Consider the following 288358-nt stretch of genomic DNA (forward strand, 5'->3'; position numbering starts at 1 on the left):
AATAATCGACATGATAAACTCTGAACTTTCCTTACCTTCAACACACTTATGTCATCTGAACCTATTCTACCTTATTTCATTGCCACCGAGTTAAATCAAGCTTGTTTCAACTTTTATACACACAGGGAAAAGTTAATACCTTAGAATTCGAGGCAGAATCAAATATATGTACCATCTGGTCACCATCACCTTTGGTTAGGCTTGTAAATGTAGGCATATAGCCTAAAAGCCGACCACTAAAATAAAATATAAAAACAAAAACATCGCAGTCAGTTTATATGCAACGTTTTTTCGCTCCCAGAGGCACTTTGTACATTTCATTTCACAGGATTGCTTCCTCGACGTCATATCGCCTAGCCTCGCCTCACCACAACAAAATAAAATATCAAATTTTATTTGTCGAAAAACACGCATCCCGATTGGACCATTGTGTTGTCAATGCTTTCATGATGTTGAATCCACTATAATATTATACAATGTACAATGAACATTGCCCAGAGGTTTTCCTTCAGTATTGCTTTTAATAACAATTTTACCACCCCCTAATGGATCATAATGGTTAAAAAAGATTCCGGCCCGTTGAGCATACCCGACTCATATACCACATATGTGTATGTACATATTTATATGTAATGACTTGGCCCCGAGGTGTTTATGTCGAACGTTGCACACCCAACCCAATCTTACCCGGTTTATTAGCATAAAAGAAGAATCTTTGTTGTTAACCATCATCCTGTAGGAGGGATAGGGAGCAAAATGGCAATGACAACCGCACTCAATGATGGCAACATAAAATAATGTAGTTATGGTCAACTGGAGCCTCGAACAACATTTGAAATCAGAGAAGTCCTATAAAGGGAATAAAAGTTTACAGGTTAAATCCCGGAAATAGATTACGACTTACGACGCTAATAATAATTGTAAAAGCTTAATGCAAAACCAAATGGCTTACCCTCGTGGATTTGGGTTTAGGTTTTCAAAGGAATAAGGAAATAGTGAGTAACAAAATTAAGTTTGACACTTTGCTGAAGAATGCCTTGTGAAGAATTTTAAAATGCAATTATTTTTAATATTGTTTTACTGGCATAAGAGAAATGCCACTAGAAAAGTCTTCGGAATACATTTACATAAAAAGGCATGGATTCATAAATCTGTGTAGCCAGAATCGTCGGCAAGTTGTTGGACTATCTGTCAAAAGAGTGGTTTTATCCGGCTCCCCATCCTTGGAGTTATACTTACTTATACTATCTGTCCCTCTAGGTTGGGGGTTGTGCCGTCGGGGTGACTTCCTGGCCACGTAAAAGCCTCATAGTTGCGAAGCACCAACAAGTCTCGGATACGGACGGATTAACTGTTGATAACCAACGCAAACGAATTAAGGACAACGAACTTCGAATATGCACGTGGAATGTTAACTCCCTTAACAGACCATGTGCGGCCGAAGAATTAGCAGAGGCCCTAGACTGCTATAAAGCAGACATCACCGCCATCCAGGAAATACGATGGGACAGGCGGGGCAAAAAGAGGATGAAAAGCTGCGATATTTACTATGGTGACTGCTACCTCGAAAACCAACAGCGCTTATTTAGATGCGGCTTCGACATTGGAGCCAGACTTGGGCAAGAAGTCTTGAGCTATAGGTGCATCAATAAGCGCCTTATGACCATACGCATCAAGGCTAAATTCGGCAACATTCCACTGATATGCGCGCACGCCCCCACAAAAGAGAAAGACGACAACACCAAAGATGTGTTCTTCGAGCTCGTACACAAAACATATGGGCAGTGTCCTAGCTACGATATTTAAATTGTCCTGGGCGATTTTAATGCTAAGCTAGGAAGGGAAGATATCTTTGGTGGAATAATCGGGAAGATCAGCCTGAACGACAACATTTCCGACAACGAATTCAGGTTCATAGATTTTGCTGCGGGGCGATACGTCATGGTAGTCAGTACACGTTTTCCACACCTCAATATCCACAGAAAACTTGGACTTTTCCAGATCAATCTACCGTCAACCTGATTGACCATATTGCCATCGACGCCAGACACGCTTCCAGCATCATGGATGTACGAACTTTCCGAGAAGCTAACATCGACTACCTCATTGTAGCTAAGGTAGCACTTCGGGTTTCCAGACGCAAGGTAAAACAGGGAGGTGCTGGGAGAAGGTACAATGTCGAACGGCTACAATCGCCAGAGATCGCCAAATCCTTGTCCGACCGAGTTACAAGTAACCTCTCTCGAAATTCTCTGCCGCCAACACAATGTATCGAAAACCCATGGCAACATTGCCAAGATGCTATTTCAAACAGCCACCAACAAGGAACCCCTGGTTTGATGAGGAATGTCGGCAGGCAAATGCAGCCAAACAACAGGCACGCAAAGCGGCGCTGCATAAAAGGACGAGAGCTGCTCATGAGCTCTATGAGCGGAAGAGGCGATAGGAACGCCGAATTCTCAGAAGGAAAAAGAGAGGGCATGAAAAGCTAGCGGTCGAAGATGTTAAGAGCTTTTAAAGCAGGAATGAAGTTCCAAAGTTGTATGAACAGGTGAAACAAAATTCACAGGTACATAAACCTAGAACCTGCAAAGACGAAAGTAGAAACATCATAGTGGAACCCCAGTCAATGCTGAGGATATGGAAGGACCACTTCTGTAGACTGTATAACAGCCACGAAGAATCGAATTACGCTGTCAGGCATGATGATTTATTCAACATAGGCGACGAAAGCCAACAATCCAACATAGACGAAGTAAAGATTGCCATATCTAGCCTGAAGTCTTATAAAGCCGCTGGACTTGAATGCCGAGCTCTTTAAAGCAGCTGGAGATAAGTTGTTTAGGAGCATGCACCAACTTATCTGTAAGATATGGTCGGAAGAAAGCACGACCGGTGAATGGAACCTTAGCATTGTTTGCACGATCCTGAAAAAAGGAGACCCTCTTAACTGCACCAACTATAGAGGAATCAGTCTACTTAACATCGCCTATAAAATCTTCTCTGCCGTAATATGCGAACGTCTAAAGCCCTTCGTCAACAACCTGATAGGTCCTTATTAGTATGGTTTTAGACCAGGAAAGTCTACAGTCGATCAAATATTCACATTACGGCAGATCCTGGAAAAAACCCATCATCTTTTCATCAATTTCAAGGCCGCATATGACAGCATCTACAGGGACAAGCTGTCTAGTTTTGGTATCCTTGCCAAACTCGTCCGTTTGTGCAGGATGGTCATGGAGAATTCACGCTGCTCCGTTCGATGTCAAAAAAAGTTTAAGACAAGGTGATGCGCTGTCATGCGATTTTTTTAACATCGTTCTTGAAAGAATAGTGCAGAGCTCACACGTCAACACTATAGGCACTATCTTTCAAAAGTCTGCCAAATACTGGTATATGCTGATGACATTGACATAATCGGAAGAACTCAGCGTGATGTCAATGGGGCTTTTGTGAGTATTGAGACAGAGGCGGCAAAAATGGGTTTAAGGTTAATGAGGGCAAAACAAAGTACATGCTGTCGTCAAGAAAGAACATACAACACCGACGTCTTGGTCAAAACGTCACCATCGACAGACGTAACTTTGAGCTTGTCAAGAACTTCGTCTACCCAGGCTCCGCTGTAAACGCAGAAAACAACACCAGCGCTGAGATCAAACGCAGAATAACTCTTGCTAACCGCTGTTTCTTTGGACTAAGAAAGCAATTGAGTGGTAAAGTCTTCTCTCAAAGGACCAAAGTGTTGCTTATCATCCTCGTTCTGCTATACGGTGCAGAAGCATGGACTATGAAAAAAGCGGATGAAAGCACCGTGGGTCGGTTCGACAGAAAAGTTCTTCGTGTGATCTACGGTCCCGTTTGCATCGAAGGGGAGTGGAGGAGAAGATGGAATGACGAGCTGTACCTGCTGTACAGCGATGAAGACTTAGCCAGAAGGGTAAAAGTCCAACGACTAAGATGGCTGAGTCACGTAGAGTGCATGGAAACCAATGCTCCGACCAGGAAAGTCTTCGAATCCACTCCACAGGACAGCGCAGTAGAGGAAAATGACCTCACCCAACTTGGAGCGCGAAACTGGAGACATCTAGCTAGGGACCGAGCTAGATGAAGAAGTTTGTTGGGTGAGGCCCTAGTTCACACCTGACTGTAGCGCCACCTTAAGTAAAGTAAGTAAATAAAAGGCCTTGCACATGAGAGCGAACAACGAATGAACGAATAGACGAAGAAATTTTAAACAAAAACACATTTAAATTTAAAAAAAAAAACAATTGACAATTATGTTAGGATAAAAAATTTGCATTTTGTTCTCTAAAACATGAAAGTTTGGTATCAACGAATCGCAGGGTGGTTGCTACGAACTGTCAAACTCTATTCGCGTTCCACATACCATCCACACTGCAACGAATAAATTGTTCGCTAGCTACATGACCTCAATATTATACCACTCTTGTTTTGTTTTTGTGTGAAAGACATGGCTGAGGAAAATATGGAGAAAAGGGTGATTCAATCCGTCGCTGTCTGTGAATAGAAATAAAGCCCATGGTAAAGAAAAGTCAAAATATGCGAATATCCACAGTTCGCAGTTCGTAGCTCATGTTCGTATTCGTTCGATTATGAACTGTAAATCCAATATTGTTTTTATAGAAGTTTCGTAAATTGGACAAAAGTTTAAAATTGCACGTCATTTGGTAAAGCCTTTCAATGGACTTGTAATGTTTAAGGCTGTCAAAAAACTAACGAGCGAACGGCTCGCTGACTCTATAATTTTTTGAAAGTTAGAAATCCACTTAACCGAATCGGATTGAAAAAGTCAGAGCCAAGTGACACGTTAGTGTCAGACCAACTTAAGTATGATTGTTGTTCTATTATGGTTGAATTAGATTAGATGTTTTTTTTTTAAGTTCACAAGCATTTGACAGTACGTAAATTGACTATAGTGAATATAGTGACAACATAGTGCTCAGATGTGTTCCAAAAAAGTATGCACTACACATCGGTGTCATGTCAGCGACAATGTGTCATTCAGCAAACACGCAAACATGACACTTACACCTGCCCGCAACTTATAACTGGCATTAAATGAATGTAATACAAAAAATAAAACAGATGATGACCATTTGCTGTTTTCGTCAAATGTTCACAAACATTATCCAGAAAATTATCCCAGATGTAATCTTACACCATATTCAAAGGAAAAACATTTAAAACAAGAAAAGTTTTTCAAAATTTCGTTATGTTGACAATGTTTTTGATCATCAAATAAGATGTCACATCATATGGGTATGAATTCAATTATAGCCATGTTTGTAAATACTCAACGAAAACAACGAAACTTTTATCTGTCAAAGTCATTTTGTCTGGAAGTCATACATCTAAAAAACTTTTTATACATGCATACATTTATTGTACATTGTACATACTTACACACATTCATACTTATGAACGTGTGCATAATTGAATGATTTACAAAATTTCTCATGCCTAATTGAATCCTGCAATAAATCAGAAATTATATTCACATCAAAAATATAATCGTTCAATCAAGTAGAAATTTTCCTATTAAGGTACTTCTCTAGCAGACATTTTCCACGATGAAATGAACAACTTCTTAAATGTATCAGAATTTGTTTTTTTTTTTTAAAAGGAGGATGAAGATGTAATCGTGACTTAGAATATAAATTGAATTTTTCTAACGATAACTTGAAATTATTAAAGTAGAAGAGCTTCGTATTTTCATTTATGTGTAGATACTCAAATTGAAGCAACATTCTTAATTTGATTGATTGCACTTTTATATATTTTTGCTAAGAGTCAAAACCAAACCTTACAATATTTTGAGTATATTAAAAAAATAATTATAAAATGTATATGGTTATCCTAAAAAGTTTCAATGTGGCCAGATGTGTTTTGTATACTATAAGTCATTGTCATTAGCCATTCAAAGCAATAAGGTTTGGTGTTTGATTTATGCTACCAAATAATGCATGCGAAACGAAAGTTTTAATTATGCCAAAACAGGACCATGGGACATGCCATATATTTCCCTTACATTATTATGGGATATATGAACATACCTTTAGCGGTATATTTAAAGTCCACAGCAAACTTGGCGTAGTTGCTTAGCAAGCGTTAATAATTAGCTTCATAATTCGGAAGTGTTCTGCATGGGGAAGGACTAACCTTGCCTGTACACAATACACATTATGTGTGCTTCAACCTATAGGGCTTTTGTTCGAAAAAGGATATGAGATAACTAATTAGGAAATATTTATTCAGTTTTTGGGGAAGTTATTTAAAGTTTTTAGTTTAGAATTAAAATTGCCGACTCATATTTTGGTCATATTGGAAATAATTAAATGCAAATTATGTTCTATTATGGCCATAAAGTAATCGGTCATTTGTAGGTTATGTTAATGCATTATCGACCTGAGGGATGATGCGTCCCTGCCGAGCTAATAATTAAAGTTCGCATTCTAATTCGCAGTTGATTTAAATAACTCAGACTTTTATGGAACCGAAACCCGCAAAATCAATTAATGAAGTCTCTTTTCCAAATTCAACAACATTGAGAAAAAAAAAGTTCAATATGTTATTAATCAAGTTTTTATTTCTGTCAGATTGACAGAACAGGAAAATTAAATATAAGCAGAATTCACTATTCATTGGCTGCGTTCAATCTAGTGTTGGATCTTGTTGAACGATTTAGATAGCTTTATTTAGATAGCTTTTTTATAATAAACACACACTCAAGGGGATATTAAACGGTGATTTCTTAAGAGCTTGAGAACTTTTTTTTTAAAAAAAACCCATAAAATTTGCAAAATTTCATCGATTCTTTATTTGAAACGTTAGATTGGTCCATGACATTTACTTTTTGAAGATAATTTCATTTAAATGTTGACCGCGGCTGCGTCTTAGGTGGTCCATTCGGAAAGTCCAATTTCGGGTAACTTTTTCGAGCATTTCGGCCCTAATAGCCCGAATTTCTTCGGAAATATTGTCTTCCAAAGCTGGAATAGTTGCTGGCTTATTTGTGTAGACTTTAGACTTGACGTAGCCCCACAAAAAATAGTCTAAAGGCGTCAAGTCGCATGATCTTGGTGGCCAACTTATCGGTCCATTCCTTGAGATGAATTGTTCTCCGAAGTTTTCCCTCAAAATGGCCATAGAATCGCGAGCTGTGTGGCATGTAGCGCCATCTTGTTGAAACCACATGTCAACCAAGTTCAGTTCTTCCATTTTTGGCAACAAAAAGTTTGTTAGCATTGAACGATAGCGATCGCCATTCACCGTAACGTTGCGTCCAACAGCATCTTTGAAAAAATACGGTCCAATGATTCCACCAGCGTACAAACCACACCAAACAGTGCATTTTTCGGGATGCATGGGCAGTTCTTGAACGGCTTCTGGTTGCTCTTCACTCCAAATGCGGCAATTTTGCTTATTTACGTAGCCATTCAACCAGAAATGAGCCTCATCGCTGAACAAAATTTGTCGATAAAAAAGCGGATTTTCTGCCAACTTTTCTAGGGCCCATTCACTGAAAATTCGACGTTGTGGCAGATCGTTCGGCTTGAGTTCTTGCACGAGCTGTATTTTATACGGTTTTACACCAAGATCTTTGCGTAAAATCTTCCATGTGGTCGAATAACACAAACCCAATTGCTGCGAACGGCGACAAATCGACATTTCACGGTCTTCAGCAACACTCTCAGAAACAGACGCAATATTCTCTTCTGTACGCACTGTACACATTCGTGTGGTTGGTTTAATGTCTAATAAAGTAAACTGAGTGCGAAACTTGGTCACAATCGCATTAATTGTTTGCTCACTTGGTCGATTATGTAGACCATAAATCAGACGTAAAGCGCGAAACACATTTCGAACCGAACACTGATTTTGGTAATAAAATTCAATGATTTGCAAGCGTTGCTCGTTAGTAAGTCTATTCATGATGAAATGTCAAAGCATACTGAGCATCTTTCTCTTTGACACCATGTCTGAAATCCCGCGTGATCTGTCAAATACTAGTGCATGAAAATCCTAACCTCAAAAAAATCACCCTTTACTACCCTTATTATGCAGAGGCACAGTGTGAGCACTAGGAAGAGGAGAGAGAGTTTAAAAGGAGATGTCGTTGCACATTGGTTTTGAATTCATGAATATTGCAATGACTAGGAAAGACAGAGTGTGGTAAAGCATTTCACATTCGCGTAGTACGGCTAAAGAACGAATATCTGTATTTGACAGTACGGCCGAAGTTGAGCATTCCTAGAAGCGCGTGTATTACAGTTGAACTGTTTAAGGGGAGGAATGCAACTGGCTATTTCACTAGACCATAAGCCGTTAAAATAACGGTAAAAAAGGTCAGACAAGAGACCTTACGGCGATGTTCAAGCGAAGTAAATGAACTTATGATGATATTATCATCTATCAATTTAAATGCTCTACGTTCAATACTATCCAAGAGGCTTAAGTAAGTTGCAGGAGCACCAGCCCAGAGATGGGAGTTATACTCACGCTTTGGACGTATGTAAGTCTAGTAGATAATAGCCAGATCAGAAGGGGTGAAATATTTCTTGCATCGCCATTTTTGGCGACATAGCGTATGTGATAATTCCACAAAAGGTGGTTGGTGACAAACATACCGAGAACATCGAGATGCTCAGTCTCATTGATGCAAGTGCCATCCATGGAAACGATAATGTCAAAGGGGGTATATCTCGCTTTAACGATACAACACAGCATTGGGTTTTCGAAGCACTGAATTCCACGCGATTTTTTAATCCCCATTGAACAATGCTGTTTAGATCGGATTTTAATGAGCTTATTATATTTTGTCGTTGCAGTTTCACATCCGAAGAAGAGGGATGTGAGTCTGAAAACGAATATGAAAAGCTAAGAATACTATCGTCAGCGAAACAATGTATTGCATTAGATGTTGCAGACAGGAGATCATTAATAAAAATGAGAAAGAGTGTTGGAGATAAAACAAAGCCCTGGGGCACACCAGCATTTATTTTATGGTTTTCAGACTTGAATCCATCCAATACTACTTGTATTGAATTGAAAATTTAATTACTAATCCAATGAAGCAGGGATTAATGAAAACCATAAGCACGCGTTTTCGATAAGAGAGCCTGATGCCAAACCCTATCAAATGCTTTTGAAATATCAAGTGCAATAATCTTACTTTCTCCAAAACGATGTGAAGACTTGCTCCACTGTTCGGTGAGGTGAACCATGATATCACTAGTGGACCTATTGTTCCAAAAGCCGTATTAACGGTCATTAAGAAGCTTACTATCTTCAAGATATTTCTTGACCTCATAATTAATCAGCGTTTCCATGACCTTGGAAAGAAGGGACGTAAGTGCAATCGGTCGGTAGTTAGAGGGTGAGGAATAGTCTGGACAAATGCCGTTTTCCATCCGCTCGGACCGAGACCTGAGGAGTAGGACAGATGAAAAAGCTTACGCAGTGGTTTTGCCAGCGTTGAAGAACACCTATTCAGAACAATAGCGGGGATACCATCCGGACCACCGGATTTATGAGTGTTTAGATCTCTTAGGACTCTTGCCACAGTACGAGTGCAAAAAAAGATTGGTCCCATCATCACTTACTCGCTCAAGTACAGGCGGAGTCATGACACTCACTGGCAGCGTAGAATTGGCGGCGAACTGCCTAGCAAAGAGATTAGCTTTCTCTAAAGAGCTAACAAAAGGAGAGTTATTGACAACGAGTGTAGGAACCGAAGAAGAGGAAGAATTCCTCATGTTTTTTACAAATGACCAAAAATTTTTACTGCCTTTGGGACATTGCAGTATTTTTTGCCGTAATGTTTGGTCATGTAAAAATTTGGTCCGTTGTTCAAACTTTTTCCAGCTTTCCTCAGTATGGTTGGCTTTATAGCAACGGAAACTTACCTCTTTGGCCTTAATAACCTCTTTACAGCTCGCATCGAGCCATGCGTTTTCCTTGGGTCTGATACTTTTAACCCTGTTCGGTATAAAAGTTCTCATTCCCAGGAAATTTAAACTTGTGATCATATCAGCGCTAACGTCGACGTCACTATCGAGTAAACATAGTGACCAGTTAAAGATCCTGAAGTAATTATTGAGACCGTCCCAGTGGGCTTTCTCGTATTGCCAAACGGTTCTCCTAGAAGCTCTTTCTTTAACTGAACAGTTTTGACACGAGAAATTTGCTGATATAACACAATTGTCAGATGTGCCTAGAGGAGATATCAGGGTCAGAGGTAAGAAACAAGTCAAGAGTGTTTTCTGCGCGACCTTCAACGTCCGATATTCGTTGACTAGCTGAGTTAGGTGGTTTAACTCTACGAAGATTTCTGCACACACTCCATCGGGTGTTGTCTAGCCTGAATGAATTGTGTACATTGAAATCGCCCTTAACAACGATTTCAGTGCGAGGATAGGACGAAACAATTCTTTGGATGGAATTAGACAAAGCATCAAATTCACGAGAAGTTGATACTCTGTCTAAATTTGGGCTTCGTCAAAAAATAGAAACAACTTTCAGCTGTTTCCAACCCTAAAAAAAGGGAATAGAGTGGTTCTTTTTTGGGGTTTTGAATAATTTGAGAGAATAACTTACCTTTCCTTTCAGCGACCTTATTCGCTTGTAGCCACACAAGCTGTCCGCCCCTGTCTGCTTTTAAACATAAAAACAAAAAGTTAGATTTATTTATTTCCACAGGATTAATATATATTTATGTTCCTGTATTTTCTACCTCTGGAAGTTTAAAAAAATAGATCATAATTACCTTCTAAAATTCGGAGGCAAATACCTTCTTCATCGTCTATTATGTACAGAACATCCTCAATAACAACTTCAACTAACATTTTATATCTTTGCTGAAACCAATTTGCAAGTTTCTTGAAATTCTTGGATACCTTTGGATTCCTTTTTTGACCTTTCAGCTGTTATTTTACACGTAAAACACTAACAAAAAGGTATTTAGATCCCCTTTCTGTCTGAGGTTGAACGCAGCCATTATCAATTTTATAGGCTTTTCACACCAAGTCCAAAACCCCGTTTGCGCGAAATTATGGGTTTTGGCCGAAAACCCACATCGAAAACTCAATTTTTCCAATACATTTTTGGTAAACCACAAGTTTTCGTAAACTATCTCTTGAAAACTTGTAGCAATTCAAAGTTGAACTAAACAAACAAACCTTTCGAAACATTCAGCGCTCAAATTAAAGTAAACAGAACAGCTGATGGCTGATGTCAAAACCAAATAGTAAGTAATATTATTTATACAATTTCCTTACAAAATAAGAATTATTTCTTTTAGTTTTTTATTTACAGAATATGTAAGAGAAAAAAAGGAAACTTTTGGGGGAGCAACAGAAAAAATTGTGGAAAAATTGCCAACGTCGAGAATAAAAGCCCCGGTGACTATTCGCGGCACTGGCGGTTCTTTTATGATTCTCCAAAGTTTCAAACGATCTTTGTTAGGCGAGGAACCGCATTTCACACTGACGGACGTGACGACCCTAAGGACGAGGAAGACTAGCTCATAGTTCAGTGGGCTACGGTCCCTTGATGAACAGCGATGCCAACATAAAGAAGATCCGCAGTGCTTTGGACAAGCCAGGCGAGTTCTTAAAGGAAGAAGTTAAAGAGACAACAAAACAAATTTAAATGTCAAATGAAAGCGTTAAATGTTCGGTGTTAACGATTTTCGGGTTTTCGAAAACTTTTTACCGAAAACCCAGTTTTGGGTTTGGTGTGAAAAGCCTATTATTCTTTTGACATCTTTTTGAATCATAAGTATTCTATTTTCAAAATTTTGACAGCAGAATTGAGAAATATTGTTTATATTTCTGATATCTTAGAAATATAAACTGGCCATTTATAGTTTGACATTGACGTCTCATTTTTGTTTTGACAGAATGATGTATTTATCATAAACGTCAAATAAACGGTAGATCAACATCCAGAAAATGGATATTCGTGCATAACTCAAATACGGTAGCTCTAAGTGCTTTTGCAGACATACGGAAAGTTCGGTCAGATTTTTGACATTAATAAATAACTTTTAATAATATCATGTAGATTGGACCTTGGTTTAAGTCAAATTTGAATAAAGTCAAGATGACAAAATTTAATTTTATGCCGTTTTCTGTATGTTTTCGTTGAAACATAAATTTGATTTGAAAAAATTGCTAAGAAGGTTTTCGTTTGCATTCCACTCCATTTGTTTGTTTTTTTTTTAAAGTGAAATAAAAGCATAAACATAAATGTCACTTCAAATCGAATTTAATTCGATTGTTCAACTCATTTGATAAAGGGTGGTTGCAAAATTAGTTTGATCGAAATTTGACAAATTGGGATCATACGTTTCACTTTCACACGAACAAACATCACCTCATAAACTAAATTTATCACAAAAATTCCCTAAAAATGTCCCTTCGTCCATAAAAGTAATCAGGTGTTTTTGTTTATGATCTTAACTGTTTGAAATAGTCCTTTAAAATTAAATTTGCTTTAGGTTTGACAAGCATACGTTCATATTGGCTGCGTTCAATCTCGAGTTGGATAGGCTATCATGGATACGTTGATTTTCAGAGACTTTATTGGCAAAATATAAAAACTACTTTCAGGTGTTTTCAAAAAGAAAACAAAAAATTTAGATTTCGAGATCCAAAATTATTGAAAAACCAAATTTTCAGTGGACAATTCGAATAATTGACCAGATTTTTACTTACAATTATAGAAATTTCAAATCAATTTTCGGGTTTCTTCAAATTCAACCATATTTTAAATCAGGTGTTATGTCAGACTAATTCTTGGATTAGACGCTGCCATTCTCAAATTTGCTTGTCATATGTGACAATCCGTTTAATGAAACGTTCACATGTTCAAATTCGGATACTTGAAATAGACTTTGTCAACTTTTTTTTTTCAACTCGGGCTTTCGATCCTGCACATAAACTTCAGATTCCTTTTTCCGGTGGATTTGGATGGGACTATTTTTTAAATAATTTTTCTACTCGTTCCACAATTTTTTAAATAATGAAATGTGAAAATAATTTCAAGTCAAGCCACTACACCTACATTGTATGAACGTTGCGTTGATTACAATTACCGATCACTCCCACCTGTCAGTCTTTCAACTTCAGTATAATTATTGAACCTTTGACCACCTGCATGAGGCAGGTCAATTTAACTGTCTGAAATGCGGTGCTTGTAAATGTTGTTTGCAATTCATCGTCATTGTGAAAAATCACCCCGTATCCGCACCCGCACCCGCAACCTCACCATCATCATGTTTGCCTTATCTTAATATATATCAGCAAAATAGTCAATTCATTGGCGTGAAGCTGCAGAAAAACGATATCAAATTAGCATATAACCAAGTCAATGTTGTCATTGTATCGATTGACATAAAATTCCAATCGAGCTATGTAATCTGCGATGTACTCGTACCATTATGTAGGTTGGGATTTGTGAAGTTTTTGTTTTTTGTTTTGTTATTATCTCTCTCTCTCTTTCTTCCTTTCTTTCTCTGTTAAGTTGGTTTCTGAAAGTTCGTAAAATGGGACATTAACATGAAAATGACAACATAAAAGGGATGTATAACTGTAATTTGTATCGAATTTAAGTTTGGCATTTCGATTGTGATTTAAAGAAAGGAAACGAATATTCAATGACATAATAAAGAAAAGATGGGATTTAAAAGGAATTGTAAAGTGAATAAATTTGCAATAAGTAACACAAAAAACAATTAAATAGTAAGGATTCCTGGATGTGTTCCAACATAATCGTAATTTAATTGTATACAAAAGATAGAACGTTCGCTCTGACAATTTTTGTTTGATTTTTCAATAACAGAAGTGTTTGGAATGCAGACATTTTCTTTTTGGTCAATATTCATCCTTTAAAATGACATTCAAGTCGTGCAACTTGTATCCAAAATTCAAAAGTGTCTTAAATGCCCAACATGAAAGTAAACAACATTTAAGTTTGGCGGAAGCAGCCTTATCACAATTGTGTTTATCAAGTCTTAAGAGTTTTAACCCGCTCCGCGGGGAATAAATATTGTCAATTTGTCAGTCACATACCTAAAGCTAAGTTACACACGATTGGATCTTCCAATATTAGCCGAACTGTCAAAAGTCTTCCATACCATCTAATTAGGTGACAACAATTTAGTAGACTCATTGAAAGACAATTTTTTTGACAGATGACATATAATATGAATAATTATTTTATAAGTGTAAACAACAGGTCAAGCAAAACATTGAAAAATATGAAATAAAAATAAAGGTAAATGTATTGTTTGCGTTTTGACAAGGTTGAAATTGAAGGATGTGCTGAGGATTGACAATTTGGCTTGACATTCCTTGATAGCATCGCCAAAGTTTTGCCAAACCGTATCTTTAGGTAGTTTATACTCCGCACAACCTGAATCTTGATCTCCTATGGATAAATTGTTAATTTTATTATTTCTTTTCATTCCTGCTAGAAAACTTAAGACCAATTAAAAATTGGATTACGTTGTTAGCAAGAACATTATCCCAATTAGTATACAATCGTCAAGTTATTCAAAAACAGCACTCAAAATTGAGTATTAAGACGAGTTCCAACGATTACAAGAAGTCGAGCATTTTTTTTTTGATAAATAGCTGCTAATTGGGTTCCTGTCACTTTTGACAGATAAAATTGAAAGTTTACATATGGTTAATAGAAAATTGAAAATTGGTTCAAAATGTTTATGAAAAATCTTACTTGCTTACCTACTTACTTAAGGTGGCGCTACAGTCCTGTGTGAACTAGGGCCTCACCCAACAAACTTCTCCATCTAGCTCGGTCCTAGCTAGATGTCTCCAGTTTCGCGCTATAAGTTAGGTGAGGTCACTTTCCACTTGTGCCCGCCACCTGATCCGCGGTCTTCCTCAACTGCGCTGTTCTGTGGGTGTGTATTCGAAGACTTTCCGGACCGGAGCATTGGATTCCATGCGCTCTACGTGACCTAGCCATCTTAGTAGTTGGACTTTTACCCTTCTGGCTAAGTCTACGTCGCTGAAAAGCCCGTACAGTTCGTCGTTCCATCTTCTCCTCCACTTCCCTTCGATGCATACGGGAACGTAGATCACACGATCTACTTTTTCCGCTTTTGTCATAGTCAATGCTTCTTCACCGTATAGCAGGACGGGAATGATAAGGGTCTTATATAGTGACACTTTGGTCCCTCGAGAGAGGAATTTACTACTCAATTGTCCAAAGAAACAGCGGTTAGCAAGAGTTATTCTGCGTTTGATCTTAGCGCTGGTGTTGTTTACAGCGTTTACAGCGGAACCTAGGTAGACGAAGTCCTTGACTACCTCAAAGTTACGTCTGTCGATTGTGACGTTTTGACCAAGACGTCGGTATTGTATGTCCTTTCTAGAGGACAGCATGTACTTTGTTTTGCCCTTATTAACCGTTAAACCCGCCTCTACCTCAATACTCACAAAAGTCCCATTGTCATCACGCTGAGTTCTTCCGATTATGTCAATGTCATCAGCATATGCTAGTAGGTGGACAGATTTTTGAAAGATAGTGCCTCTAGTGTTGACGTGTGAGCTCTGCACTATTCTTTCAAGCACGATGTAAAAAAAATTCAAATAACAGCGCATCACCTTGTCTAAAACCTTTTTTGACATCGAAAGGTTCTGATAAGTTGTTTCCAAGCTTTATGGAGCAGCGTGAATTCTAAATGGTCATCCTGCACAAACGGACGAGTTTGGCAGGGATGCCAAAACTAGACAGTGTATGCTGTCATATGCGGCCTTTAAATCGGTGAAAAGATGATGGGAGTCGATTTGGTGTTCTTGGGTTTTTTCAAGGATCTGCCGTAATGTGAATATTTGATCAACTGTGGACTTTCCTGGTCTAAAACCACACTGATAAGAACCTATCAGGTTGTTGACGATGGGCTTTAGACGTTCACATAAACGGCAGGCGATGTTAAGTAAACTGATAACTCTATAGTTGGTTTAGTTTAGAGGGTCTCCTTACATCCTACCTGACAGCCTAATTCGGTTCGTCGTCGTCGCCGTTATACAGTCTGCAGAAGTGGTCCTTCCATATCTTCAGCATTGACTGTGGTTCCACTATGATGTTTCCACTTTCGTCTTTGCAGCCTTCGGTTCTAGGTTTATGTACCTGTGAATTTCGTTTCACCTGTTCAAAAAACTTTCGAACTTCATTCTTGCTTTTAAACCTCTCAACATCTTCAACCGCACGCTTCTCATATCCGCTCTTTTTCCTTCTGCGCCACTTTGCGTGCCTGTTGTTTGGCTGCATTTGCCTGCCGACATTCCTCATCAAACCAGGACCAGGGGTTCCTTGTTGATGGCTGCTTGAAACCCAGCACATCAGAGGTGACTTCTCTGATTACATCTTGGAAATGTTCCCACTGGTTTTCGATACATTGTGTTGGGGGCAGAGAACTTCGAGAGAGGTTACTTGTAACTCGGTCGGAAAAGGATTTGTCGATCGTAGCCGTTCGACGTTGTACCTTCTCCCAGCACCTCCCTGTTTTTCCTTGGGTCTGGAAATCCGAAGTCCTACCTTGGCTACAACGAGGTAGTGGTCCGAGTCGATGTTAGCTCCTCGGAAAGTTCGTTTACCATGATGCTGGAAGCTTGTCTGGCATCGAGGTTGACGGTAGATTTATCTGGATAGGTCCAAGTTCTTTTGTGGATGTTGAGGTGTGGAAAACGCGTACTGACTATTATGACGTATCGCCCTGCAGCTAAATCTATAAGCCTGAATTCGTTGTCGGAAGTGTTGTCGTGCAGGCTGTTCTTCCCGATTATTCCATCAAAGATGTCTTCCCTTCCTAGCTTGGCATTAAAATCGCCAAGAACAATTTTAATATCGTAGCTAAGACACTGCTCATATGTTTTGTCTATAAGAGCTCGAAGAACATATGTTTGGTGTTGTCGTCTTTCTCTTCTGTGGGGGTGTGTGCGTATATCAGGCGAACGTTGCCGAATATAGCCTTGATGCGTATGGTAATGAGGTGCTAATTGATGCACCCATAGCTCAAGACTTCTTGCCTAAGTCTGGATCCAATGACGAAGCCGCATCCAAATAAGCGCTGTTGGTTTACGAGGTAGCAGTCAACATATTAAATATCGCAGTTTTTCATCCTCTTTTTGCAGGGCCCATCTCATCGTATTTCCTGGATGGCGGTGATGTCTGCTTTATAGCGGTCTAGGGCCTCCGCTAATTCTTCGGCCACACTTGGTCTTTTAAGGGAGCTAACATTCCACGTGCATATCCTAAGTTCGTTGTCTTTAATTCGTTTGCGTTGATTATCAATAGTAAATCCGTCCGTATCCGAGGCTTGTTGGTGCATCGCAACTATGAAAGCTTTTACGTGGCCAGGAAGTCACCCCGACATCACAACTCCCAACCTGAAGGGGCAAGTCCCTAAGTATAACTCTAAGGATGGGGAGCCGGATAAAACCGCTCCTTATAGGCCTGGGGTCCGAATAAGTCGAAGAAGCCCTAGACGCCACCGTTTATTCCATCCCGGGAATTCCTCCGCTGCAGTCTGGATAACGAGAGGTGCCTTAGTGGAAACACCTTCCCATCCTCTCTCAATTGCTGCCCCCAACAACTTTCCACTGGGGTGAGAACCCAATCTCCAGTTTACGTACTAGGCACCCGATGTTCACCATACGGAGAGGTGAAAGTAGGAGTTGATAGACAGAGGTGGGTTTTGAGAAAAATCTGTGGACGCTTGTGTCCTCTTGAATGCACATGTCTTCCATTGAACATCTATGAAAAATCTGTAGTATACTTAAAGCTTAATAGTTTTATTGAACTTAAAATATTCGGAGAATAAATCGAGATTCTTTGTCTGTTCACAAAATGTATTTGACAGCAATTGTGGAGGCAGCGCCATCTCCTATTTTGATTTCACTTAATTACACGTGTCTAACTTGTCAAGAACTAGATTTGCAAATAAAAGTTTTTTGACATATAACTACTACAACACTGCCACTGAGGTATATATCGGGATCAAACCTCTAAATAATGAGCCCTACAACTTATTTTATGAAGGCTGTATAACTCATTTTAACTTAATCAATGCCGTTTGCATATTTTCATACAAGAATTTATTATATTCAAGATTAAAAAGTTCCGTTGAAATTATTGACAGTTTAAAACTTCAGTCATTGCAGAAGATTCACGTGCAATAAAATTAAAAACAAACCTTAAATACAAACAAATAAAGACATACAACCGTTTTATTTTTTTACAAATACACATGACATCAGAACAATTCAACGTGCTTTTTATTTCATTCATTCATCATCAGAGTAACCCCTTTTGAATAAATTCCACCATCATCGTCGAATGATAAATATAATTTTGCATCGTTATGTCTAAAGGCAGGATATACTACATATATGTACCTCCGACTTGACTATATGGTATGCTTAATGCTTATCTTCTTTCATATGAAACCAACTAGTAGCATGTGTGTTGTCGTTATGTGTATCAAAGGAGGAAACCCTAAGAACAACACAATTCGATGCTGCTCAGGCATCCATTTTTCCCGTCATTAATTAATGCAACCCACTGTCGTGTCGCACAAAGTTATCCTTGAGTTCAATTGCACAGAGCAACTCGCAGAATCGGAACGTTTTAACCGCTTTTGAATGCAGTGTCAATTGCTCCAGCAGAAAATATTATGAATGCATCTGCATCTACTTGCGAAAACAAAATATTTTTATAAAATTTTTGTATAGGTTTGCATATACCTACCTTTCTATCTATGTATCGTGGCCCATGGGGCTTGTATAGGTATCTACTGGTAAGGGAATACAAACAAAAACATTTTCATACCCACAATAAAATACCATATCTTAAGGTGTGTGCCACATGAACGTGTGAACGGGCCTTAGACTCAACAATTCAAAGGGCATCTGACATATGGTATTATTGAATAATGTGCTTCTAAAGACCCAATTTTAAAGTTCTGGTAGCATCTGCATCCAGCTCTGCACCCAAAACACATTTATACCCGAAATGTCTTTAAGCAAATAAATTGTTGTAACCGATATTTTATTTTATTTTTGAAACCTAGTTGTCAAAGTAATTGTCAAATTTGCTTGATGAATTAAAAAACATACACTTTGATAACTTTGGTGGTTTGACAATCAAATTTGATAACATGAACGTATATTTATTAAACATGAAACACATTTTATTTTAAAGGAAGTGTTCAAGCAGCTCAGAAGAAAAAATTAGGATTACTTTTGTGGATAATATCGTCTACTGAGAAGCCTAGTTGCCGGCAACTTTAAGTTGCTTGGGAGTTGATCCAAAGTTGCCGAAGAATTGAGTTGCTTTGCATCACCTACTAGAAAACTTTGATTTGATTTTACAAATTCTTAACTAATAATTGAAATTTTAATTTGTCAATAGTTTTAAATCGACCAAACATTTTTAATAAAGCTTCCTAGCTTAAAGAATATGAAATCACATCAATAAACAAAAAACCCCATAGTAACGATGGAAAAGCCAATTCAAACAGAAATGTGATAATATGATGACGATTTTTATAACTTCCAGACGTTGCTCATTCGTGCACTTTACCATCATGAAAATGTGGAGCGAACCGAATAAACTGACAATGACAGTTCGATAAAAATGTTATAGGGTGCGTTCACAAACTAATTTTACTGTTGAAATAAGATCTGTGAGCGACTTAAAGTCGAGTTGAAATAGGGGTGAATTCTAAACACTGTTTTTTTGGACAAATATTTTTAGAACTATTTTTGCAGTATCTTGGGAATGATTTTTTAAAAAATTGTTTCAATTTTAATGCTGCCTTCTCAACAAAGCCTTAAAAAAACGTGAGAATGAGAATGAGCTTACCTTTGAACCCTTGCAGATATCCGCTCAAGTCTTGACAACTTTAATTTGTTGGTTTTTCAAAAAAAAAATCGTGGGCTACCCCTTGCCTAAAATAAACGGTGGACTGTTATGCCAGAGGTCTTGGGTTCGATCCCTGCCTCTGCCATCTAAAGTTTTTTCACGAGTATTGCTTCTTGCGAGGAATTGACAAATCCTCCAAGAGTAATTCTTGTCATAAAAAGTGCTTTCCCAGATTAGCCGTTCGGATTCGGCTTAAAACTGTAGGTCACCTCCGTTCCTGACAACAGTACTCGCACTCAGGAATGGTTGAGAGTTGTAAGTCACTAGGCCTTAGTTCTCAAAGGACTGTTGCGCCACCCAATATATGTTTGTTTAGAATTTTATTTCTAGTAGAGTTGAAACGCGTTGCCAGTTGAAACGAGTTACGTCGAGTCGTTAAAAAAGGTTTTAAGAAATGCAACAATAGCTTCTAAAGGAAAATTCTAGATCGCGTGCAGGGAATAAGATTTACCGTTTTGAAGTTTTAAGAATGACACGTATAAAATAGAGTGGAAAACAGTGTATAATCAAATAGATAATGTTCTGAAGATGTTTCCGAACCTACTCTATCGCCCTCAAAAAGTTGGAGCAGCTTGCATTCAATAGTCTACCAATTTAATTTAGTTAAAAAAAGAGGCTGGGATGCGACCCACACTGATAACTTCCCATCCCGTCTGTCGATTTGTCTTGCTTAAAAGTTTGTCTAGATTTTATTTTTTTATGAAAAAAACGGACTTTTGGATTTTTATATAAAAATTAATGAATATCGAAAACAATATTTTCTGTAAAATAAAATAAGTTTGAAGCCAATATTTTTAATTTTTGAAAAGCTATTTGAATCGAAAGTAAATTTTTAGCAAGTTTTAGTATTGTTTTTTTTTAGAGTTTTATTTTTTGTAAAAAAACTATCAATTTGATTTTTTTCAAAATTTTCTGTGAAATAAAATAAGTTTGAAGTCAATATTTCAAATTTTTGAAATGATATTTGAGTCTAAAATCAGTTTTTATAAACTTTTATTAATTTTTTTTTAGGTTTTAATTTTTTGTAAAAAAACTGTCAATTCGATCTTTTTCAACATTTCACTGAATGTTGACAACAATAGTTTTTGAAGGATAAAACTTAACTAAATTCAATATCTCAAAGTTTTGAAAAGATATTTGAGTCGAAAATCAATTTTTACCAACTTTGAGTAACGTTTTTTTAGATTTTTATTTTTTGTAAAAAAACTGTCAATTCGATTTTTCTCAATATTTTTCAGAATGTTGAACACAATATTTATTATAAAATAAAATAAGTTTGAAGCCTAAATTTCAAGTTTTTGAAAAGATATTTGAATCGATATTCAATTTTTACCAACTTTGAGTAATATTTTTTTTAGATTTTTATTTTTTATAAACAAAACTGTCAGTTCGATTTTATTAAAAATTTTATCAGATGTCGAAAACATTATTCTTCGTTGCACAAAATTGTTTTGGAGATGAAATCATATTTTAGTCGTAAAATTTTGGAGGTGACACATTTTGTTCTCAGTTTGTTTGATTTATAAAAAAACCGTTAGATGTATTTTTTTCAAAAAATATACTTCTTTGATATCACGTTACAATTTATTATAAAAAATTTAATTCAAGTCCCTGGCATTTTTTGGTTCGTAAGATATTTTGGGGTTAACCAAAATGTTCACCTTTTTTCTTGAGAGCCCTTTCTGCATCTTACTGCCTTATTATCTTTGTAACAAAATTTATTTGAAGTCGTACGGATGTACGGACACACAGACATTTTTCTAAAAATCTTTTTTTTCGACTATAGGGACCTTGAAACGTCGAGCAATGTCAAAATTTTCAATTTGACAAATCGGACCCATTACAATAACTTCCTATGGGAAGTTAATAACAGTAGGAAGATACCAAGCATACACATAATGACGATGAAAGTTTGAAGCTTGCTTCGACTCTTTTTAAACGTACGTGAGCTTAGTTTAAGAAAATCCTGTGTCGAGGACTTCTGATTTATTCATTTTCCTTTGTTGTACATTGACTTGAAAACATATTTGTTTTGTATTCGATATTCATATTGGAAAAGTTTCTAAAAACATTAATTCAATGAAATAATAAACGAGACGTCAAATTTCATTTTACATCATTTTAACTGAACTTAAATGACGAAAAGGTCCATCTAAAATACGATCCTATTTAAGCTTAATATTGGGGTGAAAATGACGTAAGGTTGCTTCTTTCATTTCTACTTTTGAGTGCTATCGTATCAATCAAACTCATTTCAATTGAAATTAGGTTTACAAAAAGTTCAAGTAAGTTTGAGTTTTTGCATAGAAATGTCAAAATGCGATGAAAATTGAGATAAAATAATTAAAAAACTACAACATTGGGCAATGTTGAGACAACATTCTTTAAACGTAAATTCAGATTTAGCTGATGATTTGACACAAATGCACTTGACTTGAAAGTAAAATAGATTTTTTGACTAAATTTTTAGCGTTAGTTGGAAGGCAATTGTTTGACAGGTAGCCAATTAAATACTAGGAACTTATATTACCTTCAAGTCGAGTATCTTATATCGTCTAGGCCTGTGCATAGCATCCTTAAAAAATTAAAGGATTTAAAATAAACAATATGTTCAGGACAATAACATCTTTCGCAATTCCTATTGCATATACTTTTTTTGAGGCTATTCATTTTGACAACTCATAGTTTCCCGTTCCTACTTAATGGTTAAAGAGTTTTTAAATGAGTGAGAACGAGATAAAATGGTGACTTTAATGTGAATACTGTCAAAAGCAGCAGTCCTTAGAAAACTTTAAGCAACAGAAAGTTTGGTTTGAGGCAAATATTCGATTTTTTTATAGACTAACCATTTAATCTCGTTTGCACATATTTTTTAAGATATTTAATAATTTCTTTGCCTCATTTGGCACATGAACTGGGATCAAATTAAAATGATGAGACGTCAAAATGAGTTATCTTAAAAGGGTTGAAGTTAAATGTGAAAACTGTCATTTACTTGCGCTGTTTTTCCACCAGAGTGACGTTTATATATTATTAACTTCCCAAAGGAAGTTATTGTAATGGGTCCGATTTGTCAAATTGAAAATTTTGACATTTCTCGACGTTTCAAGGTCCCTAGAGTCGAAATAAAAGATTTTTAGAAAGTGCGTCGTGTGTACGTACGTTTGCGATGTTTTTTTCGTCGTCCATAGCTCAAGAACCAGAAGAGATATCGACTTCAAATAATTTTTTTTATACAGATAATAAGGCAGAAAGATGCAGAAAGGGCTCTCAAGAAAATTGCGTGGGTGGTTTTTTTACCGTAGCAGTTTGAAAGTGAACATTTTGGTTAACCCTAAATATCTTACGAACCAAGAACGCTAGAGACTTGAATTAAATTGTATATAATATATTGTTACGTAATACCAAACGGTTATATTTTTTGAAAAAAATCAATATAATAGTTTTTTTTTTTAAATCAATAAAACTGAAAAAAAAAATTGTCACCTCCAAAATTTTACGACTGAAATATGATTTCATCTCTAAAACAATTTTGTGCAACGAAATATAATGTTTTTGACATCTGATAAAATTTTGAGAAAAATCGAATTGACAGTTTTTTTTACAAAAAATAAAAACCTAAAAAAAAACATTACTCAAAGTTCGTAAAAATTGAATATCCATTCAAATATCTTTTCAAAACTTGAAATTTAGTCTTCAAGCTTATTTTATCTTATAAGAAATATTGTTTTCAACATTTTGAAAAATGTTGAGAAAAATCGAATTGACAGTTTTTTTTACAAAAAATAAAAACCTAAAAAAAAATTTATAAAAGTTGGTAAAAATTGATTTTCGACTCAAATATCTTTTCAAAACTTTGAGATATTGGCTTTAATTTACTTTTATCTTTCAAAAAATCTTGTTGTCAACATTCAGTTCAAATTTGAAAAAAATCGAATTGATAGTTTTTTTTACAAAAAATTAAAACCTAAAAAAAATGTATAAAAGTTGGTAAAAATTGATTTTCGACTCAAATGTCTTTTCAAAACTTTAAGATATTGGCTTTAATTTACTTTGATCTTTCAAAAAATCTTGTTGTCAACATTCAGTTAAAGTTTGAAAAAAATCGAATTGACAGTTTTTTTACAAAAAATAAAAACCTAAAAAAAATGTATAAAAGTTGGTAAAAATTGATTTTCGACTCAAATATCTTTTCAAAACTTTGAGATATTGGCTTTAATTTACTTTTATCTTTCAAAAAATCTTGTTGTCAACATTCAGTTAAAGTTTGAAAAAAAATCGAATTGATAGTTTTTTTTACAAAAAATTAAAACCTAAAAAAAATGTATAAAAGTTGGTAAAAATTGATTTTCGACTTAAATATCTTTTCAAAAATTTTAAATATTGGCTTCAAAGTAATTTTATCTCATAAGAAATATTGTTTTCAACATTTGGTACAATTTTTAAAAAATCGAATTGACAGTTTTTTTTACAAAAAGTAAAACTCTAAAAAAAAAAACAATACTTAAACTTGGTAAAAATTTACTTTCGGCTCAAATAGCTTTTCAAAAATTAAAAATATTGGCTTCAAACTTATGAAATGACAAGTTGTAAGACTGTAAAATAAAGGCCCCAAAATGGTATACAACATGTATGAAAGATGAAGACGGCCGCGTTGAGTGTGTAGTCTATGTTATGGGTGTTTTTGGTGTTGTGTATTATTTATTTTTCTTATCATCAACGCGACAGAAAGAACCTGTCTGCCGTTTGTTATTTTATGCTATTTAATTGTAAATTTGTGTTGGATTGCAGCCAAAATCTGTTTATCAATATACAAATAGACCGCTTTGCCATAATAGACGAAAGCAACCGATTTGCAGTTGCAGTCTCACAGCAAAAGGCTATACACGCAGATACAGCGAATAGTTTTCCCGGCGAAGCTGAAGAGCTGAGGACTGTGTAGTACGTTGCGTATATAAATGCAACCAGTCCAGTAGGATAAATATCTTTATATGAAATGTGTGTTATGCATTAACAATGTTCGATTTAATCAACTGGAAAAAAAGTCATAAAAGTCAAAAGATGCGAAAATGGAGATAATGCCTAAAGATAGATATTTTGTACAAATATTTTTTAAAACATTTTTAAGAGTAAAAGGAAGATTATTGAGATAAGAATCTTATTGCAATTTACTTTCATCAAATGAAAACTCTTTAGTGCGCTATAATCATAGAAATATCTAAAAAAAGAGCAGTTGGAACCTGGTGAAAGTCTCAAAGACAAAGCTAAAACAAATGCATCGAAATTACGTTTATTCAAATTCTGGCATTGAACATAATAGCAGCTTTTGCTTTAGTCTTCATATCTTTATATTTGTAAACAAATAGCTGTATACGAATTCAATTTGCTTTAACTTTATACTTAGAGCTTATCCTTTGAGAACATACTTATAAGTATAGTGGAAGGAGTACGAGTATTTACTTAAAGAACAGCAATAAAAGGGACGTTCATCTTTATATCTCAAAATGTTTTTCCACGTGATGTGCATTTCGCATTCGCATTCGGATTTCTTTCGCCTTCTTTCTTTATCCTAGATCATACTTTAGTAGAGACGTCCATCTTGTATAAATAAATACGGTACTATATTTGTTTGAAAAGTAGTTGTGCATATGTAGAGTATAGTATTCGAAAAGTCTGTTAGCTTCGACAAATATTTACTTCATATAGACAGAATATTTGAGTTCTCTTTGTCTCCGGTGTATGGTCTACTGAACATAATAGTGCGGGGCTGTTAGTGACATCAACCTTGTACTTCATCCTTCAGAGTTGAGCTTTGCTATGCCTGTCAAAAAACTCGTCTCATATTTTCATCCTTCAGGGTTGAGTTTTACTGCCTGTCAAAAAAAATCGTCTCATGTTTTGCGTGCCTAGAATTTATCCTTACAATACAATTTTCCATTGAAAATGTTATGACATTCACAGCTGATAAATTTTCAATAGGTTTGAAAAGATCTTGAAGTTCGTTTCGAATGGAATATAGCCTTGCGTCAAGTTGGGTTGAAAATAAAATGAATTTTGGTTGATTTGAACCTGTATGCGTGAAAAAGTTGGTGAAAAGAATACTTTTTAAAGGATGCGTATAAGGATGTGTTAAAACGCATTCTGAATTATGATGTGTGAAAACAACTTCAGTGAAAATGTTTGGGTATGCGTGAATATGTATGGTGATGCGTGATGATGTGTGATTATGTTGCAAACTACGTAAAGTTGACTGAGAAGTAGTGAGAACGTTTTTGATAGCTGTGTTTTTTACTTAATAAATAAGAGACACTCAGGCACTATCTATACCCTTAAGAAACTGAAAGTTTCGAGTTTTAGATAGGAAAGAATTGAAGCTACACATCGGCTTTAAAGTTTTGAACTTCAGAAAGAGAGGGACAAACAAAGGCGGATCAAAAATTCCACATTCTCTATGTACGGTTAAAACAGAACCTCTATACTTGACAGTAAGTCCAAATATCGGCAAAACAATAAAAGGCAAGAAACAGTGCGGTGATTTTTGAGTGATGGTAATGTTTTGGTTATAGTTCTTTAGCTTATCATGTTCTAAGCTCTTATTTTATATTCTTTCCAAAAGAACTAAACTTTTTTTTTGTGTGGGGGGGGGGGGGGTTACACCTGCATAAATATGCAAGTTATATTCAAGTTTTGGATGAATAAAGTCTTTGTAAATTACAGCCAGCCACTACTTCGTTGTAGCCAAGGTACGGCTACGGATATCCCGATCCAAGGCAAAACAAGGAAGTACTGTGAGAAGATTCGACGTTAGACGGCTACAATCGCAAGAGACTGCCATGTCCTTTTCCGATCGAGTCTCTAATAACCTCTCCTATGCTGCCTGCATTGAGCATTGAAAACCAGTGTCAACATTGCCTTGCAGCCATCAGAGAAGCCGCCTCTGAAGTGCTAGGTTTCACACGGCCACCACAGCGAAACCCCTGGTTTGACGCAAGCGCACGCAGAGAAACAAGAGGCATACGAAACGGCGCTGTACAAAAGGACTAGAGCTGCTCGCGAGCTCTGCGAGCAGAAGAGGAGAGAGAAACACCGGCTTCTTCGATGAAAAAAAAAGAGAGCATGAAAAGCGCCCAATCGAGGAGATAGAGGGATGTCACAACAGGAATGCGGTTCGTAAATTTTACCAAAAGGTAAAAAAAAACCTCCCAAGGGTACCAGCCACGAACCGAAGCCTGTAAAGACGATCAGGGGAACATCGTAGTAGAACCGCAGTCGATGCTGAGAATATGGAAAAATCACTTCTCCAAATTATATAACGGCGATGACGAACCGAATTCTGCTGTAAGGGAGATAGAACCACTCAACCTCGGCGACGCAGATCAACGATTCCGCCTACCCGACCTTGACGAAGTGAAGATAGCTATATCTAAACTTAAGCCAAACAAAGCTGCTGGAGCTGATGGCATCGTTGCCGAACTATTCAAAGCAGCAGGCGATTACTTGGTACGGAGCATGCACCAACTCATCTGCAAAATATGGTCGGAAGAAAGCATGCCCGATGAGTGGAATCTCAGCATAGTGTGCCCGATATATAAGAAAGGAGACCCTCTAAACTGCGCCAACTACAGAGGCATCAGTCTCCTTAACATTGCGTATAAGATCCTCTCTGACGTATTATGTGAACGTCTGAAGCCATTCGTCAACAACCTGATAGGTTCTGATTAGTGTGGCTTCAGACCAGGAAAGTCCACTATCGACCAAATATTCACACTACAGCAGATCTTGGAAAAAAACAAGGAACTTCAAATCGATACCCACCATTTCTTTATCGATTTTAAAGCGGCGAATGACAGCATCAATAGAGAGGAGCTCTACAGAGCAATGTCTAGTTTTGGCATCCCTGTCAAACTTATCCGTTTGTGTAGAATGACGATGGAGAATGCACGCTGCTCTATCAAGGTCGGAAAAGATCTCACCGATGCACTTGATGTCAAAAAAGGTTTTTGACAAGGCGATGCACTATCATGCGACTTCTTTAACGTCGTTCTAGAAGAATTGTGCAAAACTTAATCGTCAAAACTAGAGGCACAATCTTCCAAAGGTCCATACAATTACTCGAATACGCAGATGATATTGACACAATTGGAAGATCAAAGCGTGATGTCAGTGGAGCGTTTTTGAGCATTGCGACGAAGCGAAGAAGATGGGTTTAGTGGTCATTGAGGGCAAGACCAAGTATATGCTGTCATCAAAAAAGGACACTGAACGACGATGTTTTGGACAAAACGTCACCATGGACAGCTATAACTTTGAGGTAGTTAAGGACTTTGTCTACCGTTTAGGCACCGCTAGTAATACAGACAACGACTCTAGCGCTGAAATCAAACGAAGAATAACTCTTGCAAATTGCTGCTTCTTTGGACTTAGAAGGCAATTGAGAAGTAAAGTTCTCTCTCGAGCATGTAAAATCACCATCTATAAGACACTCATCATCCCGGTTCTCATTTATGGCGCTGAGGCCTGGAATCTGTCAAAGAAAGATGAGAGCATCTTAGGATGCTTCGAGAGAAAAATTCTTCGGGTGATTTTTGGTCCCGTACGCATAGATGGAGAATGGAGGAGAAGATATAACGACGAACTGTACGGGCTGTATAGCGACACTGACCTAGTTAGCAGAATTAAAGTCCAACGGCTTAGATGGCTAGGTCATGTAGAGCGGATGGACATCAACGCTCCAGCCCGGAAGGTCTTCGAATCCAATCCCGAGGGACGGCGCAGTAGAGGAAGACCGCGACTCAGGTGGCGCACCCAGGTGGGAGAGGACCTTAACCAACTTGGCGTGCGAAACTGGAGACAGCTAGCTAGGGACCGAGCTGACTGAAGACCCATGTTGGTTGATGCCCAGGTCCACCCCGGACTGTAGCACCACCTTAAGTATGTAAGTAAGTAAGTAAGTAAATTACAGCCAGATCATACGGGGTGAAAAGTGTTTTGAATCGTCGAAAAAATCCTAAGGACCTAGCAGGATTTTTTGACAATGTCGAATATGTGAAAATTCCATAAGAAGTGATCGATACTGAGTACTGAAAGTTGATTAGTTTCCTCGATGCAAGTTCTCATGAAAAGACATCAGGGTGGGTTACGCTTTAACGACAAGAGACAGCATTGACCTGTTGAAGCATTAAATTCTACACGGTTAATAATTACGCATTGGACGATGCTTCCGAGATCGGAAATTAATAGGTTTGTCATACGTTGCCGTTAAAGTTCCATACCCGAAGGACAAGGGTATGAATCTAGAAACTAGGGTAATGTCGTCAGTGAAAGTTTTTAATGGATTTAAAGTGGCAGACAAAAGATCATTTATGAATATAAGGAACAGTGTCGGATAGAAAACGGAGCCCTGAGGCACACCAGCATTTATTTTATGAATTTCAGACTTAAAACCTTGTTTCTAAGCCAATGAAGAACAGAAACTTAAGAGAGCTGATGCCGAATTCTATAAAACGCTTTTGGAGTATCGAGTGCAATAATCTTACTTTTTCCAAAACGATTCAAAAATTTGTTCAACTGGTCATGAAGAAGCTTTCGGTTTTCAAGATATTTTTTAAGCTGATTAATATATTGTTTTATTAATTTTTTCCATGACCTTCAAGAGATAGGACTTGGCCAAGAGTTGTGGGATTCGCCTCTTTAAGGACAAGCTAGACAAAGTCTGGTTTTATCCGTTTGGAAAGAAAACTGTAGAACAGGAAATATGTAGAAACTTATGTAATGGTTTTTGTTTGCGTTGAACAACATCTCTTTTGAATCATAAGGGGTATAGTATTTGTGGATGTCAAGGTCTTTCAGTCACGGTTGCCAATTGAAAAAAATTTCATTGACCAAAGCTGAAAATAAAAATGACCAGTCGTACCAAAAAAGGACCAAAATGATTTGTGTCCACAGTAGTTTTTAACTTCCCATAGAAAATTATTGTAATCAGTCCGATTTACCAAATTGAAAATTTTGACATTTCTCAACGTTTCAAAGTTTCTAGAGTCTAAAAAAAAGATTTAAGTGGGAATGACTGTACGTGCGTACAAATTAAAAATTTACTTTCGAATCAAATATCTTTTCAAAAATGAAAAAAAATATTGGCTTCAAACTAGTTTCTTTTACAAATATCGTTTCCGACATTCCGTAATTTTTTTTTTATAAAAATCCAACAGTCAGTATTTTCAAACAAAAATTTAGATCTTCAAAAAAAAGTACGTAAATGTTACTAAAATTGGTTTTCTACTAAAACATTTCGTTAAAAAAAGTATGTTTTGGAATCAAACTATTTTATCATATTCAAAATATTGTTGGTTATTTTTAATTTTCTTAGAAAAATTCACTGATAGCTTTTTTAACAACACAAGAAAGCCTACAAACCATTTAAGCAATACAAATCGGCAGACGGGATAGGAAGTTATCAGTGTGTGTCGCATCCCAGCCTCTTTTTTTTTAAGATCACAACACGCTACAGTTATTTTCCTCATCTTGAATCTCTTTCGACAGCATTTTAATATTAACTTTTTAACAACTTCTGTAACCATTTCTATTTGTAAGTCACGATGTAGATCGGTATTTCTTATGTACCAAGGTGCATTAACTATTCCACGAAGGACTTTGTTTTGGAATTTTTGGATGATTTCGGTATTTGTTTTCTTTGTACAGCCCCATAATAGGATTCCATAGGTCCAAACAGGCTTTAGTATTTGATTAAACAGCATTATTTTGTTTTGGATTGATGAATCAGAGTTGTTACAAAGCAACCAGTACATTTTTCTATATTTCAAGTTTAGTTTTTCTATTTTCTTTTTGATGTGCTCTTTCCACTTAAGCTTTGCATCCAAAGTCATTCCAAGGTATTTGGCCGTATTGGGAGCTTGATTATTAATGATTATTGGAATATTGTTTATCTTTTTATTTGTAAAGTTTATATGTGACGATTTTGTTTCATTGAGTTTGATACGCCATTTTTCGGTCCAACCTCTCACTGTGTCGACGGCATTTTGTAGTTTTACTGCTGCCTTAGAGACACATTTGTCGGGTACCAAAATTGCGGTATCATCTGCAAAAGTAGCCATTATGGTGTGATTACCAACTGGAATATCCCTTGTGTATTGTAAATACACGGTAGGACCTAGGACACTTCCTTGTGGTACACCGGCTTCTATTTTCTTCAATTCCGAGTATTCTTGATCGTACCTTACTCTTAACAATCGGACTGAGATGTACGATTTTAATATTTCAAAGTACTGCCTGAGAAGATCCCTTTGCAGTTTGTACTCAAGTCCCTCATGCCAAACCTTGTCAAAAAGCTTGAACAACATCTAAGAAAATAGCTGAACATACTTGTTTTTCTTCTAATGCTTTTTCTATTACATCTGATATTCTATGAACGTGGAATGTTTATTTCTAAAGCCAAACTGATGGTTTGGGATTAACCTTTCTTCTATGATTTTGCTAAGTCTCTTCAGAAGCAGTTTCTCATAAACTTTCGATATAATTGGTATAAGCGATATTGGTCTGTAAGCCGTCACTTGTGTAGGTGGTTTACCTTGCTTTGGTATGACAATTACTTCAGCAATTTTCCAATGGTGCGGGACATACCGGTTCTTAAGGCATGCATTTATTATATATTGGAGGTTTATGAACCTGAGCAGTAATTAGATCGTAACCTGGTGATTTTTTATTTGGTAGTTGATGTAAACACATACTTTTTATTTCTTTAAGTCTTACAATCGGTAATTCACTTTCATCTATCTTATCAACAAACTGTAAGTTATTTTCAGCCGCGTTTGATGAATATGGCTTAAAAATGTTCGCAAGATGTTCAGCGAAAAGGTTAGCTTTTTCTTTCGGGTTACCGATCCATTTCCCATCTGGAGATTTCAAGGGCGAGTTTTGTAACTGCGGTCTTTTCAGGCGCTTTGCTACTTCCCATAGCGAAATATCGGTTGAAGCATCAGTTGTTAAATTTCTTATAGATGTACTGAGTGAATTATTTTTGAATTTGTAAATTTGTTTTTTAAGATTGTTGCTTATACGGTTAAACGTTGTTTTATCATCTGGAAATCTAGTATTTCTCCATTTTCTTCGAGCTCTTCTTTTCTCTATTATCAACTTTCTTTTCTCTAAGGGATATTTTATTTCATTTTGTCTTCTATTAGAAAATGTTGGAGTACTTTCTTCATTGTTCCACTTCATTGTCAATTTGCTCGATTGTATGCATGGGAGATCTTAAATTTATAAAACTTAAAAGCCTTTCTCTAAAATCATTCCAGTTTGTTTTCTTATTTACAAGCTTTGGATTACTTTTTTCTAGTACTTGCGATTCGCTTAGTGATAGAATCACTAAAGTATGATCTGATGACAGGTCATAATTACCTTCAACACTTATGTGATTTCGTTTGATTCCTTTAGCTACGAAAAAGTCATATCAGATAATATGAATGATATCAAAATCAAGTCTTCCTTTCGTTTTAATCAAAGTTAATTAAAAAAATTACCACTTAGCAGCAGCTGAGCTGTAATAATCAAGTTATAAACGAACTTACCTACATTTTGAAAACAGTATTCATTTAAAACTGTTTTTATGGTAACCGACCTTTTCCCAAAATTCTGACATGTCCATTTTATCCATAAAATTATGATCTTGACATGTGATGATTTTTAGATGTTGAGCGATCTGTCAATAAATTGTGAAATGAATGCATTCAGCGGGTGCATTCAATGATCGTGCATTTTTTATGGGGTGCGTTCAATTAAATACAATTATGTACCGTTTACACATGAAAAGTTCTTTAGGATTGCATTTTATTTTTGAGAATTGTGTCGAGTTATTTTTTTTTTAATTTCTTAAAAAAAGAGACCAAATGGAATAAGATGAGACCAAGTAAGAAAATTATGACCAAATTTGGTCGTACATTTGGAATTGTATTTTACTTATCCTTAATCGCTTTAGATGTCAGAAACAAATTGTAGGCCCCTTCTATTCCATCTGACGCTTACACACAAGATAGAAGAATATGTATCAATGTGACTATGGCTTTTTTAACTATATAATTAAAGTCTCACCGCTAAATGCATTTACCTCATTTATATTAACTTTGACTCTTATAATGATGGGAAACAATCTCATTGCATTCGACCTCCACATCCGATAGCAATTAAATCGTAGAATTAAAATAAAACACCACTTAGAATACTCGAGCATAAAGAACGTAACAATTATATTTAATGTTCATTCATTGATGCCATTTAATCAAAAAGTATACTTTATAGAAAATTTATTTTGCCATTTGCAGATTTCAAAAAGGAAATAATTAATTGCAGGATAAATTGCTGTGAAAATCAATAAAAGAAAAAAAAAACTTAATTGGCTGCCATGTCCCGTGGATATGTCTACATTAGGCAGCATATGGCAAATGCGAAAAACTGCAGGAGAGGACACACCTGTTACATATAAACCCAAGGAGTGTGCGGCAAAAGGCTGCCAGTAGCCAAACCACGGAATTCCGTATGCATGGCTGCATTTGTATATTGGGTGATTTCTGGAGGCTACAATTCAGAGATATGTATGTATAGGCATACGTGAATAGCATGTGCATTTAAAAGTGCAATATTCAATCCTTGTATTCCGCACAGTAGTAGCTTATACTCACTGTTGTTGTGTTTCAATGTTTCAGATGCAGATTCAGATTCAGATTGGTTTTGGTTTGGGTTTGGGTTCGGGTTTGAGTTATGTTGGTACCTAGTGATGGGAGATTTTGCATTGGTTGGAATGATTTGCCCCTTTATGTGAATGTATGTATATAATTGCCATAAAATAGCCGTAATGTGATGGTGTTAAATTACTTGGTAATAGCGCTAATGTTGGATCGTGATTGCATGCATTTTGTTGGTAAAATGATTCGCTGCGGGCGTTGTTTTGAGAACCACAGATTGGTGTGAGGAGATGCAATTTTGGTATAAATGTTATTTATTATATTTCAGTTGTGCTGCCATTGTGAGTAAGTGATAGCAATATAATTGTGACAGTAGAAACATGGTTTTTATAATTTATTGCGAAATTATCTTCGACGAGTGAAAACAAAAAGTACACACTAAAAAAAGAACAAGTACAATACATGGTTGAAAACATATGAGGAATTAAACAGACAACGCGTATAAATATAAGTACGAGTATGTACTTTAAGCTTAAATTTAAAGCCGGTGTATGATTGACTTATTTTTATAGGTTTTCTGAGAATGGTTGTTCATGTTTTAAAGAAAAACAAGTTCATGTTTATGTTTATGGAGATGTGTTATTTTTGGATAGTATTGTAAATCCATCTTTCTGGAAGAGTTACCACAAGCTGGTTAAAGCTGTTGTGCTCCAAAAAGCAGTTTCAATTCCTATTCAATTGTTTGTAAGTTTATGTTCATGTTTTTTCAAAACTTATTTAAACTTTTTCCAATAAAATGTTTCATTTAATATAATTCAGTATTTTGGCTGATATCATTAAAATACAAAAATTCGAGATTTTAAACAAACATGACATTGAGAAGTCGAAAAAAGTGGGTCCTCCGATTCCGTCTGTCTCTCCTCACCCCTTCAGCCAAAACCATTCGTCGATTTATTTCAAACTTGGAAGTTAAGGTTCTAGGCAGATTCAAGTTACGCATTTTTTAATTTTTTTTAAGATTAAAATTAACAGAATTCCCTATACAAACTTTTTGGTAGACTTTTAATAAATTTTCTCTAATTTGGCTTCTTTGTATGTAGAACCGTTATTCTGTTTATAAGTATTCTAAAGAACTATTCTTAATAATATTTGATAAGCAAAAATGTCATTGTTAATTTTTTGGCTTTGATGGTAAAATACCCACATTTTTTTTCAAAATTCGATATTTCAAAAACTGGTCAATATTTTTTAACAAAAACCAAATGCGAAACGTAAATTAATAAGCTCTTAAAAACTGCATACTAAAAATATTTCTATTTTCGAAAACAATGTTATTTTTGATAAATTAAATATCATTTACATTTTTGACGACAAACTTATTTTCGGAACTTTTTAAAAATTTAAGGACTATATACATATCTGTAAACACCTTACCTTACAGCCCGAGGCGGACCTGGACCTCAACCAACACGCGTCTCCAGCCAGCTCGGTTCCTAGCAAGCTGTCTGTGATTCGAAGACCTTCCGGCTAGAACGTTGATGTGCATTCGCTCTAGTTGACCTAGCCATTCTGCTAACTAGGTCAGTGTCGCTGTACAGCCCGTTCAGTTTGCCGTTATATCTTCTCCTCCATTCTCCATCTATGCGTACGGGACCAAAAATCACCCGAAGAATTTTTCTCTCGAAGCATCCTAAGACGCTCTCATCCTTCTTTGACAGGGCCCAGGCCTCAGCCCCATAAACAGAACCGGAATGATGAGTGTCTTACAGATGGTGATTTTAGATGCTCGAGAGGGGAATTTACTTCTCAATTTCCTTCTAAGTCCAAAGAAGCAGCGATTTGCAAGAGTAATTCTTCATTTGATTTCAGCGCTAGAGTCGTTGTCTGTATTAATAGCGTTGCCTAGGTAGACAAAGTCCGTAACTACCTCAAAGTTATAGCTGTCCATGGTGACGTTTTGTCCAAGACGTCGTCGTTCAGTGTCCTTTTTTGATGACAGCATATACTTGGTCTTGCCCTCATTGACCACTAAACCCATCTTCTCCGCTTCTGTCGCAATGCTCAAAAACGCTGGATGTACCTTTGGAAGATTGTGCCTCTAGTGTTGACAGTTGTGTTTTTTGCACAATTCTTTCCAGAACGATATTGAAGACGTCGCATGACAGTGCATCGTCTTGTTTAAAACGTTTTTTGACATCAAATGCATCGGTGAAATCTTTTCCGACCTTGATAGAGCAGCGTGCATTCTCCATCGTCATTCTGCACAAACGGATAAGTTTGACAGGAATGCCAAAACTAGACATTGCTTTGTAGAGCTTTTCCCTATGGTTTGCTGTTATACGCGGCTTAAAATCGATAAAGAGATGGTGGGTATCGATTTAAAGTGCCTGGGTTTTTTCCTGCCGTAGTGTGAATATTTGGTCGATAGTGGACTTTCCTGGTCTTAAGCCACACCTATCGGGTTGTTGACGAACGGCTTCAGACGTTCACATAATACGGCAGAAAGGATCTTAGGTCTCCTTTTTTATGTATCGGGAAAACTATGCTGAGATTAAACTCATCGAGCATGCTTTCTTCCAACCATGTTTTGCAGTTGCTCCCTACGAAGTCATCGCCCGCTGCTTTAAATAGTTCAACAGCGATGCCGTCAGCTCCAGCAGCCTTGTTTGACTTCAGTTTAGATGTAGCTATCTTGATTTCGTCGAGGTCGGGTAAGCGGAATTGTTGATCTGCGTCGCCGCAGTTATATAATTTGGAGAAGTGGTCTTTCCATATTCTCAACATAGACTGTGGTTCTACTAAGATGTTCCCCTGATCGCCCTTACAGGCTTCGGTTCGTGGCTGGTACCTTAAGGAGGTTTTTTTTCACCTTTTGGTAAAATTTACGAACCTCATTCCTGTTGTAATATCCCTCTATCTCCTCGATTGCTCGCTTCTCATGCTCTGTTTTTTTTTCGCATCTAAGAAGCCGGTTTTCCTCTCTTTTCTTCTGCTTGTAGAGCTCGCGAGCAGCTCTGGTCCTTCTGTGCAGTGCCGTTTAGTATGCCTGTTGTTTTGTTGCGTGCGCTTGCTGGCATTCGTCGTCAAACCAGGGGTTTCGCTGTGGTGGTCGTATGAAACCTAGCACTTCAGAGGCGGCATCTCCAATAGCTGCAAGACATGGTTGCCACTGGTTTTCAATGCTTAATGCAGGCAGGATAGGATTCATTAAGAGGTTATTAGAAACTCGATCGGAAAAGGACATGGCAGCCTCTTGTGACTGTAGCCGTCTAAAGTCCAAACCCCCGCAGCGAAATCGATCAGACTGAATCCGTTGTCGTAGGTGGTGTCGTGCAGGCTGTATCTCCCGATTGTGCCACCAAAGATATCTTCTCTTCTTAGCTTGGCATTAAAATCTCCTAAGACAATTTTAATGTCATAGCCAGGGTACTGCTCATATGTCTTGTCCAAGAGCTCGAAGAATATGTCTTTGGTGTCTTCATCTTTTTCCTCTGTTGGGGCATGAGCTCATATTAGGCTTATGTTGGCGAATTTAGCCTTGATGCGGATTATCGTGTTGCGCTCGTTCACACTGTTGAAACTCAAGTCTTTTTGCCTGTGTCTAGTTCCAACAACAAATCAACACCTAAATAGACGCTGTCTTTGTTCTCGGTAGCAGTAGCCGTAGTATGCATTGCAGTCTTTTAGTTTGCGTTTGCCCGGTCCATCCCATCGCACTTTTTGGATGGCAGTAATATCTGCCTTGAAGCAGTTAAGGGCTTCCGCTAATTGTTCGACTGCATGTGGTCTGTTAAGGGACTTAACATTCCACGTACAGATCCGAAGTTCATTGTCCTTATTTCGTTTGCGTGGGTTGTCAACAGTGATTCTGCCGTATCCGAAGATTGTTGGTGCTTCGCAACTAATGTTTTTTTTGTACGTGGTCAGGAAGTCACCCCGACGGCACAACTCCCGACCTGGGGCATATTTGTAAACAGTCTTTGAATATATGAGCAAGTTGGTGCGACCCATTCGTGTAGTGCGATAGCGTGGCTGACGAGCCGTTCACTTCAACTCGTCGTCGTGCCCAACAATTGCATATAACACGAAATCCCTTTTGAAAAAACTATGATCTTAAAAAAAATTACAAAATTTTGAAAGCGTTGTTCAGACGTCAATCATTTGTTAATTGTTGAAATGTCAAACCGAACTAAAACTAAATCACTTGACAGTTGACAAAATGACAGCCAGTTAAAATAGTATTGCCAACTTGAAGTTCTACACAACTTAGTTCAGAATTTCACCACAGCACCTGCTACATCGAACATTTGTACTGCACATCGTTTAATCAAATTAAAATGATCTAAATCACCTCATGGCGTGATGGTTAGTTCATAGGACTGTCATGCAAGAGGTCTTGGGTTCAATCCCTGCCTGTGCCACATACAGTTGTTTTCACTGGTAATGCCTCATGTGAGAAATTGAAAAATCCCACAAGAGTAATTCTTGCCATGAAAAATGCCTTCTGCAAATTACCCGTTCAAATTTTGCTTAAAGCGTAGATCCCCTGCATCCCTGACAGCATTACTCGCACACAGGGATGGTGAAGAGAGTTGTTAGTCACTTGGCCCTAGTTCTCAAAGGACTGTTGCGCCACCTAATTTATTTATTTATTAAATCACCTTGCACCATCAGAAAGTTCAATGATAACGTTTCAATCACTAAGCTTCTAAGCCCATTTCAAACCACGTGTGAATGGATGCAAGATGGATGATTATGCTGAAACGAAGAGTTTAAAAATAAGTCTTTTGGATTTTTGAACAAAAGCCTTTGAAAATAATGAAAAATGTAAATTTTAATTAATAATGTTTGGGTTTCTTATTAAAGTGTGATAAAGCACTTAAAAGCAGCTTAAATGCAAATTAAACTTACCACAATTTCTCATATCGTACATAACCTATTTCCTTTGTTATTTTAAACTAAAATGGAAATTTCCTGTTGTTCTTTTTCCTGTATTGAAACTATCTACTTGCAGTAAATATATGGATTCGGTATAATATTGTATTCCTTGTTCCATTATCGCTTCCTGTTAATTCATATTCTACTATCCTCCGGCGACAATCTTGTAAAACATCCGTTTTTGCTTACAATACACAATATCTACAATATGTAGAGCTGCGAGTAGGTATAGGTACATAAGTACATACATAATATCTATAGTATACAAAACCAACTATATTGCATCTTATTCCTTAAAGTTGCCACATTAAAAGATATGAAATCAAAGAAAGCCAAGAATATTATTTATTGCCAAAAGATATAGAGACGAATATTTTCCTAGCTAGAAGCTGCTCTTGGTTCATGGTTCTTGCTTTTTCTATTGCTATAGTGCTGCAAAATATCATCCCTCCAGGTGAGCAATAAATGTTGGCCCCCCATTTACGACTCAATAGCTAAGTGAAATCAAATTACACCCCATTTGGGGAAGAAGTGTAAAGTAAACATAAAGAGGTGCTGTGTACTTATACATCATCATGGCGAGTTAATTAAATTTACACCTCGTTTCTTTAAGACTCCATGCCGGAGGATACCAGGCGTGTTATGGAAGATAGATACGAACCAAACTAAACCATATCGTTCGAAGGTGGTAGTGGGATGGGTCTATATTCTATATCTACGTAGATACATTTTTTATATATACTCAGGTAGAAATCTAAATTCCAACATTATATTTTGTATTCTCTTAAATTTGGTGCTTATAGAAGATTGGGCTCGAAGTTTTTGGGCTCGAGTATTCCATATATAGAATAAATTCATACGAAATTGTATAAAATCTCATTACAGTTTTAAAAGATTCATCTTTGAATTTTGTAGAGCATAAACTTTTATGAGTCGAAAAATGTGTAATATGCTGTGCGGTGAGGGTAGGGGTGGATAATTTTGTTGTTTTTATTTTTCATCAAGAACAAACACACAAGAACACACGACACGCACCTTCCAATGTACTGTACATGTAACCGAATTTTCATTAAAAAGCTGTTGGTTTTCGGAAGGCAGAGGCAAAGGCAAAAGCATCCAACCCATAACTTGTAATCTACCGTCTTCAGATTCAAAACGTCAAGGAATTCGAGCAAATTGGCCACAATGATGATGCTATGGAGTTCTGGGAGAAAATTACCCATTTGAAATTCAAAAAGGATAATCCGAGGGGAAAATCAGATATGAAATTTATGGCATAGGACTGTTTGGTTTGGTTTGGTTTTCGAATGATAATTTCCAAACACGTCTTCCAGCATTAGCATTAGTATAGCACCCAGCAAGCAGCAAGCATGAAAAAGCCAAAAGCAATAGACAGACAGCCATCATTCCGATGGAGCAATTCAATCGGAAGCAAAGTATTTTTGGTGAAAATTCAATGCGAGGAATTTTTTTCTGTGGGCCGGTAAATTGATGAAGAATATAAACCTTACCCTGTTTAGCATGGCAGCCAGGTACCTCTACCGCAGTCTACCTATGTCCTAATATACCTTGTGAAGTTTTGATGAACCGACATACACCATGTATAGGAGAACGGTGCGCCTTCACTTAAGTTATGAATTTGAATTGAAAACGGGTATATTTTTGAAATGAAAATATTGTATAAGGTATCTCGTCTCGTGAAAAAAGATAAGCATTATCAGTGAGTAGAGAGCACAGACATCAGGCAGTAAAAGACAGACAGACAGACAGAAAGACAGGCAAGCAGAATCAACGGCAAAAGTGTGTAATGTAGTGAATTCGTTACAATTGTTCATTATATTGTTGAATGTTGTACCGGTTTCATTTTTGGAAATACATATAATAGATATTCAGAATTAAGGCTCATATTGAGAGATATTTCGTTCTGCATTGAATATCAATTTGAAAATGTCTTGAAAGCTTCCTGTGTTGAACGTGATATAGTTTTTATATGACTTTTGATGTTCTTAAGGATATTTGAACTTTTTTTCTCAATTTAGGAAATAAGTAATTTGTATTCGTTTTTTTGATTCTTTGGAAGTTATAAAAACGTTGGTATTTGCTTCTTGGTAAAATTTGATAAATCGAAGACTTTAGCTTTTATGTATTAGGTGATAGACTATTTTAATATACCAAGAGGTGTAGGGTTAAGGCTCCACAAGGAAACAGTTCAAAAAGGTATCAAAAGATCTTAGCTTAATTAAAGCTATTAACTTAGCCTAACTTAAAAACTAAATACCTAATAGCTAATGATGAGATTGGTGAAAGGGACATTTCGTTTCCGTAGCATGCGAGTAATGATTTAATTTGAGCCATAAGAGGTGCAGTGGGTGGGCAGTTAAAAGAGGTTAGTATTTTTTAATTTACGAGAGTTAGTGTTAAGGAGGATGGAGTCATAAAGATTAGTATAGTAAACAGAGCCAGGGTCAGGATCAGGCTTCCAGTTCTCCCAGTGTCTTTATATGTTAATTTATTGAAGGCGTTCTTGCTATGGAGAAAGGATCAGGGAATAGTGCCAAGTATCTTTGAATGCTTGAAATATTTTAGCTTTGGTAAAGGGACTATATTTAGAAGGCGTATTCGAGAAGGGGACTAACAAAGGTGATGTAGAGAGATCGGGTAACGTAGGGGTTGACCAAATTCCTTTGACCAAAGTCTTACAAAACCGATTATTGAGTTGGCTACGTTTTATATCATTTAAATGAGTTTTAATAAGAGCTCAATGTTGAGGAGAAAGTATTGGTGGGGTGACGTTTTTACTTTCTTTAGTATTTGACTGACATAGGTTTACAATTAGATCTAAGCGCTTCCTTTTTACACCAGATTAAAAAACGGTTCTAGTTCTCGAAACAAGAATCATACATGGACGTAATTTACTTGGAAAATTTTGTGATTTCAGTGTTAAGTATAATTATTAATGGTAAGGATAGGCAACGGCCTAGTCACTGATAAAGCTTCGGTTCCCTGAAGCAATTGACATTTACACCACGCTCTTCAATAATGCACTGAATAATGCATATTATCCAGTGCATTGGAAGACCGCTGTGGTTCATCCCCTCCCGAAAAAGGGAAAGGACAACTCCAACCCGTCAAATCTTCGGTCGATAAGTCTTCTTCCGAGCATCAGCAAAGTTTTCGAAAAAATCATTAATAGGGCTCTGACTAAGTGGGCTGCGGACAACAAAATAATTCCGGATAATCAGTTCGGGTTCAAGGCGGGTCATGACACAATTCATGCTGCGTCTAAACTCGTTTCTGATATCCAATGGAATAAATCAAAACAACAATGCACAGGTGCTGTCCTGGTTGATTTGGAAAAGGCCTTTGACACCGTATGGTTAGAGGGTCTTTACCTAAAACTGAGCAGGCTTGGCATAAGCAAGCCATTGTTGTATATACTTTATGATATGCTTAACGGTAGAAAGTTTGTTGTCAAAATGGCAATGTAACTTCTACCACAACATTCTCAGTTAAAAATGGTCTTCAACAGGGAGCGGTGAATTCGCCGATTCTCTTCAGCATTTACACCAGCGATCTGATAGGTAGTCTTACAAAGGCAATTGCGTACGCCGACGATCTAATTGCGTACAGAACGGCCCGAAAGGTTGAGGTTATTAGAATTCTCTTGCAGCGTGATTTCGACAAGATTCAGCGATATTGCGACGTCTGGAAACTGAAAATAAATGTCCAGAAGTCAGAGACAATTCTGTTCCGGACTCCGTTGGCTGGGGCCACGAGGGATACGTGTAAGAATTGGCGCAAGATGGTCATCGTTGATCTTCACGGGCAGCCATTGGCGAGCAAAAGTGTAGTGAAGTACCTCGGTATCTTGTTAGATCAGTATTTATATTTCGACAGACATATAAATGCTGCTCTGACCAGGGCCAGAGGAGCCTTCGCTCTGACGAAACGGCTGTTTTTTAGCAGTCGGCTTGACCCCAGAGTGAAGGTAATTTGCTACATGGCCCTTATACGGCCAATGATCGTTTATGGTTGTCCTGTGTGGTTCAACGTTGCCCCTTCCCAGATGGAGAAGTTTCGGGTGTTCGAGCGGCAGTGTTTACGACGCTGTACCGGCTTATATCGAACAGCCGAATCTTCTTTTGTGCATTATTATTCCAACGAGATCCTATACAACGGGGCTCGAATCAACAGAATTGACAATTTCGTGATAAAACTCGTTCGAGGTCACATTGCAAGAGCTATGTCTTCGACCAACAATTTAATTTTCGGGGCGTTCTATCCGAACGACGAGTATTTAGAGAGTGCACGCTTGAGCGGCTTTATTCCACCAGAGGCATTCCTCTTTTTAGACAAATGCGGTCTGATACAGGATAGATTGGCAGTTCCGTTAATCTACCACGTCAGACGAAGAACCGTGGATAGGCGACTCCTGTACAATCGGGACGTCATGGTACAAGGCGGAGCAGAGCTCCTTCGGTTCAGTAGGGCTGTGTCCGAACGGGACCGAACTGATAGGGTGAAGCAGGAGAACCAGTTTTGGTGGCTTCAATCGGCACTTGATATTGGGTAGTCGGGATGGGGTTTTAAGCCTTGGCCGGCTTACATACTTGTTTTATGTTTAGGGTTTAGTTTTAAGTAGAATAGGCATGGTGGCACGAAAAAAAAAAATTAAAAAAAAAACAAAAAACAAAAAATAAAAAAAAAAAAAACATTAAAAAACATTAAAAAAAAAATAAATAAAAATAAAAAAAAAAAAAAAGATAACGAAATATGAAAAACAAAAATGTTAGATAGTTAGATTTGCTGCTGTGGTTGTTCTAGTTTTAAGTAGTTTATAGGTAGAATAGGTAGTTTAAGTTAGTTTTTAAGTTTTATTTAAGAACCTTATTTTAAGTAGTTTGTAAGTAAAAATAAAAAAAAAGGTTATTGATATTAGTTTTTTCAAAATTTTCTAATAAAAACAAAACAAATAAAATTTAAATTGAAGTAAAATAGATCTTAAGGCCGAAAGGCATTAGTAATTAGTGTTATAGTTTAGCTTAGAGTGTCCGTATGGGACCATTAAGTTAGTTGTAAGTTATGGATAATTAGGCTAGTTTTTTTGAATTTTTGTCTAGCTTTAAGATAGGTTTAAGATTGAATAAATAAAAATGAATTTGAAAAAAAAAAAAGCTTCGGTTCCCATCGATCACCGAGATCAAGCATCAGTGAGCGTGGTTAGTAGAAAGATGGAGGACCGTCTCGAAACCTACCGCGTGCTGTTGTCATGTGTTCTTTCTTTCTGTTGTTCTTTCTCTTCTGTCTTGTATTAATGTCTTGTGTTGTTATCACCTTACATAGCCTAGTTGCTCAAGGTGCTGTGTTCTCTAGTCTGCACATTGTGCAGACTAGTAGTGTGAAATGTAATGTAATGGTAAGGATAAAAAGGAGAGGACCTAAGTGGTAACTTTTTGGTACGCCATAGGTAGAAGGAAAAGGGGAGGATGTATCTCATCAAAAGCGAATATTGTATACGCGGCTTTCTAGGTAAGAACAAATCTATTGAAAACAAAAATTGATATAAAGCCAAGAGTAGGAAGCTTGAAGAACATGAGTGTGGGGGATATTTTTTCAAAAGGTTTGCTAAGGGCACATGAGATTAGGTCAACATCGTTTAATTTTTCAACCGCTAAGAGCATAAAGAACACAAATTCCACAAATGTTATTAGTTAAAGACTTATATTTCATAAAAACCATGTTGCCTATAAGAGAAATGAAAGGCTTGCAATGAAATCTTAAAATACCGTATAAGGTGTTTTTTAAATAATTTTGGAATATGGGACAGTTTGGTAATTGCTCAATAGTATGTAAAACTATCTTAAGGACCTTTTTTTGTGAACTAGGTCTACAAAGGAGATTTCACACGCATGTGAAAAATGGGTTTAGTAAAAATACGAGAATCAGTTAGGTACGGGCGCCAATGCCACAAACTCTCTGCAACAAAATATTTTAAGAATAAGGATTATATAAGGTCTTAGCTCAATTTTTGTTTTTTTTTTACTTCCCATAGGAAGTTATTGTAATTTGTCGGATTTGTCAAATTGAAAATTTTGACATTTCTTGACGTAAAGTCGAAATAAAAGATTTTTACCGTACGTTCGCGAAGTTTTTTTTTCGTTGTCCATAGCTCAAGAACCAGAAGAGATATCACCTTCAAAAAAATTTTGCTATACAGATAATAAGGCAAAAAGATGCAGAAAGAGCTCTGAGGAAAATTGCATTGGCGGTTTTTTTCACCAAAGCTGTTTAAAAAAAGGTGAAAATTTTGGTAAACCCTAAATATCTTACGAACCAAAAACGCCAGAGACTTGAATTAAATTTTATATAATATATTGTAACGTGATACCAAAGAATTATATTTTTTGAAAAAAAAATCTAATTAACGGCTTTTTTTATAAACCAAAAAAACTGACCAAAAAAATTGTCACCCTGAAAATTTTACGAATAAGAAATGATTTCATATCCCAAATAATTTTGTACAACGAAAAATAACGTTTTTTTCTAAAAAAAAATCTAATCGACAGTTTTTTTATAAAAAAAAAACTAAAAATAAATATAACTCAAAGTTGATAAAAATTGAATTTGGACACAAATATCTTTTTAAAAATGTGAAATTATGGCTTTCAACTAATTTTTTCTTACAAGAAATATTGTTTTCAATATTTTGAAATAATTTGAGAAAAATTTAATTGACAGTTTTTTTTTACAAAAAATAAAAACCTAAACAAAAAAATTAATAAAAGTTGGTAAAAATTGATTTTCGACTCAAATATCTTTTTAAAACTTTGAGATATTGGTTTTAAACTACTTTTATCTTTTAAAAAATATTGTTGTTAACATTCAGTAAAATGTTGAAAAAAATCTAATTGATAAATTTTTTACAAAAAATAAAAACTTAAAGAACAAAATGAATAAAAGTTGGTAAACATTGATTTTTGACTCAAATATCTTTCAATACTTTGAGATATTGGCTTTAAACTAATTTCATCTTTTAAAAATATTGTTGTCATCATTTAGTAAAATTTAAAGAAAAATATAACTGAGAGATTTCTTACAAAAAATATAAGCTTGAAAGAAAATTTAATAAAAGTTAGTAAACATTGATTTTCGACTTAAATATCTTTTCCAAACTTTCAGATTATGATTTCCAACTTATTTAAACTCATAAGAAATATTATTTTTACAATTCGGACAAATTTTGAGAAAAATCTAATTGACAGTTTTTTTTTACAAACAATAAAAATCTAATCAAAAAATTAATAAAAGTTGGTAAAATTTACTTTCGATTCAAATAGCTTTTTAAAAATTAAAAATATTGCCTTCAAACTTTTTTTATTTCACAGAAAATATTGTTTTCGATAAATATTTTGTTTTATAAAAGTCCAACAGTCCATTTTTTCATAAAAATAAAATCTACAAAAAATACTTCGCAAATTTGGTAAAAATTTATGTTCGGTTCTTGATCTCTCCCAAATTAATTTCATTCATCCAATTTGTAAAAATTTAAGAAATGCTACTAAAATTGGTAAAAATGTGTTTTCTACTAAAAATCTATTTAACACAACTAGATTTTTAAAACTAAACTATTTCCTTATATGAATAATATTGTTGGTAATTTTAAAATTTTAAGATTAATTCAACTAACAACTTTTTTAAACGAACACGAAAACCTACAAACTTGTAAGCAAGACAAATCGACAGTCGGGATGGGAAGTCATCAGTGTGGGTCGCATCCCAATCCCTTTTTTTCTTTTTGTTTTCGGTTTTCACAACATCAAACCTTTCTTTAAGCTTAAACTTTGTTAAGTTGCAAGAAAGGTGCCTTTTAAGTTGAAGCTGCATATAACTGGCTAAATTTGTTTTTTTTATCCACTTATTTATTCTTATTTGAACATTTTGGTTAGCTAAAGAGTTTTTGGAATTGGTTGAATTTTATCTTTTGTGGAAAAACTTTAATTTACGGTTGGTACGAAATATTTTTGAAAATACTCTTAAAGTGTATCGTTTTCCAAAAAGAGGCTTCGCAGGGATTAAATAACCTGGGGTGTGTTTATTTTCTTTCTATCGCAATATTGCAAGAAAATGACCGTGATTGTCTTTGAAGAAATCATAATTGGCCACCGAGATCTTAACCACGTGATATATAAGGCATATCGCAATACCCATCAATCCAAGTAAAATATTAAGCTTGAAAAGGACTGATATCGTTATTTATTCTTTATTAAAAACTTTCCTCCTTAAAATGAAATAAACCTCAATTTTCATCAAACATCTTCTTTTAAAAAAACTTAAGACTTCTTTAAACGACCTGGGTTAAGAAAATAGTTAGAAAATCTAAATGTCTTTAAGGAATTCAATTCAAAATTGTTTTGCAACAAATTCACAATTGATAAGTTCTCTAAACCCCACACTTTTGCACGGCCCGTTGATTTTTGGTATGTGCAAATATTTATATCTGGAAATGGTGTCATACGAATTTTTCATTTATTTCAAACTATGGGTGTGGATACTCGATCGACTATACTTCTGGACATAATGTCAAAAAAATTCTGCACTCTTTAAAGTTGTAGGTATTTTTTATTTTCAATATAATAAATAACATATTATTAATGAATTCAAATGCGTGTCTTGTTAATAAATAAATTGTGAATCAGGTTAAACATTTTTAAAGAAAACTTGATCAATTATTTATGCCTAATCGATGTTCTGCGAATAAATATCAATTTATGTAAAGGCATGTTATTACTTCCAAGCCTGTTGGGTTAAGTCCAAAAAATCAAAACCAACGATACATCATTCTTATAATTAATTCATAACACCTTAACAACTTTTCTGCATTTTTTTAAAAATTGAATGCATGTAGATTTAACTACAGTATGATAAGCTTTGGATAGATGGATGGAGTGGCAAGCGGTTATGATTCTAAGGTTAAATACCAATGGTATTATTCAACTTCAAATTCTTGAAATAATTCATCTTTGCCATGAAAGGTCTTTTTGAAAATCAAGCGACGCTGATGAACTAAGATTACAGCTGAATAAAATCTTGTTCATATCGTTTAACCATAGATATAGGTAAATTATTCATGTCTTCTTACTTATCTTATTTCTGGGTATTTAAAAATAAATCGAAGAGTCAAAAAATTAAAAACAATCCAAAATTAGAAAGAAAGTATGAAGGACAATATGAGCTGTGTGAAGTTTATAGAGCGAAGTGTTAAATGTGAGGTTTGAAGAGTAAAACATTTAAGGATTTCAGCGAAAAGTTTCACAGATGTTTCGATGTACAATGTTTAATTTTCGATCTCCAATGATCTAATGATTGATGATGGATGTTGCATCAAACATACTCTATATTCAATAAAGCCTGTTTCATGTTGCATTAAACATGTTGAATTAAACGTGTTTTATAAAAAAGGTTGCATAATACATTCTATAAAATCCAGCCAAAATTAGCAAACAAATGGTCGTAACAGCATAAGAATAAGGAAGAACCAATCACACCACCACCGTGGCTCGCAATCCTGCTTCATCATCCATCAACACGCTGAGAATTTTTCTTATTAACGTATAAAAACTCAGTTTGCATTATGGAATGGTGCAGAACTTTCTGACTTGTTCGCAACTAAAACCGAAGTGAGGCAGGGTTGCACATTGAGCCCGATATTGTTTTTAATTTTCAGCAATGACCTCATTGATTACCTTTCTAGTAGTGTCGGTTTCGCAGGAGTTCGTATCATTATTATTTACGGATGATAAAGTTATGTTTGCTTATTCCCCAGAAACTTTGCAACTCATGATTAATAGATTATACCAGTTCTTGGAACATAATTGTTAATACACAAGAGTCCAAAGTGAGGGTTTAAAAAAAGATGGAGGTCGAAATTCAAAGGAAAAATTGACGTATAACGGTGGGTCTATTAAGTGTGTTAGTGAAATTTGAGTATGAAGGAAAAATGTACAGTAGAACTGTCATCAATTTCTCGTGGAAAAGATGCTTTATGAACGGAAACACTGCGCATAGCAAACAAATTTTATAATGTAGAAAACTCAAACCACCGAATTACGTTCTCATTTTAGAAACAGAACCATCTCCTCCTTTTATTAAATAAAAAAGCTGACCATCTTCTGAATGTCATCAAGATGCCAAGACAATAAAAGCTTTTATAGAGAGCGGTCAAGGTTCACAGAAAGTTAAAATTTATATTTTATTTCAAACATAGACAATATGTCGAATTATAAAGCCATTCAGTACGAAGTCATATCAAAGACGGACGAAGAAATGTAGAGCAAAATAGTACGGGTGTAGGCCAAGTCCCGACGGTAAATTCGACAAGTTGAAGTCTGCGAAAGGCCAAGTTCTTGTACACGGCGAGGAATTGGCTGTCTAGGGTTCTGCTGTACACATTCACCAAATATAAATTTCTCTCATAGTTTGATCTAGACACTCTCCAAATTTACAATCACGTGACAAAAGTTTAAGTGCGACGATAAAGTCTGCCTTTTGACTGCGCTGATAAAACTTAAATCTTTTTGCGCTGGCAAATTTCTTTGGTGCATACGATTTACGGAGTACCGACACAAGCTCGTCGTGGGACTTTGGATTGACTGACGCCAAAACTGTTTTTAGCGTTTTGTAGGATTCATAACCAATTAGGGTTATAAAAACGGTCGACTTTTTGCTTCGGGGAATTTATTGCACTTCAAGTACTCTCCTAACCGGTCGATCTATTCCTCGAAGTCGTCTCCAGGAGCAAAAGTTTCAATAGATCCAAGCAGTTGACTCATCTTTTTAGTTGGCTTATCTGGCGGCTGTGTGAGTTGACCTGATGCAGTGTTCGATGGTTTGGACCCTTTTATATCTTCCTCTGATGACTCCGAAAAAGGACGATTGCTTGACGATGACTTGACTCAAGATTATCCTCGTCGCCAATATTATAACTTCTTGCAAATGATTATAAAGGAGACTTTTACTTACTTACATAAAGTTTTATTAAAGTATTTAATTTAGATGTGGCTCGCTTGACAGTCAGAAATAGAAGGGAACAAACTTAAGTTAAATCATAAAGAAGAAGCTTAGAAGAACATGCTATTCTATTACAATTATTATAGAGTAGACAGATGCGTATGACTCAGCACTCTAGTACTCTATTTAAAGTATAACAATATATATAATTCAATTATATAACTATGTAAGATCACGGACAGCACAAAAGATTTAACAGATGTCACGAAAACAAAATGGCAGCCACGGGGTCCTAAAATATACCCGCACCAATTGAAAAACTCTTTATAAAAGATTCAATAATATGATGAAGAACAATATCAACAGTATGAAGTTTGAAATTCATTAGAACATGTTCGATGTTCGATTTTCGATGTGCAATGATCTATTGAGCGAACATTGCCTGAAACATGTTCGATGTTCAATAAAATAATGCATGTTTGATGTTGCATCAGTTGAATAAGCCATTCCATTAATTCCAACAAAAAATATCATTTAAAATAGCATGATAAACAGTTCCTCGTGACAGTTTTTGAAAGAGAGAGGTCCAAACGCACCACCATGGCTCGTAAATCGTAATTACGGAAACCATACCAATCAGCTAGCAACACGTTGAGTATAAAGTGGCTTTCAACAATCTTTCTTGGACTTTTTAAGCAACAAATAGGAGATTATTTTGTATTGGTCACTGAAGATACTTTTTCGATAATTTTTATACATTTCAAGGACCCAATCAGCGAAGATGCGACGTTACTTGTGATCGCCCATCTTGAGTTCTTGTGTTAGTTAAACTTAAAAAGTCTTAAGGCATAAGTTTTTTTTTAGTAAAATACCATTTAATTTGTTTTGAACATTAGAATGTTTAGTGAATTCAGGGTGGATTTTAGCAATATTTGTGGTTTGAGAAAGAACTTCTATGCCACATATGTCCACACTGAATCAAACACGCCATTTGTTTTGGCATTAACACAAACTTCAATTTCATATGGTTAAAATGTACGGTAAATAAGCACATCATCCACGCATGTTTTTTTATATCGAAGTCCAAATCTGGACAGAAATTCAACTTTTAAGGAATTTGATGCTCTGCCTGACTCCATTCAAAGAATTGTTGCCCATCATCCTCACACTGAAATCGTCATTGCGGGAGATTTCAATGTACACAATTCTTCTTGGCTTCGTTATTCTGGCCAGTCAACGCCGGAAGGAAGGTATGTTTAGATCTTTGCTGAGTTAAATCAATTAACTCAGCTTGTCGATGAGCCAACTCGAATCCCTGACGTTGCAGGTCAATCCGCCAACACCCTACATTTGTTTTTTAAGTCTGACCCTAATAAATAAACATTCAGTGTATTACCGCCTATAGGCACATCAGACCATTGTATCGCATCTCCAAATTTCTCATGTCAAAAAAAAACTGTTGAAGAAAAAACACCCATGAGAACCGTTTGGCAATATGAGAAAGCCAACAATGTCACAAAGGTAGTAAAAATGTCTGGCCATTTGTAAAAAACGTACGAAGCACCATGTCATCTTCGGTTCCAGCGCTCGTCCACAATGAGACTCCCTATGTAAGCTCGATTGATAAAGCCAAATCGCTTGCAGCACAGTTTGCTGTTCGGCGCTACTAAAAAGTGTCATGAGTCATCCTGTTCTTGAGAGCGTAAATAATTCTATGGGACGAACCTTCTCACTCGTGCAGTCGCAAGAGTACTGAAAGACCTTGACATACACAAATATGGTGGCTCGGATAGAATTCCCCCTATTGTTCTGAAGAGTTGTTCTTCAACGCTGGCAAAGCTGCGTAAGCTTTTCCATCTGTCCTATTCTACAGGTCTCTTTCCGAGTGGATGGAAAACTGCATTTGTCCAGCATGTCCTTAAAAAAGGAATCCTCCTCTCCCTCTAACTATCGTCCAATTGTACTTACGTCCCTTCTTTCCAAGGTCATTTAAACGCTGATTAATTTTCAGCTTAAGAAATATCTTAAAGAACGGAAGCTTCTTAATGACCGACAGTATGGCTTTCCTAGCAATAGGTCCACTGGTGATCTTATGGTTCATCTCACCGAACAGTGGAACAAATTTTTACATCGTTTTGAAGAAAGTAAGATTATTGCACTTTATATTTAAAAAGCACCAAACTCTCTTATCGAAAATGCGTGCTTTTGGTATTGATGAATCTATTTTTCGTTGGATTAGAAATTAACTTTCTAACCGTTCAATACAAGTTGTATTAGATGGTTTCAAGTCTGAAATTCATAAAATAAATGCTGGTGTCCACCAGGGCTCCGTTTTGTCACCGACTCTCTTTCTTTTATTCATAAATTATCTCTTGTCTGTCATTTCTAATCCATTAAACTGTTTCGCCGACGACAGTACCCTCAGCTTTTTATATTCGTTTCTAGATTCACACCCATGTCCTTCGGATGTGGGACTTCAACGGCAGCGTATGATAAGCTCATTAAATTCTGATCTTGACAGCATTGTCCGATGGGGAATCAAAAACCGTGTAGAATTAATGCTTCGAAAGCTCAATGCTGTCTCCTGTTGTTAAAGCGTAACGCACCCCCGATGCCACTATCTATGAGTGGCACTTGCATCCAGGAAACTAATCAACTATCAGTACTCGATATGTGTATTACAGATCACCTCTTATAGAATGATCACATATTCGATACAGCCAAAAATGCTGCCAGGTGCTTAGGATTTCTCCTACGATGCGAGAAAATGTTTACCCCTTTTGATATATCTATAATCTACAAAGCTTTTATCCGTCCAAAGCTTGAATATAATTCACATATCGGGGCATGTGCCCCCAAACAAGTTTAAATCTCTTGGATAGAATACAAAAAAGGGCTTTAAAAATGATGGGTGACAGAACTATAATCGAAACATTTACATCGCTAGAACACCGCCGCAATGTTTCATGCCTTTCTTTGTTTTATCGATATTTTTACAAACAATGTTCTGTTGAACTAGCCAGTTGCATTCCACCCCTTAAACGATTCAGCCGTAATACTCGCACTTCCAGGAATGCTCATCAGTTTACCCTTGAGCTCAATTTCGGGCGTACTGTCAAGTATAGAGATTCTTTCTTAAATCGCACATCGAGAATGTAAATATATGTAAATATAAACATATAAAGGTTACTAAAAATCCCTTGAGTGCCTGTAAATTATAAAAAACCCTTAAATTTGTCAACGCTTTACAGCTTACAAAAAGTATTTTAGTTTTGTCAACTAAATAAATAAATAAATAAACACATTAGGTGGCGCAACAGTAAGTTTAGAACTGGGGGCTAGTGACTTACAGCTCTCAATCATACCTGATGGAGGGGACCTTCAGTTTTAACCCGAATCGAAACGGCTCATTTGAGAAAGGTTTCTTCAAGAAAACAAGAATTACTTTGAAGGATTTTTCAATTCCTCGCAAGAGGCAGTACCCGAAAAAAAAACATTAAATGGCAGAGGCAGGGATTGAACCCGAGACCTCTGGCATGACAGTTCAACCCACTAACCATCACGGGTCAAATGTGACCGCAAAATTGTTAAAAAATGTTGGCAAAACGTGTATTGTTCTTTCCTCAATAATGACTTGTCAAATATCAAAAGATATCTCCAAAAGTGACAGCTGATTTCTTATTGAAAAACCTTTAAGTTGACTGAAATGTGGCACACTTCAAAGTGTATGTCGAATTTATTAGTTGATATTTCTGAAATCATCAAGTATCAATTAAAAATTTACCACAATTTGTAAAGTGTATAAAATTAATTTTGTGGTTATAGTCCTTTAAAGCATTCTGATTCTTCTGATTCTATTTCATTCATAGAATTTTATTTTAAAGGTGGCGCAACACGAGCTAGTGACTTACAACTATCAACTATTCTTGTGTGTGAGTTATGTTCTCAAAAATGGAAGGGACCTACAGTTTTAAGACTAAGCTGAATCCGAACGGCTATATTGAGAAAGCTCTTTTCGTGACAAGAATTACTCTTGGAGGATTTTTAAAATTCCTCCTAAGATTCAGCATGACAGTCTTACGCACTTTCCATCGGGACCCAGGTACTGCATCCAGCATCGAATATTCAAACTAAAATGTGTCACATATTTGTAACATGTTACATTTGTACATATTAAGGCACCCTTTTTCATCATTTCTCCATTTATATCTAAATTATACATCAAACATTTTAACAATTTACTTTAGCTCTGGATAATCACACTTAACTACACACTCTCTGAACGCCCAAGAATACAACTGTCATCCTAAATCATCCTTAAATTATTACATTTTTTATCTCAAAATTATATTATCAAGAGCTTCACACAAATAAATATAGTAACTCAATTATTACCTCTATACTCTACTGATGGATAGGACATAACTATGTTGAAGATTTCATCAACAACTAGACACTTTGACAACTCAATTGTATCATTTTTTTTGTTGTGTACTATGCGCTAAGGGGCTTCAAGCTTCAAGGACAACTTGCAATAAAATTTCTCAACTTGACGGACGGACACGTTTATTTTTTTCTTGTATACCGTTGTTGTTGGTTTAGCTTGCTTCTTCATCTTTGCAATTTTATCCCACTTCGTTCGTCTTCTTTCAATGCGGCTTATTTATCTATGGCTCCCTTTCAAATAATGACCCGAAGAAAGTCCCTATCAAACATGACAACAAGCCAAAAGAAAGAGAGAATCTTGTTTATGTTGGCACTAATGGTACATTGGGGGGCGGTAAAAAATTGCCAAGATAAATTGATATCCTTCGCTGACAACACACACAATGATAATAAAAACATTTGTCCATTCAAGACTAACAAATACAACAAAAAGAAATAAGTAGGATATTCGTGCTACCATTGCATAAAATTTGATACTGATGTTACTGCCTGGGCTAAGGTCAAAACTGTGTGGTTTTTTGCTTTAGCTGCTAGAGGGGTAAAATATAATGGTGAATCCTTAGGGATTAGGTTTATCTTGTAACGTTCACAATTCCAACTCGTTTGCTATACACATACATACATATATTCCTTTCATACGAAACGTTTGAACATCCATATACCTACCTAGAAACATCTATATACTATAAGTATGTGTGTACCTACTCGTACCTATAAAGATGATTCTTGTTGTGAGTCCTTGGCTTAAGTGTGTAAAACCTTAATAAACTAGTCGGTATTTTATTGAGTTTACCGTGGTATGTCAAACTGAATTTTATTTGTCCACATGGGGGATATATTTTCTTTTCTAATCGTACGTACGTTTTTCTATTTCGTCGGTCTTCCTCGATTCGATTGCGTGAGACTGGCATCTTATAGAAATTTGTTTCGATGTCCTTCTCATTCATTAGATCATTATTATAAGTTTTTTAAGCCAGAAAACGCCAGACAATGAAATCGAATGTTTGTGGAAAACGATTCCTTTTGAATTTAGTTTGTATGCCTTAGATATCGGCCTATTTACAAAGGTATACCTTTCATCAAGAGGTCAATAGATTAAATGTGAGGATATAAGAGAGGAACTAATTACGAAATTTTGCCACGAACACACATAGGCGCTATAAATAAAATATTAACGTGCCATTTAGTGTTCATGGTTAGTTTGTTTTTATAAACCCATACCTTTTGTTCTTGATTAAGAACTGTTGAGTTCATTTTTCAAAAGATATATCTGCTCTTCATGTTTGTAATACTTTGTATGTGAGTGTTGCAGATTCGAAACAATTCAATAAATTTATGTCGAAGCAAATTAAATTTACTTTTTACAAGTATTTTAGGCACGTTTCATAGAGTTTTTATTAAACAAAAATCGAAGTACTTGAAAAAGGTGAAAATTGATTTAGAATAGTGTTGCTGTCGAAAAATATTCTAGCACTTATTTTTAAAAAAAGACTGAGTACACTGATAACTTTCTGTCCGTGTTCGTCTGTCGATTTTTTTGTAAAATTTTGAAATTAATATTTTTCTTTGTTCTCAAGATACTTGAGTTGAGAACCATTTTTTATCAGTTTTATTGTTGTTTTTGTATATTTTCTTGTTTTATAAAAATGTATTATTATCCGTTAACAAAAAAAATTAGCAAAGAATGAAAACATTTTTAAGTCAATCCCTTCAATTATTTTAGAATTTTTCTTTACTTGAACTGAAAACAATATTTTTGATGAAATGAAATTAGATTGAAGTATTATTTTGAATGTTTAATGAAAGATATTCGATTCGAAAATCAAGTTTTACCAACTTTTAAGTAATTCTTCGTTGCATAACTTTATGTTGGGGATAAAATAATTTTTTTGTTCAAAAAATATTTAAGATGACATATATTATTCTCCAGTTTTGTTTTATTTATAAAAAAGAGGCTGGGATGCGACCCACACTGATAACTTCAACTCCCGTCTGTCGATTTGTCTTGCTTAAAAGTTTGTAGGTTTTCGTGTTGGTTTTAAAAAGTTGTAGTTGAATTATTCTTAAAAAATTTAAAATTACCAACAATGTTTTTCATATAAAGAAATAGTTTAGTTTGAAAATCTAGTTTTGTTAAATAAATTTTTTGTCGAAAACAAATTTTTACCAATTTTAGTAGCATTTCTTTGAGAGATATTAAGAACCGAACATCAATTTTTACCAAATTTGCGTACTATTTTTTGTAGATTTTTTTTTCTTATGAAAAAACGGACTGCTGGATTTGTATAAACAGAACTACTGAACATCGAAAACAATATTTTCTGTAAAATAAAAAGAGTTGAAAGACAATATTTTTTATTTTTGAAAAGTTATTTGATTCGTTAGTCCATTTTTGCCAACTTTTAGTATTGTTTTTTTGTTAGGTTTTTATTTTTTGTAAAAAAACTGAAAATTAGATTTTTCTCAAAATTTTACTGAATATTGACAACAATATTTTTTAAAAGATAAAAGTAGTTTAAGGCCAATATCTCAAAGTTTTTAAAAGATATTTGAGTCGAAAATTAATTTTTACCAACTTTTATTAATTTTTTTGTTTAGGTTTTTATTTTTTGTAAAAAAACTATTTATTCGATTTTTCTCAAAATTTTCCAAGTGTTGAAAACAATATTCAATATAAGTTTTAATTAGTTTGAAGCCATAATCATAAGTTTTTGAAAATACATTCTCTGGAGTTGAAAATCAATTTTGAGTCCATTCTAATTTGGATTCAGGGCTGGGCTTTCTACTGAGGAGGCTCTTCTAGAATTTCGCTGCATTTTACAAGAAGGTTTAGATGCTAAAAAAAGTGTGCTGTACTATTCGTGGATATAACTAAAGCCTTTAACATGGTGAACCATAAAATACTCTTGGATAAACTGTATAAAACTATTTTTCGTGGATTCATCTGACATGACATTATGACATTAAAATTGTCTTAGGAGATTTTAATGCCAAACTAGGAGGAGAAAACATCTTTGGTGGTATAATCGGAGGATACAGCCTGCACGACACCACCTTCGACAAAGGATTCAGGCTGATCGATTTCGCTGCGGGGCGAGACGTTCTGGTAGCTAGTACGTACTTCACACATCTCAATATCAAGGGTTTATGGAAATCTCCTGATCAATCAACTGTCAACCAGATTGACCACATTGCGATCGACGCACGACACTTCTCCAGTATACAGAATATCCGAACAAACATTGACTTGGACCACTAACTCGTTGTAGCCAAGGTACGGCTACGGGTATCCCGATCCAAGTCAAAACAAGGAAGTACTGTAAGAAGAAAACCCTGGTTTGACGACGAATGCCGGCAAGCGCACGCAGCGAAACAAGAGTTATACAAAGCGGCGCTGCACAAAAGAACTAGAGCTGCTCGCGAGCTCTACGAGCAAAAAAGAGAAGAGAAACACCGGCTTCTAAGATGGAAAAAAAGAGAGCACGAGAAGCGCCAATCGAGGAGATAGAGGGATGTCACAACAGGAATGAGATTCGTAAATTTTACCAAAAGGTAAAAAAAACTCCCAAGGGTACCAGCCACGAACCGAAGCCTGTAAAGACGATCAGGGGAACATCGTAGTAGAACCGCAGTCAATGCTGAGAATATGGAAAGATCACTTCTCCAAATTATATAACGGCGATGACGAACCGAATTCCGCTGTAAGGGAGATAGAAATACTCAACCTCGGCGACGCAGATCAACAATTCCGCCTACCCGACCTTGACGAAGTGAAGATAGCTATATCCAAACTGAGGTCAAACAAAGCTGCTGGGGCTGACGGCATCGCTGCCGAACTATTCAAAGCAGCAGGCGATGACCTGGTAGGGAGCATGCACCAACTCATCTGCAAAATATGGAAGAAAGCATGCCCGATGAGTGGAATCTCAGCATAGTGTGCCCGATAAAAAAGAAAGGAGACCCTCTAAACTGCGCCAACTACAGAGGCATCATCTACTTAATATCGCATATAAGAGCCTTTCTGCCGTATTATGTGAACGCCTGAAGCAGATCGTCAAAAACCTGATATGTCCTTATCAGTGTATCTTTAGACCAGGAAAGTCCACTATCGACCAAATATTCACAGTACGGCAGATCTTGGAAAAAACCCAGGAGCTTCAAATCGATACCCACCGTCTCTTTATTTATTTTAAGCCGTGTATAACAACATCCATGGGGAAGAGCTCTACAGAGCAATGTCTATTATTGTCATCCCTGTCAAACTTATCCTTTGTGCAGAATGACGACGGAGAATGCACGCTGCTCTATCAAGATCGGCAAAGATCTCACCGATGCGTTTGATGTCATAAAAGGTTTTAGACAAGGCGATGGACTGTCAACATCGTTCTAGAAAGAATTGTGCAAAACTCAACTGTCAACACCAGAGGCACAATCTTCCAAAAGCCCATTCAATTACTCGGATAGGCAGATATTGACATAATTGGAAGATCAAAGCGTGATGTCAGTGAAGCGTTTTTGAGCATTGCGACGGAAGCGAAGAAGATGGGTTTAGTGGTCAATGAGGGCAAGACCAAGTATACGCTGTCATCAAAAAAGGACACTGAATGACGACGTCTTGGACAAAACGTCACCATGAACAGCTATAACTTTGAGGTAGCTAAGGATTTTGTCTACCTAGGGACCGCTATTAACACAGGCAACGACACCAGCGCTGAAATAAAATGAAGAATAACTCTTGCAAATCGCTGCTTCTTTGGACTTAGAAGGCAATTGAGAAGTAAAGTCCTCTCTCGAGCATCCAAAATCACCATCTATAAGACACTCATCATCCCGGTTCTGATTTATGGCGCTGAGGCCTGGACCCTGTCAAAGAAAAATGAGAGCGTCTTAGGATGCTTCGAGAGAAAAATTCTTCGGGTGATTTTTGGTCCCGTACGCATAGATGGAGAATTTAGGAGAAGAAACAACGACGAACTGTACGGACTATACAGCGACTCTGACCTAGTTAACGGAAATAGGGACTAGGTCAAGTAGAGCGAATGCACATCAACGCTCCAGCCCAGAAGGTCTTCGAATCCAATCCCGGACAGCTCAGTAGAGGAAGACCGCGACTCAGGTGGCGCACTCAGGTGGGTGAAGATCTCAACCGAAACTGGAGACATCTAGCTAGGGACCGAGCTGGCTGGAGACGCATGTTGGTTGAGGCCCAGGTCCACCCGGACTGTAGCACCACCTTAAGTAATTAAGTAAGTCGCCTCAGAACGCGATGAATTATCTTAAAAGTTATATTATTTTGCTAATAAAATTCAAGCGTTGTTTATTTCTAAGACGGTTCATGGTTCAACAATAGACCAAACTGAAGATGTTTGACAGTGATACAAAACATTAAACGTATGTAAGCTGTCAAGACCATTATGTCTAAGTCGAAAATAATAACGCATTGGTTTTTTTGGAAAACCTGATGCATTCGCAAGTTGTCAAAATCAGTTTTGCCAGAAAGAAAATAATCACTCATTAGTTTTTCTGTACTGTAAACTTCACTTCTAAAAAATAACATAAAACCTGAGGTTCTTTGTTTTAAGCAAGGCAGTTCAGCAGAGGTTCAGACAGACAAAATGTCAGAGATCTCTTATAATAGCGGTTTTTTAAAAGACCGTCAATTTAGTGCTACATTTTTAGAAATGAAAAAAAAGAACTGAGTATGTCAATTATGGTAGCTGATTTATTGTAAATTAGTCAAATTCAAACAATTGTGGTACTTTGATTTTTTGTAAACATCAGGGAGTATGCAGATGCAGTAACACCGTTTCAACTCAGTTGAATATAGGGATACCGGTCAAATTATCATGCCAAGACTTTCACCATAACACCGTTTAAAAACCGTTGAAAATTATTTAAAAAAATATGTCTCTGTTCGCGAAATTGTACCCGGTTTTTATAGCCCAATAATATTATGAAAGGAAACTTATTTATGGCTTTAAAAGTATTTTAAGAAGCAGAATTAATATTTATGAGGATCTTAAGACTCCATTTCACCACTAAACAAATAACTTTGTAGTGCGGTTTACATGAAAAAGGCATAATCATCCCATTTGCTATTTAATCCGAAGCTTTTGGAAACTTTAACTTGAATGGTTAGCGCGTCAGGGAAATGGTTAGTTATTTTATTATTTCTCATTGTCAATACAAATGACGTGAAGGTGAAAGCCAGCTCAACATGCTGCATTTAATGCGTAGACCACAATTTGTATTGTACCAACCAACAGTTGGTAATCGGTATTATATCAAAAATGAATCTTTGCATTGGAATTGGACTAATCTCTAACTTGTCTTGGTAAACCAAGAAAGATATATCATATAGAAGCCAACACTTGACACAATATATAACACGATTTGGAAATTTGCGGAATGGGCATCCTGTTTGAATCAGAGGTCACCCAAATTACTGTCTTAAATTTTTGTCACAAATTTTGTTTGAAGGTCGTCAAATGAAACGTTGTTCCCAGACTCGTTGTCGAAAAAAAATATTCAAACGATACTATCACACCACAATACCCATCAGACTGTCACTCCCTGTGAATGGATTCGCTTCCCGACAATCGCTTACTAGACCCAGTTTATATTTCTGAGAATGAAATATAAACACATCCCATTATTTGTTCTCACCTCGCAATAAAATTAACGATAGGGAATTCTTGAGAAATCGAATCATAAAATTGTGTTCTCAGATTTCTTACAGCAAAAGTGAGACATTTGTATGAGGACTTTGTTTATATTTTTGAGAATACGGAAATCTCTGAGATCTTACAAATATAAACTGATCCAATAGTATACCAGATCAAGATCATGAACTTTTTGCAAAAGAACTTGTGCACAGCAGGATCGATTTGTGCTTCATTCGGCACTCACTTTGGCAATAAGTTTTCAATTTTTCGAAAGTAGAGTTGTAAAGAGAGTTATTTCTTTCGGTGGATTTTTTTTATAATGAGCGCACACTCAAGGGAATATTACTACCCTTATTATGCAGAGACACAGTGTTAGCACTAGGAAGAGGAGAGAGGGTTTGAAAGAAGATATCGGTGCACATTGGTTTTGAATTCCTGAATATTGCAATAACTTGGAAAAACAGAGTTTGGTAAGGCAATCCACATTCGCGTAGTATGGCTAAAGAACGAATCTCTGTATTTGACAGTACGGCCGAAGTTGGACTCTAGAGTATACTGATGAGCATTCCTAGATGCACGAGTATTACGGTTGCACTGTTTAAGGGGAGGAATGCAGCTGGCTATTTCACTAGAGCATAAGCCGTTAAAATAACGGTAAAAAAGGGTGAAACAAAAAAACTTACGACGATGTTCAAGTGAAGTAAATGAACTTATGAATTTAAATGCTCTGCGTTCAATACTATCCAAGAGGCTTAAGTAAGTTGCAGTAGCACCAGCCTATAAATGGGAGTTACATTCAAGCTTTGGACGTATATAAGTCTTGTAGATAACAGAAAGATCAGAAGGGGTGAAATAAATCTTGCATCGCCTAAGGCCTCGGCCACGCAGTAAGCGGCTGAGCGGCTAAGCGGCTGAGCGGCAAGCGGCTGAGCGGCAACTCTAAGCGACGTATGGCCATGCACTAAGCGGCTGAGCGGCTAAGCGGCAACTCTTGCGACGTATGGCCAGGCACTGAGCGACTGTTTTTGAGCGATTAGTATTAGTAGTTAAAATGCCGTTGTCAAGAACAGTTCGCCGTATTTTACTGTCGGAAAATCGTTTGTTTGTGTACAAATTACTTAAACGTATGCAAAAAAGAAGACGATTTGGTGTTCATCCAATTAACCAATTAAGATCGGAGTTTGGAGAATTTAATCATTTATTTTTAAATCTACGAAAATTTCCAGATAGATTCTGGCAATATCTACGTATGTCTATCGAATCTTTTGATTTGCTGCTTGAAAAAGTGCGTCCTAGATTAATAAAACAAAGAATTGCTATTGCTCCAGAGCAGAGATTAGTTTTAACTTTAAGGTATGTATATTTTTTATTTCAACTTTGTTCATTGGTTTTAAGTTTTTCCAAAATAATCTTTTGGATGTCTCCCCTTACTTCCAGTTTGTCCAATAATGGAATTTTTTTCATAAACGGCAATAAACTTTTAAAAAATTGTAAATCGTCGCAGTCGTCCTCCTTTTCCATTTCTGTTTTTAACAACTTAAGCCTTTCCCTTTCCAAATTTAAAAATTCGGAATCCACATCCATGGCTGAGCTCTTCCTTTTTTTTTGGCTAATGTGGCGGATGGGCGTGGGCTATCGTGTTGTGTTTTTAGTACTTCTTCTTCATCGCCCAGCAAATCACCCAATACAGCAGTGAGGTTAAGGTCATCAGCAGCATCCACAGGTCCCGACAAATTTCCCTCAGTTGGATCCGGCACAATGGTATCTTTAATGAATGCCATGGATTCGAAGAACGGCCATTTTATTTTAATGGAAGTTGCTTCAGATCCAGATAATGGTCTTGGTATTTTTTGGAGGTTTTTACGATACGTGTCTTTAACGTTCTTCCACTTGTTTTTTGCGTCCACTCCTAAAAAAAAACGATATTTTTTATATTATTTTTTATTATATAATATTTTCAGGTTTCTTGCTACTGGCCATTCTTTTAGGGATTTGGCATTTGCTTTTCGTATGGGCAGAAGCACAGTCAGTGCAATCGTTTCGGAGACTTCTGTTATTATATGGAAAGAACTTGTTAATGAATATATGCCTGCTCCAACAACAGATCATCTTAAAACAGTGATCAACGATTACTATACGCGATGGAAGTTCCCTAACTGTTTTGGCAGTATTGATGGCAAACATTGTCAAATTAAATGTCCAGCAAGCTCTGGATCACATTATTTCAATTATATGCATTATTTCTCCATTGTTCTGCAAGCTGTAGCTGATGCTGACAAAAAGTTTCTCACAATAGAAGTTGGTGGAAGAGGAAAACAAAGTGATGGCGGAACTTTTGCAGGTTCCAAATTATTTACGTTGCTTGAAACTGAGAAGTTCAATGTGCCTCCTCCACAAGCACTGCCCGAATCAAATATTGTACTACCGTTTTTTTTGATAGGTGATGAAGCTTATCCTTTGAAACCTTATTTGTTAAGACCGTACCCACGGAGGGATTTAAATGCACGAAATGAACATTTTAACGATCGACTTTCAACCGCAAGAAAATGTATAGAATGTGCATTTGGAATAATGGGGTCAAAATGGCGTTTTTTGCAAAAAAACATTGAAACGAAACCGAGAACGGCGATAAATTTGATAAAATGTGCTTGCATACTGCACAATTTTGTGAGAGAGTGCGATGGAGACAGTGATTTGGATTATATACAAGTAACATCAGCAATGCCAAACGACGCAGTACGAACAAGCAATGCAGCAGCAGCAGGTTACCGTTTTAATAGAAGTACCCATACAGCTCTGGATGTTCGAAGTAAAATAACGGAGTATTTTTTTGATTTTGCACACTAAACCACAGGCGTTAACTTGCTTTGCACTAAACTATGTATCACATAAACTTTAAATAAAAACTTACCACTTAAACCACAAATTTCACCAACTTCCTTCCATAATTTGTCAGTAATATTTTTATTTTTAAAATTGGCATTTCTATCTTGCCATAAATCTGTTCGAGATTGCACACATGAAATTAACAACTCAATATTTACTTTCGCCATCTTAACTTCTTGCCGCTCAGAACATTACTGAAAATTAAAACAGGTTTGGTTGCTGATCGGCGCCGCTTAGCATTAAAACAGGTTTGGTTGCTGATCGGCGCCGCTTAGCATTAAAACAGGTTTGGTTGCTGATCGGCGCCGCTTAGCATTAAAACAGGTTTGGTTGCTGAGCGGCGCCGCTTAGCCGCTCAGAATTTTGTTTCGCCGCTCGCTCATTGCGTGGCCGCTTCTATGTGATTTCATATGTTTTATATTTTTTTTTTTCCGCTCAGCCGCTCAGCCGCTCAGCCGCTTACTGCGTGGCCGCGGCCTAAGGAAACCCAGAATTTTTGGCGATATCGCGTATGTGATCGTTCCACAAGAGGTGGTTGGTGACGCACTTACCGAGAATATCGAGAAGTTAAGTCTCATTGATGCAAGTGCCATCCATGGATAATGTCAAAGGGGGTATATCTCGCTTTAACGATACAAGACAGCATTGGGTTTTCTAAGCATTAAATTACACGCGGTTTTTTATTCCCTATCGTACAATGCTGTTTAGTTCGGAATTTAATGCGCTTGTCATTTTCATTTTGTCATTTTGTCGCGGTAGTTCCAAATCCGAAGAAGAGGGAAAACGAATATGAAAAGCTAGGAGTACTATCGTCGGCGAAACAATGTATTGGATTAGAAGTTGCAGACAGAAGATCATTAATAAAAAAGAGAATAGTGTTGGAGATAGAACAGAGCCCTGGGGCACCCCAGTATTTATTTTGAGGTTTTCAGACTTGAATCCATCCAATACTACTTGAAGTGAACGATCCGAAAGGTATTTACTAATACAATGAAACAGGGATTCATGAAAACCGAAAGCACGCATTTTCGATAAGAGACCTTGATGCCAAACCCTATCAAATGGTTTTGAAATATCAAGTGCAATAATCTTACTTTCTCCAAAACGATGTAAAGATTTGCTCCACTGTTCAGTGAGATTAAACATGAATAGTGAACCTATTGCTTCCAAAGCCGTACTGAAGGTCATTAAGAAGCTTTCGATCTTCAAGACATTTCTTGAGCTGATAAATAATCAGCGCTTCCATGATCTTGGAAAGAAGGGACGTAAGTGCAATAGTTCAGTAATTAGATTCGACTTTTTTGAGGATAGGCTCGACAAATGCAGTTTTCCATCCGCTCGAAACGAGACCTGAAGAGTAAGACGGATGAAAAAGCTCACGCAGTGGTTTTGACAACGTTGAAGAACACCTCTTCAGAACAATAGCGGGGATACCATCCAGACCAGTGGATTTATGAATGTTGAGATCTTTAAGAACTCTTGCAACAGTACAGTTTTTGAAAATCAACGAAATGCACGAACACGTTTAAGTTTTGATAGATCAATTTTTAGAATTTTGAGTAACAGTATTTTGATCATACAAAGTTTTGTACATACAGTATTTTGAAACACATTTTTTTGTTATACGATATTTTAATTACAATATTATGAGCCATACAGTATTTTGACCCCAACCAAAATTACATATCGAGCCCTTTCCACCAATTTATTGAAAACGACATCTTTAATAAAAAAGAAAGCTTAAAAATTCAAATTTGTTAATAGCACATAAGGCCTTGACGGTTACTGTCATGACATAGTTAATAATTTACAATAACGACTCAAGGTATTAGAAGTTTTAAGGCCAAGCAGTAAACTTTTGATTTGTCGTTTACGATTCAATTTATTTTAGCGCTTACGATTTGGCGGAAAAGTCTTGATATTTCTAAAACTAAGGAAGATTGAAAAATAGAATAGAGGGATTCTACTGTGCATGTTATTATTAAAAATTAATACAATACATAGTCTTGAAATATATTTACAAATTAGCTGCAATAAGACTAGACATCTTAGTTGGAAGTCATCCAAATAATTCACTTTGTTTTATATTTGATTTTTTGTAGTAAACTATTTTTATCTCATTTGTGTTTTATTTTAAATTCTTTTTAAAATTCTTAGATTTTGAATTTACATATTAAAGAGCTTGATAATTGTTTCTATTTATAAATCTTTTTTTTTTTGTTTAAAATTAAATATTAAATAAATTGAAAAAGCAACTAGTTGCTCAAAGTTTCATTTTGGAATTTAATTTTTCACAATACGTCTAGCATCTAGAGTCTAGCTGGATAACGCGTTCCCATGAGTGTCAATAAAATGGAAATTCACACTTTATAGGTTTAGGTTTTTTGTTTTACTGTTATACATTTCCGATACACAAATACATGCATATCCAAACGTATATTGATATAGGAATGTTATTGCGAAAAATCCATTTCCACTGTGTGACTTTTTAAAATAAAACAGCAAATCCACAGAAAAAAAGGAAAACAAATAAAAATAATAAACCATAAAGCTACCACAGAGCGTTGTGGAGGAATTGGAATTCGAGCACAATGACTGCAATATGTACTTCTTTCATCGATCAGGAAAGAAGAAACTGAAAATTCAATTCCATTGCTGGGAGCGTTAATTTTGCAAAGTGCATATCCTTCCTCTAGAAACAACAATGAAAGCATATAGCATTCGAATCGGCCATATATAATATGACTCCGAACTCCAAAGCTGCCATTGCTATCATCACGTTACGGGAATAGGGAACGCACGAGAGTGTATCATCATGCGCCTTTGTGCGCCCCAATATGCCTCCGCATATTTTGAACACCATCAGTTTCAGCAGCTCTAGCTCTAGTACTCGCATCGCATCGCAGAGGGAAAATGTTCCGACGACGAACCCGACGACTTCCCATCGGTATTGGCTATATTGAAACTTTCTGTTTACTTGAACTTCAATTATCTGTTATTGGCAAACTGTCATGTTAACTATCCTGTCTTAGGGGCATTTTCTGCTTGAATCAGGTCTGTTATATACGTCGCGTCATCATCGTCGGCGTTTGTTCGTTCTAAGGTATAAGTACGTTCCGTACGTTGCTCGTACGTTTGTCTGTCTGTCTGTCTGACCGAGCACATTCGATGAATACTTCTCCACCGACACAGATCATTGTAGGTTCTTCCGGGAATAGGCGATGGTGATGGAGAAGGCTAAGGCGATGCTTTGGAACAAACTCCCCAGCTCACGCTCTGGCTGCTGCACTACCCTCGCTGACATGTTTATTAGAATGTTCTGTGAAAATGTCGACTTTGATAAAAAACATTTTTTCAAAATTAGTTTGGGGAATTTTCATTCACTTTGGATCCACTTTTTTGTTTTTTCAAAATATACGTTTTACTGCAAATAGTGAATTGATTTCGTTGATGAGAGCAAAACGATTGATAAGGTTTTTTATGCATAAAATAGAGGCTTAAAACAACCAAACGTGGCAGCGGAATACCTCTACAGACTATGGCACGGGATTTATGCAATCATTATTCGAAAAATCATTTCCGGGAGGCTTTAGAATTGCATTCAAACAGAGATTCACAGATTCTAAGTAAGTACTTATTTATTTTGTATTTATTTGTTAGAATAGAGAAATCGATATTTTTAACGTTTAGTGTGTTTTTGTTGATAGTTCTGTGTTTTTGTATAAAAGGAATTTCATGTAAATTATCATGAGAATCTGAATAGATTGTGGGTAATCCTTAGTTTCTTTCATTATTATTTTATTCATGCCATTGTTCTGAAAGTCAGCTGGATAATGTTTTTGATTCAGGGAATTATTACATACATATGAACATAGGAAATGTCAAATATTAAAGTGATTTTGATTGTGCAGCTGAATAACTAAGATATTGGAAAACAAGTTTCGAATACATTAAAAGTGTCTATCATCGATATCGATTCGAGTTGATGGAAAACATGTATGAGGTATTTAAATGAGGAACTATATTAGGTACGTGGGGTGGGTGCTTGAATTTGTAATGTAGCTTTTTCTAGAGAAACATTGTATTAGTAAGAATTGGTTTTTCAGTTTTGCCATAAATTTTGATCAGTTGTGTTGCTAGTCTTTTGGTAATTTGAATAAAAATTAGGAGTGGTGATAGTTTACTATGGAAGTCAAACTTATTTCGACAGTATTATGATCTGGTAGTCTTGTCAGCATATATTTAAAGGAAAATGTAGTTTATTGAATTTTTGGCAGGTTGTTCTATTAGTCTACCAGCTACAAATATGAGCCCATAACAATAAAATGTTAAACGCACAAATATCAAACATTTTCGAAGTGTCACAAAAAGAAAACATTTTTAAGTGTCTTCAGATGTAGTTTTACTATTAACTTATACTTTCATCATATTGAAAATAAATTACCTAGTTAATAAGGTCCTTAGACTTATTAAGTCAATAAGTGACCTCTAGGAGAACATAATCGTGTTTATTTTTTGGTAATCCAGCTCTTTCTAAATTTCGATGATTCCTCTTCGATTGTTCTGCTCCAAGCGCTCTTCTGTCTTCTGACTCTTCTGCCTTCTTGAGTTAGTGGATTTCACTGCATTGCCTGTTCTTTTATGCAGTCATTAAGTTGTCAAATTATTTGTCCAATCCATTGACACTTGTGCCTTCGTATAATAGAATTGATTGTTTTCTAAGCGAGTAGGCCACAATCTTCTAAAATGTATTGCAGACATTTATTATTGAAGAATTGCAGATTTCTAGAAATCATTGCGAGATTAAAACAGACTGCGAAACCTTACAAACGCTAAGCTCAATGGATGTACTTCTGATTGGAGATTTTAATGCTAGGGTAGGTCAGCCGCAAAATAGCTTTATTAGTGGAACTGTGTCAACAATCTTTAACCAGTATAGCAGATCTAAGGATAAAAGGCGCTAAAATATTGGAAATAGCCGATTCTCTGGATGCAAAGATGCTCAACGGAAGCTGCAATGGTGATCAAAATAGCGAGTATATATTTATTCGTGCTCAGTAATAGACTATTGCCTTGTGTCCGGCAAATGGAATACTATTTTCAGTGATTTCAGAATAGCTGAACAGACTTTTTTGAACCACATGCCTTTGGAAGTGTCTTGCATAGTCTCCGGTACCGAAGATAAGAATACAAAACAACTGTAGCTGCTTCCCAAGTTGAGATGGAAAGATAGATTTCTTAACATTTATCGTAATAATTTAAATTCGGAACTTGAATCACATATGTTCCATAACAAATCACAATTAAAGGACCTGACTCAAATGATAGTTAAAGCTGTCCCAGCAGGCGTGGAAGTTAAGGTTTATAAAATTTTTAGATAGGGATGGTTTGACGTTGAGTGTCTAAAAGCAAGAACAAAATCTTCAGCTTTCTTAAAGCTGCTGAGGAAATTCAACACATCTTTTCTCAAAATAATGTATGCACAGCACATGCCAATAAAAAATTTTAACAACTCTGTTTTGAAAAAAGAAAAAGTCTGTAGCGTGGAAACATTAACGTTTTTAATACGACAAAGTCATCCGCAGAATTTTGGAAAGCCACCAAATCAATCACCGGAAGAATCAATTTAATTGTGCATTACTGAAAGCGTCTGAACTCCGTATTCCAAAATAGGTAAGGCTCCAGGTGAAGACCGAATTCCAGTAGAGTTTTTTAAGAACTGTTCCATAGAATTCTTATCCGTATTGACAGGGAAGTTCAACAAAATTTTTGAGAGCGCAGAAGTCCCTGAAAGGTTCACAGAAAAGGGTATTTTGATGTACCGGAAAATTATAGGGCCATCTCCCTCTTGAATTCTTCCGTTAAACTATTCAGTACTCTAATTTTGAATAGGCTTACACATTGGACCAGAGAAAAGAAAATTCTTAATCCATTTCAAGCCGGATTTACAAAGAGCTATTCAACTATAGACCAAGTATTCAAGTTGATAAACATTGCAGAGGACTTTTTTCGGGATTTTCAGGCTTCGTTTGATTCAATCGCTCGTGAAGCGCTTTTTTCTATGCTTTATCAGCTTAGAGTATCAAGTAAAGTCGTTACCCTTGTCAGAGCTATGTATGAAAATAATGTATATGGAATGGGGAGTATATATCTGAAGAGTTTTCAACAGAAATGCGAGTTAAACAAGGCTGTGTGTTGAGCACACTACTATTTGTTTTGTTTATTAATAATATCTTGGAAGAGGTCGGAGGTCCGCAATGATATTTGCGGATGATATTGTTTTCTTATCTCATTTGGTGGAAGGAATGCAGACATACTGTGAAAATTGGAATCTGTCAGTTATTTTACAGAAGTTTAAAATTATGATATTTCGGGGCGGAGGAGGAAGATATTTAAATAATGAAAAGTGGGTGCACAAAGGTGAATATGTTGCAATTGTTCGAGGGTACAAATACTTAAGGGTTTTAATAACATCTAACCTCAACATAATAAAGCATTTTGAGTCCAAGCTAGCGGAATCGAAAAGAGCAGTTTCGTCTGTTTGGAAACGTTACATCGATAATAAAAGTGTCGAGCATAATTCAAAGCTAAAAATTGTTCATGGGACAGCAGCTTCTATAATGCTTTTTGGCGCGCAAGTTTGGGGATGTTGCCAATACAAGAAGGTGGAAAGGTTCCTCAGGTATTTCTTAAAGCGCATTTTTCGGCTACAAATTTGCACTCCAATTTATATGGTTCACTTGGAAACAACTGAACCTTAAGGACCTTAAAGCTGCATTTTGACTTCATTATTAAGGTGATGGAAATGGAAGAAAAAAGACTGCCGAGATAAAAGATTTTTAAATATATATTTCACAGTAACTCTATGTAGCTTGGATTATATGGAGTCTCGATTTATTCTATTAAAAAGGCGTCAAGACAAGGTGTAATGGTCATCTTCTGATGAGCCCAACCATTAAATCGGGGCGAAACGCATATATGAACACCTATGCTGGTTTATTTTTATTTTCATTTTCATGATTTTAAATCATATTTATTAAAAATAATCGGTGTTCAGGAAAAAACAAATCGACTGTTAACAGTCAAATATTTAATCTTAAAAAGATTTTGTCATCCAGGGGTAATCTAGTCAAAAAGTGGGAGGAGTTGGCTCTTAGCTCAGGTGAAAGCATCGAATTTTTAAGCCCTTCAGATCTAAAAGACAATTTAAAACAATAATAGAAAAGTTAAGCCATGTCTCGTATAGAAGCTTTATAGAGGAAGCTCAATCTTCGCAACATGGAATGAATTACAGTCAACTAAATTTAGACCTTCAAGAACGAACATACCTCCTTACAGTCAACTAAATTTAGACCTTTTAGAACGAACATACCTCCTTAACCGTTTCCCCATAAGTACGATAAATGTTATATTTAAAGTTAGAGGCGAACTTTTAAATTTAAATTACATTCCGCATCGACCAGATCTGCCGATCTTATACGACCTTAGCAATCTTGGTGAGATAGAAGATATACACCACATCATTGCAAGATGTCCTGTTTTGAAAGAGTTTCGTATAAAATATTTTGGAGCAGCAGTGATGGAATTGGCCGAAACATTGGGAGTTCTAACTGGAGAAGTAGGCTAAATAATTTTATATAAATATATTAAAACCGCATTGCGCTATAGACAACGTATCCGCGAAGGAGACTTTTAATTAAACAACTAGGTTAATTATATAATTAAACTTAAATACATTGTCAATCTGGTAGACGGCCACTCACCAAACACTATTTAACTTGTGAATGTAGAATGATAGTTATTCATTTTAAAAACATTTTTCAAATAAAGTTTTTCTAACTAACTAACTAATAATCATTGTTGTTAATTTCCAGGTGCTGTATCCATAGCTTTGTATTCAAGTTTAAAGAGTTATTCTTCCAAATATTGGACAATATCACGAACGCAGCATTACATTTTCCCATGCGGTTAGTGATATCCTGATTCTTCTACAGTAGAAACAGTACTTCTGAAATACTAAAAAATTTCTTTTTGTTTTGAGGTATGTTGTCAGAGTCCATTTTGTTCCTTAATTTTCTACCATGCAGCACATAACTGATCACCAATTAAAAAAGAATTGTCAGTCCTGTCTGAGTCCACTTTGCTCTTCAAATTCTTTTGACAAAAAGATTTAATATTTGCAAAGCAAGACAGATAAACTTTCTGTTGACGGTGTCAAAAACCTTCTCAAAATCAATGAATGGGTTACTTCGAGGTGTTTTCTAACGCTTTTTAAGGCTATCCTCGATACTATTTTAATAAAATGCGAATGCGTCTCCAGTATTCCCACTTCAATCATTTTTCTTTGTAACTTCTCATAGGAAGTTATTGTAAGGTGTCCGATTTGTCAAATTGAAAATTTTGACATTTCTCGACGTTTTGATTTCCCCAGATTCGGACGTGTATACGTCCGTACGTTCGCGACAGATAAAAAGGTAGAAAGATGCAGAAAGAGCTCTCTAGAAATTTTGGTGGGCGGTTTTTTTACCATAGCAGTTTAAAAAAAGGTGAACATTTTGGTTAACCCTAAATATCTTACGAACCAAAAACGCTAGAGACTTGAATTAAATTTTATATAATATATTGTAACGTGATACCAAAAAAGTAAATTTTTGGAAAACAATTCAATTTACGATTTTTTTATAAATAAAAAAAACTGAACAAAAAATTTGTCACCTCGAAAATTTTAGGATTAAAACATGATTTAATCTCCAAAACAATTTTGTGCAACGAAAAATAAAGTTTTAACCATCTAGTAAAATTTTGAGAAAAACTGAATTTACAGTTTTTTTAAAAAATCTTAAAAAAAAACATTATTTAAATTTGGTAAAAATTGAATTTCGACTCAAGTATCTTTTTAAAACTTTGAGATATTCGCTTTACACTACTTTTTTTTTTAAATATTGTTGTGAACACTCAGTACAATTTTGGGGAAAATCGAATTGGCGGTTTTCTTACAAAAAATAAAAACCTAACAAAAAAACAATACTAAAAGTTGGAAAAAATTTACTAACGACTCAAAAGCTTTTAAAAATTAAAATTATTGTCTACCAACTCTTTTTTTTTTACAGGAAATATTGTTTTCGACATTAAGTGGTTTTTTTTAATAAAAATCCAACAGTCCGTTTTTTATAAAAAAAAATATGGTTCTTGATATCTCTCAAATTAATTTCAATTATCCAATTTGTAAAAAATTAAAAAATTCTTCTTAAATTGGTAAAAATTTATTTTCGACTAAAAATGTATTTAACAAAAACCAGATTTTCAAACTAAACTCTTTCTTTATATGAAAAATATTGTTGGTAATTTTAAATTTAAACTAACAACTTTTTTAAACCAACACGAAAATATACAAACTTTTAAGCAAGACAAATAGACAGACGGGATGGGAAGTTATCAGTGTGGGTCGCATCCCAGCCTCTTTTTTTTTTGGAAGCTTGACAATCATTCCTTCTTTTTACTACTTGGGGAAGCGTTCAGGGGCCCATTCAGCAATTCAATTCAGGGTAAATGCTTTTCAGCCCTACCGCTTTGTTGTTCCTTAGTGTTTTGTTACATCGGGCAGCTCGAAAGAAGTCAGTTGCACGTTGCTGTCGGATACATGTTTTAAAACCAAGGCTTCTTCTAATCTGGCCTTTATCAGAGATCGGTAAAATATTATCTATATTTTTAACCGCCTGTTGTTTCAAGCTGAGAACACTAGCAATCTCATTAGTTGTCCTATATAGAGGGTTTTGATGTCTTGCGTCTTCTACTTCTTGAGCCAAAGCGTTGATGTAATCACTCTTATCATGTCTTACGCTACGTTGAATCTCTTTCATCTTCATGCAGTATGAAAAATTTGTTTCTTTTGCCGTCTCCAGCAGCAGAAAATGCGCCTTTAATTTTGTCTTGTCGTTGAACTTTCCACAAGTCTGCTCTGAAAGCCAAGTTTTGATTCTTTCATACACACGACCGACTACTATTGCTATGGAAAATATTTCGGGACAAGTGTTGATGATTGTTCTCATAAATGTATGTTATGAAAAACGGTCAATAAGTTGTTGGCGAGTGGGTTCCTTAGCCTATTAGTGTTAAAATTAAGCATACTAAGCGTCAAGTTCGATCTCCCAAATACAGCTGTACGTAATCTTGAGGTAGGTACCATAAGATGTTAATCACGGGTAAGCCTCATTACAATACGTCTTCAATTTCTGACATCCAAGAGACTGCTGAAGAGTCTTTTAATCGATTGGTCAGCTGTTTTTTATTTTAAAGGATAGCAAAGAACACTTAGAAAAAGTAAAACAGGTGATTCAAACTAACGTTTTGAATGTATTTTAGGTACACAAAATTGTTGAACACATAATATTCTATTAATGGCGTTGAAGCGGATAATATGCAGGTGTTTTAATGGGTTCATCTATTATCTAAGTAGGTAGAAATGTGCTTAAGTTTCTTTAAGAATTTTATAAGAGAAGGCTTCGCCTGAGAACTATATAATGAGCTGTATTAAAAACTCAAAAAATCGAATTCTCGATTTAGTCTTTTCTTCTGACGCTATTAGTACTCTTGTTCTAGCATCTAGATCAGGAATTACTAATATTGACAAATATTACCCCCCTTTGGACATTTTTTTTGACTTAAGTAATCACCTTACTAATCACAGTAATTCTTTTGATTGCTTATATAATTTTGATTTCAGAAGAGCCAGTTTCCAGCAGTTGTCTGAAGATTTAACCATTCTAGATACACTAGTATTTTCTAACATTGACGAAGCAGTTTCAACTTTTTGTAGGATCCTTAATTGTTGTTTTAAAAAAAATGTACCGATAAAGAAATCAAGAAATACAAACTTTAGCCATCCTTGGTACACGAAAGAATTGCGTTTACTGCGTAACAAAAGAAATAAGGCATGGAAAATGTATCTCAAAACTCTGTCTCCAGTCAACTTCTCTTTTTATGTTGAACTCTTTAACCAATTTAAATCTCTTTCTAATTATTTATATGCTTGTTATGTTACTGATATGGGCACCTCTTTGAAAGAGAATCCTAACAAATTTTGGAATTTTGTAAACTCAAAGAAAAAATCAGATTACAAGAACCTTTCGTTAGATAAAACTTTTGATATTTGTAACGCTTTCGCGACGAATTTCCGTGAGTCATTTGTTAATAGCCCTCAAGAAGTTGATGAAGTATATTTTCATAATAATCACACTTTTTCGCAAACTAGCTGTAGTCACATACCTGTGCTACAGAGTACGGTCCTTGATCTTTTATCTGCGTTGAATGATGACTGCTCAGCCGGTCCTGATGGTATTCCCCCGATAGTACTAAAAAAATGTAGAAATGCTTTAGTTGAACCCCTTACGTTTTTATTCAAACTTTCTCTAAAAACAGGCAAATTTCCCAGTATATACCGAAGAAGTCATTTCTAATACCAATTTTCAAGAAAGGTAACAAGTCGGATATAAGCAACTACAGGCCCATTGCAAAGCTTTCTTGCATTCCTAAAGTATTTGAACAAGTTGTTTGTGAAAGCGTAGCATATTTTAGTAAAAATATCATTTGCGAACAGCAACATGGTTTTGTGAAAAAAAGATCAACCGTTACTAATCTCCTCACATTCTCAAACATATGTTCAAACGCTTTAGAACAAGGTTATGAAGTTGACTGTAAATACACTGACTTTTCTAAAGCTTTTGACCAACTTAGCCACGGAATTATTTTATTTAAACTTAAGGCTCTTGGTTTTCCACCATTTTTCTTAGCTTGGATTAAGTCATACCTTGAAAACGGATCCTACGAGGTAAAATTTAGAAATTGTCATTCTGAACCTTTTGTTGCTCAATCTGGTGTTCCCCAGGGAAGTCGTCTTGGCCCTTTTCTGTTCATCCTGTCTATTAACTATGTATCGTCATGTCTACGGTCAAGTGAACTTCTTATTTTTGCTGACGATATGAAGATTTTCAAAATAATAAAGTCCAACCATGATCGTATTCTTTTACAAGCCGACATTGATAGTTTCATATTTTGGTGTGCGAAAAATAGCCTTTTACTCAACCCTTTAAAATGCCAGACTATAACTTTCACTAAAAAATTAATCAGTAACGTATTTGACTACTGTATATCACAGCAAAAACTCTGTCGTGTCTCCACATTTAAAGATTTAGGTGTAAATTTCTGTTCCAACTTAGAGTTTACACATCACATTAATTTTATTGTTAATAAGGCAAGATCTATTCTTGGTTTTATAAAACGCTGGGCAAAGGAGTTCAATGATCCCTATGTTACCCTTTCTTTGTATAATTGCCACGTTCGTCCTCATCTTGAATATGCTTCGCAGGTATGGACTCCCTATTACGAAATTCATAGAAAACGTATTGAATCAATTCAACATAATTTCATTATCTTTGCCTTAAAGGATCCTCCTTGGGAAGATCCTTATGATCTACCTCCCTATGAACATCGTATTCTACTTCTTCAAATGCAATCTCTCCATCAAAGGCGTGTTAATAATGACTTAGTATTTTTTCATCAACTCATTAATGGTGAAATTGATGCACCTTATTTGCTTTCTTGTGTACATTTGAATTACCGGGGCGGAACTCATCACCTGATTTTATACATATTGACTTCCATAGAACTAACTATGGGAAGAATGAAGCTTTAAGTCGAATGAGCATTTTATATAACTTAAACTGTTCATCGATAGATTTAAATTTAAATAAGGTGGGATTAAAATCGTTGTTTAGAACCAGTGCTCCACTATCGTAATTTTTTGTTCTGTAATAGTTAAATGCTAATTTTGTTTTGTATTTTGTGCGTGTGTTAGGCTATATTTGTATTATTTTTTATTAACACCTAACACATGCACTTATGATGAGCCTCTGATCGTAGTTTGACGCTTGCTATAAGCTTACTACTTTCTGAAATTCTGAAGTCTAAAAAAAATAAGCCTGTTTGCATTTTAATGCAATTATAATTAACAAAACCAATGTATTTTAAATTATCTAACTTTAATAAAATGCACAGCACAAAGATTGTGTTTTATTCTATTTATTTTTGGATCAAACAAGTTTGTGAGTTTCGTTTTTAAAATGTTGCTTATAGTTTTTCACATGTTTAAAAACTGTTGTGTCATTTGATCGCATATTAAATTTCGTTTTTCCTTTGTTATTTCTCCATCCTTGTTGGCTAAATTGACATTACATGTTACATAGCTTTGATACTTTAATATTGCAATTTATCAAAAATCTGGTAAAATGAATATAATACGAAAAGTGCGTATACGCCACAGTGTACTCTTCGATATTTATCTTTGTATCTAATTGGCATAATGAAATTTTATGTTTAAATTTAGGTTAGATCCGTTAAGAAGTATTTAATGCACACCCTGAACTGCAGATTATATACATCTCGTAATTCTAAATTGTCGATAAGTTAATCCGTACCCGACTTCTTGGTTCCATGGATAGATGAGAACTATCCTCATGCAAAATTCCATGAATACAGAAACATTCAAATTAAGGCAATTTAATAATTTTGTTTGTTGCAATTAATCACGACATCTCTCTTTAACCTCTTATTCGTGTTCTAGGGACCTTAAAACGTGGAGAAATGTCAATTCGACAAATAGGACCGATTTCAATAATTTCCTACGATGTGATGCTATGATGATAAAAATGTGTGCACCTTCAAACTATTGTAAATTCTAATGCAAACTATGACTAAATAAACATAAAAATAATATTGTTAATGTTAAATTAAAAATCTTCCTCCAATTAGTTCTTAAGCTAAATAAAACAATCAACGAAACAAATCTATCTGCCAACAATTAAGGAAATAAATTTAAAGAACAAACAAAAAACAAAGGTACAAAATTGTTGAAAAGTTCTCACAAAAGTTACATAATACCTACTTTTAGAGAACACGCAACACACAAATGAAATTAAATGAAACACTCTCAAGTAACACAATCCATCAAGAGCCACTTAGCATGCCCTCGAGTAAAATTACTCCAATTATTGTATGCCGTCCGCACTATCGAACTGGTTCGAGGGCGCGCATAACTATTAACGTTAATTAATTCATTGCAGGAGGCCAGGAGCACGAGCACGAGCTGCTGTAGCTGAAGCTGAAGGCAGAGGTAGGTATAAGAGCTCAATTCCGCCAGAGTCGAGTCAAGTCGAGTCGCAGTCATTCGATTACAGATACCGAAATATGTATATAAGCAATGAGCTAGCGCTGCTCGCTAGAGTAAATAAATTGCTGGTTGCTCGCTTTGCAGTTCGCCTGCCAGTTTATTGGTTTGGTTTGGTTGATGCTGCTTATGCTTAGTGCTTATTGCTTATTGGCTTTGTCTTGTGTTTTTTGCACTCACCCCAAGATAGGAAGAGCGCAACCAGCAGACGACGCGACGGCCAGCCCACCACCGTAGACGCAAGAATCAGTGACGACTACGTCGACGACAACGACGTCAAGTGGCTAATTGGCGGCGCTGTGTCTACAGTGTCCGGTTACAATTGTGTTCCACGGTTTGTGTTGTTTCGAATAAATGTGGCGGCAAGTCATATCCATTTTTATGGACTTGCTTTGTAAGGGAGTACATGGGATAGTCCATTGGTGGAATTGGTTTCCTCTTCCTTATTACTATAGTAACAGGCTCTCAACCATGTTATCGTCGAATTCAACTAGTGGACCAAAAGCTTCGAATAGTAAATTGTCGAAATTCTATGTTAGCCGATGTTTTGAATCTTTCCGTTTAGGTTTTGTCTATATGTGGGTTTTTGGGGGAGGCTTTAAGGTGAAAGAGAAACTTTTTTTAAGGTTTAAGGGAATACTTTTGCAAAATTCACCACAGTCGTCATGTTCATTTACTAAATTTTGCTTAAGAGAGCTTTGAGGTTTAACATTAAGAAACATCTATAATTTATAACTCTCCAAAAATACAAGTATCCATGTAGTTCAATAACGATAGAAAAAATTGATTGAAAATGTTGACAAATAATTTGTATAAATTCATTCAAAATATCGTTGAATAATAGAAGTTAAATCGTTAAAAAATATGAGTACCCAATGAAGTTTTAGTTTAGGGTCCATTAGTGTTATTTATTTATTTTAGATTTTGTATGCCTTAAGAAACGTGTAGAAATGTCAACATTTTTGTTTTGAGAAAAAAACGCTATAATGTTAGACAAAATCTTTCATTACTTGGCTTTACTTATATGTAGATTATTATTTCTCTGGACCAGAGGAGAAACCTCTAATTGTCTTGAACAAATGTTAATTATTAGAAGCTTCACCGCTTTCTCGCTTATTTGCCAATACCCGTGTTTTGTTAGAAAATCTATCAATAGTACAGTAAGATTTTACACGAATAACAAAAACAATATCCGCAGTATGAATACTACCGATAAAAGTTAAAGTAGAATCTTACTGCGGATGGGTTTTTGACATTTATACGAGTCTCTAATGGATCTGATGTGATTTCTTTCTCAAATGTTGGTACGATTGATATTGCATTTGTATCTTGATGACTGTGTTCCTGGAGTAGTTGTGCATTTGGAATCATGTATTTTCCATTGCGGACCAAATCAATCTGTTAGTGTTGATATTATTTAGTTTTGTTAATGAAAATAACTGGTCTTATTTTGCAAGAGAAAACAATAGAAAAGATAATTAAGTTTTTCTATGTTTCTAGTTTTTCTCAGTTTAGATTAAATAAATCTTATGGTGTTTCCACCGCACAAGAAGATTTAAGATTGATTAAGTTTGACATCACTTCTTAAATTGCATATGGTGTTTGGATGCTTCTTATGAAGTGCAAGTGAGATAGTTTGATTTGTGTTAAACAATGAAGAACTGAGTAGTTCAGCAACATATAAGAATATAATACCTACTTCAAGTGCAATTTTTTTTTTATTTATTTAAAATACAACTATAATTTTTGTACACAAACATTCAAAAAACAGACCATAATGCATTATCTGTAAAACCAACTCCTCCACACAGGTTTTTTTCACAAATGTTGACTCGACTCCGATCCCCAAATGGAATCGAGGTGAATCAAGCTCATTTCAACTCGATTCAGGTATATAAAGAATTGGGACGATCTTCAAGCTCTCCTCAACACCACATGTTAATGAACTAGTCTACGAACAAACCCCCTTACCAGCTTACACGATTTACATCCTTGTCTCAATTTTGCTATTTTTTTTAATTGTTTGATGAATTATTTCGGCAAATATTCAATTCTATCAAGTTCCAAATACAAAAACAGGACTACTGCGGATCATTTTTTTCAACTCTTTATTTATGCTATCAATGTTGTACCCCTTTGTATATACGCTACAGTAACATCTTAGCCTATGAGGTTAATATATTTATCTTTAAAAGCAAACAATCTCCAAGCAATCATCAAATACACCAAGAGGAGCAACAGTTTTGTAGTTTGGTGAAACAAAAAAATGTACTGAACTTTAAGCCGATTCAATGTCAGGCAATAAATTTTCTCTTTAAAAAAAACTTAATCCTAGTTCGTCCGATTACAAAATATCTCAGTTTTTATGATCTTGGAATTCGTTTTAATTCTCATCTTGATTTTACGGAGTATTTTAATTCGATCGTTAGTAAAACTAATTCTATATCCGTCTTTAAGATCTTGAAATGATTGTTGAGCATATACTAAAGGTTTTAAGTGAAATGATACTCGTGGCCAATTGTGATTACCTCTTTGAGAAATAATAAGGTAAAGTACATTGTCTTGCAAATTAGCGAATGTTTCATGGCATGGCACGTAGCCAAACTAACGTCATTTAAATCAATATGATATGTTTCCAGCTCTATGTATTCATTAGTTCAGTAGCGGCACCTATTTAACAAAGCATTTGTAGCAGCCTCATTTTTCAATAAGTACGATAATTATTAATTACCATGCAAGAACGACACCAATTATTGACAAGTTGAGGATAAAGATACTTTTAACAATAATAATTGTTAGAAGATTTTTCCATTAAAACCCTAATCATTTGTCTGCATTTCAAGAACCCCATCAATAAATATACAACGTTCTTGGTGATCAAACGACTTGAGTTCTTGTGTTAACTGAACTACATGGAATGCCTAATTTCTACGATAGACAAGAAATCGATAAAGCTGAGTTTCAGTCGAAACTATGGGATCTGCAACAGCAGTATTCTTGTTTTTTTTTTGCGACACCCTCCCGGCTTCGATCTTTCACATCACTAACTTATTTTGGCAACTCCAATTTTTCCTAAAAAGTGTTGTAGTATTGCAAGACTGTGACTGCAAAATTTGTGTAGTGAATTTCAACTATTTTAATGCGTTGTTGAAGCATTTTTAGTACTGGTATAGGTTCGATCCCTGCCTATGCCATACAAAGTTTTTTTTTTCACGGGTACTGCCTCTTGCGAGGAATCGATAAATCCTCCAAGAGTAATTCTTGTCTTGAAAAGTGCTTTCTCAAATTAACTGTTCGGATCCGGCGCAAAACTTAAGGTCTCCTCTATTACAACAGTACTCACACACAGGAATGCTTGAGAGTTGTAAGTCACTAGGCCCTAGTTCTCAACGGACTATTGCACCACCCAATTTATTTATATAGGTTTCAAATGATTATTTTTCAAGAAATGACAGCTTTAAAGTTGACAGTTGCAAAACAAACGGTTCAAAACAAAACTTCTTATTGGAAAACCTTATATGTATTCGGCATTATGGTTCATAAATAAGTATTTACTGTACCAAAATGCAAAACATTATTAAAAAGATGTTCTCCTCTTGGTAAAACATTCAATATTTTTGACTTGGCATTTTTATGTTTCTTTTCCGGGAAAAATGTTGCTCTTTTGTTATTATCCACACGTGTTGCAAGCCTTCTACTCAGTAGCAGTAATGGCTGAAACACAAAACTTCCAATATGACATTTCTAAACTGGTGCTTCTGTCATTAGCAGCTGTTATTTTTTCTCAAAATAAAACAAAAATATTAGTTTTGAAATCGAAAAAATTAAATTTATAGCGGAAGAAGCTTACACAGCCTATAATTAACAATGGGAATCCCTCGAAAAGCAAATGTATTTTGTTTGTTGGCTTTTGTACAGCTGTTGAGCTGTCAGACAAAATTGAAATAAAGCTTCCGTTTGGATTCACATTACGTAACATTACGTTATTTCCTTACGATTGTCATATGAAACGTGAGGTTGAATCTTCATTGTGATAGCATGCATTGAATTCCTGTGGCTGAACTCGTAAACGTCAGGCAAAGCTGCAGCTTGTTTGTGTTTAAGCCATAAGCCACATGCTCTTATACTTATACTCTAATCCTCCTTTGTTGTGAGATATTCCATTGCCAAAGGACTCGCAATTTTTATGAAATAAGTTTTCTTATAATTAGGATTTAATTTTATGTACTTTTCTTATTTAACCTGAGAACCTTGTTAATCTTATGTTTTCCTAACTCAAAATTGTCCACACTTATGTACACTCACATATATTTATAGGCATATGCTATTTTTCTTTTCAGAGTTTCACTTTTCCCTGTACCTACTTATTGAATTTAAGTAATCTTTGTTTAACTTTCAGTTAAATCGCAACTTAACAACTTAAACGGTAGATATACTACCCTCGGGTCATATCAAGTTAAGAGTTAACACAAAGATCAAATCCTTACAGGTATTTTTCCACCTCGTTACAAGAAAAGATACAAAATAACCCAAGCATAATTGTGCTCCCAGAGCGTAGCTGTAGCTTACCTCGCTCATAAATCATACCATAACCATGGCTGATCTTCACAGAGAAAAAAAATTAAACAGGCCTCCCCTGTAGGTTCAGATGTACGAGTATGAGTGTAATACCTGAAAAAAGAAGCAATTTTTTGTAACTTTTTTTTTCTAATCCGGCAACAAAACGTTACGCCTTGTGCAAAATTGGAATTTGTACGCTGTACTCTAAATACCTTTTTACATTGGACTACCGGATTGGGCATTGTAGTGAAGTAAGAACTCATGTTGATAGTCTGGTTATAGGCTTCTCCAATGTCGAGACGACCGACAAAAGCGTATTGGAGCATCCGACACAACTCTGGCCTCTGGTCCGAAAATCATTTGGAGAAATTCCTCATTCCTTTGTGATTGCAGGACTGTTTGGTTCGGCTCCGTAAGCGTCAGCATCATCGTCGCGTCGCTACGTCGTCCGTCAGTCGTGTGTAAAGGCTTTCGGCACCATCATCATCTACATCTACTACCACCACTTATAAAAGTAAATATAGGTATACGCATACGTTCGTTGTATATGTATTACAACCAACAGAACTCAGGAATTGTGAAAAGTGGGATTTTGGTTTCGCTTGATAGCTCGATAGCACCACTTCTTCTTCGTAACACTGAACCGATGAAGCCATGCCTTGCCGGAGGGATGCAAAGAAAGTGCTACTTAACAGTAGTATCCCACCACATGTAATTGACTTCAGGTAGATGGGCTTCTGTAGATACATTCTTTTAAAAGCACATAACTCACAATGTCTATCGCTATATACTATACATAACGACATACCACCACCGCACCGCACCAAAAACGAAACGACTCAACTCGACTCGAATCCAATGAATAAGTAGTGCGTTTATTGCAAATGGTCCTCTCCTCGAGGCAGAAAACCGAAAACCCAAAACCGAATCGCAGTCAAGTCTGGAGTCGGTATGAGAAATTTATAGAATGTGGCAATTTGGCTACCAAAATGGAAGCAGAAACAAATATTTTCCTTACGTGTTCATTATGCTGTCGACAAGAGGGCCCTCAGGAGGCGTGTATCTGCAGTACCGACGCTATACCTACAGCCCAGTATATACGTTTATCTTTATAGGATATATGATGGCAAAAGAGAAGTAAGTATAAAGGTAATGGTTTTTTGTTGTTTTTGTTTTGGATACTTGGGTTGAAGTTGCGAAGCTGAAAGTGTTTTAGCTTTATGGTTTCAATTGTGTCGACAGCACATTGAAAATCATGAGAAATTAGGTGTCAATTGCTTTGTTCTTTTATCTTAATCGATATGTGGTACAATATAAAAGTAATTTGCCGAGAGTCATTGAAAATTAAGGAATACATACAACATACATATGTACATCAACCTAAAATGATTATAATTGAAAGCATCACGCACACATATGTTTCGACAGAATTCTGACATTGTTTTTAGTTGGTGTTGACATCCAAGCAACACTGGACATGATCCTAGAAATAAGGACAAAGCAACGGGAAATGCAAAAGTATGAGAAATATTATCTTAACTTTAACATTTCAACTGTCAAAATTCATTTTAACCATAATAGAGAGTTTAAAGATTTGGCGCGAGTAGATTTTGGAGACGCGTGGCGGCCATTTTGTATTGGCGACTTCTGTCAAATCTTTTGTTTATTATTCACATGTTTATGCCGAATCATCATGGCAAGTAACACGATTGAGCAGAACTTTTAAATGATAAAACTTTATTATCAAAATGAGTGTTCGCTAACGCAAATGTTGCGTGCATTGCGCCCATTTTACGGTAGACGTGGTGGCCCTTTACAGTCGACTCTTCAAAGTTTGGTGGCCAATTTTGACGACCGGTTCAAGTTCAATAAACGTTCATATCAGAGCCCGAGGAAGTCTTTTCCTCGCCGTGCACAGAATTCGGCCTTTCACAGACTTCAACTTGGCGAATTTTGCATCGGGACTATGATCTACACCCGTACAAGATCCAACTGACCCAGGAGCTCAAAGTTCATGACCATAGACAACGCCGTCTGTCCTGACTGGGCTTCGAATCGTTTGAAAGTGGACCACTATTTTGTCCGAAAAAGCCGCATTTTAGATGAATGGCTGTGTTAACAAGAGAACTTGCCGTATAGGTGAAAATGCATCCTCAAAAAGTTACAGTTACGTGTAGATTTTGTGGGTGCGTGGCGTAATTTTTTTGAGAAGGACGTTAGTTAGGCGTTTACCTCAACAGCGAGCGCTACATAGCAATGATAACTAATTTCTTATGGCCCAAATCGAACCATATTGACCTAGACGATATGTGGTTAAAGCAGGATGGCGCTACGTGCCACATAGCAAACGCAATGATTGACATTTGAGGGTAAGTTTCTCTCTCGCAGGGGTGATGTGAATTGGCCACCATGGTCATGCGATTCGATTCCGCTCGACTTTTTAATGTGAGGTTTCTTAGAGTCGCAGATCTATGCAAAAAACCACAATCGACCCTAAAGGTGAGCCTAAGCATAGCACAGGCCATCACTCAAATTCATCCAGATCTATGAGGAAGAGTCATTGAAAATTGAAGCCGAGGCGGGCATTTGAATGACGTTATATCCCACACTTAATGACATATGTGCTCCCTTCACAGCTTTCATTTCAACATCTACCCACCCTTATTGAAATCCCTTTTTATTAAGTGAAAGTAATCTTTCCATAACACCTAAAAAGTCACTAGTAGTAGCAAAAATAAGGACGTATTCAACTCCTACAATTTGAAAAGCAATCGTAAAGTCCTTTTCCGATCAGTTTTTTTTTTTGTACAACATAGAGGTAGCGTACTTTAAGTTGGCAATACTATTTTAACAGTCGGCCATTTTGTCAGTTACCAAGTGATTTATTCTAAGTTTGGTTTGGCATTTCAACATGAATAGACTGACGTCTGAATAACGCTTACAAGTTGTGCAAATGATATAGTCAAATAAATAAGCGGATTTGTTTATTTGAAAATGAAGCCCAGTTTTAGTTGCGTCAATAGACAAATTCGCCATAGCGATTTTCGCTATTGAGCCATGACATTCCAAGAAATTGCAAAGCTTACGAACTTGCAAAATATTAAACAACTTTAACTTTGATGGGCAACAAATTCAACATCGATATACTTCTAGCTACTTGTACACTTATTCTAAAGCATGATATCGTAACAAAAGAAAACGCTCTAAGCAACTCATTTCGGTCGGTAAAACACATTAACTCTGTTAAAGGAGTCCGGACAGGACACAGCTTATTGGGTAGGCATACATCGACTTGAATCTCATGCAATCGATTTTTGCAGAAGCTACATAGATGAAGAAAAAATGGAGACAGTGTGTATCACTCTATGGTGATGTCCTGCCCTATCACAAGATGAAGACTCCACCTTGGAGACTTTTACTTCAATGATCGTGTAATCTAGCAAATTTCGACATCTATTCCCCCAAACGCTTAATAGCTGGTCCTAACTGGTTCAACGAGTACGGTAGATCGTAGGACCCATGTGGTATCAGAATGAAGAAACCTTTGGTTTAAGTGTGTCTGCTTTCCAGTCAAAAACCACCTTAATCCAATCTAACTATTGACTTTTTTGTTGATAAATTAACACACAGCTCGTACCGCAATTGATTTATTGAAGATATCATTTGGTAGCCGCATTGTTTCGAAAATTGAATTTCCAGTTTAGACTCCGTCTGAGCCATCCGTGGCGGTTATATACCAGAATCAGAAATAATATTTGAATACCATAAGGTCAGGGAATTATCGATCGAACCCTTTAAGTAAACTTTTCCTTTTTCCACAAACAATTTTCGACACTTTAAAAACGGGTGTGAATACTCTTGTTTGGGTAGACAAAATTCTTCAGAAAATTTAAGTGAATTCTCAAGATGTACTGGCATTTGACAACTGTTAAACACAGCTGTCAATGGAAGTGTCATAATATTATTTGAATATTTGCCATACTCAATAATACGGATAGTTAAAAAACGAACAAGTACTGCGTAGAGAGTTTACTGATTGCCTACTTTCACATTTTGTCGACGTTAGTGGAACACATAAAAACCACAAAGATCAATTTAACACCTTTAGATTTTTTCTGCGAGGCTAACAAATTACCGTTCTTACATGAATATTCTTTCAACTCTAAATGCATTAAAATCTAAAACTAATAAAACTATGACCGAGACACCACCGAAATGAGTGGAAAAGGTTAAGAATTTAAGTGAAAAGAATGGTAGCGAATCTTTCCGTCGCAGCAGAAATTTGAATGATATCCAAACCTTATAATAAATTGAAAGTTTCAACTAAACTGTATCACTTCGAAAGTTTTACTCAACTTTTCTTTAGAATCCGAAAAATTTCCCTCTACACCAATTAACTTTAGGGGCTATACAAAACTACCGATTTAAACAGGAAATTAAGAAGCCTACGTGTAATTTATTAGTAGTGCAATATTGGAAACAGCTAGGTAGAAATTTAGACGATTTGGAGAAGTAAGTTGGTTAACTTCGGTCCGAAAAACCATCTTAAGTTCCGAGAACTATGGCAGTGGTATTATTATAATAAAGTCAATTATACACAACTGTAATTGTAATCTTCTTTTGCCTAAGTTAAATCACAAACATTCATTCATAAAGCACATTAAAATAAGGCGTTCCGAGTCTTGGGCAACAGGACTTTATTTATGAAATGAATCAATTATTCATCATCAATTATTCGGTTTAAAGGGCATACTTGAAAATAACATAAGTCAAAGTTTTGTTTTCATTCAATATGAACAAAAAAATTGTATATTACATACTCAGATCCTCTCTATATCCCTTCAGCCATATTCTTCTCTAAAGCAAACATTTACCAAAAAGACTTTATAAGCCTGTTTAAAAATAAGCCTTATTAATATTGCGGTTAATGAAGTGAAAAGCAAATGTCAAGCACAAGCATAGTTTGTCGATCATTTTTCAAGGAATTTTTATAGAAGTAAAATCTTCAAACACTTTTCCATTTTATTTATTTGTATCATGAGCGGTATTGTCCGAAGTTGTCTCAAAAGGCTTCATCTATAGAAGGGCCCCCTTCTAAAGCCCTATTCTTCTCTGACTTTCCTAATACTTGAGAGTCTAAATTATTCAATTTAAGCTTCAAAGTAAAAAGTTAGAGACAAAAAGTACAAAAATAATCTTCTTAGCTTAGTCGCCTTGGAAATCAATTGGCCCTTAGAAAAGTAGGGCCCATGACAAAGCTCCATTAGCTCCATATGTTAATATGACTCTATGACTGCTCCTTTCAAAAGGTCTTTCTTTTTCAAGCATTGTACGAGCAAAAAAAAAAAGTAATTCTTATCCCTCTCATAAGCTAGTTAAATAAGGCTATTTGCACGCGCTCCACCCCATTTTGTGTATTGAGTTTGTCTTTGTCATTTATGATGGTTGCCTATACTCTTGTCCGCACAAAAGGCAATTTACTTTAAGATGATTCAAATGGAATCCCTGATGCCTGGATGCTGTGTACTGTATATGAGACGAGTATATACCTAATCACTGATAGGAAATGAACCCTCTGAATAGGAAAAATGTTTCCGGATATGTTTTCGGAATTTTGTTGGACTTGATTGCGTGGCTTTTAGATATACTGTGATTTAGATCCAATTTAAAGATTTTCTTTTACTTACTTTTAGTTTTATACTTTCTTTTTCTCAAGACATGGATTTCGTAGTATAGCACTGAAACCGAAAAGAAAAAGTGACGAATAAGCTAAGCTATAAGATAAATGATAGTAATACTGATGATTTTTTAACCTTTTTTCGTCGTTGTTGTTGTTTGTTGAGTTATAAACCTTAAATAAGGAAGCCAAGTACATGCAAATACATATATCAGGGGTTAAGCATTTTTAGCACTGAACCAGAATTAAATACAAAAAAAAAAAGACACAATTGGATGGAAATTACCTTATTTGATCTTTATAGCCAAATCAGTGACCTGGAATATTGTTCAAGTGTTATTGTGGCTTAAAATCGGTTTATGATGAAATGGTAAAATTTATGGAGAGTTTTAGAACTATGAATTTGGTTTACATTTTTGTATAGTCCTATCGATTCTTAGACACTTAAAAAATCAAATTAGGTTGGGAAGAATTTTTAATAAACTATATACGAGATGGTTTATGAAAAATCCCCAATTTCTCTTCAGCTATAACTAAGTTTTTTATGAGTTCTCGAAAATTGGCTGAAACCAATTTTGACCAAAAAGCTATAAAACTAAAATCAGCAGGATAACCACTTTTGTTTTGTTAAAATCTCGGAGTTTCTTAGCTTAGTTTATAAGCAGCAGTTCAAGGAAAAGGAAAGCAGTTTCTGGAAATTAAAATTTCAGGGAAGGACAGAGTGTGGACTGCTTGCCGGAAACGTCAACACATTTATACCAATAGTTAATCCATTGTGATACAACAAAATGTGCTAAGGCATTCCACATTCGCATTGTACGACATCAGAACGGATATCTGTACCTGACAGTACAACCAAAGTTACAGTTTATGGCTATACAAATGAGCGTTTTTTAGTCGAGAATGCAACTGTCTTTTCCACAGGAGTATAATCCTTAAATATTTTTGTCAAAAGGGGAGAGTTAAGATTTAATAATGAATCAGCGATAAAATTTTTACCAGTTAATTTGAATAATTTCTAAAACACATAAGGAAATTACAGGAGTATAACTCACAGATGAGGTTATACCCAAGGTTTGGAAGTACACGTATAAGGCAAGAAAAACTGCATGCATCGTCTCAGAAAACCGCAAGAAATGGTTCGTGATAAACATACCGAGATTTTAAAGATGTTTTCTTGATGCAAATTATTTTTTAATTTAGGGAAATTAGACTACTTAAATGACATAAATTCCAATAACCTAATAAAGAAATAAGTTCTTCTGCTGCGGAAAATTTTACCACAACAAGTTTCTGGAACAGTTTAGTAGAAACCTGGACCATCAGCCAGTGACCTGCTCTTCTAGCATTTTGGGAAAGCAAATTAAACAGGTTTTACCGAAATGTGCGAAAGGATTCCACATCAACGAACTGTGCGACTGTTGGTCCACATATTGGCCTAATAATATCGTCAAAGGCCGTCCTCATGCCCAACAATGCGTGTAGGAAAGTCACGCCAACTTTAACTTAGTATGGCTGAGTAAATATTAACGATAGAAAATCACTGCAAGAGTCTTTTAATACGTTTCATTTTAATTATAGGCTTGGCTACCGATTTTCTTCAACACGACCGACGTAAGAAGTTTTTTCTCAACCGAAATTGAGTGCGTGTATAGGTTCTCGGTAATGCGAGGAATTCCACACGATTTTCCAGAAAGTCTTGGCTCATTGCTGCTCAAAATTAAAGAGCTGAACTCATTCCCTGAGCTACTGGATGATCTCATCACCTCTTTACAGAGATCGCTTGCGATGAAAGAAACCTGGCTTCTCGGTCGCACACCCCAATCTTATGAATGGAGGAAGATGCGGGACCGAGATCGATCGTTCACCACGCATAAGATCAGAGAAGATAGCCTGAGTAGCGGGAAGGGTCAAGCTCGCCATAATGATGGCACTTTTTGGACTGCGAACTCAGCTAAAAGACGAACCAAAGATTGTGTGAAGGAATTTTTTTCAAAAAACCTATGTAACGTTATTTTGTTTGTACGACAGTTTTTTAAAAGTTTTTATTGAATTGAAGATTTTTTTCTGCTGTGGACAAAAATTGGATTGAGAAAGGACTACGATAGCTTTTGTGGATGTCGAAAAGCTAGGTATAGTGTATTCTTTTTTTCTAAGAAAATTGTTTTTTTTTTGTGCTTTTCCTTTGTTTCTAATTCGTCCCTTTGACCTTCGCGTCAAATGTCTGTTTTCCCGGTACTACGGGAAGTGCTAACTGTAAAATAAGACCACTCTTTTATTTCACAATTTTGCTTGAAGACTAATTTTTCAGCTTTAGGTTTTTTTTGCATTAAAAATTTTCTTGGTGCCCACTTCAATCAATACGGCATGGAGAAATTCACCTCGTTGTATTTCGATATTAATTTGATATCGATTTTATTTTAATTTATTGATCACTTCGATTAATAAAATAATCGCTTATCAAAACCCCCCCTTAGGCTGACTATTCTCGTAAAGAATCACAATAACTCTCGTGGCACATCAACGGTGTGCAATTTTGATTTCGTTTAATTTAAAATAATTAAAAAAAAGAAATTTAACTCGCGTTCGATCTTTGACAATATTGGATCCAAAATCCAATATTGTTTAAAGATAATTGTAATTATGTTCGGTCCGTCACTACATACAACTACCCTTGAACTTTATACCTCGCAGCCTAGAACTACCTCTGATGTACAATACGCATGAAAAAGAAAATTTATTTAATTTTTGGTATCTTTTTGATGCAGAAAAAGTTATTAAAATAATGAAGGGGTAGTTGACATAAGCTTTACAAACTTTTTAACATGTTCTACTTTTTGTTTAAAAATTTGTTATTAAATAAAATTAATTTTGGTTTTCAGGTACCTTGTTTATTTAATATGAATTGTTTTAAATTTAAAATTACTTCTGTTTTAGGCCAATCTGATCGAAGTTTTTGAACCAGGCCATAAAAGACTTATAATCATTTATAATCATTTTGACCAAACTGATTGGCTTTTAATATTTTAATGAAATTTTAATAGTTTACAGTTTTTCGAAAACACAACATTTTTTTCAATTAAATTTTAAATCTTTTGATAAATCTCCAAAGTTAAGATTTGCATACAAAGTTTTTATTCTTAATTGTTCATAAGGAGTTTTCTCTCTCTTAACACTTGAGAAGTTAAAACCACGCCTTCAAAATCAACACATTAAAGTTGTATAAATTCACTTATTGCTTTATAAAAGGTGGTAAAATTTGAAGGGCCCATTTTGAAAAAAACACAAATTATTTATGAAATTATTGTCTTTTCTATTTAACTTTCTGTAGGATGTTATAATAATCGGTCCGATTTGTCAAATTGAAAATCTTGACATTTCTCGACGATTCAAGGTCCGTAGAGTCGGTATAAGAGATTTGTTTAGAGAGATGTCTATGCGTGCGTCTGTACGGTCATTCGTACGTCGACGTTCGGTGCGGTCGGGAAGTTTTTTTCGTCGTCATAGCTCGAGAACCCGTAAAGATATCGACTTCAAATAAATTTTGTTGCACAGATAACAATGCAGAAAAATGCAGAAAGGACTCTCAAAAAATAGAGTGAGTGGTTTTTTTTTATCAAAGCAATTTGAAAAAGGGCGCATATGTTGACTCAGAATATCTCCAGAACCAATAACGCTATTATTTTAGATTATATTTTGTAACGTGATAACGTGACCTCGAATATTTTACGAACAAAAATTATTTTATCTCCAAACAAATTGTGTGCAATGAAAAATAACGTCTTTGACATCGGGTCAAATTTTGAGAAAAATCGAATTGACAGTTTTCTTATACAAAATAAAACGATACTAAAAGTTGATAAAAATTTACTTTCGACTCAAACAGCTTTTCAAAAATTAAAAATATTCAAACTAATTTTATCTCACAGGAAATATTGTTTGCGAAATCCAGTAGATTTTTTTATACAAAAATAAATACAAAAACAAATATTACGCGTTTGGTAAAAAACTGATGTTAGGTTCTTGATATCTCGTGAACAATAAAAGTTTTTGACTTCAAATTAATTTCATTCATCCTTTTTGTAATTGTTTGTGTAAGAACTAAAACTTTTAAGGCATGCTACTAAAATTGGTTTTCGACTAAAAATCTCTTTAGCAAAACTAGATTGATTTTGAAATCAAACTATTTCATTATATGCAAAATATTGTTGGTAATTTTAACATTTTTGTGAATAATTCAAATGACAACTTTTTTAAGAAAACAAGAAAATTTACAAACTTTTAAGCAAGACACATCGACAGACGGGATGGGAAGTTTTTAGTCTGTGGTGCATCTCAGACTCTTTTTAACTTCCCATAGGAAGTTATTGTAATGGGTCCGATTTGTCAAATTGAAAATTTTGACATTTCTCCACGTTTTAAGCTCGCTCGAAGTGTGAAAAAAAGGTGAAAATTTTGGTTAACCCTAAATATCTTACGAACCAAAAACGCTAGAGACTTGAATTAAATTTTATAATATATATTGTAACGTGATACCAAACAGGTATATTTTTTGAAAAAAAAATCAATATAACGGCTTTTTTTATAAATCAATAAAACTGAAAAAAAATTTGTCACTTCCAAAATTTTACGACTGAAATATGATTTCATCTCTAAAACAATTTTGTGCAACGAAGAATAATGTTTTTGACATCTGATATAATTTTGAGAAAAATCTAATTGACAATTTTTTTTATTAAAAATTAAAAATCTAAAAAAATTATTACTCAAAGTTCGTAAAAATTGAATATTGTTTCAAATATCTTTTCAATAACTTGAAATTTAGGCTTCAAACTTATTGAAATATTGTTTTAAACATTCTGAAAAATATTGAGAAAAATCGAATTGACAGTTTTCTTACAAAAAATAAAAACCTAAAACAAGTGTATAAAAGTTGGTAAAAATTGTTTTTCGATTCAAATATCTTTTCAAAACTTTGAGATATTGACTTTAATTTACTTTTATCTTTAAAAAAATCTTGTTGTCAACATTCAGTTAAAGTTTGAAAAAAATCGAATTGACAGATTTCTTACAAAAAATTAAAAACTGAAAAAAAAATTAACAAAAGTTGGTAAAAAATGATTTTTGACTCAAATATCTTTTAAAAACTTTGAGATAATAGCTTCTAACTAATTTTTTCTCATAAGAAATATTGTTTTGTAACATTAGAACAAATTTTGAGAAAAATCGAATTGACAGTTTTTTTACAAAAAATAAAACTCTAAAAGAAAAAACAATACTAAAACTTCTTAAAAATTTACTTTCGACTTAAATAGCTTTTCAAAAATTAAAAATATTGGCTTCAAATTTATTTTATTTCACAGAAAATATTGTTTTCAATATTCAGTAATTTTTACATAAAAATCCAACAGTCCGTTTTTTTATAAAAAATAAAATCTACAAAAAATAGTACGCAAATTTGGTAAAAATTGATACGAGTACATATAGACAAACTTTTTAGCAAGACAAATGGGTCGCATTCCAGCCTCTTTTTATTATATTAATATTGCTATGGGTCAATTATATATGGCACCAAACACAGGCTGCACACCTCCATCTGATAGTTCTAATTTTCGAAGACGCTGAGACATAATTGAGGTTTTATGTCTTTAATGTGTCGAATTATATAATCCTTTAGCTTTGGAATTGTTGCTGGTTTATCGACATCCACCTTTTCCTTCATATAACCCCAAAGCATCTTTCTTTCTTTCCAACGGTGCTAAATCACATGATCTTGGCGGCCAATTGACATCACCACCAAGTTAGAAAACATGTTCATTGAATTTGTCACTCAAAAGATACATTGTTTTCTTACATCCATATCTTCCAATTCGGGCCATAAAAAGTTCGTTACCAGCTCACTATAGCGAATACCATTCACAGCAATGTCCTGACCAGACTCATTTTGAAAAAAAAATACGGTCCAATGATTAAACCAATCCATATTACACACCAAAAAGTCACTCTCTGTTGGTCCATTGGTTTTTCGACAGTCACTCTTTCAATATTATTTGCTCAAAATGTGGAAATTATGTTTATTGACGAATCCTTTGAATTGAAAAAGTCTCTCATCACTAAAGACGATTGTTTTTAAGAATTCCTGAATTTTTTTTCCACCATTCTGACCATTGTCGACCATTAGCTTAAAATGGTCATAAGGCATTAGTTCTTAAGTCGATTTTACCTTGTAAGCGTGTAAGTGCAAGTCTTCATGCATAATGTAATAAAATTTGGAGTATTAAATTGACCGAATAAATCAAGAAGTGCACGATAAGCATTAATAAATTTAACGCGTTGACTGATTTTGTGTAAATTTGTATGGTTAGAATTGAGTTAGCCTGAAATTGAGTAATGTCAAATGAAATGCAAAAAGCAACCTGAAGTCTAGCTGTGGTTCACATTCAACATTGGGCCTTAAAATTTAAACACCCTCTATTGGTAGTTGCATACTTTTCTTTTTATAGTGAAATAAAAGATCCACAGATTTCTCCAACAAAAAAAGGTTTTATTTAAATACTAAAACGAAACCTTTGATTAGAAAGCACATTTTAAACATAACATTGGAAACCTTCTTCAAAATTATTCCCTCTTTGTCAAAACTTCAAAAAGAAAAAGAACATTCAAGATGAGCTTTAAAATTTATTCTTTTTTACCCTATGTTTAAGAAATATTTTAAGACTAATTGAGTTCTATTTGTTTGCATAAAGATAATTCTGACAGTGATCCGAACTTATTTGACATAAGTTTTCGTCGTGCATATACACATCTATACAAAATTTGATTACGATCTGTTTTATTCCCCTAAAGATGCAATGTTGCAAGAGAACCCAAAATCTGTGGTGGTAGGATGGCACTGATTTTGAATTGTTATTTTTATGCAACATTGCAAGAAAATTAATAAAATTTTATCAAAACTTTCTGCAACATGATGCGCAGATAAAGAAAAACTTGACAGAAGATGTGATGGAATTTTAGTAAACAGAAATTAAAGTTTATTTAATCGATCCAAACGTAGAAATAGAAATATTTAACTAACAGTTTTTAAGAAATAAAATTGAAACAATCATTTTGTTACTTAAAAGTTGTACTTATATTAAGCGTTGAGATAAAGCCTCTTGAAATAACATTCTTTGGTCTTAGAAAGACTAGAAAATACTCATCGGATTAACTAATTCCATCCCTCAAATCTATCTGTCGGATAGCCTGCATATGTTTAGTAAATGCAATATATTCAAATAGTTTAAACTTAAAGCAACATCAAAGACTTTTTAGACTAAACCATTTTTAACCTAATTCATTCATTTCACCCAACAGAACAATATCAACAAAGAAAAACAAACATCCCCTATTTTTCTGGAGAAAAATCCGCAGAGAGCTGTGCGAAACATTCTCTGCAACATTTTACTAACATAGCAACCAACTGTAATGTCACTCAACATGAATACGGTAGCGCATCCAATAAGAGAGAAACCTTTCTTGCAGCCTCTTTCCCAATCTGAATTTCAGATACTTTCTTCACGCAACCATGATGATGCGCGGCGAGAGTACCTGTCAGATAAACTCAACTAAATGAAGAACAAACCTCACCACATCCAGAGCTAGAGCTAAAGCCAGACATCTATCTACCTTCTCCGAGCTGCTACGCCTGCTACGAACTGCTACGACTTCTACGCCTGGTGCTGCTGCTGTTTCTGCTGTGTATCTGGATAATGCCAATAAAATGTGAGGCTGTGCAGGCAGCGACAACATCGAGCAACATTAGTTGCATACAATCTCTCGTCGAGTTGAAATCGAATTCGCTTAACGCTGGGTTTTCTCGTTTGGTTCTTGGATCTTATAGCTCATTCATATTTTAATTGTCACGGGTATTGGTATACCTATCTACCTATTCCTCCCTCCTCGTTCTCCAGATTAAAAAAAAGTAAAAAAGGTTGCTTTCGATGGCACAGGAACGGATGTTGTTGGGTGTTCGAATCAAATTATGCTAATGGCCCTGAAGGAACATAGTGCTGCATCAGTGTTTCCATTTTCTGAATCAGACTGTGTGTCGCCTCTTGCGCCAGAGTCCAGAGTACCAGTACCAGTGACAGTGATAGTGCCAGGAAAGTAAACATTTCGTGACGGGTAAATTTTGCATCGACCGACAACGATGAATCCGCTGTTCGGGTTCGAAAACGTGTGAACTGTGAAGTTTCGGGAATAAAATAAAAGTGAAAAATAAAAGTAGGTACTCACCTTTATTTTTGTTGTCGTATAAGAAACAAACAAAGCGAACTAAAGCTCTTTCTTGGTCCCTTAAATTAATGCAAGGAATGCTAGTGGTCGTCGTATACGAAACGAAACGTCTACGTCGTCGTCGTCTTCGTGTGTCGTCCAGGTCCAGCATCATCATTGGTTGAGGGTCGAATCGAGACTTGGGGCACGTTATTCGAGACCAACAATTAGCAAGTAGTGTTGTTCCGGTCTAATTAATACCGCGCCAAACAAACAAAACTATCCGCGCCAGAGAACGTGTGGATGTGGATGAGTGTGGCGACAGTGCGCGACCGGTTTTCAAATTTTTCAGTATTCTTAACTTGTTTTATTTTATTGTTGTGTGTCGTCGTTGTGGTTGTTTTTTAAAATAAAATAATAAAAAGAAATGTCCACTTTAAGTAGCCTGTTGGTGTTTTTGAACATTTTGTTCGTGGTCATTGCGTCGGACCACTCGAATGACCCTTGTTATTCAGCCGATGGAAAGGGTCGGAAATGTGTTCCGAGCTTTGTGAACGCTGCATATGGCAATCCGGTGGAAGCTTCTTCCACTTGTGGCCTGAGGCAGCCGGAACGATATTGTGAGGTCGATAGGAATGACCGAACCACTTCGTGCAGTGTGTGTGACGACGCTAACCCCGAACTGCGTTATCCAGCATCTGCCCTAACTGACCTGAACAATTCCAATAACGTTACATGCTGGCGATCTGCATCGGTACCAATACCACTGGCTGGCGATAACTCCCCACCTGACAATGTCACTCTGACCATTTCGCTGGGCAAGAAGTATGAGCTCACCTATGTCAGTCTTACTTTCTGTCCAAAGTCCCCGCGGCCAGACTCGATGGCCATATACAAAAGTCTGGACCATCGAAAAACTTGGCAACCATTCCAGTTCTACAGCTCACAGTGTCACAAGTTCTACGGCCGACCCGACCGAGCTAAGATAAGTAAATTCAACGAACAGGAGGCCCGCTGTCTGAGCTCGCAACGCACATCGGGCGATATCCATCGGTTCGCTTTTAATACTCTCGAAGGACGTCCATCGGCAAACGACATTGATTCCTCGCTGGTGCTGCAGGACTGGGTTACAGCAACAGATATTCGTGTGATATTCCACCGATTGGATGTGCCACGCGACTTACTTGTCACTAATCGCTTTGGCATTAGCATGGCAGACGGTGAACGCAAATACACTAACGACAAATCCGTGGACACCAACAGCGCTATCGAAACAAAATTCACTGGCAAACTATCAGCACCATTATCGTCATCGTCGTCATCATCATCATTATCATCAACATCAACAGTGATGGGGACATCTAGTGCTGCAGCTCTTGGGCAGCATTATGCCGTATCAGATTTCGCTGTTGGCGGACGATGCAAGTGCAATGGGCATGCTTCCGAGTGTGTGGCAAACGGCGAGGACGGCCAATTGGTGTGCGACTGCAAACACAATACCGCCGGTTTTGAATGCGAGCGCTGCAAGCCGTTTTACTTTGATCGGCCATGGGGACGTGCCACCGACACTGACGCCAACGAATGCAAGAGTAAGTACATTTACATATATTATAGTATTTGTCATCGTCATTCCTGCTTGCTATTCGTGCATGCATAGAGAAGAAGATCGAAACACCTCTGTTGTTTGTGCAGGCATTGCAGAGGGTGCACTAGCACTTGGACCTAGAATAACTTGGTATTGTATTTGGTTTGGTTTCGTTGGGTTTGGTGATGCGTTACCACTTCGCCATTGTTGCCAATGCGAAGAATTTAGCAATTAACATATTGGGGATAATTTAATTAAGTCCTATTTTTAAAATAGATTGGTTGTCACTTGGATGGTGGTTTATCTGTCAATCTGCCAGGGCTTTGACATTGCTAAAGATAGAACTCAAACTCAAGTGAAAACTAATAATTGTTATAAAAATGGATACAATTTTATGGAAAGATTCATTTCCTCATGATATTTTTTTCATTTTTATTTGAGAAGAACCATTTTGAATTTGATGTTTTGATAAGGTTTGACTATTGCAGTTGGAAATACTAAACACTTTTAAAGTCTGGAATTATGAATTTTTAGAGCCTCTGGTTGCCTAGTTGTCACAAGAAGTTAGATCAATATTGTAATCATCATATGGAATTTCTGCATTGACAGCTTCTACCTGTCAAAATTCAATATATTAGAATTGATTCATAACAAATGCAGTGAAAATTATTATTATTCGTAGAGCGTGTTGAGTCTCATTTCGATTGCTCCTTTATAGCTCTGCATCAACAACACTTCTCTATCTACATGTGATACACTTATGGGTTTTCCATGGGTAAAATAAATCAATTTTGTTTTGATCTAGATCTGTCAAAACATAAATTTCGATTGATTTTGTATTCCGTGGGACAAAATAAATTGATTTATTTTCACTTTAATATCAAGTCTGCAAACCTGGATTTTTCGTCAGATTTATCCTCCTTTCCACTAATATTTATACAATTATAAGCAAACATTTAGATGAAAACATAACAACTATACCGCACTTGTTAATACGTACACGAAGTTACACTAAAATAATGAAAAACAAAATAATGTACATAATTCCAATCGTATTCCATGTGACACGAATTAAAATCCAGTTTTGATCGAAATCTAAACTTGTCTATGGAAAACCCCATTAGTTTGAAAGTTTGACTTAAAGTTTTGTATGATTTAGCATTTTGTTTGACTTAAAGACGCATTTGAAACTAATTTTTTTCCTGTAACTAAATCTGACATCTACGTCTTTATTATGTTTGTTCATCTATTTGTTAAATCTATCAACTCTATATCTTATCCATACGTCGAAGCCCATTGATTAATTTCTGTTAATAATATAACGGTAAAACTAATGAGCTGTATATACACATACATTTTGAATGCACCCCGATACATCTGTTATGGGTATATGGATAGAAGCAAGACGAAATAAGTGTCCGAATACAATGGAGTAGTTCTAGAAGCGTATTTTTTAGCTCCCACAAAATTGACTTAAACAAAAATACTACACATTTTCCAAATTGCCAAACTAACCCACGAATGTATATATTTTGTCATTCCTATGAATCTGATCAGTCTCTTTACAAAAACAAGCCATTAGGTTCGTTTAATAAGTTCTATATCATAAGTGACAGTTTATGCTTTATATAAAAATCAAAAAGTCTAAATAAGTTGGCAACTTTGTTTCTGATCACACTCTTTTTTGACAGCACTGTTGACAAGATTGTTGTGCTAGATTTATTTTGTCATTTTACAAAAAATATAAAATTGTATCTGTCAAAATAAAGTGACAACCACTAGTTTGAAGAATTTCACAGATGCAAAATTGCAATGGAAATGTTACAATCTAATGGGAGGTCTTTTTGAGTGATAATTTTTATAAATAGAAACTTTTTGGTAAAAATTACTATAAAAGCCTTACTTTTCCATCTGTCAAAATTACCCTTTCAACTTTAATCATTGGAAAGTGACAAGCATAATTTTGTGCACTACTTAAGCAAATAGTATCAATGCAATATTTATACAAAACCTGGCAATACTTGGTTGGGTAAATACTCGTATACAACCTTCGTAGTATGTAAGTTCTGTCTTTTGTTGAGGTTAGAACCGCCACCGCCGCATCGTGCCGTCCGTCCATCGCTGTCACTTTATTATCATCATATAGAACATCTGCCGTTACCTATACTACTACTACAGTTCATAGAACCCCCTTTTTGGAAAATAAGTAAAATTAGTTTTCGCTAAATTTATTGTGGGTGAAATTGAATAGACGAGAACGAGACCACACACAAGGGTTGCAGTTGGTTCGTTGGTGTGTTTCGGGGGTGCTTTTGGTGTGTCAACGTATAAAGTACACCACATCCTACCTACCTACCTACCTACTACACAGTTCATAACGTTACAAAATCACAGTCACAGTGAACTCTGAGTTTGAGTTTGTATTTAAGGCGTATAGAATACAATACACTCTTTTATGCGAATAAAACACCATCAGCATCAGAGCAGAGACTTCGACATCGACATCGACATCTGCTCTTAATTTAAATTCAATCTGCAAATGGCTTAATGACATTTACCAAATTAGTCCTAGATACATTACGAGATAGTTCGTTGAGATTGCGTTGCGATATATGTAGTTAAGTTTAGTTTTGGGGAACAACAAAAACGACTCAATGACACACGACGACGACGAACGACGAACGACGACGACGAGGGCGATGTATTATAGGTCCTGAAATTATGTGAAGGAAAGGAGTCGTCTTTTACTGAGAACCTACTTTCCTATTCATAAATTGAGTTGTCGAAATCTGAATTGTTCCTTCATTTCGACGATATGGTGTTCCACTTGGAAGAACATGTCTCGCTCTGAACTCGGCCCGAAGCATCAGCTTCAACTTTTAGCTACATCTCTAAACATAGCCGTAGAAGTATCTACATATAAGCAGTTTCCAGCATCAGTAGGAATAGTAGTACAGGAACGTGCACGGAACAGACACCATTAATTAAAGTCGACAGTCAGAAGCAACTATAGGTACAAACTGGCATTTCTGTGTTTTTCTATTTGCTCTGTTGTTTCTTTCGTTTAGTTAGAGATACTCGTTTCGTTCTTGTATCTCGTAGGTTTATAAAATGTATCTGTAGATACGTAAGTTTGTATCTTATTTTTTTTCTTATTTTTGTTGTATCTTTTCTTTTCTTTTAGTTTTTTTTCTTTCGTTTGTTGGGTTTTGTTTTTGTTTTTCTTTCTTTTTGTTTGTTTTGTTTGGTTTGGTTTGTTACTCCTTTTTTGGCTTTTGTTGCATTCGTATATTCGCAGGGACTTGCAAATTAAATGGCAAATTGTGAATGGAGGACAATATAGAGAGAGTATATGGAAGCTACTGCTGCTGATGTTGCTACTGCTACTGCTGGAGCTGAAACTGAAGCTGAAGCTGAAGCCTTCAGCAGCCGGGAGCGTGGAGCATATCTGTTGAGTCTGTGTGCACAGCAATCTTGTTAGTGAAATGGTTGTTTGAGCTGAATGATAATAATAGTTGTTGGGCTTGGTGTATTTGTCTATGTATATAGCTTCTAGGAGCTTAGATGGACATAGATACATTTTGCTAACCTAGCTACTATCTATAACTATGTAGGTATAGACCAAAAAAATATATGGGGACGAGTTTATAGGTGGTGCGTTGTGCTGATAGAATGTGTGAAAGGAGCATGCTGGGGTCGAAGCTGTTACAAGAACAAAAACAAGAATTTTCAGGGCGGTTTAAATAACTGATGACTTCGCAAGCAGCAGTTAGTAAGAGTAGATATAGAATCAGCTTTTGCAAAGCTTCACACACAATCACATTAATTGAGGAGATATGCGATGATTTGTGATGGACGTAAATTGTGTTGTTGTTGTTGTTAGTTTCTTTCTGAAAATATTACAGAGTTAGAGAAAAAATATATAGATAGGTTGATATGTACAGAACGTGTTGAATTTAAGTCATAGAAACGGTAAAATGTATTAATATGTAAATTTTTCTGATGATTGTCTCTTTGTGTAGATCTTAAAAGAAGACGTTAAGTGTTGTGTTAAAGTGTTGGAAAAGAACATATAATTTGTAGATATCATCTAGTGAAGGATTGCGACATTGTTGTTATACCTCTAATCGTTAACAAAAAAGTATAACGAGACAAGGAAGTCCTTGTTACGAGAAAATTCAATTAAAAAAAATAAGGTTCTTTAAAGGCAAATAAGGCAAAATTGTATTTTGGAACTTAATGACTTCAGTCAGATTCTTATTTATTATTTAATGTTCCATCACAACTATTACAGAATTAGTTAAGGTTTGGAATATCACATGCTGGCGTTTACGCAATTTTTTATCAAAATGTTTTGGATAAGCTTTGAATTTCTTCTTTCACTCTCCTGGTTGTTATCATAGAGTATTCTTGATGAAAAAATTCCCTACTATAAATAATTCTATGAGCAACATCTAATTATTTAGTTATGGTATTTCTGGTCACTAATTTCAATCAATATTCCAACTATACCTTGTTTAAATTTTTCGAACTGTATCTGTTAAACTTGATTGGACGAATAAATACTTCTTTCATTTTTAAAATGCTCCATTTCCGTAATTGCAACCTGTAAAATACCTAGTTTCATTTTTTTTAAGAACTTAGTTACACTTAATTTCATAAATTACAGTAGTTTTGTTAATAGATTTCGTAATTTTTGGGACATTAGGTTAGGTTAGGTTAGGTTAACGTGGCTGCGGATTAAAAAAAAAAATCCACACACTTAGGCCAAGAGAAAGGCCCGTTGTGATACCACATGAATCTAGAGAATTACTTCTAACTAGTCGAACCATTTTGAGCTTTTTATAAAGCGAAGAAGATATTTGATATCCTTTTTAGCTCGTTCACTGGGATTATCAAAAGAGTAGTCCCCCAGATGAAGTTTGCGTCTGAGTGAAAGAGCAGGGCAAGTGCATAGGAGATGGGAGATTGTTTCCTCTTCTTCTTCGTCCATACAGCTCCTACAGAAGTCATTTGAGGCTACGCCAAGTCAAGAAGGACGTTATTTTTAAGCAAAAAGTTTTCAAGACCGAATTGGCTGTAATAGGAGCATATTAAGGCACGAGAACTTAATCACATACTTGGAGAATTTATTATAAAACTCTTAACCATTCCTATGTTCGAGAAATGTCAGGGTCCTATAGTTCCCTTGTTTTACTAGTCCAATAGACTTATTTTAGAAGCACTTCTCATGACACTCTTGGAAGTTTTTTCAATTTCTGGCAAGAGGCAGTACCTGTTAAATAACTTTTGGGCGACACCAACTTAGATCTCTGGTATGAGAGACCTTTGTACTACCATTTACGTCCCAATTAGTGCTTTTTATCGGTATTTTAACAAATTATGTTTAAGTAAATTTCATTCCAAATATTCAGCAATTCAACCGTAAAGAGCTTTCATCAGTAAACTTTTCAGCCTAATTTTGGTCGTAAAAGATTTATTCCATTACGGTACTACGCGAATGTGGAATATTTAACCATTTTTTCTCGCCAGACAACACCCGGAGGAAGGTATGCTGGGGTTTTTGCGGATTTAATCAAGTCGTTAATGTGATGCTAGAAAGACCTACAGTAGTCATATTTGATGGCTCAAATTTTTACATGACCAAAAATTACGGCAAACAAATAATACAATGTCCCAAAGGCAGTAAATATTTCTGGTCGTTTATAAGAAAAAGTACGTAAGACAACGTCATCCTGGGTTCCAACGTTCGCTCAGAAGGACGATTCTATGTAAGCTCGATTGATGAAGCGAATTTGCTTGCAACACAGTTTGCCGTCATTTTGAGGCTACCAGAGAGTGTCATGGGTCCTCTTGCACTTGAGATTGTACGGGACAATTCTCCTTTCGCAGTACAGTTGCAAGAGTACTGAAAGACTTCGACATACACAAATCCTCTGGCTGGGATAGTATCCTTCCTATGCATACTAAAAAAAAACGCTGCGCTAGCCTTTTTATCTATCAAGTTCTACGAGTCTCTTTCCAAGTCGATGGAACAGTATTCTTCCAGCTAAACCCTAAAAATGGCGTCCAATTGCAATCACGTCCCTTCTTTTCAAGGTCATCGAAACACTGATTAATCATTAGTTGAAAAAAATATCTCCAAGAACTCGTTATTAATGACCAGCAGTACGGCTTTGGTAGCAATAGTTCCACTCCCACTGGTGATCTGATGGCTTATCTAACTAAATAGTGCAACAAATATTTACATCGTCTTGGAGAAAGTAAGATTATTACACTTCATATTCCAAAGGCGTTTGATTTCGCATCAAGAATACGTGCTTTTGGTATTGATCAATCTTTTTCGTTGTCTTAGAAATTACTTTTCAAACCGTTCAATACAAATTGGACTGCTTGTGTTTGAGTCTAAAATTCAAAAAACAAGTCCTTTCCAAGGTTCAGTTTTGTCAGTTCCTACCTTGAAAAGTTTTTCCAATGAGGAATTACCAGCCGTGTAGAATTGAATGCTTCAGAAACTTATTGCTGTCTCCTGTCCTTAATGCTTAACCCAGCCCCATTGCTGCTATAGTCATATGTGGCGCTTGCTTCATTGAAACTCAAAAACTTGTAGTCCTTGGTATATGTGTATCATAGATCACCTTTGATCACTATTTCGGCCTTTCATTAACAATATAGAAAGCTTCACTAAACTTTGTTTTTCCTTCCCATATCCATAGTATATCCTCTTTAATCCTTCCCTATTTCCCCGCACTGTAGTTAAATGTAACACATAAAGGTATTTATAGCCTTTTAAGTGCCTCTAAATTATACAAAAATGTCTTTGCAATATTCAGACATCTAGGATCAATGTTCTTTTCAAAGCCTCTCTTTGTCTTTTCCAAAATCTTCTTGAGAGCGTTGCATTTTTGAAACCTATTCCCTATTTCCGTACTCATAAATCAGCATTAAAGACATTTTTTTCCTTTTATATTTTATAATGATAATGAATGAGAAAAATGAAGTTGAAAGTCAATTCGTGGAACAAGCTTCCTTCTTTTTGATGCATAATACAGCACCTCCGGTTTTTTCAAATAGTTTTTATTTTCACTTTACTTCCAACAACGAACCTGTTGAACTCTCCTAAGGGTAATCAAACAACCTCTTTTGTATAATTGAAAATGTGCTTGAAATAAAAAATAAAGATCCAGCTTTAAACTTATATAAAACTTTAATTTTCATTCAGTATAAACGAATTCGAATAATAATTAAGGGAAGATAATAAAGTTGATTGGAAATCAATCTGTAATAACATTTTATTAGAAAAAAAGAATCTTTATTGAACATTAACCTATCTTTAACTAAACATACATCAAAAACAAAACAAAAAAAACTCCATCAATTTTTGAATACCTATAAGTCTACACCTATAAAATGGTGCATCTAAAACGCTTGTATTCAGTAGAAATATTCGTATGTACATTAATACCATGTTTGGTGTTGTTAACATTTATGTTTATTTGATTTATTTGAACCATCTGTCCATACAATTCACGAAGCTGCATAAAGTATGAAGTATCTGTTGCATGCATTTTGGTTCTCGTTTTTTGTATTTATGGTGTGTGTTTAGTTTTCATTTAAACTTATATGTATATTTATATGAGAGGGTCTTGAAGCAAGCTTATGCTACAAGCATAAAAGAAGTCTTTTCCGGGCGCCATCTATTCAACCAACATGATTGTTTGCTCAAATATAGTAGCAAAAGGTATAATCCGACTTTAAAAAAGAAGCGAGTCGTTACGTTAGACGAGACGTAGTTGGAAGAAGTCGGAACTCTTAGTAGCACAGATGGAGCCCAACAAAACAAAAAAATTGAAGGCACGACGCAACGGGGTTGCACAGCATACACGTAGTAAAGCTATGACTAGTTTAGGTGTATGCATCCAGGTATCATTAGGTACACTTAAATGCAAGTACTATCGGAAGTAAGACATTTGGAGAAGTTTCTGACGTTTGCGTTCTGCTTTTTTTTTTCTTTTTTTTATGATAGGTGTATGAAGTTATTTTCCAATAGTTGATTCGGTAGGCTTTGATATTTACATCTTCAGTGAAAGATTTTCTTCCCTTTTTGTACATTTTGAAAAATAATCCATAACACGACGACGCGACGTTGCTCTAGTTACAACATGCTTAACGTATCGGGTTTTCTACTAAGAACTTGACAACTTTGAATTTAATTTCTAAGCGCACCATTTTACTAATCTTCAAACTGCCCACGTCAATTCATTTGGTAAACTCAAGAATTGCATCACGATAAAGTAAACGAACGAACACCTAACGCCTTACTATACACTTAATACAGATCTAATAGCAATATGAATCTTCAATCAACTTGGTCCCTAGCTAGCTATCTCTAATTTCACACGCCAAGTTGGTTGAGGTCCTTCCCCTACCCATCTAAGGCTTTTATTCTTTTGACTAGATAAGTGACGCTATACAGCCCGTAACAATATGTCGTTGTATCTTATCTCTCGAAGCATCCTAAGACGTTCTCATCTTTCTTTGACAAGGTCCAAGCCTCAGCGTCATAAGTGAGAACCGGGATGATAAGTGGTAACTTGTAAAGTGTGACTTTATAATGCTCGAGAGAGAACTTAAAAACTCAATTGCCCTCTAAGTCGAAAGAAGCAGCAATTTGCAAGAGTTCACAGAGTTCCGCTTCCGTCAATGCTCAAAAACATGTCATTCAAATCATTTGATCTTCCGACAGCGATGTTAAAGAAGTCGCTGGCATTTCATCGTATTTTTTGAAACCTTTTTTAACATCAAAATCATTGGCCAGATCTTTTCCAGCCTTTCCATATGGACCTATCAGGTTGTTGGCCAAAGGCTTCAAACATTCACATGTTTAGAAGACTGGTGCGTCTGTTCAGAGTGTCTTCTTTCTTAAAAATTGAGAGCGAACTATGCTGAAATTCCATTAATGGAACCATATTTTGCAACCATGCCCTCAGCTTCATTAGCTTTGTTGGACATCAGATTTTATTTAGCTATTTTTAATTCGTCAATGTCGTTTAGGCAGATTTGTTGCTTTTCGTCTGCCAAAATTCGGAATCGGTGACAGCAACAACGTTAACTCTAAGTTTTTGTGGTAATTCTCGCCCTAGTAAAAAAGCAATAAAAAATTAATGGCAAAAATTCAAACTTACATATTCGTTGTGTGATATTGCAGTACCAGTGAGATAACAGGTTTTCAAAGTCTCGAAAATATAGCTGCAGTTCAGGCATCCGTAGAAAACGTTCTAAATCAATCCATAGAATGGGCGGCCTTTTAAGGAATTGGCATTGCTCAGACCATTTACTTATTTTTGTAATACTTTACACTAAGTTAGATCAAGCTGACTCTAGGATTGAAGACAATAGACCTTTTGCTCGTTTTGACTACTCTACAAAACCAACCATTATCAAATCATACCGGCCAAGTTATCGTAATTGTCTTTTTAAGTTTTTTTTATTAAATCATAAAACCCTTTATAGTTGATAGAGAATCACTGATAAATTAAGAAATAAATGGAGAATTAATTCCTGACCCAATCTCAAATATCTATCTTCATATATTGTCCAGTAAACTTATAGCATAAAATTGAGTTCCTAACGGTGAAATGAAGAAAAAGACGAAAAAGCTACGACAAATTTGTGTGGGCTACTGAAAATGCTGGTTTTTTAAAGCAATTTATAAACAGCTGAATAACATAGTATTGCATTGGAATGATGAAATTCACCGTGAATAAAGAGGCGTATACCTTCTGCATGGAGATATAAAGACATTTTCATTTCTCAACTCTCATCAGTGAACCTTATGCACTCACCACTTTTTTGACGTTATTGTTCTGATATGTCACTCTTTCCATACTATGCTTCCTACATTTTTGTACCTCCTGTGGGGCTTTGTTGGATTTACTTCAGAAATTGTTAAGCTGCGTGGGCAAGTTTCATGTCCTAAGTTACCTATTAACACTGATTTGAATTTTGAGTTGCTTTTTTTTAGAATTGTTAGGTCAAACCTTAGTTGTTTTTTTTTGTATAGTAGCGGTTCGTGGTACATGAGGTACAAGATTGTCAGGTTCTAGCAAAATACAGGTCCGTGAACTGATATTTACAATTATTCACGCTTTTGTTTATAGACGGAGTCAATTATTTAATGATAGAAACTAAATATGGTATTGAGTCCTAATATTAGTAATTTTAGTTAGAAAAACTTCAGTTTTAATAAAATTTTGAAAAACACTTTCTTTAGTTGTTTGAATTTTAAAATAACCTTTTGATATTATTAACGAATTATTTTGAATACAAAAACAATTACTGATAATTTGCTAAAAATTGAGAAGTACTTTGAGCTAGGGCTAGGACGATAATTTTTCTAGTCTCGTCGAGGTATCGGTCTTGTCAAAATCGAAAATTTTCAGTCTCAGTCTCGTACAACTTATTCTTGTCTCGGTCTTTCACTTTTCTCATTATTTGTTTCATTAGTATTATCGTCTCATTTCGTCTGGAAGTTGCAGATGTTTGAAAGTTTATGGGTTAGAAGATATGCAGTAAATAATTTTTTAACATAATTATACTATTTAAAATGTTATCTCCATCATAGTCAACTTTTAATGGAATTCGATAGCATTTGGCATCGTCAAATTTAATTTGACAACCATATATTACATCCTGTCAGAAATAAGTCTAAAAATTATTTTTTTCTGAGCAACAATTCAAGAATAAGATTTTAAGATTTATAGATTGAAATCGTAGGCATTCTTCAATGAAATCTAATTGTTAACGACGTTTTTTAAATGTTTTAAACATCAATAAATTTAATTGATTCTGAGGCTTGTACACGTTTATATTAGTATGAATTGGTTTCATTTGACGAATGGAAGAAGTATTAACTTAACCCATTTGTGGATTTTTTTTTCTGTCTAGAAGAAGAAGCTATCGCTTTGTACGACCCCATCTGCAGCACTGGGACACCATACTCTACTAAACACCTCTTGATATATTTAGCAAACAAATACTTGCGAGCTCTGCTATTCGCCTTAAAGCTTCGTCGCAATAGATTAACAACAACATTGGCTACTCCACAATTCTTAAGTATTTAGAGTCAATGCTAAAGCACACAGACTACACCATCTTCCAACTGCAATTCGACAGGAACTTTAGATTTCTATAACTTCCGGATCTTTCTGAAAAGATAGAGCATTCTTGGAAGACGAGTCAGTCCACTTTAATACAGATTGACTAAAAACAAAAGAAGTGGTTGGTGGAGGTGTGTATACTCTGAACGACTGAAATTAAGTCCCTCATTTCGCCTTCCCAATCATTGTAGTGTGTTCCAGGCGGAACTTTTGTAATAAAGGAAGTCTTGTCCTGGCTTAAAGGAAACGTGATAATAACATCTGATATTCGTATTTTCTCAGATAGTCAGGCCGCTATCAAATCTCTGGACTCTGTCTCTACAAACTCTATAACATTCCATAACTATCGATCATCTCTAATGGAGATGAAACAACAGGTTAATAATCATCTTTGCTGTGTGCCCGGTTATAGAGACTTTCCAGGTAACTGTAAGGCAGATTAACTCGCTAGGAATGGTACAATACAGCCCATTCTACGACATTTGGCAAATGCTTACATACCAATCGCTACATGTAAACTATTGCTAATGAAGAAGGCAAACACCATGTGGAATAACATCACCACGTGTGTCACAAAAAACATCTGGCCTACACTAGATTTAAAGCGATTAAGGTACTTGCTATCTCTAAGCAAATCGCATGTAAGGAACTGTTTAATTGAAAAGCACGCCACGTGACTGGATGAAGAAGAGGAGGCAACAGTTCTTCACCTTCTCTGCCCATGCCTTGCTCTAGCTTAAAAGTGCAAGAATTACCTAGGAGAAATCTTCAATAAACGATCTTTATCATATTAGCATAATTAGCCTCCCACGTTTCCTAAGGTACTCAAACTGGTTTCATTGAGCTTAGGAGAAAGCCTCATGTGTTATCACAATGGGCCATTAAACTGCCCTAAGTGTGTCTTACTGCATTATGGCCAACCACTTTAACCTAAATTAACCTTACCATGAAGGAGAATAAAAACCCAAAAACACCAACCACGCGTTGACAATAATCTGCTCAAATTTCGGTACAAAATATACAGTCTCGTCTCGCAAGCTTCAAAAGTACATTGTTAACCATTTTACGGTTTTAAAAGTAAACGTAAACAAAACACGTATAAATACTAGTTATTATTAAGTTTAAACGTTGACATTACATATGAAACACTACTGAATTGTTGCAAGCAAAATTTTCGAAAACTTTTTGACACATATTGGTCAGTATCTCAGCAACAACTTGACGAATGCAGGTTTTTAAGTGCTCAAGAGTTAAAGGTTTCTTTGGGGTAGTCCCACAAAACAAGTTCAGCGGTGTCAAGTAGCATGATCTTGGTGGCTAGTTGATATCATCACGACGAGAAATTATGCGGCCAGGAAATATCTATTTTCTCGAGTTGTGTGGCATTTGGCACCGCCTTGTTGAAACCACATATTATCCAATGACTGTCACACTCGTTCCATTGTCGTTTTTCGAAGAAGTAAGGTCCAATCACAACTTGGAACCATAGACCGCAACAAACAATGAGTTTTTGTGGATGTAATGACCTCTCTTCAATTTTGTTCGAAAAATCGCTCTCTGTTGTTCAAGCACCCATTCGACGTATCTACGATGTTGTGAATGGTCAGCTGGCTTCAGTTGTTGTATGAGCTTGACCTTAAATGGATGCAGGTGCAGATCCAAATGCCTGAGAACGACGAAGAATCGACACATTCGGGTCTTCGGCAACACTTTCACTTACAGCAGTGATATTTTCAGTAGTACAATCGAAACGGTGATGCATAGGCCTTACAATATCTGTAACTAATCCAGTCTTTTCGAATTTCTTCACAATTTTTTCAATTAATTGAGTAGTTACGATTATGTAAACCATAATTACCTCTTAAAGGAGGATATGTGGCTGTTGCAGAATCACCGTTTTGTAGTAGGTTTAAACGATTTGTGTGTGTAGTGCGATAGTCAAGTTATTTATTTTTATAAATGCCAGACTTTGAACTAAAAAAAAAATGGTTTAACAAAGTTTGACAGATTTCGAATTCGAGCAATATACTTTTGAAACCGCAAAATGATTAACCCGTCTGGTCTAGTATCTTTGCTAACCCTACTTTGAGCCAATACTCAGCTTTTGGCATTAACTATGGGACACCCTGTAAAATAGTTTTTGTTCTAATGTTTTGTTTTCAAGAAACAAGTTCATACTATAAATGCTTCATTGTAGCTTTTTTTCTTAAGGTGCCACAAAAAACTGTGGCGTTTTTATAAAATTAAAACAAAGTTCAATTTTTTTGACTTTTTTCAAAACAATTAAATCAATTGAATTTTTCGCAAAAACTGGAAACCGATTCTCAGTATATCGACTTTCGACAAGATTCTATTAATGGCTTGACTAATTTCACGATTATTTTAACCAGTAAGTCATTAAGGGTCAAATTATTTGAAAGTTTTAAATAGTGTTTGAAAACTTTCGAAAAATAATACAAAATTAGAAATGAGTTTTTGCTAAACAACATTCCAATATTTTATAAAACCACAAGAGCACGTTCGCATGATTCAGTCATGCTTTATTATTATTTTTATAATCATCATCATCACATTGTACCACTTGATTCTTCCATAAACTTCTTACAGTTTTTTTTCTTCTCTTCTTATTCTTCTTCTCCTCCATAAAATAATCTGTCAGTTGAAGATGCTGACAACTGGGCGATACGTATGATCTCTCTTCTCCCCATCAGTAAGACTTTGAAATTTTTTCCACACGCAACTTCATCATGAAAATTGCTACCACATAATATTACATATCCGTTTATAAGTGGTAGTCAATCTGTGTTTCATTTCCGCCACTACGGGCTTTGCTGCTACTGTAGCTTGTAGGATGTAGGTGACCAGTTTTGTAAACATTGTTTGATGAACATAGAATTTAACACGATAAGTCTCATGTGAGCTGGATGTCGCCGTTGTCGTCGTCGTCGCCGTCATCGTTACTATCATCAGGGGTATTCCAGATTCTATTTTCCAGATCACCATGGCAGTCCTTGTAATCCCCGTAATAAACACATAGACTTCCCAACATGAACATTGTAGAATCCTATTCTCGCACATAAACAAGAGCTTTTCCTTAGGGAGGATGTGTTCTTATGTTTGTAAGTTTTCTATATATAGGAATTACAAGAGTATTAACTTTTTTTGTGAAGAAGTACGAGTATTTCGCACCCTTCAAAGTTCCGTATCACCGTAGTCCATACCTACTTAAAGTCCTTTCTTGTTGTACCCTTCTAAAGATAAAAAAGGGTGTCCCATAATTAACGCTTGATCCTTGACTCGTATATAGTGAATTCTTGGCGATATACTAGACAAAATAGAAATTGACATCTGACAGCTTAGGGTTGCTAAAAATGCGGTAGTATTCGAAAAAACAACGTGTTTTTTTTACTCAACAATAATTAAAAAAGACAAACTTTCGTAGTTCGTAAATTTTAACTTCTTTTAATTTAAGAAATTATCTGAAATTTTCAGGAAGAATTTAACGATTGCTAAAGCGAAACAAATTGTTCCATTTTCAAGAAAATCAACCAAAAACAGTCTTACTTCGAAAAAATGACGAAAAAGCTGATTTTTGGAAATTTATTAAAACATACTAAACATTCTAAAAATGTAACAATTTTGGACTGTAGAAAAAAATGTACACTTTTTTCGTTCAGTTGATAAATTTGGAGAGAAAGAAACATTAGCAAAATATTTGGGTCTATCGCATTTAGTAAAAAAAATGTTTCGAAGGGTGTTTTTTTTGCTTTGCGGTTTTCAATCTGGCCATACTTTTTCGGAGTAAGTCTTTTTGACAGCTGTGACTTAATTTATATTCAGTTTGGTTTGGTGACTTTTCTGAGACTAAATCCTGAACTACATTTGGGAATCATGCAAATTCAATAGTAGTAGTAGTTTTGGTTCGATTGACGAAAACTTTTTATGAGGACACTTTCTCGGATCGTGGGCCTGTGGTGTTGCCTCCAAGGTTGTGCGTTTTTCTCCGCTGCGATATTCTTTGCGGGGTTATATGAGTTGCGTGTCTATTGAAAGAGAATATTCGTCACGTTAATGCTGAGATACGGCCCAAAATAGAGACCTTCGTCAAAATGTGGTTAAAAGTTAAAATCGTTTAAAACATAATAAAATATCCATATTTTTATGATTAAGCTTAATTCTTGCCATTGCATTTAGTCAATTGCGTTTCATTTCTTCTTTATAACAACACGTCTGCCATATCTCAACAACTAGAAAAGATTTTTACTTTAAGAACATTTTGGCTCACAAATATTAAAAACAAAAGATGTAGGAAGGAAAATTGTATTTTGCTTAAAATTTTACCAGATGTTAAAAATTATATTTTATGATGCTTTGTTGTTTCCCTTTTTTTATTCCTGTAGTAAAAAAGAGGCTGGGATGCGAGCCACACTGATAATTTCCCATCCCGTCTGTCGATTTGTCTTGCTTAAAAGTTTGTCTCTATGTACTCGTATCAATTTTTACCAAATTTGCGTACTATTTTTTGTAGATTTTATTTTTTATGAAAAAAAACGGACTGTTGGATTTTTATATAAAAATTACTGAATATTGAAAACAATATTTTCTGTGAAATAAAATAAGTTTCAAGCCAATATTTTTAATTTTTGAAAAGCTATTTGAGCCGAAAGTAAATTTTTACCAAGTTTTAGTATTGTTTTTTTTAGAGTTTTATTTTTTGTAAAAAAACTGTCAATCCGATTTTTTTTTTAAATTTCACTAAATGTTTAAAAGAATATTTCTTATAAGATAAAATTAGTTTGAAGCCAATATTTCAAATTTTTGAAGAGATATTTGAGTCGAAAATCAATTTTTACCAACTTTTGTTATTTTTTTTTTTCGGTTTTTAATTTTTTGTAAAAAAACTGTCAATTAGTTTTTTTTGAAACTTTAACTAAAAGATGACAACAAGATTTTTTGAAATATAAAAGTAAATTAAAGCCAATATCTCAAAGTTTTGAAAAGATATTTGAGTCGAAAATCAATTTTTACCAAATTTTATACATTTTTTTTAGGTTTCTATTTTTTGTTAAAAAAACGTCAATTCGATTTTTCCCAAAATTTGTCCTAATGTTGAAAACAATAATTCTTATAAGAACAAATTAGTTAGAAGCTATTATCTTAAAGTTTTTAAAAGATATTTGAGTCGAAAATCATTTTTTACCAACTTTTGTTAATTTTTATTTTCGGTTTTTAATTTTTTTGTAAAAAAAACTGTCTATTAGTTTTTTTTTTAAACTTTAACTAAATGTTGACAACAAGATTTTTTGAAATATAAAAGTAAATTAAAGCCAATATCTCAAAGTTTAGAAAAGATATTTGAGTCGAAAATCAATTTTTACCAAATTTTATACTTTTTTTTAAGTTTTTATTTTTTGTAAAAAAAACGTCAATTCGATTTTTCCCAAAATTTGTCCTTATGTTGAAAACAATATTTTTTATAAGAACAAATTAGTAAGAAGCTATTATCTCAAAGCTTTTAAAAGATATTTGAGTCGAAAATCATTTTTTACCAACTTTTGTTAATTTTTATTTTCGGTTTTTAATTTTTTGTAAAAAACTGTCTATTCGATTTTTTTCAAACTTTAACTGAATGTTGACAACAAGATTTTTTGAAATATAAAAGTAAATTAAAGCCAATGTCTCAAAGTTTTGAAAAGACATTTGATTTGAAAATCAATTTTTACCAAATTTTATACATTTTTTTTAGGTTTTTATTTTTTGTAAGAAAACTGTCAATTCGATTTTTCTCAACATTTTTCAAAATGTTGAAAACAATATGTCTTATAAGATAAAATAAGCTTAAGGCCTAAATTTCAAGTTTTTGAAAAGATATTTGAATCGATATTCAATTTTTACGAACTTTGAGTAATGTTATTTTAAGATTTTTTTTTTTATAAAAAAAACTGTCAATAATATTTTCTCAAAATCTTATCAGATGTCAAAAACATTATTCTCCGTTGCACAAAATGGCTTTGGAGATGAAATCATATTTCAGTCGTAAAATTTTGGAGGTGACACATTTTTTTTAGTTTTATTGATTTAAAAAAAACCGTTAGATTGATTTTTTTTCAAAAAGTATACCTGTTTGGTATCACGTTATAATATATTATATAAAATTTAATTCATGTCTCTAGCGTTGTTGGTTCGTAAGATATTTAGGGTTAACCAAAATGTTCACCTTTTTTTCAAACTGCTATGGTAAGAAACCACACACGCAATTTTTTTAAAAGCCCTTTCTGCATCTTTCCGCCTTATTATCTGTATAAAAAAATGTATTTGAAGTTGATATCTCTTCTGGTTCTTGAGCTATGGACGATGAAAAAATAACGTCGCGAACGTACGGAAGTACGGACGTACGGACGTACAACCGTACGTACACACGCACGCACAGACATCTTTCTAAAACTCTTTTATTTCGACTCTAGGGACCTTGAAACGTCGAGAAATGTCCGCATTTTCAATTTGACAAATCGAACCAATATCAATAAGTTCCTTAAGAAAGTTTGCAAATGTTCGTAGTTTACAAATTTTAACTGATTGAACTCTACGGAATGTAAGATGGATGACACAACTATTTGAACAGCTGACAATTTCGAAGAACTTCCTGAGAGTTTTGTTAAAATTCCAGGAACATAATATCTCTTGAAGTTTGACTGCAAAGCTTCTATTCATTTTGATATGTTGTTCAAAAGTAAATGGTAGCAAATTTAAATCCTCTTTTTGTCGACAAACATTGGGATACCCTTTATTTATTAGTAGAAAAGAAAATAAGAACCAATGCCCATATTTACAAAGATCTGATGGTTCTTACTTTTCATTTCACAGTAAATTGAATTTTCCAATTAAATCAAACCTTTCCACTTGATTTTTCTAACAACTCATTTCGATAGAATTCAATGGTTTCTTTCCATCATGAACTTCTCGAGAATCTTCAAGACATCCACTTATTCACATCAAACATCAGAAGTTTAACAATCAAAAGTCATGCAGTTAGTTAAATGCTCTCTTATGAAGTTCACGGAAATGAGTTAAATAAATACAACAAAAAGAAGACAATATTCTCCCAGGACTTGAGGTAAAACTTTGTTCGTACCTTTAATATGTCAAAAGATTCAAAAACAAAGCCAACCAAAAATATGACAGAACCGAATAAAGTATGTGACATTTTTCATTTCCATATAAGTTTGCTCCCTGAATTTATTTATTGTATTATATGTACATATGTATGTTTTGTTTATTATGCTAAAGGATGTTGGATTCCCATACATACGCGTATATATATCTTTTGTTCAGAAAATCAAATTATAATGCAAAGATTTTATTTTGTGCTTTGCCTTTTAATATTTCTCTGCTTTTCATTTTGATGTCAGCATGAGAAAACATCAAAAACCGTCTACAGCATGTTTTTTGTATCTATACACAGAGGTACATCCATTCATATGTAGTCTTAGTCTTATCGTATATGGTTTTAAAACGCCACACCAGAGGGGGTATGTATCTATGTATGTAAATATACGTACAAAAGGAAAATTGCAATTTAATTGTACGGGAATGCACTGCACCACAGCACAGTCACACATATTGACAACTTTCTAAGTTCTCGTTTTCCCTTCCTTCTACAAGCCCATGGATTATAACTAAGTTACATATAGAACACTCTTTTAAACTCTTATTTTTGTGTATACGTTTTAAATGTTGCCCTGAATTCAGTTGTGCGTCAAAGTTTGTTAAGCGATTTCAACCTTCATATCCACCCTTCCGAATCCAAAATCAGAGTTACATGATACCAACCGAACCACAAAAATAAAAAAAAGAGTCTTATAATATTATTAACCTTGTCTGGGCCGGACTTGGACTCAGAGTCGTGTTTGCTTTGCTTAGGGCTTGTAACAGTATCTAAATAAAATAACACAACAATAATGTCTGTTAATGATTTGTGAATGTAATCTCTAACATTCTCTTACATGCTTCAGCATCACATACCCATAGACCCATACGGCCGCGACGAACGCCCAGACGGTTGCTGAGGAAAATCTAATGATTCCAAATTACATCCCCTTGTCAGGCTTCACTGGCACCCGTCTCTCCCTTTTTCTCTCTGTTTTATCCCCCTTATAAAAAACGAACAACTCTTTATACAACTTCTCGAGGATGACGACGATGACGACGACGAACGATGACTACGACGAGGACGACTCCAGGCCAAGCAGGCACAAAACAACATGTCCCACAGAACAGTACAGTGTACTATAGGTATGCATGCCATGGGCTTTGCAACTGGAGTTAGAGAGGACCATCGCAACTCTTGCAACAGCTCTTAAAACGAAGGCACATACCTTCAGAGGCAAAACAAACAACGACTTCATAGGATGAGGATGAGGACGAGAACGACGACGGATGCGATAGTATGTCCCGGGGTTAATTTAAATTATTATTTTTAAAGTGGGGTTGTTGCCTTGTAATATACCTTGCGAACAAGATAAGAGACTTTAATAGCACACCTACATGCCTGGGAAGAACATAAGAGATATGTGCGATGTTGTGTTATGTTGTGTTGTGCTGCATGGATGTCCCCAACTAACGACGCGAACGACGTCCCGCCCGTTCAGCGCTTTTTCGTTCATCGTTCATCGTTGTCGTTGCCATTGCCGTCCTTCCGCCTACCGCCCAATCGCGTTAAGTCAATTTTACCATAGATATAGCTTCCTGTGATGCTAGAGAAAGATTGAATCAGAGATTCGCTTTCGCACAGAATGACGATCAAATGACTGCTAGAGTGCATCATGTACATATTATGTACTTGTAGTTTTACATACATATATATATTTTGAACACTTAGATATGACGACAACGTATAGGATATTTTTCTTTTGCAACTTAAAACTTTTGCCACAAATGAAAAGCGAGTATCCTTGCGCTCGGTAAACGAGAGGCAGTCTCAGAGGCAGAATCGCATTTTCAAAACAAAGCAACACAAATAATAAAAACTCGGAAACCAAAACCAAGAGATGGATCGCAGTGTTCGGCGCCCTATTTGGCTAAAAGTTAATGTTGGAATTTTTAACAAAAACTTTTTAAAAATAAACAATACAATACAATACAATTTCAATTTAGAACTTTTTTTTTATAACTTTTTTTTTGCAATGATACACTCAGGCGTATACGCATCTTTTAAATGTTTTTCTGTCCCTTAAAAATTTGCAAATTATATTTTTTGCGATACGAACAACTGTCATTCAAAGAACTTTGTAAAGTATGCAATCCATCTTTTGAGTGAAAGCTGTTTAATTTTGACGTATTTGAGACTATATGTCAATTTGATATTCATTGTAATAGTTTTCATTCCTTTAGTAAGTGAAACGGTCAATTGGGCCAAGTACGTCAAATTAGTAGTAAACATTAATAAAAAAAATCCACTACCGTTTCACACCTAGCCATATCATTTAAAAACGATGTTTTTAGAAACTTGGGAATTCGAGAATCCGGAAAATTTCAAAATTTGAAATTCGATAAATCTGATCGATCACAAAAACTGACAGTAATGTCCGTTTTAATTAAAGAATGTTTTCTTAGAATTATGTAACTTTAAAAAGGAATAAAACAATGACAATTTTGTTCAGCTGTCATAAAATTCCCAATTTTGTCTTCCACATAACTAATCGCTTCAGACTTATCAGCGAAGACTAGCAACTCCACATATCCTCACAGAAAATAATCAAGTGGAGTTAAATCACAGAATCACGGTTTGTAACGTGAGACTATGCGGCTACTAAACGTTTCCTTCAACGAATATATTGTGCCAAGAGCTCTGTGACATGTTTTGCAGTCTTGGTAAAACTACTGATCTGGCACATCGTAGTTGTTCAATAATTGATGAACGAATAAGTGAGTATATTCATTGGTTTATGCCTTTCACTGTTGACCGTACGGTTCTGGACAGCATCGTTTTTAAAGAAGTAATAAAAAAAGAAGTACGAAACCAAAAAAGCACACCTGAAAGTCAGTTTTTGTAGATAAAACGATGTCCTAATATACACTTGAGGAGTAGGGTCAATCCAAGTACGGTAGTTTTGTTTATTAACATATTTATTTAACATTAAAATGGGCTGCATCACTAAACAAAATTCTCTTATATAAAAAAGAGCAATGATTTTTAAAATTACTTACTTACTTTCTTAAGGTGGCGCTACAGTCCTGTGTTGTCACCCAACAAACTTCTCCATCTAGCTCGGTCCTTAGCTCGATGTCTCCATTTTCGCGCTTCAAGTTGGGTGGGGTCACTTTCCACTTGTGTGCACCACATGATCCGCGGTCTTCCTCTACTGCGCTTTTTACAAGACTCTCTGGGCCGAAGCATTGGCTTCGGTGCGCTCTACGTGATCCAGCCATCCTAGTCGTTGGACTTTTACCCTTCTGGCTTAGTCTCGTCGTTCTCCCTTCTATGCTCACACTTGTAGATCACACGAAGAACTTTTCTCCCGATACGACTGAAGGTGCTTTTATATCCGCTTTTGTCATAGTCCATGCTTCTGCACCTTATAGCAGTACGGGGATGACGAGGGTCCTACATAGCAACACTTTGGACTTTACCACTCAATTGCTTTCTTAGCCCCAAGACACAGCGGTTAGCAAGAGTTATTCTGCGTTTCATCTCAGAGCTGGTGTTGTTTTCTGCGTTCAAAATCCTTGACTACCTCAAAGTTACGTCTGTTGATGGTGATTGTTTTTTTTTAAATTAATATGAATAATTTGGAAGCATTATTGAGGCATCAGAGTGTTCGTGTTAAAATTTCAAACCAACATAAAAAAACTGACAAAAAAGCTTCCAATTTAAAATGTTCTAAACTTAAAGTTTTCTATTTCTGAGAAAAAAAACCTTATTTCCAATAAAAATTTCCATTTTGAATAGCCCAAATATTGGGTCGTTTTCAATTTTAAGGCGGCCAAATTTTGAATTTCATTACTGAAATTGGAATATTACACGTTTCAATCACGTCATTGCAATTGAAAATTTACGGTCTCGCTTTGCAGTATTCCTGAAAGTGTTATTTCCCGAAAAAGTGTTCTTGATTGGCCACCAATCGGTTATGATCTAACACCTTAAGACTGTTGGATAACACATAAAAACTCTATAAAACCTAGTGAACAATAAAATGTATGCCAACACTTAACAACACTTATAGAAAAGGTTTGTTTACTGACAGTAAAATTGGACTTATCTAATAGCTTTTTCTTTAAATTCAAACCCGACTTCAAAATGAATGTAACACGTCAGGAGTTTAAAATATTGCTTTTTTAAATTCGTAAAAAACAAGAATAGGTATGAGAGTTTTTGAAGACATCTTAATTCATGAAGTAGTTTTTTTTCCAATAAAATTCGTGATTTTTTTCCAAGTCTATAATTTATTTTTTCAATATTCAGTCAAAATATTTATATTATTTTCTAATCTTCCTTACATTCGAAAAATCTTTATAAATTCTTAGGCTGACATGTCTTTCAAAAATCTGAAAGAAATACCAATCCATTTATATTAAAACAGTTTTCAACAAAAAAAGAAAGAAATGTTTTAAAATAAGTCTTGTTCTTGTTGTCTAAACAAATATTTTATATCAAGTTAAAGAAATATAAAAATATTGTAGAAAAAGACTATTTTAAAAAAATGAGTTGTTAAAACTAAAGTTTGGTTTCGTAATCAGCACTGAACATTAACTTCAAAACATAATTCTCAACTAAGCAGGGAAGATATTGAAATGATTCAAATTGTATTTAGAAGAGAATAGTTTGTACTTTGAAGGATTTTTCTTTAAAACTTCGTTCTTAGCATTTTTAAGGATGCATATTTTAAAAATCTGTAAAAATGTAAGGCCCAGATTCGAATTTAGGACATCTTAATCCTTTAAAAAAGTATTGTTTCGTTTGTGTTCCCGAAAAAATCTTAGTTTTGTCGACCAGTGCAATCAATTGATAGAATTCACGAAGTTATCGAGGACAAAGGTACAGCCACAAATGATCGAATTGATCATGGAAAATTTTCGGATACTGTGCAGCAGCAGTTCCCTCTTTACGATGAACGAACGAAGTTTCGTTTTTTTTTTTATTTATGAAACCTTACTTCATCCTTATTTTTCTAGCATAAGTCAATATTACCTTCAATCGCCCTAAATGGATATTTTCATAATTCATAGCTCCTAAATCCGCTGTTGAATTAATTTCGTGTCATCACTTTATAAACCGTCATACATTGCAGTATGGCATAGAAAACGGCTGCGGCATTTTGCCAACGGAAAAGCAAAAATCAATTGAGACACAGAAATATTTTTAAAATCTTTTTTTCGTTGTTTTTCTTTTCGCTTCTCTGCATTTTTTGCCTCTCATGCCTCTCGGTTGGCCACGAATCGTTGTGTGTTGTTTCAAGACCTCACTTGTTCCGTGGCAAGTGCCTAAAATGCTACAAGTACTTTGCTTGACGCTTATAGTTGTTGCCCGACTCCATAACGGATACACCCGAAGGACTTTATTCCTCTTCTAAAAGGAAATGGTAAAAGAATACAAATAAAAATTCAAAGAAAAAAAATTAAAAACAAAAAAAAACGAGGAAAACTTTTAACTCTACTTTTGTTTGTGGAAATAACTTTTTTTTTTATTTTCTACCCTTTCTCTGTCGTCCTTGTCGTCGTCGTCGACACACTACCACCAACAACAACCACCACACCGCCTCCACCATAACCCCACCCCTAATCCCATCCCAAACCCTTGGTTCATTCTTTAGTTTGGAAGTTGGTTTTTCTTTCACAAAGCGATTTGCATTAAATTAATATTCCTTCATTGGAAAGTGCAGAATTGGATACTCTTCTTCACTGCTCTATTATTATATACACTATACAGTATATACCGTTATCCTTACCTCATATAGGTAGGATAGTAGCGAGACAAACTTTGCGATGAATTAAAAATCGTACTTTTAAAGTGACTGTGATGGTGATGGCATTAATAAATATAATTGTAGTATTTTTTCTTTCTGTACAGAGTAAAGTTTATGATTTTTCTATACTGTAAGAAAAGCACTTGGGGAAAACAAATAAATTGGAACTACTACAATCTCATCATGGTTAAACAAAATGCAGGAAGAGATTGAAAACTAAAGATAATATTTAAAAGCCTGAAACCCCGGATGTGGGCTTAGAAATAAAAGAAAGGTCATTCAAATACCTTTTGCAAATAAATCTGTGAATAAACCAATAAAAATATAATGATCACAATTACAACTTGCTGAACAGAGTCCTGTAATACGCCCTATGTGTAGGGTGGATAAAAGTGGTTTAAATCACAACGAAAAGTTTGGCGCAATTGGTGCTTCTAACCTGAATGGTTTTGTTTGGTTGTACAAAAATTTAAACTTGTTTAATGAAGGTTTAAATGAAAACAAACATCATTATCACCTTTTTCACACGTTTGGAATAAAATTAATTGTTTAAAAGGGATGCGAGGATGTTGCGGGTAAGGAATTTTGGTTTTTGAATAATGAAGTAATTGTATGGAAAAATGTAAAAGAAATTTAACTGTGCATATAATTATTTGCTTGAATTTAAAACTATTTCCAAATTATTATTTATTAGTCAATAAAAGCGATTAAACTTTTCACAAAAGTTCAATTTTTATACTTAAAAACAAAAAAAAACAGAGTATACCTTAAAAAAATTAATACATGCTTATTCTTTCTTCAAGAGGAAGGTATAATAATAAGAATGTTTAATGTGACCAGTTAAATGGGGACCACGTCTTTTTTTTTCATCAATATTTTTGGCGGTACTTACCGTAAATCGTAAACCATAAATCGGTTACGTTATGAATTCCATCTTTAAAGCCTTGAATCGAACTCGGTGAATGAATGTTGTTTCTTCCTCATGATGGGAAAAACCAAGAAGATCGAATAAGAAACAGGAGTGTATCTTGTTAATCGTTAATTTTTTAGAGATGAATTATACCTTTTTTTAAATCCACACTTAATGCTTTGTCATTAAAATCTTGTAATTAAAAGTAGAAATGATAAAAACTAACCCTAAAATACTCATACTAAAGCACCATCGACTGGTTTTAAGGAGGTTGAAAGCATTTTAATATGATTTATCATTGCCAAACGAGGTCTTACTTTAAACTTAAAGAAAATGTGAAGAAATTTTCCCTGCGATTTCTAAAGATCAAAATAGAGGAAACAACATAACGGAGAAACATGTTATTATAGAGCATCTGGGACGTCATAGATGCTTGTGGCTTTTCAGAAACTGTCATCGTAGTTAGAAATAATAAAGTGACTTGACATAATGGTTCATCAGATGAATTTCATAATCAAGTCTTAAAACGAATGTGAAAGGTCAGGAGATCGAGTTGATGCACCTAGAGTAAGATTCATAGAATTCTGTAATCGACATGCTTATCTGAAACGTTGTTTCAACAGTTTAAATGTCCAGATAAATAAAAAAATAACAAAAAACTTTTATAGCAAAACTGCAACCCATAAAATTAGTCATTTAGGTAGTACCTTTTAAGAATTTCAGCGCGTTTTTGAAGCGTGTTTAATTTCGAGAAAAAAAGTTCTTACTTGCCAAATATTGAAAGATGACAGTTTCAAAATGGATAGGTGCCCAAATAGTGAGCTATTAAAAATTTAAAATATCTAATTGGTTAAAAAATCTGGGCTCTATTTCACCAAACACTTTTTATTTTGCAACTCTGCACTTTTACTTCGCAAATTACGTTTCTTCAAAAGCAAATTTGTAAAAAGGAAGTTTTTGAATTGCAAAGTTTTCCTTCTTGGAAAATAAGTTTCACCAAACTCTTCTGCAACCTCTTTTCTGAAAAGTGAAAAGTTTTGTTATTTTGCATAGTATATTTTCTTTCTATTGCACCAAACAATAAACAATAAAATTATATTTATTCGAAGAATTTTGAAAAGTTTTTCAGCAAAATGCAAAGGGAAATTTGTATTTCCAAATAACAATTTGGTTTTTGAAAGTTGTATCAAACGTTAAAAAAGTCAACAGAGAGTAGTGAAACTATGAATTCGATTCGATAGGCTTTTTCGACAACAAAAAGTTTAATAATTACTATCAAATTTGTTTTGTCTTAAGATGGAATAAAATTCAATAGCCAATTAAATATGTATTTAAGTCGCTTGAACCAACTTTTGTGTAAGCTACATTAGGCTGGAATGGAACCTTATATCACGGTGTTGCATCTATGCACGGAATAAGCAAAGTAACCATCGGCAAAGTAGTTCATCGGGTGTCGAGTATTATCATTGATGAGTTCCACCCTAACACTATTTGCTGTTCATAAAATAGCCTCGCAATTTTTGTCTCAAGGAAGATTTTCTTATATAGCTGAATGTGTTGACAGTATTGATAGATATTAATTCGCCAATTTTTGCATTTCGACTTATAGGCAAGAGGGCAAGTTTTGTATTCGAATCAAAGATAACAATAAGATGCTAGAGAAGTCGAAAAAAGTGGGAATCGGGAGAATTCCGTCCGTCTGTTTGTCTGTCCTGGCTCGTTGAGGGCAAAGCATTGTGTCGATTGACTTCAATTTTTTAAAATAAGGTATTGAGCTGATTTGCGTTCGATATTTTTAAATTTTCGGAATTTGCCTTCTTTCAATATAAAAATGTGTGTTTATTTTGCTCCTAAAGGGTACCTCCACAGAACCGCTGTTTTGTTTTTAACAAATCAACCGATTTCAATATTTTCTTTTCTATACAAGCTCTTATACTGTCTTAACACTATTTGATGATCAAAAATTTCATTGTTTTTATTTTTGATTTAAAAAAAAAATACTAAATTGTTGCAATTTTTATTTACCCAGCACTTAGTAATATTATTATTATAAAAAAATAAAAAAAAATTAAAAAGATCACAATTAATCGAACGATCGATTAATTAAGTTGCCTGCGATTTTGATATCACTTTGATATCAGGAAAATATGTTTTGATTCGAATTGCCACAGGGGCGTTCTTACATTTAGAAAGAGAAGGGCGCCAGCATTTTTTCTGAAATAAAGAAAAGGAAACCTTTGTACCTAAAAGAAACAAAAAGAAAAAAAGAAAAGCTTACTACGCAGGATTAAAACTCAGAATTTTTTCGTATTGATGTAAATGTTACAAGAAATAGTATAAGAACAAAATTGGACGATGGACCGTTAAGGTCTCTATTCCCACAAAAGAAATTGGGATTCTCAAAGAAAATGCACACAGTTAATCAAAAAATGTGTACTTATCTTTTTTTTCCTTCAGTTACCAATCTCCAAATTGATCCGCAATTTTCCTTCCTTCCTTATTTTATTTTTTTTTAACTTTTTTTAACAAAAACCAATCAACTGTTTTTCCACCAAACTAAATACCTTTTTTCACTTTCCTTACCTTTTTCGCTTTTTCTATCTTTCTCATCTCTGGTTCACCTGTTCACTTAGACTATTCAAAAAAGAATTAACTTCCAGATTTTTCGATCTATCAAGTCTCTTCCTTCCTAACTCGCACCATTTTTATCTTTCAACCAATGTGGAGCGGCGGATCTTAATCACTTTATCAACAGCCAATCGAAGATTGTCTTGTTGAACTCAACTTGTGATGAGATTCTCTCGATCCCGCTTCCTCACTCTTCTCTCACAGCTAAATGCAAGTCATTCTGGAATTCGCCGCCTGCTGGATTCACTTCTAGGTTACGACGATTCCAGGGACTGCATTCAGCCTCCCCCATTTTCCACCTCGATACGGACAAAAGTTGAGAAACACAAAAATTGCGAAAAACAAAATTCTTCACAAAACTTTATCAATTCTAAACAAAAAAAGAAGGAAAAATGATGACACGTTCGGGATCTGTAACTAAACTTTAATTAGAATTCTTTCGAACTAAGTTTTTTTGAAACTAGTCCATGCGTTCATAAACATAGTTTAAGTTACATATGTTCGATCAAGAACATAATTAATTTCCATTAAATAATTTAAAAAAACAAAAATATAATTAATACAAATTATTGTCATTAATATTGCTAAAATTTTAGGTGATGCCCTAGGCCATTCTCCATTCGGAGTGACTGCTCATGCAACTTTTCTGTACGCAACCACCAGACCGTCCATTTGGTTTGGTTTAACTTCCATGGAAACCATCCATTTTTGTTTTTGAAATAGAATTTCCGCAACGATATTTTTTTTTGGAAATTCAATATCTTGAAAATGGGTTTCGTACGAAAGTTAAATGGAAAATGTATATTAATAAGCTCTAAATAAACGCTAAAATTGAAAAATTTTATATTTTAAAATTTATGAAAAAAAAACAATCCTTCGATTTTCAAACACAAATTTTGAAAAATTAAGTTTTTTTTTGTGAAATCAAATGGCGTGTAAATTTTTAAAAGTTAAAAATTAACGTTTTTTGAATTTTCGATTCTTAAAGTATAGTAAATATTTATTAACAGGCTCTTTGGATACATTAGCAAGTTTTTGTAATGCATATTTGAGCTTATTTAACAGAATTTACTTTGTAACTTTTTCTTTCTTTTAAATTTGTGAAACTATCTTACTTTTCGCTTTTCAAATAAAGTCTGAAAATTTGAAAAGTTGCAAAGTGAAAAGTGATTGGTGAAAAAGGCAGATTTGCGTAAAAATGAATGTTTTTTTTTTAAACCATTTAATGTTTCTCAAAAATTTGGGAAATTTCACTCACGAATTTTAATTCGACTTGAATGGATTTGCCTTATTGCAACTTTTTTGTTTATAGTAAGAGATGTACAAGCACCTTCTTTCAAATCTCTCCCTTTTTCCTAATGCTCACACTGTGTCTTGAGATTATAAGAGATCAAAAATCCTCTTATTAACAGAATAATTTTTTATTAAAATTTCGAGTTCCTATTAATTCCTGTAATTGTTGTTTTTATATGAAGCTAGTAATTAAATTGTTAGTCGCAGATGCATATTAAACATCATAACAAGTGAAATATTGTAAAATCTTTATTTATTTTTAATGCTCTGGTTCTGGGTGATTTCCAGAAACAAATGTTAACATGAAAAACGTCTATTTCCACATTTTATACCATTTGAATAATTTATTGTGCTATAAATGTGAGTGCAAACAAAATATATAAATAATGCTAATATCTATCAGCAACTGCTTTTAATTGTGAATATAGTAAATTAAACAATATAGAATTGCCCGCTACAAATTAAGTTCGTATAAGAATAATGTGTGTAGGTGTTTCATCCAATATTCTTCTTCCACCATTAATTATCTGAAAGACATTGATTTTTTACTAAACAAAAACCCATAAATATTTAAGAACAAAAAAAAAGGAATTCTCTCAACAAAATGATTAATAAAGATAAATAAATTAAATTGAATTTATCATTTAGCGCTTGGAAGATGAATTGCTTCTTATTTGTTTTTATATTCTCAATTTATTTTATCGGATTTCAAGTTCACACATATGTATAAGAATATTTATTTATATATTTCATCGAATTAATTATTATTATTGTGAATACCTACGTCTATCTGTTAATTAATTAATTATTCTTCGAGAAATAAAAGAGAGAGATCTATTATTTCACAGAAAATGATGAAAATGAATTAAGAAAATAAAACTCAAAGCATTTATGTTATTTTCATTGGATCTTTAAGGCACTTAATTAAAGTATGTAATAGCTTAAGACATGTCCGGCATTTGTAATAAAGTTATATTTTCACAACGAAATAATTGTGCAGATGTTTTAAGTTTTAATTTTGAACAAAACAGGATGAAAATCGTTATTGTAGTAGACACATGTCAGTGTCAGAAGTTTTCCTAGTTTGTTATTGTTTTTATGCTGTCAAAAACATTGTTCATTTACTGATGGTAGAGATTCTAAAAGGAGTAAAAGTCGACACGTACAAAAACAATCTATTTGTGTGGAAAATTCTGGCCTATTCTGCTAAACGATCGTGTATTTTCTCCTGTCTGTTCGTCGTCTGAGAAAACAAATGGTTCGAAAATGTGTATACGTTCAAAGTAGATTGTCAAACAAAAGCAAACTGAAATAAACATAGAAAAGTGTTTATACTGTCGACTTAAATAAATTAAAAAACTGTTTTTTTTTTTTTATAATAAACTAGCGGCTCGGTACGTGCTTCGCTACGTATAAGACATGGTAATAAAAAAAAATGAGTTTAAGTCCATAATTCAAACAAAAAAATATTTTAAATTGCTAGCTAATTAAAAATCCAAATGACCCAAATTATATATTGTTTATATTATATTTAACAGCAAAGGTTAAAAACTAAAAAAAAAGAATTGGGAACTCTTGCTATGGTGGGTTAGTCTAAAACAGTTGGATTAAAAATATTTTTAGTTTGTTCATTTTGAGCATGAATAAATAAACAGTTGGGGTAAACAGTCATGGTCATGTGAAAAACATGATTCCTCCAAATTGACACCACAAACGTGAAGTGTTTGCTCTTGGGCCTTATTTATGAACATCGCAAATGATAAACGCACAGGACATTGTAATCTTTGGAACTCAAATGGCATATAAGTTGGAATCATAGGCATACTCGGTATCAAATACACTTCTCCTTTTGATTTACCAGTTAAGATTATAGTTTTAATCAAATTCGGCATTGACTTTTTCACTGCAAATCTGGTGCCATTACACAGTTTTGGTGAATTACTGTTTCGCAATAATATAATCAAAGAACCAATTTTCATATTCAAGCAATGAGGTATACCAGCCGGTTCCAATGAATTTCAAAATTCAATTGGATAATTCATTGCCTCATCTTGATTCATAACTCTGTCAATTGATTTATATGTCGTGACTACACCTGGCAGTTTCGTTGAATTTGAAAATTAATGGCATTGATATGAATGTTTTTCGGTTCTTAAATGGTGCGCTCTCTCAACCAATCATGATTTCTGTAATTCTGAAGAATATTCGGAAAAACACATTCAATAAACTTATTTATAGATTGCGCAATTGTACAAAAATTGTTCCTTAAAGTGATCAATGCGTTGGTACTGTCGATTGATATTTTACCATCACCGATTTCTGACAATTGTTTTGATAACTCATGGGCAGTTGCATCATTATGTAGGTGAAAACGCATATTAATGTTCAATGTCAAATTTCTTACATATATCCAAAGAACTGATGACTTCAAAGTCAAACAGGCGTTTATTTCATCAGTAGGAGTTGTTAGAGGAATGACAGACAATGTTTGACGAAAGTCCCATTACAGCAATTTTAGAGCACCACCAAAACAGCTGTTGATTACCGCGTAAATCTTGCATTGTTCGATTAAATGCATCTATTGATTTTTTGATTGTGCACTTATCCCATAAAATAATTGACGTTAATCGCAGAACGTTTGCCATAGCAGAATTTCTCGAAATATTGCAAGTTGGAGTTTTTATCACCCGTACATTCAATGGCAATTTTAATGCAGAGTTTGCGATCCGATCACCTACTAATAATGTAGCAGCAATTCCCAAAGATGCAAGTGCCAATTCAATTTTTTGTTCCCATCGAATAGTCGCTTAAATCAATGATACAACGAAAGTTTTGTCTGTACCACCAGGTGCATCCAAGAAATATAATCCACCTGCATTATTGGAAACGGCTTGCATGATTGTGTCATACACATGTTTTTGTTGAATATTCAATTTGGTTATATTCCATTGTACAAATAAACGTAGATCATTAGAATTGAACTAATGCACAATTTGGTGCCGTCATACCCAAATGTGCTAATGCTTAATTCGTTCTATATTTCCAAGGTAATCAACAAATCGGGATTAATTTAAGTATAGTACAAATTGTTATATGGGAGTATAGAAAGATGTTGATTTTACACCTTTTCAAGATTTTTTTTAAATTTCTCTACGTACAAACCTTCTCTGGACTTCCACGAATAATTCAAGATCAAAATTAGCCAAATCGGTAAAAGCATTCTTGATTTATAGCATTACAACGAAAAGTGGCATTGAATTTTATATATATAGATATTATATATATATATATATATATATATATATATATATTATATATATAGATATAGGCAGTTTTCTTTCGAGATAATTGTTGTATTAGAAACAAACGAGGTAGAATTTTTCAATTATTTGTATGTTAAATTATAAAACAACATATTGTAAAAAATAATTAATGCTTAAATTCAATATCTTTCGATGTTTTCAGGATATCTTAGTCCAAACTCAATATTTTCCAATGTCTAGAAGTATTGTTTGTATAATTGTTTAAAAAAAACGCAGTCAGTTAGTTGTTTTAAAAAAAATCCAAACTTTTAACCAAATATTTAAAAACAATTTTGTTCTATAATAAAATATGTTTGAAGTCAATAGCTTTCTTTGCTTTCATATTTCAATTTCAAATAGATTTTTACCAATATGCTTTTTGGGAGGAGCTATTTTCTTACGTTTTTTTTCTATGAAAATATCGACAAATTATTTTTCTTAAAAAAAAAAAAAAACTTATAATGCATTTTGAGGGAAATTTATAGTAAAATACTTTCCTGTGGCTCTAAGACCATCATCTCCTACACCTTGGTTCTCCTGAATGTCTAAACAAATTTTGAGTAGCCTTTATAACGATATCATCTGAAATAACAATTGCAGTATAATCAGCAAAAATGGCAATGATAACGTTTAAACCCATTAGAATTTTCTTTGTATATAAAAGTAACAAGGTTGGTCCTAGGACACTTCCTTGTGGTACACCGACTTCAATTTTCTTTTGTTACGAACATTTTATTACTCCGTTGTACTGCCAGTGCAATTTGTACTCAAGTTCCAAGTACCATTTGATATCAAAGGCTTGAGCAACATCTAGTAATAATTGTGGACATACTTGTTCTTCTTCAAGTGACTTTTCCTCCATTTTATTTAATCGATGTACCAGGACGGGTGCAAATTTTACAAATTTGTCACACTTCATAAATTTGTATTTTATAAAATATTGGCAGGTTACATATTTGTCAGAAAAATACAATGACAATTTTGTCATTGTCATATTCTGACCAATTTGTTTTGACACTTTTTTAACTGTCATACTTACCCATACGTTCTGACAAATTTGTCGTGACAATTTTATTCTTCAATCTTCAAATGTTTTATGATCGAAGAACGATGAAATATTTATCAAAAGCTTTGCATTTTGTTTTTCGACCAATTCTTTCAATATTAGAAGTAACAGGAGAGTGGCATTATTTAAATTTTGAAAAATCACAGTTTTCGAAAATAGTGTTTAATTTTTTAAAAGTAAAGTGTAAAATACATGACAAAAATCGAGAGCCTTAAAATGAATAACATAATATAAAATAAGTGTACTAAAGTTGCTAGTAGAAAATAAAGACATTTTATTCCCGAAATTTAGTGAAACTTTGAGCTATGACATGAAGGTTAATAAGTTTAATTATATCCCAGAACAGTCAAAATGTCTCAATGGAATAAAGCAAAGATTAGAAGCACCTTCAAGACACCATTTAACAATTCGAAATCGTTATCTATTCTTTGTTTAGAAGCCCTAGGGCAACCGAGACGGCAACGTATTACAAGGAGACACTTTCACTTAAAAATATGTCCTTAATCATTTTAGAGTTTCTTGTCACATTTGTCAATTAAATGTTGACAAAAATAGGTCCGTTTGCGTACCTTCCTAAAACAGTCTAATTTTACGAAAAATTACAAAATTTAATTAAACCCTGTTAGCGTACTCAAAAACTTCGTAGTTTTTCGTAAAAGAGAGCGCTCACGAGAGAGTAAAATATTTCCCCAACCAACGAATTTCAGCCCACGAAATTTCTTCGGCCTGATTTGTAAAGTGTCAAATTTGATAGAACTTCAAATAAATTAAATAAATTGCACGTTTTTGATGTCGCTTATAAAATTAAAAATTCTTTTCCAAAGAACAGCATCAAGATTGCAATTTTCAAATTTCAATTAAATCAAGTTTTTTCATAAAAAAACAATGGGCCAGCATAATGTTGCTTGAAGTTCATGTTGTCTTAATTTATCCATTGACAAAAAAAAAATGAATAAATTCTTAACACGAAATGAAACGATGATGTTTCAAAATGTATATTTTTTTGACGGTTAAATTGTGGGAAAAATGTGTTGTTTTCCCGTTTGCTTACTTTTTTGTAAGAGAAATTTACCCCAACTCTTTAAAATATCTCTTTTTACGAATTTTACGGCAAAAAGTACGCGAACGGACCTAATAAGTAAAATTGTTTTTTTTTTATTTCATATTGTCAGTTCAAAATTCTCGGAAAATTCCTGATAAATGTTGAAAAATACTCGACTATTCATTATCATGACAAATTTTACAAAATTGTCAATTTGTTTATGGATTTGATTTTGACATTTGTCAAGTCTTAAATTAATAAATTGCTACCCCTCGCAAATGTCAACGTTTATGAAATAGGCTCCTGGTATTTGGTTAGGAATTAGTCAATTTTGTCATGATTGGATTAAGTGATATTGGTCTGTAAGGTGGTTTTACATGTTAGTCGCTTAACTTGTTTATGTATAGAAATGACTTCTGCAGTTTCCAATGATTTTAATTTGTACATATAAGATGATACAAGTTGTAAGGTCAATATCTTTCTATGTAATTTTTGAGAACTTTGCAGTCCGAAATCGATTTGAACCAATTTTTGGTAGGATTTTTGTTTAAAAGATTTTAACCATACGTCAAAAACATTATTCTTTGAAACATAAAACTAATATGTCAGTTTTGGTTCCGATACTATTCGAGATGATACATTCATATCAGTTTTTGATTTAGAAAAAAAAACTGTTAGCTGATCTTCTTAGAATGCGTATCGATTGAAATTTTACTACAATTGCTTGAAAGTATTTTTTAAAAACTGACTAAAAAAATGACAAATTTTGTAATTGAGGATGAAAATGAGTTCGATGTAGTTCTGTTTGTTTGTGGTTGATTTTCGTTAATTTAAACCCATCAATTAAGTTTGATATGACTTTGAGTTGACTGCCTAATACTAAGGTGTTAAATTTGTATACTCACAGTTTTAAAGTATTTAAGTTATTAATTTAAAAAAAAAAACAAACCAACTCAAAAAGGTATCTTAACAATCTAACTTTTTTTAAAGTGCCCATTAAATTGATGTTTATTTTATCTCTAGCTCCCTTCAGTCAGCATGAATATAGAAATTTGAAACAGCAAACTATTGAAGCCACCAGTCAAGTCATATAAATATCAAAATTAATATGTTTGTTTTCCTATTGTGGGGCTTTAGCTTTTGTAAATAAAACCCGCCTACTCTAGCTCTTTCTCCATATAGACATACGTTTTACAAACTCTCTTTTATTTATTTATTGTTTTTTGTTAATCATAAATGAGATCTTTTAGTGTGACAATAAATTAATTTCAACTATTTTATTGATAATTTTGTTCACAATGATGTTGAATGTAGGTTTAAAGATAGGAATTTGTATATTTTATATGCAACCGGTTTTAAATTCTTTTTTTCTATTTACAAACATTTATTCAAATTAAATGTGAAAACTGAAAATAACATCAATAAAATTTAAAATATGTAAATTAAAATTAAAGAACATTATTTGAAACGTAAATATTTAAATTATCAATTAGAGCAAAATTTAGTATTCATAGTTTTTTTTTATTATGTTTGTGGTGACATTCTACAAGTTTACATTACTAAATAATTTTTTAAGGTGAACATAAAAGTAAGCTTGACAAACGATGTTAAAAACAAACAAAAATAAGAACAAAAAATTGATTAAAAGTGCGTAAGCTATAAAATTTTTAACTGATTAAATTACATATCTCTACTCTTTAAACTTGACACTGAAACAAGAACATAACTTCCTGTTGTTTTTTTTTTGTTTAGCTTATGAAATAATAAGTTCTTATTTAATAGTTTTATTTTGCAAATTTTTAAACTTACACAAAATTAGAATAGTGATACATATGTTAAGTTTATGTCAAACACTTCTAAGAAAAAAAAAAAAACAATTTAATTTGTATCAAACCAATAAATTGTCTATTTTACTATTTGTGAAGACAAAGCACATTGTTATAGTTTTGTATACCCTACTTTTTGATTAGTCTTATTAGGGTCGCATGGGTAATTTTTTGGGCCATGAAGTTTAATTCAAGACTTTTATTTTCTTGATGCACACAAAAGTTAAAGCAGATCTAATCAACTCTGGGTCTTAAGTGCTCTAGGTGTCTAAAATTTCTAACTGTTATAACTGCCAACCTTTATCGCAAAGGCATGGGCTTCAACATAGGAGCTTCAATTGATCCTGTATCATTACAGTGAAATTCATAGTCTACATGTGTGAATTCAGTAAACCATAACTGACTATTGTATAATCGTTCCTAAATGAATTGAAGCAGTATAAGAAGTATATTTTAATGCATTTAGTCTTAGAGTACATTATCAGCATCCATAGCTTTTAGCTTTTGAATTTCAAATGTTGTCCAATTGAATTGTATTATTGGTTCTTTTCTCAATGGTTAAGGGATTTCCAATAATTGCTTTTATTGTAAATAGTTCGCTGTTTGTGCAACTGTCTTTTTTGAAACTGTCATCTTTTGACATTTGATAAGTACGAAGCTACTTCATTACTTAAAACGCAACGATAAATGCTTCAACAAAGGATTGAAATCGTTGAAATTTGCTACATAATTGGTGAACATTTATCAGTCCACAGTTCGGAAAAATAAATCACATTTGAGTAGTATTTTGAGCAAATACCTTCTGAATTTTAAATTTTGAATATTTCAAGGCTTATTTATTTCTCGTCGATCTATAGAATAGGGCATTCTTAAGACGTCATTTTAACGTATTTTGCATAAGGGCTTAGGTCTTAAGGTTTTTGAAGTATCTTCAGCAATGTTTTTGGCATTTTAGCTGATTGTGCCCTTGATCGAAATGATGCGGATTTTCATCAAAAAATCATCTTTAGAGATGAGACAAATGTTAATAAGTCTAATTCTGGCATTTGGCCTTGAAAAATCCAGAAATAATTTTGTAGAAGCTCGACGTGTAGCTGTTTTGTGTGTGATTTTTATGCTAGCGATGTAATTGCATCTAACATTTTCAAAAAAATGTTTCACACAATTCTGTGAATGTATTGCCAAACAAAATCTTGTAATTTAATAACTTTCCAATGAAGCTACATGAAAAATATAGTCTATGTTAATGATTGACAATCGTTTCAATACATTACACATTAATCCGTGAAGTGAGGAATGCCATACAGCCGCAATTGTAGTAATTTAATTCATATCAAATTTCATTTAAAAGATATGGTGCTACAATGGTATCTGTGGTAGCCTTTGGCTGATACGTTTGTTATTGTTAATTTCATAGTTTTTTTTTTAAATGAATTATAAATCATTGATTTCTCTTAAATATACTTGATTTTTTAACATATCAAAACGAAACCTCTTGTTAAAAAACCCTCTACAAATTTGCAATTAAAGTATTTACAATATGAATAAGGTTGCGCAACAACTCGTGGAGAGCTAGAACTTTAACCGTTCTTGTGTGCGACGGACATTACTCGCACACAGCAATGGTTACATGTTGTTAGCTCTAGTTCTCCAAGAGCTGTTGCACTGCCTAATTTATATAGTTCTTAAGTCGAATCTGAAAGGCTAATTTACTTAATTTCTTGTAAGAGGCATTACTCCTGATGCGACTCACACTGATAACTTCCCATTCCGTCTGCCGTATTGTCTTGCCTGAAAGTTTTGTAAGTTTTTGAAGTTGGGTTAAAAAAGTTGTCAATTGAATTATACTTACAAATTTTAAAATAACCGAAAATATTTTTCATTAAAACAAATAGTTTAGTTTAAAACTCTAGTTTTGTTAAATAGATTTTTAGTCAAAAACACATTTTTACAAATTTTAGTAGCATTTCTTAAATTTTTAAAAATTAATAATAATTTGAGATAAATCAAGAACTGAACATCAATTTTTACCAAATTTTCGTACTATTTTTTGTAGATTTTATTTTTTTTATAAAAAAAAAACTTCTTAATATCGAAAACAATATTTTCTATGAAATAAAAGAGGTTTGAAGACAATATTTATAATCTCTCTTGATCTTGATTCAGAATTAATTTTTTAAAAAGTTTTAGTATTGTTTGTTTTTAGATTTTTATTTTTTGTAAAAAAAACTGTCAATTAGATTTTTCTCAAAATTCTATCGAATGCTTAAAACAATATTTCTTATTAGATTATTAAAGCTATAATCTCAAGTTTTTGAAAAGCTTTTTGAGTCGAAATTAGTATTTTACCAACTTTGAGCAATGTTTTTTAGGTTTTTATTTTTTATAAAAAAAACTGTCAATTAGATTTTTCTCAAAATTTTACCAGATGTTGAAATCGTTATTTTTCGCTGCAAAAAATTGTTTTGGAGATGAAATCATTTTTGTTCGTAAAATTTTCGAGGTGACAATTTGTTTTTCAGATATTTTGATTTATAAAAAAATTGTTAAACTGTTAAAAACTGAAATTAAAATTTAATTTCAGTCTCTAGAGTTTTTGGCTCGTAAGATATTTAGGGTTAACTTTTTTTAAACTGCTATGGTAAAAACACCACTCACTTAATTTTCTTCAGAGCCCTCTCTGCATCTTTCTGCCCTATTATCTATATACAAAAATTTATTTGAAGTCGACATCTCTTTAGGTCGACGAAAAAACGTCGCGAGCGTGCCGACGAACGTACGTACGTACCCGCTCACGTACAAACATCTTTCTAAAAATCTTTTATTTCGACTCTAGGGACCTTGAAACTTCGAAAAATGAAACAAATCGGACCCTTTGTAATAACTTCCTACGTTATGTTAAAAATCTTTAGGTTGCCCAGTCAGCGATTGAACCCAAGACTTCTAGTATGACAGTTACTTGCGCACAGGAATGGTTGAGAAATGTTAGTTACTAGTCCCCAGTTCTAAATGGGCCAATTTAGGTCTTGTGTTTTTATGGAGTGTCATAGAGTTCGTAGAGACAGAGTCCAGAGATTTGATAGCGTGATGATTTGATGTGACTATCTAAGAAAACACAGATATCAGATGTTGATATCAATGTTTTCTTTAAACTAGAAGAAGACTTCATTTGTCACCAAAAGTTTCGCCTGGAATACAGAAAGTTTTAGTTTAAGCCGTTCGGAGTACATGCCTTCACCAACTCCCTTATTTCTTTTTGATAAATATTTGCATTCAATTGAAGTATTTGCTTTCTTTTTTTGAAATTTTACGTGAAATTTTAGTGCACAATTTTGATCTCCACCTTAGAATGGTTTATGTAGTACAATTTTTTCTATGAATCCAAAAACTTTAACTGTATACAAAGATTTCAACTGAATGCAAAGAATGCTTGAATTCAAAAATGATTACAATCTATTGATTGCAGTGAAATGATTGAAGATAAAATGATTGAGTTTTTTTTAATGTCAAATGCTTGGTGATTCCAAAATTTTAAATCAAAGTCTGTAGGTGAAATCATTGAATGCAATCCTTATGTTGAATTCAATAAATGATTTATAATGATTGCATTCTTAAATGATTGTATTCTCTTAGAAGCCTGCTTATCAAGCAAATTGAACTGGATATTTTACTGAAGCAATTTTATGAACTCAAACTTGTCTGTTTACTTCAGAATAATTAAGTGAATCACTCTCCAATTAATAAAATTTTCGTTTGTTGTTCAAAAATTGCCAAGTTAGAAGACTTTTTTTTGTTGTAATTATATAAAATTTTAGTAATTTGTATGCATTCATATAAAAATAAATATAAATCAATTGGATTTGACCATAATTCAAACCAACAACACCAGTTAATTATTTAATTCCACTTCAAACTTGTAATAAGACATTAAAAAAAAAAAAAAAAGTTTTCTTCGTATTAACAAAATTCTATTAAACGAAAAGATAAAAACTCTTAACATGAGTAGGATGGGTTTTCCATACAAGGTATGCATGGTGATGCATATAGTCAAACTTATATATCAGAACACCATATAGCATCACCATACACGCTTTTATAAGTTTGGTTCATTTCATTTCGCATGAAGAACTTCCTACGCTATCTCTGGAATATAATTTGTACTGACAGATACACAACCTTTTTCTACATTTGATACAATCTACTTCTTCCTTTCCTTTTACTTACCTACCATCATGTTTCATGTCACTCAAATGGAAATGGATTAAGTAAGTATAAGAAGTATAACTGTGTATGGTTCATACGCAGACAGACCATTTCCTGGGAAAACGTTTAACACGTGTTTCCGTTATAGTTAAGCAATATAATTTAAACAAATCAATAAAAATAATGTATAACTATGGATGGCGTAGGAAAAGAACAACCTTTAGAAACTTAGATGAAAATATATTTATACGTAATACTTCAGTCCCTAGAATATTCAAAGAAGCTAAAGGTTAGGGCACATTTAGTTTGAAAAGAGATTATGTGTTAGAACGAAATCCTTGTTCCAAAAGGGTTTCTTCGCCCTAACTGCCATGGTAAGATATTTGTATTGCCAAGAGTGGCATTAACTAGAATTGTCAATACATTTTCAATTAAGAACATAACCTATCAATTTATGTACCGATGAGATTGTCCAAACAATTCCCTCTCTTCCACTCTAGTAACACTATAACCTACTTTAGCTATATAGTAATTTTCAAAGATCTTAAATGTTAAATGTAATATCGTTTAATTGATTAAAACAATAATTAAACTCTGACAGTAGTTATTAAGATGCCAACACTTTGCATAAAGTGTTGGTTGTTATATGTATGTATATGCTTTACTTAAAGGCGATGAACCAAGCATTAATTATTATGGACACACTTGCTGGAATAACAAACCATAAGATCATGTAGAGTATGTATAGGATTGTAGGTAACAAGAGTATATACAAACAACAATATAATGCAATTAATATATGACTACAAATAAAAATGAAGATATTTATAGTTAGCAACTTGAAAATCGAGAGACCAAAAATAATGAAATTAAGTTGTTTTGACATAAAAGTTACAAGTTACATTGAGTATATATAAACAAATAAATTTGTTTAAGTTAATAGTTAAAAGTTTTTTATGTTGCTTTCTTTTTTATGTTTGCTGTTGTTGCATGCCACAATAATGCCAATTTATTTTATTTTCTAATGGCTTAAGGAAAAAGAAAGACGACTTGTTATTGGTCTAGATTGTTTATAATGAAATTTTATAGGACAAGTTTTGCAGAAGGTTTTGAACTTGGAAAAAAACCTGTTATAAATCAGTTTTGACAACTTAAGGGTGTCTCAAAATGTATAGAAGGTTTAAATTTGCCACTTTTGTAGAAGTTAACAGTAATTTAAAAAATGTTATATTTAACTTCCGATTGTAAAGATTTGATGGATCCGATCCGATTACCTCAGTTTGTTGTTATGCCTCTGTGTTTGTACGCCTGTGTAGTGTAGAAAAAGCCACTTTTTTCGTTTTCCGTATTTTAAGAACTAATAAAGATTTGTACTTTAAATACATTTTGTTTTACAGGAAAAGTCAAATACGAGTAAATAATAATTCTATACTAATATTAATGTAAATCTAAAAATCAGTTTGTTTGCTTGCTTGTTTGTCCGTTCTTCACGTTTTAACATGTTTGTATTCTGACTTGATTTTTTGTGTAGAGTCAGTTACAAAGCTAGAAAGTGTTTTAAGCTACTTTCTACAGCGATAAAATATCTCTTTCATACCGCATTCCAGCAGATCCACCGGTAACACTTATAATTAGATAATCAACTAATTATTTTTTCTAAAACACTTATTAGTAGCAGAGTATATCATTAGGTGCTACTTGCTTTTGGATAGATCATCGTAGCCTATCATAAGGCGTTTATTATAATGACAAAAACGCATGAAAGTATGCTGAGACACTATGAAAAATAGGGAGGATTTTTGAAAGTAGATGAAATAAGACGTGTCAGTAATTTTTATGCAAAATTTAGATGCCTCTCGTTTTTGAAATGATACAAGACTTCGTGTTTCATCATAACCGGGTTGCTAATATCACAACCGGTTGCTCTCCAAAGGTGGCGCAACAATCCGTTGAGAACTATGGCCTACTGACTTGCAACTCTCAACCATACTTGCGTGCGATTAACGTTGTCAGGGATAAAGGAGACCTAGGCTAGTTTCACACTACACGGTTTTGACCGTACCGGAAAAAATCGGACGGCATAAACCGGATCAATTATACGGTTTAAACCGTACGGTGAAACCTGATATATGCAGGGTTCCTGTGCATAATATATAGTTATATATACATAGTTAACCACGTGTCTTGAAGTGGCTGACCGAACTCTGCCGCACGAATAACATCGTATGATGTGAAAACATGTATTTCGTCACGTACGCCACTAAGCTAATCGAGCCGTTCGACTGCCGTATACTGTAATGGCAGTAGACGGTGCGTGGCGCCGGCATTTTGCCGTGACAGTATAATATAAAAGCGTATATGCTTTTCTTCGCGCCTCTAGCAAAATGTAGCCGTCCTGTTTTTTGTCGTACGGTGAAAACCGTTTAGTGTGAAACGAGCCCTATAGTTTTAAGCTGACTCCGAACGGCTAATTTAAGAAAGCAGTTTTCATGGCATTCCTGCACAGGCAGGAATTGACCGCAGACCTCTGGCATGGCATTCCTACGCAATAACTACCATGGCACGGGTACGGGTACTACTCGTCCTAAAGGGTGAAAATGTAAAAAGTCGTCGAATCTCAATAATTCCTACAGATTTACCATTCCAATACCAAAGGCTTCAATTCTAGATTGAAACAAGTTTGGCTATGACAATTAAAAAGGCGAAAAGGCGAAACATTGAAGGAAGTGTGTGAACCTAGAAACGCCATACTTCTGGTTATTCTTAGTTTTTTTTCGACTGTGACTTACTTACTTACTTATATTTACTTGCCACGGTAATGTCTTAATTTGTTATTTGGATTTGCCTTTAAAGCCTTAGGTAGCAGCTAGGAACACAAAAATTGAAATAAAATCATCGCTTTGGACAACTTTTTACTACGAAGTTTTGACGTTTTTGGTTTGTCATAAACTACTAAAACTATAATAAATAAATTGGGTGGCGCAACAGTCCGTTTGATGACTAGGGCCTAGTGACTGAAAACTCTCAACCATTCCTGTGTGCGTGTACTGTTTTCAGGAATGAAAGGGACCTACAATTTTAAGCCGAATCCGAACGGCAAACTTGAGAAAGCACTTTTCATGACTATAATTACTCTTGGAGAATTTGTCATTTCCTCGCAAGAGGCTATATCCGTGAAAAAAACTTTAGGTGGCATCATGCCACGGGTACTGGCAAACTACTAAAACTAGATAAACAAATATTTTCGACTCAAATATATTGGTACGTCCTAAAAAGTCTCCTTATTTTGGATCATAGCAAACACTACGGGTGAAAGGAGATATAGTAAATTTGGTTTTGCAAATGTTGAGAAAACTGAATGTTTTCTTCAAAAAAAGCTGTAGGTTCACATTGTAGCTTATTCTATTCTTTATAAAACTTCTTATAGATGAGTACGTCAATTATTTAAGGTATAATAGTCCAAGTGGGGTACATGCACTTTTTCTGTAGTAGCTCAAGTACCCTGTTTTTTTGAGAATTTTTAAAAATTTGTAGGAATTTTGTCTACCTAGGAAAATAAGACAGAGTCCACAAATTGATTGTTAAAATGACTGTCAAAGTTTTATAGAAACGTTTTTAAAATAAAAACATTTCTAATTTCTCATTCAAAGCTTCACGAAGAAGCTAGTAAAACAAGCTTATAGAAAAAATTATTGAATCTTAAAACTTAAAATTAAATAATAAATCAAATCTACCCTCCTGACACCTACGTTACGTTTTATTCGATTTTTCATTTTCTCTTACTAAAATTTCAAAATTAATAAGGACGAAATTTAATGAACCTTCCTACCTACCTAGACCTACACTTATATATATGGATATACAAACAAACAAATACCATTTATTTTATAACTTAGGAATTAAAACCAGTCTTAAAAACTTTATTTAAAATTAAATGTATAGTCGTAGCTACATTTTGAACATATGTACGACGACGTACATAAGAACCTACAAAAAGACCTAAAAGTTGGGGTTAATTTACTATTGATTTTTTTTTGTTCATTTTAACAATATCGTTGAAACAAAGAATTGAAAATAAAAGCAAATTTAAGGAATTAACAAATTCATTTCGTCCAACAATAATTTAAATATCTCTATACATACGTTATAGGTTAGACGCACCCACGATACACATCGCCCGCCCCGATAAAAAACCCTCTATTTAACATCAAACCCATTTCAAACAACCATGTTTAGTCGCTTTTCACAATACCCACACAATGACAACAACAACAACAACAAAAACAAGGACACAACAAAAAACGCACCCTTGTTCCTTTTTTACCCGTAAGCTAGGTTAGGTTGTTTTCCCTCTGCATTTTCCATTTCCATTCATATTGACGGTGAATAAGTGGGGGCCATGGCATGTCGAGTTTACATTCGTAGGTACATTTTTACGATACATTTTTATCCACAGGCTAAATGGCAAAATTTCATTTATTCGAACTTAATTTGGACCGATTGGTCCTTTGTAGTTGTTTATGGTTCAAAGTTATAAAAAAAATAAAAACACAAACAGCAACAGAAAAATACAAATGTCTGGTGGTGATTTATATAAATATATTATATGGGTAGATGATGTATAAATTTAAATTAAAACAGATTTAAGGGAATGGGAGAAGTCAATTAGCTTTATCTAACAACAAGTGCGAGCATTATACAGTTTATGAAATAAAATATACAAAAATGTAAAAGTCTTAATCCTTTTGTATCAAATGTATTTTGTTTTTTTTTTTGTTGATTTTTATAATAATATTATTTAAATTTTATTCAGTATGAGTTCATAATTTTATATAAAACATAAACCATTAAAATAAATAAATACGCTTTGCATTGTATGCTAAGAGATCATAACGGCTGGTGATTATAACAGAAACAAAAATAAATATTTATAATAAGGATTGACTAAATAAAACATACAATGCACACACACAATTCGTATAGAATTTTAACAATTCAATTGAGATCAAAATAATACTGATTATGGTAATTTTGTTTGAATAGGAAATTTTTAATCAGCCCAACCATAGTTTAGTTGATTATTCAAAATATTGCATTAATCCTGATTGAAAACCGAATTCAAAAAGAAAAATGGTCACAGTTTTTAATCTCTGGTTGTCACTGAGATATTTAGTTATTATTTTTGCTGGGGGAGAATTTTAATTACAAAATAAAATAAAAGAAAACATGAATAATTGTTGAAATAACAATTTTGCAATCTGAAAAATAAAAAAAAATTGATGCCAATAAAAAAGAAACAACATTCAATATTAACAGCAATTGGAACAAATTTACATTTTTTAGTTTCTTTTGACATTAATATTTTTAATTTTTTTAGTGTGTAAAGTATCAGTTATCAATAATCATTTAATTTGCATAAATATTGCAAACTAATGATTTAAATATTCATCGTGCAAAAGGTGGATTTCATGCAGAATTATATAAGCTAAGACCTTGCCGTAATGAGATCGTAAGTGGTACACTGAGGCGTATGCGTGTTTTTCTAAAACAAATTATTTTTCCGCAATTTAAGCCCTTTTTGCTTAAAATAAAGGGTGACTTTTTTGAGGTTAGGATTTTCATGCATTAGTATTTGACAGATCACGCGGGATTTCAGACATGGTGTCAAACAGAAAGATGCTCAGTATGCTTTGACATTTCGTCATGAATAGACTTACTAACTAGCAAATCAGTGTTCGGTTCGAAATGTGTTTCGCGCTTTACGTCCGATTTATGGTCTACGTAATCGACCAAGTGAGCAAACAATTAATGCGATTGTGCCCAAGTTTCGCACTCAGTTTACTTTATTGGACATTAAACCAACCAAACGAATGCGTACAGTGCGTACAGTGCGTACAGAAGAGAATATTGCGTCTGTTTCTGAGAGTGTTGCTGAAGACCGTGAAATGTCGATTCGTCACCGTTCGCAGCAATTGGGTTTGTGTTATTCGACCACATGGAAGATTTTACGCAAAGATCTTGGTGTAAAACCGTATAAAATACAGCTCGTGCAAGAACTGAAGCCGAACGATCTGCCACAACGTCGAATTTTCAGTGAATGGGCCCTAGAAAAGTTGGCAGAAAATCCGCTTTTTTATCGCCAAATTTTGTTCAGCGATGAGGCTCATTTCTGGTTGAATGGCTACGTAATGCATCCCGAAAAATGCACTGTTTGGTGTGGTTTGTACGCTGGTGGAATCATTGGACCGTATTTTTTCAAAGATGCTGTTGGACGCAACGTTACGGTGAATAGCGATCGCTATCGTTCAATGCTAACAAACTTTTTGTTGCCAAAAATGGAAGAACTGAACTTGGTTGACATGTGGTTTCAGCAAGATGGCGCTACATGCCACACAGCTCGCGATTCTATGGCCATTTTGAGGGAAAACTTCAGAGAACAATTCATCTCAAGGAATGGACCGGTAAGTTGGTTACCAAGATCATGCAATTTGACGCCTTTAGACTATTTTTTGTCGGGCTACGTCAAGTCTAAAGTCTACACAAATAAGCCAGCAATTATTCCAGCTTTGGAAGACAACATTTCCGAAGAAATTCAGGCTATTCCGGCCGAAATGCTCGAAAAAGTTACCCAAAATTGGACTTTCCGAATAAACCACCTAAGACGCAGCCGCGGTCAACATTTAAATGAAATTATCTTCAAAAAGTAAATGTCATGGACCAATCTAACGTTTCAAATAAACAATCGATGAGATTTTGCAAATTTTATGCGTTTTTCTTTTTTTTTTAAAAGTTCTCAACCTCTTAAAAATCACCGTTTACTATTATTTTAATCTGCTTCAAAAAGACCAACACTTGATTATTAAACGTATTGTAGAGGTAATGCCATATGCTGACTTACGTGCAGTGGGTGGGCCATCTTCATAGAAAGTCGGAATTGTATTTATAAGAATTATTTTACTTTATTTTAAAATAAATGAAATATTAAGCAAAAAGTGTGCGTTTGAAATGAAAATTTGGCTATAGTGAAGCATTCGGCACACCTGCTGTACTCAAGTGTGTGCAAAAAGTTCACACCTGCTGTACTTAAGTGTGTGCAAAAAGTTCGAAATGTATGCAAGTGGACAAAACTTTTGGTCCTCGTCATCGCACATTGTGAAGCTAAGAGTGTGAGGTGCAATTTACAAACATCAACTTACCATCGATCTTAACAGCTCTATATTTAACGCACAAACAAAAGGAGAATTCTACAAAATTATCTTGTAGATTCCAATTGACTAAAAATTTGAAGGAGCACAAATAGTCACTTAACTATCGTATCAAAGCTGAGGCCTCAAAACGATTTGAATTAGACAACCATTTAGTGCGAAAAATCATGAAGGCTAGTTTCCATCACGGTTACATTTACAGGCACATGTGCATCAACTAAAAACAGGTACGCTAATATCGAAGAATCAATGCACCTCAAAGATTATTGACAGTTTAATGAAGATTGTGACATCATTGGGCCAAGCTAAATTTTGAAATTGAGACTAGGAATGACGGTGGGAGTTACATATTCATGTTAATTTTTTTTCCTGAAACTGAAGACGTGGAATTGGAAGTCCTCTGATTCATAAATGATGGTAAGCCAAGCATACGCCTGCCATAGCCTTTGCCATAATTGATCGCTTGAGTATCAAGTTATTAAAACTTGTCGATGGTAATTAAATTAGCTACCTGTGGAATGTGCGATTGAATCATTTTGTGCCTTTTTAATGGGGAACTGTGAAGGGCTGATGTTATGCCAACAATCAGGAAACTATTCAAGTGCTCAACACCAATAACAATATCTAAGCAATCCGTGAGTTATATTAACAAGATCTTAGATATTTTTAATGACAAAATGAGCTACTGTGAAACCTATTGAAGCAGCTGTCTTGAACTACCTTGTAGTTCATTTCACAGGTTGACAAGTCTAAGATGGAACTATGGAACTTTGATTTTTATACTCATTTGTATACCAATATTTCTTTCTAAAAAAATTTGCTTTTGTAGCAAACAGGGAATGGTCAATCATACCCCATTTTTGTATTGTGGCTAAAGAAAAAACCCTGTACTTAACAGTACAAAATTTTGCTCAGGGGTAAACTGATTAATATTCATCGAACTAGAAGTATTTAATTCTACACGGGTTTTGCTTCCCCATTGGACAAATTAGTGTGTTGGAAGTTTCTGGCAAAATAATTATTTATAAAAATAAGGAAGAATGTCGAAGACAAAACCAGAGTTTATTTTGTGAATATCAAATTTGAACCCACCTAATACTACTTGAATTGATCTATTTAAAAGGTAATTTCTAACCATTAGAGAGCTGGATGCCAAACTTTACCAAAAGTCTTTGAAATATCAAGTGTAATAACTTTACTTGCTCCAAAACGTTGTAAGGATTGGTTCCATTCTTCGGTTAGATTTGAAAGCCATACAGCCGATCATTAAGAAGCATTTGCTGTTAGTGATATTTTTTAAACTGAATATTAATTAGGTTTTTTTTTGACCTTGGAATGAAGGGATATTATTGAAAATGGACGACAGTTAGAAGGGAAGAAGTATTCGTCTATTTTTTGTAGACAGACTGGACAAATGCATTTTTCAAACATTTCTCAAGAGACCTGCAGAATAAAACAGAAAATGGAAAGATGCATTGGTTTTGACAGTGTTGAAAAACATCTTTTTAGAACAATAAAGTTGTGAATGTCAAGATCTTTAAGTATCTATAGCTTTTTCTATGGGTTACATAGATTTAACCTGTTCTTAATAAAAGTTCTCATTCCCCAAAGAATTTAGTTCGTTAAAGTTTGTCAAAAATTCATTGAGACCGTCCCAGTTGTGTTTCTCATACTACATGAGAATTTTGCAGATATAACAAAATATTCTGATGTTTCTAGAGGCAATAAGACACAGATCGGATATTTATTAGGATCGACCTGCGCCGTCACGAATGTGTGAATTAACTGGATCAGGTTGCTTAACACCTCAAAAAACTTAGCTTACATTCCTTTGGACAAAAAATATCAATGAATTGTGAGCGTTACAGTGCCATTTGGTTATTAAGAGTTGTTTGATTCTGTTCTGTATACAGTTAAATGTCTCCTTACCCGCTAAGGCAAAAAAAAACATTTTATACTCCCTGCAACTTGGGAGTTTTTTAATTAAACACAAACACGATTTTTATTTTCAAAACCTTTATTTTAAATAAATCACTTACGGAAGTGATTGTTTATATTGGACGGCGCGGCGCCGATAGCTTGATAGCTATATCCGTCCATCACGTTAAGTGATATTGTAGGTATGGTAGTGGTGTATATCTGGGACATAACTATACATAATAAAATATATTTTTATTTCTGTCCCACAAATTTCAAAAAATTCATAAAGAAAATTGTAGGGGTCATAATATCCGACATTTTTCTCTTGATATTTTATTTCTGTAAAAATAAATTACGATCAAATATTTCAATGTAAGTCCCAAAACGGTATTACTGCTGTTAACATAGCAAAAGGAAAATTTAGGTGTTTTTTTCGAAATTTTTTTTTATAAAGGGTGATTTTTTAAAAGCTATTAGAAAATAGTCTAAAGGCGTTAAATCGCACGATCTAAATAAAATGTTCATTGAACTCGCCTCTCAATAAGTCCATTGTTGCGCGGGCTATCAAGCTCTTGTATTTTCGGCAAAAAAAAAGTTGGACATCAACTCACGGTACCGCTCACCATTCACGGTTATGTTACGATTCGCATTATCTTTGAAGACGGTCGGTCCAATGATGCCACCAGCCTATAAACCACACCAAACTGAGACTTTTTCTTCTTGCAATGCTCCTGGCTGATATTGACTCCAAAATTGACAATTCTGCTTATTTACGTTACCATTGATCTTAAAATTAGCTTCGTCGCTAAACACAATCTGAATGGAAGAAGCGTGATGAACTTTCTTAACAGAGCACGCATTTTGATAAATAAATTCAATAATTTGCAAGCGTTGTGCATTTGTAAGAAAATGAATGGTTAAATTATAGACCAAACTGAAGATGGTTGACAGTGAAACAAAACAGGAAACGTGTGTCAGCTTTTTAAACCAGTGTTGCCAAAAAGATAATAGCTAAGAAATCATCCTTTGGTATTGTTGACTTGTGTAATTAGTGTAAATATTTTTCCTTATTAATAAAGGCCCAATATTTATTTGGATACAATTTAACTTTGTTCATTTAATGAAACCACTCATTTTCAGTCGTATTTTCTTAGAATAAAAATAGGAATTATTTAAATGAAATTTGATCCTATTTTCCTTCATTATAAACGTGAATATTCAACATATGCTACATTTCAATACAATAAACAGATACTTATGTACATGTACGAGTATACTTATGTTTAGCTTTTTCCGAATGAATTAAGTTATATTCGTATAAAATTAGTCCAATTAACCAACTAATTAGTTAAAATATTGTTCAATTTTAAACAAAAGGCATCACAATTTCAAATTAATTTTAATGTTCTACCACCTTACAACTCACATCTATTCGCACATATATTCTCGTATTATAATCATAATATGTATCACATCATATCACTTTTAGAATATTGAACCCCTACCCCGACTAAAGTACTGTACGCTCCCCCGGATGTGCTAAATGGCACATTATCTTTGCAATTATTAAACTTATTTATGTATCTATACGTTTTGAAGTCAAATTGCGTACACAATTAAATTAAACAGTACACCATGTGCTCTTAAGTGTTTAAACAGTCTTAAGTACGTATACTGCACAAAGCTATGTAGCTACCTTCACATTATACTCAAGACTCAACTCATTCATGTTGACATGAAATTGTATACGATATATGCATAAGGAATAGAAAAACGAAATACCATGTCTTCAGGATATCAAAGTCGAAGTCGACACTTGAAGGTATACAATAAATTGGCGTCGAAGTCGAAGTTGATGTGACACGTCAATTCGTTAGTAGTTAAATATCGAAACAATCACTATCGACGACTGTCGTCGCATTTCTTCAAACGAAAGGCAGGGCCTGTACATATATTGTAAATAGTATCTATCTTTAAAGAAGGTTGATTATAGGTTGGGTATATTGTGTATAGGTTGGTATGGTACATCGGGTAATAATAATTGTGTATTCATCTCGAATTGCTTTTTAGATATTTGTGATTGTATCTGAAGATAATTGTGTGCAGTATCAAAGCACCCTAACACTTCCCTCACCCTCTTCTTCTCACACTCTGTGTTTTTCTCTTAATAGCTTAACACGTTTATACTATAATGTATAGCTCATATATGGGAATGAGTAAGGGGTAGGTATATATGTAAAATGTTAAAGTGTGACATATTGTCTTGAAGCGACGACAATTTATAAGGAAGGCTTTAATGTAAATGCGTTTACTCTATGTTACGTACTGACTTTTAATATAAATCATTCTATATCTTATCTTAATTATACCTATTCATTTCTAGAAACAGAAAACCATTTCTTGATAATGATCACCATTTAGTTATATAGTCAAGGTCATCTCATTTAGTTAAGGTATAATGCTCCTCCTTTTTTGTTTAAGCTTTTTTTAAAAGCGATTAATAGATTGAAAAAATATGCAATAAATTTAACTGTGCTGTCGGCATATACACATCTTTCTGAAGCAACAAATTTATTTGGTAATTATGATTTTCTCGTAAAGATTACTTTTATATCATTTTAAAAATGGTCATTAAAGTGATTAAATGTACGATCTTTAACATACTCACAATAAACCACACACATTTTTACACAGAGGGAATAGGTAGCTCATACATTGGCCTTGACTTACAGCAAACCCTTGTTTGGATTACCAAAATTTCAATTCTTTTTTTTTTGATGGTGTGAAGATGTTACTTCTCATTTTAACTTTGAAAAGTACTGAAATGAGTATGTAGTGAAATTTAAGAATATTATTACGCTATTGAGTTGAGTCTTATAAAGATTGTCGCGAAATAAATAAGTTATTTGAATTTGACATCAGTTTGAATTGTCAACTTAAATCTTTCAAACAAAATCAATTTTACAGTTGACAGCTGTAAGTTTTAAGGTGGAAACAAATGTAGCATTAAGTGCTAATTTGAATTTTTGTCATAGCTTATCTAAAACTAATCGTTTCTTCTAATTTGACACAAAAAAGTGTTTCCTGATTTTGATTGGAATGAGGTCTAAATAACAAAAATACATCATTAATGCTTCTGACATATAAGGAAAAACAAAAATATTAAAAATTAGACTTTACTTTATAATTTTGATATGGGTTATTTTTTTCAAAACGAAATATTTTTAAACCCAATTTTGCCTAGCTTTATTTTTTTTAAATTCAAGCTTTTAAAAAGGCGTTCAATATTTGGTATTGAAATTGTTAATGATTCTATTTGACATATGTTAATTTTGGCTTACTCTCCTTAGACAATTTTTGTCAAATAGTTTATAGTGTAAAATAAATGTCTTTTTTTAAAATCGTTTTTGTATAAAAATTGCCCAAACGATTTCAATAGGGTTCATCTGTTCATTTGTTTATTTTTAGGAAATTATTTTGGTAGAAAAAGCAGTTTATGGCATCCCAAACCTTCAACGTAACACATTCAAAATTGCGATCATTTCAATGCTTCTTTTGGTTCTTTTATCATGCTGAAATTGTTGACAACTGTCTGAGGCCTCCTCAATTTTGTCTCATTCCAAAATAATGTTTACTTTTACGCTAGAGTCAATCTGTTCTGTGTTTGACAAGATTTAAGTTTTGGTTTCGGCATGTGTTTCACATATTCAATATTTTTACACCTTTCAAAACTTGTTGTTAAAAATGTTTGCTCAGCTTATCGATTCATTAACGGTTAGGCATTTGATGTCTCCCTAGGTTAATTAAGGTTTTTACCTGAACTTTGCTTAACTCCTTAATTTAACACAGCTTTAAGAATATGTCTTTAACAGATTTGCTTTTTGAAAGTATGCCACCAATTAGGTCAAGTGTCTTCTTCTGTTCTCGGTGATCAGCTCTTCTTCGGTAAATGACTTTCAGGAGGCATTGAAATTATGAAATCACAACGACCTGTTTTATTCTAATAAATTGACTCTATTTACGTGGTTTCCAAAGTATTTATAACTGACAATCCTTTGTTACCTAAAGATTTTCTCATTCTTGGTCCTTCTTAATAAAGATTCTTAAATACAGTGGATTGGCTTTATACATTTTTCGTATCGCAATAGAGATCAATACATTATTGTAAGGCTAACGGTATAAGAGCGAGAAAATAAGTTAAACCGTTATGCAAATATTAAATCAAACAAAAGGGTTGCCATTCATTGGTAGTAATTTTTCATAAAAATAGACGGTACAGCAGTGTTTCTTTGTTTGTCCTTATCGTTATTTCGCCGAGTGTATTTTTCACTGTTCTCCACAAAAATATCGAAAGTTGTACCCGTGGGCTGATGTTTAGTGCTTAGGGCTGTCATATCAAAGGTCTGGTTTTAATCGCTGCTAGTACCGTATGCAATGACTGTTCCGAAAAATTGAAAAATCCTCCAAGTGAAATTTATCAAATACAAAATGATTTCTTCGCATTTGGCATAAGAGCTGTAGATTTCCTCAATCACCGACAGTAATCCCCTTGAATTTTACGAGCTGTAGTGTCACCAAATTTGTTTTCTCAAATCATCAGTTCCGAAGTGGTCAATTGACTCGGTGCATTTTCTTTCCGAGCCTACCTCGTTGCTGAATATTCAAACTGCTCTAAGCCCTTACTGCAAAGTGATAATGAGAATTTAATCGCTGAGTCAATTGAACCTTGTTAGCGACTAATCAGATTCCTTGATATAAGATTTTTTTAGAGGACTGTTGAGATTGATGGGTATTTGAAGTCTTTGAATTAAGTCTCACAATTTCTCCATAAGAAACATTCTCGTCTGTGTGATAACGGAGACTATGAGTTTTTGTACACTAGTAAAGGATGATTTTTTTGAGGTTAGGATGCATTAGTATTTGACAGATCACGCGGGATTTCAGACATGGTGTCAAAGAGAAAGATGCTCAGTATGCTTTGACATTTCATCATGAATAGACTTACTAACGAGCAACGCTTGCAAATCATTGAATTTTATTACCAAAATCAGTGTTCGGTTCGAAATGTGTTTCGCGCTTTACGTCCGATTTATGGTCTACATAATCGGCCAAGTGAGCAAACAATTAATGCGATTGTGACCAAGTTTCGCACTCAGTTTACTTTGTTGGACATTAAACCAACCACACGAATGCGTACAGTGCGTACAGAAGAGAATATTGCGTCTGTTGCTGAGAGTGTTGCTGAAGACCGTGAAATGTCGATTCGTCGCCGTTCGCAGCAAATTGGGTTTGTGTTATTCGACCACATGGAAGATTTTACGCAAAGATCTTGGTGTAAAACCGTATAAAATACAGCTCGTGCAAGAACTGAAGCCGAACGATCTGCCACAACGTCGAATTTTCAGTGAATGGGCCCTAGAAAAGTTGGCAGAAAATCCGCTTTTTTATCGACAAATTTTGTTCAGCGATGAGGCTCATTTCTGGTTGAATGGCTACGTAAATAAGCAAAATTGCCGCATTTGGAGTGAAGAGCAATTAGAAGCCGTTCAAGAACTGCCCATGCATCCCGAAAAATGCACTGTTTGGTGTGGTTTGTACGCTGGTGGAATCATTGGACCGTATTTTTTCAAAGATGCTGTTGGACGCAACGTTACGGTGAATGGCGATCGCTATCGTTCAATGCTAACAAACTTTTTGTTGCCAAAAATGGAAGAACTGAACTTGGTTGACATGTGGTTTCAACAAGATGGCGCTACATGCCACACAGCTCGCGATTCTATGGCCATTTTTAGGGAAAACTTCGGAGAACAATTCATCTCAAGGAATGGACCGGTAAGTTGGCCACCAAGATCATGTGATTTGACGCCTTTAGACTATTTTTTGTAGGGCTACGTCAAGTCTAAAGTCTACACAAATAAGCCAGCAACTATTCCAGCTTTGGAAGACAACATTTCCGAAGAAATTCGGGCTATTCTGGCCGAAATGCTCGAAAAATTTACCCAAAATTGGACTTTCCGAATGGACCACCTAAGACGCAGCCGCGGTCAACATTTAAATGAAATTATCTTCAAAAAGTAAATGTCATGGACCAATCTAACGTTTCAAATAAAGAATCGATGAGATTTTGCAAATTTTATGCGTTTTTTTTAAAAGTTCTCAAGCTCTTAAAAAATCACCGTTTACCTACGCCAACCTCACGAACTTTTTGAAACAAATTTGCCTGCAGCAGGCTTGGTGGCTGCTTTCACATCATTTAAGCTTATTTTCTCACTAACTTTTTTAATAAGAAAGCATGGTACTGAATTCCTATTAAAAGTTCGAGTGTTTAACAGCTGTCATTGTCAAAATAATCGACGATGTAAAAAGAAACCACTAGATGGCCTACCATCTACACTTTTGAGTGCAGCCTGGTGGTATTTTCGGCTGATCTAGTATATAGTAAACTCAAATTGAAATTGAATTAATCACTGCAGCTGATGACTCATATTTATTTATACTGCGACGACATTTCATTAAATAATTCAAAAGTGTTGAACGCTGAATGGATGAACAGATGTCATCAACATGGAAGCACCCTTATTTACCTTTCAAAGTTTAGGAACCTTTCAACTTTTAAAAATGTTGTTAAAATTTAAAAATTACCAGATGAAAAGAACAAAAATTACTATTTCATAAATACAAAATTGTGTTTTTTGTTTCAAGTAAAAATACAGAAGTAAATCGCGGATGTAAAATAAAGGTAAAACTTTAATTCATCCCTGCCACAATGTAAAAAAGTGATTTTTTTTATTTTCAGAAAATAAGACGAAGACGCATATCTTTTTCTTTAAATGCTTACATTTTACATTTATCAAAGAAAATACAATTATTTTGCAGTTAACCATAGCTAGGTATTCTTAAATTGGCCAGCACTTAAAAAGTCTTCATTTTTGGTTTGAAAATTCAATTAGAAATAATCTCTTTTAGTTTAAAAATAATCTTAATTACATAATTGGGATGATTATACTTTTGTTTGGTAGAATTACAATGCTTTCTGTAGTTTTAATATTTTTAGGCCTTTTTATATTTAATTTGAGAAAAGATAATTATCCATTGAAGATTTTTAAAGTTTTTATTTTTGTCTTAAAGGTAACTTAAGAAAATGTGAGTTGAAAGTTGAACAACATGAATGAGTCACTATACAAATAGTAATTGTTGGTTTTAAAATTATTGCTTGATTTTCGCTTGAATCGTTCTGTTTCGTGTAAAATTATTTTGAGTGGCTAAATTGGTCTTGGATCTTACTAAGAAAAAGATTGAACAACAGGTCAAAATACGTTCATGGTGGTTGGTACGAAAATTATGCGTTTCTGTTGGTCCAACCTTCAAAAGGTAAAACTCTTTAAATATTTCAAAAACATTTTCTTCTTATTAAGCATTTTGTATCGAGCTTTAAAAGCAATTAAGAGAGTCACCTTTATAAAGTGTTTGGTGTCAAAATTTAGCTGATAATTTGTAGAACCCAGAGCTTTTTATTTGGTTAATTTTTAGTTGTTCGTTTGGGAACAAAATCGTTCCACTGAAAGTGATCCATATTCTTTGTAAGCCCACATGTAAGTTGTACTTTCAATGATAAACTCTAGCCTCAAATGCTTGATTTCAATCTGGAAATACTAAATTCCAATGTGTTTAAAATTAAAGAAATTTTCAATGAAAGCTATAAGCAATGTGTCAAAAAAATCCATTGATTGGTTTCAATGATGAAAATCAATGAGATAGCTATAACTTGCCTCCAATGGAATGATAAGTTTCTTGCAAGATATTCAATGTTGAGAGATATGATGCTTGGAGATTATGTACTCCTGCCAATACCATAAAATCCACTTTTTTTTAAATTTTTAACTTGTGTTTTTTTATTAATCGTTTCTCAAAATGTGATTTTCTTAGTAAGTTAATTTTTATATTTTGAACTGTACGATTTGAACCTTACAATGTATCACCATCATATGTCTTTGGGAACTCAATAACTACATATACTTTTAACTTTTTTGAAATGTGTTCTTAAAGCCTTAATACCCATATTGAACGTGGCCTTAGTCATCCATCAAGATGTGTAAAGTTGTATCAATTTATTCCTAACGACCGACATGCACGCCTGATGGTACTAAATTCTTTCACTTACTTTTTAAAATTACAAAACTTAAATTTGTTCGTTTTATAAGGGCTCAAAAAATACATACACACACAAGACACATATGTATGTATACTTTTTAAAAGGAATAAGGGTGACAGGATGGTAAATTCCAAATGTATGTTTCATGACCTACTTTAATACATTCACTGTTGTCTTTTATGGAGCAATGTTTCAAATAGAAAAAAAAGTAAAAACAAAAACTTTAGTTGTCTTCAAATAAGGGCAAGGTTCTTTAATAAAGGACTTTCGTTGCTGCATTACATTTTGTTTGTGTTTAGGTTTAAGATATGCTGAATTTAAATATAAATTCGAAGTATTGTCGTAAGTAAGGTCATCTTTGTATTAAATTTCAAGCTTAAACACATTTCGAAAGCAATGATAACGGCTTGAAAGTTGTTTTGTAAGTTTCCGTATTTTGTAAAAAAAAAGTTGTAAGTTGAATTTTAGTTCCTATACAGAAAAACACAAATTAGATTTTTTAAGATAATTATATAAAAACAAAATTTAAATCATTTTGAAGTCAATACGTCAGTTTTTATATATTTGTGTAGTATTTTTTTGTAAACTTTGAATTTTATGAACAAACTTTTGGATTTTTATAAAAATTTTACTGAATGTTGAAAACAATATTTTGTATAAGATGAAATTAGTTTGAAACTGATATATATAATTTTTGCCAAGTTATTCGAGTCGAAAATCAATTTTTACCAACTCTTAGTAATTAACTCTTAGTTCTTATGATGTCAAAAACTGTACTCTTTGTATCATACAATTATTCAAAATCGTTTTTTGTTCATAAAATACTTGAGGTGACTCTTATTTTTATCAGTTATTTTTAACTTCCCATAGGAAGTTATTGTAATGGGTCCGATTTGTCAAATTGAACATTTTGAAATTTTCCGACGTGTCAAGGTCCCTAGAGTCGAAATAAAAGAGTTTTAGAAAGATGTCCGTACGTTCGCGACGTTTTTCGTCGTCCATAGCTCAAGAACTAGAAGAGATATCGATTTCAAATAAATTTTTTATACAGATAATAAGGCAGAAAGATGCAGAAAGGGCTCTTAAGAAAATTGCGTGGGTGGTTTTTTTACCATAGCAGTTTGAAAAAAGGTACAAATTTCGGTTAACCCTAAATATCTTATGATCCAAAAACGCTAGAGACTTGAATTAAATTTTATACAATAAATTGTAACGTGATATCAAAGAAGTATACTTTTTGAAAAAATCCAACTAACGGTTTTTTTATAAATCAAAAATACTGAAAAAAAATGTTCGTCTCCAAAATTTTACGACTAAAATATGATATTATCTCCAAAACAATTTTGTGCAACGAAGAATAATGTTTTTGACATCTGATAAAATTTTGAGAAAAATCGAATTGACAGTTTTTCTTATAAAAAATAAAAATCTAAAAAAAAACATTACTCAAAGTTGGTAAAAATTGAATATCGATTCAAATATCTTTTCAAAAACTTGAAATTTAGGCTTCAAACTTATTTTATCTTATAAGAAATATTATTTTCAACATTCTGAAAAATATATATTGAAAAAAATCGAATTGACAGTTTTTTTTACAAAAACAAAAACCTTAAAAAGAATTTAAAAAAAATGGTAAAAATTGATTTTCGACTCAAATATCTTCTCAAAATTTTGAGATATTGGTTTTAATTTACTTTTACCTTTCAAAAACTGTTATTGTCAACATTCAGTTCAATTTTGAAAAAAAACGAATTGACAGTTTTTGTACAAAAAATTAAAAACAGAAAAAAAATAACAAAAGTTGGTAAAAATTGATTTTCGACTCAAATTTGAGATAATAGCTTTTAACTAATTTCACTTATAGGAAATATTGTTTTCAACATTAGGACAAATTTTGAGAAAAATCGAATTGACAGTTTTTTTTACAAAAAATAAACCTCTAAAAAAAACATTACTAAAACTTAGTAAAAATTTACTTTCGACGAAAATAGCTTTTCAAAAATTAAAAATATTGACTTCAAACTTATTTTATTTCACAGAAAATATTGTTTTCAATATTCAGTAGTTTTTATATAAAAATCCAACAATCCGGTTTTTCATAAAAAAATAAAAACTACAAAAAATAGTACGCAAATTTGGTAAAAATTGATACGAGTACATATAGACAAACATTTAAGCAAGTCTAATCGACAGATGGGATGGGATGTTATCAGTGTGGGTCGCATCCCATCCTCTTTTTTTGATTTATAAAAATACGCTTTATTGAATTTTATTTCAAAATTATACTGTTTATGGTATCACATCACATTTTATAATTAAAAATTCATTTGAAGCCGATAACGTTATTGGTTCGTGAGATGTTTTGGGTACATCATAATTTTAACTTTTTTTTTTTAAATTTTTATTATAAACAAAAACACCCACTCATTTTTTTTTGGAAGTCCTTTCCGAATCTTTTGTGTTATCTGTTTAGACAATTTATTTCTCAAGTCGAATTCTTTACTGGTTCTTGAAATATGGACCAAGACAACCATTTTCCGAACGTACGGAAGTACGGTTTTTTTTGTTCAAAACCAACTTTATACTTAAAATAAGTACATTATTTTAGGACGTCTGGTTTTGAAGTAGAAAAAAAATGGTTTGCTGTTATGTTCTAAAATTTATTTCGGGCATGTTGCTGGCTCGAGCAAATTCCAGCCCTGAGTCCCAATTTTTAACAATTTTTTTAGCGCATCGAATATTAACCTTTAAGGTGTTAATGATCTCGGGCTTATCTGCATAGATAAGTGATTTCACGTACCCCCACAAAAAATAATCCAGTGTTGTTAAATCCCTCGGTCTTGGATGCTTATCATAAATTTTCTTCAATAAAATGATGCGTCACGCGAACCGGACCACTAGTTTGGTAATAAATTTAATTCATTTGCAAACGTTCTTCACTGTTCAGGTGTAAGCCTATTTATTATAAAATGACAAACCAAACTGATTATAATTTAAGTGACAGCTGTCAAAAATACCAGCTTCGAAAAAAAGTATTGTAAGACTAAAATACTAGGTGTCTTGAAAGATACCCGTTTAAAGAGGATGCGGTTCAGATTGATTCATTCTGAAACGGTGAATGAATGGCCTACTTTATGACTGCTCTGGAAAAAAAAGCAAACAAATTTACAAGAGTGTATTATGTTTATAAATAGACGCTTGAATAGGATGTTATTGGGTTAAACTCAAAATGAGCGACATTATTGAAGCAATGGTTTTTTGTTTTGCAACATTACTACTCATAAAAATGAAAGAATTATATCGAATTTTTAACTTCCCAATTTTTTTTCAAATTCAGGAAAAAAGTTATAAAAAACATTATTGATTTATTGATTTCTTAAAACAGTAAAATAAAAACTCTCGATTTAATTTAATTTAATTTTTCAGAAATCTTACCCAATCTCTGACTTTTTTTGGTTTTTAAGTGCTTTGAATATTTTTTTTTAATTTTCTACCGAAAAGGAAATCCGGGTTACATACCAACAAAAAAATCTGTTCTCTAACCAACATTGTGTATTTATGTTCACTCTACCCGCAAAACTCCACAATATGACGCAATAGACCAGCCGATTCGCAAATAAAAACAAGTCAATAGTCTGATGGAGCATCGTCCGTCGTTTATCGCCGCCACCTCATGTCGGTTTGTTTCAATATGGATAATTTTTTATCGAAAATATTACATGCAATTACATCTGCGAATTATTGACCAAAGGTGTCTCTAACTACTTCTCTCAAAATTACGCCACCGGCCACAGCATCAGTTGCATACAAAAAAGACACACACACCAAATTAATTTTTCGTTTTGCTAATATTTATAAACTCATTAAATTGAAATCTAACCCCAACTTCCATAAATGGTCTAGAGCCATCATCAACATAAAAACGATGCATAATCGCTTTTGAATCTATATGATATTCAAAACTAATGATGCATTTAGCTGAAACAACTTAATAACATTGAAGAAACTTTGCGACGACCTTTAGCAAAAGAGGTTTTAATAGTGCAAGTTTACAAAAGACACACAATGTATACGCGTAATTTGACTTGGTTTAAGGAGTGGTATAAAAGCGGGGACGTGATGATAAGTATTACCTATCTAATGAGAAATTAAAATTTCAAAAGGATTATCCGTCCATTAACTTCGACCACCCAAACGAATAAAATAATACCTAATGCAATGTTGCAAGCACTGCACCTGTTTTATAAGTTTTTTCTTCTTCTTTTTCTATCAAACTCAATGAAGATTGCGCTATTCAAGCCTTACTTTAAAGTCTGACGACTACGACGCGACGCGATGTGAAGATGCAATACCACATGCTGTTCGATGATGACGCTTTAATGCTTAACGCCCATAACGAATGAAATCTGCTTTCGATTAGAAAGTGAGTCAACTTTTTGTGTCTATAGAGAAAAGGATTTTTTTTTCTGTGCTAAACAAAGCTATTTCGGAAATCATTAGAGGCTTTTTTGCCATAAGACTATGACATCAAGACTAGCAAGGGAAGATGAAAAATGGAAGAAGTAACAACTATGGTGCTTCCTTGGCAATAAGTCTTCGTCTTTTTGGTGTGAAATTACGAGCTGCGACTGTGGCATAGCCATGTTTAGTAACGATATAGATGCAGACACCAAGTATCAAATGTACAGTTCGAGTTTGTGCTTCATCTATCTCACGTTACTATAGCCGCATCTATTCGCTTAAACCATAAGCCAGTAACATCCAACGCAACGCGACGCGGGCAGATGCAACACCACCATCCATCCACCATGAGCATCAGTATAGAAGCAGCATCATCATCAGCAGCAACATCAACAGCAGCTTTCGAGCCTCAGGCGAAGTTCTTTGTCTTAACTGTTGATGTGCGCAGTGCTATTATATAGGTAGAAATGCTTTTGACTTTTTAATTTTCGTTGTGGCGATGATGACGATTAAAAGAGTGTGTGTCACTGACCCAAATGCGGGTCTTGCGCTGCGCTCGCTGGCAGTGACAACGACTGCCTATAAATATAGTTACATTTGGATTTGGAGGTGCACAAACCCGTAGGCGAATTTTGTGTTTAGAGGGAATCAAAGAAAAAGCAAAGTTTGGCTGGGATGCGTCCCAAACTGATCACTTCCCAAATGTTAAATGACATGTTTCGTAATAAGTAGAACTGTAATTTAAGGATGCTCTAAAAGTGTGCAGTCAAATTCTAAAATTTAAGCTTTACAAATTTTATTTTTTGACAAAAACTCTCACTTTAATTTTCCTAAAAACTTAAGTTCTTATCGTATAAACGTTCTTACCAACGTAGAAAAGTAAACAATTACTTTGAAAAAACAGTTTAAAATTATTAGGCTTTAAAATAACTATGTTAACCCAAAAAGTTGGTCCAATTATGACGAACAATATTGTTTACAAATAATTACGTTAATAATTGTATTATGATAAAAAAATGCATGAAGATTACGTGTGAAATAAAATTAAGGCTAAGAGCCTTGTCATAACCTAAGGTTCGATATCCATGATTTCTGGTCGAAAAATACCTTTAGCGAAAACTATTCACGACCTCATTTTCGAAGAAATACACCCCAGTGACGGTATCATTCCACAATCGTCACCAAACAGGCCCTTTTTGGTTTTCCATCGGCCTTACAATCGCTTTTCAACTCTAATTCACCCCTTATTCATGATATAGGGCACATTTTATAGGTTCTTTAATGCACTACAAACGGTTTTTTAGATGCCACAGAAAAAGTCCAATTTTTTCTTTATCTATGTTGAAGAAAAAATTAAGTACGGACCATTATAACTTAAAAACCAATTAGCGTGCATTCGTCATATCATTTTATAGATAATTGTATTACCTTCAAGTTCTTGTAGATCATTTTGTGCAAAAATAAACTTCTGAGAAGTGTTTAAACAAAATTCAATAACAATATTTACTTCAAGATGGTGGTGATTCTCCATCGATAGCACTATGAAATTTGGCTTTTATCGTAATTTATAAAGCGATAGGTCAATTTCGACAATAAAAGTGTTTTTAAATTTTTGTGTAGACTCAGATGAGCTACAAAGAGTACGTACAACTTTTTTTTAAAATAAACTTATAATCTTCGAGATATTTGCTTAAAAATGTACTTGAAGTATTTCCATCCCCCTCTAAATTTTTTTTCTAAAGGTTCCAAAATAAGAGAAGTTTTCACAGAGTTTTGAGGACGTACGAGTAAAAATGAATTTCTCTTCAAAAACTCAAAGTTTTCGAATTTGTTTAAATGAGCATTAAAATTTCATACACCATTTGCAGAAATGTTACAATTCTGTTTGAATCCACTGAAAGTGCTGACCAATAATGACAAACTCTTTCAAAATCTAAACGTGTTGCTGTATCGTATATATCTTCATTTTTGAATTTGTCAGAGGCTGTAATGAAGAAATATCAAATAATATTTTGCAAACGATTGGACGTTACATTATGTTTCACTATCATTAACTATATAGAGTCTAGGGTATAGAGAACTCTTTGCAAATTTTAACGTCAGAAAACATAAAAAACATAAGTATTTTTTTGCCAAATTTTCAAGTTTTTCGGCTTTACATCTCTTCATCAACAAATTTGTCAAAAGTGATTGTGGAAAAAAGTTTTAGAGAATATTTTTGATAAGGTTTTGACAGTATCATTCACTAATCTGTTTTCTGACGATACTTCACAAATTCAGTTTTTCAAGCCCCCTCAAAGGTTACGTGCCTGAAGCAATGCATCAAAAGAACATACATTTTTAAATAAATATGTATGTACATTTGTGTATACTTACATATGTATGTATATTTGACACGACATATGGTCGCGTTTTTCATTTTAATATCAATAAGTCAAAACCGTTCGGAAAAGACATGATGACATGTGGATTTATGGAGAAAATTTAAAAGACCTATCATTATTAAAAAAGGTGTTTCTTTTTTATATTTTATTCTATACAGATTTGATTCATGAAAAAGATGTTAAATAAAAATGGTGTTGTAAATAATTGTTTGACCATCATTTTCATTTCTTATGGTCTGTTTTTTTTTCTAATTATGGAAATATATTTTTACGGCAATTAGTTAATGGTTTTCTGAAAATAAAGAAATGTCTTCAATTTACCGTAATTTGTCTAGTAAATTGATTTTCGGTCGCTGTTTTAAACACGTTAAAAATATCAATATTGTATAAATAGAATGACGGATAGAACTGGCCAAGAAACGAGCCTGAGTGAGACTTTTTTTAGTCTCTTCTCAGGGTTGTCAAATTAAAAAATAGCATTTTTTTCTTGGTTTCTTCTTGGTCTCGTATAATTAAGACTCTGTCTCTGTTCGGTGTCTTGGTTTTTCTTGTGCATAACTTACTTTAGTATCTAGTCTCCTAATTTTGGTTTTGTTTCGTAAATTGTGTATTGGATTTTAGTTTTAGTTTTACCTTTTCTGTGTTCGTTTTTTAAATGAATTTTAAAAGTTTATTAACTGGTTCATGGATTAGATTTTGTTTTCTTCCTTCCGAAACTTTATGACATTTCCAAAGTAAAACTTAAATCTGGTTTTTCATTTAGAACGTTGCTATATTATATAAATTAAAACAAAATTATAAAACAAAAGCTTAACAATAAAAATGAAATAAAAAGATTTGTGTGTGCTAAAATAGTAAGACATTAAAAGAATAACGAGACTTACAAGAGCTCTGAAATAGTTGGTAGATATAGTCTTAATATAATAGCCTTGTTTCTTGTGCTATTATAAGAGTATGTGTATAGGAAAAATTAGGTTTTCCTTTGGCTTTTTTAAGAGTATCTTTTTGGCTTCAGTAGACGTTACCAAGACGAAAAGTATGAGTGTGAAAAGCCTTTAAAGATTAAAACAAAGAAGTACAATGTAATAGTCGGACAATTAATGCAAAGTGGTAGCATTCTAACAATGTTAGTAAAACTTATTGAGAATCTTCTACAATTATAGATTTTCTTTACGATCAAAAATATCTGAGCCAAATTCCATCAATAAGTTTGCCCATTTTAATAATGTTGTTCAATCTTTTAGGAGCTTTCGTGTTAGGATACAAAAATGTTACATTGTCAACATCTGGCAGTATTGCGCCAATATTTTGTTTTCGAAAAATATCAGACATTTGTTCTGGTTGAAAATTGAAAATGAACCTAAAATTAAATATCTCTCTCTGCAAGTTTTGAAAGTTTCTATGCATAGAAAAAAACAGACTTCTACGAAAACAAAGCTTAGAAAATATGGAATGTTGGTAATTTTTGCTTTTAAAAAGTGTCAGAATTTAATTCCAAAAATTATCTTGCTAACCTACCAACAAAAGTTCTGGCGTAATTTTTTGCAGTGCTCTATTGCACTTTTAACATTGCCCGATTTTCACACTATACCAATTTTGTAATGTCACACTTTGCATTAAACCTTCAGATGCTTCATTCTTATACGCTTACACTTTCACAACTTTTCAACGATGGTCTGTAAAGTGTTCCATTCTCGTGCTATTTCTGCTAGAATCCCAATGCGTTGACAGTCCAACGAAATCAAAAACTTTTGATTCTTAATCTCTCATGACACACAGAAATGTGTTGGATTCATTTAAGAAAAAAGGTAGCTCTAGAAACCTTTTTCTGTTGGATTTGATATATTCTTACAATAGCTTTATTTGCTTTAATTTTTCTTTCCAAGTACCTAATCCATTTTTGGTGTTGTACAAAGAGAGCCCTGCGCAAAGTTTAAGTGATATACCTAAGGCGATCCATCAGTGACCCATTTATGTTACTTATGGAAAACTTTTTGCTTCACCAAAGCGATAGCCCCTCACCATTCTAAGACATTGACTTTCAAATAAAAAGCGATTTAAGATGCTGTCCAATCTCCATGATCTTAAATTAATTGCTAACGCACCACCTAGTCATAAAATAAACCCAATTAATAATCTATACAAAGTCCCTGTAACACAAGGTAGACATAGGAATGGAACATATACAGATAACCCAGTTAAGAAAATGTGTTCTTCCGGGCATAGAATAACGCACATGCGATACAAACCTCTCGAATAAAAACCCTTGTAGCTTTAAGTTTGTAGGAAGTTAAATTTATGTGACTTGCATGCCATGCGTAGCGTATGCCGTATACCCCCTACAGATTATAGACTCTTAAACACTAAACAAAAATCCTTTAACCACATATAGAGTCAGAGTGCCTGACTTTAACCACCAGACTTCATCAAGAGAGTTAAGTTTCAAGCTGAAGCTAAACATGCACTTCTTTATATATTATGAATGCGCAGCTATATTGCGAGGCAAGCCTAACCTCACTTCTATACCGCGATGATATTATGGTGAAGGAATCAATTGCTATTTATCATTTAACCGTTTTTCAATACCCTCCTCTGGCTTATACGGATAATTTTAAACTCGTGCCAACACATTTCACCATCATACAACAGCTGTATTTTGCCACACCATTAAAGAATTATTTACAACTGTCCTCCCACTTGAACAATTTCTATTGCCATCCTTCGAGCTTCGACATTGCCGATCCGAGATAGAAAGAGGTGTTGCCTTTATATAAATATATAAAAAAATCATTAGAAATTCCAATGTCTTCAATCGATATACCTACCGAGCAAAAAACAGAAAATATAAACACAATTTCAAGACCGCAAATGAAACGCATGCTCGGCGTTAAAATACACACTCGAGGTACCCGTCGTCGCGTCGTACGAAAGACTTGCCGATGGTGCCTTTGGGGCTTGGGTTCGGTGGGCCCTCGTGCGTCGTCATCGACTATACATACCCCTACCTATGTATGAAATGGTGTGATGTTGGCTGTGCCGCTTCATTGAGGCTTGAGGTGACAGTTTTTGATTAATTTCGGTTGGATCCCGTGGCACACCGCAGAGTTTTTTTTTGAATTTTGTATTAATTCCTCAGCCAGGTGGAAACAGCTCGACTCGGTCTTATCTCTTCGGGGAGACTTACAACAGACAAATTAAACAGAAGCCTTTTTTGCCTACCTGGGGGCTGTGGCACAGAAGACGCAGAGTTAATATCTCAATCCGGGTTGGTTCACGCCTAAAATCAAGAGAACATGTGTTTTGTATAGTTAACATCATGGATGCAAGTCTCAAACGTCCCAGAGTCAAAGCCAGAGCCAGGTGATGACCAATATCTATACTATACAAGCACACAGCAAGATTCATCAGTCATCTTCGCATAAGTTGTATACATAAGGCTGATTGTTGCGTTTAAGATAAGAACGTGGCTTGACATCTTCCTTGGGACAAATAAATCTCCCTGGCTGTCAACTAAAATGTTCGAAGATTAGCAAATTTTCTGTAACAATATATTCATAACAATCTCTTTGAAGTATCAACGTTATAAGGTGGTTAAGGAAGGTAGGAAGGAAGGAAGGTACATTAAAGTAAAACATGAAGAAAAAATACATTGCCAAAATTAATCTTCTTCTTCCCAGGCATCCCATGGGAATGGGAAGTAGAATATTCGCATCCATTTGCTTCTTATCCTTTAAGCTCATTGAATGCAAATTTAATTCGCGTGGAGGAAAATTACGAAACGGATATGGAAGGTAAATGCTATGCGCCTTGCCTGCCTGGGCTGGGCTGCCTCATGACTGTGTTGCTTTTACTGGTTTTACGTAACTGGAGATGGAGAAGCTTCAAAACTTATAGATGCGGGAGGGAGGGTAACCTGGCCCACTTTCTACCTTTCGCACGCCGCCGTGTCGAACCAAAAGTTTACTTTGATTCAACACAAATATATATCTGTCTACAACTATGTATATATGTTACCTTTGTGGCGGCTTTCAACATCACAGAGCCGATTTTTGGGGGTAGAATTGAGGGAAAAGGATCAGCGGCAAAGCATAGAGGATTTGTTCAACACAAGAAATGGATTTGAATAACATGAATAAATCAACCGATTTCGCAGGTAAACCATTTCGGAATTTGTAACGATAATGTCACGGAAGAGTACCTATGTATATCTGAGATGTTCTTTGGTATAGGATTTGGATTGCGTTATGATGTTGGGGAGGAAATGACGACTTTGTTTTTGTCTTCCTATCAACAAATATATATATAAAGAGGATTAGAATGCAGAGTAAAAAATCTATAAGGGCAAGCTCGTAGCCAGCAAGGGAAATTTCGGAGAGTTTGAAAATTCCCTTTGCATTATTTTCAAAATTTGTTTTCGATATTTTTCTTTAAGAGACTAAACTTACAAACCAATCGCTTAACAAGAAAATGAATCGATCCCTTGATAAGTCCCTTTAAAGTTAATAAAGTTGAATAAATATTTCAACCATAGTACCAACACCAATTACGATATAATTTTTTGTTGGTTTCTTTTGAATACCCCACATTTTGGACAGTTGCCACTTTTTAAGCAGTTTTCGTTTGATATTAAGCATGTGAAAGCCAAGTCGCCAATAGAACGATACACGCTTCAGAACCGACTTATAATTGTTTTAATTCACTGCAGAGATGATGAAGATTTTGCCTTCACAGTTCAAAGTTTTGCAAGAAAAGGTTGTGACAGTGATATTCTCGAAAAAGTTATCAAAATTGACTTATGAGATCTTATGATTTATCAGTATTATACTTTAAAGCCACTTAAAAGTAAGGTCTCTGTTCTGACATTAGTCAACAATCTAAAACTTGAACATGTGAAGTTATCGAGTATACACAGCGGAAGATCTGCTAACAAATATCTTTTTAAATTGATTATGCTTCCTTAAAATAAATAAAACATCCGTCAATTTTAAGGAACACTAATTTTTTGTAAATATCAAAATAAAAATTAATATTGTAAAACACTATATAACCACAAATATATTTTTGATACGTCCCTGAAACTGATATTTGTTTTGATTGTTAATATTTTCTGAATAAGACTACAAACAAGACCGATTTTATGATTAATATGAAATTCTATATTAGTAAACGTAAAGTAACATATCCAATTCTATAAGATCAGGAGAAAAGTAGGTGGATTAATTTAATGGAACTTGAGAGAAACTCAATTGAAGTAAATATAAATACTATTGGATTGAAATGTACTTTCGGTAAGAAATGTTATCATTTTCATTGAAATATTGAAAAATTCATTGATTATGAAGTATTGTCGTATACGTTATCAGTTGAATATTTAATGTTTTGAATTTTCAAATAATGTTAAAAATGCAACATTAAGGTAAATTACAAGATTAATGATATAAAAGAAATTATTGCTGAAGCTTGTTTTATTAACTTCGCATAGTAAGTTATTGCAATAGCTCCGATATGTCAAATTGCAAATTTTAACATTTTTTTTAAGTTTTTACGTCCGTAATATCAAAATCGAAGGGTTTATTGTATGTAAAAATATTGTTGCTAACTTATTTTTAAATGTTTTAATATTTTTCTGAAGAAAACCGAAAACCTCCAAAAAATTATAAAAATGATATTTCAAGAACTTACACAAAATTGTGCAATAAATATTTTAAGAACAGTGAATGATATAAAGGTGAATAAAGTTTTCAGTACCTATATTTATTTTCCCATAGGAAGTTATTGAACCTTTCGATTTGTCGAATTGTAAATTTTAATATTTCTCGACGTTTCAAGCAAGGTTCCTAGATTATAAATCAAAGACTTTTCGTCGTCCATACCTCAAGAACCGGTAAAGATATAGACTTCAAAGAAATTTTTTTTATAAATAACACATAAAAATGCAAACTGCAAAATCAAACAAATTTAATAGGTGTTCTTTTTACTGTAGCAATTTAAAAAAAAGTAAAAATTTTGGTGGACCCAAATATCTCACGATCTCAATCAAATTTTATATTAAATTGACGGTTTTTAGTTTACAAAAAAAAAACTGAATAAAAAACATTTCTCAATTCGAATATTTTAAGAAAATAAATACCTCCGATATAACGTTTTGCCATCTCGACAAATGTTTAAGAAAAATCTAATTGAACATTTTTTTACAAAAAATAAAAACCTAAAAAATTGTTTTTCGATAAAAATTTCATTTAAAAAATTGAAGATATTGGCTTTAAACTAATTTCATCATATACAAAATTAGGTTTTTAACATTCAGTCAAATTTTTATAAAAAAAAACAATTGCCAGTGTTTTTAAAAAAACTAAAATACTCCACAAAATTTTTAAAAATAACTTTTTAATTCTCGATAGTTTGTGAATATATGAAGGTATTGACTTCAAAATACTTTAATTCTTTACTAAATTTTGTCTAAGAAAAATTCGATTCATATTTTTTTTTATATATGAAATAAATACTATAAAAAAATGTTAATAAAATTGGTTTCGGACTAATCATCACGTGAACAAAAACATGCATTGAAATCAAACTTTTTTTGTGATATGCAAAATGTTGTTCTTAGTTTTTAGTTACTTTTCTTAGAAAAAATCAATTGTCAACTTTTGTACAAAACTCGAAAACCTGGAAAACAAAAAAAACTGTTTAGAAATGGTTTCGATTCGCGTATTAGGAGAATTTAAATTTTATATCTCACACAAAATATTGTTTTTGATATTCTATTTGATTGAAAGTTTTGATAAATTAGGAATTTTAAATTATTTAGAATATCACAAAAATGTGTACATAATTATTCCGAATAAAAGTGATGATCTTATTTGAAAAGTAATAAAATTCAATATTTATCAACCACCAATTGATAGTTGTCACTTGCTATAAGGATGTGGGTTTGAGCGTTTGACTGATTGTTTATAATATTAATTCATTGTATTGTTTCTTCTTTAAAATGATTTCAAACAAATAATGTAAAAGGAAATGGAAATGAATATATGATTCGTTGCTGGGATTTACTTACTTATTTGGTGGCGCTACAGTCCCATGTGAACTAGGTCCTCACCCAAAAAACTTCTCCATCTATAGCTCGGTCCCTAGCTAGATTTCTTTAGTTTCGCGCTCCAAGTTGAGTGAGGTAACTTTCCACTTGTGCACGCCACCTAATCCGCGGTCTTCCTCTACTGCGCTGTCCTGTGGGTGTGGATTTGAAGACTTTCCGGGCCGGAGCATTGGTTTCCATGCGCTCTACGTGACCCAGCCATCTTAGTCGTTGTACTTTTACCCTTCCGGCTAAGTTTAAGTCGCTGTACAGCCCGTACATCTCGTCGTTCCATCTTTTCCTCCTCTCTCCTTCTACGCATACGGGACCGTAGATCACAAGATGAACTTTTATCTCGAAGCTTTTGTCATAGTCCATGCTTCTGTATTTTATAGCAGAACGGGGATGATGAAGGCCATATATAGCGACACTTTGGTCCCTCAAGAGAGGGCTTTGCTTCTCAATTGCTTTCTTAATCCAAAAAACAGCGGTTAGCAAGAGTTACTTTTCGTTTGGTCTTAGCTCTGATGGTGTTGTTTTCTGTGTTCAAGGCAAAGCCTAGGTAGACGAAGTCTTTGAATACCTAAAAGTTATGTCTGTCGGTATTGAAGATTTGACCAAGACGTCGGTGTTGTATGTCTTTCTCAAAGACATGTATCCTGTTTTTTAAACCCATTTTCGCCACCTTTGCCTCAATACTCACAAAAGCCTCATTGACATCACTCTGAGTTCTTCTGATTATGTCAATGTCATCAGCATATGCGTTGCTATTGGACAGACTTTTGAAAGATACGATTAGTTCATCTGGTGTTGACGTGGGAGCCCTGCACTAGTTTTTCAAGTACTTTGTTCAAAAAAATCGCATGACGTCTTAAGGTTCTGTTAAGTTGTTTCCAAATTTTATGGAACAACGTGAATTCTCCATAGACATGGATACAGCTCGTTTCATGTAGATACTGTCATATTCGGCATCAAAATCGATAAAAAGATGGTGGGTATCAATTTGATGTTCTTGGTTTTTTTCCAGGATCTGCCGTAATGTGATTATATAATCGACTGCGTGGACTTTCCTGGTTTAAAACTACACTGATAAGGACCTATCAGGTCGTTGACGATGGGCTTTAGGCGTTCACACATTACGACAGAGAAGATTTTCAAAGCGATGTTTAGTAGACTGATGCTCCTATGGTTGGTGCAGTTTAGAAGGCGTCCATTTTTCAGAATCGGGTTCCTACGTTTGTACGGTCAAGCTTAAGTCCAAATTAGACTTTTGCAAAATCCATCAACGAATATTGTGTGCCTTGGAAAGGCATTGAATCTTTTCTAATAACGTGTGATGGTTTAAAAATGCACAAGTTCATAAAACATGAACATTTCTCATTCAAAAGATTTTGTGATCCAAAATTTGTATTACTATAAAGTGTCAGGGAAACTTTCCACACAAACAAAAGCTCTTCTTTCTTCAATTTACCTTTACATTATAATAGTTTGTCATTTAAATTTTGAAATGAAATTTTTAAACAAAGTTCTTTGTTTATGACTCAATTTATATAAAATTGTTCCATTATTTTTGTTCTGCATCTTAACAAAAAAAAAGCATAAATAATAAAAGTTGTACAACTTTTTAAGTTGCACTTCCGGTTATATGCACTGTTGCAAGCTTTTGTATCTTATAATACGAGTATATAAAAAGTATATGGCTCAAATAAAATGATTTATTTCATTCTGTATACATTCAGAGATACATATATTATGAATTTCTTGGTTTGCCCTTTGTTATAAAGTTAACTTTGTGTTTTATTCCCTTCTTCTTTTCAAATTTCTGGGTGCTGGGCAACGACGACGACGCCAACGACAACAACGACGACGACTTTTGCTTCTTTTGAACCAAAAGTTAAAGTGTTGCAAATCATTGTTTAATGGCAAGAAACAGAAGTTTTTTCCTTACTGAAACAGAATCGGGTATATGAATCGCCAGCTTAAACAGGGTGTTGTAGGTTTGATAGAAAACAAATGTCTGAAATGCCATACTTGTTATTGCTTTAATTTCCTCCGAAATATCAGATAAAACCTCTGACCCTTTCGATTAAAAGTAGATCAAGGCTCAAAAAGTCTTATTTCTTGAGAAACGACTTACCAGAAAAACCTTGCAAATTTCAAAATCGAAGCTGTGCCTGAGAAATTCTAAAAATTTACATTCACTCTATTTCGAAGAATTTTAAAAACTATAAACTTTTAGCTGCTATTTTACAGCAAAATCAACATAAATTCAAATGATTAAATTCCTAGAATTTACAATTTTCTCAGAAATACTTTTACCAGTTTTTCTAAGGAAGATACATTTAAAACATCCTGTAGGTGTGAACAGAAGAAGAAATGAAAACTTGCATTTTAAAATTCTTGGTGGTAAATTGCTTGGAAATAGTTTCGGTATGTTAACATTACTTGCACACAAGAAAGACCTTTCTTCGCTTTAACATCATTGCCACAAATACATAGAAGTTAACCTACACAATGAGAGAAAAATGAGGCTAAGGCTATATTTTTTAACTAAACCGACTATATGCCTTCCCTGGAATTTATGGGTTCAATAAAACTTATTTACTCTAATGTTTTCTCGAAAGAAACAAAAACAAAACCACAAAAAACGTAGAAATTTATGTGACTTTAAGTTTAACTTAATTTACATGTTTCACTATAATAGTTTTGTGTTAAACTAAGATTCTCTGTGTTTTATATTTATAATCTTTAATCTGTTTAAGAAAAAAGATAAACATACTAAAATCTTATGAAGAAAGTTTTGCTGTGGTATAAAGTGAATGGGAATACTTCATCTTTTAAGAATTGTCACTGCATTGTTCGTTTAAACTGGCTTAATTCTAAGAAATTAAATCAGGTTCTTGTCATTAAAATAATTTCTTTTGAATCGTTTTGTTTAAAAATTCAACATACAAAAAAACAAACAAAAAATTCGATGATATCACAAGAGTTTTGTTGCTGATTTCAGTCAAACATTGATTGATTAGAACGTCTCGTTCAACGTTTAACGTGAACATTTTATTTGATATTCAAAATTTGCATATTTCTGTTTTAATTTTATGATTAAATCTGTAAACAGCGATGAGAAAATAAATTTAAAGGTCAATCTGTTGTAGTCACAATTCAGAAATAAATCAGATGTTGATACACTTTATCATGAATGTTAAGGCCCTGTGAATCAAGTTTTTCGTAATAAATTTGAACACATTTTATTTCTCCAAAACAATTATAGGCAGAATGATGAATTCTTATTCTTATCCAAATGTTTTTGTCAGGCAATCACAGCAAACAGATTTTTTTTTACGGTATGTACCCATCAATTATATCTGCCAAATACAAATATTTCAATCAGTGTACTCTTGAGTAAAATTTCGGAACAACTTAGAAGTGCAGGGATAATTTCCTTAGCTGCACAACACGAATGTGGAAGGTTTATTCTAGTACCATATTTGCACTATTCGTAACCCATTTTATATTTTTTTTTATATATTGTGTGCGCTGCGTGCGTGGAATTTAAGTGTTGCCCAGTACCGATTGGGATATTTATACTTGGACTGACAACGTGCCCTGACACTTATTACAAAACTGTCATTTGCTAAAGCTATCAACAAAAAGAATCTCACTTATCAATAATATTTACAAAAAGGTAAAATCTAAAATGCTGCTAAGTGTTTAGAATTTCTCCGATAATGCAAGAAATGCTTCACTCCTCCTGAACTGGTTTTGTATTCTTGAGTACAGCTCACAAGTTTAAATATTTTGGACATATTTGAAAAAAGAGCCTTAACAATATGTTATTTGATATTACTATTAAGTCATTTGAAGTAAAAGACGAAGTAAAGATCGAAATATCCAAGCTGAAGTCTTACAAAGCCCCTGAAACAATTGGCTCAAATGCTGAGCTTTTCAAAGCAGCTGCAAAATGTTTGATTAAAAGCATGCGCCAACTAATCTAAAAATATGGTCACAAAAAAGCATGCCCGATGAATGGAACTTCAGTTTTGTTTGTCGATGCTGAAAAAAAGAGTCCCTCTAAGCTACAACAACTATAGCAGAATCAGTATTTTAATATCGCTTACGAAATCGTCCACAGCCTGATGGGTCATTCATTATCAGTGTGTTTTTTGGCCAGGAAAGTTCACAATTTATCCAAAATTCACTATTGTTTCCAAATTATGAAAGAAACCTAAAAACATCAAATCGACACCCCCTCTCTTTCATTTCAAGGCCGCATGTGATAGCACCTACACGGACGAACTGTAATGAGCCATGTTTAATTTTGCCATCCCTGCCAAACTTGTCTGTTTGTGCAGGATGACCATGGAGAATTCACGCTCCTCCATAAAGTTTGGAAACAACTTAAACGAACCTTTCGATGTCAAAAAAGGCTTAAGACAAGGTGATGCGCTGTCATGCAATTTCTTTAACATCGTGCTTGAAAGAATAGTGCAGAGTTCACACGTCAACACTAGGGGCACTATCTTTCGAAAGCATGTCCTCCAATTACTGGCTGAGGACACTGACAAAATCGGAAGAAGACAGCGTGATGTCAATAAGGCTTTTGTGAGTATTGAGGTAGAAGCGGTTAAAATATGTTTAGCTGTTAGTATGAGGGAAATAAAACTACAAGCTGTCATCAAGTAAGGATCTACAACACCAGCGCTGAGATCAAATCAAGAATTACTTGGTAAAGGCCTCTATCGAACAACCAAAGTGTCGCTTTATAAGACCCGTATCTCCCTCGTCCTGCTATATGGTGCAGAAGCTTGGACTATTATAAAGGTGGATAAAAGCACCTTGGATTATTGTGAAAGAAAAGTTCTTCTGATCAACGATCCCGTATGAATAGAAGATGAGGATGGGAGAAGTAGAATGATGACGTAAACCTAGCCAAAAAAATGGCAAAAAAGGCTCCGGGATGGAAAGTCTTCGAATCCACCACCACAGGAAAGCGTAATTGAAGACATTCAGCTAGGGACCGAGCAAAATGAAGAAGTTTGTTAGGTGAGGCTCTAGTTCATACAGGACTGTAGCGCCTCCTTAAGTAAGTAAGTTTTTATGTCTTCCTTTGCATTGTCGTTTTTGTTTATAAGCAACTTTCAATCCTCATATCAGCGACTTTCCCACTACTGTTGTGATTACTGTACAAATTTAGATATTCTTTTTTCAGCTGCACATCAAGAATATGAACATTGAAATAAAAATTTGTTTTTCCTCGTTTAACACCAATTTGCAACGGTATCTCCTTTTTTAATCATTATAAGGGCAGTATACGAGAATATAGGTGATTTAATAAAGTAATTACTCCCATATGACCCTAAGGTTAAAGCTTAGTAGATTACACAAATGATGGTCATTGTCGAAGTACGTGTTCGTATCATCACTTGAATAAAATTCTTATCTGATTTGTTTTGTCACATTTGTGTAACTCCCTATTTTTAGTACCTAAATGCATTTAATTGAAGAACTATTATTTCCCTTATTATCTTTAGATAATTTTTATACAAAAAGCATTAAGTCAAATGCATCCATAAATACTCCCTTAAGGGGGTATTCTGGTCTAGAAATTAAAAAAAATCGATTTTTTTTCTTTTCATATTTTCATAGTTTAACTATTTAAGAATATGTCTACGAAAGGATTTTCCCAAATTCAAATTATTTTCGGAGAAATAAGCATTTTGCTGAGCAGCCATCCAAATCGGTTGGGCTGCAACTAATAGAACAAAAGACATAATGGGGTACTTTAAACGCGTTTTTCTCAGAACTGTCTTTTTGAATTTGATACCCACGATTTCTCAGGTTCTGCCGAACCAATTTACTTGAAATTTTAAGAGAGTCTTCTTTAGGGACTTGTCTATGTCCCTAACTACGGCCATCCCCCAACTTTCATTTTTACTATTTTTAACAAATCGAAGAATGTTCAAAAAAATGGTAAATTTTTTTTATTTTTCTTTAGACAGTCGCCATTTTGTAAAAAAAAATGTTTGTAACTTTTCCGTAGTTCCAGACATTGCGACATTATTGTAGATTAATAATCTTTTTTAGTTTTTGATTTCAGATTTCTAGGAGAGTTAAAATCGTGGGTATGGTCACGCACCAAATTTTTGAAACGCACCACTCCATCAGCTGATAACTAACGGAATTTTGATTTTTTTTTACTTTTTTATTTTTTTTTGTATGCTTCTAATGTAAATAAATAATGTATACAAAAATTGATGGTAAAATTGTTGCTTGCTTTTTTCTACAGCACTTCAAAAATTACCTAAAATTCATATCTCTAGACCAGAATACCCCCTTAACGCATTTTTGAAACTCTCTTAATCTTCAGAATATTCGTATTCGTAAGTTTCCAAATTTTTCCTCAGAAGGGGAAAATTTATCTTCTACTCGTTATGCAAAGATAAAGCTATACTCATTCGTTACTACCGTTACGTTCGTACATACATTTGGATGATGGTGGTATAGTTAAATATAAATCTCTCATAATCCCTTAAGCCTTAATGTTATATATTATGTTTACCCCTGCCAGGATATACGAGGTCTGTTGATTTAAGTTATTTACTCGAAAAGTTACCTACTTACTTGCATTAACAAGTCACAGAAATTTATGCAGATTATGTGTGTTTACCGACTCATGGTTCAAATTCTGATTTATTCTATTCGCAGGTTTAATGTGCAAAATTGTAACTTATACCCATGCCATATAGCTTTGGAAAATTTCCAGGTGTTGAGGACTGAATCTGAACCAAGGGAGTTATGGAGAACTTCTGTTAGTCAAAAGTTAAGTTAATATAACTAAAGTGGCCAAGGTAGTATAGGTTTGCTAGAAAAGACAGGTCAACCATTAAAGGGTTGCATAATGAACTTACGGCAGTGACTATATTTTTGAAAGTTGTTTTATATGCAATGTGGTTAAAGACCAGTTAAAAAAAAGACACAAAGCTGCAAACATTGTTTTGCTGATGCAACAAAATGAGAAGTTGTATAAACATTAAACAATATGTCTTTAATTTATAGATCGAAAAGTGGACGGGCAAGCATATAATTATCCTGAATTCAAATTCGTTTTATAAGGTTTATGAAATATGTCAACTCAAATAAAGTGGCTTTTAAGGCTAAGGTAAAACGCAAAGTTTTAAGTCACTAGGCCCCTGTTCTCAACGGACTGTTGTGCCACCCAACTTATTTTATAACGCAACATACATAGTTCCTTAAAACTGATCCCAACGAGTTCTTCAGGAACTTTAACTTGTCACTATGCTTCCTCGATAGTGACGTGGACATAGTCGACGCTTTAAATTGTTGCATGGCCAGAAATTGTGTCAAAAATACTACAATGCTCCAAAGGTGGTACAAATGTCTGGTAATTTGTAAAAAATGTGTGCAACTCTACGTCATCGTCGATTCCTACACTCGTTGGCAATGACACTCTTGGAAGCTCGATTGAAAAAGCCAATTATCCGGCAGAAAAGTTTGCTGTTTATTAAATGCTTCCAATGAATGACATGACTCCTCTTGTAGTTGAGAGCAAAGCATGTGTCCAGCCTGTCTTTAAAAAAGGAGAATCCTCCTCACCCTATTACTAATTTCCAATAACACTAAGGTCCTTTCTTAACAAGGTCATGGAAAATCTGATCAATTTTCAGCTTAAAAAATATTTAGAAGACCGAAAGCTTTTTATTACCTTGCAGTATGGCTTTCGTAGCTAAGGTTCACTGGTTTATCTCACCGAAGAGCGAAAGACACCTTCACATAGTTTTAGAGAAAGTGAGATTATTGCAATTGATATTTCAATGGCTTTTGATAAAGTTTGGCATTAATATCTTTACCGTTAATGGCGGGCTCCATCTGATTTGTCATTAACACTTAACCCCCTTAATTGTTCTGCTGATGATAGTATCCTCAATTTTTATATTCGGTTTTAGATTCCCATCCTTCTTCTTTAGATGTGGAGCACCCACAGCAAGTTATGATAAGCTCATTAAATTTTGATCTTGATAGGATTGTCCTATGGGGAATCAAAAACCGTGTAGAATTTACAACTATCTGGGCAGGTGCTCCAATTTAATGCTTCGAAATACTGTCGGAAAAGCGTAACTGCCACTATCCATGGGTGGTTCTTACGTGTACATATTTAAAGTAGCCAAATACGCTGCTAATTTTAAGTTTTCTCCACCGATGCCAAAAGTGTCTCACCGCTTCTAATCCAGCTATTATTTATATATTCGCCCAAGACTCGATTACAACTATCTGGGCAGGTGCTCCAATTGCCTACCCTAGTCTCTAGGACCTAGGACAGAATTCAAAAGAGAGCTGCAAAGATGATAGATGAACGTTTTTTTCTAAATGAAACATTTGTATCTCTTTAGCACTGTAATACCCGTTCTTCTAGGAATGCTCATCAGAGTTAACCTTTGAGCCCAATCTCAAACGTACTGGAAAGTAAAGAGATTCCTTTTTCAGCTGCACTACACGAATAATTAATTTTATTTAAATGCCTCTCGAATTTACTGTCAATTTATCAACTGATTAAAAAATTGTCCACTTACTCGGCACACATCGTTATGGACGGTTATAAAAATGCTTAGACATCATGTCACATCATTTAAAATTTCATTTGTTTTCTTTGTTTTCTTTGCTTAAAAAACGATTTTGTCACGGCCGACAGTGAAAAACGTGAGCAGTTTGCCAAAAATGTTGTATACAATCAAAAAGCAGTTATCTAAATCTACTCCTCTTGTATACACTGAGCTCCTATATATACTCCATTTGCAAATCCTAAATTTATTTTATTTTAAGACTCTTGTAGGCAAAAGGTTAGCAGAAATATGAATTTTCATTGCAAATAAATGAGGGTTGTGACTTGGGCACGTACTTTCCCGTACCTGAACGAAGGAAAATATACAAATTTCATAAAAGTATATTTAAATAGAATTCGCATTTACCTTCGCTTTCAATAACTTGTCATTTATTTTTAATTTAACCAAAAAAAAGACTTAAAAAAAATCAATTGTCTTTTAGTCTTTCTCTTGTTTCTCAGGAAATGATGACCTCAATTTTAATTAATTTATTTGATATTTAATTTAACAATATGGAGAAGTAGACGACGCACGGTATACATTTCGAAAAAGTAAGTCAAAAAGTTGAAAGGTAGACAAAAAAGAAAGGGAAATCAGTTGTTCCGTGTTTATTCAGATGATACGGGCATATTATGCATACTGCACACTCTGAGGCAGTGTTCTGGAAAAAAGATGCCAGAGACAGCCAAGATTCTCGACTTCCAGATTAGACTTTTTCATAAAAATAACGAGGTGACCGGATGCATGCCACTAGATTCCGGGGTAGAGCGCTGTCACTTACTCAGAAGGAGGGAAAGTGATTAATTCTCAATTAACAAAGGGAAAGGTAAATAGAGAGGTTTTAAAATAACACGCAAAGCCGTTCCGTTCAGCCAAGCAAATCAAGCCGACGACGATCTTGTACACCCTGAAGATTGTATATCGTATATATCATCACTTAAAGCTCTGCTCACATGAAAAGCGTGGGTTTGTCGTGGTTTAAATCATTTATAGAGGTTTATGTTCGATTGAAAGTGAAACGATAAGAATGAATTAAAAACTCATTTGCATTGAAGTTATTGTCTTATAAAGGTTTACACTTACCTTTATCTAACTTTTGTAGACAATTTCAAAACCAAGTTGATCGTAGGATGGGAAATCGAATAGTGTAGCTTTTAATCCTTTTGGTTTCAGTTGGTTCGGAGAGTTGACAAGGTCTTATATTGACAGACACAAATGTCAATAACACAAACAACGTTCACTTTTGATGTCTGGAGCACAATAGAAATGTTGCAACTATAGTATTGAAATTGGGCTTTAAAAGCGCTTGATGTTCCTTATGACGACTGTACGTAGATCTGCTTCGAGTTAAAATTAACATTGCATTTTAAATTGCATAACATTTTGACAGCTATTGCAAATGCATTTAATTTACCAATAGATGTCAAAAGTATAGGTTTTAATTCTTCTATTTTGTTGTGCTGTCCATGAAGTTTAACTTTTAATTTTTCAACTTTCCACCAATAAAAAATTACAGTTCATAATTCATCTTTGATTAAGGCTCCAAAAATACTTTTTCGTTTGTTTCCAACATCGTTTTGACTTCAAAGTTTAATTGTGTTAACTTATATTAAAAATTAAATGGTAATTTTTTAACTTTAAATGAAAGAAAGAAACTGTCTGCATAAGTTGTTAATATGGAGCTGCTTAAAGCGTTCCACATTCGTATTGTGCGTCTAAAAAAAAACCTCTGTTCTAAAAGTCCGAAATTGGATTCATGAATAAACTGATATTTTCCTAAAAGAAATATATGTATTGCTGTTGAATTGTTAAAGGGAGGAACGATACTTTTTTTTAATAATTTAAAGGCACTCAAGGGGCTATTAATACCCTTACCCATGTTTTCATTTGATGAAAGTGCATTAGCAAAATATAGAGGAATTTAAAAGGAGATACCGGCGAACATTGGTCTTAATGTTTTGAAATTCAAAATTAGAGTGAAAAACAGATTCGGTTTAAGAATTCACATTCTTGATTTACGCTTAGAAAAAAATCTCGGCAATTGAGCTCAAGTTTAAACTGTTGAGCATTCGTGGAAATATTACGGCTGATGCAATTGTCTTATTCTACAGAGTATTGCTTATAAATATTAGCGATTCTTAAATATTTCACCATTAAACAAAAAATGGTCTCAGATGCACAGCTAATAGGACGTATTGTATACATACTTGGAAATTAAAAATGCTGCATAAGAAAGTTAGAAGCTGTCTATTCTTGTCGGTGTGGATACAGAAACAGTATAGACCAAAATTACAGACATCTTTATAAATTTGGAGCTACTCTTTGTCTTCCAATTATCTCCCTATGTTTCTTAATGTTTTCAAATGCAGAAGGATATATGTAAATCTGCCATAATTTCACCTTGCATCCATTTACTACAATTTGCCAAGTTGTCAATCAATGCCTTCCCACCCATTTCATTAATTTGCCACAAAATTCAAGATTTCGTAATAATTTATATGCTATGTTTAATGTCCATTAAAAAAAACTTGAAAAGGATTTAAAAAATATGTGTGTTCTTATTTATGTTAGATCTGTCCCTATCTTGAGATTTCATCACTAACGAAACCTCATGTAATCAGATACATTTTCAAAGTCTTTCTGCTACTTAATCACTCCCATTAGCAACAAGCACTTTACCTTAAATACGCACTTATGTACATGTTTTCTAACATCATATTGTAACATAATCCCATATTTATTCACAAACACAACATTACACAAATAAATATATACACCAATCTTACATACTTCAATCAAGTAGTATACTTTTCTTCAATTAAAAAGGGGATGTAAACTGTAACTCAACATTTGGATAAATATTCATAAATTTGCTACTTAACTATACTTATTGTATATGTGTGTGTATGTAATATGTACATGTATAAATGTTAGTCCTTGAAATATTTTTCCTAAAACTAATTTAACAATGATTAATTATTCTGGACACATATAAAATACCCTTGCATTAAAATACAGGGCTGTGTGTAGATAATTTGTCCATAAAATTAAAATCTAGAAGAACAATTATAAATTATATGAATTCTTATTGCCACCGTATTTTCTCCATTAATTTATTTAAGCCTTTTTGACAGTATTCAAAGAAGAGCTTTTCAGATTATTGGTGACATTAACATCATCGACTCGTTTACATCACTCGAACATCGACGCAAGGTTTCTTGCCTCACCCTTTTTACCGCTATTTCAAGGGACTATGCTCTAGTGAAATAGCCAGTTGCATTCCTTCCCTTAAACAATTTAACCGTCACAACCCCGCTCCCAGGAATGCCCATCAGTTTACACTTGAGCCCAACTTCGACCGTACTATGAAGTACAGAGATTAATTTTGTAGCCGTACTACGCGAATGTGGAACGCCTTGCGACGCTCTATCTTTCCCTGTCATTGCAATGTTCAGAAATTTATAACCAATACACATGGACACCTCCCATTTAAGCCTTCCCTCTTTTCCTAATGCTCAGACTGTGTCTTTGGTATATTAGGAAATACAAAACCCTTTTAGTGTTCGCTAATTATATAAAAAAAACTTTGGAAAATTAAACCAATGGCTGATATTTTGTGACCATTACTTTTATATGGAAAACTATAGGTTTCAGACATTAGAAAAGTTTTTAGAGGTCTACCGTCATTATTTCATATTTTTGGACAGTTATCAATATTTTACGTAAACACTTTCTAATAATTATTGCGTCTATGCGTCTTTGTCGTTTTACAGCTTGTCGTTTCATAGACCATAGATTACACTTAAGAACCTTTCTCTCAAAATGACCTAAAGTGCTTTCATCCGCCTTTATCGTAGCCTAAGCCTTTAAAAAGTATAGCAGGACGGGGATGATAAGAGTCTTAAATGATCAAGAGAGGACTTTACTACTCAATTGCTTTGTTGGCCCTTGATGGAAGCTCTGCAGTGTTCGTTTCTTTTAAGGAGAATGTTAAAGAGTTTACATGACAGCGCATCACCTTGTCTTAAGCCTTTTTTGACGTTAAAATATTTGGTTAAGTTGTTTTCGACCTTTGGCATGATGGATCTATCGTAATGTGAATATTTCATCGACTGTGGACTTTCCGGGTGTAGAGCCATACAAATAAATACATATTTTGATTACACTTTCTTTGATGTGTTTAAAGGGTCTTCTTTCTTTTCTAATAAATTGTTTTGCCAAAAATTGTTGCCACTACTATGGTTGCAGAACCAATCCATTTCACGCATTTGGGTCTTTTTGTACTTGTTAGCTTCACCTATTCCATCTTTAAGGTCAACTAAGAATCAACTGTGGAACATTGGCGCATAAACCTTTCCTTTCTCATGGCCTTACATTACCTTCCAAGGATGTTAAATTAGAAGACCTTGGTAGTAAGCTGTGATCACTTCTTCATTAAATGAAAACGTCGGGTATTTTGTTTGTTTGTAATTTTTTTGTTGCTTGTACGGAACCTAGCACTAGTCTTGTTTAGAAAATATGCGTCATACTTATCAAAATCTTCTAATTCCAGCCACATAAAATCATTTAAGCCAAGTAGTGCAATCAATTCAAGTTAACTCATGCATCAACCTCATTTCGACATAAATTTTCAATTTGTCTTTTTTGGGTTGCATATCTATGGAGTAGCTTTTTAACAACTATTCATGAATTTTCAAATACAAACATTCGGCTTATTAACGTAAGATTCGACTTGAAGAAGATTTTTGGTCGATTAAAAGGAACCTTAAAAATTTAATGTTTATGTAAAATTCAGAATTATATCGTTTGTAAAATGCCTTATTTTTTAGATCAACTAGGCAAGATCGGCAATATTCTCAGTTGTTCTTGAAGAAAACATACTGTTTCGATTCCTAACATAACTAACTTGTCAAGGTGTAGTGAATTTTAATATTTTTGATTGGGTTGTTGAACCGAACCTATATCATTCCATTTTTAGAAATGGTGTTTAAGTTTTTTAAATGTCAAAATATAAAAGCTTTAAAAGTGTAAACTGTCCAAAAACTCGAACTATTTAAAATAAAACCTCTTATCGGAAAATCCTATAGCTATTACCTAAGTTTTCCTTGATCGACATTCGACGCAAGATGAAAATATTATTGCACAGCTCTGTAATTATTGCGTATGCATGATATAGGACAATGGAATCTTCTTTTCTATAAGAACTAATTTTACGCTCGATGGCAATCACATAAATTGGACGGATTTGTTCAAATAAACCTATTTCTCGTAATTAATTAATGTTTTACGTATATTTGCGTAAACATAGGATGTATTTTTGCAAAATTCTCTCTCATGGTTGCAGAAGTTCTTAAAACACACTGTCTGTACATATCCCTTCCCTATACCTATACTGTACTTACATATACCTCCGAAAAATAAGACCAACTTTGCTTTGTTTCATTTATATCCGTTGTCATTCATCATTTCTGTCGAATACCGTTCTTCTATACCTAAATATATCATGGGATGGATTAGAAGATTGAAGGACATTTTTGGCTCGTGCTTGTGTTGACTGATGAGCTATCAATCTGAAGGAAGAAGAAATGTCCTTTGTTCAAAAAACATTTTTTTGAAGATTATTTAGGTAAATGTTAAGTAATGAAACGAAGACTTATCTCTGTTCATTCTGCTTAACTTTTAAAATGTACATAAGATTGTCGAAGATGTATGGCCATGTATGAGAGAGTGACATTTATGGGGATTGTGAAAGTACAAGAGTAAATGTTGTGAAAACAGCTGGTGTTTTCGAAAGCATATTCGACTCGTATACATATGTGCGTATATATTTACTTTGGTTGGTGTAAGGGTAAAAAAGGAAGTTTTTCATTTGAGTCTTAAGTCTTAAAAATATATACAATACATGTTGTATAAAGCCATCATGTTGATAATCCCAATAGATTACAGCTTGATAGGCTTAACTTTTACTTATACATGCAAAGATATACACACATATATATTGTTTATGTACTCTAAAGTACGATCATTATTTAAATTTTAGTGGCTGTTTAGATAACTTATTTAATTTTAAGCCATAAAGTCAAACGAGAGATAAGTATTTATAGAGATTTTCAAAGAGTCATTACTTCTTAAGCTTTGCGCAAGTAGTATATCTATATAAAGTGTTAAAATTTATTATTGCTAAATACTTTGAGTCAACTGAATGATTGATGACTACGAGTTATAGCTTTGTTTAGACAGAGTGGTCTTTTTGTGAGGGTGCGTTTTGTGCGGGAACCTCATACCTGTTTCATGAGAAGCATTTATTCATTTTAAAATGACAACATTTACAAATGGGACCTTTAGAAGTAAGGAATGATAAAAGAATTTTAAAATATTGAATTTCAATGGATTTGTACGTTCATACATACAGTGTGGCTGATTTGGAAGAAAAACTTGAAACTCAATAAATATCAATTTTAAAAAGAAACAACCAAAAAATCAATTGTGAGGTTTGTTTGTTCCTAAGTTCTCAAATAAATCGGTTAAGATTTTTGTAGTTCCTATTTGAAATTAAATTGTATTTATAATATGGTGGCCATGAAGTGTGCTACTGGATTAAAAGTTAGCGTTGTGCTGCGATTTTCTTTTAACATGTTGGACAAATAGTATGATTTATAAAAGTCCTTAAAAAATTTATGAACGGATTATAGACGCAAAATGCCAAAGAGGGCACTGAATATGTATTTGTTGATGGACGCTAGGTCTTTTGGTCCAAACCAAAAATGTCATAAAGGTCAAAAGGTTAAAAAAAAAACTGAAAACAATTTAAATGCCAACACCCAAATTGTTAGTTTTCATATTGCCCAAAAAGTCGGGCTATCTGACATATATTTTGGGCATTACGTAGGTTATAATTTCTATCGTTTCTTATCTTTTATATCCTAAAATGTATAAACCAAGTTATAAAATGACACAGGGGCTAAAAAATCAATATCACTAAGAAAACGTCACAAAACGTCGTAACGTCCAAATTTAAAGAATTTTGATTTAAATATACTTTGTATACGCACAACCTCGCCCAAATCGTATATCAAGCCCAAGCTTACAGGAGGGTAGTATCCCACTTATATATATTATACGCTGGGTGCTAAGTCTATGAGCAAGCAAACCTTTTCGTTTTATTTTAAAAATTGGACTTATTTCGCTCTCTGAAAGCTAAACAAAGCCAAAAACATTCTTGACTTTCCAATTTCTTGGAGATCTGATCTGAAATATTTTTGTTTAATGTTTGCATTTGGCCGATACAATTTAATACTCAAAATTTCGTAGTGCCCACAATTGTCAGAATGCTCAAATATTGAAACCCCGTACATCTTTTCAGCAATACCCTAATTGGAAAATTGGGTATTGCTATACTTTAAAATTGATTTGGGTAATATGGAATTGATTTTGGGCTTTGTGGGTTTTTTGTATTAAAAGTTCTTAAACGATAATGCCATTTAAGGCGATATAATATTTTTAATATCTTGGCGTTATTTTATTGGGCATTGGGCATATTCCTTTCATCGGTCTTAGCAATAATCGATGTAAGTATATTGTTCCATTCCAAAACGTATGCCTCTGTTAAAGACAGATGAAATGTCATTGGACAACTGATGCCACTCCCTAAAAGGATACTGATTCAATTGCAGTTGTCTCAACAGAATTGATTTATGAAGACTGGTATTATTTCTCCTCATCACTTTTATTAGATAGTCTGCATGCGCTTTTAAGTTGTTAATGTAGATGGGTAGTAAGCCAGATTCCACGTGTATTGCATAGGTTGGTGCTGAATTCGGTAACCGAAATATTCGTTTGAAGAAAAATCTTTGAACAGCTTTAAATTCTTCAAAGGGCGTAACACCAAAGGCTTGTACCCCATAGCACATGCAAGTGTTCACTGTAGCACTAAACACTTTATATTTTGTTGAATGGTCAATGTTTTGGTTAGCAAAAAACCTTTTCCACAAGATATTTAGCGCCAGCTTAGCTTCAGTGCTTTTATTCTTTGGATGCTTGCCAAAGTTTAAGTTCGATGTAAATAAAACTCCAAGGTACTTGAATTCACGTACTATGTCAATCTGTTGATTATTGAGCTGCCACGTTTCCTCATGTAGCCTCACCCATCTATATTTTTTATATTTGTTTTTTTGGACATTGATGTGGAGATCCCAAGTTTTACAGTATTCATCCAGACCATTAATTTCGAGTTGAAGAGTAAAGGGGTTGGCAGCTATTAGTACCAGGTCATCAGCGTAGAGAAGAACTTTCATGAGAGTTCCAGCGGACATAACGCCTCCAGGAAGCATTTCAGAGATATCATCGATAAAAAGCTCAAATAAAAGGGGGCCCAAAGGCTCTGACAAATTGGAACCATCCCAAACTCCAAGCCTCTCCAGCTTATAAATCAGAGCCTGTCTGTTGACGGTATCAAATGCGGCTTTAAAATCAACAAAGCATACATATAGTCTCTTACTTTTCTCAGTATATTTTCTAGCAATGCAGTTAAAGGCAAAAATGTGATCCATTGTGGAAAATCCAGAACGGAATCCCGCTTGAAATATACTTAAACTGTTTGTTCTTTCTATCCAGTTCGAAAGTCTTCTATAAAGAATTCCCGCAAATAGCTTTCCTAGAGAATTGAGTATTGAGATTCTTTTATAGTCTTCGGGCTGCATCGGCATCGCATCACCTTTTTTAAATATCGGGAATATGAGGACTTTTGAAAAGGTCGGAGGCACTTTAGCATTGTTGTAAAGAAGATTTAAAAAATTAACGATATACGTTTTGAGAAGTTCAACTGGGATACCATCAATACCTGCAGTTTTGTTGTTTTTCATTCCCAAAAGAGTTGCATCCAATTCTCCTAAAGATATCGGCGCGTCCAATTCAGACACATAAAAGTCTTGCATTGCGTAGCTGAAGGTATGAAGATGCTTGTCAGCCGACAATAGAGTTTTAAAATGTGCTGCTAAAATCTGAGCTTCTACAGCAATCTTCATACCTCGGTGCAATCCACTCAGTTCACGTACGCTAGACCAGAATTCCTTAGAGTTTTTACTATGTTGTACCTGTGCGGCCAGATTTTTAAGGTTTTTTACTTTCTTGGCAGAGCATAATTGTTTGATTTCCTTAAGATACAAATTTTTGAAGGAATTGACGTTTGTCAATCAGTATAGCTTTAACTATTTAAACGATAGTTTACAAAGCCTTGCACACTCCTTATCGAACCATTTACATTTGGGTGTGAAAGTTATGTAATTATTGTTTGCATCTGGTGCCAACAAAATGTTATTAAACTTGTTTTGAGCCCTATTTTTTAATTTGAACTACAGGGTTTTGCACGAAAACCCCTAACGTTATGGTAAAAAGCACTATCACCTGTCTAAGTGGTGGTGATTCAAACGTAGCTCTATTCGAACATTACGTGATGATTTTGATCTTCTTCAATTTGAAAGAAATTTGAAGAAAATTTAGGCATAACTGATATTTTAGTGCTCCAAATGCTGATTATTGCTGATTATTCGAACTTATCGACTTCCTTGTGGAATTTGCAGCTATTTTAAGTATTTTACAATTTCTTTTCAACTCACTATTAAGGATCATAACTTGGACGATAAGTTGTCCAAGAATTAAAAGGAGCATTACTCAAGTTATCCGATATATATCTTGAAATTTGGGGAAAAGCGCTATTGGAATGAAATCGTTCTTCACATTAAATGGCAAAGTTCAAACTTTATGATAAATTTAAAGCATTCATCAAAAGTGTTTTGCTGTGTGTATTTTATAAAGATCTGAAAACGATAGTTAAGTAAACATATTTATTACAATCTTACTAAATTCAAACAAGCTATGTTTTATTTTGATAACAAATATATGCTTTTAAGAAGGAATCAGAACTTTAATTTCTAAACTGTAGAGATTCCTTAATTTATTTTAAAAGTGAAAAACAGAACTGAATTCGCTGAATAATAAAAGTACTAAAATCTTTTTTAAAGAAGTTTCAGAACTTCACATTTTTGAGGTCTACGCGTTTTCAAAAACTTGAAATGATGATGAGTGAAAAGTGTGGTCACTGTTTCAAGCAATTGATGCCATGAAGAATACATACTTTTCATTTCCATTTTTGTTTAAAAGCAAAAGACACAACATTCTAAATTTTGTGTGAATCAACAAAAACTAATAAACGTCTTGAATTTTAATTAAAAATTATTTTATTAGGATTATCCGCGCGCAAACTATTCAGTTTTACGTATTTTAAATAACTCAAAAAAATAATGTCAATATTATTGATTTTAAATTATTCAAAAACTAAATACGCATATAATCATTTCATTTGAGTTCTCAATGAATATCGTTAAAACCTTCATGACATTAATTAGGTTCATAAATTAACAAACAAAAAAAAAAAACATTCAAATTTTATGTTTAAAATCAAGCAGATTGCTATACCTAAACATTTAATTCAATTTATTTGAATATTTTCTAATTAAAAACCAACAAAATATAACTTTGCATTTGCATGCTAATTTCAGTCCTTGACTTTTAAGTGTCTGTATGCAAATTACATGTGTTCCATATATTTCAATAAATCACCAACCTACGCTCTCAAATAATAAATATTATCATAAGTGTTTTCTATTCAATGAATTTTCGATTAGAATTATTTTAGGAATATTGTTTAGAGCAAATTATTTTATAATTTAATAAATTAAATTAAATATCGATAAATCATATCAAAGTAGGCGTTTAGAGATAACTATAAAATGAAATAACCCCAAATGTGTGTGATGCCAACCAAAAGGCTTTTTTGGCATAGTTTTGAATACCTTAAGTTTTAATATGGAATATTAAAATTATAATATCGTGTTTGAAATTAAATTTATGACCGACCTATAGCTATCTTCCATATCGAAAGGGGAATTTCCGGCACAATCAAAAGACGACGTAGATAGTAATTTTGCATACTGGTTTCGATGTAGTCTTATTGTTTTCTTTTCCTTCGAAGGAGTTATTTACGATTTGGCCATCTAGTGCCTTCCTAAAGAAATCGCGTTACATTTGGGCAATATTGCGAAATATTGAAAACTTCTTCTGAAGTAATTTCGGAATATTGGAGGCTTAGTGAGTTCAACAAAATTGACGCATTAATAAATAAATTATGTGGCGCAGCAGTCCGTTGAGAACTAGCGCTTAGTGACTTATGAACAACTCTTAACCGTTCCTGTGTGCGAGTACTTTTATTAGTGATGGAGGCACCCTACAGTTCTAAGCCTAATTCGAACGGTTAATTTTCATGAAAAAAATACTCTTGGAAGATTTGTCAATTCCTCGCAAGATTAGTACCTACTGCCTCATGAAAAGAACTTAAGATGGCACAGGCAGTTATTAAACCCAAGGCTTCTGGCATAACAATCCAACCATTATGCCACCGGTACTATTGTTTTTGGACCACTACAGATTATTTTTAGCAGATTTAAGTATCATCAAAAATGTTTAGGGTTGGCTAAGATGCAAGTTTACGAAGGTCGGAAGCAGTACAGAAGTAAAGAGAATCTAATTGGATTAAGTCCATTAAATAAATACAAAGCTGAATAAATCCTTATTGCACTTGATATTTCAAAAGCATTTGATAGAGTTTGACACCAAGCTCTCTTATCGAAAATGCGTGCTTTTGGTATTGATGAATCTCTTCTTCGTTGGATTAGAAATTACCTTTCTAACCTTTCGATATAAGTTTTATTGGATTGTTTCAAGTCTTAAATTCATAAAATAAATGCTGGTGCCCCCCAGAGCTCCGTTTTGTCTACGACTCTCTTCCTTTTATTTTTAAATGATCTTTTGTCTGCCACCTCTAATCCATCAAACTGTTTCGCCAACGATAGTACCCTCAGCTTTTCATATTCGTTTCTAGATTCACATTCTTGTCCTTTGGATGTGGAACTTCAACGGCAGCGTATGATAAGCTCGTTCTAATCTTGACAGCATTGTCCAATGACGAATCAAAAACCGTGTAAATTTGATGTCTTAAAAACGAGTCAACATTTTTTATCAGAATTAAAATAAAAGATACCTATTTTTAAGCTCTAAGTGACTGCAAACAAATTTCAAAACATATCATAGGATGCGTACAAAATTAATTTAAATTAAAAAAACTCTTACGATTTTCAAAAAAAAAAAATATTGAAATGAAGTTTTGGAGAAAGTAAATGACATACAAATTTTTGAAAATAACTTATTTTTAAATCCGAAAATATAATATGTACAATTTCATAGACCAACTTTAATTTTGTTTATTTTATTGCATTTCTAAAAAGAATCTTATGTTTGGCATACCCAAACAGGAAGTTATAAATAAAGAAAAAGTAACTTGCTAGACCACAAAACTTTCCTGGACACTACTTTGTCCTATGTAATAAAGTCTTCGAAAAAAAATACTTTGTCACTTTTGCACTTGTTTATTCATAGTCCTCAAAGTTTTTTCTAACCATTTATATAACTACTGCAACTTGTAGCCGCAAGAAGTCGAAACACCCTTAAGTTTTTTCTTACAGCAATGTTCACACAAATCATATTGTTACATCTTATTTTTATTACCAACTTCTCGATTTCAAAATCTATTAAAACCATAAAAAAGATAGTCAACTTTGTAGTGTATACGACTAAAAAAAGGTCATTTTGTTCTCTTAACTTCACCCTCACACTAATGCAACATCGTATAAAAGCGTTCCACCTTTATTTAGCCCATGTCGTATCGTGCAGTCAACACCATCACGTAAGACTTACGCTTACACAAAGAATTACGAAGGACAAAACGAAAAAAAAAGGATTTACAAAAAAAAAGAAACTTTCCAAAGGATAACATCGACGTCGAAGCAATGACCAAAATGTTCCTCTTTAACTTTACTGCTATATCCTCGTCGCGTAATTGTTCCTTCTGCGATATTATTTCGTCACTGATGCTTATGCTATGCTTTGCTTATATACCCTTGGCAGTACTTAAGCGAAATGATCAACAAAGCTTGTGGCGATTTTGTTGTTGTTGTTTTTTTTTTAACAGTGCAACACCCCTTTCAAATTGTTTGCCACCCTCAATACCTATTATCTATTCATTTAAATCCAATCCCTTGGGGAAGGAAAGTTAATGGAGTTTTCGGTTTTATCATGGCAAAAGCAGACGTTTTCTTTTTCCTCCAATGCCCTTTACCACTTCTATACCTAAATACATCTACTTACTAAATCTATTCATGCGCATTTAAAACCCTTTATTTTTCTTATCCTCCTCCTCCTCTTCGGATTCAGTGTTTGTGGCAAGGTATAGTGGTGAATTAAAGTTAAAAGGACCTCATCTGACTCTTTCAGAAAAGTAGAAGTTGTTTCATGAACTCTAAATTGCAACCTTACCTCTATCTATATTATACGCTATAACTCCACTAGTTTGATGCTGCTCTTGTCAGAGTCAGACACAACGTCAATCTACCTACCGCTAACGCTTAATTAGCTGCAACACTTCGCTACCGCTACCCTGGCGCTTGTATTAATTACCAAGATTGTATGCAAATTATAATGTGAACAACGAACGTTCGACCCACAATCACTACCTAACTACATCGCTCTCTGATGCGGAATTAGACGTTTGAGACAAGTTTTCAGATTAAATTTATGTGGGCACTGATGGAAGAATTGTCTTGAATATTTAAGCATGTTTACATATCTATCTATATTATGTGTGTTTGACAGAATAAAAATAATGTTTTTTTTTTTTAAAATGCTACTCGTATCGTAAATGGTAATTGAATAGAGTCCCGCTGCACTCCGTATACCGCCTGCCGTGCGTCATTGCTGAGCCGCCTGCCGCCCATACGGAACATACACATAATATCGACTTGTGAACTTTCTGGTAGCTGTCAACAAAATTATTTTCGAAAAGTTTGGAGTTAGGTTAGCTGTATCTCGTTTTTCATGTTCACGTCCCATCATTATGTGAATAGCAGGTTAATTTGACTTTAACGTCATTATGAAATTTTGTAAACGAAAAAAACAAAAAAAAATACTTACCCTCATATAAATAGATGTTTATTTATTTATTTACCTTTGAAAACTTTGGTATATGTTAGGTATACATTTTTGAGTAGGATGAATTCTTCCCTGCCTAACCTGAAAAGTGGGTGTATAAACAAATGTAAAGGTTTTTCTCGTTTTATTAGCTACAAATATTGAATTTAAAATACCATAAATGTTCATTTTTTCTAAAATACATACATACATACATATATATGTACATATGTACTGTACATGGATATGAGGGGTTAACCTTTTTCAAAAAATGTCTAAATAAGTTTGAGTTGAAGTTTGTTAAATGGCGCCCAACAGATCTTTTTTGTTCAATCTGAGGTTGTCGTTCAAATATGTCATCCTATTTGGATGAATGACTTCTTTTAAGGGAATATAAATGTCAAAACAAAATGTAGAAGTGTGTCTTAAATAACTTTCACGCAGGGAACGTATACACCAGGTCTGAGGTTTCTTATAGTGTCAACTTTTCCTTTATAAATTTTCAAATTTGGTGTTATCAGACTACCTAGAAACAGGTTTGAGTTTCAACAATGTAACTGTACATTGTAAATAATATGCAAACGTATCGCACGATGTTTATCTATATACACAAAAGAGATTAGGATTGCCTCGACCAATTTCTATTTTTCCCAAGATAACCCCAATAAAAAATTATGAACAATAAATATAAATATAAATTTTTTAAATTGTGATCTTACAACAAAATTTTTATGACAGATGACGTTTCTGTTTACGTTACGTTGTGACGGTTAGTTTTACTATAAATCCAAAACCGCATCCAAACAAAATGTATTCGAGAACTCTTTCGAATTGTATTTTGAACGTTATTTTAAGCTGCTATTTCATCACTTCCGTGATAGTTTTTCGGTAATCCTACTTTTTTTTAACGCGCACCGGTTTTATTATTAGACCTTATTGCATTTTTTAAATTGAATAACTCAAAATAATTCGATAAAAGAAGGAAAGATTTGTTTCACTTTTCAATTAATGTTACATTAAGAGCTAACTACTGAGTAAGCCTCTTCTCTAGTCTATAGGTCTCATTCCGAGCGGATGGAAAACATCAAGGTCATGCAAACGTTAATTTAATTATTAGTTAAAGTAAATTTTAGAAGCTTCTTAATCACCGGTAGTTCGGCTTTCGAAGCAAAAGGTGCACTGGTGATCTGATGGTTTATCTCAACGAACAGCGAAACTCATCCTTATATCATTTTCTGGAAAGTAAGATTTTTGCACTTGATATTTCGAAAACATATGAAACATCAGGCTTAACTATCGAAAATGCATTCCTTCTTTTTTGACGAATGGTTTCTTCGTTGGAATAGAAATTTCCTTTTGGACGGTTCAATACAAGTAGTATTGGATATATTCGGTTGTAAGCAACACAATATAAATACTGGTGTGCCCCAGGGTTCTGTTCTGTCTTTGTCGATCTTTCTTATTTTTATTAATGATCCCCTGTCTGAAATTTCTAATCCACTTGCTTCGTTTACGAAAGTTTACTGAGCTTTCCATTTATTACCCCACTATTTCACGAAAATTTATGATAAACTCACTAAATTCTGACCTAGACAGCAGTATTAAATGGGGAATCCAATACTCAATGCTGCATACGTTAAAACATAATTTACAACCATTGGAAATGTCCATGAGTGGCACTTGCATCAAGGAGACTTTAAACCTCGGAATTCTCGGTATGTGTATCTACAATCGCCTCTTGTGGAAGGATCACATACTCAATGTCGCCAATAATGCCCCTAAGATATTAACTTTAGGCAACGGCTTTTAGTCACTGATAAGCCATCGGTTCCCATCGATCACCAACATCAAGCATCAGTGAGCGTGGTTAGTAGACAGATGGTTGAGCCAAACTTTACTTCCACTGTCAAGTATAGTAATTGTGGTATTCAGGAATTCCAAACTATTGTCCGCCGAAATCTCCTTTCAAACCTCTTCTCCCTTTGCTTATGGTCACACTATGTCTTGGCATATTAAGGGTTTCAAAATCCCCTGATATGAAAGATATACACCATAGTGAAAATTACCTATTTTGTTTGGTTTCAAATGGTCTCAAAGGTTATATTATAGAGCAACCCGCGTTATTTTAACTTTTAGTAATTGCATCGCGTTTAAGTAGGAATAATTTTCATTTTTGTGGAAGTGTTCTAGATTAAAAATCACTGATCGTAAAATGATTGTTTTAAAAATCAATGACATGGAAAATATTTCAAATTCCAATAATGATAAAGAGCTCCTTATAATAGATTGTACTTTATTACTTAGCATTCTGAAACATGAATTTTGGGTTCAAGTTTATTCTGAACCTTGTTCTTCGTTTAATGTTTTTAACTCAATCTTGCAAAAGCATTTCAATACATCTTCTTCTTTTTCCATTAAGAATAATAAAAACAAGTTTTGAAGCCTTTGATGAGCCATTGCCTTCTTAAGCAGATACAAAATAAAAACAAAGTTAGTACTATGATGAAAAACACTCAAATAATACAAAACTACACACATATTATGATTCGTTATGTAAAGTTGTTAAAATTAACATTGAATCAACTCATGAAAATTATTAATCTAATTATTCAAAAGTTCGAAAGGCAATGTAAAAAAGGAATAGACAATTATCAACAATATTTAAGGAAAGAAAACGAACTCCAACGCAATAGGAACTATTGTTGCAGACGATATTTCACTATGCGATTCAAAATGTATTTCAACCAAATTCAATGAATATTTTACGGAAATCTCTGAAATATTGAAGTCGTCTTTTGATTTGTTTGTTGATTGAAATTGTCCTAATAAACGCAGTTTAGATTTCAAATTTTTAGAACCTAACAGCTTTGCTTTCGATGATATCTCCTCTTTAGAAATTTATAAAATTATTTTATTATTGGAAAACAAAAACTCTTGTACTTCAGATGGAATATCTAGTAACTTACTCAAAAAAATTGCTTTATGTCTCTCAGATGTGAAGTTATATATTTAACTTAAGTGTTGAACAAGGTTGTATTCCTCAACAATTTAAATGTGCGGAAGTGATCCCCTTTTATAAAAAGAAGATAGAACAAATATGTCTAACTACAGACCTATTTCTGTTCTTCCCACCTATTCAAAAATTTTCGAAAAATTAAAAAAAAAAAAAGAATTTCTTCTTTCTTAGATAAAAATTGTCTTTTTAGCGAAAATCAATTTGGATTTCGGTCTGGAAAGTCAACTAAAGATACAATTCTGCGACTTTGCAGTCAACTTTATGGCAGCTTGAATCACAATAAACCGACTATGGCTCTTTTATTGATAGGACTAAATGCTTTGATATTAAGAGGAGTTAGTTCTCGATGGCTGAAGTCATATTTAAAAGAAAGAGTTCAAAAAGTAGTAGTTAATGGTGTAATAAGTGAAGCTCGATACATAAAGTCTGGAGTACCTCAGGGCTCCGTACTCGGCCCCTTGTTTTTCCTGGTTTATATTAAATCTCTCTTTAGGTTGCAGTTGAATTGCCTTGAACCTACAGTATTTATACCGAATCTGAATTGCCTGAATAGGAGGCAATAAAAAACTCAATAATAATTGTTAATTTGTTGCAATATCGTCTTAACTCAAAATATAGAATTTTAAGACAAATGCGATTAAGGAATTGGTTTTTATGAACAGCATAGAAAAGCCATAAAAGTGTATTAAAATGGGTTCTCGCGTTTATAAGTGAGAAGAGATATCGATGCAAAGTTTTAAGAAAAAATAAGCTACAAAAATTTCAAATTTTAAGTTATAACGGTATTCCAGCAAATATGCGATACAGAAAAAAGACGTTCTTCAAAACATACTTTATATTAACCACACCAAACACTAATCCCTTAAGGCTTAAGTCTTTTTATCACTTGAAATTTGCCAGGAAAACGTTTTTGCTGGAAATTGTATATCGGACTACAAATAGCAAGTAGAGGTAGTAATTAAAAACTAATGAGGCAAAAACAATACAACAAGACAGTCATTGTTGTTATTCAACAATTCATTTGTCTTATTTTCTATAGAAATACCATAGTGTATTACAAATTATTATTTAAAAGACCGTTTATCTTCTTTGCCAAAAAACTTTAATTTTGATTCACAATTAATATCATAAACTACAATTGGACCACCCTGTGTAATTGTTTCTAAAAAAAAACACTGTCATCTTATGTAAATTTGAACGTAATTTCTTGTAACTAGTAACATTTGACAATTAACTGCAGCTCCCTCTATTGCATTTACGTTTTAAACCTTGGTCGTAATTCTCAATCTGTATTTCCTTGATATTGGTTTATTTGCAGGATGACTTCCCTCACTGATCCGTACAAAAGTTGTAAATAATAATTTGAAATCTAAAGCTATAGGTATATAATAACAAAATTATTATTAAATTCAATAAAAAGGAAGAAGAATATTTACAACTTAATGTAATATTCAATGGACGCTGTAGGTACAATTTTCAAGGTTTATGGGTTTTATCTGTCGCAATTGTAAACATTATAACTTCTGTCATTTATTAAAAGATAAATACTAAACAGAGACAAATAGGTACCTATATACCGTCCTTTATAACTGAAACTCGATCTCCTATAAGGGATTCTTCTGCTGGCATTGTACGTACGAGTATAATTGTATTTATCTCCTGAAAAAGAAAACGATAAAATGTTATTAACGAGACGGTCATTTAATTTCGTACCCTAACTACTTCCATACTAAACCATTCCGCAAATGACATTTATCGGATTGTTGTGACTAATTCTGGTACAAGTTGTACCCACTGTAAGTAGCTATTAATTTGTCAGAACCCACAGCGACCGACCGAGGACGTTATGACCAAGATTATAATTTCTGTCCCCACTTTTGCTTCCTCTGGACTCTGACTCCGACTCCGACTCTTACTCTTTATTGTATGAACTTGGAATACAAGTTATGTTATGTTTCCTCTCTCTCTCCAAGGTATTGAGGCAATAAATTACTTTTTCAGTCACTAATTGGATACCATGCAGGGTTGTTTTTGCTATCAGAACTGACAAGCAGCGAGTAGCCTAAGGACCGTCCATAAAAACCATATCGACAAAATATGGTGCACATTTTTATTCACACAATGACCCAATGCCGATACTTAAATTGGTGAATAAAATCCAAGTGGACCGGATATTGCGATGCCACTTCCATTGCGAGAACCGCCGCCGCCGCCGCTGCTACAAGCGCCAAACGGAATCACCGTAGCGTCGTCGTTGACGCCACCATCGCTATCGCCATCAAAACCACTGCATTTAATGTCAGTCTCGTTTCTAAGATACCCCCACATAAAAACACAGAGGACAAGGATGAACAAGGAACTTCAACTGACTCCGATGCGTTCTCTGTTTCAGTTCGGTTGTGCCACCATTGGTAATGAAGATACCACATAGCTGACTGAGCTGAACTGAGCTGATGATGATAGTTGGACAGAAATCGAGGTTGGGGGCTGTGTCGGCTGTCGACTATACCTACGTGTACAAGAAATGAACTCAAACCAGAGAATGGGATTCATGTTGCTACTCCACTGCTATACTGGAAAGAAAACCTATGACATGCCATAAAGAATATTTGTTATTGCTTGCCATATATCCGTATACCGATATAATGCAATTCCCAGACGCCTCTAGTCCCGCACATATAACAAAAGGATATTTGACATAATTCAAATGCTTAACAGCTTTTCTGCAACAGCTCTTGTAGGTTTCTATTTTATTGATGCAAAGGCAAGCTTAGGCTACATGTATGAATCTATGTACATATATTCTGTTCCTTGGGAAGGCGAGCGGCAGATAGACAGACAGATGAGTATACCTAGAGTTGGATTGGAAGCATGCGAATTGCGAGATTGCAATTAATTTATAGAGGGAGGCTGATGGAGGTGTTATACTATCACGCTATATGTATTGTTGTTTAGGCCTAGGTGTTTGCATAGGGTAATGTATACAAATAATGGTATTTTTATGATATTTGATTTCACTCTGAGTTTTGAATAGTTGATTATATTTTTTGAATGACAAAAGAGAGATGACAATTTATAATAGTTACAGTTTTAATGTTTGGAAGAGATTGAATAAATGTTAATATTTATTTAAACATTATCAACTGTTATATTGTACAACTACTGTAATATCGAGAAATGCCGCCCTTTTGAAATACTTAAAGGTGACATTTAATGTAATATGTAGGTACAACAGTTTTATGTCATCAGTTGAGATCGGTCCTCCGGGAACGGGTTAATAAATGATTTTCAATCAAAAACGTTTCGATTTGACACGTTGATACACAAGTTCTTTATGAGATATCAATGAGGTTTAATCTTTTTTTAGAGCCTAATGACATTATATGTAAAATATAACATCGATTAAATAGTCGCCTAAAGAGATCTTAAATGGTAAAATCACACGATCATGGTGACCACTTACCGTCACCTCGACGTGAGTTAAGCATGCAAACAAATTCCTTGCAAAGAATATCGATTGTGTCTTGAGCTGTGTGCCACGTAGCGCCAAGCTGTTGAATCCATATGTCTTCGGTATTCATATCATCCAAATCAGGCTACAGTAAGTTGGTGGTCATCGAGCTATGTATGTCAATCGCTTCAGTTGACGGTGATGGTCTGTCCAACATCCGTTTCGAAAAAGTAGAGACGCTCCAAGTCCAAATATCACACCCAACAGTAACTTTAATCAGATCCATTGCAATGTTATTTTATTATTTTATAAATATACTCATTCATCCTAAAATTTGCCTCATCGTCAAAAACAATGTTTCGATAAAAAAATTGGGAACAAGGCAAGTTCTTATGAGCAATGCAGAGTTGACTGTTTTCGGCAGGTTTATTACTTAGTGGATTCCAGTTTATACACTAAACTTTAAATAGTCGGTTCGGAGGACCGACCATCATGTACTTCAAAAAAGGAAGCAGCATCGTTGTTACTAGAAAGCTCACATTTTGATGATAAAGTTTTATCATTTGCACGTCTTGCCCGATGTTATGCAATGCCTTGTTTACTAGCCTTTAGTAGTTACGTTGTTACGTTTAAAATTTGTAGAACTGTCATGCCAGAGGTCTTGGGTTCAGTGCCTGACTGTTCCATCTTAGCGTTTTTCTCGGGTACTGCCCCTAGCGAGGAATTGGTTAATCCTCCAAGAGTAATTCTTGTCAATAAGAGTGCTTTGTGATATTAGCCATTTCGGATTCAGCTTTAAACTTAGGACTCGTTCTTTTCTGACTTCCACTCACTAAACCCTATTGCGCCACCTTATATATTTATTTATTTAAATTCAAAATATATAATAGTTTTAATCTGAAAAGACTGAAAAAAATTATGTTTCACTTCGCAAATAAGTTGATACTGAGTAGAAACTTTAACCTAGTGACTTAAGCTATGGGGAGATACAATACTTTAAAATATTTCAAAAATATTAATAAGGAAAACACAAAGAACTAAGTTCATTATAACAGATTTTTTAATTAAGTTTTTTACTTAAGCATTTGTTTTCTTTACAACATTCAAAGTTTTTTCAAGCCACGAATTATTATAACTGCAATAAGATGTAACACTGAAATTTAAAAAAAATGTGTTTGATTTCAATTTTTGACAGTTTATTACGGTTTTGAAAAATAAAGAAAGTGATTATGTCGAAAAATTGTTATACGTTTTACAAATTAAAATTTTGTTTAAATTATGTATACACATATTATTTTACTTATTTTAAAGTTTAAAACGAGCAAGGAGCCAATAACTACTTTATTTACCCTATGCCTAACGAACAATGCTTCAATGCATTTTTCAGTTTTTGATAGAGAAACATACATGGTTTATTATTCAAAGGATATGTCATTATGTCCTCAGTGTATCGAAGAGAAATACCTACGATATTAAGTTTTCTCAAAACGTAGACAAAGTTATAGTATAGACCAATCTTATGTATAGAATACGACTAGATAGGTATTTATGTATATGTAAATGTTTTGTTGATGCAATCCTAAGATTACGAGAGAGTTTTAGAGCAAAATAAAGCTATCAGACTCTGACAAAGAAAAACTAACGAATAAGAAAGTAATCAACTGGCTTCCTACAACATACAAAAATATTATGTACGAGGAACATATTCATGTAAATATATTTTTCATTTCTGTATATATGCTTCTATTTGTTCTAAAATTAATTATTGGCCTATTGTTACCAGAAATGTAGTTTCATTTTTAATAGTTTCTTGTATAAATGAATTGGAACAATAGAGTTGGAATCTTTGGAACTTTCAAATTCAAAGACGATAGCTCAAGTGAATACTTCATAATGTTTGGCTTGCTAGTCAAAATGCTGAATAACTTTTTCTAACGCACATTTGACTGTTGAAAAATTAAAATTCAAGATACATCATTTAGTTTGATCAGGAACAGAACTTTAAATGATTTCAAAACCTAATTAATGTTGCAATAATCGGAGGATAGTTTTAGACAAAAAAGAACAATACATTAATTTGTTGAAGTCTTTGTTCCACATTAATTATTTTAAAGTACATTTTGTTCGTCGTATTTTGTTTTTAATTTAAAATGTTAATATTATATGATATTTAAATAAAATTTGTTCGATGATGTGAGAAATATAAAATGAGTACAATTATGGCCTTCAGCAATCGATTGATTCTTAGATCGTTTGTAGATCATTCCGGTATTTTATTAAGCCAAGTTCCTTACTTTAAGTAGACATTACTTGCCGCTTTACATTTAAGCTTACCACTGGTGAGTTTTTTTTTCAGAGCTTACACACACTCAACGGGTTTTTAGTTGAAAGGTATTAACATAATTTTACATTCGCGGAGTACGGTAAAAAAACGAATCTCTGTACTTAATAGTTAGACCGGAATTGTGTGTAAGGATTTAATGATGAGGTTTAAGGGACTATTTGAATAGTTATATTTCGTAATTTGAATGACTGTTGGAACTTAAAAGCAATTGAGATTCCACGAAAATAATTTGAAAGTTTAATAAATCATTCTTCAAGTGGCACCCTGTTTCTCAACTTCAACAATCTATACAATAATTTTAAAGGAGCTTACATATATCTGCAATGGTTCTGATAGAAAAGATACAATTTGCTTCCTCAATTTTTCATACCATATTTAAAATACTAAAGCCAACAGCTCACTTTATCATTTAAAAACAAAATTAATGTCCTCTTAAATAAAGGTATACAAGTATACTCGTTTATATCTATAGCAAACTTTAAATACACCATATCAATTCTATTATACAAATTGCAAACAATATATAAATTTGTCATATCATTCCCTGGAGGATCGCTGATTTCGAAGACTGTACCCTCGAGCATGTCATCATGACTGTCATCATTCGAGAATTATGAAAACGATGTCTCGTTCAAAAAACAACGAATACAACTCACACAGCAAGCATTTTAAAATATTTTACAATGAGTATTTTTGCAAAAAATGATGATGATGATGATGACGATGGCCTTTTTTCATGAACCCCATGTTTTTAGGTGAATGGTGATGAAGCGACGGTTTTTTGGTGCGGATTCTGGATTGATGTAAATGCGACTCACGCGAGAAATGTATTATGTATTTCAATTTTAATTGCAGTCAAAGGAGTGTTAATTATTTAAATTAATATGTGGCACTAATTTGAGTAGGTATAAACGGGGCGTCTAAAGCGCGCGTGCTACTCTACTCTACTCTATACTCTATAATGCTTTAGGAGGATTGTATATACTTTGGCTCTGGTCAGTGGTCAACATGTGTACCAGAAGCCAGAGGCGATTTATTGAATGCTTCAAGAGTCGACAGTCGACACACTATAAATAACACATGAATGGCCGCATCAGACTATGCGAGTGCGAGTATTCGTGTTTAGTTATAATTAAATCAGAGGAACCGGACATGTTTGGTGTCGATGTTGGTCGAAACCCTGGCTATACACTAAGCGCTATCGGGACAATCAAAATTTTCTCCTTAATCAGATTTCGAAATGTAATTTTCCAAAATTTGAAACATGTGTGTGTTGTTTTAACTTATGCCCCCAAAGCAAGTTTTGTTTTAAATTGAAAATTTGTAACGTAATGAGAAAGTGCGATGATTAAAAAGCAATTTCCTATTGGAAATTTAACTTATTTAGATAATTATTATATTTGAACTTTGTTCTTATAATTGTATTCTCAAACTTATAATTCTTTTAAATTCAATTGAATTTTAATTCCATAGATTGTGTTTTCTCCTAAAAAGAAGTGTAATGATCGAAGTTGTAAAATTTGTATTCAAATCTTTTAAATAAGTTGTTTTATTTTGTACCAAATTGTACACATGAAACGTTTTGCTTCAATAATTTTGAAGATCTGGCTTTAAGTATAAAAAATATAAAACAGCGATGATATATCCCTACAAAAATTGTGTTCATCATTTTGAAAAATATTTTCAAGATTGTATACAAACATTGAAATACTTTGAGTTTTTGACCAATTTTAATAAGCAAACAATAGAAAACAGGTGCTTGGAATGGTTAAGAATAATAGAGGTTGTCCATTGAAAAGATCTGAAGTACATACTCTTAGTTTTTTTAAAATCTGGTCACCAGGCTAGACTGGAAAAGAATTTTTCTCTTTTCGTCTCAATCTTGTAATAATCTTAAAATTGTCTGCCTTGGTCTCTTACACCTCAGTCGAAAAAGTATTTTAAGTTGAGTCTAATGAAGGGCGTAATGGCTAGCGTATCAGGGGCCAGTTAAAGTTATCATTTAAACTAATCATTGGAATTTTTTTGACAGACTGAATATAACTTTCACTGAAATTTTTAGTAATTGAACGCAAATTTTCTGATTCTTATCCAGCATTTCCTAAATGAAACCATAGTTAAAGCTTTAAGGTATGAGTTAGTAGTTGAAAAGAAAACTCAAAGTTCGAAGATTTTTCAGCGAAAAATCACCTTTTCTGAGGAAAGAATTTAACACACTTAGAGTTAAAAAAAAACCGCTTATTATTGAGAAGTATAAGCAGATAATAACAGATAATGACAGGTTGAAAGGATTAAGGAGTGGTGGCGTCGTCGGTCAATAGTAGGCGTTACAGAGTCATGTTAACCGACTTTTTGTTTACTTAAAATTAAGACAACATTTTGAACGGTCTCTTACCTGTCCAATTTCCAAATAGAATTTTTATCAGAGTTGGCGATTTGATTTTTTTTGGGTGGAACCGTCAAGGACCGCTGTTTTTCAATAATCCGGAAACGACTTCATTAGTAAAGACCAATATCATCCAAATAATTCTCGAACTCCAACCGGAAACATCGACAAGTCTTTGAAAATTAAAGATTTTGTTTGGATTACTAATTAATTCTCGTGTGCGACTTTTTCATCGCAAAATGAAAAGGTTTCAAATTCGAGCTGTACATTTAAAATAAGTCCCCTTAAATTGTATTTTTTTAAATCTTTAAAATGGATGATATTAAAAAAAAACAATCTTCAACCCATTCCCTTAATTTATTCTATAAATTTAATATTTCATATCTTAAAAATAATTTTTTTTAAAAGGTATTTGAAAAACCCAACACTGCAACTATGAATATTCCAAAGTCGAATGAACTTGGCAGAAATCCACAAAATCTCTACAAAATCTCTAACCTTGGCCATCATTTCATTTGAGCTAAAATTTCCCTTGCTGGTTTTTCCATAATATTTGGAATGAAGACAAGAACTTGTTCTGAATTTATATAGGATTTAAAATGATGTTGCAGTGAGTTGCAACTTCGGGTAAGGCATATTATGTATGTAAAGATCAACGAGCAGTGTGAAGTAATTTTTTTTAATTAAAAAAATATGCTCGCGACTTGATGATGTATGTATGTACATATATAAGCAGAGACACGTTTATATGAAAGAGGCATGTATATTGTATACCCAGCTACAAAATAACTCGCAACAATATTGCCACGAGGTCTAATGCCATTAGTGCTCACCCTGTAAAGCCTACCTACAACATAACCGTGTGTGAGTTTTTCCGCTGCACAGTGAACGTTTAAGAAACACGCACTTAAAAATAATATAACGACGAGTATTTTTCATTTCTGTATGAAATTAAGATTGAGCCATCGCCGTAGTAGCCGCGCCGCGCCGCCATGGCGGCCGCTCATCGTCGTCGTTCTCGTCGTTGTATAGATGATGAGCGAACGACGGACGCCCTTCTGCCGAAGAGTTTCGTAAACGTATCTTATATGCCCGCAAGGCTCGAGGTGATTCCCTTTGCACATCCTCAATCCTCATAGCTATGCGGGTTATTCGTGCACGATTCACTAATCTCTGATTATTTATTAGACTTCAGGGCAATTTGTCGGAGCTAAATTTTATTGCATTCCTGCGCTGGCTGTTCGTTCTATGAGTTTTGTCTTTGACTCGCTCTTCTATTATCGGCCCGGCCCGGTAGACCCGAGTAAGTAATTAGTTTTTTTGTACGTGTTTTTTGTTTCTTTTTTTTTTAAATCGTCAAGAGTGGGGGTTATTATGACACCTAGTCGGCCCGGTCGGTCTAAGAAAGAAATAATATTACATCTGTGGTAACGATTTATCATTTAGTAGTGCTGGGGAAAGTCATGTGAATGTGATGCGGTTGTCCAAGTTCTCAATGGCTGTTGGAAGTCTTTTTTGTATTCTTATGTTTTGCTGCTAAAAACATAACGTTAATGTTGCGCGAAGATAGAACGTTTTGTCGGGATTATTATATAGCCCACGTATGGTAATTTATCAGGAAAGTCGGATCTTAGAAGCATTTTGAAGTTTTTGCATCATTCATTTGGGATTACTCGTATATGCAACATTGCAACATTCATATACTTGTATAGATACTTGAATTTGCAACAAGTCATTTGCATTAATAAAAAATAAAATGTGCGCATATGCATAATAAACCAAATACATGTTGGCAAGATTTTATTTATAGATAGAATTTTGATGGCCATTTAGATTTGAAATACCAAAATTAATGTTCTCACTTAACCCCATCTTAGCATCTAGCAAATGCTTCAATATTATCAAATTGAATGGGGGTTAAATTTTGTGTAGAAAGTTTGAAAAATTTATTACTCGATGCATGAAAACATGGATTATCTATGAAATTCTAGTCATGTTATGGCAAAGGGGCGATTCGGAAATGTCTATGTGTACGTATCTTTTTATATAAACCGGAGATGAATGATTGGAATTAATGTCAGGGAGGACTTCAGTGGGAGGTTAAAGTTAAACCCGATTTAACTCCCTATATAAGAATCGATTGTACTGTTCTTGTTCGAAAATTTTATTCACGGATTATGTGCAAAAAGAAAAACTGAAATTTAAAAATGTGTTACATTTGTATTCAGTGATCACAAGTCTTTTAGGATTAAATCGCACGTAATTTAAGCGCATTAAAAAATTGGTATTTAATTTCTGTGGAAAACTAATTGAGTTTTAATACTGACGCCCAAATCTAGGCACAAAAACCAACTGCTAGCAAATTTGATTTTATGTCTTATTTCATCCATTCAGTGGTTTATCCTCGTGCTGAATAAATAAAATAATAAATAGTGACTTACAATCCAAAACCTCTGATCACGGGTACTTATCGGTATTTCAGTTTGATGTATACAATACTTCTTATCTTCAAACATCTTTTGTAAAGATAAAAAAAAACATATAACAGAACCGCCAACAATCATTTAAAAATCTTTGGCTAGTCACAATGCTCCCAAGATAATGACGTATACTCTCTATCATTATAGACTAATTGCACTTACAGGGACTCCATTTTTTGTGTACAACACGAGTGTGGTATATTTGCAATATTTACGAATATTTGTGGCTGTCAGGTATTTTTCTGTATTTTAGGTATACTTGCTTCTCATCAAAAAATTCAATTAGTTCCAACTTCTTTAATATAAAAGTTTTGGTTAAAATTCACTACCAACGCCTTCCTTCCCCCAAAAAAGATCCTACCTTTTATACGACATAATCACAAGTAACCAAATATAACGATATCATTAATCATAATTAGAAGTTTCTATGTCTTATAATAATAGAAAACTTCGTTCTTGTTGATTCTCATTGATTATTGTCAACATTAATATGGAAACCAAAACCAATACAGATCTGTTGATTGTGTAATTTGCAATTTTCCAAAAGGTATTTAGTGATGCTGGATTTCGTCCCCAACCCTAGGTTAATAGTAATGAATCAGAAAGTTGAACCATGAGTTGACTACTAAACCATGTTTAAGCCACTGACCTTTAACAGATCATTCTGTATTCATTTTAAAATTTGTAATGTTCAAATTTATATAGCCAATCCGAAAACACCGCAAGGCTCTTACATAAATTACAATCAAATACAAAAGAAAAACTCATTTATTTTCCCAAGAGCTACTGAAATCATTAGAATCGAAGGCAATCTCTCATGTTAAATTTGGAGACATTTTTACAAACAATATAACTTTTTTTTTAAGAGTTCATTTCTATACACCCAACAAAGCAATCAATGACAAAAGATAAATAAAATACAAATTGCCAAAAGCATTTTATGTTCATATCCGTTTTTGTATAAATAATCCCCATCTCTAAAAGAAAAAAAAAATTGGGGATAATACCTACCTTCGTCCAAGTTGAGCCCAAGTAATCGTTCAACCGGCAGCAGCAGCAACCTTCTTTTGTAACCCAAATCACTCAAAACACTTCCGCATACCTACAAAAATGTACACAAATAGAAAAAAATATTGAAACGTTCAGGGAGGCTCAGTAATCAAGTATTCATCAACTTTTCTCGTATATAGAGATGTTGGCAAGCAAAATCGGCAATCCAAAAATAGGGACAAAAATTCCTATACCTCTACCTACCTTCTATATCCATTTGAGTGTAGGCCAGGTGGATCCTCAAAAAAAAAACAGACCTACATAACCAAACTGGAAGCTTATACCTTTACCTATGTAGGTACATATGCACATCAGAGCCAAATGTGTGCTCCAGTTCGAATAGGTATATCTACTCACTTGTATCTTTCGAGTGCCATATCCGATCCAGGATAATTCTCTTTTCATTTTTGGTTTTGCCAAACACCGCACTGTGGCCGGTTTCAATTGAAAGGATTTTTTCCCGACTGTCTGTCGTCATAATGAAAAATAAAAAGTAAAATTTAAAAAAACAAAACAAAAAAAAACACTCTTTCAAGCTCCAAGGTTACCCTATGTACTTTAACTGTCCATGTCCATATATGTATAGTTCTACATAAAAGGTTTTTTTTGCAGGATATATTTTTGCTGCTTCTTGAAATTATTGATGGGGTACCCGATGTAGACGTGAGTGTACACACTTGGATAGAGATATCTGACAGATGATACGAGTGTCGAGGGAGTGCTCTGCTCAGTGTGTGAGGCACAGCCATTCAATGTAGGGAAGGATATTTTATTCGATTTGAAGAGGATCTAAAGAGGGCAAAAAGTGTGATATCCATGTCCGAAGGACATAAGAGCGTCAATGTTTGGTCCTTGTGGGGTTGTCTGCTTCCCTATATATGTATACAAAGATACAGTCACATGGTTATATCCTCATATTCTTCGGATGGATAGGAACATGTGTTGACCATCCACTCACAGGAGACAAGAAGGAGAGCAACTCACTTGGTTTTAATGCATTTTTAAACAAGTATAGGTTGGGGGGACTTTCGGTACTATCATTTATAATATTAAGACAGAGATACATATACACTCCGCCTCAATGGTTTAAAGACAGAAATATAATTTTTGAATTTTATCTCTATATGCGATAACTTATCTTATTTTATACACTTACCGCTGCTGGGCGCCGCTGTGAAGAATCTTTTTGAACAGAAACAACTGCTCCTGGCGGCCAACTCATCGAGTGTGAAGTACATGTTTAATGATCTCGAGAACTTTTATGTTATCTACATCGCAGGTACTCTCCTTCATTATATAGAAACTCGTTTTAAACCGGAGATTTAGTCTTCCTTATCATCTAATAGAACGAACTGCGGACTGGTTAGGTATAGATTCGAGAGGAGTTCATATCAATGTGTCGTATGTATAAAATTTATAAGACGTGTTTTCGCTTTTTGGGCTACATCCACACCACATGTACTCTTATCTATCTCATCTAAAATACACTTAAAATATTTTCCATCAGTAGATATAGGTTAATTTTAAACTTGCTAGGAGCTTCACGATTGCTTTACATCTATGTGCATCAGGGAAAGCTAAAGAAATATTGTTTTTTTTTTTAGGATTGTGCTTGAAATCTTGATTCCAAAAAACCCGAGATCCCGAAAACCCAGAATCGTGTAAAACCAGATTAGTGAAAACATTAACCGTAAAATGTAGATATGAAACGGGTGCATCTATTTTTCGCAAGAGAATGTCCAGAAAATGAAAGTTTGAAATAAAAAATTTGTTCAAAAAATCACCAAAAGAGGGTTCTGGGTTTCTGACTTATGTGATTTCAGCTTTCGGGATATTAATAATAAATTTTTACAAGAACATTACCTCCTTAAAATTGAGAGTAATATTGCAACATGTCGATTGTAAGTTTATCAATTGCAAATTTATGGTAACGTTTTTGTAAACGACCTTTTTATTTATTTTCATAAATGCTGTGTAATTGAATTTGCTGATTTTAAAAATTTCACTGATATTCGATAAAAATCCGGTTTTTGAGCCTGAGTTTTGTTTGAAAGCAGAACTATCAGGTTTTCCAATAAAAAGTTTAATTTGAAGCCTGCTGTTTGTGGCATCTGTCACTTCTAAATCTATTATCTTTTGACAATTGTAAAACAATAGTAAAACTACGACATTACCAAAAATGGAACTTGAAACTCTTCAAAAGCTTGCTAAAGTTGTTAAAAGCCACTTTATTTTCCATCAAAAACAGACATTTTTTCGGATATTTAAGTGATGAAAAAATAAAAACCGTGTGTTTCGCTCAAAAACGAACTACGAGCTGCCACCCGTGTTGACGAAAACACAATTTTTAGATCTTTCATCGATTTTCGAAAATAATTAATCCAGAAACGTATCAACGCCGTATTTTGCGAAAGGCTTTCAAAGCTCAAAACTCAAGCCAGACTTTCCCAGCAATATTGTTCTCTGTTGACTGGTTCCTTGAAACGCAACAGTATTCAAAATTTATCTTCAGCCATGGACTCTATTTCCAGCTCCAGAAATATTTGTTGGAAAGCCTCTTGATCCTCAGAGTGTCACTGTTTGGTTTGGCGTATTTTTGGTACTGGTAAAGGTGGTGTGATTTGCAAATAGTTATTCGAAAATGAGGCTGTGCAACTGTAACGCTGAATGAATTACGGTGTAGTTTATGATTTTATAAGATATTTTTTTTTGGAAAGCTCATATGTATTTCCAACAAGATAGCGCCACGTGCCACACAAACCGCCTTAATTCACAAAAATGTTACGCAGATCACTAACTGCCACCAAGATCTTGTGATTTGACAATATTCAACTTTTTTCTTTGATAACTCGTGAAAGATGTCGATGCTGGTGTGCCTGCCTACGTCGATTAAAGAATCCAAATAAGGAGCACGTCATTTATCGAGGACAAACGTGTTTAGTTAAAGAATATATTATTGTGCCTTGATTTCTCTCGATTTCTTTTTAAATATAGAAATAAAACCTCTTACAGGAAAGCCCAGTAATAATTCTTTTTGATGATGATGAAAGTCTTTAAGGTTTTTGGTCAAATATTTGATAATGTTACTTCCATAACTAACTAAAAAATATCTTAAAATATGCTTTATGAAAAGAGCCCGGGTAAACGACACATTATGGTATGTAAAATTGTGCTGTAAATATGTATGTATGTATTTCATAAGTGTTTCTATATAGAAAATATCAAAGTAACATTTTCTCTCTTTTAGACAACGACGTATCGGTTTATTTATCAAATTATTTTCTAATCGAATTTATCCATTATAATTGTAGCTTCTCGTCCCGATGCATGTTGGTACTCGATATTGAGTAAAAGTTTTCAAATTAAATTCTTGTTAGGGTAAAAGTTTTCTCATGGTTGATGGAAAAGATTTATAAAAAGAAAAACCCCCCACAGAGGGTGGTTCATCAACTTATTGATTTATTACCTATTCCCCTACAGTTTTTTTATAGACTCCATTAGGAAACGATGGGTTGTCTTAAAGTGCCGACTATGCTTCCTGTATGTATGTGATGCCACAGACTATATGGAGATGGACGGCCAATTAAAATACCACACACAGTCATCTATCCAATTATTCAAATCCCTTTAATCATTTTATCTGCATGCATACGATTTATACATACATATATGGCCAAATGAAAGTTTATCAATTATTGTTCTTTTTTTTTGTATTTTCAGTTTGTAACTGTAATGGACACGCACGTCGATGCCGATTCAATGTGGAGCTGTATAAATTATCTGGGCGAGTATCGGGTGGGGTGTGCTACAATTGCCAACACGACACCACTGGTAGATATTGTCACTATTGCAGAGAGGGCTACTACAAAGACTCGACAAAACCAATTAATCATCGAAAAGTTTGCAGACGTAAGTTCTTCGTTCTTCCATATACCGTATAGCTATTTATGTGAGAATAATTTTTATCAATTTGTCTTCTTTGAATATGACCGACTATTACATATATCCGCCTCTTCGACTTGCTATAGGCCGATTGAACAACAAATGTGTATTAATAGTAGTTAGGGTGAGAGTTTGGTATTACATTAAGAAGTTGTGTAGGCATTTGTTTCTAACTATTGAAATTGGATGTGTTTTCGAGCTAAGTGCATAATAATTCTTTCAAGGATTTTGATTTGTTTTTTTTTTTTTGTTTTCTTTGATTAATTGATCTATTTGTCTTATTATCTAGATTTCCTATTAAGTATTTGATCACTCTTGGAGTGTATATAGATTTTTACATATACATATGTACATATCTTCTGATGTCGAGTTTTTAAGATGGAAAGTAAGCTTAGTTATTTTGTTTGTAAGGATGGCTTTTGGGTATTTTAAATAGATAATAAAAACCAAACCAAAAATACGTTAGTAAAAACCCTGGAACTAGAATTTTTTAAGAGGTGCTGTGAAAAAAGCAAAAAAAAAGATGATACAATTCAATACAGATTGTACGAGTATTGTAGGCTTACTTTTTTATAGAATTTATTTTTTATTTATCCCTAACAAAGGTTAGAGGAGCACTAGCCACTACGCTACGCTAGGCTTGCACGAAGTTCTTTTAGACAATGGCAACGGAATAATCTCCCTAGCAACAAACTAGGGAATAATTGGTCAGCCTAAGTCTTGTTCGACGCACACGAAGAACAAATGGACGGTGAAATAAAATAGGTCTCAATGGCCATAGTGCCCTTGCAGCAAACCAGTTTTGTCGCATTGTGACAAGCTATGTCTGTAACTTTTTCAGAAGAAGTTTAAAAGTTATCCCAAAATTAACTGATGGGACTGCGTTCCTTGCCTCTAGGAGCGAACTAGCGAATTAACGGGTGGCCTAAGCCTGTCCGGAATAAAACAGAGATAAATGCTAAAATTGCCTTCGTGCTCCTAATATCTAAACTCCAAATTCATCATTCTTTCTCATTAATTGGTTAGGGTGGCTGGCGACTTTGGTGATTATTTTCCTTTCTGCCAATGCAAGGAACTGGTCGAGTGGCTTGATTTCAGCTTCTTCATAGACTTCGATTGCTATGATGCTCCTGTCATTGACGTACGAATTGTGGATTAGTGCATATCCTTAGTATCTTCCTCCTGAAGACTATAAGAAGTTTTTGAAATGATGAACAATATCGGAAAACTGTAGGTGATCTTAGTAGCTGTTTGTATATCAACAGTTTCGTTGGTTTGCTCAATCATGTTTTCTATTTCAAGAGAGGATGAATCCGATGGACTGCTATGTAGGTTTTCGTTATCACAGCCTTAGAGTGTGGGTTGAAGTGCAGCAGCTAATTGAAATTTATTCCTAGGTATTTGGAGTTCTTCTTGGCTTTAATCCTTGATCTATCCGGAAACGTCAGGACAATGTTTCGGGCCACTGCCCGCCAATCTACATTGGCTAATATTGGTGACGGGTCTCCATCGGCTAATATTGGTGACGGGTCTCCGGAAACACACTAATTCTGATTTGGGGGAGTTTATCCTTATTCCCCACTTTTGGTAGTTTTAGTGGAGTCTACTTATGTGCTTCTACTCTTCGTGCTGTGATCGTAGGAAACATGGAGGACGAAAATGTGATTGAGTCATCCGCAAACATCATTATCTCACAATCCGTTGGCATTGGCTGGTCAGATGTCGTCAGGCTGTAGAGGAACGGATTTGATCCTTGGACGACCCCAGCCTTTACGTCTTTAATCGTTGACTTGCAACTGTTGATTTCTACGAAGGATTTTCTAAATCCTTCGGAATCCAAACTGCATGTCAGAGATGACGTTTTGCTCGTTGGAGAATTTCTCTTGTCTCCTTAATATGACTTCTTCCAGAATTTTGCTGATGTTGTTGAGGAGTGAGTCCGGCCTGTAGTTGGAGATCATATTGGCGTTGTTGATACAGTTATTTATAATAATAGTCAAGATTATCATAACAACTTGCAGAAGTCTTTTCAGGATAGAGTTGGAAATCCCATCCATTAAAGTTGACTTATTTGGCTTTAAGTTGTAAACGATTTTAGCTATCTCTTCAGGGTTGCAAAATCTTTGGATATTAGCTGGTTCATCGGTTTTGAAGTTGTCGTCAAATTGAACTACAATGTTTGGCTGTTGATTCAACTGGATGGAGATTTCTACTTCGTTCAGGAAGGCTTGGTCCGTTGATGATTTTGGGTTGAAACTCAGTTTATAGGGTTTGGAAAAAGCTTCCACTTCGTCATTCGTTGATGTTAGCTAGGTGTTGTTGCTTATCACGACTTCCGGCAGTGGTTTTCTCCTACCTATAAGGCGGTTGATTTCCTTGAAGGCATTTGGTCCAGGTTTTATATCCCTCAATCTATTTTTGAAGGATATGTCATTGAGACAAATTGGCATTGAAATTTCACCACCCTGTATGCAATATCGAAACAAGAGTAACTGTAAATTAAAAGTAAGCGTACTTTAAAATCCTGTATAAGTGAAGTGAGTTAAATTTGTCGAAGAAAATTCTTATTCCTAATAATCTTATATCTTTAATACAAATATGTACCAATATTCTATTGGTATATCAGTTAATTTTCAGAAACCGCTGCTAAGAAGTACCATTCATAAATACATATACAGCTCTTCAAAACACTTCAAAAGTTAAGACGATATACTATATATATTTTCATTTTTTTTTCTTATATTATCAAAGGCAAAATCATTTTATTGTACCCGTTTCTAGTAATTTGACACCTCAAGCTAAGCCACATTTTCTTATTTATTCGAAAACTTGTCACTCTATTACCTTAATTATACCTCGAATTCCGTCTCACTGCAATTTATCTTCTAGTCACACTTCGCTCGAAAAGAACTTAATTTTACTGAGTGTCAACATGAATTAAGCTAAAATAAGAAAAACATCTATTTTATTGGAAAACATGAGAAAACAAATTATTCTTAATTTAGTCTTTATTAAATTTCAAATTGATATTTTTTTCTGATGATAATTCAATGAAATTCAATACATTTATTTATCAATTTATTGTTAGAAAACTTTAAAGCTATCATATTAAAAAATTATCCACTATAAAAACTCTTATGTGTTTTGGTTAGAATCCACATAAATTATTTAAAATGCATTCTTTTATCTAATTTGTTTGTTTCTCTTCTTCTGTTTTTTATATTTCTTTGCCTAAAGTGGGCTGCACACAAGATGCATTTTCTGTGCACAAGCAGTCGGTGTTAAACAAATTGTTTGAAAGTCGCGAGCAATGTTGCAGTTCAAGATTTTGATTGATTTATTAACATTTAGTTGAAAGTAGATTTTCAAGTTATGTTGTTCACAATTCTAAATCATATTGAATCCAGTAGAAGAAACGTCAGCTACATTATTCAAGTATTGCAGGGCCTTACAAATAAGCAAAAAGAACTGTCAAATTTATTTAATCAGCTCACAGAGCCTGTTGCACATACTGAACAACAAAATTCGTTTGAAAAAGGTTTCTCATTCTTCAGATTTTGGAGGCGTTCTTATGTTGTGGGTTTTGAAATTAATTTGACAGTTCGCTGAATATACCTATTTTGTTCAATCACGTATAAAATACAAAATTAAAACCAACTTCGGGCTCCAATACATACAAATTCGTAATATTTCTGCTCAAGACGAGATGACGACGCTTAAGCAAGTAATCTGACAGGTCGATGTGTATGGTATTAATAACTTATAATACATAGGCCTACCTTAAATCAAGTTCATTCTGATGTTAAAATTTAAATAATATCCCAATCCCACCCAACCAACAACAAGAAAGTGTAAATCCAAAATAAAATTTATTCAAGAACCTAATAATACAAATATACCATCATCCCATCACTCTGACACAATTCAAAATAAAGTTAAAAGAAAAACTTGTTGGAGAAATTCCTTCAACGCAAAAGGCATCGATTAGCTGTGGAATTTTGAATATGTGTATCGAAAATATACCAAGCCCAACATAGCTTATGGTAAATGTCTGATACTAAAGTTTAAAAGTTTTTGAATAGTTCATTGAGTTGAGTCTTGAGTGTAGGTAAAATAGATAGGCGAGGTATTAGGTATATACTCGTAGGACCACTCAACAAGAAGGTTAAAAATACCACAATATTTTTAGTTCTTATATCCCTATAAGCTCAATATCCAATATCCATACAACATCAGCCAGCAAAGCATACCCCTGTACCAATATTCAGGTTTATTAAAACTTTCTTTAGATTGGCAGCAGGTGAAACTGCCAGCCGCTTTTATATCAAAAAATAAACTTTTTTAGATTTGATGGTAATGGTTGTGTTTTTTTGGTCTGAAAATATACTTCTAGAAAGTTCCCTTTTGAGATAATGTTTTGTGACTTTTGATGTTGTTCTTCTAGGAGTAATAACTTTGTTTAGTTGTTGTTGCTGTTTTTGTGTTTTCTATAAACATTCAACTTTCGAGAAAACATTAATTTATCTGCTGTTGATGTTTTTTGTTGGATTTAGGGTATGTTTTTGTTATGAAAAGAACATGAGTGAAAGTTTAATTAAGTTGTTTAATAACATAACATTTTTGAAACGACAATGATGTTTAACAAGGTAAAAGGTTACTTAAGTTAACTTGTTCAAAACCATTATATACTTTGAGCTGCAATTGAAGGGTTTACTTATCGTACTTGTTTAGATTTTTACTTACAAGTTTAAGTCTTAAGTCGAGACTCAAATTGTTTCATCTTGTTTTTAATTTTATTTTATTTTTAACTAAATTTAGGCTGTGACTGTCATCCAGTTGGATCAACCGGAAAAGTATGCAATCACATTTCTGGACAATGTCCTTGTAAGGATGGTGTTACTGGTCAAACATGTAATCGATGTGCAAAGGGTTATCAACAAACCAGATCACATGTAGCACCTTGCATAAGTAAGTTTTAATTCTCAAAATAATGAACCAACAATTAATATTTTATAAAACCTTTTAACTTTATTTATTGAAATTTTTAGAAATTCCATCAGTTATAAATGCTATTCAAGCTGAAAGTGCTAGTCAAAGTACAGATGATAGTGGAAATGATAAAACAGATGATATGAAAGCATGTAAGTTGAAAAATTGAATTATTGAAGGAAAAAGGAAGATTTTTATTTTTGAAACATAATTTTTCTTGTATTTAATTGCTTCATGAAGATTGTGGAAAATGTAAAACAACTCCGAAGAAACTGAACTTGAACAGATTTTGCAAGGAAGATTATGGTGAGTACCTAAAATGTATACCTTATAAGCATTTCTGACTTAATAATAAAGGGTTTTCCTTTAAGATGTGTAACTGAAGACACAACAATGCATTAAAATCATTATAATGCACAAAGTGAAAAAAGTTTAAAAATTTAAACAAGAACAAATAAGAATAATTTTGCTGTGGTGTCGAAAATTCAGATCTGTCGATTCCTCTTCGATTTTAGGAATAAGGCCTTACACAAATAAGTTATTTTGCATAAAGTCTTAGGTTTTAAGCCATTTAGAGTTTAGTTAACACAAGCTAATAATCAGCAACGTCATGTAGTCGCTGATTGGGTCCTTGAAATACATAACAAAACATTCCAGGTTTTCTTCGAAAAATCGTTTTCAGTGGTGAGGCCCATTTCCAGCTCAGAAGCATAACCTGTTTTTTCTTAAAAATGACATACGTAGTACAGTAAGAATTTGTATGAATTACATAGTAGCATCATTGACGATAAAAGGTTTAAGTGAAATCCTACTGAGAAAAGAGATTTGAGCATGTTGGAGTATCAAAACCAAATTTTTTAGGTTTTTGGTTTTTCAATTTTTGTAATGGGTTGGACTGTCATGCAAGAGGTTTTGGGTTTAATCCCTGATTGTGTCATCTAAAATTTTTTTTCACCGGTACTGCCTCTTGCGAGGAATTGACGAATTCTCCAAGAGTAATTATTGTCATGAAAGGTGCGAAAGCCGTTCGGATTCGGCTTAAAACAGTAGGTCCCCTCCATCCCTGACAACAGTTTTCGCAAACAGGAATGGTTGAATGGGCAAAATGACCACAGCTAGCTATGGTCCAAATTTTCAATGACACTGAAGAATAATTGAGGTTCTATGCCGTTAATGTGCCGAAATATTTAATCATTTAGCTCTTGAAAAACCAAACAAAAAGTACAACGTCCACATTGACTGATTGACCGCCTTCATTTTGGTAAAAATACGACCTAATACGTGCGTTTTGTTGGCATTTCATATATAGTAAAGTGAGAAATTCCCAACAAAACGATCCGCAGTGGCCAGATTTTTGTATTTGCAAATTGGTACAACTGAAAGAAGATCTGTCAAAATAATAATAAAAAACTTCAAATAGGGATTTGTTCGTAGACAACTACATTAACATGTATTGTTGAAGCGAGCTTGAAGCTCGCCTCAATTCTTTATATACCTGAATCGAGTTGCGATTTATCTATTTTGAACTGCGATAAACCTTTTTTGGAAACATAGCAAAACATACATATCTTTTCTATTGTTTTTTCTTGCAAAATAAGCCCAGTTAGTCCATTTTCACTAACAAAACTAAATAATATCAACAGTAATAGATTTGTTTTTTCCGCAATGGAAAACACACATGATTCCAAATGCAGAACTACTCAATGAACACAGCCATCGAGATACAAATGCAATATCAATCTTACCAAAAATAAAAAATCCTACTTTACTATGGATAGATTTCCCAACAAAACACGGGTAATGATGACGCCAGCCATTAAACCGAACCAAACAGTCACTATTTGTGGGTACGTTGGTTTTTGGTTAATCATTCTCCGATTATTATTTTCCCAAATACTGTAATTCTGCTAATTTACCAATCCATTGAGGTAAAAATGTGCCTCTTTACTGAAGAAAATTTTCTTCGAAAATTGATAGTACACTGTTTCCATTTCTTAAAGTGCCAAGAGGCCTTAGTTCTAAAGTCATTTGCACCTTGTAAGCGGTTAAATACAAGTCTGTATGCATACGAGTAATGTTCAAAATCACGAATCGCACGTTATGCATTTTGATTTAAACTCCTATTTTCATGAGAAGCCCGAATAACTTTAATGTGTTGCTCTATTGTGTATTTTACAATGGTTCAAATTGAATTTGTCTGAAATTGAGAAATCTCAAATTATATGAAGAAAAAAAAATTACGTTTAAGTGTCACTTACATTCTACATCGGCCCTTAAAGTTTAACCCTCCTTTTTTATTATTGCATTTGGGGTTGACAGCTCTTATCATATCATAGCTTTATGATAATGAATAAGGTGAAAAGGCTCAAGACAACATTTTTCATTTTATAGCCAATTTTTTTCGTTAACGTTATTAGTCTTTTGTTGCAATTAAGTATATGTCTAAAGGTCCAAGAACCTTCAATTAGTAAGTTTAGAGATCGCAAAAAATGTATAAAATTATAAGGGCGAACGTTATTACTATATCAATTAATAGAATCAAATTTAATAACATTATTCTTAATTTTGTAAACTTGTAGCTATAATGGCAAAAGTTGTTGGCCACGATCGAGCATCGATGGAAATCAGCACAGAACAATACTCAATCGAACGACAAAACGAAATTTTTAAATTTGAAATTAACATCCAAGCAATTTTCAAACGAAATCCTGCCTCCGGAACGACTAGTGCTCTTTTGGGACGTGGACCGATGGTTTTGTTGGTGCCTCGCAAGAATCTCGAATGTCAATGTCCGAAGATTAAACTAAATAAGTAAGTGTCTTATTGATTTTCTAAATCTTCCATAATATCGAAACATAATCATAAATCCTCAAATACCAACAAAAACTTAACATTGATTCATTTGTATTCTAATTTTGTTTGGTTCTATAGATCTTACTTAATTCTTGGAAGAGATTCAGAAGCAGCACCTGGTTATTTAGCTGTGGGACCAAGTTCGGTGGTATTCGAATGGAAGGACGAATGGTCATTGCGAATGAAAAGATTCCAACGCAGATCAAGAAAATGCAGTTGAATTGAACCGGAAACGGAGTACGTCAAGACGGATTTTAACTTTATTCATTTGGATAGAATTCGATTTGTGTATAAATTGTACAGCATAGCAAAGCTTCTTACATTTTTTGGTATAATGTTATAAAAAATCAAATCAATTATTATAAATAATAATAATAACCATCAAAAACAACAATATTTATTTTTATCATCATTATCTATAGTAGGCAATATATATAAATTATTTTATTTTATATTTATTTTTTAATGGCAACTTCCTTTAAAATACAAAAACATATCTAATGTTATTTTAAGTTTTATTTAGAAATTTTAACAAAAACAAAAGAAAACACTTGTATTTTTTAGTATATGTCATTTAAATTGAGTGACGGCAGAGTAGCAGTAAGAGTAGCAGTAAGAGTAACATATTGTAACGCATCGGATCACCTTGTTTCGGGCATTCGTCATAAGCGAATGTTTGGCCGTAAATCAAAGTGTTCTGAAATATTTCCTATCTAAATATGTGTATGTATGTAGGGTAGGAAAGGTATACCTTACCTATACTATTATGTACATTATTTGCAAGGTTCATGACAGTTTCATTAATGGGAACACTGACCATTGTTAAACAACTGTACCATGACCATGGCTGTGATTGTAAATCACAGACGGGCCAGCCAGTCAACATAGTTTCAGTTTCATGTCTGTTTGATTTATTGGTAAAATAGCATACACCACTATTGCCGGCCACCACCACCGCCGCGCCGCTGCTGCTTTTGTTGCCAGCCGTACCGGTCCGGAACAGCGAGTCCTATATAAGCTATACCTATATTCCTCGTGCTAACACCACCTTAATACCCTGAATAAGCGCTAGAAATTTCGTTTCAATGCAAATAAAATCGGGAAATAGGAGTTGCTCTTAATGATATAGCAACAGATTGACGAGTTTTTGTATTTCAATTTCGTTACACTAATCGCATATCAATATGCAGAGCAGATGCAAAACAAATAGAAACAGAAATCAAAACAGTCTATAAACTTTAAAGATGGTTTAAACTTGATTACTTTCAAAAAATGAAAACGGTTCAACTGAGGTTACAAGTTCTATAGGTTCCGGGAGTGCAGAGGTTTGTCGGAGATTTGTTTTCTTAAACAAAAAAAGACAAATGAAATTTTTAACCCGGCTCATGTCCACGTCCATAGCCCAAAGTTCATTCCATTATATCTTTCATAAACGGGATGTTTATCGAAGTTTCTGTGTATATCGTGACTTTAGCTACCAATTTAAATTATGCCTTCTCAGCTACTTTCGGAAAAAAAATCCATCGTTAAAAAAAGCTTGTGATTTCATTATTAATGGGAAATCTTTTTAAAAGGAAGGGCTTCCAAAAAGAGGTCCCATTTTGAATACCTGCACTATTTAAGTTGATGTCCCTTTTGATTTTACAAACCTACGCCAATACTATAAATGCAACGATACACGCTTCGAAACTGCATTGAAATTTGTAACTCACAATTCACAGTTTTGAGAGAAAAGTTATGTCTCAAAAGTGAGGTCACAATTGGTAACCTAGATCTTGTAAGTAAAAAACTTTAGACTTCTTTTATTGGAACTGCATGAAAGATAAGGTCAAGTTAATGATGGATTTCGTGTAGTTATCGAGGACGGAAAAGTTCATGTATACTCTTCGTATACAATATACTCTTCTAACTTCATGACGGTCAAGATGGATATGAGCCTAATATTAATTTCAATTGTTAGTGGCAAACTTTCTTCTTTAAACAAGGACGTCTGATATAATATTTCAAGTAAAGTAACAATCGTTGTCCTAAACTAAGATTAAATGGAGTGTCATATTATACAACTCTAAATTTTCGATTTCGATGTGATTTCAATCGTTACATAGAATCTTATGCTGTTGTCTTGATGAAAACACATCTTGTTAGAGTAATTCAAAAAAACTAAACTTACTAAAACTTAATACTCTTGGACAATATTTAACTGAGGGCATTGAAATTGTTTGTTTATGATATTATTATTGAGTCATTTACCTAGTTTGTCGTAAAGTTTATTGCCTCACCATTTCTACCGTTATTTCAACGGTTTTTGCTGTAGCGATATAGTCAGTTGATCCTTACAAAAAATGAGCAGCAAATCTCGAAGTCAACTTCAGTAAAACTCTTCAGCACAGATAATTCTTCTTTACTCGTACTAAGCGAATGTTGAATGCTTTACTACAATATGTTTACCAAGCCTATTTCAATATTCTCGGAATCCGAAACAAATGTGCATCGATATCTTCTCTCAAACGTTTTCTTCCTTTCCTGTTCGCACTGTGTCTGTCACAAAAGGGGCATTAAAAACCCCTTTAGTGAGCCTCATTTAAAAAAAAAATTATATTTTCTATGAGAATAATTGAAAAGAATAAACCTTAAGACCAAAAGACTAAACGCTATGATAATGAAAAACATTCCAAACTCCATCTTTTACTAGTTCTTGTCTAATTTTCGGTTAACCACTGTTTTCAAAACACATCATTAATTCCAATTAAAGCATAAGAATAGGAACTAATGTTTTAGTCATCTGATCATTTTTCTAAAAAAAAGATTCGATTCAAATAAATAAACGTAGTCAATTTAATTTTGTTTGGTATCGAATAAGATCGTTTTTGTCATTAACTCACTTATTAGGCAGAACAACAACTTACAACCGGTTCAGTATTCCTGGTAGTAGAAAAAGTATATTATACAGAAAAGGTTTGTTCTTGAAAATTTTATATTCATATGATGGTCATTTTGTTTTGACTTGATTTGGTTTTTTATGTTTTTATTATCATATATGTTTTTAAACCTTTTGATATGATACACCCACGACCCACATGGGTACCAACAAATTCTCATACCCATAGAAAACTTATCTTGTGTGCTCTCAATTTATTATAGCCATTAAAATAATATTGCCTACTGAAAAATATACCTTTTATCCATTTTTAAAATTAACAAAAATCAACATTCTAGACAAAAATATAAACAAAGATAAAAAAACAATACAATTAAAAGACTTTGACAAATAATAATATATCTTAAAAAAATAAAAAAAGAACTTTATATTCTAGTATCTATCTAAAGCAAGCCTTTTAATGGTACTATTTGTTTTTTTATAATATTTGTTTCGATTTTATTTCAAATAAATGCTGTTTAATTAAAATATTCATCAATCGAATTTATTATACTGAAATATAAAAATCTATCTATATTAGGGAACCAATATTCCAATATATGTACTGTATAATTTACCATCGTAAAATATAACTTTGTTTCAGTATAAGGTTTTATTTTACTTTAATTTTTTTAATAAAAAATAAAAAAAGAAATACATATTGAATAAAGTTTATCTTGTCGTAATCCGTTTCCGATAAGTTGCTTAAAGTTTCATTTTTTTAAATGATAAAATAGAAGCGCACAAAAAGTAATTTAACCAAAAAATAAACAATAGAACAATGAGTGATACATTTTATTATTACAAGTACTTAATTTCTATTTAAACAACAATACAAAACAAAAAGTAAACAAATGTAAAATTAAAACAAAATAAATAAAACTATTTAACATATCTGATGTAAAGTATTATCGTAATATCATTTTTTAACTTTAAGATAGATTTAGTAATTTTATTTGTTTACAGTTAATAATTTTGGTGTATTTAAGTGATAAAACTGGAGTTTCTTTTTTTTTCAATTTAACTCAAGCTGAAACAAAAAAATTTCACCAATTTATTAAAGAAACAATAATTGATATTATATTTATAAATATATTGTCTTTAAATAAAATATGTAATAATATAATCACTTATTTTTTGTTGTAAACTTTTCTGTAAATATTTTTAATTATAAAATAATTTTAAAATTTATAATAATATTAATTCATAGTTTTGAATAAATAAAATTAAAATATATTATGATCTATAACAACATTTTGTCTTTTTGTTACCATGGAATGATTTATATTTTTAGTGAATTTATTTTTAATTTTGTTGGCTTGATTAGAATAGAGTTGGTCGAACTGAGTTTCTTATTTGCAAATCAGATTTAAGTCAATATTTGGACTTGTTTGTGCAAAAGGAATTACACATTTTACTAAAACCAAACCCTTAAGTTAAAAAAAAAATTCCAAATATTAAGAGTATTTTTAATAAAGTCGTAGTTATAGACCCAATTCCGAACTTATATTAACTTATAATATAGATTTATCTTAAAAACGTTCGATTTGTATGTTTTTTTCGAATGTTAGAAAAGATTGAGGATAATCAAGATAAAGATGTTATTTGTAATCTGAAAGAAAATTTTACAAGTGAAATCATAATCCTGTTCTCAAATACTTTTATTGTTATTATTTCAAGGGGCTTTGAGATGATTTTTTCTAGTTCTTTACGTGTACAATGATTAAAGTATTCCACTTTTTGAAAAAAATTAGTTCTACCCCAAATAACTTAGAAATTTATATCGATTATTAGGTCGATTATTATTGTCATAGTTTTTTAGTTTCGTTTCAGTTATAGTAGATTTGAGCTGATTTTCTTCTGAACCCTTAAATTGAAATTTTTCGTATAGTTATCAAAGAGCTATTGGCAAAATAATAAATTCATTGATGTATCTGAAAGTTAGTGAAAACTTGTTACTTACCACGAGAATGCAGAAAAAACAAGTGTCTATCAAATTACTATATTTGGAAAGGCTTTTTTCTTGGTACAAGGAGGAAGATTTGAAGTATTCACGAGCAAAATCTTTCAAATAGTCAGAACTCACTTCCATTTTCTTTTGAATTTTTTTTTTCATTTAAAGTTTTATTTTTTATTTATAAACTTTCTAGAAACTGTTTTTATTTTTGAATCTTTTAATACTGAAAAGGATCGGCTTAGAGAATAAGTAAATATCACTTTTTTATTGCCAGATTTTAAAACATTCGGCAATACTATTACAATTCTAAAGAGAATCTTTAAACATTCTTCAAATTTAACATTTTTTTATTGGAATCCACACATTAGTTAACGTTCAGAAGCCTTCAAAATGGGTCTACCACGATATCTGGAAATTATTTATCTAGAAAGTATAAATATCGAATATGAAAATCTCCAAAACAAAAATCTAGAATGTAAAAAATCTCGAAAATAAAAATCTAGAAAATAAAATCTCGAAATGCCAAAATCTAGAAAAAAAAATCTCGAATGCAAAAATCCAGAATTCCAAAATTCGCGCGAATTTTAAACATTGCCTCAAAAATTCAAACATACATTCTGGATAACTTACTTCTCCTTAACAATTTTAAAGTTTCTTATTGTTTGGAAAAATGTTTGTTTCTTGCTCAAAATAAAATATTGTTTTATTGACTTTTAACTGTTAAAAATACAAAAAAAAATCTCGAATTTATATTTTTTTTCGAGATTTTTTTCTAGATAGAGTCTTTCGAGATTTTTGTTAATTTTTTGTTAATTCTGGATATTTGTGGATTCGAGATTTTTGCGTTTTAGATAATTTTTTTTACTTTCGAGATTTTCGTCATTCGAGATTTTTGGCATTCTGGATTTCGTCATGATCCCCTCCAAAATACCTGTATTGGATGTTTGTCCACACACATTTAAAGAAGTGCGGTAAGGCAAATTGCATACTATGATCATGTTGGAATATTTACTTTCTAATAATAAAAACCAAACAATGGTATATTTTTACAATTTACAACTAGTAAAAAAAAATCAAAAAGGGAAGAAAATTTGTAAAAAAAGTGATATCATAGCGAGTCTTCCTTTTCCAAATCAGAAGTTAAAAAAACGGTCTTAGGATAAATCAAGCCAAGCGATAAATGCAGACCATCAAAGGCCATATCTCAGGGACACATCATGCCGAACTCTCCATCAGGTAGTGAAAAACAACCTGGGTTAAACATAAATAACCTGGGTTAAAGAACCAAGGTCAAAATAACCAGCCTTATCAAATAACAAGGATACAAAAAAACCTTAGTTACAAAATAGCCTGACTATAAATTAACCTGTGTAAAAAACGGTTCGCTAACTTTATAAATGCAAGACAAACTGATGAGATCCACTACACAAAGCATGACACCAATAATTATTTATGAACTTTGAAGAACATTTGGATGCTATTTTTTTTTTTGTGTTAAGCAGCAGGTAATATTTTACCGCACACAAAATATTTAATTAATGTTAGGTAAGTGAAACTTGCTCTAGTACCCGTGATATGATGGTTAGTGCGTTTGACTGTCATGCGAGAGGTTCGATCCCTCCCTATGTCACCTAAAGTTTTTTTCACGGGTACTGCCTCTTGCGAGGAATTGACAAATTCTCCAAGAGTAATAAATTGTTGTCATGAAAAATGCTTTTTCATATTTGCCTTTCGGATTCGGCTTAAAACTGTAGGTCCCTTCCATCCCTGACAACAATACTCGCACACAGGAGTGGTTGAGAGTTGTCAGTCACTAGGCCCTAGTTCTCAAACGGACTGTTGCGCCACCCAATTTATTTATTTATAAGTGAAACTTGCAAGATGTACTTTATTTTTCATATTAAAATAAGAATCCATAGAGCCCATAAAAATATGTGGTGTCAAAGGCGATTAATTAGTGATAGAGGAAAGTACACTATTGTGAACATTTGCAATTTTTTTTGTTCGTTGCTTATAATTTCTGATCCACTGTATATAACAGTATTTTTTTACAATTGTCTTAGAAAATGAAGTTACTCATTGCGTTTCTTTTATTTAAGACAAAGAAATCGGCAATATGTCCCGTTAGGAGAGCAAAGCATCATGAAAGAATTGAGAAGACTCATATAAATGCACCTGTGCAAAACATATGCAAGTTTTTTTTTACAGTACCCTATTCCTGACTTGTCCTTTAGTCAATCACATTCTTTTGACCTTGGTTTTTAAGCTGCATAATTTAAAAGTGGTTTAATATATTTTTTGTGAAAAAAAAAATATTTTAAATATGATAAACATACTTGAAAATTAATTATCGAAGAATTTAGGAGTGGGATATGGCAAAGGGAAATAGGAGAGAGGATAAAAATCCATGAGTAGACCGTTTCTAGGGTTATTTCAAGGGATCGAAATAATTTGCCCATATAAACAAGACACTCTGGTGGTCGTCCATGTAAAACGGGCACCAAAGAATATCACGTCTGACCCGATAAAGCCAAATATGTTCGGGCTACTTTGAAACATGGAGGTGGCTCTACAATGGTATGGGGTTGTTTTTCAGGTCAGGGATGTGGTCCCCTTTATCAAGTAAGTGTTACTATGGATCGATTCGGCTACAAAAATATACTGGAAACAGTAATGCTTCCATATGCCGAGGAAGAGATGCCGTTGTTGGTGTAAAGATTCCAACACGACAACGATCCAAAACACACCTCGAAGTGTGTTAAAGAACTTTTGGAGGTCAAAAAAGTCGAAATGCTAGATTGGCCAGCTTAATCCCCTGACCTGAAACCGATCGAAAATGTGTGGAGAATTTTAAAACACCGAGTAAGAGGCCAGCGGTTCTAGTTAACAAAAGCCCTATTCAAAGCACTGCATAAACTCCCTTATAACCTCGATGCCAAAAAGATGTGAAGCTGTAATATAAAATAAGGATTATTTTACCAAATATTAAGACATTTTTAGTTTTTAATATTTGGTTCAATAAACTTGCAGATGTTTTGCACAGCCATTTATAATTCTTGTACAAATTATTTAAAAAAAAAATATTTAATGAATTAATTTTTTGAAATTATATTTATCTAAATTTTCCTAATAATTGAATTGTCTAAATCATACAAACAAATCATTGTTTTGCTGAAGTCTGAGTTGATAACTAACTATAATTAAAATAAAAAAAAAACTTGCAAAAGTTTTGCACAACACTGTAATTAAACATCTGAAAGGAACCCTCTGTTGAAAATAATATCCGTATGGAAATTGGTTAAATCGTTTAATTATTCACGTGAAACGAGATCCAAAGAAGTAATACAGATATTTAAGGTTAAAGGGTGAGAATTTTTTAAATGTGCGTCTATCGTCTTGAATGTGATTTCATTTCAAAACAAAACAACTGTATACTGTATTTTCTACAAATAAAAGCACAGATTCAAAACATTTATTTAAGATTTATCTACAATTCGTGCTATTGTGACTATAGCTGCTGTATCTGCCAGTGTTAGTAATGACCGTGAATTTTCGATTCCGTGCCGTATGCAACAATTGTGACTCTGTTACTTCACAACTAGTAACATTTTGGGAAAGGATTTTGATTTGAAGCCTTTCAAAATACAAAAGGTACAAGAAATTAAACCAAAAGGCTTACCACAACGCCGAACATTTATGAATCTCATTTCAGGTTAAATGGACACGTTAACAAGCAAAACTGCAAAACTGGAGTGGAAAGTAGCCAAAAGCATTACAAGAATTGCAAAATGCACCCAGAAAAAGTCACTGTTTGGTTGGAATTGTGAGGAGTATCATGACCATGAGACGTGATTTTGGTGAACAGTTAATTTTAAGTTTGTGGACTAGATCGTGTGATTTAACACCTTTAGACTATTTTTTGTGGGACTATGTTAAGACTCATATCCAAAGCGACGCCTGTTAGCCAACATTGACGCATTTATTTTTGAGATACCTACCGAAATGTTAGAAGGAGTGGGCCAAAATTAGACAAAGCGGATAGACCATATATTATATTTCATTTACTCGAAAAGAATGGATTTATGACGTATGTTCAGTTCATGCATATATTTGAAAAATAACTTTGAAATATTCAATTGATTTATACTCGTAAATGTGTGTTTTGTCTTGAGTTTCTAAGCTATTCCGTCACCTTTATAATAGCAAGAACATTTAAACTTATATGGCCAAGCTTTATTGTTAGCTTGTCTTTATTGTTATAGCAAAAAAACACATATGACATTCTGATATGTATTGTACATTGTACACTAGATGAGTTCATAAATTCAGAATTGAATATCAACAATCATATATTTGTCATCCATTCTGATTGCATTGCAAATACAAACATATGATTGAAAAGTCCAACCCAACACTTCAGTCAAATCATGAGATCTCCACAATAATCATAATAGGTTGTACATAAATCTATAAACCAAAAGTACCACTAGCATAAAGCTTAAATGTTAACGTTTGAATGAATTGCATGTTTTAATAATATCTAGATCTATGAATATAATATGTATTATAAACAAACAATAAATCTACAAGCGTTTTATAGATATATATTTGTAGAAACATATATAATATACATATATGCACCTTAATGTGAGATAAATTGTGTATTATGATTGAATTCAAATGCTTAATTAAGGAGAAGGACACAAAGATTTTTGAAGTTGTGTATATTGATCGATTGTCAAAGGCCCTCTATACCTGCCTTTTAAGGAAAGTATTTGTAGTTGAGGACATTCAGACAAGTGTTGAAAAAATGCATTCTCATACCAAACTATTTGCCAAGGATAGTCCATAATGTCCTTAGATTGGCAGTACACATGTTTTCATTGTTAGACAAAATTTCAAAACTATTAAAAATATTCAGGCATTAATTGAAAAGTTTTTATCGATTTCGGAATAAGTAAAATTTCAATAGATTTTGATCTATGAAATTACATTCACAAATTACAAGGTTTTACAGTAGTTCTACACGATTTATAATTCCTTAGAGCATAATGTTTTGAGTATCTTATAATTCAAAATCATGTACATATTTCTACTAAGTAAAATAAGAAAATTGACCGTGCCGTCTTCAGCCAAAAATTCATTGATAAATATGTAAAAATAGAGTTCATGGAAAGAACAGAACGTATTCTGAGAAATTAAAGCTTTACACATTTTGCTGATCATAAAAAGGTTTCACTTTAAGTTGCAGTTCTTTAAGATACTTTCTTACCTGATAGTTTATCAGCACTATCATGAGCTTGGAAAAAAGGGTCGTGAGTGGAAATTTTGTTTATAAGGAGAGGTTATAGAAACAGTGTCTTCGCAGGAGAAATAGTCATCTTTTTAAACATTTTTGCAGGTGTAAGATTCTGTCTGTCAAAGATAGCCTTTAAACATCGTTCTTCTTGATTTAAAAAAATTTAATCAAAAATTGTCTTTATTTAAATATGCCAAAAATTATTAAATAGCGGTGTTATCAAATTTAAATATATGTGAAGGGTGTTTTTTAGAGCTAAATAACTTTAAATTGGAATGAACCAAGATGATTTTGAGTTTGCTACATAAAGGAACTTTGCATATGGCTGGTATTACATTCGTAAAAATTTTAACTCGATATTTCAATCAAACATGACAATACGATGGTAGAGAGTTGAAAAAATTGAGTCCCCAAATTCCACCTATCTTTCTGTCTATCCATCCATCCTTCTATTGTCTTCAATATTGACTAAATCATTTGACTTAGATTTGGAAGTTAAGGTTTTAAGCAAATTCATGTTAACGGTTATTTATATTTCAAGACTAAAGAATAAAAAAACATACAGTTTTCTTGGTCAAAAATCGAAAATAGAGATTGTCTGATGTCTCAAAAACGAGGCGATGGATTTTTACTAAATTTAATTTAACATTTTTTTATGAATTTTACTCTTGGTTCTTGGAATAAAAACTAAATTTCTGTATTGCTCCACAGGGTTACCCAAATAGAACCGATTTGTTTAAAATTTTCTCAAAAACTAAGGAAACAGTGAAGATGAATTGTTTGACTGTAAAGTCGAATTGTTAATTGTTATTCCCTGAACACCGTTTAATTTAATAAATATGATTTTCATGACAAATGAATTTAAAATGAACCAGCATGGTGTTCAAAATATGCATTTCGCCCTGATGCAATGGTTGGGCTCATCAGAAGATGACCATTGCACCTTGTCTTGACGCATATATTGTCCAATAAATCAAGAATCCATATAATATGAGCTACATAGAGCTACTGTGAATTATATGGTTGCTATAAGTCTTCGGAGAAGACTTCATCTTCAAATGTCCCATAGCAAGGAAATAAAAATAGCTACAATTTATCTTCTCTAAAGACTTAAAGCAACCATATAATTCACAGTAGCTCTATGTAGCTCATATTATATGGATTCTTGATTTATTCGAGAAAATATGCGTCAATACAAGGTGGAATGGTCATCAACTGATGAGCCCAACTATTGCATCGGGGCGAAACGCATATTTTGAACACCATGCTGGTTTATTTTAAATTCATTTTTCATGATTTTAAATCATATTTAATTTTTTAAGTAAGCAATGTTATTCATTTCTATACAAGCTATTATATTGTCTTAATAATTTTGACAAGTGAGTAGTAACAAACCTGAAGTTAAAAAATCTCTGAATCTCTATTTTTTCAAAATTCGATATTTCGAAAATGAGTTAACATTTTTTAAAAAATTTCAACTTAAAACTGTATAACTAAATATAAGCACAACAAAACTGTATACCAAAAATATTTTTAAGAACAAATTGAAAAATTTTATACATAAACGGTGATTTTTTTAGAGCTTGAGAACTTTTTTTAAAAAAAAAAAGCGTAAAATTTGCAAAATCTCATCGATTCTTTATTTGAAACGTTAGATTGGTCCATGACATTTACTTTTTGTAAGCGTCTTAGGTGGTCCATTCGGAAAGTCCAAGTTTGGGTAACTTTTTCGAGCATTTCGGCCGGAATAGCCCGAATTTCTTCGGAAATGTTGTCTTCCAAAGCTGGAATAGTTGCTGGCTTATTTGTGTAGACTTTACACTTGACGTAGCACCACAAAAAATAATCTAAAGGCGTCAAATCGCATGATCTTGGTGGCCAACTTACCGGTCCATTCCTTGAGATGAATTGTTCTCCGAAGTTTTCCCTCAAAATGGCCGTAGAATCGCGAGCTGTGTGGCATGTAGCGCCATTTTGTTGAAACCACATGTCAACCAAGTTCAGTTCTTCCATTTTTGGCAACAAAAAGTTTGTTAGCATTGAACGATAGCGATCGCTATTCACCGTAACGTTGCGTCCAACAGCATCTTTGAAAAAATACGGTCCAATGATTCCACCAGCGTACAAACCACACCAAACAGTGCATTTTTCGGGATGCATGGGCAGTTCTTGAACGGCTTCTGGTTGCTCTTCACTCCAAATGCGGCAATTTTGCTTATTTACGTAGCCATTCAACCAGAAATAAGCCTCATCGCTGAACAAAATTTGTCGATAAAAAAGCGGATTTCTGCCAACTTTTCTAGGGCCTATTCACTGAAAATTCGACGTTGTGGCAGATCGTTCGGCTTCAGTTCTTGCACGAGCTGTATTTTATACGGTTTTACACCAAGATCTTTGCGTAAAATCTTCCATGTGGTCGAATAACACAAACCCAATTGCCGCGAACGGCAACGAATCGACATTTCACGGTCTTCAGCAACACTCTCAGAAACAGACCCAATATTCTCTTCTGTACGCACTGTACGCATTCGTGTGGTTGGTTTAATGTCCAATAAAGTAAACTGAGTGCGAAACTTGGTCACAATCGCATTAATTGTTTGCTCACTTGGTCGATTATGTAGACCATAAATCGGACGTAAAGCGCGAAACACATTTCGAACCGAACACTGATTTTGGTAATAAAATACAATGATTTGCAAGCGTTGCTCGTTAGTAAGTCTATTCATGATGAAATGTCAAAGCATACTGAGCATCTTTCTGTTGACACCATGTCTGAAATCCCGCGTGATCTGTCAAATACTAATGCATGAAAATCCTAACCTCAAAAAAATCACCCTTTATATAGAATAGAAACAAACTTTTTTCTTATTATCAGAACGTGTAGCACTTTTTTAAATTTATAAATTCACCTCTTTGTTTTAGTTCCTATAAGAGGAATCTATTGCAAATTAAACTGCATGGTCAGAATATTTCAGGAAGATGCCATTAGGATATTTTTTACCACTTTTCTAATTGCTTCATTAAAAAACACTGTTTTTTGCGCCACTTGAATAGGAACAGTGTGCGTTTTTTTTCTATTGGTTACGGCTACGACAAAAATTGTTATTTTAGTAATAGAAATTTAGATTAAAAGCATTAATTGTTTGATCAAAGAAAAAATGGGCCGCGGAAAACCATTAAATCTTGCAGAAAAGGCCAAAATAGAAGTATACGCGGAAAACAAGCTTCCCCTACGCACAATTGCCAACAAAATAGAAAGAAGTGTGAAAATTGTTTAGTCGTACGTTAGAAATAAAGACAGCTATGGAACAAATATGAAGGGCTGGCAAAAAAGAGCCACAACAGATGCAGAGAGAAGAAAGATTATTAGGCTGGCCTCCAATTTAAGCGACTCTGCTGCTAAAATCAAGGCGAAGAGTGGTATTGCAGCTAGTCTTAACACTATTAGACATGTCATTCGTAGGTCACAACATTTGAAGTAAATCCAATACGGCGACATAATAGAATAGATTTTTGCAGAAGAAATATGACGTGGAAGGAAGAGTGGACAAAAGTGGTATTTTCTGCGAATTTTTTTTTAATTTAGATGGCCCGGACGGGTATAATTTCTATTTTCATGACATGAGAAAGGAATCAAGGTTTTTGGAGCGCCACCATAGCCGAGAAGGCTGTGTAATGGTGTGGGGGGCAATTTCCTGGTTTGGAACAGTTGATCTGGAGTTTCCCGCGTTGAAAATGACGGCAAACTACTATACAAGCAAATGTTGCAAGAAGCTTTTCATAAGGTTACAAATATATTTGGACTAATACCATGAACTTTTCAACAAGACAACGCGCCAATCCACAACGCTAGGATCATTAAAAGTTGGATAGCCGAGAATAATGTTACCTTACTTCAATGGCCACCGTACTCCCCGGATCTAAATATTTAAGAAAACGTATGGGGATGGATAGTTCGTAGAGTGTACGACTCTGGACGACAGTATGATGACAAAAAATCACTTACTGCTGCTATCAAAGAGGCATGGAGTGCAATTTCACTTAATAACTTAAAACAACTGTATGATTCACTTCCCAACAGGGTTTTTAAAATTATTTCAAATAAAGGTGGTAGCACACATTATTAAAATATCATTTTAAATAAAAAAATACCCTCTTTACTGCATTTTTTCAATTTGTTTCCTTATTTAAGCGAATGTTTCTATTTAAGTTTCGCCAAAAAAAACAGTGTTTTTAATGAAGTAATTAGAAAAGCGGTTAAAATAAGCTAATGGTATTTTCCTGAATTATTCTTTCTATGTAGTTTTATTTGCAATAGATCCATCTTATAAGAACTTAAATAAAAAGGTGAATTTAAAATTTACCAAAGCGCTGCACGGTCTGATAGTAAAAAAAAGTTTGTTTCTATTCAAGTGGAGCGGAGTGTATGTATATATAAAACTAATTTAAGAAACCGCTTCAAAGATTTTTAAATTTATAAGATTTTTTTTGATTATTAAAATATCATTTCAATATTTTAAGACAAACTTTTTGTTATAGGTAAATTAAAACACTTTAAAATATAAGTTACATTTGTAAACAGAGTCTTGGAATTCAGGATATACTCAAAAAATTTTAATGGTAGAAAAAATCTGGTAGAAAATACCAGAAAAAAACTTGTACAATAGTCCAGATTTCGTGGTAAATAGCTCCAGATTTCCTGATTAAAAGAAATCTGGTTTTATTTACCAGAAATCTGGTTTTATTTACCAGAAATCTGGTTTCCTGGTAAAATTTTTGACAGAAAATTTTCTGGTAAATAATACCAGCGTCCTGGTAGAAAGTATTTTTTTCTGGTAAAATGAATATTATCTGGAATCTGGCAAATAGAACCAGTTAATTTATTTTCTGGTATATTTTTCCTGGTACATACAACCAGTCTTCTGTTTTTTATTACCAGAAATACTGGGAGTCTAAAAATTATCTTTTATCTGGTAAATAAAACCAGCAATGTTATTGTTTGGTATATTTTTTCTTGGTAGATAAAACCAGGCTTCTGGTACTTAATACCAGAAATTCTATGAGTTTAGGAATTATCTTTTTTCTGGTAAATAAAACCAGGAATTTTATTGTCTAGTATATATTTTCCTCTTAGGTAAAAATCATATTTTAGTACAGTATACCTATCAAGCCAGGAAAAAAAATTCGTGTTATATTTTACCAGAATTCAGGTACCTATATTTTTACCAGAAAAAAATCTTCCTGGTATATTTTACCATAATTCTGGTATATTTTTACCAGGAAAAAAATATTCCTGGTATATTCTACCAGAGTTCAGGTACATTTTACCAGGAAAAAAAATATTCCTGGTATATTCTACCAGAATTCTGGTATATTATTACCAGGAATACTGGGGAAAATGTTACCAGGGAAAAAATATTCCTCGTATATTCTACTAGAATACTCGGTTTATTTCCCGGTATAATTTTTACCAGGAAACATAATTCTCCTGGTATATTCTAACAGAAATCTCGTGTATTTTACCAGGAATTCTTCGAAAAATCTCCTTCGAAAAGACGCCTGGTAGGAATCGAAAAACCACTTTTTCTGGATAAATTTAGCGGTAAATCTGGTCACCGGTACCAGTTTTTTTTTGAGTGTATGGTTTTTGCTGCAAAGTGCTGCACTTTATTAAAATTGCAATGAACTTCAATTCGTTCAAATGATAAGCTTCGAACATTATAATTTAATTATGATTTATGCATTACAACCCCACTACTGACACGGAAGCAGTCTTATCTGGATGTCCTATTTTCGATGACTCTTCGAACATTGTGGCCACGAATGTCATTCTACAAGTATTCAATCGTTATCGGCGCATGAACTTGGAGGACAATTAACGATCAAATGTGGTACGAGCTGTCCACATCGTGCTTGTTAAAATGATTAACAAAAAGGTCAGTAATCATAGTACTATTTTAAGCACAACATTTGTCACGGTAAAAATTACCGCGACAAGAACCATTTTCTCCGTCATCCAAATACTTGTTCCTCCCTCATCCATTCCTACAGGTTTTTCCTACAATCTACTGAGAAAGAGAGGGGCAGCCATGGTCCATCAGCCATCGGTTCACTCTCTCAGTACTTTGGAAAGAAACATAATCATTGATGTCGATTTTCCACTGTAACTAAGGTGACAGACGGGCGGTCATGTCAAATACTAAGAACGGGTGACAGCCAGTCCCCAAAGAATGAGTATAATTACCACCATAAGTGTCAGACGGATGGTCTGACTCCAGTAAACCAAATTGGCACGGTCGACATTTGGTCTCCGAATTCCGAAGTTACTCCATGGGAGAATGGCTTCAAGCCCAACTTTTACACCCTCATTATACTTAAATGTACAAGATGGAACCATAACGTAAGTCCCTATTTCCCCAAATCTGCGCGAAAGTAAAACGAAATAACTTTAAAACGCGTGTAGCGAACTTCTGCCACATTTCTCTTCCCACAATTGTTATTAATCGAAACTTACTAATTTCCACCAAGTTTCCACAGTTATATTTGCTTTGCTGGGAAATATCGGTGGGGAAAAATGCAAAGTGTGAACAATCAAATTTCTTGAGTTCCAAGGTTTTTCTTTCATTCAAAATTGAATTGGGGATGTTAGGTGGCTGAATGCACCCACTGCATTCCCGCCTATAAGTCAGAGTAGAGCGCGGCGAATTCAAGGGTGACTTGCATTAAGCTGGGGAGATTAAAGTGCGAGTAAGAGAAGGCTATTGGGTTTGCAACTGCGTTGGCACACTCACGCAAACAAGCTGAGTGTTGCTGAAAAAATGACGCGACCGGAAACCCAAGTCACTGAGTTGCTGAAAGCACTGGGTTTTTGAAGAAAAAGGCTTCATCCAGGCTTGGAAAAAGCCTGGGAACTCACTTTTTTGTAAGCTACGAAATCGAATAGATCGAAAGAAAAGTAATTTTGGAAGATAGAAATTTGATTGGAAAAAAAATTAATTTGAGGAATTGTTTTGAAAATTTAAAAAAAGGAGAATAATTTTGGAGATTTGGTGAAATATACTCTTTGAGATATAGGAGAGGAAAAGAAGGAAAATTGGTTAAGGAAGGAAGGGAAATCTGGCATTAGAAATAAGCTAAGTATAATAGTTTGGTTTATTTGATTAAAAATTATTTCCGTTGAATCACATTATTTCGTTGGCGAGACATTGTTCAAAAAAAATTATCGTTTGGCTTTAGCTGTTCGCTTTATTTCCGAAAATTTTGAAAATTATTTCCAAGACTTAATTTTTTATTGAAACTTCTTTCACCGTCGGTTTCGCTCCGAAGGTTTGCAATTTCCTTAATTATAAAAAAATTGCTCTCGCTCTATTTCTCAATTTCAGGATAGACACCCCTGTGGTCACCGACATTTTTATATTCTGATCAATTTAATTGATCACCTACGATATCATCTCAAATAGGATATCAATTTATTTGCTGAACCCATCCTAAGCTGAGTGGCCGGAGATATCAGCATCATACGTGCTGAATGTGCTAAATTTTTTTACGACCTTCTTTACGTTCTAGGTTCTAGTCTTCGTCGTGGTTTTGTTCGGGATTGTCGTGGTCGTCGCGTAGCGTGGAAAAATTATAGCAACACATTTTCCAAAATTATTACGAACACCGAAAAACTATGATGGACGTGTAAAACATAGCATGCAAATTCATATTACGAAACAATTCGGTGATAGTTTTATTTGTTGATTCAAAACAATTGGCGATTACCAGCGTTTTAAATCATGTTCGCTTTAAGTCCGTTAAAAAAAATTGATACAAAAACAACTTCCACACAATTTTCAGGGAGCAAAGGACTGCACTATTTAAGCCTGTTCGATTATATATACTTTCCATACATAGTTCGAAATTATTGTTGCGCATTAAGACTAGTTTTTTAATCACGAATCTATCGATCCTTGACTCGGTAAACCAACGAATTATTAATTTAAATTTGATAAATTCTAAAGGTGCTAAGTTTCTATATACAATTTGATCTCACTTCGCACAAGAAAACATTAAAAGCGAATTCTTACCGAATTTCTTCCCTTGCTCATGAACTTATTCTTTTTGCTCTGACCATCGAATGTCGGACAAAAAATGCTTAAATTGAAGCTTAATGAAATAAAAATCAACAAATACCACCAAACCACCTTTAAAATAATATGTAGGTAAACGGTGTATCTTATGCTTAACTTATTTTTAATTGCAATCAATTTTTATTCCATAGATTTATTAAATTGTTTAATAAAAACATAAGCCCTTTTAAATATAGGTATATGTACATATTTGTGTATGTAGTTTGGTTTAAAGTTTGAAACAAAATTAAAATTCATAAATCAAATTTTAATTTCATAAATCGCGGCGCGGCTAAGGAAACGAAAGTGTAATTAAAACTCACCCGCCCATTAATACTAATTAGAATCCAGTATGAAACAACCTTTCTCCCTTATTCAGCATTATAATTCCCAGGGAGTTGAGTCCTGTCGTCCTCGTGCAACCAAACAACCTATGTATACTCCTATACCCTATACCCACAAAAACACACCCACACGCCCCGCTTAGAAAACAAGGACCATTAGAGAGCTTTTATATATCGGCAGCAGTACACCAAACCACCGACAGCATCCCAGGAGCACCAGCAGAACTAAATCCATACCCCAAGAACAAACTAAGAGGCGGGCGTTTGGGTCGGTGAAAAGGGGCAGAGGGGTTTTGCTGTTTTAAATCATAAACACACTACAAACCCGCTCGCTCGCTCGCTCGTTCTGCACAGTGTGCAGGCAGGCATCATCCTGATTCATAAAAGGACTAGAGAATGGATAAGCATTTTTAATACAGTTCAGCCAGGATAAAAGTGGAATTTGCATAAAATAATTACAAGGCTACACCGACGACTACACGGATGTGTGACTATATTTCTTTTATTCTATTTGCTTTAGCGCAAAGATTTGCCAGCTATCAATGGAACTCATAAAAAAGCAGGCAAAAAGAAGTGGGAAAGTATATCTTAAGAAATTCATATCTATCTTCTCGTTCCACATGCAACACATTAAGATATGCGAATAAATATGAATACACCAAAAGGGATTGAAAACGAAGAGTAAGATCTGGAGCTGGAGCTGGTTGCGAGGGGGAGTTTTATCAATTTACTTTATGGTTTTATGGTTAACTCGGGGTAGCTAAACTTTTTGTGAGCACAAAATAAGTTCTTAAAGTGGGTCCCAACATATTCTTTTGAAAATGTACTTTTATTTACTTAACTACCCGGCTAACCGACCTCCCCGCCGCCCCTCGCTGTCGGCGCTGCTAACATCACCCCAGGAAGAGGAGGGAGGTAGATGATGGGTAAAATATGAAGTTATACACCCACTTTAGAAGTGCTTAAGTGATGAGTGTACAGGAAGCTATAAGGAATACATCACGTGCCTCCGAGAGGGGATGGTTAGGTTATATTTAAGGGTTGTTGGCATTAGCATCAGCCGAAGGGGGGGGGGAGTAAAACTCGCACATAAAAGTTCGTTCTGAATAAAAGACTCCATCAGTATTCAAAATATTCGCCAAAAATATGCTGAGTGGGAAAAGTTTATTTCGCATGTTGATATCGCTGTGCGAGGAGAATGATGCGAAGACCCGTGAGCCGTGACAGTCAAGACATATTTTCCAGCCAATTTGTTCGTCATAAAGTATCCACAAATAACGAAATTAGGCGAGCAGACAAATGGCGTGGAAATTCAAATACCTACTGACGATGATGCGAAGTCTGAGTGCGAGTTGAAGTTTTTTAAATGATATAAATATAGCAAGGGTCGACGAGAGGAGACGTGACGCGACGGGCGCAGGATATGCCGCACATTGCAAAAGAATGCCTAAGAGTCACGCTGACGACGTTGATGGAAGGTACACGCAAACTTTTCAAAAGAAGAAAATAAACTTAAATACATTTAAGGAAGAAATTGAAGATCTTTACATTCTTCTATACAGGAATAGCCTTCTTATAATAGTGTTAAATATACAATCTGGCATCGTAATTGGAAAATTATATTGTGTTTTTGACATTCCATCATAAATAATAATTGTTGCTTCGTTTCCTTTTTTTTGAAGTAGTTTATATTCAACTTGATTTCTATTCATAGTTATTTGAGTGAAAATGAATAATTCCTGTTGCTTTAAACAGACTTTTCAAATACGAAGGCATTACATTTAATATGAAAACTGTTTGGTAACATTCTTTGTAATGAACTCTATCCCCTATTTCTGTTCTGTACATTTAGCCAAAAGTGATGTGCCACCATTTTTAATAGAGATATCTTGAAAATCAGTTCTAAAAATTAATTAAGTCGTTAAAATCAGCTGTAAACGTTCTCGTTTACGGGTGAACTTTGAAACTAGCTTTAAAAGTGATTTTAAAGAAATACATTGTTTCTCTGATTATTTTAATAATAATCCTGAGTGATTTTTTAGCTATTATCTTTTTTTGAAAACACTGCTTTAAACAGCTGATTCACGTTTTTTGTTTTACTGTCAAACATCTTCAGTTTGGTCTATAATTTAACCATTAATCGTCTTACAAATGAACAAAGCTTGCAAATTATTGAATTTTATTATCAAAATGCGTGCTCTGTTAAGAAAGTTCATCGCGCGCTTCTTCCAGAGAGCGACGAAGCTTATTTTTGGATCAATGGGTACTTAAATAAGCAGAATTGTCGATTTCGGAGTGAATATCAGCCAGAAACATTCCAAGAGCAAATGAAAAAATCACAGTTTGGTGCAGTTTATGGGCTGGTGGCATCATTTGACCGTACTTCTTCAAAGATGATGCGGATCATAATGTAATTGTGAATTATGAGCACTACCATGAGATGATATCCAACTTTTGTTTGCCCAAAATGCAAGAGCTTGACTTGCTTCACATGTGGTTTCAACAAGACGGTGCCACATGCCACACAGCACGCGCGACAATGGACTTATTGAGAAGCGAGTTCAGTGAACATTTTATTTTAAGTTCGGGACCCGTCAATTGGCTACCTAGATCATGCGATTTTACGCCTTTACAAGGAGCTATGTTAACGTTAAGGTTCAAGTCTATGCATTGGAAATTAACTTTGAAGCATTTATTCGTGAGATATCGGTAAAATTTTGAAGAGTTTCTTTTCAATGATTTAACTGAAAATATTGTAAAAAATAAATATTTAAATATACAGACTTTCCCAATAAGAGGTTTTATTTAAATAAGAAACAGTATTTTTTCAAAATAAATCAATGGATTTTAATTCCATTATGTTATGACATTAAAAATTTTAAAGAATGCAAGGCACTTGGGCGCCCGAACTACGGTTTCCAATTGACAATTGTCATATTTATTTCTGAATGTAATCTATTACTTAACGAATTCTAAGGTTTTGAATCGAGTTTATAGCATTGGCATCGACCTTTAATTTCACGTGGCCTCAAAACAAAAGTGTTAATCTCTTGCTAATTGCGATCAACTCTTTGAGAAATGTAATCTTCAAAAAAAAACTTTTTTTGCATATTTGCGTCTTTCAATTACAGTCATAAGAAATCATTAATTATAGCTCGGAAGCTCATCCCGTTTCAGTTGGACCGTTTATTTTTCCGAATAAGTAAGATCCAATTACAGCGTCCGATCGAAAATCACGCCTAACGGTAACACGTTGATGGTGAAGAATCTTTTCAAAAACCCTTTTTGAATTTTCCGACCCTAGTTGCTTATTAACTTCAAATATGATAAGTTATTGTAATAAGTCCCATTTGTCAAATGAAAAATTTTGACATTTCTCGACATTCACACAACCCTAGAGTCGAAATAAAAGATTTTTAAAAAGATATCTGTGCGTGAGTGTGTACGTACGTTCGTACGTCCGTACGTTCGCGACGTACGTTGTCGTCGTCCATAGCTCAAGAACCATAAGAGATATCGACTTCAAACAAATTTTGTTGTACAGATAATAAGGCAGAAAGATGCAGAAAGGGTTCTCAGAAAAATTGAGTCTATGGTTTTTTTACAATAGCAGTTTAAAAAAATGGTCAACATTTTGGCTAGACCTAAATATCTCACGAACCAATGGCACTGAGACTTGAATTATATTATACTCGTATATTGTAACGTGATACCAAATATATTTTTGGAAAGAAATAAAATTAACGCTTTTATTTATAAATCGAAAAAACATTTTACGAATAAAATATAATTTCATCTCCAAAACGATGTGTGCAACGAAAAAAAAACCTTTCTAACATGTGGTCGAATTTTGAGAAAAATAAAAAAAATTTAAAGAAAATTTAAAAAAAGTTTGTAACACTTGATTTTCGACATCAAATCATTTCAAAAATTTGCGATAATGGCTTCCAACTAATTTTATCTTATAAGAAATATTGTTTTCAACATTCGGACAATTTTTGAGTAAATCGAATTGACCATTTTTCTTACAAAAAACTAAAAACCTAAACAAAAATTACTCAAACTTGGTAAAAATTTACTTTCGACTCAAAAAGCTGTTTAAAAGTTAACAACATTGCGTCCAAACTTGTTTTATTTCACAAACAATTTTGTTTTTGAAATACAGTAATTTTTTTTATAAAAATCCAACAGTCCGTTTTTTCATAAAAAAGTAAAATCTACAAAAAATAGTACGCAAATTTGGTAAAAATTGATGTTCGGTTCTTTATATCTCTCAAAATAATTTCACTCTTCCAATTTGTAAAAATTTAAAAAATGGTACTAAAATTGGTAAAAATTTGTTTTCGATTAATAATCTATTTAACAAAACTAGATTTTCAAACTAAACTATTCCTTTATATGAAAAATATTGTGGGCTATTTGAAAATTTTTAAGAATAATTCAACTGACAACATTTTTAAACCGGTTGGGAAGCTATCAGTGTGGGTCGCTTCCCAGCCTCTTTTCTTACCTTTGCATCCGAAGTTAAAAAAGGCCTTATCAGTGAAGATGCAATGAAAATCTGAATTATTTGGATGCATTTTAAGGACCCAATCAGCGAAACTAGAACGAAAGCCTTTTGACTTTACTCATTATGTAAAATATAGCTTATTGTCTTTTTAGAGTAGCTCAATTTAAAAAACGACGAGGAGTCGACAAATATGAGTTTTTGTCAATACGTTGAACGACGCACTCACACACTAACATTTGTTTCAAAAGTTTCACTATTGCCGGGCGAGAAGGTTCTTGAGAACTACACCAAAAAGTTCTTTGGTTTTGCCAAATGCCAAAAGGTGACAGCTTTTCAAAAATACATGGGAAATTCTTAAGAAATAACATTAAAAAATCTTTAATTAAATCAATGTACAGGAATTTTAAGCAAAGAAAATTTTTCTTGGCCGCACATCAAGAATGTTAACTCTCTCTAAAAACACTGTTCTACTTCCTATTGGTATATTGAAAACAAGACATATGTAACGCAATAACGATTTTAATATAGACAAATCCTAAAAAACAAAGTGAAGACATTTTAAGCATGGAGAATCTTTCTTGGCCGCACATCAAGAATGTGAAATTTATTTGCAAGTCTTCTTTTCTTTATTGTTTTATTTAAAGAAGACAAATGTAATGTTATTTCGATTTTAGTATGAAGAAATCCTAAAAAAATGCAAGAATGCGAGCTACAGTGATAACATCCGTAGCATTCTGTCGTTTTGTGTGAGATATGAAGTTGAAGTCAATATCTTTCATTTTTCATCTAATACTTTAGTAGAAAACCTTTTCTTTGCTTTTTTGTTCTTTTTGTATGTTTTCGAAATTCTACAAAATTCTTAAATGAAAGGTAAAAACCATATTTAGTGTATAATAAAATAAGTTATTTAAAATATTTGTTTAGTTCCCGAGATTTTAAGTCGAAAACTAATTTTAATAAATTTTAGTAATATTTTTTTAACGTTGAAATTAGATGTCAATCAATTCGAAATCAATTTTTATTACTTTTTAGAAATTAAAGTTTAGAAAAACTGTTACTTCGATTTTTCTCAAAATGTCGCTAGATACCAAAAACGTTTTCCATTGGTGCACGAAATTATTTTGGAGGCAAAATATGATAGGTGCCAAATGTTTGTATTCATTTTATTTGGATTTATAACAAAAATATTTTTTTTTTTTTTTTTCAAAATTGTACCTACTTATTTTGTATCACGTAACATTACACAATATTGCGTTATTGTTTCGTGGGTCTAGATTTATACTATTTTTTTTAATTGCTTTATTAAAAACAATTTTTTAAAAAGTCCTTTCTGCATCTTTCAATTGTCGATATCTGTACTTGGTCTTGAGAAATGGATTACAAAAAAAACTTCTCGTGAGTACGGGCGTACGGAACGTAAGACCTCAAGAAATGTCAACATTTTCAATTTGACAAATCTGACCAATTACAATAATTTTCATTGGGAAGTTATTAAACAGACATAATGCCACCACTAACTATTAAAACGAATGCTCTCATTTAATGAAGGTCATTTGGTCAATCCGTCATTGGGAACAACAATATTAGCAACACAAAACGTTTAAGTTTCATTATCCATGGATGGCACTTGCATCAATGAGACTGAACTCCTCGATATTCTAGGTATGTGTGTCACCAACCACCTCTTGTGGAATGATCACATACGCGATGTCGCCAAAAATGCCGCAAGGTGTTTGGGTTTCCTTACGCGATGCAAGAAATATTTCACCCCTTCTGATCTGGATATTATCTACAAGACTTACATACGTCCAAAGCTTGAGTATAACTCCCATCTCTGGGCTGGTGCTCTTGCAACCTACTTAAGCCGCCTCTGGGTTGTATTGAACGAAGAGCATTTAAATTAATAGATGATAAAATCATCATAAGTTCATTTACTTCGTTTGAACATCGTCGTAAGGTTTTGGTCTGACCCTTTTTTTTACCGTTATTTTAACGGCTTATGCTCTAGTGAAATAGCCAGTTGCATTCCTCCCCTTAAACAGTTCAACCGTAATACTCGCCCTTATAGGAATGCTCATAAGTATGCCCTCGAGCCCAACTTCGGTCGTACTGTCAAATACAGAGATTCGTTCTTTAGCCGTACTACGCGAATGTGGAATGCCTTACCACACTCTGTCTGTCCTAGTCATTGCAATATTCAGGAATTCAAAACCAATGTGCACCGAAATCTCCTTTTAAACCCTCTCTCCTCTTCCTAGTGCTTACACTGTGCCTCTGCATAATGAGGGTGGTAATATCCTTTGAGTGTGTGTTTATTATAAAAAAAAGAGGCTGGGATGCGACCCACACTGATAACTTCCCATCCCATCTCTCGATTAGTCTTGCTTAAAAGTTTGTCTAAAGTACTCGTATCAATTTTTACCAAATTTGCGTACTATTTTTTGTAGTTTTTATTTTTTTATGAAAACCGGATTGTTGGATTTTTATATAAAAACTACTGAATATTGAAAACAATATTTTCTGTGAAATAAAATAAGTTTGAAGCTAATATTTTTAATTTTTTAAAAGCTATTTTAGCCGAAAGTAAATTTTTACCAAGTTTTAGTATTGTTTCTTTTAGAGTTTTATTTTTTTGTAAAAAAAACTGTCGATTCGAATTTTTTAAAAATTTTACCAAATATTGAAAACAATATTTCTTATAAGATTAAATTAGTTTAAAGCCAATATTTAAAATTTTTGAAGAGATATTTGAGTCGAAAATAAATTTTTACCAACTTTTATACATTTTTTTGTTTGTAAAAAGACTGTCAATTCGATTTTTCTCAAAATTTGTCCTAATGTTGAAAACAATATTTCTTATAAGAAAAAAATAATAAGAAGCTATTATCTCAAAGTTTTTAAAAGATATTTGAGTCGAAAATCAATTTTTACCAACTTTTGTTATTTTTTTTTTTCGGTTTTTAATTTTTTGTAAAAAAACTGTCAATTCGATTTTTTTCAAACTTTAAATGAATGTTGACAACAAGATTTTTCGAAAGATAAAAGTAAATTAAAGCCAATATCTCAAAGTTTTGAAAAGATATTTGAGTCGAAAATCAATTTTTTACCAACTTTTATACATTTTTGTTTAGGTTTTTATTTTTTGTAAAAAAAACTGTCAATTCGATTTTTCTCAACATTTTTCAGAATGTTGAACACAATATTTCTTATAAGATAAAATAAGCTTGAATCCTAAATTTCAAGTTTTTGAAAAAATATTTGAATCGATATTCAATTTTTACGAACTTTGAGTAATGTTTTTTTTAGATTTTTAATTTTTATAAAGAAAATTGTCAATTCGATTTTTCTCAAAATTGTATCAGATGTCAAAAACATTATTCTTCGTTGCACAAAATTGTTTTGGAGATGAAATCGTATTTCAGTCGTAAAAGTTTGGAGGTGACAAATTTTTTTTTTCAGTTTTCTTGATTTATAAAAAAAACGTTATTTTGATTTTTTTCAAAAAATAAACCTGTTTGGTATCACGCACGCATAGACATCTTTCTAAAAATCTTTTATTACGACTCTAGGGACCTTGAAACGTCGAGAAATTACAATAACTTTCTATGGGAAGTTAAAAATGCAACTGGCTGTTAGTATACAGTGAAGAACAACGCCTGCCGGGCCAGCTAGTACTACTTTAATACTTAGATATTCCTTTTGCAATGTAGGTCTAATTTGTGTTAGACATCTAAAAGATAATAGTTTAAACAGCCAATTTTATTCACATGTTAAAAGTTATGTCATAACACATAACATTAGAACAAAGAATGTAACGTTCATTTTTTATTTGCAAATTTCTTGACTAAATTGAAGTAATAGGTCAATGCAAAATAACCGTGAATAAATGTCAAGTTTTTTTTAACTATAGACTATAGATCTTTGAAACTACTTTTTAATCAATAATCAACTTAGCACTCCTTATGAATTTAAGACAAACTCTTATTCTTCAAAAATACTCTCCATTAAAATGTATTCAAAGTTTGCCAAACTGTCCTACAAAGAGCGATTTTAGTCTATGTTTTCTTAATCCAATAAACGAATAAACAATCAAAAAATGTGGGTTAGGTATTTTGTTTTTGTGCCACAATAACTTATTTCATATAGTAAATTCTTATCTTCTTAAATATTTAAATATTCAAATTCGTGTGTTCTTATCAGCTTGATTAAAATATTCTACTTGTGAGACCAAGTCATGACGTCCAATGCAATGCCAACATGTACAAAAAAACAACAAAATGAATATAGCAGTGTTAACAGACTTGTCAGAAATAATTTCCTATTGTTTTCTGAAAAGAAATACATTCAAAATTTAGCATTTGACCCTATTTTCAAGCACTAGTTCAAATAAACCTCAAGAAATGACAGACATTCACTAAAACTTCAAGTAGTTTTGACTTTTGTGGGGAAGTGATTCACGCCTTAGACGACATTATTATATTTGGTGATAGTGGGTGTTTTTTCTAATGACAATCTGAAAACACTCTTATGACGAATCTATAAGGCAGTTTCAAAGTCCAGCACATCATCACATAGAATGTGGCTATTTCAAGCCGAAGCAGCTAAGAAAATCACTATGCACGCTCCGCTCAGTAGTATTTGGCTGGCGTTCGTGAATCAATCTCTCTGCAGTCTGCACCACCCATGTTCTCCATCACGTTGTCGTCGATTCCCTCCATAATTCGTGCAAAAAGATGCTTTCAACATTCAAATCCAGTTCATGTTGCTGCTGCTGCTGCTCTTGCTACGGCTACCCCTGCCATCATGAACAAACGATTAATCAGTGCATTTGTTCAAAATGATAGATACATTATTGTGCGGGAGGAGGATGCCGATGCAGATGCCGATGAAAATGAAAATTTAAATGGAAATGCCATGAAATTTCCCGGTGTTTGGTTACGTGACAACTGTCGTTGCCCCCAGTGCTTTCATCAGAGTTCACAGAGTCGCCGAATCGACTGGGACAAGTTTGACATAAAAGTGAAAGTGCAAGATATTTCGGTAGGTATATAACAATGCAACTTAAGTACTTACATATGTACCTTGTTCTCTACACCTTCCTATAGATACTTTGTTTGTTATTGTGAAATAGTTGAATCTATTGCAATGCTTACATATTTTGAATTTGCTTTTGTTTTAGTTTTTGTCATTGTTTTGTTTTGTGTTTTGATACAGGCTGACAAGCTTGAGAAGTCAATTACTGTGAAGTGGAGCGATCAACATTCTTCTACGTATGACTTGAAGTGGCTTAGAGAACGAGACTTTAATGCAAGAAGCCGGAATAAGTACTTGACAGAGTTTTATCGACCGAAGCCTGTGCATTGGCGAAAAACAGATTTTAACAATGTTACAAATGTCTTCAAGTTTGATGATGTCATAAATAACGATAATGGTAAGATTTCTACTTCTACTTGGCATTCACTTTTCAACTTGTTAGTTTTAATTTAATGCTTTTTCCACTCGTTTGTTTTAAAGTGTTTGATTTGTGATTCAAGACTTGAAATTATAAATTCAAAGAAGAGAGGAGTGTCCTTTGTACTACACCTTGAAATTATAGCAACATATACATTTATGCGATATGGTCTTTATTACTTTTGACCTGATTTCGTTTATTATAATTTAATTTATCGTTATTATGTGGTGTGCAACAGGCTTGATAATATTTTTATGCAAATACGAATTCAATTGGAACACAGTTGTAGATGATGTGTAAATATGCATTTGCATTACTTTCAACTATGCCGACTTAATTAATTCGCATAAACGTAGTAGTGAAAAATAAAACAACGATTCATGCTTTTAAAAGAAGAGAAAAAGTGGTATGAAGTTCTTGAAGAAAATAATATAAACAAATCTTGAAAAGAAATTAATTAAAATCTGAAAAAAGTACACATACGCCTAGCATAACTTCTTTTGCTCCTCGTAGGGTTTTTGAACACGAAAATGCTCTTAATACCGGAACTCAAAAGTTTCGAAATGTTTATTGCTTTGCTTGGAATCAGTACATAAATTGAAATGTAGCCATCACTATCGAACTTTAATCACTGGAGAGAGATTTCAAGACAATCCCATTCAAAATTCATAGCGACCGAGAATTATTGTACCTTAGGATACAATAACGAAACCTGAGCTTCTAAAGTCTATTTAAGTTCTGAAACTTAGATGATAATAACCTCTCTTTCGCTTTGTTTTCGTCTTATATACAAGGGTTTTTGTAATTTTTAATTTCTGTTTGGATGTGTTTATTATCAATTAAAGCATTAATTTTTCAAACTCATTGGAATATCATTTTCCCAAAACAAATGATACTCAAGTTAAAATGAAAAAAACAATTCAGAAAATCAAAAATTTGTTTATTAAGATTGATAAAATTACTTCAGTGTTTTCCTTAATTAAAACATAAACATCAAGAATCGGTTTAAACTTGATAAAGTTTGAGCTCCGTTAAAAAAAACTATTGAAAATTGTCCTAAATATGTTTTAAGACTTAAAGTGGCAAACTTGGAAAAATATATGGTCTTCACATGGCCTAAGAAATTAAAAAATGTGTTGCTTTACTATCGACAAACTTCGTTTTAAAATGTCTGATATTTCTTGTATTCCAAAAACAATCTATTGATTTCTCAAGCTCAACTTATAACCAAAGAATTCAAATTTGACTAGAATTTTCAACTTTAAGATAAATTTGTAATTTAAATTGTATGCAACTACAATTTATGAATTTTTAACAATATTATAAATCCATTACAGATCTTCAAAAATGGCTTGAATCCCTTGCTGTGTATGGAGTTGCAATCATTGAAGACTCTCCATTGGAAAACGATGTCGTTCGACGTTTAGCTGATAGAGTTGGTTTTATTCGGAAAACAACTTATGGGTATGTTTTAATATTACACGTTCCCTCACAAGAAACTTTATTCATTATTTACTTTTCAGTGAAGAATTTATCGTTCAATCAAAGCCAGGAGCAAAAAACTACGCTTATTTATCAGATAAATTACCTCTTCACACTGATTTACCGTATTACGAGTACAAACCTAGTGTCAACATTCTCCATTGCGTAGTTCAATCTCTGTCCAAGGGCGGAAGTAATACCTTGGTTGATGCCTTCTATGTAGCAGATCAAATGAAATCAAAATATCCAGATGAATTCAAAGTATTAACTGAAACAATAGTTGACTGGAATGATATTGGCATTGAAGATGGAAAACCCTTTCACAATATTTGGCGATCACCGGTTATTTGGTAAGATCAACAAAGAAAACATTACGATTGAGAAATCCTTAAAAAATCTCTGTTTTAACTTTTAGTTTAGATAAAGAAGGTAACTATGCGAGGATTAACCACAGTATACCCCAGAGGGATAGTCACTTTTCCGTTGACCTTGACACAGTCATTCCATGGTACGAAGCTTATTCGAAGTTCGTTCAACTAGCACAAACAGAAGCAGCTGAGTTCAAAACAAAGCCGGGAGATATTTTGACATTTAACAACATAAGGCTGCTTCATGGACGAACAGCATACGATGATACTGACGAAAACGTTAGATACATTGTTGGGGCCTACATGGATTGGGACATTATCTATTCGAAGCTAAGAATTCTAAAATCAAAAAGGGAAACATTTTAGCTATTTATTTAAATAATTGAAAATATATTTTAAATTAATTTAATAAATATGTACATAGCTATATTACTTTGGTGTCCAAAAATGTGCAACACTAAACACTAAATGTGACACCTGTTGACATCTGTTATTACAGTATGAAAAAATTGTATACAATTTTAACGTCAAAGTGACAGTCTATTTGCTTTTTTGGAGGAAGATGTTCACTTTGAAATCTTTAGATGGAACATAGTTTTGAGTATCTCATTCCCACGAGATAAAATGATAAGATGTCAAAAAAATGACAATGTATCCACAATTTTGTATTCAAATTTGAGATATGGGACTGGTACATCTAAAATTCTTCAATTTAAATATTTGAAATAAGAAACAAAAAACATGTTTATCTAAAGTTTGTTGATTGGAGCGAAAAAGTTGAAGCTAAGGTTATAAGCCGTTAGTAAATTAGTGAATATTTTTCGTTGACCCATAATTTCTAGCGACTTCTAATTAATTTCATATTATATAATGTGACGTATGATAACAAATTAGTATGGTTTCCAGAAAACTGTAATTAACGTGTTTTAATATGAATACAAAATTCTTTAAAAACAAACGTGGAATATTTTTCGAAAAAGAAATTTTGCATGAAATTATTAACGTCAAAATTATTTGGTTCAGCACAAAATATTGTCGTTCTTATGCAAGAAAGCTACCTAACTAAGAACCGGTAAAAACTGATTTCGAGTTAAGTGTCTTTAGAAAAAAAAACTATTGACTTCAATCTTTCTTCATCTTATACATAGTTTTGTTATTTTGAAAAGTTATAACCAATTGAAAAAAAGCTAAAACCAGAAACATAAAATAATTAAAAGTACCAACAATTAAATGTTGAGTTAAATGTTAATGTTTTGTAATATTTAAAAACAGCGTTTTTCTAAAAAAAAATGTATTTACTCCATTCGTTGCGTATATCTCCACAGTAAACACCTTAAACTTCCATTTCTCTTGGTAATAAAATTGACTTCTTACACAAAATACCATTTGAAGATTTTTAGCAGGTATTAATGGGAAGTTATCAGTATCACTATTAACAATTTTGACCCAAATTTTGGAACAACAAACTGGTACAGAACATGGCCTATTTCTCCAAACATTTTTCATTTTGTAACTTTGCACTTTTACTTTACAAATTACGTTTCACTAAACGCAATATTTTTAAAGAGACAATTATTGAATTGAAAAGTTTTCCTTCTAGCAAAAAAAATTTCACCAAACTCAAATTTGCAAAGTTTTTTATCGGAAAATTGTAAAGAATTGTTATTTTGCGAAGCATTTGTGCTTTTTGTGTTCGAAAAAATGAACTTTTTGAATTATAGTTAGAGTTTTGACATGCTTTACAGTAGTATAAGCAAACAAAAATTTTCATTTGCAAATACAATTTTGATTTAAAAAGCCGTCGAAAACTACTAAAATGGATATGTTTTTGACGAATTTGCCAAAAAACATGAATTTCAAACTTAAGAGGCTGATTCATATCAATTTCAAAAATGTCTGATTTTGTGGAGGTTTTTCAAATTTATTGCTATCGTAGCCTTTCTTCAATGTAATTTGACAAATTATATCAAAAAAACGTTATTTTTGAAAAGCTGTGGCGAAACATAGAATTAACTTCTATACTGTAAATAATTATTAGATAAAAGAGAAATTTTGATTAAAGAAATTATTATTGAATTTGTATTGTCTAAAATAGCTTGAAGAATATTGTTGTTTATGTCTCTTCCAACGACCATTTTGTACAATATTGGGTAGGCAATAGAGATGGTATAGCGTCTATGAACGGAATATGCAAAGAACCGTCTTCAGAGTAGCTTATCATGAGTTGAATATTTTAATTGATATATAAGCTTTTTATTTCTACTAACCTCTACTTTTATTATTCAGTTTGATCGACTCATTCTGCATTAAATACGCTGAATAGTCATACACACAACTGTCAACATTTTTTTTATTGACTTTGCAACTTTTCAAGATTCGAATTAATTTCAAAATTCATTCAGAATTAACAGTTTTCTGAAAAGAATAAAAACCCAAACAAAAAATTAACATAGTTGTTAAAAATTGATTTTTGACTCAAATATCTTTTCAAAAATTGAAAATAATGTCATCTTAGTAATTTAAGCTTATAAAAAATACTGTTTTCAATATATGCAAAAATTTTGAGAAAAATATAATTGCCAGTTTTATTTACAAAAAATAAAAACTTAAAGAAAAGTTAACAAAAGTTGTTAAAAATTGATTTTCGACTCAAAAATCTTTTCAAAGCTTTAAGATATAAGCTTCCAACTAATTTAAGCTTACAAGAAATATTATTTTCAACCTTCAAAAAATTTTAAGAAAAATCGAATTGACAGTTTTTTTACAAAAAAATTAATAAAAGTTGGTAAAGATTGATTTTCGACTTAAATATCTTTTCAAAACTTTGAGAAATTGCCTTTAAACTACTTTTATCTTTTAAAAATTATTGCTGTCAGCACTCAGTAAAATTTAAAGAAAAATAGAATTGGCAGTTTTTTTACAAAAAAATAAAAACCTAACAAAAAAAAACAATACTAAGACTTGATAAAAATTTTCTTACGATTCAAAAAGCTTTTAAAAACTAAATATATGATCTACCAACTATTTTTATTTTACAGAAAATATTGTTTTCGATATTGAGTGTTTTTTATAAAAATCCAACAGTCCGTTTTTTCCTAAAAAAATCCCCATAAAAAGTACGCCAATTTTGTTAAACATTGATGTTCGGTTCTTGATAGCTCTCTAATTAATAGCATTCATAAAATTTGTAAAAATTTAAGGAATTCTTATTAAATTGGTAAAAATTTGTTTTCGACTAAAAATCTATTTAACAAAATTAGATTTTCAAACTGAACTATTTCTTTATATGAAAAATATTGTTGGTAATTTTAAAATTTTTAAACCCAACACGAAAAATCTACAAACTTGTAAGCAAAACAAATAGACAGACGGAATGGGAAGTTATCAGTGTGGATCGCATCCCAGCCTCTTTTTTGTTAAGTTTGCAAAGTGGAAATGCGTTTGGTGAAACAGGCTCATGTTGTTAAAAAATTATATCTATTTAAATATTACTTCCATTTATTAAAAACAAAAACCTCAAATCTAAACAGTGAAAGTTCGTTATAAATTATGGCAAATAAAACTAAGTCTGGTGAATTTCAAACATTAAGAAATTAGTCAGATTACGCCAATTATTTTTAAAAATAAACTTTAGTGAGATTTTAAAATCATTGGAAGTTGCCGAAATAGTGCAGTTACTTCCTAAAACGACTTGTATATTTAAAAAAAAATGTATATATTGCAAGCAAAAAGTAACACAACGTAAGAACATTGCATAACCACGTCGTTTTTAAAAATCAATAAAGATGGAACTCTATTATTCAAAAATTACCCCATTAAAAATGCTAAAACGAATCAACAACTGTATTTTTAAGCCTAATTTAAAACTCAAAATAGTTTAATAGTTTAAAACTCAATATTGTTTTTAGTAACCTGTAGAGTCAAAAAAAGGCTTATAATAGTTATAAGCCTTTTCTTGACTCTATAAGAAGTTTTGAGCAAACCTTTGATTTAATGCTTTTATAGTTTTGAATAATATTTTTCGGAGTTATTTTTTGTGCTGATTTTAAATCCAAACTTTGATGTTAACTATTTGCTCAAAATTTGAAAATTCAAAAACTTATACTATATAAGAATTGTTAAGACAATAGAATCGTTGCAAGAATAAAACTTCCTTTCAAACCGTTGTGCCTTTTTCGTTGACACACGTTTTAGCACAAATGATTTAGCTGTCTCTCAGATTTTTGTAAGAAAAGTATGAATTAATTTAAATATTTCAACTGAATATTGAAGAAAAGGATTAAAGATTTGGAATATTCTTACAGATTTTGTTGAAGTAAAGCTACTTCGTAAATTTAGATAGCCTCAAAAAGGCTTATACCTATTTCATGAAAACCTGACGTGTTATATTAATTTTGAAGTCGGAATTTTATTAAGGCCATCAGAACCTATTGGAAAAGTCTATTACGAGTAAGAAATTCTTGTCTACAAGTATTATTGAACCAATTTTATATAATATATTTTAACAAACAATTTCTGCTGTGGCATTTCCATGAGTTTTTACGGTGCTTGATCCTTAGAAGTTCTTCTAAATTTGGCGAAATTAAAGCGTTTTTATTATTTATTTAAAATAGTCTTATTAGGTTTGGTTTTCTAAAACTTAACTGATCTTTCATTATTCAGTTTGAATTTCGTAGTATATGTTTGTAGTTGTTACCAAGACTAGTTTTCTTAGAAAACTCGAATCAAAAATATTCAGATATCAAGTCAAATCGGAGACGAGCGATCAAGCAACAGTAACTCCATTCGAGATCTCCAAAACAGTCCTTATTAATATGTATAGGTTTTCTGAATGTTGTTTTTTTTTATTTTATAAATGGAAAATGTAAATATTGAAATTGATAGAACTACGAGCTGACCCATCTCATCTTTGTATATAAATGGTATTGTAATTGAGGTATGTCAATTCACATAGCATGCAATCAAAAGTAAACGCTTTTCGAACAACCTGCATTCGCATTAAGTCATATACCCAAGAGCCACGGCAAGACAAGACCCAACCTAAACTATCATAAGACCCAAATGCTCTTTTGACTTTAGCTTTGGCTTTGGCTCTACTCGTATAGTCGTATATATGGATCGATAAACATCCAGTAAATCTTTTATTACATTATTTGGAATAAATCATCAATAAATTTGCTCCAGGACAAGCCACAAGCAAAAACGTCGCATTGTTCATGAAGAAATCACTACGATTGAGGCCATAAAAGGAGCCTGAGTACAAATCGTTGTCACATGTGAGTTGAATTTTTATTACGACCAGCTTTAGCTAGCGGCGGTGTGGCCAGGGCAGCCGACGAGGCGGTCACCACCACCGTGCCGCTGGCTGGCTGAAGCACCGTAAAATCATCCTGATGGACTTTGCGGTCTAAGAGACGTTTGGACGACTGGTTCTTGGAGTATATGACTATAGATATGGTTTATACCTTTATTTTACCTGTGAAGAGAATTAAAATTTTCGAATGGATTGAAACGCGTTTTTGTGTATCTCCTTCGATTTGGCATCGGCATCAGCATCGGCGTTGTTTTGGTCTTATTGCCGGGAATGCAAGTGATCTACGCATGGAATGCTGTTTCTTTGCAGCAGCAGCGGTGGTGGTGGTGGCGCGGTCGACCAACGTCGTCGTCGTTGGGGATGGCGATTTGTACTGTACATGCAGTATATGAAAATACTTTGAAGATCTACATATATGGCAGGACTCACATTGTCCAACCACCAGCGTCCCGCTTCAGCAGCACAGCAGGACCAGTCTTAAGCAATATCTTAGCGATGCGATGTATTGTTTTGGCCTTTCGGAGACGGCTATCGCGAGCCTTTATGAAGCTATCGAGTATGGTGCGTGGAATCGCTTTACGATATCACAAATAGGGTTGCCATTTCCAATAATTCAAAACTTGCTACTATTAAACTTCAACTAGTGCAGTCGGCATGGGAAATAATGGTAAAGAATTACAGAATAAAAATCAAAAACCCTATAATATTTGAAAGCAAGTTGTGCTACAATAGAATTTTTTTAGGAACTTTAAAAATTATGCTCACAAATACTTTTTCTGTTGGTGATATGTGAATACTGCAATTATTGTTGAATGAAAATGTGGAATTGAATGAACACTTCAATCTCACCTTGAAATTTTATCAAATGACAACAAGAATGCAGAGAGAACCAGAAATATTGAAGCTAAAGATCAATTCGGTTAAAACTAAAAAATAAGAAAATTGGAATTCCTTCGTCAATCCGTTTTAATATTTCTGGACAAATAGTAGAGATGGTAGAAGATTTCCAATATTTTGGGAATATTGTCTCCGCGGGTGTCGAAACCGAACTAGACGTAGGCAATCGTATCAGACAGCAAATGCTGAAAACACACTTGAAGCTTATAGACCAAGCTACGACTGTTCAACTCGAATGATGAATCTATTCTGCTTTTTGGATGCAGCATTTTGAAAATCACAGACACTGTTATAAGACAGCTAAAAACGTGCGTTACTGTCTTTGAAACAAATTGAGGTTCTGGCCCAAATAGTGAGTATTATGTTCTTGGTTATTTACGCCAACAGCTAGGATAAGTTAAACCCGATCCTATACTCATTTGATAACAATGTGTTTCCTTTTAATGGTTCCAAAATTTTTCAACACAAATGGCGTCCGATTGAAGTCCCTTACTAAATTTTGACGTACACAACCTGTCATATAATTGAAATTGCATAATGATGGCAACCTGGTTGAAGAATCAGATGCAATGTTCCCATACATATATGTATAAGTACATTACCTATATCTAAGAATATAAAGTCGATTGTTGCCTCCGCCTTCTTTGAATGTTTATTGTTCAAGATACGATGACGACGACGAAGACGAAGACGACGAGTATTTATTTGTTTTTGCTCTGAGCCAAATGAAATTTGTTGTGATGCTCATATATGGACTAAGACCTGCCAAGGGACTGTCGATTGTCTATGGCGATTGACAAGAGATACACTTAAGCTGGACGACAGTGATGCATCCGTCCACGTCTCTTTCGTTCGTCGCGTTTCTCGAACAGCAAAGTCGTTGCGATGCGATGCGTATATTTCTTAACTAAATCTCTTTCTATTGATATTCCCACATAAAATAAATATCCAGAAGTTGATCCGCGGGCAAGTTTAAGACGACGACGACGTACACACATACCCAATCCAATCCATGCGATTTCATATTGTTTTCTTAGATATTTTTCTGTTTATCTCGCAGTGAAAAAGAAGTCCCTTTTCTTCGCTATATTATGGACTCTGGAGGTTTGGTATTTGTTTGTCTCCATGTTCTGTGATTTCTTTCTGTTTTCTTTTATTTACTTTTTTTTTTAATTTTTCTATACAAAGTTTTCTCATCGAAGCATTTTTATAAACATATAAAAATCTCAACAATGCCAGCGAGACGAGCTCATCTTCATCATCAAAATGAGTAGTTTCTCAAAACAAACGAACTTCGATTCGACTATGGACAAGAATAATAAACACAGAGCACTTGAAAATAGGTCCCGCAATCTTCTCAATGTTATCGGTATCGCATCAGTACGAGACGGATATTTCAGGCTAGAGTGGAAATGTGGAGTGTGTTAAAGTATAGTTGAAGTTGCATCATCGGAACCTGAACATCTTATAGGACGGTAATTTGTACTCTATAAGCAACACACACGTTGCACACATTTAGTACCATCACACGATAACACTATAGAGATCATTATCACCGTCTTCCCAGGAAACAAAAACATTGATCTGTCAGTTTCCGAGATCATTATGCAACACCACGAACGCTCATCCTGCTATCGCACATATTAGCTGAGCTCTGGCATATGCGCAAAGGGTGGTAATTAGGTATTTTTGTAGTGTCTTCTCTTATTTTATGTTAATTATTCATCAGTGGCCTTATTTTATACTTTCAAAAAAAATTTGTTTTGAGCTCTTCCCCAAATATTTCAATATTGACAATTAATGGGACATCGAATTGTTACACCAGTTTTGTAGCTTGGTAAAGTGTCTTTTTTGAAGTGCTATAACACTGGTGGAGAAGGTTTTGTTCCTGGCAATCAAATTTCACTTTTTCAATCGGTTTTAATAGCCCTAAATGAAATGAGACTTCAAAATTATACTCTATCGCATAAGGTATTTAAGACATACGAACAAGGCTTCTTGAAGTTGTCACATTTCACGTGTGTATTTAATATTTCTAAAATAAACGCTTAACCATTTGTGCTAAGAGGGATTTAGTAACAAATCCTTTATCTAAACAATGCTATCATATTAAGTATAAATTATATACATAATGTTCAAAACGGGTATTTTTTTCAAATCTGAGCATATGCATAGTTAAACTTAAAGTTCGGACTCGAAATAAAGAACTAAAAATTAACTCAACGTATTTTTCAAAGCTACCAATGTACTTAATTCAAGGATTGCTTAAGACTTCATACAGAGTCAAAGCTGAGTCAAATAAAGATTAATAATTAATGAGAATTTCCTGAAACTAAAAAGGATACTAAAATGGTTTAAACTTTATAAAGATTTTTACTTTCCAAAATCATCAAATAATTAGTTGTGAAAAGATATTATAATTATTTTATTATTTAACTTAGCTTTAAAAGTACCATTTTTGTATGTCTTTAATATTTTTGAGGGGTTTTAAGGGTTTTATACACATTTCATTTTGTAATAAATAAATTTATATTTTGCATAAATAGACGCACGAACTGAAATAACCTTGTCTTTTTTTCTTTGTTTAAAACCCTTAAGGAGAAATCGTCGCAGTTTTTATTCGAAACTTTCTTCGTTATCTTTGGCTTGCTTTAGATGGTCTTTTCTAAGTAAGAAAGTTAAAGTAATTTTCGCTGACTTTATTGGTCTTATTTCTTAGACTACTATAAAAGTTCTTTTAGTAATTGTTGACAATCGGTCAACGTATCAACCAGGACCTTTTTTCTCCTTTAACATAATTGGTTAAAGAGATTTCCTGGTTGACGGACAAGTTCGTTTAGGATTTACGACGTTTTAATATAATACACTTATTATTTTATTTAATATAAGGAAAATGGAAATTTTTAAAAATATAAAAACTCTCCAGCCAAAAACCCTTCAATTAAAAACTCGTGAATGTTCAAAGTCGATCCAATTATAAAACCCTTTAATATCGTAAGTAAAAAGAAAGAGTTTCGAACAATTAGAAAATACTGATAAAGGCATTTATTTATTATTATATAGCATACAGTATTGAATATTAAATGAAGTAGTTTTTAGCTTGTAGATTGACAAGTACAATAACTGTTAATGGAAGAATGTTTGGAACTTTGGCAATATGCATTACATCTCTGCTCACATTATGCATCTTGCTCGAAATAACGAGAAACTGCACTTCCGTCTGGCCGAATTATGATTTAATGATTTATTACTTCAAATTGTGTTTTTTTTATTAATATTCTTATTAATTATAATTCAAACACCAGACCAGCCAAAATTGTAATCTTACTTACTTACTTACTTAATGTGGCGCTACAGTCCTGTGTGAACTAGGGTCTCACCCAACAAACTTCTCCATCTAGCTCGGTCCATAGCTAGATGTCTCCAGTTTCGCGCTCCAAGTTGGGTGAGGTCACCTTCCACTTGTGCGCGCCACCTGATCCGCGGTTTTCCCCTACTGCGCTGTCCTGTGGGTGCGGATTCGAAGACTTTCCGGGCCGGAGCATTGGTTTCCATGCGCTCTGCGTGACCCAGCCATCTTAGTCGTTGGACTTTTACTATTCTGCCATCTCTTTTTCCTTCTGAGAAGTCGGCGTTCCTCTCGCCTCTTCTGCTCATAGAGCTCACGAGCAGCCCTCGTCCTTTTATGCAGCGCCGACATTCCTCATCAAACCAGGGGTTCCTTGTTGGTGGCTGTTTGAAACCCAGCACATCAGAGGCGGCTTCTCTGATTGCATCTTGGCAATGTTGCCACTGGTTTTCGATACATTGTGTTGGCGGCAGAGAACTTCGAGAGAGGTTACTTGTAATACGGTCGGAAAAGGATTTGGCGATCTCTGGCGATTGTAGCCGTTCGACGTTGTACCTTCTCCCAGCTCCTCCCTGTTTTGCCTTGGACACAAGCGTCCACAGGTTTTTTCTTAAAACCAACCTCTGTCTATCAACTCCTACTCTCACCTCCCCGTGGTGAACATCGGGTGCCTAGTACCTCAACTGGAGTGTGGGTTCCAACCCCAGTGGAAAGTTGTTGGGGGCAATTTTATTAATTCAAATTCTGGACCTTGGACCATATCTTTTTTAAGTCTACTGCAGGAATATTTTTCAGGAAGAAAAATAAGTCAAACAAACATTTCAAAAACCAATTTTGTCCTTTATCGAAAACTTTAAAATATATAACTTGATGTATTTTTATTTCAAATAATATTGAAAAAAAAAACATTTACCTTATTTTTGTTTGACATTTACAAATTTAAAAGGATATTCTGATAAAATTAGACGTTGGCGTTGGTTGGTCTGATATGTAAGCACATAAAGTAAAATAATCACGAAAATATAACAATTACATATAGAAATGAAGCAAAACTTGTGCTAAAATAAATTAAACAAAGAGTGTTAAGCAAAACCCTGAGCTAGGGTTGTTGGTTCCAAAATTAAAACAAAAATGTTTATTGAAATATAAGAAACGAAAAGAAAAGGTAAGAAAAACATTTGAATAATCTGCCCCGACCAAAAAATGTAAGAAGGTAAAAGGATGTCAAATACACTTTCTTACAAAAGTATATATTTTTTAACTTCCCATAGGAAATTATTGTAATCGTTCGAATTTGATGAATTAAAAATTTTAACATTTCTCGACGTTTCAACGTTTCAATAATCTAAATAAAATATTTTTAGAGAGATGCCTAGCCTGTGGGTGCATGTTCAGGAAGCTTATATCGTCCTCATATCTCATGAAAAAAGTGAACACTTTAAAATTGCCAAAAATTGGTAAAAATTAATGTTCGGTTCTCGATATCTCGGGAATAAATGGAGGCATTGACTTCAAAACGATTTTATTCTGTGAAAAAGTCAATCAGCATTTTTTTTATAACAGAAATAAAAACATTCGAAAAATTCTACTAAAATTGGTAAAAAGTGATTTTTACTTGCGACATATAGGAACTATATGGCAAGTTTTGCATTCGTGCAAAATTTCGAACTCGAGATTTTAATCAAACATGATATTACGATGGTAGACAAGTCGAAAAAAGTGGGTCCCGCGATTCCGTCCGGTCGGTTTTGTCTGTCTGTCCACGCTCCTACAGCCTAAACCATTGGGTCGATTGAGTTCAAACTTGGAAGTTAAGGTTTTGAGCAGATTCGCGTTAGGCGTTTTTTTCATTTTTTTTTAAGATCAAAACTAACAGTGGCCACCATACAATATTTTTGGGCAAAAAACGAAAATTCGAATTTTCTCAAAAACAAACCGATAGATTTTCTTTAAATTTTCTCTAAAATTTTATATTTTAACTTGGCTTCTTTTAATAAGAAAAACAAATTTTTGTATTGCTCCGGAAAGGTACCGCTCATAGAACCGTTATTTTGTTTTTTAATTTTCTCAGTAATTTATAAACCGATTTCAATAATTTTTTTTCTGAATAAGCTCTTATATTGCTTACACAATATTTGATTATCAAAAGTGCAATTTTTTATTGTTTGGATTTTTAAAAAAATATTGAATTTTATTTTTTCAAAATTCGATATCTCAAAAACGTTTCAACATTTTTTTACGAAATTCAAACGTATAGCGTATATTAACAATCTCTAAACAACTGCGTACCAAAAATATTTTTAGAACAAAATTGAAAAATTTTATATATAAAAAATTAATTTAAAAAAAAACCGCTCTAACGATTTTCATAAAAAAAATTTGAAAAATAATATGTTTTTTTATTTATAAAATAGCATTTAAATTTTTGAAGACAAACTGATTTTTCGGCCGAAATTTTGAATATTAAAATATTTTTTTTTAATATTTCAACTGTGCATGAGCCCCAAAGAGCGCATTATTTTGACAAAATTGTAATTACATTCCTAGCTTTTATCTAAATTAGTGCATTTGGTACATATGTATTTATGTATTTTCATAACTTAAATTATTGTAAATACCAACAATGGCCGCCCATGTAGCGCAACTGTATCGGATTAACGAATATGATATATTTAATCAACAATCTATTTTAAAGTGTCTATTAAGAAGTAATATCTTGGTAACTTTGTATACCTATGTGATTTTAAAATATTATTTTTTACGAATAAGGTTGTTTCACACATGATTTACTTTCCTTCGCATATATAAAAGAATAAATACTTAGTACAAGTTAAAGAAACGGGCCAGAAAGAGTATATGTATTTTCTATTAGAATCACTTTTTCAACGTATACCTATTTATAAAGGTATTACGTACAACTTCTACAACTACTGCTTACGTGTCACTTCATAACTAAAATCCAAAACGCTCAAAAGCCTGACCTTAAACAACACATGAACAGCAATTTCTTGTACCTGTACGTATGCTTGTTATTTTTTTAAACTTTAACAAAATAAATAAACTGAACGTAAAAACTCCATGTTAGCGCTGAAAACTTATAGTAAAGAAGGAATGTAGTATGTACCTTTTAGCTACCAATAACATTCCTTCATTATCATCATAAACATGTCCTTATCTATCTATCTGCATAAAGCTAAGCACGCCAATGAACTATTCTTTATTCGTTTTAGACATCTACCTGCTACCTAACTACACAACCAATAGGCGATCGCTTTACAATTTAAACATTCATGGTCTGCCTCTTTCTTATCTTATTTATTTTCCATCCTGATTCTTCTAATATGAAATTACAATAAAGCTCTATCTAAAGGAAAAAAGCTTTGAATCGCATCGTAGCCTTATATATACATAATACAAACCATTTTTCACATACAAAGATCGTACCGAAGTAAAAGCAGACTTATGAATGTAAATAAAAACAAATATCGGTAAAAGATCCTAAACAGCTGACGTAAGCATGCAAAAGTTTGTTTCATCCCCTTATTAGATACAATATTAAGCCATTTTGTTTTTTATATAAAGTGCATTGATATAAATAAAACAAAAACAAATTCATCAACCTTCATATGGAAGCTCTTTATGTGAAAATATATACAAGGATGGACCCAAGTAGATTGAAGGAAATTGTGTAGACTTTTTGGGTCGAAAATTAATTATCTCCCTTATTCTGCTGGCTGCTTATGGGAATGGAAATAATATTTTTCTCTCGCTCCCGCTGAATTTCTCCACTTTCGATACTAAAGCCACTCCAACGACTATGCATCTGGTCGCCCTAAAAGTTTCTGCTCATGAGAGTATTATGGTTTTCATTATGTACAATTGTACATAATGGCATTTATATCTTTGAAGACAAACTTAATTTACAGGTTTATTTTTAAATCTTATATAAGTACTTTTTTAAACATACTCTTAGCATACAGGAGCAAGTTCGTGCGACCCAGTCGTGCATTTTATTTAGTTTTCCTTTCATGTTTAATTTTATGTCAGGTCCACTCATAAAACTGCATCACCTCTTCGTAGTTTGGCAATATGTTGTCTTTTAATTCGCCAATATTAAACGCTTCCATTCTCTTGATGACACAAAAGAAACTTTTTCTATAACTTAACACGGAATGAAATCAATAATAATCGGATGTATTAAGAGCTCAAAATTACTTTTTTTCTTAAATTCAAAAGTGAACAAACGGACTAACTAAAAGAAGTGATGAATGGTGCTTTTAGTTGTTACTCGAAAAGAATGAATATTTGATATATTTAATTTTCTTCTTCTTCTACGTTTGAATTTAGAAAATTTAAATTAAATATGGCCGATGGCGCGATTTGAAATTTATTCAAATAAATAATAATTCTCAATAAATACTTACAATAATTAATGTTTTTAATTTCAAGAATGATATTATATATTATAATAGTAATATTATTTAGTTTTCGATTGATTTATATTCTAGGGACCCTGAAACATCGAGAAATTTCAAAAATTTTCATCTCGACAAATCATACCGATTACAAAAACTTCTTCTCAAAAGTTAAAAATAAATTTAAAATTTTATAAATTAAAGGTAATAATTAAAAAAATTAAGGTATTATAGTTTTTTGAGAAATTAAATGACATTCAAATTTTTGAAGATTAACTTATTTTGTAGATATATTTTTAGACCGTGTAATGTAGAAATGCATTTTATTTATATTAATGCTTATAACCTTTCTTGAATTGCTCTTAACAATTTAAAATTTCTAAAAAGTGTTAATACTGTGTTAAGATTTATGTTTGGGGAAAAAATATACTTCTTGGTAGTAGAAAAACGAAGTGCAAAACAAAAATAAGATGTATTCCTTTCGTTATCTCACTTTAAACCTTGATTTTCAAAAATGAGATACATTTATAAATATGAAACACCCAAAACAAATGTTTGACTATTATTTGCTGAATGTACATGTAACCCTCCTTTTTTTTTAAATGTACCTATCAATTTTCTTGTTTTTTTTTTGTGAACAAATTTTATTCAAGAATTCTGAGTAATGTTCAAAAAAGACTACTTGGCCCCCAAAATTGTGTTGCTCCAGTCCTGAACTGTTTTTTTTTAAGTCTTTTTTTCCAAAAAGTAAGGACTTTTCTTTACCAAATTTTATAAGTTTTTTCCAAATTAATATCTAAATTTTCTAGACTTTACGAATACATATGTACATTCTGATTTCTGAGAAAAAGTAACAAGTATTTTGAAAGCGATGGGTAATACTAGTATACCCAATTATAATGTTTAAATATGATGCCTATAGATACAAGTTTAGTGCTTACGGCTATATCAATTGATATTGGCCCCTATCATCTCTCTGTGGTTCCAGTGAATTTTTTATTTGTCAAATCTGATTTCGAGTTTCAATTTTTAATTCTGTTGTGTATTTATTTTTGTCATTTTGTTCGTTAACAATCTGATACCTAACAACAAAGTACTACATTTTGGTCTTGATTTTCTTATTTAAGTTTGAAAGATGTAACCAAATGAAAGACTTGTGATTTGTTATTATCGTGTGTTGCTAGAATACAGAAACGAGATTTACAAGAAGTCGCAGTTTCTTATTGCAAGAACGTCTATCGTTTTTTTTGAAAGAGTATTAACGGAGACGTGATAAATAAAAATATAGATATGCGACACTATCTCGATACTTCCAGTTTCCGATTCCGGATCCGGATCTTTTTTCGATATTGTTCTTCCACCACCCTAATAGTTTTACTGTGTTATCACACCATTAAAATTGAGATATGTCATCCCTGCTCTATATCCTTTCACAGCCCAACCCAATCCTAAGTTTTTGTGCATGATTTCAATATAATTTAAGTCCATTGTTATGAACCATTAAAGCATTGGATTAGCAATTTCATCCGACATCAGTTTCCGCCCTGCAGCGCGACAGGCTACAAGCAACGCCAATGACGACTTTTGGTTAAATTCCCGCACACAAAACTCCAACGCCTTTGTGTGAACAAATTTCCCAAAAAGTCCAGCCAAATTGAATTATCATCATCCATTGCAATGCGATAGCAATAACGAATAAGCCGGTCGGTTTCTTTTTCCGCACATCGAAAAAGCGTCGAGCAATCAGTGAGGACACCCGAGACCCCAGACTTGATACCCTGAAACAGAAGAAAAGGAATCTTCTTCTTCTGCGATTCTTGAGTGTTAACGTACCTATAGATATTTTATAAATGTACTGTACGTAGTTTCCGTACTGCGGCATATACAGCAGCATCCTTGCTGCCGCTGCTCCGCGCCGCCAACGTCTTCGTTCAACCTCTACGACGACGCACCACAAACAGCAACAGAAACGTTACTTGCTAAGAATCTTGTTCAATCGAACGGAATGCTCTTAAAAAAATTCTTCTAACAAATGCACGTCATGTAGTCTGGGAAATTTTATCAGAAAACTTTGCCTTGCGGATTGCCGGCTCGGGAATTGAAAATGAATCCCTGCCGCCCAGGTATGGGAGTCACGTAATTGATGGAACACATCCAGACAGGAGGAGGCGTTTGTGGAGGGCTAAAGGCTGTAGGCGAGATACCGTATTGGAATGATGAGTTTTCTTTTTCGCCAAGGCATAGCGATGGCGATGGTGATGGCGTACTCACATCACAGCCTTTATACCTATTCCTAAATATACGTTAGGTATGTACCTTACTTTGCTTTGCTTGTTTGGTTTTATTTTTATGTTGTGCTGCTCGACTTCCAAATTGGCCCAAAGTGCACGAATACGATGACGATGACGACGACGACGACTATGAGCGTCGTAGCCTTCGTCTGTCGGTCGGGTAAACGGATGAGTTGAAAGTGAAAACCCTTTTAGGGTGACTGGCAAGGAAATGTTTGCCCAAAAGCGTTATTAAGGACGTTGTAAAAATCCGCCAATTTTTGTCTGATGACGTGACGAGAAAAAAATAAAGAGAGACGTTTTCCTCCTCAACTCAACTCCAACATTCGACACACTGCCTGCGCTGCTGCTGTCGCTTTGGCTGTGGCTGTGGCTGTGGCTGTTTCTGTCCTGTCAGTCGTTGCTTTGGTGGAAGAGGTGGGCTTATGTCGAAAGAGAGGAAATGTGATCAAATCTACTCAGTTCGACAACAGACTAGATGTGATGGCAACAGAGAAACAACAGCAACAACTAATGGAATCAACAGCGCCGCCATTCTCAAACATTGATTTTAACCACAGAGTAAGAGGTGCTGCTGCGACGTATAGCGTGTATGGTTACCACTTTGCAGATATTCTACTTAAATTTTGTTGATACTTTTTCTAACTAGTGGAATATTTTAATCTTAGTCGGTTTTGCAATTTATCGATTTTGTATGAACAAAGTATTTGAACTTATACTCTGAGCACTTACACTGAATTAATATCGGGTTACCTAATGGAGACTTGACAACTTTGAATTCAATTTATGAACGCATCCTTTCAGCTATCACCAAACAGTAATCAGTAAAGAAAAGGTCATGATAAACTCATGGTTTGTGGAGATCGCAGGTCTTGTGACATGTACAAGCTTGGTGTCAGCCAGTTAGGTGAAGTTTGGCCAGATGCGAAACTCGAGGTTGTTGCGTAGGGAGACATTCTTAGCAGACCTAGAGCCCGTATTTGGATTCCAATCGAACCTAATGGTATCGAGGAAATTCTCGAAATTATCAAGGTTTGCAATCCATCCCTGCCGACTAATGATTGGAAGATCGTCAAGCTCGAGGAGGTGAAGGATAGTCTTTATAGGAGTGCCATTTTGGTACTCAATAAAGAATCCCTTGGTCCTCTAGCCCTGACCAATGGCTAGATTAATTACGGTTTCAAATCAATCAAAATTCGGATATACAAAACAAATGAGGCTATCGCAGATAGCGGGCCTCCAGCAACAATCGCACGTGAACTCGTGGTTGGTAGGCCTGGGACGTGCGTCATATTCCGATGCATCCGTGCCCTCTTCGATCACGACTCCACCTTCTAAAAATAGCTTCAACAGCCATACCTTAAAGGAGACTGAGGAATACTTAAACGCTCTTAACTCTTAAGTTCTTCCTCAGACTCAGAAGATCAAAACAAGGCCGTGGTGGAGGTTGATCTGCCTAATTGTAGCTTAAATGCTGCAATTAGTACAGATCAATCTCCAACACTCCATAAAGGCCTAAACTAAAGGTCTGGCAATAAACGGGGCCAGGACGGAGTCGAGGAATTAAGACTCCTGGGTACTACACACTGAATGAAATAGATAAAAGTGAACTTAGATCTAGCATATTAGTGAAAGTAGCATTCATATGTATTTTTACTCCATAATTTCATTGATGCAGATATCACCGTATCTAGGCTGGAAGCAAGCAAAGGAATTTTCCGGCTAGTGTCGGCGTATTTTGGCCATGACCACCTTGGTGGTGTTCCTGGTAAAACCCTTGAGAGAATCATGACTAAAGAGGAATGGCAGAAGATCTACATAATTATTGGGGGCGATGCTAAAAACAGGCACAAGTTGGTACTCAGCGAAACCAACTTAGATCCCAGGCACTGTGACATTGATTTAAATGAAAAACCTGACAAATTAGCCAAAAACAGAGTTTTTGAAGCCATTAGACCGAATTAAAAGTCAAACTCACCAAAGTTTTCTTGGAATTGCAAACAACAGGTAATAGGTTCTTGAAACTGCGTCAAACATTTTTTAAGGGAAAACAAAATACCTTTTAGGACGAAACTCAATTGTTCCTATTGATAGATATCCGAACGGGTTGCAACTCATTGGATATCCAGATTATCAAAATCGGTAAAAGCTCATCTGATCTTTGTGTCAAGATGAGGATACAAAAGTGGATACTAACCACCTTCTCTGTAAATTTCCAAGCGCAATCCTAATTTAATGAAGAATCCCAGCACTAGATAAATACTTTTTCGACAACTTATGCGATCATGCGATCAGCAACAGTCCACTGAGAATTATTACTTAGTGACTTACAACTCTCAACCATTTCTGTATGCGAGTAATTTTATCAGGGATGGAGGTGACCTACAGTTTAAAGCTGGATCCGAATAGCTAATTTGGGAAAGTACTTTTAATGACAGAAATTACTCTTGGAGGATTTGAAGAAATCTCTTGTGAGGCAGTATCCGTTAAAAAAGCTTTAGATGACATAGGCAAGGATTAAACCAAAGACCTCTAGCATGACAGTCCAACGCTCTTACCATCATGGAACAGGTACTACTATATCAATTATTAGAACAAAAATCTTGAACACTCTTATTTGTATAAGAATAACCCCTTAGCACTTGCTCACATAAAAATTCCGTTTTGATGAGCATTTGCTCTGATCATTTGCTTCATCAATCTAATAGAACATATTTGAGTTATTGCTCCGAGCACTTTCTTAGATCAATAAAGATCAATCAATTAACTCTATTTTTGGAGAAAGGGCTGTATACGATAATTTAAGCCAAGACATCACTTGTGTGTGGGTATTATCATTTGGTCTTACATCCAGGAACTGGAGCCAAAAACATAAGCAACAAAAGTCTCTTTGGCAACCATGTTATAAATTGTGGGCGGAAAAGGATGGCCGACACCATACACCGCATACATCGCTCGGGATTGATGGAGTCGGGAAGAAGGGAAAGCATCCTCGGATTGCTTATCCGCTAGACCGGAACTTTCTTCTTGTTTGTAAATAAAATCCGTCCGTCCACCACCCGCTTTTTCACCCTTCGCCCTGCACCCGCACCCTGCACCCGAAGGAATAGATAGAGAATCTGTTAAATTTATTTATGTGTACCTTTTAGCTGAAGAAAAACACACACGACGCGACGGTGGCAGTGGCAGCGTGTGGACGGGCGTCGTGGGTCTCGATTTAGTGCAAGGACTTCCCAATAGAGTTAGAACATCGTTTTCGGTCGTCGGTCGTCGTCATCGTCATAGTCGCTGTTCTATATATGCTGTTTAACCAGAACATGGCTCCACAAGCAACAACGATGGGTTCCTCTTTTTGCTTCAGCTTCGGAGTGAAAACTTATTGCAGCTTGAAGATATTATAGCAGCAAGCAGGGAGGATGTTATCTTTAACTCGACAGGGAAGAGTTACTAGGCACATATATATGTATCAGAAAAGCCAGCACATATAGAGCTCTCCTTACACGGAAGCATGTTAGAGATTAACAGCGAATTAAAAGTTATCTCATGAATTTATCATTATTGTTGGGCTCATGGTGACACCATTAAGGCTCTGTTTACCTAATGGAAAATCTGCTTTACACTGATATTAATATGATGATGGGTTATGCTATAACGAAGTAAACATAACTATTAAAATATTGATACCTATACCACACAATGATTGACAACTATGTACCTAACTATTTGTGCGTCTTCGTCATAGTCGTCGTTTGTGTATAGTCTAATGCTTGTTTTGTAAAATGCAGCTTCTCAATATTTTGTATGTTTTAAGTTAAAATGAAAAGCATATAAGTACCTTTCTTGGTATTACGAGTACCTTGCTTGCTGCTTAAAAGGAACAAGAAAATTGAAAATGTGCGGTAAGGTCTCAGGATGTTAATTTCATTAAAACCAAAAGTAGGTATTGCGGTTTGTATAAGGAAGAAAATTCGACTTGCTGTTGGTGTATATTTTTGATAAAATTTAATTTATTATTGAGTGCGAATCTGAGATTGTTTTGGAAGGAAAGAATTTGTTGTTGTTTGGTTGTGTTAACACTTAAATTGAATAAGAGTGTTTTAGTGAAAAATTTGTATGGGATTTGATTCATCTAAAGCTTCCCATTCCCAAAAGAAGGGAATTTGTTTTTTTACTTGGAGTATAAGGTTTATACCCTTACTATGTCTTAAACTCAGTGCAATCATTAAGAAAGAAAAAGAATGTTTTGAATTCCTGATTCCACATTCGCGTAGTCCGGTAAAAGAACGAATGAACGAGTTTGAGAGAATTTTGATTTTGAAAAAAACTTAGTGCATAGTCTCAAAGAACCTACGCTATCTGCCGAATTTTAGGAAACATCGCACATGCGATCGTTCCAGAAGAAACACAGTTATTTGAGCTTTCTTAATATCGGGTGATTTTTTTGAGGTTAGGATTTTCATGCATTAGTATTTGACAGATCACGCGGGATTGCAGACATGGTGTCAAAGAGAAAGATGCTCAGTATGCTTTGACATTTCATCATGAATAGACTTACTAACGAGCAACGCTTGCAAATCATTGAATTTTATTACCAAAATCAGTGTTCGGTTCGAAATGTTCAAATGTTTAAATTTTGTTCAGCGATGAGGCTCATTTCTGGTTGAATGGCTACGTAAATAAGCAAAATTGCCGCATTTGGAGTGAAGAGTAACCAGAAGCCGTTCAAGAACTGCCCATGCATCCCGAAAAATGCACTGTTTGGTGTGGTTTGTACGCTGGTGGAATCATTGGAACGTATTTTTTCAAAGATGCTGTTGGACGCAACGTTACGGTGAATGGCGATCGCTATCGTTCAATGCTAACAAACTTTTTGTTGCCAAAAATGGAAGAACTGAACTTGGTTGACATGTGGTTTCAACAAGATGGCGCTACATGCCACACAGCTCGCGATTCTATGGCCATTTTGAGGGAAAACTTCGGAGAACAATTCATCTCAAGGAATGGACCGGTAAGTTGGCCACCAAGATCATGCGATTTGACGCCTTTAGCCAGCAACTATTCCAGCTTTGGAAGACAACATTTCCGAAGAAATTCGGGCTATTCCGCCCGAAATGCTCGAAAAAGTTACCCAAAATTGGACTTTCCGAATGGACCACCTAACACGCAGCCGCGGTCAACATTTAAATGAAATTATCTTCAAAAAGTAAATGTCATGGACCAATCTAACGTCTCAAATACAGAATCGATGAGATTTTGCAAATTTTACAAGTAACACCGATATTGATAGAGTTACGCTATACATATTATAGGCAACATTGAATTTTATTATCAACGTAACAATTCGGTAAATGTTATAAGTTCATGAAATTATTACAAATTTCTATTATCGATGGAGACTATAGTCTCGGCCTGGTCTTGTGGAACTAAGACGAGACGATACTAATTTAAAAGGTTTTGAGACGAAACTGTATATTTTGTACCGAATTTTTGACGAGAATCTCGTCGGCCTTTTTGGATTTTATATTCTTCTTCTAGATGGAAGAAAAAAATAAAAAAATGTTAATAATAACACCAGATAAAACTTTTTTCTTTAAGAATCATTCAACAATGTTTATATTACAATTAAAGATGTTCTTATTTGCAACTTCCGAATCACGAAACAAGGTTACCGATGAAGCAACTGACGACATTTTTCTATTTTTATGAGTCTAGCAAAAGAGTAATTTTTTTAAATTTAAATAAGGTAAAGCTAAGAACATTTTTTTGCAGAAAATCACAAATCTATTGAGCTGATTAATGACCAAAGAAAATATTATGGAGACTACTGTCTTGAAAAGGAAAAGACATAGGCTATAGGGTTGAGGTTATACAAAAGGACAGAGTCATCGTAATAATCATGTTTTATTAATATCTCGAATTTAAATTGTTTATGAATTCAATACTTGCCACATAAAAAAATTAGAAATAACAGTCATTTGTAAAATTGAAGATTCTGATCTATTTAGACAAATTAATTCTCAAAATAAACCGTTATGATTTTGATTTTGAATTTGGTTCAAAAAAGTTGCATTCATCGATATCCATACAAACATTTTAAATAGAAAAGTCAATTTCTTTGTTGATATATGTTTGTTTGTTTGTCCGTCCGTCACGTCCTAGAGAAGCAATATTATGACACGATTTTTTGGGTGTAGGTAGTTACGAGGCTGGATAGTGCCTTGAGCTAATTTTTATCTCAGTAAAATATCTTATTCCAAGCAAATTCGAGGAGATATGCCGGTAATATTTATAGTTACATAATCAATATATTTTTTTTATAGAACACTAATTAGTAGCATATTATTAGGTGCCTTGTGTTCTTTTGGACCTATTATCGTTGCCTATCAGTAGGTGTTTTTTTTCCCTGAATTCCTTACCTTATTTTGTATTAAAAATAGCAGATGGGCAGTGAAAACACGACGTCGAAGGATATTAACAGAAGATTGTAATTAAGTTTATTGTAATTCTGAATGTATTGCAATAGTTTACACTTATTTATAAAATATTACAAATGACGATCAATTTCTCTGTCAAACGAGTTTAAGAAACGATGCTGTTTCGAAAATAAATTTAAATATATTGAATTTGTTAATAGGAGTGTCAATAATTCTTATGAGAAATTTAGATGCCTTTCAACTATGTAATGGTGCAAGTCTTTGTCACTCTACTTGAGATAAAAATCATTAGTTCTAATATCTTTACCGGCGGCGCGGCGGCTTCGGAGAGGGTGAAAATGTAATTATTCCTCTTATCCCAAGGAATCCTACAGATTTACTCTTCCAATTCGAAGGCTTTAATTTTCCTTTAAGATAAGATTTAGTTACGCTATGACAATTAATAAGGCCCAAGGGCAAACACTAAAAGTATAGAAGGAGAACCTGCAAAATATATCCTTCTCCCTCGTACTCGTCTTTCGTGTTGCTTATAATCTGTGTAGTGTATAAATCAATAAAAGCCTATTCTTTAAAAACGTTTTAAATCAATTTAAAACTCGATCTAATAACTTTTGATTTATCTTTAAAATTTGGCCGTAAAAATATTTAGAAATCGAGCATTTCTTCACTTTCAATAATTTCCTTAGAAGTCAGTGTAAATTTACTATTGAGTTTTTAAGACTTAGGCCTCACTTTACTATCGAGTGATAATATTAAATTTTGTCAGTTTTAAAACAATTATGTATGTCATTGATTTCAAGCCAATAACGTGTAGAAGTTTGGTTGTATTTTCAATAGTATTTGTATTGCTTGCTTTTAAAATATTGTTGTATTAAATTTTCGAAGTGTGCGCTGAGAATAGACCTATGTATGTATGTTATTAATAATTTACATAATATCTGCGACCTTAAGGTTACATACATTGAAACAGGGTCTATAGACCTTTTGCGTTCCTTGGAACGTTCATAGAACCATTGTTAGAACTGAAGTAACTGTGGTGGGATCGCGTCCGTTGTTGGAAAAACAATATTTAAAGTAACACTATGCAGTATGTATGCACATATGGCAGTTTGATATTTGAAGTCATTTTCTGACAAATTTTCCATGGGTTTATGTTCCCTTGTGAAGTCTTATAAAGGGTTTTTCAATAAGAGCGGGTAGATGTTGAAATGGAATAAAACAAGCTGTGTGTTAGGTATTAACACAATTGTTTTTTTAATTGAAAGATGCATGTATACCATTAAGTGTGGAATATGTCATCATTCAAATGGCCACCTCGGCTTCTTACGGTTGCACGGATCCGAATGGTCCAATTTTCCATGACTCTTCCGTATAGACCCGGCTGATTTTGAGCGATGTGTTATGTGTTATGTTCCACTTTAGGGCATCAGTCGATTGAGATTTATTTTCATAGACCTGCGACTTCAAGAAACTTCACAGGAAAAAGTCTAGCGTCAAATCGCATAGCCTTGGTGACCAATTCACATCACCCCTGCGAGAGATACCCTCACCCTCAAATCGTTCATGCAGAATGTCAATCGTGGAGTTCGCACGTGCCGCCGTCATCCTAATATAACCACATTTCGTTTAGGTCCATATGGTTCAATTTGGGTCATAAGAAATTAGTTATCAACGTTATGCAGAGCTCGATGTTGACGGTAACCGCCTCATTAACGTCATTTCCAAAAAAGTTCAGACCAATTAGACCGCCCGGCCCAAAATTCACACCAAACGGTAACTTTTTGAGAATGCATTATCAACTGGTGAACCTCGAGTGGGTTGGTGTCTTTCCATATATGGCAATTCTGCTTGCTAACACAGCCATTCATCAAAAAATGCGCCTCGTCACTAAAGACTATTTTTCGGCCGAAATCGGGTCCTCTTCCAAGCGATTCGAAGCCCAGTCAGCAAACAAACTGTGTTGTCTATGGTCATGAACTTTGAGCTCCTGAGTTAGTTGGATCTTGTACGGATGTAAGCCCAAGTCCCGACGAAGCCTGCGAAAGGCCGATGTTCCCGGCCGATCTTGCGGGTGTTGGATGATTGTTTACGGAACCGGTCGTCTCATTGTGGCCACCAAACGTTGAGGAGTGGACTGTGAAGAACACTCATTTTGATAACTAAGTTTCATCATTTGAACGTGCTGTTAATTCGTGCAACTTACTGAATTACAAACAAAAGATTTGACAGATGCCACCAAAACAAAATGGCCACCACGGGGCACCAAAATCTTCCCGCGCTAATTGAAAAATCATTTACTTCAGAAGCTTAACCATACATATTATATGACATATATTTTGTCTGAAAGTTATTGTGAGCTGGATTTTTCCACGTCAAATTCTAATATCCTAGACCCTCCTCCTAATATCCTAGACCCTCAAATTTAAGAGTCTAATAAATCGATGTTTTATCTCAGTCTGATCAGTCTTTTAATGCTCGAGAACTTAATGAAGAAATGAGTTTGTACTCAACCGACTTCCAATTTTTCAAAAAACCGAGTTTAAGAGACCAGAATTTTGTCAAGGAATTGGCCGTAAGTTAGCTTTAATAAATATTAAATTTAATGTTTATACTAAATATTTTTTTGAAAAATATTTATGGACAATGAGACGTTTATTTTCAAAAGTTGGTCTACTCTAGAAGCCAAACAAGCAACTCTCCCAGAAAAGTTTCCTGACGGTGTTATTTCTGGCCGAAGAGTTGATCTAAACTGGCCACAAGATTTTATGATTAAACACATTAAGGTTATTTTCTTTGAAACTATTCTAAATATAAGGCTTATAGCAACAATTCAAGACCAGTTGTGCGAAATTCTACATAACATTTGTTATTGTTTCTTTTTTTAAAGTTTAATAAACATCAATTGGTTTCTTTAAAAAAATATATCCTATTTTTTTCTTAAACACTTAAATAAAACCTCTTCTTTTAAAACCCTGTATCATCAATCACGACCGAAAACCACAGTGTAGCTTAGTCAAAATAATCCCAAAATTTTAAATTAATCCTTCTCTTTTATTTCTTGTGCTTTACATAGAATTTATAGAATACTTTTTGAAATGTCAAGCAAATCCCTTATAAAATGTATACAAAGCATGAACTCGCATGAGTTGTAAATTCATACAAAAATCATATTGCAGCTGCATCATAAACGTTGTGTTTTACATTTTTGGAACTCAGCGTCCCTCTGTCCATTTTCCTGGACATTACTTTTGCATAAATTTTACTCCCAACAAATAAACGGATACTTTGTTATTAACACATTATATTCATGAAGCTGTATACAAGAAAAAAATATGAAACAGAATATAAAATCATAACTTTATCTGCTCTGATTTTAAAATTGAATATTCTGTTAAAGCAATCGATTAATCGATAAGGACCCAACGATCCATGTAATTTCAATTATTTTGTTACAATATTTTCCCGTCACTTTGCTAAGTCAGGAAAATTCATTCATCCCCATCTTGTTTTATAGCTTTATACAGCATCAGTAGCTGTAAGCAAAACGTATAGATACGAGTATTGAGGAAAAATGTCCTTTTTTTTGTTTGTTGGTAGATACATTCACCCCCCACTTTCCCCTTAGGCTGTTTTTCACCCACCCACTCCCATACAGTACCGCGAAATCCCATGAGATTTTAATGACTTACGATGAACATTATTTACCAGTCCCAAATTAAAATGATAAATCGGAGTAGCTATCGGCATATCCTGACTTTGGCCAAATCCTCTTGCATCCATGTTAAGGATAACACTCTGAGACGGGAGAAGGGGCTCTGTGTAGATATATATAAAAATATAAATGCACAGCCTCCCACACAAAGTCCTCCAATATGAAGTTATCTATGGTTTCAAAGTGATGTGTTTCTAGGAATAAAACCTCAAGCCCCCATTCCATCACCTACGTTTTGTATACCTTCTTTCACTTTAAGCCATGTAGTCGTAAAATAAAAAATACCTCCATACCTACTCTTCCATCACTCTATCTCTGCATTAATTCTTATCCTTCTCATCAGGATGGCAGTCCTCATTATTTTCTAAATTTTGTCAGTTTTAGGGTTTTCTTGTTTTTTCTTTTCTGTTCTGTTGACTCAACTTAACATTTCTCTGTTTTTATATTTTCGGTTTTTCTTTTATAAATTGATTCGATAAGACAACCTGACGGATTCGTCCACTCAATTTTGCGGTATAGAAAGATATATTTGGCATTTTTGTCCTTGTTCCATGGCACAGAATATAGCTTAGGGGAAGTGGTCGTTTTTTCTTGATGGCGATGGCGAGCGAGGAAGAATTAAGTGATCATAGGTCATTTTTCAATAAAATAAAATCAAAAAACGAATAAAATTGGGGTAGCTATATGTATTTGTATTCATGAATTTTTATGTTGGAATGGGAGGGAACTCGCACATAAAAATAAAAAGGACCTGACTACAACTGTCAGGTTGGATTTTTTGTTTTTATTTGTATGTCAGTTGAAGAAGATAATGTCAGCCACAATCATGAGGGGTGCCTGTACACATATACATAATATTGTATGGGAGGACAACAAAAATTCTTGGGCTTCTGCCTTCCAAAACTCGAAGGTATAGGAATTGATGTTTTTCTTTCTTTTTTTTGGAAAATGTATTGGTATTTTATTTTTAATCAAATTTAAAGAATGTATATATAAATTTGAATTTAATATTATTGACATTCTTGAAAGAAAGAAAAACGGGACCCAACCCAAATTGAAGCAAAATTGATTTAAAAGAGTGCTTGATAGAAAAATATATATGCATTAAGTATGTATGGGTTTTTGAATTCTTTTTCTTTTTTTTTTTTGAATTTAATAAAAACTGAGATTCACAGTATAGCGTGGCTTTTACTTCTCATTCTCATTCGAAAAGGATTCAAAAAGTTTTGACACATTTCGATGACTAAGGCGGTTTTGTTCAGCCAAAGTTGAACATAACCTGAGGATTTTCATTTTCAACTCGAGATTTTGTTTTTATTTACTCAAAGTTGGCGTTCTCGACTAGAAATTTCCAACTTTGGTGTTCAAACAGTTCCGAAATGAAGTTGGAATTTTGTTATTTAAATTGGTTAAACTGACTTAAAGTCTGACATTGATATGAAAAAAAAGATAATGGGTAGCGACGCTTGCGGATAACTTCCCATCCGTGCCCAACTTTTAATTTTGTTCAAGCCTTAACAAAATATTAATAACAATATTTTGTGTATACAAATTATCAGTTTCGTTTTTTGTAAAAAAAAGTTGTGAATTGATTTGTTCTAAAATATAAACAATATTCTCCATATGGTAAAATAAGTTTATCTGCTTCTGTTCCCGACATTTTCACACTTTTTTAACAATTTAAGCAGAATTTGTTGAAAATTTAAATATATCTATTAAAACATACTGATTGGATTTTTCTAAGAATATTTTCATACGTTAACAATGTAAAATTAATTTATTTAAAATTTTAAAAAAGACGTTTCAGCCGAAAAATAATTTTTTACCAAAATTAAGCATTTTTTTGGGTGCACTTTGTTTTGTTAAAATAGTTAATTTTTCGAAAGTCGATGTTATAAGAAACACGGAAAGAAGTGTATGGCATTTATGACAATGCTAGAATAGCCTGGAGAACCATACTGAAAAAGTATCTGTGATATTCCTTTCTTTGCTTGGAACACAAGGGCGTTTAGTAAGTTTGACCCTTCAGCCCCATATTGTACCGGATTAGAATAAAAAATAAATCGAAAATAGTGTACATTATAATTACATCTTCTACTTTTTCATTGTTTTAATTGTAGACAATAATATTTAATAACTTTAAAATTACTTAGTCTTTACGCTCCTTAAATATAAATTTTTAAATATTATTTATCGAACATAACCTATATAATTTATTTCTTTGATTATTGTAAGGGACATAACTTGGATAGACTTTTTTGCTAGGAGAGTTGTACATGTTGCCAGTCAGTAGGGCCTGACTCTCATGCTATAACCGTTGTCGACGTTAATATTCTCATTCTCTACCAAGCTTTTTGACCTATAAAGTGCGTGTCGAAAAAGAATGATTCCAAAATGTCCACCATTCATAGAACTTTCGATTGGCTCTATAACTATTGAAACAAACAAACAAAATTCTAGGACGAAGTAAAAACTCATGAAAATTTTGGAAATACTATGCATTTTAAAGTTTGTCATTTCCAAAACACTGAGACTTTAATATTAAGATTACTCTGATTGAATTACTCTAAAGATTGGGGCTTAATATTTAGCAATATCCAGTCATTTGATCTCAAAACGACTTTAATTATTCTGCCTTTTATCATTTTACTGCAATCAATTGATTACATTCATTTGAGACTTCATTCTTTGCATTCTTAAATTAACACTTTTGAAAGTCGATTTATATTTGTGACTTTGAAAATCGGTGTCTGACACCCAAACTTTTTTTGCGAAGTGTACGGGCCACTTAAGAATATTTTGTGTAGTGAGAACTTAAGAATATGTAAAAAGGCAAAGACTTTAAAATAATTCAAATACGTCAATTGAGCGCAAAGAATGCATGAATCAATCAAATGAATGCAATCAATTGATTTTAGTGAAATGATTGGAGAAAAAACGATTGTAGTCTTTTTAAGGTAAAATCAAATCAAAATCAAATGGGGTGGCGCAACAGTCCGTTGTGAACCAGGGCCTAGTGACTTACAACTCTCAACCGTTCCTGTGTGCGAGCACTGTTGTCAGGAATGGAAGGGACCTACAGTTTAATGCCGAATCCGAACGGCTAGTTTGAGAAAGCACTTTTTCATGACAAGAATTACTCTTGAAGGATTTGTAAATTCCTCGCAAGAGGCAGTACCCGCGAATTTTTTTTTTTTAAATTAAGGTGGCGCAGGCAGGGATTGAACCCAAGACCCCTTGCATGACAGTCCAAAGCACTAACCATCATGCCACGGGTACTACTTTTAAGGTAAAATACAAAATTGAAATTGACAGGAGGAAATCTTTTAAAGACACTTGGCAGTATTCGACACCAAGTAGTGTGGGATTCTTAACCACTAAAACCACCTCTTCATCAGGACCAATCTTGAAGGATCGACTTCCGATTTTTCTTTCTTAATTTTGTACAATCACTTTGGGGGGAGTTTAAACTTTCCCATGTTTTTTTCGACCATAAGCTCATGAGGCTTGGTTCTTCTTAATCTCCGAACCTGGTTTCTTATATTCAAGACGGACTTCATTTCAGAATTAGTATGACTTTGCAGGCTCTGGTTGTGCGATACAGCGTATTTTTTAACAACTTCTGTAACCATTTCTATTTGTAAACCACGATGTAGATCGGTATTTCTTATGTACCAAGGTGCATTAACTATTCCACGAAGGACTTTGTTTTGGAATTTTTGGATGATTTCGGTATTTGTTTTATTTTTACAGCCCCATAATTGGATTCCATAGGTCCAATCAGGCTTTAGTACTTGATTATACAGCATTATTTTGTTTTGGATTGATAAATCAGAGTTGTTACCAAGTAACCAGTTCATTTTTCTTTATTTCAAGTTTAGTTCTTCTCTTTTCTTTTTGATGTGCTCTTTCCACTTAAGCTTTGAATCCAAAGTCATTTCAAGGTATTTGGCAGTATTGGTGTAAAGTACAGCTTGATTATTAATGATTATTGGAATATTGTTTATCTTTTTATTTGTAAAGTTTATATGTGAAGATTTTGTTTCATTGAGTTTGATACGCCATTTTTCGGTCCAAGCTCTCACTGTGTCGACGGCATTTTGTAGTTTTACTGCTGCCTCAGAGACACATTTGTCGGGTACCAAAATTGCGGTATCATCTGCAAAAGTAGCCATTATGGTGTAATTACCAACTGTAATATCCCTTGTGTATAGTAAATACAGGGTAAGACCTAGGACACTTCCTTGTGGTACACCGGCTTCTATTTTCTTTAATTCCGAGTATTCTTGATTGTACCTTACTCTGAACAATCGGTCTGAGATGTACGATTTAAATATTTCAAATTACTGCCTGGGAAGATCCCTTTGTAGTTTGTACTCAAGTCCCTCATGCCAAACCTTGTCAAAAGCTTGAGCAATATCTAAGAAAAAAGCTGAACATACATGTTTTTCTTCTAATGCTTTTTATGTTTATTTCTAATGCCAAACTGATGGTTTGGGATTAACCTTCTTTCTTCTATGATTTTGCTAAGTCTCTTCAGAAGCAGTTTTTCAAAAACTTTTTGCCATAATTGGTATATGCGATATTGGTCTGTACGCCGTCACTTCTGTAGGTGGTTTACCTTGCTTTGGTATGACAATTACTTCAGCAATTTTCCAATATTGCGGGACATACCGTTGCTTAAGGCATGCATTTATTATATATTGGAGTTTTATGAAGGCTTTCAATGGCATTTCTTTGATAACCTGGTGATTTTTTATTTGGTAGTTGATGTAAACACATACACATACTATTTGAAGTCCCAATCTTTGGTTGAAATCATTCAAAGCAACATTTAATGATGTAATGATTGCATTCCTAAAAGATTGCATCAATAAAATTTAACCCTTGGCTTTTTAATATGTACTTGCGTCTTATTATCAAAAATGATCAACATTGATATTTTTTGACACGTTATACAAAAATAATTTGTGATCCTGGTTTCTATCAGGATCAATTTCCCAAACCGAAAAAATTGTTTTCATTATGAAGTGTAGATGGCTATTTTTTGTGTTCAAATGGTAAGGTAAGGTAAAAGAGAAAAATATTGTTTAAAAAGTAAACAAACAAGAGATAAAAAGTTTCATGTTTTGGATATCGTTTAATTTTTACAGATAAGCCTATGTATATGGGTCTTTGGCGATAATAACACGCAGCTAATAATAATAACATGGATTTTTTACAGACAATTTATAAATTAAACTGACAGTTCTTGCATTATTTTCAAAAATATTCCTCGGATGTTTTGAAATTCTATAGTACACTCAAGACTTTTAACTAGGATGTTAAGAACCAAATAAATGAATAAATTAAAATTTCAACTTTAGGTATTTAATCAACTCTTAAGTTGATCAACTTGAGAGTTTCCCAAAGTGTAGAAATAAATAGTAAAAGAATTCATCTAACTTCATCAGCAATTATTTCAACATTCACAGAATATAAACTTTCCTTTTCGACAATCTATAGCTAATCTTGTCGTAAAGCTAGAACAATAAAAACCATCATGTGAAAAAAATAAAAAATGTATACCCTTATACCCTTTATTAAGTTGTTGAAAAGCTTTGGTTAACCATTTGAATTCAGGAATTAAAAGGGTTTATACAAAATATATGTATTTAGCAAAAAGAGCATTTTTTGAGGGGATATGTTGCGTTTGGTATGTTTGTAAAATTGAAAGAATATGTTGGATCAAAATATAACCATATATGAGATACATAACAATGGATTTTTACTTTACTTTTTAATGCTGAACTCTTTTATCACAAAAGCCATCAAAAGAATGTTTATGTTACTCCATTAAAACAAAAAAATGATAGGCCCTTTTTATGGAAGATATACAACAGTAAAATACTACCCTTCAAAAACAGTGTCCCACTGGTTAAACAACGCATTTAACAGTTTTTTATTACATTAAAACCAAGATGAGATAAAATAGAAACATAAATGCCTTAGAGGGTGTTTTTTTTAAAGGAAGGGAAGAGGTGTTATATCTGTCAAAAATAATCTCTTTGAAAACACCTAATTTGAAGCGATGAACTTAACTAAAATACTAGAAATTTATGCGTCGAAATTTTTAAGAATGAAACACTTTGAGAATTATCTAGTAGCAAAAGTAAACAACATCAAATTGCATTTCAATAAGATAAAGACTTTTCTATAAATAGGAAATATTTTGTAACACACTAAAACATGACAAGATGTAAGCTATTGCAGCCCTAAATTAATAATTTGTAAGTTGCTGACAGTATTATGTTTCTGAGTAAAAGTATTAGACGACACAACAACATGTTTTGATTGTGAAACAATAACTCAAAAAAAAAAAATGAAATCTCTGTAGCCTCAGTGCTAAATATTGAATTTATCTGGTCAATAAAAGGCGCGTTATATTGTCAAGTGAATCCAAATATTTTAACGGAAAACAATTGCAACTAATAAGTAAATGACAGTTGTTAGTAAATATTGCCATATCGGAGGCTTGGCCTTGGATATTCTTTGAGAACAATTTGGGAACCTGGTTTTCATTTAGTTTACTTTCAGAACCTCAACAATTAGTTTCTATTATGACAAGAAGGTGGCTATTTTACGTTAGGGAGTGTGAACTGTAGTTAAAAAAAAGAGACAGAAAGCGTTTGAAATGGAAGAAGAGATAGCAATACAAGACTTTTATAACTTAAATCCATATCTCTTTAAAAATGAGTTTTCTAACGCCAATGACCCATGTTGATACATGGAGTCACGGCACCTGGCAGTAAGCATGTGAACCTTCAATTGCAGATAGATTTTGCTCAATTAAACATTAATTTAACTTAGCTTCATAATTTAAAATGGGCACTCTTCAAAAATTAAACATTCACAATTACAAGAATAAATTATAAATTATATACAAATTTAATTAATTCATTCACATCTTTTCAATATTGACTTTTATAGTAACGCACATATAATTTAAGTCATTTTAACCTATAAACTTATACACAAAATACTCTCAAGATTAATTTATTTATATAACTTATTTAAAACTAGAAAACACCTACCTATAAAATGTTATTGCCTAATGAATGAGTTATTTACCATATTAGTGTTTTGCTTTAAATTCTCTTATATTATTTATAAAATGGCTTATTTACACTGAAATTAAATAAATTCATTATTTAGCAAAATAAATTTGATTCTTCGAAGCGTTTAATTTATTTTGACTATATTTGACATAAGTTTTAATAAAAATAAGTAAATCAAACCATAACTAAGTTAAGCTGTTTAAAAATATTTTATTGTTTAAAAACTTCAGATTATTTCTCGAAAAGATCAATAAAGCACCAAAAATGAAACAATAAAAACAACATTACTATTATTTGTAGGTTGGAAAAGAATTTTTGACAGGGCATGACAATAAAGTTCTTTTTATTATAAGTTCCCATTTTCTGAAAAGCTTAGCCTTATATATAAAGGCAATTAAATATTAATAAATTGAAAAATTATGAGTTATTAGATCTACCTACATACTAAGGCGCAATTTTCTAAAGCTTTATAAAATTTCTTGATTTGAATGAGCTTTATTTTATTGTTTATATGATGGAATTATTTAACATTTTCATAAAGTTTTCATTTTTTCTATAATCATCACCTATTTGGGAACTAAATCAAAAAAAACCAAAAAACATTAAAAATGAACTTGAATAACAACGCATTGTTGTCCACCCTCGCTTTGACGTTTGAAAAACAACAAAAATTGTAATTCAAAAATATGATGCGGCTTACATTATTTATGTGTGCTAGGCCACTAAATGAAAAAGTCAACATATTGTGTCCTTGGTTTATATTTGATAAGCTCGTTTGATAATATAAATATCTGTTATTTGTGTTACTTTTAATTTTTTCAATAACCCAATTAAGTTCAAATCGCATTTTGGTAATCCATAAAGTCGTATTCTGTAACACTTTCATATGTTTGAGGGTATTAAAGACATTTCGAACATCGTCAAAACATGTTGAGATACTGTATGAGCATTAAGACAGTGAGAGAGGGTTCGATGGATATTAGCATTGAAGTCTTGAATATTTCAATAACTGAGAAAGACGGAGAGTTGTAAGGCATTTCACATTCGACTAATACTGACAGTACGACCGAAATTTGGCTGAAGGGTAAGCATTATTAGAGACGCGAGTGTTACGCTTTTATTGCTTGTGCTTGCAACTGGCTATTTTACTAAAGAATAATCCGTCGAGAACATCAAGAAACGTTGTCAAGAAGACAAACGAGATCAATAAAAAAAAGGCAAAGAATGCAATCCAAGATTATAAAGAGTTAATAACAGCAATGGCGGATAATAGTAAAAGAATTCACGAAAGGAAGAATATTAACCAAATAGCTACAAACCTCTACATTGATCTATACAAAACACGCATAGTAGACACTGATGATATATTTCTAGAGCGACAAAACCAGGAAGAAGATTTCCCACCATTTCTTAAAAGTGAAATAGAGCGAGCAATAAATAGATTAAAGAATAAAAAAATTAAACGATGGGATATTAGCTGAATACCTAAAGTTCGGCAACTTTTCACTGGCCAACTGGTTGACTACTATTTTCAATCAGGTTTTGGTCACCAAGGAAGTCCCAGACCAATGTACGAAATCGGAAATAATTCTCATACATAAAAAAGGGAACAGGGACGATATCAATAACTATCGCCCGATAAGAAGAATAACATCGATATACAAGCTTTTTGCGAAGTGTTTATTTCAGAGAATGAAAACCACTCTTAATTTAAATCAATCTTTTCAACAAGCCGGTTTAAGATCAGGTTTTTCGACAATAGATCATCTACAAACCGTTAATCAAATAATAGAAAAATGCAAGAGTATAACATCTTAATATACTTTGCCTTCATCGATTTTGCAAAAGCGTTTGACACAGTAGAGCAGAGATTTATTTGGAAGGCACTTCTCAATCAAGGTGTAGACGAAAAAATAGTTCGAATCCTAAAGAAAATGTATGACAGGAGCACATCCCACATAAAAACGGAATGCATCGGACCAGATTTTAAAATATCGCGAGGTGTAAGGCAAGGAGATCCAATTTCACCAGCACTCTTTTCCGCAGCCTTAGAAGGAGTATTTAGGAAGCTAGACCGGGAAGACAAAGGATTGAAGATAAATGGCAAATGTCTCTCAAACCTCCGATTTGCCGATGGCATTATAATTACCACAAACAGCAGTGAAGAACTTCAAACGATGCTGAACGAACTGTGTTCGGAATGCGGAAATATTGGGTTGTCAACAAATCAACAGAAAACTAAAATTATGACAAATGGTGCTTCTGATCCAGTTAGTGTTAATATCAATATATTAGAATACGTTGAAGACTACACATACCTTGGTCAGATTATCTCATTCAAAGACAAAAAAAAAAAGGATATAGAGCAGCGAATGACGAATGCTTGGAGGCAGTTCTGGAACGTTAAGCATCTTCTTACATTGAATATTTCGAATAAAACAAGGAAATATGTATTTGACTCAACAGTTCTTCCAGTCCTCACCTATGGGTGCCAAACTTGGCAAGTCACGAAAAACACTGAAATGAAACTCCAATCATGTCAGAGAGCAATGGAGAGAGCTATTTTGAACGTTCATAGTGCCGAGCAAATTAACCATCAGAATATAAGAAGTCAAACTAATTTTGAAGACGTAAGACACAGGCTTAAAACTCAAATTGGAATGGGCAGTACATGTAATACGTACACCTGATAATCGATGGACAAAATTAGTAACCGAATGGGTACCCTAAGAAAGCAAAAGAAGCGTAGGTGGACAACATGAACGCTGGAAGGATGACATCCGAAAAATATGCCCACTTTATTGGAGAGAAGCACTAGATAGCAGAAGATGGAGAAGCCTGGGGCGGCTTATGCTCAGATAACCTAAAATTATACCTCTCTTTTCAAATAACGTATATATTTAAATTAGTTTTAAACCTTGATTGAATTATTTGTTTCTTGTAATTTAATTAATTTTACGTACACATATACTTGTTTAAATGTAATGTAAATATATTTAATCAAATGGTAACTATAAAATTATTGTAAATTTTAAAGTATCAATGAGTGAATAAAGCTTGGAATAATAATAAACATAATCCGTCAAAAAAGACTTTTAAAAAAGGGTAAGACAAGACACTTCACGACGGTGATCAAGCGAAGGAATTGATTTAGCAAAGATATCATCACCAATAAATTTGAATGCTCTGCCTTTAATAGATAGGAATTATACTCAAGCTTTGGATGAATATTAGTCTTATATGACAAGATCAGATTGGGACATACATTTCTTGCATCACCTCTTTGTTGCCAGTTGCACTCCTGGATAGTAAAAAAGGTGATAAATTATTCTCTAACGACAATAGGCAGCATTGAGTTTAGGACGCATTACATTCAACTCAATTTTTGATCTCCCAGGTAAAAAAGTTTGATAAAAAAATAAATTAGGTGGTGTGACAATATTTTGAGTACTATAGCCTAGTAACTTAAGACTCTCAACCATTCCTGTGTGAGTAATGTTGTCAGGGATGTAGGGGACCTACAGTTTTTAGCCCAATCCGAACGGTTTATTTGAGAAAGCACTTTTTATTAAAAGAATTTCTCTTGCAGCATTTGTTAATTCTTCGCAGAGGCAGTACCAGTGAAAAAAAAAACTTGAAATGGCACCAGGCAGGGATTGATGCCAAGACCTCTGGCATGACAGTCCTACTCACTAACTAGGTGTAGGTCAAAATTTAAAGAGCTTTTTATACATCCTCGTTGAAGATCTATAGTTTCGAAGGTCAGGGTTGTGAATCCAAAAACGTAATTTTTTACCAACGAAGAAAGGATTCGTCAAAATTGAAATTGAAGTGAGCCTGATGCCAAATTTTATCAAGTGGTTTTAAAATCTCAGGTACAATAATTTTACTTATCTAAAACAATGCAAAGATTTGTGCCACGGTTCAGTGAGACAAACCATTACCAACGGACCTATTGCTACGGAAGTCGTTATGTAGTATATTAAAATTCTTTGGTCTTTAAGATACTTTTTAAGTTCGTCTTGGGAAGAAGGGAAGAGCGTTCGGTAGTTAATTCGAAGGTTGATTTTTTGGGCTAGAAAATGCCGTTTTTCATCTACTTGAAATAAAACCTGAACAATTGGACAAACAAAAAGCAAACTTAGTGGTTTTGTCAGCTTTGAAGAACACCTCTTAAGAACAACATAGGGGATGCCATACGGGCTAGCAGATTTGTGTGTGTTGAAATTTGTGTAGTACAGTAATTGCTGGCAAATTGACTAGTTGAGAGATTAAATTTTTTTAAAGAGCTCTATTTGTTAGCTGGTAGTGCCATACGAGTTCTTGTAATAGGATTATACTAAGTATAGCTATTCCTGTGGTAAGTAACATTTAAAAAATCGCAGTCACGAGGACGCAAGTTTCTAGAAGGCGCATAAATAAAAAACCTAGATAACAAAACTGGACAACCAATATTAAAATTCAAGACATCAAAAGCAAAAAGTATTGAGTTTAATTTTCTTCTCTGAGCGAGAGGTTTTAGATCAATTAAAATACACGTCGTCTCATAAGATGTTATGGTAAGTCGTTCATAAAAATTATAAAAACAAGTGGTCCAATGTGACTACCTTGAGGAACAACCGAAAATTGTATAATTTCCTTAGATAGGGCATTCTCAATTTTTACCACCTGTATTCGAGCTACTAAATACCTCTTTATTCACATTAGGTGCTGAGAATGAAATCCATATATCTCAGGTTTTTTATAAAGAGAACAATATGTTGAACGCGGTCGAAAGCCTTTGAAAAATCAGTGTAAATAGTGCCAACTTGAGAACGCATTTCCATCTGTGATGGACACAAATTTGAAAGTTATTGTGAATAAGATTATACAATTAGTTTTTTACTACAGCTTCGAAAACCTTAGGAATTAACTGAAGTTTTGCAATTGGTCTGTAATTTTCAATCGAACTTTTTGTACCTGATTTATGAAGGGGAGTTATTATAGAGTATTTCCATTTAACTAAGAACTCACCATTTCTTAAAGAACTTTTTCCAAATTTTCTCATAATCTTGATTGATTAATAACGGCTTGTGATCATATCTGTACTAGAATCAATCTTATACCATCGAGAAAGCATAGTGACCATTTAAAGATCCTGAAACAGTTCTCTTAGGAGGTATTTCTTTGACTTGACGGTTTTGCCACCAGAAGTAAATAAATATAACAAAGTGGTCAGATATGTCTAGAAGAGAAAGAACACTGATTGTTTATTGATCAGGGTCAGAAGTGATACAAAAAAGTCAAAAGTGATGTCTTCCATTAACGTCCGATATTCGAGTGGGCTCATTGTCCTACACCAAAGATCTCAGAAACTACTCAGAAAGCCAAGAAGAATTGTGAACATTTAAATTGCCCGTATGAACGATTTCAGTGCTAGCATATCAATTGACAATTCTTTAGATGGAATCCTTTTATGGGAATATTTGTAATAAAAGGTCGAACCTAAACATATTTTCAAGATTTTCAGCCACATTGAATATAAATTAATCAGCAAAGAAAAACTTTAACTATGCTTGAAATAAAGCTCAACTTTTTTGCCCAAGTATTGTGATAAAATATATTTTTAAGAATGTCCCACATTTTATACCTTATAAAATTCGTATATATGTTCAGATCCTGAAGACCTTTCCTCTAAACTACTTAAACTCTCATTAGAAAATGGGAA

At 33.7% G+C, this 288358-nt stretch overlaps 4 protein-coding genes across 4 annotated transcripts; 3 read left to right on the plus strand and 1 right to left on the minus strand.

The window, feature by feature from the left end:
• Positions 1 to 61850: 61850 nt before the first annotated feature.
• On the plus strand, positions 61851 to 63644 carry LOC129947207 (uncharacterized). Its single transcript, XM_056057675.1, has 2 exons — positions 61851 to 62077; positions 62686 to 63644. Exons 1-2 carry the CDS (start codon positions 61851 to 61853, stop codon positions 63569 to 63571), a joined length of 1113 nt encoding a protein of 370 aa, XP_055913650.1. The 3' UTR covers positions 63572 to 63644.
• Positions 62072 to 63806, minus strand: LOC129947208 (uncharacterized). Its single transcript, XM_056057676.1, has 2 exons — positions 63636 to 63806; positions 62072 to 62633 (listed from the first exon to the last, which is right to left on the minus strand). The coding sequence occupies exons 1-2, from the start codon at positions 63775 to 63777 to the stop codon at positions 62284 to 62286; spliced, it is 492 nt and encodes a 163-aa protein (XP_055913651.1). The 5' UTR covers positions 63778 to 63806; the 3' UTR covers positions 62072 to 62283.
• Positions 63807 to 95766: 31960 nt separating this feature from the next.
• LOC129945602 (netrin-B) lies at positions 95767 to 222660 on the plus strand. The gene is made up of 7 exons (XM_056055434.1): positions 95767 to 97910; positions 210639 to 210827; positions 215679 to 215828; positions 215909 to 216001; positions 216090 to 216155; positions 218429 to 218660; positions 218781 to 222660. Exons 1-7 carry the CDS (start codon positions 96749 to 96751, stop codon positions 218920 to 218922), a joined length of 2034 nt encoding a protein of 677 aa, XP_055911409.1. The 5' UTR covers positions 95767 to 96748; the 3' UTR covers positions 218923 to 222660.
• Positions 222661 to 246466: 23806 nt separating this feature from the next.
• LOC129945566 (gamma-butyrobetaine dioxygenase) lies at positions 246467 to 249557 on the plus strand. The gene is made up of 5 exons (XM_056055375.1): positions 246467 to 246880; positions 247055 to 247271; positions 248630 to 248756; positions 248816 to 249124; positions 249190 to 249557. Exons 1-5 carry the CDS (start codon positions 246524 to 246526, stop codon positions 249506 to 249508), a joined length of 1329 nt encoding a protein of 442 aa, XP_055911350.1. The 5' UTR covers positions 246467 to 246523; the 3' UTR covers positions 249509 to 249557.
• The last annotated feature ends 38801 nt before the right edge of the window (positions 249558 to 288358 follow it).

Source organism: Eupeodes corollae, chromosome 2 (assembly GCF_945859685.1).
Source record: "Eupeodes corollae chromosome 2, idEupCoro1.1, whole genome shotgun sequence".
Taxonomy (NCBI): domain Eukaryota; kingdom Metazoa; phylum Arthropoda; class Insecta; order Diptera; family Syrphidae; genus Eupeodes; species Eupeodes corollae.

Bases quoted from the DNA above. Each gene is read 5' to 3' on its own strand.
- LOC129945566 (XM_056055375.1), top strand. From the start codon at position 246,524: ATGTTCTCCATCACGTTGTCGTCGATTCCCTCCATAATTCGTGCAAAA. The intron at 247,272-248,629 runs GTAAGATTTCTA...AATCCATTACAG, and splicing joins TGTCATAAATAACGATAATG to ATCTTCAAAAATGGCTTGAA. The intron at 249,125-249,189 runs GTAAGATCAACA...TTTAACTTTTAG, and splicing joins TGGCGATCACCGGTTATTTG to TTTAGATAAAGAAGGTAACT.
- LOC129947208 (XM_056057676.1), bottom strand. From the start codon at position 63,777: ATGGCGAAAGTAAATATTGAGTTGTTAATTTCATGTGTGCAATCTCGA. The intron at 62,634-63,635 runs GTAAGTTTTTAT...GTTTTTTTTTAG, and splicing joins TGAAATTTGTGGTTTAAGTG to GAGTGGACGCAAAAAACAAG.
- LOC129945602 (XM_056055434.1), top strand. From the start codon at position 96,749: ATGTCCACTTTAAGTAGCCTGTTGGTGTTTTTGAACATTTTGTTCGTG. The intron at 216,002-216,089 runs GTAAGTTGAAAA...TGCTTCATGAAG, and splicing joins AACAGATGATATGAAAGCAT to ATTGTGGAAAATGTAAAACA. The intron at 216,156-218,428 runs GTGAGTACCTAA...GTAAACTTGTAG, and splicing joins ATTTTGCAAGGAAGATTATG to CTATAATGGCAAAAGTTGTT.
- LOC129947207 (XM_056057675.1), top strand. From the start codon at position 61,851: ATGCAAAAAAGAAGACGATTTGGTGTTCATCCAATTAACCAATTAAGA. The intron at 62,078-62,685 runs GTATGTATATTT...TAATATTTTCAG, and splicing joins AGATTAGTTTTAACTTTAAG to GTTTCTTGCTACTGGCCATT.